Here is a 288,358-nt window from a genome sequence, read left to right on the forward strand (position 1 = left end):
GAGGCTTCTAATGATCGTTGGACATTTAATGACTGTCGAGTGCCTTTTGTGTGGAGAGCGCTGTACTTTGAAAGTACTTCAAACAGTTTGTTCTCTTAGCTTCAGCATCCTTCTTGTGTTTTGCATGCATTCCCTAAACTCCCCTTCCAGAGCCACTTCAGTGATGACACTCAGCCTCTAAACACTAAAACTTAGAGTCAGTTGTCTCAGATTTCAAATTAGAAAAGTTTAGATTAATGAAGTTTCATTGTATTACTTAAATAAAACCTACTGAATGTGTTAAATGGAGGATATATTCTGTAATTGGTTTGTATAAAGGTTATTTTTTCAGTTTGAAAACCTTCCATGTTTGATGCAATGCATTCTAAGTAATTGCATTAGTTATCTCGTGCTGCAAAACAGATTACCCCAAGGCTTAGTGGCTGGAAACAACAGTCCTCTCTCATTATCTCAGACAGTTTCTCTGGGTCAGAAATTCAGAGTGCAGAGCAGAGATGGCTCGTCCCTGTTCCACAGTGTCTGGGGCCTAAGCTAGAAGACTTAAAGGCCAGGTGTTGGAATCATCTGAAGGCTGGTGATTCCCTCAGGTGACTCCCCAGTTGATACTGGTGTCAGCTGGGGTCTCTTAGAGGCTATTGACTGGAACACCCACATGTGGCCTTTCCTTGTAGCCTGGGCTTCCTTACAACATGGTACTGGGTTCTAAGAGCCAGCACTCTGAGAGCTTGCACGCCAGGACCCTTTTTATGACCTAATCATGGAAGTCACACAGTATCACTTCTGCCTGTTCTTTTCATTAGAAGTGACTCACTAAGTGTGGCCCATCATTTGAACCGGAGGGGTGTCGAGGAGTTTGCAGACATGTTTTGCAAAGCCACCACAGTAACCATTATTTTCAGGTTATTTTACTAGCCCTTTATTGCCTGTGAAAATTTAACTAACAGTGTTCTAAACTTTTTAAGAGGGGCTAGATTTTACTCTTGTATTGAATTTTGAAAGATTCTTGTGTATTTTCTATTATAAAGGTTCGTTTGTTTTATAACTCCCAAGAGTTTTCTTACAGTTGATTTAAATCAAAGGGAATAATGGTGGGTTCCCTTTCAATGCTGTGTAGTTTTAGTTTGTATTTCTCTGTCATTTTGTCTTCAAGAAAGGCATCTTCCTTTAGTATATATATAATTGTTGGTTACGTACTAGTACTTAATACTGTATTTGATTTTCACGGATAAAACCAGCCTGTAATTACATAAGTAATTCAGAACTACTGAGTTAGTTTTTTAAGTGAACCGTTCTAAGAATTTCCAAGACCTTTTGCCTAACTTTCACTGTGAAAATAGTGTCTAATTTTTGTTTCAACAGACACTGTTCCTATTTTCTTTATAACTAATTAAGTACCACATGGTGATCTATGTGGTTTCTATAATGATCATTAAGCATTTATTAGAACAATTACATTTCACTTGAAAAATTGTTTTCTAAGGGAAACTTAGATTATATGTTTTCCCATCTCTTTCTCCTTTTTTTTTTTTTTTAAGATTGGCACCTGAGCTAACATCTGTTGTCAATCTTCTTTTTTTTCTTTTTCTCCCCAAAGCCCCCCAGTACATAGTTGTATATGCTAGTTGTAGGTCCTCTGGCTGCACTGTGTGGGATGCACCTCAGCATGGCCTGATGAGCAGTGCCATGTCCACACCCAGGATCCGAACCCGTGAAACTCTGGGCTGCTGAAGCGGAGCATGAACTTAACCACTCGGCCACGGGGCCGGCCCCTTTTTTTTTCCTTTTTATAACTCTTTTCATTGCTTTTCCTTCCCTTAAACTACCTGAAATTTTGTGTTAAATCACATTTTGGATCAGAATTTGTTAGATGGCTTGCTTTCTTATAGGATAACTTATCACTCTATTAATTAAAAAATATAAATAATGTGTTATATGGACATTTGTGAAAATGGTATATGAAACTTTATCCTAAGAGTAAACCATTCAAAGACATTCAAATATTACGTATAAACTTTGGTTCCTATTAGAGGAGTATTTAAGAATAGAAATATGATCTTGGTTAAGCAACAACAGGATTCCTGTAATGTGTCAACACATCACACAATATCAAGTTATTTTATCAGATTTTCTTCTGTTTATAAGTTTCTAGAAACTGAAAAGTTAGAAAACCAGCTGTCAGGAGGAAGGCAAGATCACTTGCAGATGCCAATAAATGCAGCTATAATAGAACAGAAATGGAGAGTTAAAAGATAATTCAAATCTACCAGAAGTAACTTAGGAGAGAAGGTGACGAGAAGGAGCTTTAGAGTGAGGAGGCATCACTTCTGCAACGACTGTTAGCAAGAAATCATCTAATCAGCATCTTAGTCCTCTTGCCTTTTGACTCCCATTTGCTTATTTTATCAGGCTGTATTATTTGTCATTTAATTTTTAGACTTGATTTGGAGGTAATATCATAGAATTATGCAGAGCCATTGTGCCTTTCTGGCTCCCCTTGTCTCCTAGCCATTTCTGAAACCATCAACCCTCAGCTTGATTTACCCCAGTAGTCTGTTGCTCCCTCATCTGTCCCAGTACACTGCCCCAGACTGCCCTTTGGAGCATTTACTCCGAATGGCATTATACAGCACTTATTACATGGATAGCACAGTTAGCACTTAACTGCATATTTCCTCTCATTGACTGAGCTTTTGAGAATGACTGGTTTGTGTTCACCTTTGTGACTGCAGTGTCTATTATGGTATTTAGCCCACAGTAGGTACACAGTAAATACCTCAATTAAAACCTGGTCTTATAAGGAATATGCTTCTAGGATTTTGCTCTGTGGCAGTCACCTGTTATGGATGAGATGACAAGAACTCAATCTAGGCTTGTACCCAGAGCCTGCATTTTAACTTAACAGGAGTCAGGATACCTAGGAATGGTGTGGTTTTTTTTTTTTCTTTTGAGGGATCAGGTGTTTCCTACTCTATTGAAAAGGATTGTGTTCAACTAGTCACCTTTTTTTAACATATCTTGGATGAAACAGCTTTTGCGTGAGCTGAATGCAGGTCACTCTGCTGGTCTTACAGCTTGTAGGTCATTGGTTCTTGAAGTATGAGTGCTGAGCTCCTATTGGTGGTACGTGGACTCCATCTCCTTGAATCATGTGACGTCATCATGACCATGCCTCCAAGTGGTTGCTCTTCCACGTTGGAAGTGTCTGACGTCATGTTCTTCTGGTGGCCCTCAGCAATTTTTCATCAGCATTAGGCTTCCCATTAGTCCTGATGAGGATTCCACAAGGCAGAGGCATAAGTAGTTCACAGAGTATTTTCCCAAACCAAGCAAGCCAAAGACTGAGAAGTATTGAGAAACATTCTTCTTAGCAGTTTTGTTTTAATGCTCTTTCTTTAATAGAGTCTTATTTTGTTTCTTAACTGAAGTCCAAAAACTGAGTGAGCCTCAGAGAGACAGCAAAGTAAGCTCTCTTATGTAGTAGGGGAAAACCATGGGATTTATCACTTGAAGACCTGGGTACTGTTTTAAAAGTTAGCTAAAACTTGGAGATAAAGCAAAAAGATTACTGCAGGTCTTTTCAAAGTTGTGCTTAGAGGATTGTCTGACTGGGCCACCCAAGGATCATCTGATGTTCTAGGGCAGAGGGGTTGGCAAACCATGTCCTGTGGGTCAGATGAAGTCTACCACCTGTTTTATGTACAGAAGGTTTTATGGGAACACAGCCATGCTCATTCATTACTTGTTGCCTATGGCTTTCATATGACAGCAGCAGAGTTGAGTAGTCGTGACAGAGACCAAAGGGCCTATAACACCTAAATATTTGCTCTCTGGCCCTGTACAGAAAAAGTTTGCTGACCCCTGCTCCAGGGGAGGTAGCTTTGCCTTAGTACTTACTATTGATTAGGACCCAATCCCTCTAAACTTAGATGTGAAATAACTGAGAGAAGATTGATAGGTTGCAAAGGATTTCTGTTTGGTGGAAAAGGTAACTCCAGGAGTTATGGTTTTTGTGCCTTGTAGGACATTATCCAGTTTTGTATCTATCTTGGCAGTCTTACTACAGCATTCTTTTTTCCCACTGTGTGTGCATGTGTTTGTTTATGTATTTCTCATGTTCTTTGAACCAACTTTGTCATTCTACTGGTCCCCTCATTAATGAGTAAATAAATCTTTACTCACTATATATTTGTATGAGAGTCCTAACATCTGTGCCAGTCTTCCTCTATTTTGTATGTGGGTTGCTGCCACAACATGGCTGCCAACGAGTGGTGTAGGTCTGAACCTGAGCCGCCAAAGTGGAGCATGCTGAACTTAACCACTATGCAACCAGGCCAGCCCCAAGAGTCCTTTCTTTATAATTTATAGAAAATTATACAACGACCACTTCAGTCTGGCTATACCTCCTCATGAATGTTTCGTCTTGAGGTAGTCATGTAACCCTGTTGAACCTCTGGACACATATCTGTTAAACAGAGATAATTATCCTCAATACCTCAGCTAAACTACTTTCTCATCCATATTGTAAGATCCACTGGATGAAGTTTTGTAATTATTTAAAAGATGTGTATAAACACTTTTAACTGTAAAGCACTAGGTGATGTTGGCTATTGCTTTTGACAAGATCTAGACCTTAGGTATTAACGCATAGGTCGAATTTCCATTATGTATGAATTGCAAAATGAGACTTGATTATTTGATGTTTACATTCAGAATAGTTATTTTTAAAAAGCAAATGTATAAAGAGGTTGATTTTAGGCCTAACTACCCACCTGATGAAAGCACCAAAATTGGAAGTACTTTATTATTTATGTTAGGGAAATATTCCATCGATAACCATGTATATTAAATCCTCAAGAAGTAGTTATGAGTTGAAAATTTCTAGGCTATAATAACTACAAAAGGAAGCAAATAAGAAAATACAGCTGTGAATGTGGGCTGGAAAGAACTCATTGCCTTTTTATTCAAAGAAAAAGTAAAGAGGGATACTTCCAATAAAAGTAAAAGAAGGGAAGTACCTGTTGCTGAAAATGGAAATATAAATTGTTTACTTTTTAGAACAACATTAGTTCTTTCAAACCACACAGTTCCTTGTAGTATTCCAAAACAAATTGCTGTATGGAAACCTGTTTTGAAAGGGGTAACAGCACTCTACCAAGATCAGCTTATTCCCCATCTACTAAAGTGAGATCTTTATAGGAATTAAAATACATTTTGTTAAGCTTAGAAAAACTTTTTTACACATTTCTTGACAGCCCAATCTGATTTTTTTTTTTTTTTTTTTTGCTGAGGGAGATTAGCCCTGCACTAATATCCGTGCCACTCCTCCTCGACCTTATATGTATGTCACTGCCACAGCATGGCTGATGAATGAGGTAGGTCTGTGCCTAGGATCCGAACCTGTGAACTCAGGCTGCCACAGTGGAGCACACTGAACTTAACCACTAGGCCACGGGGCTGGCACCCTCAATCTCATTTTTTGAAGTATGATCATTGGATAGATCTTGCATGATAGGTAAACCATTCTTTGAGCACAAGCTAAAAAGTTTGGGGAAAGTTCTAATAATCCTAGAAGAGTTCCACTCAACATGTATTCTTTTACAGGCAGGTAGCACACTCTAGCTGCTGAGTTTTGAGCTGTGTCCTTTACAACCAAGTGAAATTGCCAAAAAGATTCTTGTGTATTCAGTAATTTCAAGTGATGTGGTCTAAGATCAGATTTGAATTACAAAATCAAAAGTGACAGCTCCTGTGGTCTTTTTAAAGTCCAGTCTCTATTCATTGTTAATTCTAAGTGCCTTGAGGAGTATCTGGCACATAGCAGGTGCTCAAGCAATATTGGTTGAATTAATCTCCTATGAAAAGGCCTTTGCCCACTACTGTGCCCCAAAGGTTTCTGGGGTAAAAATAGGAGGAGTTTGAGAGGAGGAGAAAATCTCGGGTTAGGGCTTTGGATTAATAAGTGTAATTATGTTAAATGAGTCTGCTGAACCAAACAAGGAAGAGCAAAAAGGTGACAGACCCCTGGCAGCTTCCGAGGTGAAGTCTTGGGTTATAGCTCTTATCAAGATGATGAGACAAACTTAGCAGTGTTTTTTAATCTTTATTACTTTTGCCAGACAGTTGAACTCCTCAGGAGGACAAAATGATTTTTTCTTCTAAGAACACTGCCAGAATTTACAAAATTGAAAATAAAGTGTGCATGTAGGAGCAGTGGAATGGACATACTTGACCAGGCACCCACTTCTACCAGCTTCTACTTAGGTGTCCTGGGTGTGCTGCTGAGTGATCGCACCTTTAGGGTATAGAGGCTTCCTTCATTGTGGAGGACAAAGAGGGGGGCCCAGAAAGTTGACTTCCCTGGCTTTTTCTTCCTCCATCAGGGACTAAAACCTTTGTCCAATCATTGCACCAGGTCTCGGCCAACTGGCTGGCTACATTTGTGCAGTAATCGTACACAGTCTTGGAGCTCTTCCATGGCCCCAGTGAGACCCCATCCTGTGGGGGTCAGAGCCTCACCTTGAAATGGTTCATGTGCACACCTCAACATCTCCATCATCAAGCTCAGAATTCCTGCTGAGCGGCAAGATAACAGAACTTATCACAAGGCATTAGCTTATGAAACCACCTGTTGGCACTCATGTGTCTCCATTATTATGTGACTTTTTTATGCCACAAGTCCAATTTTGTGGACTGACTACAGCCTTCCAAACCAAAAGTTGTTTGAAGAGAGAGCAAAGGGAAAACTAAACAGGAAATACGTAAGCCAACAGTCATCACCTAATGGAACTGCACAGAAAAGTTGAAAAATATTTTAAGTGTTTTCAAAATGTTTGTAGATATCAAAGAGCCAGACCATCTGGGTGAAGCATTCCATTACTCTTATTTTTTTTTACAGGGACATGAGTTTTGAACTGGAAAAAGCTCTCCACTGCCCAAGTTAACATACTTTGCACCTAACACCTCTTTCAAAACTCTCAAGCATGTTAAGTTCTAATTAGTAATAAAACTTAGAAGTGTGTGGCTATTAATGTTTTTCTTTTAAAGATTTGTCCATGAGGCTTGAAGAGGAGAGACATCCTCTCCCCATTCCACTCACACTTCCTGCCAAGATATTAATTCTGTTCTACCTCCTCCCCTCTGTCCCGCCCCTCCCCTTTTCACGTCTTTCCCCTTTTTCTATTTTCCCGGCTCTTTCAACCTTATGATCTGATTCTTCAGGGCGTTCAGCCTACCCCCACTCCTCACCTGAACCCACCCTTGTCTCTGTCCTTCCCTTTGTGCCTGTTATGTCCTCCTGTTCCAAGGGATCTTCCATGTCTACCCAAATACCAGCACCGAGTGAGGACCAGGAAAGAGCTGATTGGGAGGACTCATTAGTCTTGAAAGAACTTTTCAATTTGGTCACCCAATGAACCCAGACTGGCGAGGAGGGGCTGTGATTTTGAATAAGGAGGAGATATCCAAGAATGTTTAGGGTTAACTTGGTTAGTTTCTGAAGATTGAGGGGTCAGCTGCAAAGTCCCATGTGGGAAATGGTGAATGAGGGCAGGTCAAGGGGGAGCAGGAGGACAGCAGGGTGGCAGCAGCTGCTCTCACGCCAGCCTGTTGTTACCAAATAGGCCAGTATGTTCAGAATTCTTTTCAGGAGAAGCTGGGACCCACATTTTTATGTGAAATCTGATTGTTTATGTTTGCAAGGATTTTAAGTTTTTTTAGTTTGTGATTTTTTAGTATATGGGATAAATCAAACAGCCATGAGCAGATAGAGCGGGCTACCACCTTGCAACCTCTGGTCTAGAGAAGCCCAGTTGAGTCCTAATTACTAGGACTTTCATTACATTCAGAAGGCTCTGAAATATCCACATGGGTCTCTTTCAGTGAATTGGATTTTCAAGGAACCCCAAAATTGATTCACCTGCTAAAGTATTCTCTGGTCTTAGGAGGCTGGCCAGCCCTGGGGTGAACCTTCAGGTTGACGGTGGAGTGGAGCAGCCCACCTAGCCTCTCCTGGCTACCAGCCTGGTTCCGAGATGGCCTCTAGGCTACAGGGGTTTCTGAAGGGTCTGTATCCTCTCCTGTCGCCATGGGGAAAGGGCCAGGTATGTCTCACCAAGTCTTGCTTTAACAGAGCTAAGAAACCTTTAAACAAGCCTGGATTAAAACCATCCTCCGTGAAGATGCTCAGTCTGACACTGGGTCCTGTCCCACTCCACCAGTGAAGTGCAAGCCCCTTCCTGTAGCATGTAAGAGCCCCCGAGCCCGGTGTCTGTGCTCTGGGAACACTAAACCCCTTGTAGTTTCCTGAAAACATCGTGCAGTTTCATCACTCTGGGTTTGCTTGAGTGATCCCTGGAGCACCCTCCTGCCCCTTCTCGGCCTGGCTAACTGCTGACCCTCTTTAGCCGTCTCGGGGAAGTCTTCTCTGAACTCCCAGCTGGGGTTAAACGGCCCCTCTCTGGGTTTCCTAGGATATACTTCCATCTTGGCATTTACCGTATTAGACTGTTGAGATTGGCTGTTGGTGCCACTAAGCCGCAAGCACGTCCTGTGTCTCGTACTGCCCAGAGCATGGTGCCTGACACACAAGTCGGTCAACAGATGCTTCTGCTAAAATGTTAGAAAGCAGGGAGTGGGTGCCTTCATGCTAGAGGGACAGGCCATGTGAACACTAAAAAAAAAGTAAATATCTAAAGTCTAAATATCCCACGCTCAGGAAGGAGTTATAATGTGGATAAAGAGGCCCAATAAAATTGCTTGTCCCTGGTTTGGATATGTTCTTTGTCTTGGAGCCCTTTAAATGTTTCATAGTTACTTAGAGTTAAGTTTTTTTCTTGTCTTTTTCTTATTTTGGAAGGGCAGAGACTTCTGATCTAATAAGGCGTGTGTCCTTGGAAGAGGAAGGAGAGGAGGGAGGAGGGTAATATGCGTTTATTCATTTAACAAATATTTATTGAGCATCTTCTATGTACTAGGGATTCAGCAAGGACAAAGCAAAACAAATAATCCCGTGCCCTCACAGCTTACTGTCCAGTGGGGGGAAATAGAATATAAGTGAAAATACAGGATATTTTTAGGTGGTGATAAGTGCTTTGGAGAACAATAATGCAGAGAGGAGGGATAAAGGTGTTGAGCGGGGCAGAGCAAGGAGATGCAGTTTTAAATAGGAGGGTCTCAGGTGGAAGTGTGCCAGGATAGGCAAGGCCTGTGGGGCTGGCAGGGGCCGGGGAGGACTGGGAAGGTGGTTAGCCAGGTCACTGAGGGCAGGGAAGTTTCCAGATGGCGCAGGCCCTGGCCACAGCAAGGACTTCGTGCAGTGGAAGCCACTGGAGGGTTTTGAGAAAGCAGTGCGGTGCTCTGACTTATCATATGCCCAGCTTTCTGTGCTAGGTGTTCACATAAACCACGTCATTTAATCTTGTAAAATACTCTGCAAGGGGTGTGTTATCATCATTTTGTAGGTGAGAACTTATATGACCTCCTCCAAGGTCAGCTATGCATCAAGTGGAGGAGCCAGGAAGCTTCTTAACCTCTCTAAGCCCTGGTTTTGTCCCCTGTAAATTAGAAATGATTCCTTTAAACCCTATACAGTTATTGTGAAAATCAAGTGCTAATTATATAAAGCGCCCAGCAAAGTGCTGGAGGAACTCAGTTGATGTTAATTTCCTTCTCTGTCCCAAGGTCATGCACAAGGAACAACAAAGTCCACACTAGACAGAAGACCTCCACCTTCAGAGAGCCTAAAGTGGGCACATCCGTGCCCTTCATAGATCTCAGTGTCCCTCTGTCTCCTTTTCCCCTCCTATCTCTGGGTTCGGTTTCCTTGTCTGTGTACTGAGCCTGTTGGACTGCTCTCTAAGGCAGTTTCCAGATGTAGGGCTCTTCGTTGGTCTACATTGTCTTAGAGGTTCGTTATACCCCCTTAACAACCAGTGGAGGGTTATGCACGCTGTGCGAGCTCCATCGATCCCTGGTGGAGGATTGGAGAGGTGTGATGGTAGAATGTTCAGTTCAGAACCCAGTGTCATGTTCAACTTTGATTGAGTCAGTGGTCTTGCCAAAGGGGCATGGCTAAGTGCCCCTAGGAAAACCTTAGAGTTTCTGAAAATGAATACAAAATATAAAATGTCACTGCTTCCCAAGCGATGCTGGAATGATCTTGCCTCTCATATGTCATCCTTATTACTTTATAATTACCTTCTGACCTTTACTGACTCTGACAGTTGTGAGTCTTTAAAAAAAGGATTCAAGAATATTACCATTATGCAGTTGCCTAGAAACAGGGCCTAAAATACATCTGGGTTTAATAGAAGAGCTAAAATGAGTTTTCATTTTTTGGCATTGTCTCTCTCCTTTCTCTCCTCTCTCCTCCCCCAACCCTTTTTTTTTTGGTATCAACCATGATTTGCAATAGAATTGCTCACTAATCCTTTCTGAACTGTCTGAAGCCAAGATATTCAACACAGAGAGCATTTTTCCATCCCGGGAAGCTTTAGCAACACTAGCTTGGTATTATGAAACCTAATCCCTAGCCCACTTACGCACAGCATGTATAGAATCTGCGTTGTCAAATCACTCACCACTTGCTCTCTGAGGAAGCTTTGCCAGCACTCCTGAGAATGCTGGAAGGAAGAGATATTATTTGTCTTCATCAAGGCATGTTTTAGTACAGTTTGCCAAATGGCTACAGATACAATTTTCTGACCCATAAAAATTTCTCTTCACCACTCCAATTCCTCTTACCAGGATCCATCCTCTCTTCCTTCTTCCTCTTCTGTTGCAGTGTTCAATTAATCTATACCTGGTGCACGTTGCAAGCATCAGCGCTCAACCTCATAAAAAGAAAAGAAAAAACAGTGAAAAGGAGAAACAGAATATATCCCATTTCTTCTATGTCTGTTGTTGGATTTCTGTCTGTGGAAATAAACTGATTTGCAGTGATGTCTCCGGTGGCAAAGGTCACACACAGCCTTATTAGGTTGTGAGATCTGGAGCCCAAAGGTCAGCGTACCAATCCCTACTTATCGTGCAAACATGTCATGGAGGTTCAAGGATGAGGAACTCTGCGAGGAGGAAACATGAAAATACGCACGTTTAGTTAACAGCTGGGCTGGAATTATTTCCCATTGCCCCACGTCCCCTCCAGGCTGTTTCCAAACTTGCCTGATCATAAGAACCACCTGGGGGCTTGTTAAAACCATTCATCCAAAGCTTCCCCTCAGAAGACTGATTCAGTAGGCGGGCGGAGAACTGGAAAGCAGCTTTTAACAAGTGCCCTGGGTGATTCTTCTCAGGCAAGTTTAGGAAACACACAGGCCAACAGGGTAGTAGCCAGGCGCCTAGAACTGCAGACAAGGCTTTCAGTGCCCTTACTTCAAATCCCACCAGTTCTTACTCACGCTTTTGGCTCCAGACATAACACCCATGTGTACCACCCTGTTGCACAACTCCAGGCCTTTGCTCATGGCTCCGCCTTCGATGCAGCGGGCCACGCTTTCCTCACCAGCCTTCCCGTGCATTCAGACTCAGTTCAGGTTTCTCTTTCCTGTGTTTCTGGAGGACACTGCTCTTGCTTCTAGCACAGGAACAGCACCTACCAAAATTTATTACAATGATCGGTTTACCTGCCAGTATCTCATGTCCTGCTTGGTTTACTTCTCTCCTACACGTATTCCTCAGTTTGAATGCAAGCTCCGGGGAAGGAGGGACCTTGCATGTTTTTGGTTCATGTATGCTCCATCCCCAACTCCCGCAAGAGGACCTGGCACATGGTAGGTGCTCTGTAAGTCTGTCGATGAACCTCTGTCTACAACAGCAGACAGTGGGCTCCTAGGTCCTACATCTCTGCAAACCCAGCGCCTTGCCCAGTGCCAGTCCTTGAATGTTCACTGAATGAACCAATGAGAAATTTGACGTTATAACCAGGCTTGGGTCCACTCAGGGCTCTTAGTGGAGGGGGATTAGGCAAATGGAACTTTGAAAGAAAAATGGAGCCAAATGGGGGGAAACCATGGAAACCTGAAAAAGGGTAGAGGAAAGAGAGACAGACGGGGAGGAGAATGTGGCGGCGGGGGGAAGTTGCCTTAGTGACGAGGGGAAGAAAAGACTGAAAAGGGAATAGTGCTGATTGTTTCTGAACAACTCAGTTTTTGTTGGTAGTTTCCAAAGACAGCTGGGGTCATCCAGGGCCATCTCCGCAATCTACCCTCCCCGAAGGGCCCTGCACACAGCCGAGCCCAGAGCGAGCCTTGCCACATGCATGTGGTCAGGAGGGTGGCTTTGAGAGTCAGGGTGTCAGGGCCCCAGTCGTGGCCCCACCCCGACTGACCTTTTCTTGGACAGAATGTTCAAATGCCCTGTGCCTTCAGCCTCCTTGTCTGTAAAATGGCTATACTAATAGTACCTCCATTGTAGGCTGTTGTAATAATTATATACAGTAATTCATACAGAGTGCTTAATACAGTGGGAGGCATCTAGTGAGTTACTAGCTGTGGTCTGTGCCAAGCCAGCACTGTGCTAGGCACTAGGTAGGAGAGAGGCTATGAGCACAGGCTCTGGAACAGATAGCTGTGGTTTAGAGACCAAGCTCGACAGCTTCCTAGAATTGTGGCCTCAGGCATGTTACTTAATTTCTCTGGGCCTCACCTCCTCCAGTGTAAAGTGGTGATAATAGCTACTATTTATGGAGCGCTGACTTCTGCTGAGCACTTTGCATCCATTAGCTTGTATGATCCACACAACCTTCCTATAAGAAGAATATATAGCCCTGTATACCCATCACGCCATTTTAACAAGTATCAACTGCTAGTGATCACTGTTTCCTCTATAATCCCAACCCTCCCAACCCCCTCCCCTGAACCCTGGTTAATTGTAAGCAAACCCCAGATAGACTAGCACTTTATCTCTCAATATATTTTAGAGCTTTTTGGTAGCTTTGTCACATCTGAACTTATTCTAGTAAGTAAACAGACTTGGTTGTGGACAAGGCACACAGTTGAACACCCTGCCAACTTGTTGCGTCCTTGTCTTCCAACTTCCGAGTGACCCTTCACAGCCCCTGGTCAGCTGATACCGTCAGGCTGCTGGTGGCCCTGGAGTTAGAGAAAGAATGAGGCTGAGTGTTCTGCTCACCAAGCGAGAAGTCCAGACAGAGAGTGTACAGGAAATTTTCTCTTTTGCCCTGGCCTCACGCAGACTGACTGGATAAGGATGCCTGGGATGACTGTTCTGGCCACGGCCATGCCTGGCTCTCCCTGTCTAAACCTGCCTCCAGACCTAAAGCTGTGTGCACACGGAACACCACACAATTGCTTAGAAGGAACCAGGATGCACTTCTGGGGACTGTTCCAAGGCCGCTGAGACCTTTAGAACTGGTCTCCTTTAAGTAACAACATGAGCTTTAGCAGCTGCGCACACAGAGCAATGAAAAGAAAAGCCCATCTTGACTAAATTATTACTTGGTCCTGTCCCATCAGGCCATCTTTTGGCTAACTTGTCAAAAGTTCTTCGCATCCCAAAGCTGAGAGAATCCTAAAATACCTGAGCTCTGTGCTGAGTGGACAGCTGTCCTGAGTGGTTCGCTTCTTTTAGACATGGATGTTCTTGCCATTCTGAGACTAAGGTCCCGCTTAAGAGTTCCTTTTCTTCTTTTCTTCTAGAACTCACTTTGCTACTGAAGCAGTTAGCTCTAAGTAGATTGGGTCACCACCGCCCCCCAAAAAGAGCAATTCTCGTATAAAAGGGAAGACGGTCAAGCTGTAACTTCCTAATTCTCTCTGTGGATTATCATCAGTTCCTCTTGAATGAGACTCCAACCCAGATGGAATACCCTAATGTATTTTTCGTGGTCCCTAGAAGGCATACGTAGCGTAAGCTTGGAGCCAGAGAGACAGCTTTATTTATTTACTTATTTTTGGTAGTGCTGCCCAGATCCTATTACAATATAATTGGGAGACAGGATTTTGTAACCACTGCATCAGATAAAAACCACCTCCAGTCTTTCTGCTGAGAAGGGGCTTCTCTTTCCTGCTCCATAATGAGCTGGAGATTGTCAGTAGTGAGCATACAGGCACCACACGGCTTTCTCTTTGTTGCAGGAAAGTTTTGATATCAGCCTTTGGCATGAATAGGAAACTGGGATCCCTCTGGAATGAGAGCCGGCTTCCCTGGGCTCTGCCTTAGAGTTAGCACAGGTTTCTCCACCTCCACGTCTGCAGTTCAAAGCACAGTAAACAAGTAGGTGATGAAGTTCTCACTGAGGGGTTACTGAAATTCCTGTTTCACGACATCACTCATGTATTCAGTTGAAGGCTGCTCCCACTCCCTTTGGTCCTAGTTCTCTGAGTGGTGTCTGTGAGCTCAGTTTCACTGCTAGTTGAGAAAAATCTAAGGCAAGAGGGTGGCCCTAAGAGGTTCCCTCCGTGTCAGCTAACAGCACCTGATGACTGAAAGCTCTTCTCATCCCGATTCAGCACTAGGCTGAGACTCTTTCTCAACTGCGTTAAGAAGTTTGGCTATATGCGTTGACATGACTAACAGTAGCTGCCCTAACAGATGAAACTCTAAATCTCAAAGACTTAACACGAAAAGGTTTCTTTTTCATTTATGTGAAGTCCAACGTGGATCTGGCTGTCCGGCTCTATCCCGTAGCAGTGCCGTCTGGAACACAGGGCTCCCAAGGAAACAGAAGAAAAAGATCGAGGAGGCACCTGGCTCATAGTCCTTTGGCCAGAAATACTCACATGACCCCAATCTAACTTCAAGGGAGGCTGGGAAACGAAGGCTGGGAAACACGAAATATTTGGTGAGCACTGATTTTCCCTGCCACATTGGCTATCCTAATTCCATGATTTTCTGTGTTTTCCAGCAAGTCACTGACAAAAATGTTGAATAAGTTAAAGTCAGGACAAGAGCCGTAAAGTCAGGACAGCATGGAGTACCTTCCTTCAGGTTTTTTGGTTCAGAGAGCGCCACTATTCACACTCCAACATCTGATTCCTCTGTGGGGTTCAGGTCAGGCTCTGGATCCTGGCAGGAGGACTTTTAGGGGATGCCAGTGCCCTTGTCCTAAAGGAATGTTATTCTGCACAAAGCTCAGGGCAAGCAGAATGCTTTTCCTCTGCAAGTAACCAAAATCGTTCCTAGAAGGAAGGGACTAGGAAAATAAGGTGAGATAGTTCTCTTTTTGGTGGATGTAGTTTATATGCTCACTTTACTCCTCTGTTGAGGAAGGGTTCCAAGTCCCAGCTGGAGGATGCATTTTGTCAGCCTGTTGCTTAATTCCTACTGGAGACAAGGAAGGTAGTAGATACAGAAAGTTCTTCAGGTACCAAGAACTACTGAAAAATAAAATAGAATCCTCATCCTGTGGACAATTCTAACTTTTATCCCAGCTGATCCAGAGATCGTGAGATTGAGACTGGCCACATGAAAAGTACACACAGGGAAAAATTAGCACCTGCCAGAAGTCACCAGTCTTTTCTGCAGCTTGGGAAGCAAGTAGAGATAGGTGAACTTTCAACTTGGTTAAGTGAGAGGAGCGCATACCAGAGGGTGGTGTACTCGAATCTTGGGGGGAGGATGGTTAGGGAGATGTAAGATTTTTATACTTATCAATTTATCAAAAGGGGACTTAAATTTAAAAAGAAGGAAAGAAAAATGGGGGGAGGAAGACAGAGAAAGACTTCCCTTACCCAGAGTTAGTGACCTTCCAAACCTCAGTGTGATTATAAGGTGGCTGAGCACACGTGGATCGTCAGTTGCTGGGAAACTGAGTCGCGATCCAGTGTTACACAGCCTCGTATCGTATGGAGTAGAGATGAACAGATTTCCTAAAGTGCGATGGCTGGACTTTTTCTTTTATCACTGTGAAAGGGGGGGCCAGATCCGAGATGATGTGGTGAGGGGGGTTTCTTTCCCCTTAGAAGGGGTTTTCAGTCTATGACCCAGATGTCACCAGGAACACTTCTGGCCCCTGAGATCTAGGTAACATTTTTTCATAACATATTAACATACCATAACATAATAACACCAGTTTTCCTGCCTGTGGAGATCCACCGCCAAATTTCTCCCATTTCTCGGGGACTCACCCCCCCAGCCCTGTGCTCTTGGCTCCACACAGGTTGCTTTGGCCCTCACGATATTGATCGAAACATGAAACTTAGCCCTTTCAACAGTTTCCAAACACACACACCCTGCAAAACATTTATGAGCATATATTTATAACTTTATGACTTTACTGAAGAACTGGGTACTTAAGTCAGCACACAGCAAATAACATTTAAAAAATTCATTTTGTGGAGAGTTATACACCAATTTTGTGGATTGGAAGGCTCAATATTGTTAAAATGCCCATTGTCCCTAAATTGATCTATGGATTCAACACACTGCCAATCAAAATTCCAGGAGGCTTTTTTTTGTAGAAATTGGCAAGCTGATTCTGACAGGCATATGGAAATGCAAAGGACCTAGACTAGTCAAGACAATCTGAAGAAGAACAACAAAGTTTGAGGACTCACAGTAGCTTAGTTCAAGATGTATTATAAATCTATGGTAATCAAGATGTTGTGATATTGGTGTAAAGATAGCTATATGGATCAATGAAACAGAATAGAGCTCAGAGGTAGACACACATACACAGTCAACTGATTTTGACAAAAGTACAAAGGAATTCAGTGGAAGGATGGTTTTTCAACAAATGGTCCTGGAACAATTGGTATCCATATGCAAAAATATGATCTGCGATCCGTACTTGCTCCATGTACAAAAATGAACTCAAAATGGATCATACATCTAAATGTAAAACCTAGAAGTATAAAATTTCTAGAGAAAAGATAGGACAATATGTTTCTGACCTTGAGTTAGGCAAAGATTTTTTAGCTATGACACCAAAAGCACGAAAGAAGAAAGTGGGTAAATTGGATGTCACTAAAATTCAGAACTTCTGCTTTGAAAGATACTGTTAGTAGAATGAAAAGTCAAGCTACAGACTGCAAGAAAATATTTGCAAATCATGTATCTGATAAAGGACTTGTATCAAATTCATAAATAACTCTCAAAACTCAATAAAACCACTCATTAAGAAAAATAGGGAAATATTTTAACAGACACTTCATCAAGGAAGATACATGGATGGTAAATAAGTGCATGAAAAGATGCTCAACGTAATTTGTTATTAGAGAAATACTAATTAAAATTACAGTGAAATACCACTACACCTCTTTAGAATGTGAAAAATTTAAAAAACTGATGATACAAGTATTGGCAAAGATGTGGAGGAACTGGAATTCTCATACATTTCTGATACAACCACTTTGGAAAACAATTTCTTAAAAAGTTAAACATAAACCTAAAATACGACTAGCTGGTCCAGTCCTAGTGGAAGGAAAGCCTATTTCCACACAAAGACTTGAACAGGAGTGTTCAGAGCAGCTTTATTTGTCATAACCCCAAACAAGAAACAACCCAAATGTCCCTCAACAGGTGATTGGATAAACAAACTTTGATATATCAGTACCATGGAATACTTCTCAGAAATAAAAAGGAATAAACTATTCATACACACTGAAACATGAATGAATCTCAAAACAATTACACTGAGCGAAAGACACCAAACACAAAAAGAGTATATACAGTATGAGTTCACTATAAGAAATTCTAGAAAATGCAAGCTAATCTATAGTGCCAGAAGGAAGATCAGTGGTTGCCTTGGTGGGTGGGGGTTTGGAGGACTACAAAGTGGCATGAAGAAACTTTGGGGGTGATGGATGTGTTCCCTCTCTTGATTGCGGTGATGATTTCAACTCATCAAATTGTGTACTTTAAATATGTACAGTTTATGTCAACTGCACGTCAGTTAAGCAGTTGTCATAAGTCCACTGCAGACATTCCTGTTCTCCAAAGTGGCATTTTAGGCTTCCCCATCATGAGGCACTTCTTCTCTTGGCCTTTCTCATGGCATCCTTTGACTCCTCTCCTCCCCTCCATTCTTTCTCCCTACCCACCTTCTCTTGCTTCAATAATAAATTTCTTTCCTTGTCTCATGCTGAACAGTTCTGCCCTTGTCCCTGAACCCTGGACTCGTGACTCCAGCTCAGACCTGGGCCCTTGGCCTTACCATCCATCTCGTGGTGGTTCAAACCCCAAATTCTGGAGCCAAAGTGCATGGACCCACAAGCTCTGCCTCCCACTTCCTAGCCAGGAGCTTCAGCAACTTACTCACCATCTCTGTACCCAAGTTTGCTTACTTACAAAATGGCAGTGAGGTCATAGTACTCTTCTTATAAGATTTACTGTGAGGAAAAAAAAAAGTTAATAAATACAGAACACTTAGAATAATACTTGGCATGTGGTCAGTATTCAATATATGTTAGCTGTTATTATTACCTCTAGGACCTAAAAGCATTTTTTTAAGTTCAGACAAGTTCTTCCTTAAGAGGAATTATGACAATAGAGAAGACATTAAGTAAATTATGGTCCATCCACTCAGTGGAATATTGTATGTATCTTAAAAAATAATCCGTCCTATGAGTCTATAATAATTTGGGGAAAATGCTTCTTAAATGAGAATAAAGTAGGCTTCATAATCATTCATGCAGTATTATCTCAACTATACTCAAATGAAATGAAAATTAGGCACAGAGTAAAGAATGAGAGGAATTATGCTGAAATGTTAGTTTTATCTTTCATAATGGAAAAAAATGTTTTTTGTTTTTTTTTTAGTTTTAAGAATCCTCTAGTTACTAGTGAATACCTCTGAAGGGGGGTGGTGCACACTCTATACTTTTATTAGTTAACCTCTTATCTAGCCAATCCCTTAGCAGGAAACAGCACCGTGCAGCCCAGGGTGGAAGATATGTTAGAAAGGGAGAGGAGAGGATAAAAGAAGAGATGTATGAAGGAGGAAGAGGACACTGTAGGGAAGATGGGAAATGCCAGGAAAGTGTTTGCTTTCCCATCGCACCTGGAGCCAGAAGTATTCATCGCCATGCCCCATCTCCATGCGGGCATGTCCAACCGGCCTATTGCTGAAAATTACTCTGGTGCCATCTTATATGGAGACCCTAGGTGGATGCCCAGTTATGCCATGATGTCCATGCACACATTTTTCTTTAGCTCAGGGCCTACCTGTGCCTGTGGGAAAGGGTATTCCTCATTCATGATGATAATTGCAGAGATCATGATTAAATCATTAAAAAGCTGCTCCAGCCTGCAGGCCCACCCTGTACATTTTGGATTTGCCAGTCCCCATAATTGCGTGAGCCAGTTCCTTAAAATACATCTCTATATATGAATGCACATTCTATCAATTGTGCTTCTCTGGAGAATCCTGACTAATAGAACATTCTCTAGTTAGAATATTTTCAAAGTTTTTAATAGCTGTTTTCAAATAGCTTCTCAAGAGACTCAACAGTGAATATTTTCCTGAAGAATATATGAGAGGACATGAACTGACAATTCACAAGAGACGAGAAATACAGTGTGCGAACACCTGTCTCACCCACACCAGTCAGCGTTCACCTTTTAAAAATCCTATTTATATGCTCTATGGAAAAGGACATTTCGCTGTTGCTTGAATTCACATTTCTTTTTCTAACTGAAGTAATTGAGTTTTTCTTTATAATTTTTTAACAGCTAAATACTCACATATTTTTTTTCTACCTTTTAAGGTTTGAGTTTTGCACTCTTAAGTTTCTGAAATTTCTTCTGGTGTCCAGTGCATGGTGAGGATCTGATCTGCTTTCTTACGGCCTAATGTCTTTTACTGTCTAATCCAGCGGGCTGTGGTCTTTCTCATCTGCAGGAGAGAGCTGGACGAGAAGTGGTTCTCAGCTCTTGCTGCACATTAGCATCACCTGGGGCATAGTTGTGAAAAAGCGTGGTTGCCCGGCCTTCACCCTGGAGTTTTTCTTCATTTGGTCTGGGGTGGGAATTGAAGATTATTTTTTTTCTCTTTTCTAGTCTTTTAAGTTATTTAATGTGCAGCCAGGTTTGAGAATGACTGAGCCACATGACCGGTGAGGTCATTCCACCTCTAAAATTCAGATTTGAGGTGAAACCGCCGTGACCTCTGGGAGCCCCTTACTCTCCAGGCTGGTAGACTTTGGGGAGCTTAGTGGGGTGGGGACAGGGGGATTTCTTTTCCTTCTTCCCTGCTGCTTGTGTGCACCCTCCAGAGCTTCCTGGTCCATGAGAACACTGGCCCAACTCTGCTCCCTGAGAGGACTTCTGAGTATAGAACTCAGTTATTCCTCAGACTTGGATTTCTACAAAAACTTCACCAAAAAGAAATCAATAGCAGAGCAGAGTTGTGGATGTCTTCTGTTGGGAAAACCAGGCTCTGGGGAATTTGCTGCTGATTTTTGGCCTGTTGCCTGTCCCTATCCACCTTCTTAATCGGGGATCGTCCCTGGCCTAGCCTTCTGCCAACCCTCGCCCTCACTCATCTCAACTGTGACACGGTCTCCTGCAGAAGTAGTTCTCAAGCCTGGCTGCACATTAGATCCCCTGGGGAGTTCTAAAAATGCTGATGCCTGGGCCCTACCCTCAGCGATTCTGAATTGACTGGTTTGGGGTGGGGTAAAAGCATGAGTATTTTAATAATATTTCTCAAATGATTCTAATGTGTAGTCAGATTTGAGATCCACTGCCTGGGAGATGGTGGTTGGATTCAAGTCACATTTAGAGAGAGAAATATTGTTGAGAAAGAAAATCCTAGTTATATTAAATTTTTTTTCTGACAACCAAGGAGAAAAGGAAAAGAGGTAGATGGCTAGTGTGGACAAACCATATTCGAGGGCCAGAACTATTTTAATATAGGCTCAACCAGGAAGCCTACTGGGGCCTGAACTTCATCACAGCCTGGAAGAAACTGTAATGATGGGATGGAGATGGGAGATGCTGGACTAGTTCCCATGGCATCCAGGTGGGTCAAAGGGCTTGCAAAACTGGGAGGGAGGCTGGCCTAATATTGGCACTCTGGAGATTAAATCTAGCAGGGAGGCCCAGTGGAGCGAGAGGGGGAAGGTCAGGTGGGCAGTGGCTTTCCGGTTCTGGGCAAATAGTCAGCTCAAGGCAATGGCCCGGTCATTGTTTGGGGACTTGAGGATCCAGTTACAACCCCACAAACTGAGCGGGAGAAGAGCATGATGTGGTGGTTCCATTTGCAGAGAGGAGTGGCATTGAGAACAGGAGCCAGTGCAAGATAATTCACTTCTGAGGAACTTTTTCTTCATGGTTCCTCCACTGGAATGCAAAGTCCATGAGAGCAGACACACACAATTTTGTTAACCACTCTTATCTCAGCACAGGCCACAATAACTGTTGCATAACAGTAGGTTCTCAAATTTCCATACTCGGTGCTGGTCTGTTTTAGCACATCCTAAATCTACTGGCAGCAAGGCATGGGCTCTGTCCCTCCTGTTGGTACAGGCATCCTCTCGATGCCTCTCCACTCTGGAATACAGACAGGGGGTAGGTCAAGGGTGACAGATCGGGTCTGTTGATCCATATACTGTGGGAACAGGGTCTGGAAGTGGGAAATGGTAGGCCGATTCCTGCCAGATTACTCCTTCCCTGATCCTTGGGGTGGGCAGACTGCCTCATTCACTCCTCACTCCCCTCAGCCCCTCAGCGTCATCCTGTGAGAGAGGCCCCTGAAAACAGTTCCTGAAAAGGAAATGCCTGGGGCTATCTGTTTTGACATTGGAAAAAAAAAGTCAGCAGATCTTCAAAGGGTCAGGTTTTTCCTTCAAACACACATTCAACGCTTTCCCAGTGCCTTGGTAACAGTTTGCATCTTAGCCAAACACCTCAAGGACTGCTTTTCCAACTTGGAAGAGGATTTCCTCAATTTTAGAAAAGCTGGAATGAGCTATTGCCAAGGCAACCAATGGAACCCATAATATTTGGCCTCATCCCCTTTAACCATGCCCAAATCAGTTGGAGGGGTCACAGGGAGAAGGGAACAAGCCCTTCTAAGCAGCTAATCTCTGCTTCCATCCAGCCACTTCCCTTCTGCTCTTCAGGTAAATGCAGTTTATTACATCTGACAGCTGGCTCTGCAGCTGTGGTACGAACAGGCCACTTCTTCTTTCATCTTGTGGTCTGAGACTGCTCCCTTATTAAGTACACACACCCATTCAGAGAAATGGAGGTTGGAAACAGGCTTTCAGGGAAGTTCAGAGAAATGAATCTTTCCCATCAGCTCTTCCTGGTTAATGACAATAGCCTCTTAACTGGCTTTCTGCTTCCATTTTCACTCTCCTACCAACCAGGCTCTTCACAGTTCCACCAGAATGATCTTTAAGACAATAATCTTGTCACTCCCCTGCTTAGCTTCCATTAGTGGGTTTAACAGTCTCGATCAGATTAAAATCCAAGTTCCTTATGAGGGAGGCCGGTGAGGCCCTGTGACCTCAGGCCTAGCTCACCACCAGCCTAAGTGCTCACCCTGCACTTACTAACTCATACTCTTTTTCTGCTCCTTGTGCTCCTGGTTTGACTGTTTCATCCAGTTCTTTTCAGCTCCATTGATCTGAATTCTGGTGATGCTGCCACAAGTTCATACTTTTCTCTGAACGGATTAACTCTTAAGTAAATTCTCAGTTATGTCATGGAAAAAGTCCAACATTAACAGACATGGTCAAGTCTGTAAGATGGGACTATGCCCAGTCTCACCATTGGATCATGTGGCACTGGGAAAGATGGGAAAAGAGATGGCGAGGGAAAATGGGAGGCTTGGGGGAGAGAAAACTGCAAGAACTGGTCACACAAAAGATAAGAAAGGAGTTACTGAAAACACATTGTTATAAGATTTAGTCGTTTATGTGAAATGATATGACATTAATTCTGGGTGGACTGTGATAAGTGAAGAAGCCATATTGTAATCCCTAGAGCAACCACATGAATATATACAACAAAGAAATGTAGATAAAGAGCCAACAGGGGAAATGGAATAGAATACTACAAAAAGACTATAGTAATTTAAAATAAAAAAGACCAGAAAGGAGGACAAAGAGATAAAGAACAGATGGAAAATACAGAAACAAAGAGCAAGATGGTAGACACAAACTCAACTATATTGATAATTACAATAAATGTTGTGTTAGTTTCCTAGTACTACCACAGCAAATTACCACAAATTAGGTGGCTTAAAACAACAGAAACTTATTGTCTTACACTTTCGGTGGCCAGAAGTGCAAAATCAAGGTACTGGGGAGCATTGGTTCCTCCTGGGGACTGTAAGGGAGACTCTGTTCCATGCCTTCTCCTAGCTTCTGGCGATTGCTGGCAAGTCTTAATGTTCCTTGGCTCGTTGCTGCATAACTCCAATCTCTTTACATGGTCCTCTTCTCACTGTATCTCTGTGTGTGTCCTCTCCTTTTCTTATAAGGGCACCAGTCATTGGATTTAGGATCTGTTCTAATTCAGAGTTACCTCATCTTAACTAATTATCACCTGTAAGGACCTAATTTCCAAATAAGGTCATGTTCTGAGGTTCTGGGTGCATGTGAATTCTGCAGGGATGTTATTCAACTCACTAAAAATATTAATGGAGGGGCAGGCCTGGTGGTGTAGTGGTTAGGTTCATGCACTCTGCTTTGGCAGCCTGGGGTTTGCAGGTTTGGATCCTGTGCATGGACCTATATACCACTCATCAAGCCATGCTGTGGCGGTGTTCCACATATGAAATAGAGGAGGATTGGCACAGATGTTATCTCAGGGACAATCTTCCTTAAGCAAAAACAGGAAGATTGGCAATGGATGTTAGCTCAGGGCCAATCTTCCTCACCAAAATAAATAAATAAATAAAATTAATGGGTTAAATGCTCTGATTAAAAGGCAGAGATTATCAAGATTTATCAAAAAGAGCAAGACTCTACTATATAGTTTGTAAGAGATATACTTTAACATAAGAACACAGATAGATTAAAAGTAAAGAATGGAAAAGAAGGTCTACCATGAAAATTGGTGTGACAATAATAATATCAAAAAAGTAAACTTCAAGGGGCCGGTCCGGTGGTGTAATGGTAAAGTTCATGTGCTCTGTTTTGGCAGCCTGGGGTTCACTGGTTTGGATCCTGAGAGTGGACCCACACACTGCTTATCAAGCCATGCTGTGGCAATGTCCCACATACAAATAGAGGAAAGGTCGCCACAGATGTTAGCTCAGGGACAATCTTCCCCACCAAAAAAAAAAAAAAAGTAGGCTTCAAGGTAAAGAATATGACTAGAAATAAAAAGGGACATTCCATAGTAATAAAAAGGTCAATTCATCAAAAAGACATAAAGATACTCAAAGTGTGTGTACCTAGTAACAAAGCTTCAAAAAGGTAAAATAAAAGTGGATGGAACTAGAGAAAACAAATTCATAATTATAGGTGGAGATTTCAATATTCCTCTCTTAGCAAATCATGGAAGAAATAGACAAAAAAATTAGTAATGATATGGAAGATTTGAACAATAGTATCAATCAACTTGTCCTAATTGTTATTTACAGAACATTATATTCAACAACTGAAAAATTCAAATTCTTTCCAATTGTACATGGGTCATTTAGCAAAGTAGACCCAGGCCATAAAACTAGTCTCTTTGTTTTTAATATGAATTCTCTGATGGTTAATAAAATTTAATAGTTTTTCATAGACCTTTGAATATATTCTCTGAAAAATTGTATTTTTGTGTTCTTTTTCCAGGTTTTTATTGGGTTCAAACTGCCTTAGCCATTTGACTTTGAGCTTGTCACTTTGTCTGTCTGAATCTCAATTCTTCTTCCTATGAAATGTATGCTCATTCATTCATTCATTCCTGCATCTGGCAAATATTCATTGAGCATCAGTATGTGCTACTGTTCTAGATACTGGAAATACAACAGTGAGCAAAACATAAGAATCTTTTTTCTCATGGAGCTGACTTTCCGATGGGAAGAATAAAGCCTGTCTCCCAAGGTGATGATATAGATGTGAAGGCACTTTTACACTGTAGAGCAAAGCCACGAGTGGTTATGACTATTATTTTCCCTTTTCAACATTCTCCTAAGGATTATTGATGTTGAGCATATTTTCATGTGCTTCACCATTTGTATATCTTCTTTGAAGAAATGTCTTTTTGAGTCCTTTGCCTATTTTTGAACAGTGTTCTTTTGTTGTTGTTGTTGAGTTGTAGGAGTTTTTAATATATTCTAGATGTTAATCCCTTATCAGATATATGATTTGCAAATATTTTCTTACATTCTGTGAGTGACCTTTTTACTCTGTTGATAGTGTCATTTGACATACAAAAATTTTTAGTTTTGAGGAAGTCTAATTTCTCTATTTTTTCTTTTGTTCCCTGTGCCTTTGATGTTATATCCAAGAAAACATTGCCAAATCCAATGTCATAAAGCTTTTCCTCTACATTTTCTTCTAGGAGTTTTATAATTTTAGCTCTTACTTTTAGGTTTTTGATTCATTTTGAATTAATTTTGTATACGTTATTAGGTAAGGGTCCAACTTTATTCTTTTGCCTGTAAATATCTAATTTTTCCAGTGCCATTTGTGTAAAAGACTGTTCTTTCTTCATTTAATGATCTTGGCACTTCTGTCAAAAACCATTTTCCACAGTACTCTCTTATAATCTTTTTTATTTCTGTAAAATTGGTAGTAATGTCTCCACTTTCTGATTTTAGTAATTTGAATCTTCTCTTTTTTTCTTGGTCAATCTAGCTAAAGGTTTATCAATTTTGTTGATCTTTTCAAAGAATCAACTTTTGATTATACTGATGTTCTCTATTTTTCTAATTCTCCATTTCCATTAATTTCTGCTCTCATCTTTATTTTCTTCCTTCTGCTTGTTTTGGGCTCAGTCTGCTCTTCTTTTTTTAATTTCTTAAGGTGGAAATTTAGGTTATTTCCTTAAGATTTTTTTCTTTTCTAATATAGTCTTTTACTGCTATAAATATCCCTCTCAGCACTTTTTAAAGCTATATCTAATAATTTTGGGCATGTATTTTGTCTTCATTTATCTCAAAGTATTTTATAATTATACTTGTGATTTCTTCTTTGACTCATTCATTATTTAGGAATATATTTTTCAATTTTCACATATTTGTGCATTTTCATTCTTTTCTATTATTGATTTCCAATTTCATTATCTTGTGGTCAAAGAACAAACTTTGTATGATTTCAATACTTTTTAATTTATTGTGGTTTGTTTTATGGCCTAACATATGGTCTATTCTGAAGAATGTTCTCTGTGCATCTGAGAAGAATGTATATTCTGCTATTGTTGAGTAGAGAGATCCATCTGCTGGGTCAAGTTGTTTTATGATGTTGTTCAAGTCTTCTATTTCCTTGTTGAATTTCTGCTTAGTTGTTCAATATGTGATTGAAAGTGGGGTGTTGAAGTCTCCAACTATCATGCTAAAATGTTTCTCTCTTTCTTTAATTCCATCAGTTTCTGCTTCATGTATTTGGGGCTCTGTTATTAGGTGCATATATGTTTATAATTGTTATCTCTTCTTGATGAATTGACCCTTTGCCATTATAAAAACTCCTTTGTCTCTAGTAACAATTTTTTGTCTTAAAGTGAGTTTGACATTCGTCTAACTATTCCAACTCTCTTTTGGTTACTGTTTGCATGATGTATCTTTTTTGATTATTTTACTTTCATGTGATTTGTGTCTTTGAATTGAAAATATGTCACTTTTAGACAGTATATCATTGAATCATTTTTCAGAAATCTATTTTGCCAATCTTTGCCTTGTGATTGGAGTGTTTAGTGCATTTGCACTTAATGAAATTACTGATAAGGTAGTTTACAGCATCATTTTATTTGTTTTCTGTCTTTTGTTCCTCTATTCCTCCGTTACTGGTTTTGTTTGCATTAAATAGTCATTTTCTAGTACACTATTTTAATTTTTTTACTATATATTTTTAGTTATTTTCTTAGTAGTTGCCCTGGGGGTTCCAATTAATATCTTCACTTACAAAAATCTAGTTTGGACTAATACCAACTTGATTTCAATAGTTAACAAAACTTTGCTCTATATCAGCTTTATTCCCTTCTCTCTCCTTTGAGTTATTCCATTTGTATACATAATATGTCACAATAATTTTATAATTATTGTAGTTATCTTTTAAAACAGGAGAAGGAAATATTACAAACAAAAATACATTTAAACCATCTTTTTAATTTACCTAAAGGTATAGCACATTTACCAGTGTTCTTTATTTCTTCATGTGGATTTGAGTTATTGTTTTGTGTCTTTTTGGCTCAGCCTGCAGGACTCCCTTTAGCATTTCTTGTAGAGCACATCTGCTGGCTACAAATTCTCTCACTTTTTGTTTATTTGAGGACATCTTAGTTTTCCCTTCTCTTTGAAGGATAGTTTTACTGGATATAGAATTCTTATTTGATAGTCTTTTACTTTCAGCACTTTAAATATGTCATCCTATTGCCTTCTGGGATTCATGGCTTCTGATGAGAAGTTAGCTGTTAATCTGATTGAAGATTGTTTGTATGTGATGAGTTGCTTTTCTCTTGCTGCTTTCAAAATTCTTTCTGTCTTTGTTTTTCAACAGTTTAACTGTGATGTGTCTAGGTTTGGAACTCTTTGAGCTTACCTACTTGGAGTTTATTGAAATTCTTGCATGTGAAGATTAATGTATTCCATCAAATTTGAGAACTTTTTAGTCATTATTTCTCCCAATATTCTTTCTGTTCTTTTCTCTCACCTCTCCTTCTGGCATTCTCATTATACATATATTGATATTCTTGTTGGTATACCATAGGTCTCTGAAGCTCTGTTCATTTTTGTTTCATTCTTTTTGCTTTATGTTCCTCAGACTGAGTAATCTCAATTGACCCATCCTCACTTTTACTTATTCTCTCTTTTGCCAGTTCCAATCTGCTCTTGAGTCTCTCTATTTTGATTATTGTACTATTGAACATCAGTATTTCTTTTTGGTTCTTTTTAATAATTTGTCTCTTTATTGATATTCTTTGTTTGGTGAAACATATCATTCTTACACTTTCCTTTCATTATTAAGACATGGTTTCTCTTAGTTTTTAAAAAACTTATTTATAATAGCTAATTTGAAGTATTTGTCTTGTAAGTCCAATGACTATGCTCCCTGTTTTCTTTGTTTAGTGACTTTCCTGAACTAATTTTGTAAAGTCTGTGTTCTTTGTCACATGCAGCCAGTGAATACTCTGCTCATTTAGCTTAGTGGTCAGCTAACAGCTGGGCAAAGATTTCCTTAAGTACTATCCGTCATTGAGTGGCACTGTGTGTGTGTCGGGGCATAACTTCAATGATTAGTTAGAATATTTACAACTTTGCCTTAACTTTCACTTCCTGCTTTACAAAGCCTCAAGGTCAGCTAAACGTGAGAGATTAGGGTCTTCTCATAGGGTGTGTTTAGGGTCTCATTAGGGTCTCTTTCCTTGGTATGCTCATAGCTCTGAACATATTTCTGACCTTCTAAATTCCCAGGAATATGTTGGAGCTTTTCAGAGGCCCCTGTGGACATATTATTTCCCAGTTTTTCCTTCTAAGATTTTTGCTCAGCCTCTGGTTAGTCCCAACTGGTATCATCTCCCCAGTAACTGCAATATTGAATAATTGCTGTTGGTTTTTTTGAAAAATGCAAAGGGATAGGGCTGTTTACAGAAAGAAAATTCCGAGGCATGTCAAATAAAGAGAATTTCTGAGAATGAAGAATTTTAGCTAGTTGCTGGACAAATCAAGTAGTGACAATTCTCTGGGGATGGAGATTTTGGGGAGTCCCAAACTCTCTCTTTCCTCTCAAGTGACCACAAGGCTGTTGCTTTTTACAACTCTGGCAGTTTCAAGGGCATTTGTTTTCAAGGCTGAGTAGCTGGGGACAGCGGATGGGAATAGGGCAAGTTAGAATGCCACAAAGCTCACTGTTCTTACCACAACCCAGCCTTCTTTCTTGAATAAATTCTCCTCAGATTGTTGCAAAGCCTCAGTTTATTTCTAGAGTCCTGAAAAGGTTGGTTTTGACAATTTTTTCCAGGGTTGTCTTGCTTTTAATGGAGGAGTAGATTTTCAGAGGCCCTTACTCTGCCTTTCTGGGAGTGCTTCAACCCCTTTATTTTTGAGCTTTGATGCAACCCTGAGTGAGGAAAACCATATGAAACAACTCCAGGATGCTTCAAGGAGAAGGGAAAAGTTTGAACCAGTGATCAAGACTCAACCCCAAGGTACCATTGATGCTGGCATTCCTTTTGGCTCAGTTGTTTGGGCACTGTGTGTAGGAGCACATGTGGAGCCATAAAGTGCAAGGCCTGGGTCACTAAAGAACATGACTGTGGGATTCCCAGCCAACTTTAACAAAGAGTAAATAATATCTGTTAGTGCTCATGGAGGTGAATCCAAGTACAGTTCCAACAATGAAATGAAAGTATCCGGGACCAGCCCCTAGATAGAATGGGGGATGACAATGTGCCCAGCATTAGTAGCAGTAATGATAGAGGACAGAAATGTGTCTTGAGACTGTTGGGCTTTTGGTGGAGATGACAAGCCCCCAACTCTAGCAGCGTTGACTGTGGTATGGAGGTCTGTTCTGGAGCACCCAATGCTGGGACTGGGACTGATCTCTTGGACTCAATTATTTCCTAGAAGAGACTCTGGGAGAGGAGAAAGACAGTCACTGAGAGATATCAGATGAGGATTAAAATTTATGTGAATTTAAATATTAAGATATATGGCTTTCTTTTAAATCATAAATTAGTCATGCAGCACATTTCAGTTACAGAAATATTGAGAACTTAGTATATGCTGAGCAGAGTAATAGATAATTGAGGATCAAAAATATGTTCATTCCATGGACGTTAGATCCATGAAATGTATACTCTACAAATTAAAAAATTAACTATAGACTCAATGTACAAATATATTAAAAAGAGATGTACTAAACATTGAATGAGCACTTACTATGTGGCAGGCACTCCACAAATTACTTTGTTTGATGTATATCTAAACATTTTATGATATTATATATTATAATCTTAATTTGAAAAATAAGGGACTGTCTCAATTTATAAATCCAACGTAGTAATATATTTACAAGAAAAAATCTAGCATTTAATGAGTTCAAGTTGACAAGGACATTTAGCTGGGTAAGATGTCTGACGCTAAAGCACAAGCTTTTAAACCCTACTCTGTACAGCCCCTCCCATCACCCTGCTTCTCTGCTTTATTAAAGCCCAAAGAAGTGATTGGCAAAGGAGTTCTCAAAGCTGACCAAAACTCATTTTCTGTTTAGTAGGACAGCCATAGGTGTCAATCAAACAAAGAGCAGCTATGTGGCACACATCAGGAACATTGGCAGCATAACACAACACAAGGCCTGCCAAGTTCTTCCCTGCCTAAAATCTATCAGTGGCTCTCGGCCACCTGCAGGATAAAGTGGAACCTTCTGGAAAAGATATACAATACTTGTCATGCCCTGACCCCCTCAACTGAACTGGTTTTAACTTCTCCCCAACTGATAGGTCGTGGTCCCGGTGATCAAATTACTATCTGCTCTTACCTCTGTGGTTTGCCTGAGATGGTTGTTGGGCCAGGATTGGTCCAACTCCACTCCTCCCCACTTCTTATTCCTCTCCTCCTGACAGAGTGGCTCTCACTCTTCTCCCGTGTGACCTCTTCTATGCTTGCCTCCCTTGCTGTGCTAATTAGACCTAATTGCCATGGTTTACTAGCCTCTGTCTCCTTTACCAGACTGTGAGCTTCTCATTGGCTTGGGCATGGGCCGAGCCAGATTTATCTTCATGTCCCTAGCAGAGTACATAGCCAGGTACATGTGTGTGCTTAGCTGTTTGTTGAAAGAGTAAAGGAATAAATGAAGAAGTGTGTCAGTGATGGAGGCAGGCTAAATGGCTAGGTCTGGAGGTTGAAGGCTTGCCTACAGAAGGGGAAATTACAATTATAATAATGATGATGTGACCATTTATTGAGTCTTTGCTATTTATCTGACACTGTGTTATACACATCACATGCATTAATTCATTTAATCCTCTTGACAACCTGTGAGGTGGATGTTATATCCCTCATCTCCCTACTGAGGAAACCAAAACTCAGAAAGGCCACGTAGCTTGCCCATGGTTACACAGCCAGTAAGTCATAGAGCAAGGAGTTGAAGGCAAATTTTCTGACTTCAAATTCTAACCTCTTGCAGTAGGAAGGTACAGCCAACAGACTTTTCCTTCTGTCACAGCTGTGCTCAGGGCCAGCCTTACATATCACTTCCTTAGACACTACGTGCAGAAGTTCAAAGCGAGAAAACCTGATGGTCCTCTCAGTGAGGGGGATTCAAGGAGTTTGGGGGCTGATCAAAAAAAAAAAGATATGACCATGAGGTGGCAGTAGCACACACAAGCTTTATTTTGGTGCTGCTTTAACAGATGTGCAAGTGAGGGAAGTCCCTCCACAACATGAGACTGTTCAGGGGCTACCATGTGGGAGCCGTCACTCAGAAGGCAAGGAGGGCAAGGGGACTCCCAGGGAGAGGATGTTAGAGAGGGACCTACGTGTCCAGGCAATGTTGCTCAGTGGTATGGCAAGAAGTCTTGGGTCAGAGAACTTGGAAGGACAACAACAGCTTGGAGTCTTCATAGTCACAAGATCTGTGGCTGGAAGATGTTGGGTGAAGTTTCATAGGGTATGCAAACCTGGCAAACTCTAAATGGCTTAAAATCTGTTTATTTGGGCCATGTCTAAGGCAACTGGATATGTAAAAATTTGAGTGTGGTGTCATCAGGGTTTTGAGCTAACAGATCTCAGCCTGCTGTGAAGGCATAAACAACCCGGGGGCCAATATACAGAGGCCATCTTCGGCTCATTCCTGTAATGTTTTTAATCCTTAGGAGAGAATCAGGTCAACATAATAGGCCCATAGAAGCACCCATAGCTGAATCAGCCTTGTTACGCAAGGGGCCTCAGGAAAGAATATGAGTCTCTCAAGGTGACCACTAGCAATGTAGAACTTAAATAAACAATTCTAAACAGAAATGCCAATCAATTTAAACGATTAATTTTAGTCAGAACCCTGCCAGTGGAGAGTAAATAAGTAAACAAATAGCCATATTACTTGGAAGACTATTTTTCTCTGTCCCAGTGTGTTTGCTTGCTGAGGCTTTACAAAGTCCCAGAGGCTCCCTGGAGTTGACCAACACCGTGTCTGTGTGATGGTGGACCTGAGCCTTGGATGCATCCAAGGAGCCTCGTGATCACAGCAGCTAACACGTGCTCATCCTCACTCTGTGCCAGACGCTGTGCTCCTCAGAGAGTGGTCTGTGGATAGGTGCTGATCCATGATTTGTTAATGGTCCATGACAATAAGTATTTAAACATTTTTACAGCAATTTGACATTGATGTAACTTCCAAGTGTGTGATCATTGTTTGAAAATTTTATTATATTTTACAAGAGTATCAGTCTCAGTTTGAAAAACCCAAAAACCGGTCCTTTACTTCAGATTGTTTCAGAAACACTGTTCTATAGTATTATTATTTCCATTTCATAGATGAGGAAACAGAGGCTCAGAGAGATGAATTACTTGCTCCAGTTTACATGGTTAGAAAGTAGTTCCCGGGATTTGAACCCACTTGACCTGACTTCAAGTCTATGGTCTCGGAGACCATGCTGTGAGCCCTAAGATGCTGCCCTTCACCCCATCCACAAGCATTTGGCCTCTGGTTGTGGCTGCAGCAGCTTTTAGCTGAGCCCTCCCATTAAATGACTCCAAATCCTATTATAGAACTTGAACTGGCCTATCACTGGGCAACAGGTAAGCAGGGGGCTGCCAGTCGGGCCTGGCCACTAAGGTGGAAGGCTGGGGCATGGGTATTTGTGTTATTAATCACTTGTGGCCAGGAAGCCAGGGGTTCCAGCCACAGAAATGAGGGCTTCAGCACTTTGCACTAATTACCATGGTTTCACAGCTGTGATCAATTCACGTTTTCTCACATTGTGCTCAAGCCTGGTCTCTGGGGACTGATGTGAAGAGGTGTAAAAATAAGTTCTGTTTCCAGCCAGATTAATTACAGTCTCGGCCGAGGCCCCAGTGCGACTGCCTGGGCTGCAAGATTGATTGGCTCAGGCCCCAGGTCCAGCTGCAGGAAGGCCATACTGGCCTGTACAAGGCTGCCCGAGGGGGTGCAACTGAAGCTGGGAGGAAGCTGGCCCTGTTCAGTGCCCAATCGTGGCTCTCCCTGCAGCCTCCACTTGAAGGCCTTTCCTCTCTTTCCCTACCTACCCAGCTCAACCATGTGCTGGGAAGATGAAAATGAGACAGTGTCTGTAAAGTGCCTAGGGCAGGATGTGAATGTAGGGGATGTTCAACAAAGGTAGTTATATTGTTGGTATTAGTAGTAGTGTTATTTATTTTTATTGTTATTAATTTTTGTAAACATCTGTCTCCTACTAAACTCTGAGTTCCTTGAGGGCAAGGACTGTTTCTTATTTTCTTTCATCCTTGGGACCTAGCGTGGTGCTGGGTACACCATGGATGCTCTGTAAATGCTTATTGAATGAATAAATCAGTTGATTGGCTCCAATTTGTGTTATGTCCTTCTTATAACTAATTCATTTCACTTGTTACTGGCTTCCTTCCCTCCCCCCCCCCCCCATAATATCCATATCCTGTAAATAACTAATTGATTCCCAGATGGGCTTCCCCACTGCTCCTGGGAACCCGGCCTCTAGTCCTTTTGTTAAGCAAGACATCTTTCAGTTCAGTGACACCCCTCCCTATCCTTTAACTCATTCTCACACATTAATTCAACCCATACTTACTGAGAGCCAGTTTGGCCCAGGCACTGAATTAACAGCTGGAGGGACAGCTAAGAAGGACACAGTCCTGCTTTCAAGTTGTGGTTTGATTGGAGTGAGCACATAGGAGGGACCCGAACCTGGGCTTGAAGGGATCCCGAGCAGAGGATGGCTCGGCTGAGCGTGGCTGGGTGAATTGGAGGAGGTGAGAGAAGGGCTGGGGAGGTGAGCAGGGGCCACATAACAAGGGCCTTTGTAAGTCGTGACAGGGGAGTTCAACTTTATTCTGGGACAATGTGGAAAGCTGGGTGGAGGAGAAGGTGGGGTGTTGGTAACAGATATGTGGGAAGAAGCTTGGCACTATTGAATTTACAGTGTAGACAGCTCACTTTTACTACAAAATGGGAGAGTTGACTGGAAGGGAGACAGCCTGGCGGACAGAGACAGGTGTTGTGAGGTCAGATTTTGGTAGACTGGGTTTGCTTATGTGAAAAGTCCCAAAATCCAGCACCCTCTTTGTTGCCGTGGCCAGAATTCTAACAGGGTCTTTCTACTGAACAAACAGCTGCACAAACCCTGATCCAGTCCACAAACTGCTTAAATAAATTACGTATGTCAATACTCCAAAGACAAGCAATATGGCACTGCGTATTTCACGAGGTGCTGAGTGAAGGGGGATCGTGGGTGTCACACATTGTGCATGTGTGTGAGTGCGCATGCGTGTGTGTGTCGGGGGCAGAGCACAAGTCAGTGTGTCCTCTTGGATGAATGATTTTCAAGCTGCTCTCTGAATTATGAAGTTAAGAAATAACACCTCTGAGAAACAGCCAAGGAGATTTGCTCACTTTGCGTAGAGTCAGCAGAAGTCACAGGTGGTGGGGCAGAGGTGAGGCTGGGGGATATTTACAGTCTCACTTGTGAAGAGACAGATTGTGGGTGACAGATGTAAATCATGTTTTCTATTCCTGCTGACAATAGGGGATCAATACACTTAAAATACAATTGTTGGGATGAAATGTTTTTGCCCAAACAGAAAGTTTTCTTAGGAATTCATGAGGTCTCCTTTGGAGTGTCTGGAGGGAAAGGGCAGGGGTAGTGGGAGTGGCTTCCTGACAGCAGGAGTCCCTGGTCCTGCTGGGAAGGAACCAGGAGGAGTAGTGGCCCCAGATGCTGTTTGTGTGCTGGGAGCGGTCAGAGTGGTCCAGGGAGCCCTGCAACACTGCGGTCCCGCCAGAGCCTGCGGGGAAAGAGCAGACCCAGCCAGGCAAAGGGGGCAGGACATCTCTGAACAATAGTTTGGGCCAACCAAGAATGGGAGAAACTAACAACCAGAGCTGAGATGTACTGAGCACCAACTATGGGCCAAGCACTGGCCTAAGCATCTGCTCTACCTGATTTTATTGATTTCTCAGAACCACCTCTTGTGGTGAATACCATGATATCCCCATTCTACACATGAGCAAACTGAGGCTGAAATAAGGTCAGTAGCTGTTCGATGTCACTAAAGTAAATACATTTTGGGATTTTGGAGCCCTCGGCCTCAATCTCCTCTTCCTCATGGCACATAGAGAAACGCATTGATGGGGGATGATGGGGCTGGATTCTCTCCAGCAGTACCTCTGGGACAAGACAGCAGAAATGTCAGGGGCCATTCTAGCTCCTCTCCTGGTTCCCTAGCTACTACCTAACACCCATCTCATTAATTTCCTTTGGGCTGAAGGTAGCCAGAATTGGTTCTGTCACTCGTGACTGTTGAGCGCTGCCTGACATAATCACAGGTTGCCAAGCAGAAGCACCGGGATTTGGATGCAGCTAGCCTGGCTCTGGAGCTTGGCCTCTGAATCTCTTCAGACTATGCCCATGGGCAGCGGCAGCCCCAGAGCTGCCTCTATGGAGCCCTCAGCGTCCAAAGAAGGACTCTGGAAGAGCCAAGGAGGCCCACTGAGGGTTGACTGAGAGCCACTGCTCCTCTGCCCATCAGCGTGCATCAAGAGCTAAGATTCCACATTTCCAAGTTATGTGCTCATCATTCTGGTTGTGCCTACATCTTTGGAGAGAAGCACAGAGGTGTAAACTTGGTCCCATCTCCTGATAGCCATGGGCCTGCTCAGGCCAAGAGTTCCGCTCCAGGTGTCAACTGGGACTTGCCTTCCCCACAAGCTCCTTCACCTTCTTTGCTTCCTCCCTCCTGGCTCCTTGAAGGGCCTGATATGAGCCACACAAGCTGTGATGTGGTGCTGTCCACAGCAGCTTCCTCTTTGCCATTCGTCCTGGAGGAAAGGCTTAGTTCCCAGGTAAAGAAAGGAACATGAAGTTTCAGGAAGCAGGTGAGAGAGATGGCTGTGGTTGGAGGCTGCAATTTCCCTTGTCTGTCAGAGGCTGGTCGGCACTCAGCTCATGATAGCTGCCTCCAAGCAATTGTTATCCACTTGTGTTGGCTTCTCTGATTCTCTTAAAGATTGTTCTGCCCAGTTGGCCAGATCTGCCGTACAGGCATGCCAATTTGGTCAGGAAAATGCCAGCCTGACCATTTTCCAGTCTGGTGTGTTTCCTTGCCCGACCTGAGTTTCTTCCATCTGACTCCGAATTTTTTCCTATTTTTCCTGGCTTGTTACATGGCTCTCTGGTCCATCTCTTGGGCATCAGGCCTCCTGGAGTCCTGCTTTCAGCGTCCTGGGGAGCCAGCAAAGAGGCCCAGGGTAGAAAATTGGGCTTTTAAAAAAACCCACTTACTTCAAGAGAAAAAAGGCATTGAATTTTTGACTCAGTGAATCCATTCAGCAAGGTGGAAGAGATTATTTTTCAATTACTTTAAACTTCAAAAGCAAAATAAACGCTAATAGACTGAAGCAATCAATTCATTAATCTTATGATGCTGTTTTTTTCATCTGATACACAAAATAATTGATTACATTCTACTTATATTTATTTCATTTTTGAATAGGTGATAAACGCACATGGTTCATAAACCAATAAGTATAAAAACTTATGCGGAGATAAGTTTCTCTCCCAGTCTTGTTCCTCATCTGCCCTACCCCATAAATCATCACTAATTTGAATGTTTTTATTTTTTAAATTTTTTTTAGGGGAAGATTAGCCCTGAGTTAACATCTGTCACCAGTCCCCTTTTTGCTGAGGAAGACTAGCCCTGAGCTAACATCCGTGCCCATCTTCCTCTACGTTATATGTGGGACGCCTATCACAGCATGGCTTGACAAGCGGTGCGTATGTCCGCCGCCGGGATCCGAACCCATAAACCCTGGGCCGCCAAAGTGGAATGTGCGAACTTAACCGCTGTGCTGCCAGGCTGGCCCCAATTTGAATGTTTTTAAATGACGAAAGTCTATCTTTCGAACCAATATTTGTCCTCCCCTAGGCTTAGCTTTAACTTAATTTTATCCTACAGATTAAAAAAAAAGAAACTATTTTCTTATCTTTTGAGACAATCCTTCCTTTAAAATAATAAAAAGTGCATGTTACATAACTGAGACTATGTTGCCATCTTTGAAATTCTCGTCTCTGATGTTTTTATGAGCCAGAGTCCAGTGACTTCAGATGACCTGATGAGAGGTTTTGTGTCTCAAAACCCCACAAATATTTGTTGAGTGTCAACTTGAATTTTAAAATAGACGCAGTCAATGATCGATACCATGGCAAAACGTAGCCACGGCGGCGCTCAAATGTCGAAAGCTGTGAGAAAAAGAATCTCTGGCCAGTTGTGCCCTTTGTCCATTCAGGGTCTCAAACTGTCAGTAGGAGTGTGTTTTGTGAGACCAAACCAGAGAGATGTCAGGGGGACTGGTCTCCTCGAGAAATGCCTTCAAATCAGGTCGACAAGTATGCCCTGAGCACCACCACATACCAGGCACTGTGCTAGGTCCTATGGGGGAAAACAATGGTTTTAAGGTAGTTCTAAGGTTGGATGTTTTGGCTGGGAGTGGGTGTGAGGAGAAAGAGAGAGAGAGAGAGAGAGAGGAGTTTGGAGGTTTGGAGGGGAGAGAGAGGGAGAGAGAGGGTGAAAGCGAGAGAGAGAAAGAGGGAGGGAGAAAGAGAAAAGGAGCAGGGAGAGAGAGAGAGAGAGAGACACTGAATACTAGAACAAGAGCAATAGAAAGAACAGTGTTCCACTCTGGCCACACATTAGAATCACCCAGGGGAGCTTTTAAAAACTGTTGGTCCCCAAACTTCACATCCTAGATTTCTGATTTAGTTGATTTGGAGTGGAGCCCAGGTATGACTATGTTTTTAAAGCTTCTCTAGGTGATTCTACTGTGTAGCTAGCTGACGAACCACTACTCCAAGATCATAAGAGTCCAAAATATTTACGTTGAACTACATCGAGATACAAAAGTATGTGATTACACTTGTATAGTGCGGGTTTCATATTACAGACATCAATTTGCTTTGCTATCAGAGAGAAAATGGTTTTCCCCTGATGTATCTGGATAAAGCCATCCACTATCTATTTGAATTTGACTACATACCCTGGAGCCACAGTTCAAACTAAAACAAGCAGTGCAGAACCCAGCCCCTCATGGCCGGCTTACTGTGGACAGTCCCTACCTTCAGGACTTGATGTCTTGCCATTCTTTTCTGGATTTCCCTCCTTGCTCTTCTCTGTAAAATGATCATTACCTTCTTCTCCTTCCACTTGAAGACAAATCTTCTGTTCAGAGCTCCCAGGAGCACAAGGAGGACACTACCTCCCAATTGGCCCCAAAATCACATTACTCTGCTCTTGGAAAATCACCATGCATGGTTCTGAGGAGATAAAAAGTGTGTCACTTTGTTTAACACAGCATTCCTCAAGCTTATTTGATGACAGAACACCTTTTGTATTCAAAGGAGTGAAGTGAGAAGTTCCACAGACCCAAGATTGTGTCTGGAATGAAGCGCTTACTGGTATGCTAGCCAGTCTCTAAGATGGCCCTCAAGGCTTCCCACTGTGGTATTTATGCCCGTGTGTAGTCCTCTCCCATGCTGAACCAGGGCTGACCAAGGTAACACTGTGTGAGTGATGGTGTGTGACTTCCGAGGTAGCTAATAAAGGGGCATGTGGCTTCTGCCTTATTTTCTTGGGTAGCTCACTCTGGGGGAAGCCAGTTGCCATGCTGCGAGAACACTCAAGCAGCTGTGTGAAGAGATCCACAGGGGAGGGAACTGAGGCCTCCCATTAAAAACTGGCATCAACTGGTGGGTGAGCCACATTGGAAGTGGATTCTCCAGTCCCTGTCAAGCCTCCAGCAGATGGTAGCCCTGACTGACATCTTGACTGCAAGCTCATGAGAGTCTCAGAGCCAGAAGTGCCAGCTAAGCTGCACTCAAATTCCTGATTCACAAAAGCTGTGAGAGAGGGACTGGTCACCAATATACGACCATGGTTCAGAGCTACAGAACAACGTGGTTCTTATCCTTGGGGATTCCCATGTTGTCAGGTGAGGGTAGGAGGAGATCACAGGTGACAGTGATGTCCTAGAGCTTTAGGAGCCTTACTACTCACTCTTGTTTCCACTTCCTAAAAAGCTCTCAAATCTCTCCACATGTGTCCGTCCTCACAGCTACCACCCTAGGTCAGGCCATCATCATCTCTTGCCTGAACTACACAATGGCTTCTTCCTAGCTGGTCTCCTAGCTTCCAGGATTGCCCCCTCTCCTGCAATCATGTCTCAATCTTGCAGGTAGAATAATCTCGTTAAAGTCTAAATTTGATTATGTCACTTCCCTGCTCCAATCTCTTTAACATGTTCTATGAGACCTCGAAAGGTTTGGTTCCTGTCTATCCTCCACCTTCCACCTCCCCAAACATATCTATTTGCAGTTCCCGGATGTGCTAATTTCTTTCTAATCTCCTGAGATTTGCACATAATTTTCTCTCTGCTTCAGGTCGTGTTAACATACAAAGTTCCAGAAGTTCCCCCCAAAACACTACCACCATCAAAAACCCCCAGCTCTCTTATTCCAGATTTGCTGTGGCTGCATAAAATCCCACCCTTCACTGGTGGAGACACTCAAGAGTTTAATAGGTATTTTCTCCTGTTAGATGGCAGATACCTGGCATGGAGCAAGTGGGTGGGGGTTGGAGGGTTATGCACAAGTTTGGTTTCTAGGCATTAAATACCATATTGTCCACATGATTTCCAAAACCAATTCCAATTGACTGGGAATGAGGCAAGATTGGGGTTGGTGGGTGAGAGCAGTTAGAAGTGGGTGGAAGGAAGACCAGGTTAGAATTCTGGGATCCATGGGCCAACACATGGGCCTCCACCCAGCTGGGTCTCTTCTTTTGAACTCCAGACAGAGAAAGTTGCCGTGGATATCTCCACTTGCATGTCCTACAGGTACCTCAAACTCCACATGTCCATAATTGAACTCATCATGGGCTCCCCCAAACCTCTCCTCCTCTGGCATTTTCTATCTCTGTGAATTAACGGAGCCATTAACCACCCAGTCTCTGAGCCAGAAACCTGTGCCTGCTTCTAAACCTCAGATAGTCCCTCACGATGTCCTGTACATTCTGTATTGTCAATCTCTCTTCTTGGTTGGCCTTCCATTTTCCATCCACACTGCTCCTGCCTTAGTTCTGATGATCCTCATCTCTTCCTGGACTATCACTACAAGAGTTCCAAGAGTTTGTCTGCTTCCAATTGTGTCTTCCTCCATAGACTCCCATAATGATATTTGGAAAATGCAAATCTCTCCTGATTAAAATTCCTCAATGATCCTTACCCTTGTACCCAGGGACCTTGATGATGGGCCCCTGCCTTCCTTTGCAGCCTCACCTTTGACCTGCACCCCACACATTTCCTACAAGTGGGCCATAGTGAGCTCCATGCTATTCTATTGTTTCTGGATCAGGCTATGAGGTTTCATCCTCATCCAGTGCTTTTCTCATCCTCTCTGCCTGAAATGTCCATTCTTCCTCAGTCTTCCACCCACCCAACAAACACCCCATCAAAGGCACCTTAAAGTATTAAAGAAAGTCTTAAAAGATCTTATAAGACGCAATGCAAGCCCTTCCTGACCATCACCCATGTCCTCTCCCCCTTGGATGCGTGTTTACAGGGTGAGTGTTCCCCATTGCAGCAGCAACTGGCTGACTGGGATGTGTGTGGGGGCGATGGAGTTTGAGTTTACTAGGCAATGGTATGAAAAATTTGCTCAGTGGAAACCATCAGTGGGAGGGAGGGTGATCCAGGATTAGTCTATTTTGGATTTGGCACCAGCACTTTGGCTGTTGGCCTACATGAAATTAGAGTGGGCCTGGAGGAGATGAGGCTGCTGGCTGGAAGAAATCAGTCTGTGGGACAGCAAAGGATGGCAGATATCCTCTCTGGCCCCTCAAACCGGCCATGCTTCTGGTTTTGGTGTTTGCGAAAATCTCGATGCGAATGTGTGTGCATGTGGGAGAAGGGGGCGAGAGAGGAGGCCACAAAGAGAAAGGGAGAATATGCTTGAGCATATGCAACCAAAGGCTCAGAGGAGGCCCTCAGATGGGGAACAGAGGGCTGGGACTCTGGGTGGGTAAGGGGGAGGAAGAGTGTCATCCCATTTAAAAACTCTTTACCGAGCTACTTCACATTAAGGTTGCACCTCCTTGAACCTTCAATCCAGAATCCTACTTCCAGGCTGCCTTAGGAAAGCAAAGGTATGTGTGTTTAGGGGGAGCACATCCACCCTCCTGCCTCCAGCCACTTACTCAAGACCCTCTGACCACAGAGACCCATTTCTCCACAACAAGCACCCCTATCTTGCAACCAGGAGAAAATTGAGCATAAAAAGTGAAACCTGCAGTGTGCGATCCGGCTGCTGGCTTGGAGGGGATCCAGCGTGGGCCCCTGGCCAGGCTGCCCTCGCTTCATTCCGCTGGGGCTCGCTCACACAGCGAAGGTGGTGCTTTCCCAAACAGCGAGTTTTTATTTAACCAATTCAAAAAGAAGTGAACTTCTCCTGAAGAGTTTCACATAATTGGAAACATGCATTCTGGCAAAGAGGGATGGAGAAATTCTTGGTACAACTCCAGCGAAAAGGCCAATCTATCAACCACTGGGCCTGACAGAGGCTGGCCCACTGGAGCCGGTGCCTTTGGATGGGGGAGAAAACACAGCACAGGGCCCGCGCCGGCAGGTAGCTGTGTGAGTGGCGTGGTGGATCTGCACAGAGAGGCAGAGGAGAGAGCTTCATAAAGAAAAGAATGAGGCACTAAAGGTAGGGAATCGTTTTCCCTAAAGCAATAGCAAAATTTTTCCAATGAGGAATATAACTCAGGCATAGGGGAAAGAAGGTAGGTTGCCCCTGCTACTTATTAACAAGTTTCCCACCTTCTCTAACCCTGTTTCCTCAGAGATAAACTGGGGACACTGGTGCCTACCCATAGAGCTGTCACTGGGTTTCAAAAAAATTAGTCATAAGATATGTTTATATAGATTTCCTGGCACTCTCTATAATGATAACCTTGTAAGTGACTTGGTGACTTGACCTCCTCCCACTAGTTACAAGGTCATGTCAGCCAGCTAACGAAGGGAGAGGAGATACCATCAGACCAAGCATTGAAGGCCCCTGGGCCATTTTGGTGCCTGTGTGGCACTCTGCTGGGCAGATCCTCTCCTGGGCCTCTGGGATCCCTCCTGTGAGCCCCCCATCCCGCCCTCCTCCCCCTCGAGATGCCTCTGCTTGGCTTTGCTCTTCGCTGCTCCCGACCTCATTCTCAGAGCTCTGCCTCCCCAGATCCCGCTCCCTGTGCTCCTCGCCTGACCCTGACCAGACGGCTCTCATCTCCCACAGACGTGGGTGTCTTTATTCACCTCCTTCTCTGGCTGCTCCCTTCCTTCAATTTGCAAGAAGCTTCCAGGAATTACTACAGTGACCACATTTCTATTGAAATAGAAAGTTCTCCAGTGGCAGCCTGTGTTTTCCAGCACGACTTCACTCCTGGATTGGGGGGAAGGGTTTCTTGGTGGTGAAGAGCCAATCTTTGGGACACCCAGGCCTGAATTCTAAGTCTGCCTCAGTTACTTACCAGCTGTGTGGCTTTGGGCAAATCATGTCTCTGAACTTTGGTTTCTTCAACTGTACAGTAAGAATAATAACAACCACCTCATGGTGATATTATGAAGATTTAATTAGGATCTAGCACTTGAGAAATGTTCAGTAAATAGTAGCTATGAAAAACCAATATGCCTATAGGTGTATACACACCTATGTGTATGCACACGTATGTATACACCTGTATACAACCTCTGCTCCGCCTCCAACGCCCATCTTTATCCCTGGGTCAGAGAGGCACATACTCTAGAGCCAGGTTCCTCGGTGGGCTCTGACTTCTAATTCTGGCACTGCTTCTAACTAGCTGTGTGCCCCTGGAGAAGCCCTGTCACGTAGTGGGCTCTCTGGGATCTTCCATGAGGTCTGGTTGTAAAGCAGGCACTCACCACAAACTGAGAGACAAAGACAGCGCTGTGCTGTGGGACGCAGGGGCTGAGAAGCCAGGGTCCTCATGGGCTTTCACACCTGTCAAGCTGTGGGAAAGAACGGGGAGGGGCCACTGTGATCAGACCCTGTTTCCCCTCCAGCTTCCTCCCCAGAACTTGCTTTGGCCACAGCAACCATGTGGACCACTGGAAAGGGACATCACCAGCCTGCCACAGCCTTTCCTCTCTGAGCCTGAGGCTGTTGCCACACTGAGGCTGGTTGTCTCCTCAGAGCCCCTGAGCTCCTGCCCATGCAGCATCGACCTCCCAAGTAATGGCAGGGTCGCCTGTGACCCCAGCAGCCCACCGGGTGCTGTGAGGGGGCTTTTACCACCTGGTTCAGGCCCCTGGGGCTGTAGGAATCCTCGTGTCTAAGTTGGATATTGGGACTCTAGTTTGGACACAATGTTTGAAAATCCAGGCCCTGGAAAACCAGGAATTAGATAAAATTGAGATTTTATCTCAATGCAGGGAGGGAGTGGGGTTGAGAAGAACATGAACTAAGAGAAAAGGAAAGGAGCTCCTATAGACAAGGCCCCCCACATGCCTAGCGCTGCCTTAGCATTTTACACGTATTCACATCGCATTTTTATTTCTACAACAACCCTATGAAGTAAGCACTATTACCAGTCCCATTTTTGAGATGAAGAAGTTAAGGCTGAGCGCTTATGTGACTTGCCCAAGGTCACCTAACTCATAAGTCCTAGTGTCAGGATTTGAATCTAGGTCTCTCTTTTTTTTCTTTAAGATTGGCACCTGAGCTATCTGTTGCCAATCTTCTTCTTTTTTTCCTCTTCTTCTCCCCAAAGCCCCCGAGTATATAGTTGTATATTCAAGTTGTAGGTCCTTCTGGTTGTGGCATGTGGGACACTGCCTCAGCATGGCCTGATGAGCGGTACCACGTCCACACCCAGGATTCGAACTTGCGAAACCCTTGGCCGCTGAAGCGGAGTGCACGAACTCAACTGCTCGGCCACAGGGCCGGCCCCTGAATCTAGGTCTTTTTGACTTTACAGCTTAAGTACTAAACCACTAAGCCATATGAGACGCCCAAGAGATATTCAATGCTCTCAACAGCCTTATGAGGTGTAGGCATCATTATTTTCATTTTACTCTTGTGAGAACTAAAAGCCAGACTTTCCCAAAGATGCCCAGCAGGGATTTGAACCCAGGTCCATGTCACACCAAAGTCTGTGTGAGACTTCCTTTGCATCCAACCAGGGAGAACTGGCTTGGCTTTGCTCAGGACAGGGCACGCACAGGTGGAATTTTGTGGTCCCTGCATTGCTGAAGACTTTGAATCATTTTCAATAACACTGACCACTTCTGTCCACTTAGTAAAAGACATTTAACATCAAGAGGAAGCATAAAATTTATGAGGGATTTGTCTAATCTGGTACCGTATTACGAGAGCCATTTCAACTCACTGAAAGTATGAAAAGCATTTTGCATTTAAGCAAATAAAAGTCTTATGAGTCCACTGATAATTATGCAAGCCCAAATTTATGGTTTCTAGGTCTCATTGGATAAAATGTGAAGTAGAACAACAAACTTGTTAGATTATGACATATTAAAAGAGGAATGTGAAATATTTACTAAAGCAACAGGCATTGATGAATAAACAGCTTGGCGCTTAATACTTGAGGATGAGAATAAAACTTCTGAGCAAACACCAGCATTACTTTCTGCTCTTTTGCAATATTCATTAACTTCTGTCTCAAAAGGTCAAGGGACCCAGAAAATTTGCATGAAAATGTAATTAAACCAGGGGGAGGTGGGCAGGGGACTGGCCCAGGAGAGGTGTGAAATAGCTTCAGACTGTCAGGAAATCCTCCTTTTCATATGTGTGGGCCGGGAACTTAGAGTCAGTCAGGGCTCTTCCTCAGGCCGACCTCACAGTCTTCCTCTGTGAAGGCCTGAAAAGGTGAGTTTTCACCAAGGCCCCCTTTTGACAGGGTTGGTGAATGGAATCATTTACAAGCTTGTCTGGTTACCATCATTGTACCCCCTCACCATTTAAGACATACAATTTTGGATCTTTTCTTAAATGAACGTTATCTTTTAATATGTGCATTTTAAATAAACTGGGCTCACCTGGGCAAATCCTGGTGCTAGGATTACTCTATGCAGTGTCGCCAGCTCTTTAAGTCGCCCTAGCTGTTTGAGTCTTCCCTGCTGAGGCTGCAGACTTCAGGTAACGGAGACCAGCCCCTGAGCTGTGCCCCGTCCAAATTCCTGACCTGCGTGAGTGTGGCATGCTCATGTTTGATACCACTAAGTCTGTGTGGTTTCTCATGCAGCAACAGATGACCAGAAAAGGGAGGCTCCTCCTAAATTTTAAATGCAACAGCTAATTCAAGATTTAAAAACAACAACAACAACAATACAATCGTGCTGGCCAATACTGTGCAGGCCAGATGCAGTTGCTCAATCCACCTCATAGGATGCAGTTTGAGACTTCAACTTAGAGGAATTATAAATGGTAGGTGGTTGATGACAAATGGGACTGAAAGAGAACCAGCAGGGAGGCAGAGATTGGTTCACAGAGAGGTGGCAGGCACAGTGCCCGGTGGGGTACCCAGAATTACAGCAGGGTTTTCAAAAAGTGGACATTTAGTAAATGAGCGCTCTCACCAAGAGGCCAGTGAACCTCAACCAATCTGGAATATGTTGGCTTCTCGTGCACCATATGCTTAGGCCTTTTGGAATCCACTCAAGCAAACCACTAATGGCTATTTTTAATCTACAAATACCAGATATTTGCTCCCTGCAGGGAACCTCTGCTTGGAGGGCCTCATTTGTTTTTCCCTTGCCTGGGAGCAGCTGAGAGCTGAGTTTGCCCAAATTTAGTTGTGCGAAAACGCTGAGTTGGATAAGATAGAGGCCAACATCATAAGGATACTGCGCCATCGCAAATAGAATCCATGTAAATAAGGCTGTGTAGACTCAGGAGCTATGTTGCTAACTCCTTTCTGCAAGCCCAGTTCATCTCATGAGTAGCTTATTCCCAGTCACCTCTAGGATTGTGAACTCCAATTATATGAGATGGCTCGCCAGTTATAGTTGGCAGAGTGAGGGCCATTCATAAGCAGGTTAAGTCTCAGAGCAAAGAGAGAGCTTATCATCCAGCTTCCTTATTTTGTTTAGGAAATCAAGGCCCAGAGAGGGAGAAGAACCTGCCCAAGTTCACACAGCAAGTTAGTGAAAAATTGGAACTTGAATTCAGCTCGCCTGATTTCCATTGTGCAACCACCTCATTTTTCTATGCTTTCACCAGCTTTCTGCTCGACTTCATCTAAAGGTTGTCAGGGTATAGTTTGTATCCTTCTTCATGATTTCAATAATATGTGAAGACAACACAGTTTTCTAAAAAGCTTGAGTTTTTCTAAACCACAACTTTCTGGTCACTTTCGTGTTACGCTATCTGTGTAGGACTGCCGTGGAAATATTTTATGTTGCCTTTCCAGCTCTGATGGCCACGGCCGAGGGGGCGGGCTGATGTGGCCATGTTTGGTCCACAAGATCTGTTTCCTGCTCCCTTCCAATTCATAACTTATTTGACCCAGGAGAGCTAGTCCATCAGCTGGACAGCAACCAAAACTTGTTACCAAGTGACTCAGAAACCATGAGTAGATGGTAATGAGCACTTGAATTAAAGGTTATACAGAGTAGTTACCACGTTTTTTGCCATGTGCAAGCTGCAGGGTAAGCAGTAAGATCTAGGGAAGTCTACACTGAAAAGTGGCAGTAGGGGCGGTGGTGGGCAAACATGTAGAAAGAAGCAGAGGCTGAGATCTTGTGGCCCAGAGTAGGTGATGGGCAGCACAGTTGTCTGGGGCCTTGGGGCTCCCCGAGGCCAATTCTGTGCCCGTGGGGCCTGGCTGTTGCCTCGCCACTTGAACCAGCTGTTCGTCATCACCAGCTGACACATCTCATGTAGCACCTCCCTGAATAGGCTCACAAGCTAACAGTGGAAATAAAACAGGTGAGTGAAAACCTGTAGATTCTAATTTGGCAAGTGTGGAAAGGAAGTGGATGGTGTATTTCAGAAGACCCCCCTTCACAATTCTGAGGACCAGCCAAGATCAAGAACGTTGCCCTGAAGAACGGAGTCCAAGCCCCTTGCAGGTCCATGGGACCTTCCAGGCCTCGGCCCCTCCCACCTCTTTACCCGAGTCCTGCTCAGAACTTATGCTCTTGAAACCCGGATAGTGCTGTCCAACTTTCAGAGAGAAACTTTCTCGAAAATACAGGAAAAAACAGGATGGTGTCCCCCAGGGGCATCCTCAGAGGGACACTCAATCACACAGCTGCATGTGTCCCCTCCCCTCCTGCTACCCCCACTCAGCACTGTTGCCCTCCTCTCCACGTGTCTCTCCTAGTCGTGGTTTAGGCTAGACGAGCATCCTGGGCCTCTGCTGAAGGATGGAAGATTCTGTTGAGAGCACGGCACTGCCAGTGGAGAGGTGAGACTGCTGCTCCTGGATGTGTCCTCCATGTTCAATTTTCTTTGTAGCTGCAGGACCACTTATTTCTTTTGAGTCAGATAGTTAATGAAAACCCCTATCTCAAGAATGGATGCTTTTCAGGGAAGCTGGCTAGTACCATCTTGAGCCAAAATGAGACAGAAAATATTTCCTTAATTAGCAAGACACCTTCTATTTCCCCAGAGCCTTGAGCTCCTGTTCGGTGTTAGGGTACGGAAACCACTCAGCATCTGACTGCCGTCTTACCCACTGGGGGCTTCTGTAACAGTGAAGAAGCTACAGAATCCTTTTGGGTTGCTCTCTGTGATGTCAGGGTGGGGTCCCATTCACGTTTCTGATTCTTGGATTATCCCACTTTTCCAAACTTGCTTCTTGCCCCTGCTTCCCTCCATCTTGCCTTTATTCCACCTGTTCCTGCCCCCCTGAATGCTCTTGTCCTTGTAACTCCTTACTATGCTGACTCTGGTCTATTTTCCCCAACATGACTAAACATTATATTTCCCACACAAAACTCTGCTCGTCAGTCAGTAAAAGGAAATTCTAACGTCTGAGGTAGCACCTTCCCCTGGAAGCATTCCCTGCCATCCTCCTCCCTCCAAGCATTTCTCCTCTGCTCTCATGGACCCCCGACCACCTCGTGGTGCACCAGTCAGGGGCAAGTTCAAGGACTTGATGAAGGAGGAGTTGTGTCTCAGCAGAGGCCTACGGCGAAAAGTATCAGGGCCAAGGAATGACGCTGAAGAGACTACAGCATGACTCTCGATGAGCACATGGGAGGGGTGAAGCATGGAGAAGCAGAGGATATGGATGGAGGAGAGGAGAGTGGGAGGAGGCACAGCCTGCCGTGGGCCAGCCTGGGAAGGAGAAGGACTCCCTCTAGAGACAGAGTTGGACCCTGGCACAGAAACACTTCGCAGAGAAAGAGGCTGAAGGAGGGGTGCCACATGGATGTCTTTGGTTCTACAGGTCTGTGACTTGCAAATTTTTTTGAACTGTAACTTGTAATAGGAAAATCACTTTATTTTACAACCCAGCAAACACACATCACACCCTATCTGAAAACAAGTTCCACAAAACATGCGTGTGAGGCACTGATAGTTTCTTTTCTGTTCCACTCTGTCTACTCCATTCCATTCTATTCTCTTTCATTACAAAAATGCTAACTGGACTCTCTAAACTGATCTTACAATCTACTAACAAGTCACAAGCCACAGTTTGTGTGTGTTTGTTCTTTTCCAACATTTTATTTTGAAAAAGTTAAATCCACAAAAAAATAAAAGAACAATGAACAGCCATATACTTGTCATATAGATTCACCAACTATTAACATTTCGTGACATTTGTACACACTCTGTGTGTGAACATAACGCATGCATAGATATGCATATGTACACGTGTGTATATGTACACACACGTGTATGCAGAAGTGAGTCCCATCATTCACAGTAGTTTTATTCTATAAAGTTGCAGCAAACAATGAGTTGGCAAATACTGAACCATCGCTCCTAGGGAAAACAGAGGACTGGGTTCCTGTGAGCCTCTGAGCACGTTTCGTTAACCTTGTTTTCTGTTTTAAAGATATTATTTAATATATGTTGTTGATTCGTTAACCTTGAACTCACAGCCAACAGCACTATAACTTTGTCTGAACAAAGCTTATCTAACATATGTATTTTCTCCAAAAGGCACATCACAGCCTTCATGCACTCAGGAACCCTAGACTACCCTTGGGGCCCTCTCAAAAAACAAGAGCTCCAAAAAGCCCCTGAAACATGAAAAACGTGGCACTAAACAGACACTTGTTTATGGTATGAAATAAGTATGGCAAGAAGGCAGAGTGTTGCCTTGTTCAACCTCAGCTGGGAATGTGCACGCTGGGTGACTCAAATTTTTCACCACTCTGTGCACGTCTATAAGAGGCCGTGAAAGTACCATAAATATTGATTTTGGGGTTACAAATAAATTTTAGCAAGCAGGCAAATTTGCAATACAGAATCTGCAAATAATGAGGATTCACTGTAAATGTATTTGAAAGCTGCAGACCTCATATCTTTTCACCCCTGAATGCCTCTCTTTAGAGTAAGGACGTTCTCCAACATGACTGTGTTACTATTAGGCCACCCAGGAAACTAACTTTCATCCAATAAGATCATCTGATATTCAAACTTCTCCATTTTTTCTTGAGAATTGTTTTTTTTTTTTTTTTCCAGAGGAAGATTAGCCCTGAGCTAACATCTGTGCCAATCTTCCTCTACTTATCTGTGGGTCGAGTGGTGTAGGTACAAGCCTGGGATCCAAACCCATAAAGCTGGGCCAGTGAAGTGGAACGTGCCGAACTTAACCACTTAATGGTGCTGGCCACCTCCTCAAGAATTTTAAAAGCAATTTTTTGGGGACCAGACTCCAATCACGGTTTATCCATATATTGCATTTAGTTATGTCTCTTTAGTCCCCTTTAATCTAAAACAGTCTCCCACTTTTTTTTTTTAATGACATTAACACTTCTGCAGAGTCCAAGCCAATGGTCTCTTAGAACGTCCCACAGCCTAGATGTGTCTGATTGCTTTGTTGTGATTCGATCCTGGTGAAACCTTTTGGGCAGGATCCCTGCAGAAGCGACTTTGCGTACTTCTTTCTGCATCATAGGAGAGGGCTCGCGATGTCAGTTTGTCCCTCCACTAGTGAGACTAAGTTGGATCCCTTGGTTAAGGAGATGACCCATGGTTTGAAAAGCACAGCTCTAGGTGGCGTAGAGGCGGTGCTGTCAGCTGGAAGAGAGGGGGAACTTGAGAGACTGGAGAAGGAGACAGGGCTGGAAATTAATGTTGTGATGAATGGGACAAGGGAGGCTGGGGCGCCAAGGCCCCAACACTAAAGAGCCACAGTCTCCCTTTGAGCCAGCGGGCTTGCATTTGTCATGGAGCCATCTGCTTGCCAACAGCATGAAGAAACACAGTGTCCGTGCCTGGGGGCCGGGTTTTAATTTCCAGTGAAATTGGGACAAAGTTCCTTTAGGCTAGATATAATTTCTTTCTAAGCGTTGGGCTCAAAGTTGAAGTATTCTAAATGCTTAGGAAATTGTTATGGATAGTAACAAAAGGCAGAATAGCTAATGCCTGACATAGTATTTTTCTCTGCCAGTGCCACTAGATGATTTAATATTTAATATGATTGTGGTCAAACCAAGTCTGAACGGAGCAAGCCTGAAGCATTTCTCACACTGCAGCCAAGTGGCCAGGAGCCCAAAGTGATATCCTGTGGTTCACTCACTAGACTTGAGAGTAACCTTTGGGGCTGGTTGAACTCTCAGACAGCACTTGGTATTTCCTAACGATGATCTGCGATGCATTTGGGAAGCCCATTTGAATCATCCAGTTAGATCATGTTTTTGAGGGGCCTTGAAGCAGAAATGCTGCCAATGGCTTTGGCAGAATTGAGCAGAGCCCCCTTCCCTTTACAAGGCAGCTTCCAGTCTCGGCTGCTCATTTGATCCTGACAATAGCCCTGTGCAGTATCCCGGGCTGATGTTACTGTTCCCATTTGCGGATGAGGAAACTGAAGGTCACAGAAGTCAAGTGACTCAGGCAAAGTCACAAAAGGAACTGAATGGCTGCCATGAACCCAGACCTTGACATTCCAGTCAGGTGCCCTTCCTACTGTAGCTTTGAGAGTTGAGCAGGAGTGACTGGTCATGAATTGGTTGGGAAATGCCCCCATGAGCCACTGCCAGCTCACGTCTCTGTGTTGGACTCTAGCAGTCCTTGTCTGATCAGAGAGAGGGGTTGTATGGTCAGAGCTGGTCAGAAGGCATCCACTAAAACTCTCTAATGACTTTCCACAAGGTCAGGAGCGCTCACTCTACTTGTCCCACCTAAAATGGTCCCATAGCTTGGGGTTAAGCTCACAGGCTTAGAGTTGGACTGAGATTGGAACCCCAGCCCTGCCTCTTACTAATGTGTGACCTTAAGCAGGTTATTTAACCTCACTCAGGGTAAGTCTTCTCATCTGTAATATGTGGATAATAATAGGACTTCCCTTTAGGTCCTAATATTGATGAAGTTTGAGTATTAAATGTAAAGTATTTTGATTAGTAGTGAGCACTCTATAGTTATTAACTTTTATTATATAATGTGTTTAGTAAAACCTCAATAAGTTGCCATTGTGGTGCTGCTGGGACATTTTCATAAACAGTGGTTGCTATTTATGGATGGTATCATTGAGCACTGCACATATTTTCTGACAGTTCCAAGAGGCTAAAGAAACTTCCTCAAAGATAGAAGCCTGTGATTTGCACTTACTGAGGATGCGCTCCATGAGATCATTTTTCACCTTGCCATCAGTGTGTACGGAAGTAAATGCCGGACAAAGAGAGGTAAGAGATATGTTTCTTGCCCTTAGGGTACTTACAATCTGGCTAGGGGTGGCATGTAAAAATCCATGTGTAAAAGATAAAAACCAAGTAAGGTAATGTTGGCCACGTGGAGAGGTTTGGGTCCCCTTGTGGTCTGGAGAATGGGGCAGGCAAGAACCAGGGCAGCAGAGCACGGCTGGCCGAGGAGGTGGACTGGAGCAGTGGTCCAGGGTTTGTATTAAGCCAATCCTACACCCTTTTACTGACCAGGTATGAGAGAGCCAACTCTTGGTGACGAGAGAGGACCTCCTAGGCCTCTCTACCATCAGGGTGGTTTTACCTTGTGGTCAGCTGTTGTTCTCGGAGGGTCCAGGCAGCTGGCATGGTTGTCAGTTAGAGTCAGGCTACACACAGGTTAGGACAGCTTTGTCCATCTATTTGTCTGTCTTCTGTCTATTCGTTTGTCTGTTCACCCAATTACCCATCTACTTGTCCATTTGTCTGTTTCTTTGTTTGTTCATTCGTCTCTCCATCTCTTTATCCATCTGTCTGTGTATGTCCATCCATCCACCCATCTATCAGTCCAATCATCCCTCTATCTGCCATCTATCTATTTCCATATTTCTATTTCCCAGCTCATTCTACAAAAGATATGCAATGGATCACAGAAAACACATATCATAATAAAAACAAGCAAAGATACCCACAGAGGATTAGGAAGGTGTAGGAAGCCAAGAAGTTGAGAATGAGAATAGGGAAGTAAAACTCAGAACATGTTGGAAGGACATAACTGATTCCTGCTATAGTTGAGTCACAAATTTGTCTCCTAGTCATTTTTATAGTTATCTTCAGTAAAGTAGAAACAATCTATCATGTGTTCAGGGGAATAAACCCTTTTCTTGTTCTCAGTTCAAAGACAACGTTGTCTTGTGAGGCTTCCTTCAGTGTCTAGGGAGAGGCAGAAGTCTGGTGGTTCCAAACAGCAGCCTCTAAATCAGACAGGCCTGAGTTCAAATCCTGCGTCCATCACTCAACAACTGCGTGATCTTGGGCAAGTCACTGAGTCTCTCTGAGCCTTACTTTCCTCATCTGCGAAAATGGGATAAGTGTGGTGCCCGGCCTCAAAGGGCTGTAGTCAGGATTAAATAAGATCATGTATATATAGGGTTAACGAGGCACAGGACACACAGTTAATCTTCAATATGTGGCAGCAATTGTTACTATTGAACAGTCTGTTGCATGTGGTTGGGTATCTGAATCCACTCAGCTTCTGCAAGTAGAAACCATGGGGAAAGTCAAGGCCAGAGTCCCTGTGCTTAGGACAGTGCCTGCTGACCCTGGAAGGTCAGGGAAGACATTCTCATGCCCCACAGTCTGTCTTGTCAGTTATCAATCTGCTTTTTCTCTGTCCTCCAAAGTCCAGGCAATGGGGAGGGGTTGATCAAACTTCTCCAACCCACGGCCCCAGCTGGAAAGCAGAGATGTAGCAAGCTGTTGAGACTCACCTAATCTTCGCAGTGGCCATCCCTTTGCACTTACAGATGATTAATTGCATAGGAGAGCAAGTCTGCATCCCTCTCCTTGGCTAGGATTCCCTGTATCCCTCAAGCCCCTCATTGCTGACAGTAATTCACTCCTAACCTTGTAGGCTGCCTGGGCCTTATTTGCATCCACAAAGTCTGTATATCCCAAATATGAGTTGAACCATCTCTCCTTAGAGATCAAGGGGTGGGAGGCAGGGGCAAGCAGGAGGTGGTGTGGCTCCTTCTGTCTGGGAGCAAGAGCCTAAGTCTTGGTTGTATGTGTGTATATTTGTGTGTGTGTGTGGGGGGGGGGGGCGTAGGGTGAGATTAGAACCATTTCATTTTGTTTTCACTTTTAAGCAATGTACAAATGGTCTCTGGAATCCTCTGGCAGCTGGTGGACTTTGATTCAGCAAGCGATGAATTATATCCTCTGGTTGTGAGTAAAATTACAAATATCTTCAAGATGTTCAGTGCTCTGGGAAAGGGCAGCCAACTCAAGCTGTCTCTGTGGGCTTCCTCCTGTCTGGAGCAGAACACAGCACCTCTCTCTCTGAAGAGGGAAATGGGAAAGTGGGAAGAAGATTGGGGGAGCAGGCACCCACAGAAGAGAGACCAGAGAGGAGCATGATTTAGAGACAGCCCGGGCCAAATGTGGTGGAGGCAGGGAGGGGAAGGTAGAGTGAAGCCCCGTGGGCCCCTTTCAGGCTCTGCAGGTGATAGCCATTCAGATTAGTGTCTGGGGAGCAGCTGTGTGGTACCAGCACATGGTAGAATGGATGCTACTTGACGAAGCCTCCTTCATCTCAGCAGCAAATATTTACCAAGTGTTCCCATGGGGAATAGATAGCCTAGATTTTGTAGTCACCAGGGCAAAACCAAAACATATAGAGTCTCCCAAAAGATCAATTATTTATTTAACAAAGATTTGCTTTAAAAAGATACTTAATGATATGCTAATACTGAACAATGCTTTCAATTTCTCTTATTTGAAAAACGAACACAGTCAAGGCATATGTCACCTGGGTCCCCAGAACACCTCTTCGTACCTCTGTTGAGCACCCACCGTGTTATTCTGACGCTTCTATGGTCTGACTGTTGAGGGTTGGTCTCCCCTACTAGCCTGGGTACAACACGAGGGCAAAGATTGGATGTTGTTCATCTGGCATCACAATGGCCTCTCCTCTCTTCAATTGACTTAGTAGCCAGTTGAAGCATTTAGCAGCATTTAGTAAAGTTTGCCAAATGAGTGAGATGAAGTTAACTTTTCCTTGTCTCTGTTGATGGGGTCAAGCAGAGGCAAAGAGAAAGTGAAAGTGAGTAATTCCCCAGGTATTCATGACTGACTTTGTTACCCAGATATTTCATGGGTTACATCGACTTCCTGCACCTGCTCTGACCCCCACCCAGCTGGGCTCTACCATTGGCCTCTTAGCACCCTTTTGGGCAGAGAGAAGAGGTCATGACCATGCAGTTGATGCTAAGATCAATTCAGCAAGCGTTTATTGAATGACACCCGGGCCCAGCACTGCGCTGGTGCTGTTAGGATGCGAGAGGAGGGGCTTATTGGAACAGTAGCTCTCCGTTCTCATGTTCTGAGCTCCTCAGCTGGGCCTGGCATCCTGATAAGCGCTTTACATATATCGCCTTGACTGATCCTCACAGCAGTGTTTTGAAGTATCTTCAATGAGTATTTTCCAAAAAGATCGCACCTTCTTGGTTCCATTGAGCAAACTGGGAAAGGGCGTTGAGGCAAGATGTTCGGTTGAGGAAGGCAACCAAAGGAACTGCCACAGGGCTTACGTGTCTCAATAGTCTCCTCTCTGTGGAGAAGGAAGCTGACTTTTACTAAAAAGTCACATTTTTTTAAAAAAGATGCCAGTTATGTATAAACTAGCATTCTGCCCTCTCAGGGAACAGAGTGAAGACTGGTCATTTTTGTTTTTGGCTATGCTTATTACTTTTATATCACCTTTTAGCACCTCGTGTTAGAACAGTGTTTCTTAAATGCAGGCTCCGAGTTGGCTATAATACTGGTTTTATTTTTGATGAGAAATGCGGTAGATTGGAGTAATGGTTCCAGGTTCCAGGTCTTTATTCCCCTGTGATAGGATTATACATCCACCCCGTGGTCCTGTAAACTCAGTGCCTCTGGCTGAGAGCAGAGTTTGTGTCCCTCCCCACTGATGTTGACCTTGGCTGTGCGACAGGACACAGTAAAGACTTGAAAAACGCTTGTGTCCTTTGGCTCGGCCTGGTTTCCTTACCTGAAAATTAGGTTCCAGTTCTGTCCTGAGGAATAAAGATGATGTTTATAAAGCACCGAACACAGTGCTGCCTGCCACAAAATGGACTCTTAGGAAAATGCAGTTTTTATCATCATTATTTTTGTTATTGGAGGCCTAGGTTAGTTCAGAGAGCAGTGTTTGGCATGGCTTTTGCCTCAAAACCTTTGCTAGCAGCCCTTGGGAATATCCAGCTGCAGGACCTGTGTGGTCCATGGCCCGCCTGTTGCCTCTTCCTATTATGAAGCCCTTTCCTGGTCTGTTCTTGGGGTTCTCAGGTCCCTATCTCCCTTTTCTTCATGTCCTGAGCAAGGCTCTAAATGCACCCCTTAGATCTGATGCTGGGAATTGTTTTCCATGGTGCTCTTTCGTGCTGTGGGCATATTCATCTTTTAGAGTGATAAAAGGGTCACAAGCCCCCCATTTATAGTAGGATCCCATTTTTTATTTTTAATATGCTTGCCTGGCTCACTTGGGGTCTTATGGGACCCAAATTTCCAACGTCTGTGTGTGGTGAGTTTCCCCACCTCAAAAAGCAATTCTCGGATACCCTGCTGGTGTTTGAGAATTCAACTCAACTCTGACACTATCTACCTGGAGACAGCATCAGATTCCACAGGTTAAGGGCTCAGTCCTACAAGACTACCCCCCTGGTCCCAAACATACACACACTTGAGACGCCAGTCAAAAGCTCAGGTAACTTCTGCTTCTGACCGACTGACTATAAGCCAGAGACTCCCATAATCCCCTTCCCAGGTTCGATTAATTTGCTAGAGCAGCTCAGAGGACTCTGAGAAACATTCTACTTCCTAGATTATCAGTTTATTATAAGAGGATGTAACTCAGGAACAGCCAGATGGAAGAGATGCATCGGGCAAGACATGGGGAAAGGACATGGAGCTCCCATGCCCTCTCTGTGCCACTCTCTCAGCACCTCCATGTGTTCACCAACCCGGGAGCTCTCTGAACCCAGTACTTTTGGGGTTTTATGGAGGCGTCATTACACAGGCATGATTGATTAAATTATTGGCCATTGGCCATTGATTCAATCTCTGGCCCCTCTCCCCTCCCTGGAGGTCTGGAGATGGGTCTGAAAGTTCCAACCTCTAATCACATGGTTGGTTCTCCTGGCAACCAGTCCTCATCTTAAGGTGCAATTCCAAAGTCACCTCCTTAACATAACAAAAGACGCCTTTATTGCTCTCCTCACTTAGGAAACTCCAAGGGTTTTAGGAGATCTGTGCCAGGAATGGGGTACAAGACCAAATACATATTTCTGATTATGAATCACAAGATCATATTGGCATTCACATATCTCGCTCCTCTAAGTTTGTGTTATTTGCAGATGCCATAGTAAGAATTCTAACTCTTCATCCAAGCCACTGATAAAAGTTGTCAATCATAATAATTTAATCTAAATTATGGAATATTTCAAATGTATGGAGGAGCACAGAAAATAAAATAACACCACACATCCACATACCTACCATGCAGATTTTGCCAAATTTGCTTCTGAATTTGATAATGCAAGTGATGGTGAGAATGTGGGATGCTGGTGGGAGTATAAACTGATACCACCACTTTGCAAAGAGATTGTAGGCAATTCAAATGGACTTAGGTGGAGATGCCCATATCCTACAACTGAGAAATCTCCTTTCTAGGTACATGCCCTAAATAAAGTTCCTCACATGGCACATAGAACTAAGTGCTAGAATACATATTGTAACCACAAAACATTGGATCTGACTTAAACATCCATCAATGTAGTACACTCATAAAATAAAATAATTAGGATGAGATAGATAAAATTTATCAACATGGATAAATCTCAGATATGTAATGTTGAATGAAAAAAAGCAAGTTGTAAAAGGATATGCCCGATATGAAACCATACATGTGAGTTCAAAAAAATACAGTTCTGAATGTACTTGGTGCTACAGATGACCTTTGCGGGCGCACTGAGCTGGGTCAAATCCTGGCTTTGAACTCTACAACCACAGGTGAGTTGCATAAACTCCCTAAACATCAGTTTCCTCATCTAGTCAATGGGAACAATAATAATACCTATTTTACAGACTAGCTGTGAGGATCCAATTATATTATGTATGTAAACGTTTTAGCACAGTGCCCAGTCTGTAATAAGCGAATAAATAGTAAATTTTACTTCCTTTCTTCTTGCTGAGGCTAGTGAAACATACACAGGATTGGGTAGGACTAGAAAATAGTAGGTGGAGGAGGGCAGGGAGGATGGTAAATCAGAGTTGTATTCATAACCGGTGTTGGGAATAGCATCCCGGGAGGGAAGAACGCCACGACTGAGAAGTGCACATAAGCAGAAGGCAGGGAGTGAAACAGCTGGAAGCATTCAGGGGAAAACAACCCAATGCGGCGGGTAACACAATCCAGTGGAATGAGCTGGGAAGCGTGGCAAACTGGAGACCAAGAGAAGAAAACACATTTGCACTCTTGGAAGGAAATCCACATGGAAAAACAAATCCCCAGACTCGGAGTGAGCAGGCTTGCCCTGCATCCCTGCCTCGCCCCGGGGGCTTCCCAGCTCCTGGGTCCACCTTTTGTAGGTGACATCTTTCTTAACCCTCTTCAACTTTACCTGGGGTTTCTGTCTGGAAACTGATGGAATAGAATGGTCCATGCTTCTCTAGAAACAATCTTCACCCACCCTACCTGTGCTTTGAGGGAATGCAGAAACTGTGATGACCTTATAAAGTCTTACACTGATAAAAACCCTGAAATGATGGTGGGAGGGCTTACAGAGACATAACTTACTGCTTCAGGGGGAGAAGAACAAAGGCTGGCCCAGGTAACTCCCATTACCTTTTACCTTGAACACTGCTCTCCATTCTCCAAAACACTTTTCCCATCTCCTATCCTTCCCACTCCAGTGGCTTTCAGTTCTATTTTTCAGAGGTAGAGTTCAAATTTTATCATTCCTCTGCTCAATAACATTAAATAGCTCCCCCTTTGTCCTCAAAATTTAAGACTAGTTCCTTGGTTCAGATGGAAGCACAGCAAGGCTATGCTCTTGTCCAATCTTCAAGAACCACCATAATTTTACCTCAACCCAACTTTCTAATCTTTCCAACTTATTTTCTCCTGCATCCATTCACAGTCCTTCCCCCAGGCAGATGGCTACACCATCATATCTTGCCCTTTCTCCATATGCATTGATTGTTTTCCCATCTTTGTTTCTTCATCACACTGTTCCCTCCATCCAGAGGGCTATTTCCTCCCATTCCTACATGTCCAAATTTTACCCATTTTTCATGGTCTACTTAATGTCATTTGTTTTCTAGAGTCTTCCCGGGATCCACTGTCCTTCCTTCTATAGCTGGATAATAACTATTTATAGTAATTGAATTTTATTTGAAAAACTACTGAACCAGGTAGTCATGAGGGGGACAAAAAAGAATCACACATGGTCAGTCTCCTCCATTAGCAATAGTCTTGTCAGGAAGGCAGGTACATAAACCACAGACCCTAAATCAAGGGACAAATGAGCATCAGCAAAGTGATCAAGGACCTGCAGGCCAGCAGGGAGCCCTATTGTCTCTTGCCTCCTAACTTGTCTCTTTGATTCTTCTCTCACCCACCCTCCTTACCTTACAATTCCTTCTCCACACAACAGTCAGAATGATGATTTAAAAAGTCCTTCAGATATGTTTCTCCCCTGCTTAAAACCCTCCAGAGTCTTACTGTTGTACTAGGAAAGACCTTGCAACTCATCACCCTGACTTATAAAGCCCTTCAAAACGGCACCCTACCCACCTTTCTGACCTTCTTCTCCGTTAGCTGCCTCTCCCACTTTGCTCCATCACACTAACCTTCTGTTCCTTCAACAGGCCACATGTTTCCTTCTTAAGACTTTACACCAGTTTCCTGCCTTCCTTTATCTACAATACTCCCCCCTGCTCTTTCCTCTCATTTAGGTACCAGTTTAAACATCACCTGGTTGGAGAGAACTTCCCTTGACTCACCCAGCCTAATTGCTCTCCAACCACTCTCCTACAGCTTGTCACTGCCATTTTTCCTGTTTGGCTGTTTATCATCTGTCTCTCCAAATAGTATCAGCTGCAAGAGGACAGAGGCTGTGCTATTGTCCAAGGGCAGCCCCAATGCCTGCAACAAGGCCTGGCATGGAGTGGGTGCTCAGTAAGTGTTTGTTCACTGACTGGCTGAATGAATGAATTGGAAGATTTCATAGAAGAGCTGACAGTGGAAGTTCACCAGTGCAGGAAAGGGCATTTTGGGCAAAGGGAAGAGCACAGTGAAAACGGATGATGAGGAGGGTGATTAAGACAGCCTCTGTACTTCCCAGTTGTGACACTTGGCCCGCTTCACTGGAATTGCTTGAGCAGTTGACTGTGTTCCCCAAAGACTGTAAGTTTCTGAGGGCTTGGGCCTTATCTGTCTTGCTCACTACTGTATTTTTGGTGTCCCAGCCCACCGTGGGTTCCCAAAGATTATTGAATGAATGAATGAAGGGTGTAACAGGAAGAGCAATGGGATATGAGGCTCGTTGTTAAGGGCCTCAAATGTTGAGCAAAGGAGTTTGTATTTTGTCCTGTAAAAAATGGGGAGCCATTGATGGTTTTTCTTCTTGTGTTTTTCGCTTTATTTTTAAAATATTTATTTAGGTTTTAACTTTTAAAATAATTATAGATTCCCAGAAGATTGTAAAGAAAGGTACAGGGAAGTCTCATTCACCCTTCTCCAGGCCTCCCTTAATGTTAATATCTTATCTGATCATAGCACAATATCAAAACGAAGAAATTGGCCTTGGTACAAACCATAGATCTTATTCAGTTTTCACCAGTTTATATGAACTAATGTGTGTGTGTGCTTGTGTGTGTGTAGCTCTACGCAATTTTATCACATCTGTGGCCTTGAGTAACCACCGTCACAATCAAGATACTCAACTGCCATCACCACAAGACTCCCTTGTGTCACCCCTTTATAGCCACACCCATCCCCTATCCCTAATACCTGGCAACCATCAACCTGTTCTTCACCCCTTTAATTACATTATTTCGTGACTGTTACATAAATGAAATCATGCAGTATGTAACCTTTTGAGATTGGCTTTGTTTCAGTCAGCATAATTTTCTTAAGGTTCATCCAAGTCGTGGTGTTTATCAAGAGTCTGTTTCTTTTCATTGCTGAGTAGTATTTCATGGTATGTTTGTTTAACCATTCACCATTTAAATGATGTCTGGATGATTTCTAGAAGGTTTTTAACTAAGGGAATAGCATGCTAAGGTTACTTTTCTAAGAAAAGAATTCTAGTTCTGGGGAGGAGGAATTGGACAGAAATGGGAGTTAGCATAAAGAAACGGAGACAGATAGGAGGTCTTTTCAACAGTAGGAAAGAGATGAGGGCTGGAATTAAAGAAGTGGAAGTGAGGATGGAAAGGAGGTAGTGGTTTCAAGAGATGTTTCTGAGGTAGAAGTGACAGAAAGGAGTTTGTGATGGATTTGATGAAGAAGGTAAGGGAGAGGAAGAAGTCAAGAATCACTTCAACTATTCTGGCTTGGGTGCTTGCCAGATCAGCAATACTATAAACTATGAAATGGTATTCAGGAGGAAGAGGCATTTGGAGAGAGGATAATGTGTCCTATTTTGGACACCAGGAGTTTGAAATGCTCAGTGATAGATCCAAGTGGAAGTGTCCAGTGGCTCAGGAGAGCATTCTGGGCAGGAGACCGAATGAGAAGCTACCAGAGCACACTGTTATATTTGCATCTATGGGATGGATGAAATTGTCCAAGGAGTGTGAGAAAGTTGAGCAGGGGGCTGAGGACATAATCTTAGGGAACACCAACAGTTAAGGCTACCAAGACATCAAACACAATGAGGGGGAAAGCCAGTGTACTGGCAATTAGGCGATCATTGTTAATCTTTACAGGAGCAGGTCAGTAGACAGAAGCATGGTGAGGCAGGTGAGGTAATGAAGGAGAGGTGAAGCAGTGGAGGCGAGAAGTATAGCATGTGCTTTTAAGAAGTTTGGCAACAAAGTTTGAGAGAGAGTCAGCGTGGGACAGGATCTGTGGGTACTCATCAAGAGCACCATGACACCTGGTGCTCTCTGTGACCATGGGTACACATAATAAACCATCAGGTCTATCTTTTCTATGGGTTCACGCAGGATCCTGGGAACTCCCCCTTGCCACTCTGCTCAGGAAGCTGCTACCAATTGATCCAAATTAGCTCTTGACTAACCCCTGCTTGCCGTCTTGGGGGTAGGCAAGGAATGTTGCTTTAAGACTATGAGAAATGAACAAGTCTGTGAGTTTTGGACAAGCTAATGAATGAGGAGAGCAAGGGTGGGGAGCATGGGGGGGTGGGTGGCAGCTGGCAGAGCTGATGGAGCAAGGCCCTTGAGGCAGGGGAAGAGCATGAGTGAAGAGGTCAGTCTTGGAGGAAGAATCTTTCTTTCTTCTGAATCAGAAAGTAATTGGGTAAGGACAGGGAGAAATGACAGTAGTTGCGATGTGCAAGGGAGGGGGCTGAGGCCATAATTTTCTCAGTGAGGTGGGAGGTCATTATAGTCAAAAGCAAGAGAAAAGGGACTGTTTGATTACTTGAAGAGAAATATTCAGAGCAACCCTATTTCTCTCTAGTACCAGTCACCAACTGACAGAATATAGTATCTCTTTGCCTTTCGGCTGTCTTTCCTTGGTAGTATATAAACTCCACGCAGATGAGGGGTTTTCTCTTATTCACTCTATATCCCCAGCATTTAGAACAGTGCCTGGTACATGTTAAAGCCCACAGAATATTTATTGAATACATGAAAGAATAAACCAGAAGGAGCAAAATGACTGGTGAGCATTGTGGAATGTCTAGCTGAGGTTGGAAGTCATCACTCCCTCTACTGACATGGCCTCTCACCTGTGCTCTCTCTTGCTGTCTTGTATCTGAATTATTTATAGTCACATCTCTCTCCCATTCTGCAGTGAGCATCATTCAGAGCCAAGTCTGCAACTGATCCATCCTTGTGTGTGTGTACAACACGGTAGATATTAAAAAATTATTGGCTGAATGAATGGATATGTGAATGGAATGCCAAGTAGCTTTGGTTGGTACAAAGGTCCTTTTTATGTTGCATTAAAGTCCAGCTTCTTGTGACTGCTATACGTTGGTTGAAGTTTTGTAGTTTGGCATAAAAAAGGCTGTTTCTTCTTCCTTTAGACAACCCTTCAATTATTTGAATGGGTGTGGTGTTTCCCCACACTCTCTCCTGGGGAAAAGCACATGATTCTTGTGACTGTCCCTCATATGACTAGTTTCCAAGCCCCCTGACATCCTAGTCTCCCTGGGATGGGAACTCCCTGGCCCCAAGGGGTTGTTCAGATACCATCAGACTGTGCCTCTGAGGAGAACTAAGGCATCCTTGGTCTAGAAACATACAGGTATGGCTTGATGCCTTGTTTTTATCATCCTTTCCTAAAGTTTTAAAGTCAATCTCTGTGTGAGGTCCAGTGAATCCTAAAATTAGGAGCAAGTCTGTCATTGGAGCTGACTTCTACGCCAACAATGAGGTACCTCCCTGCCCAGCATGAGGGGTGACCCTGGGCCAGTTAGACCAGCTGCACTCTGCAGAGAGTTGTGCTTTATTCCTTTTTGGACAACAGTGGGAGATGACTGGCAAAAGCCTCTGGTATTCGCCCTCTGAGTTTTCACAGATGAAGATAATAAATAACGGGTCAGTATCCCCCCGGGGTGGGAGCAGAGAGAAGAGCCTTTCCAGCATCACTCTGCAGAAAGGCCTTTTGGTTGAAGCTGTTTTGCTGAAACTCTTCATTGCCTTCACCCCTTAGGCCCAGGCTATTTGGGGAGTTCATTAGCTCACATCTCAGCTTTCAGCCAGAGGGGAAGAAACTGGCCTCCAAGGAGCAAGGCATAACCCTTGCAGCTAACCAAGCAGAGTCCATTTAAAAAAATTTACTGAGATATAATTAACATATAGTAAAATACATAGATCTTAAGAGTTTAGTTGGAAGAGTTCTGACAGTTTTAGACACCTATGTAACCACTACTCAAAATGAGAGAACATTTCCATCACCCCTGAAATTTCCCTTGTGCCCCCTTCCAGCCAATTCTACCACCTTCTGAACCACTTTCTGACTTCCATCAATATAAATTTTTATTTTCTGTTCTTGGACTCCATAGGAATGGACTCATACAGTATGCACTCTTTAGTGTCTATCTTTTTTTTTTTAAAGATTGGCACCTGAGCTAACATCTGTTGTCAATCTTCTTTTTTTTCTTCTTCTCCCCAAAGCCCCCCCAGTACATAGTTGTATATTTTAGTTGTAGTTCCTTCTAGTTCTGCTATGTGGGACACCACCTCAGCATGGCCTGACGAGCAGTGCCAAGTCCGTGCCCAGGATCCGAACGGGCAAAACCCTGGGCCACTGAAATGGAGTGCACGAACTTAACCACTTGGCCACAAGGCTGGCCCCATGTCAGTCTTCTTTTGCCCAACATAATGTGCTTGAAATTCTACTATGTTGTTGTATGAGTCAGTAGTTTATACCTTTTTAGTACTGAATAGTATTCCATTTCATGAATATGCCATAATTTACTTATCCATTCTACCAATGAACACTTAGGTTGTTTAAAGGTTTTGGCTATTATGAATAAAAGCTGCAATGAATATTTGTGTACAAGTCTTTGTATGGACATATGTTTTTTACTCTATTAGATAAGTATCTTGAGTCAATGTATGTTTAGCGTTATAAAATTGGCCAACAGTTTTCCAAAGAGGTTGTACCACTTTATCCCTGACCCCCACCTCCCCTGACAGGTGCTCCACATTCTTCAGTGATGTCAGAATTTTAATTTTTAGCTATTCTAGTGGGTAGGTAATGCTATCTTATTGTGGTTTTCATTTCCATTTATGACTAATGATGTTGAGCACTTTCTCACATGCTTATTGGCCATTTGTATATCTCCTTTGGCGAAGGATATTTTCAGTTCTTTTGCCTATTTTATAAATTGGATTGTTTGTTTTATTCTTGATTTGTAGGATTTCTTTCTATATTCTGGATTTGTCAGATATGTGCTGCGTATGTTTTTTTCCTAGTTTCTTTCCCAGTGGACTGTCTGTTCACTTTCCTAGTGTTCTCTTTTGATCAGGAGAAACGTTAAATTTTGATGATATGAACTTTTTTCCTTTATCCTTAGTGCTGCATGGTCTAATTTTCATGTGAGGGTTGTTTTCAGCTGTTAGATGCAGCAGGTCTAGGAACCCAAAAGAATCTGGGACAGTTGGGAAGGGGTGGGAGTGGTCAGACTTTCCCCAGCAGCCTCGTCGCTTGGTGCTTTGAGAAGACACAGTGTTAGTGAGTAGTCAGGAGATCTAGATTCAAGCCCTGGCCATACGCTAATTAAGTAACCAATTTATTCATCTGTAAAGTGAGGATAATTATGCTTGCTCAGCCCACATCATCATGGGCTTTGAATAATGGGATTTGAATAAACTCTGAACGCCAAAAGGTACTCAAGGACTGATCATGAGTATTATAATACCAATCATGACCACTGTTATTATCATCAGCCATATAGTAGTCCATTATTCTGCTTGTGTTATCTTATCCCTCCTCCTCCCCCTCAGCCCTCACTCCTGAGCATCTTTGCATCTTACTTGCGGTACAGGCAGAAAGGAAAGATTGCAAAACTTAAATCGAGCTCTTATTAAACTTGTGTTTCCAGAGAAAAGTCCTTGTAGTGGACTCCCATGGGACTGTGCGTCGGGTACTGAGCTCCGCGTAGTGGGAGGGCCATGGGAGAGCCTGAGCGGTTGACAGCTGATGGGGATTCCCACAGGACAAATCCCTGAGCAAGCCGCCAAGGGGGCTTGCCTTTTCACCTCTAATGTCTCCTTTCCTTACCTTCCCCGCGCACATCCCAATTTTTAACATACTTTTCACCAGAAAGAAACCCCACTTACGTAACTGTAGTTTATTTTGTCAGGAGACAGACTTATTTTCCCACAAGTTAACATACTAAGTTCATGAATTACAACCAGAAGTAAAGGATGCTGCTATTGCCCTTAGCTTGTGCAGTGTTATAACCAGCTTTTTTTTTTTAATGTTTAAGATTATGTGGGTATCTCCATTCCTACCTCTGAGAGGCCCGAGCAGCTGGGGACCCCTGATGAGGATTTCCTGCTCATTGCAGTCACTATCTTTGAGAAAAGCTATGTGGAAGGCAATTTTTTTCTTGCTTCAAAGCACAGTCCTCCTTCTTGGAAAGAGCAAAGGAAGCAGGAAGGAAATCTCTTTATGAAGGAAATTGTCAATTTGTGATGGGAATGATCTGTTTTCCAAATTTGGGGTACTTGGAAAACACCTATTCTCTTTATGCCCCTGCTGAGCTGATGGCTCAGGGCTCTTTAGACACAGAGGGGTCAAGCTGGGCCACACATGCCGCAGCTCATCATGCAACCACCCACCGGCCAAAGCTGTGGGCCCACCAGACGGTGGTAACCCCAGAAGCTTCCCCACAGGTGGAAAATGCCATCTCTTCTGGGCTTAGCCTGATAGCACAGGGCCATTTGCTCTCCCCCTCCAGAAGAAGCTCACAAGGTATAAACGCTGTCCAAGACAAGCCAACTGTCTTGTTTTTCATACCTCCTGAGTTTATGGAGGAGCTGAAAAACCCCAGACCAAATATTCAAATCTAAGCCCTGTCCCCACCCCAAGAAGGGGCCTCTTGGGTCTATGAGGGCCTGCCTGAGTGAGACACCTTATAATTGGGAAGAATTATAGGAGATGGGGAAATGAAGGCAGGATTAAGGCAGGGGTTGGGGGGTGCAGTTTATGGTCCTCGCCTAGCTACGACATCACTAGACAATGAGTCCAGCACAAACAGGGTGTTAAGGGAAACGACATGATCCTGAAGGCTTCAAAGCAGGAGTGGTCTCCGCTCTCTGTGTGGAACTGAGAAAGGAGAGCTGGGAAGGGGGTAGGCAGCACAGATAAGAAGCCAGCGGCTAGGTGTCACATTACAAAGCTGAAAGGAAGACGTGGAGAAACCAAGAACATGTAAAAGAAAGATCAGAGAGAGCTATTATTATACAATATGCCCACTGCAGACAGACAGGCGGCACTGGCTCTTCATCTTTCTTAACTTCAGATTCCAAGAAAGCCTTTGTTGTAGCCTGGTCAGTCCCGCAAAGGCACAGGCTGGGGTTAACGTCAATGTTCCGGCAAATCCCACTCTGGACAGGAGGGTAAAGCTGGGAAACATCTGAGACTTTTTCAGGTTTGGGGACTAACACATTCAGTCCCCATTCTAGTTATCAGCTTCCCAAACTCAGCCCCCTTCTGTTGCCCCCACCCTTCAAATCAAGTACCTCAGACTGCTGAAGGCAGCGGGAAAATGGGGCTGCTGCCAGCACTGCAAACAGCAACGAGTGCAGGGCCCCAACCTGCCCACATACTTGGCAGGCACACCCTAGACTCATGCCAACTGGAGCTGGGTGAACAGTGAAAACCCATTCCATCAAATCGTTGTTTTGTCTACATGACACCAAACCAACCAGTTGTGTACATTGGTGCCATATGGCACCGAGAGCTGTTTTGAGTGAAACCAGCTACTCTGACATTGTGCGTAGCCACAGCCCGCAGTTGACACCACGTGGAGGGAAGGTAGCGCCATGTGCAAGAGAATTCCTCAGACCCAGATTGAGTCAAACTTAACTGACCATACTGAGACCGGGAACTGTTTTCGTGTACTTCACACTTAAAGGACCAATGTTGTTTTTGTCCCCTGCCACAACTCTGAGAATATGTATGGCTTCAGTGGGAGACCGTGAATGGAAAATGTTGCAGAGGGCAGAAAGCTGTACTTACAACTAAGTAGAGCAGAAATCAGAGTTGAACAGAGCCAGATCCTCAGCTAAGAGAGTATTTGGCGTTTGAGAAATGTCTTAGGGAAGCTAGTCTCAGGGTCACGGCCTGAACTTGGTTTAACCCAGTTGTGGGTTCTAAGTGAGCCTCAAATGACCAGCTTCTCAGGTAGGCAAATGCTGGGGATGAATGTGGCCCATGGATAGAGTGCTGAGAAATGTCCTGCCACTTCCTGTGGAGCCTGTGCCAGATGTGGTCCTTCTGGGCATCATTTGAGGTTGGCCTTTTGATTTCTTAGGCCACATCAAAAGCTCTGATTCTAGATAATAATCTTCTTTTTTTTGGTGAGGAGGATTGGCCCTGAGCTAACATCTGTTGCCAATCTTCTCTCTTCTTTTTTTTTCCTCCCCAAAGCCCCAGTACATAGTTGTATATCCTAGTTGCAAGTCCTTCTAGTTCTTCTGTGTGGGACACCACCACAGCATGGCTTGATGAGCCTCATGTAGATCCATGCCCAGGATCCGAACCAGTGAACCCCGGGCCACCAAACTGGAGCATGCAAACTTAACCATTATGCCACTGGGCCAGCCCCTAGATAATATTCTTAATCTTTTGACAAACCTAGAGACAACAGAAGAGAAAAGAAAGACCACAAAATACCTAAGACTTTAGATTAATTCTCCCTCACCTGCACACTCATACAGTGCTTCAAATTTTTCAGCAGTTTTCCCATCATCACATTGTCAGGAATGCTCTTGCCCTAGATATCCACAAAGCCAACAGCCTGCCTCTCCTGACTTCCTTCACCCTTTACCCAAATGGCCTTCTCAGAGAGCCTTCCCTGGACACCTGATCTAAAATTTTATCCACCCTCTGCTCCTGCCACTCCATCTGCCTTCCTGGCTGTATTTTTCTCCTTAGCACTTATCACCATCTAACACACTAAATATTCCCCAATTTGTCTTATCTATTGCCTGCCTTCCCCACCAGAAAGCAAACTCCATGAGGTCAGGGAGATTTTCCTTGTGCACTGCTTGTTCACTGTTGTACCAGCAGGGATGGCACCTGGTGCATAGTGAGTGATCAATACGTATCTGTCGAATGAGTTAGTAATTGTTTTCTGTCCTTTAAGTAGAGCAGATAGCTCCATTTTACAAATGAGGATATTGAGGCAGAGGAAGTTTCAAAGGAAATTTTTTTTAAAATCATAAAACTAAATGAAAATACAACATATCAAAATATGTGGGATACTGCTAAAGCAGTATTGAGAAGAAAATTTATAACACCAAATGCTTACATTAAAAAAGAGAAAAGATCTCAAATCAATAAGCTAACTTCCTACCTCAAGAAACTAGAAAAAGAAGAGCAAAAGAAACCCAAAGTAGGCAGAAGGAGGGAAGTAATAAAGATTCGAGCAGAAATGTATTTTTAAATATAGGAAAACAAAAGAGACTATCAATCAAACAGAAGGTTCATTGAAAAAATTAATAAAATTGATAAACCTCTATCAAGACTGATGAAACAAAAGGAACCCAAATCACCAATATCAGGAATAAAACAAGATATCATTATAGATCCTGCAGCCATTAAGAGGATAATAAAAGAATACTACAAATGATTTTTACACTCATAAATCTGACAACTTAAAAGAGAGAGCACAGTTCCTCAAAAACTACAAATTACCAAAGCTAGATAAAATAGATAATCCAAATAGTCTTATAATCATTAAATAAACTGAATCCACAATTCAAGAGCAGCCGAAGAAAATTCTCTAGGCCTAAATGATTTCACTGGAGAATTCTAATAGACATTTAAAAAAATATTAACACCAATTTTATACAATGTCTTCCGGATAATAGAAAAGAGGGAAACACTTCCAACTCATTTTATGAGGCCAATATTACCCTCATAAGAAAAGCAAACAAAGATTACAAAACAGAAAGTTATAGACCAATGTGTCTCACAAACTTAGATGCCAAAATCCTCAAAAGAAAAAAATCAGCAAATGAAACTCAACAATGTATAAAAAGAATTAGACAACATGACCAAAAGGGATTATTTTCCAGGCATTCAGGGTGGTTCAATATTTGAAAATCAATCAATGTAATCTACTATATCAACAGGCTAAAGATGGAAAATCATAATATCTTATAAATTGACACAGAAAAACATTTGACAAAACCCAACACCCATTCATGATAAAAAAAAAACACCTCTCAGCAAATTAGAAGGAAATTAATTCAACATCTACAAAAAGCCTACAGCTAACATCATACTTAATGGTGAAAGACTGCATGCTTCTTCCTAAGGTGGGGAACAAAGCAAGGATGTCTACTCTCACTATTCTTATTCAACAAACTAATGGAAGAATATAGTATATTCTACACTAGAATAAGGCAAGAAAAAATAAAAGGCATCCAAATTGGAAAAGAAGAAAAACTATTTAAGGATGAGATGATTGATATGATTGTTTATATAGAAAATCCCAAGGAATCTACCAAAAAAACCCTCAACCTTCCCAGAATAACTGAATTTAGTAGGTTCACAGGATGCAAGATCAATACAGAAAAATCATTTGTACTTGTATATGCTATAAATATGCAGAAAATAAAATTAAAAACATAATACCATTGGGGCTGGCCCCGTGGCATAGTGGTTGGGTTTGGCAGACTCGGATTTGGCAGCCTGGGTTTGTAGGTTCAGATCCCGGGCGTGGACCTACACTGCTGTGGCAGCAACCCATATGCAAGGTAGAGGAAGATTGGTACAGATGTTAGCTCAGAGCTAATCTTCCTCAAGCAAAACAAAAAAAAAAAGAGGAAGATCGGCAACAGGTGTTAGCTCAGGGCAAATCTTCCTCAGCAGAAAAAAATTCAAAAAAACCCATAATACCATTTATAATCACTCCAAAGAAAATGAAATGCCTAGACATAAATCTAACAAAATATGTATAGGATATGTATTCTGAAAATTACAAGGTTGATAAAACTCTGATAAAAAATAAAAAAACCCTAAATAAATGTAGAGATATACAGTGTTCATGAATTGGAAGGCTCAGCAAGGTAAAGACATGAACTCTTCCCAAATTGATATATAGGTTTAACGCAATTCTAATCAAAATCCCAGAAAGAATTTTTGTAGATATAGATAAGCTTCTCATAAAAGTATATGGAAAGGCTTAGGCCATAGAATAGCTGAACCAATCCTGACAAAGAAGAATAAAGTGGGAGGAATCACTGTATCCAATATTAAGACTTACTATATAACTATAGCAGTCAAGACAGTGTGGTATTGGTGGGGAAATAGACCAATAGATCAACGGAACAGAATAGAGAACCCAGAAGTAAACCCACAGAATTATGATCAACTGATTTTTGACAAAGGTGCAAAAGGAATTCAATCAAAGTAAGGTAGCCTTTTCTACAAATAGTGCTGGAGTGTTTGGACGTCCAAAGGCAAAAATAGAATCTCAACCTAAGCCTCACAGCTTATAGAAAAATTAATTCAAAATGGATCATAGACTTAAATGTAAATTTTAAACTATAAAATCTTTAGGAAAAAAATAGGTGGAGATCTTCAGGATCTAGGGGTAGGCCTAACGTTCTCAGATTTGACACTAAAAGCACCATCCATAAAAGGAAAAAACAAGAAATTGGACCTCATCAGAATTAAAAACTTTTGCTCTGTGAAAGAATATATGAGGAGGATGTGAAGCCACAGACTGGGAGAAAATATTTGTAAGCCTCATATTTGACAACGGACTAGTATCTAGATTAAATATTAAAAAAACCTCTCAAAACTCAACATTAAAATAAAATAAAAAAGTCTGGTCTGGCATGTAAGGAGCTTGAAAGTCCCCACTCCCATCCTCACAACAAGAAAAAGCTGAACAAACAAAATCAACAGCTCTTCTCAATCCATCAAAGACTGAAAGTTGCAGGGAGAACTGCTCCCCCTCAAAATTAAAGAGACAGGCCGGTGGCCGAGTGGTTAAGTTTGTGTGCTCCACTTCGCCGGTCGGGGGTTTTGCTGGTTTGGATCCTGGGCGTGGACATGGCACGCTGAGGTGGTGTCCCACACAGCACAACCAGAGGCACTCACAACTAGAATATACAACTATGTACTGGGGAGCTTTGGGGAGAAGAAGAAGAAGAAGAAGAAGAAAAAAGAAGATTGGCAACAGATGTTAGCTCAGGTGCCAATCTTTATATAAAAAAAAAATTAAAGAGAGACCAGCGGATACAGAGAATCACAGTTTACCAGGGCAGAAGCCCAGAAGCAGAAACCTCTGCTGGAACCAGCCCTGGGTAGGAAAACAAACTGTAATTGATGGATTGCTGGAGGCTCAGTGTAGACAAGTTTGAGAATTAAAAGCTCCAGGGTGACCAGTCTTAGGGAGTCACCACACTTTTGTGAGTTTTACCTGCAGAAGCCCTACCAGGTCCTCTCAGTGAAGACCAGAAAAAGATCTCCTCATGCTTCCAGCAGGGAGAGGAGAAAAGCAGTCATTTCAAAATATGCCCTGAGCGTTCTGTTCTTTTTAACAAGGCCTGCCCTCAAGGAAAACTATTTTATCAGAGCCTAACTTACTAGGGTTTTACCAGAGCCTAACCAACCTGGGGGAGGGGAAATACCCAACTCTAGCCCCCTCTGGCCTTTCTGTCGCACTTGAGGGAAAGAAAAAACAAAACAGAAGTGAGAAACTTAGTCAGTGGAAATGAATTTTTTCAATATGTTGGGGATCAGGAGCTTTGAATCAAGAAAAAAAGTTGCCCTCCTCGTAGCTTTTATCAAAGACATTGACTGCAACGAGCAGGAACTCCTGTTTTATTGATTTTCTCTATATTTTCCTCTATTCAACTTCATAGATTTCTGCTCGAATCTTTATTACTTCCCTCCTTCTGCCTATTTTGGGTTTCTTTTGCTCTTCTTTTTCTAGTCTCTTGAGGTAAGAAGTTAGCTTATTGATTTGAGATCTTTCCTCTTTTTTCTTTTATTGCAGTAACACTGGATTATAACATTATATTGCTTTCAGATGTACATAGTAATATATTTCAAATTCTGTGTAGATTACATCATGTTCACTACCCAAACACTAATTATAGTCCATCACCTCACATGTGGGCATAATCACCCCTTTTCCCTCCTCCCCTCCCCCTTTCCCCTGTGGTAACCACCAATCTATTCTCCATTGCTATGAGTTTGTTTGCTGTTTTGATCTTCTACTTATTAGCGAGATCATATGGTATTTGACTTTCTCCCTCTGACTAATTTCACTTCGCATAATACCCTCAAGGTCCATCCATGTTGTCACAAATGGCCGGATTTCAGCATTTCTTATGGCTGAGTAGTATTCCATTGTGTATAAATACCACATCTTCTTGATATCACAGGTCCTTTGATGGGCATCTAGGTTGCTTCCAAGTCTTGGCTATTGTGAATTATGTTGCAATGAACATAGGGGTGCATGTATCTTTATGCATTTGTGTTTTCAAGTTCTTTGGATGAATACCCAGCAGTGGGATAGCTGGACCATATGGTAGATCTATCCTTAATTTTCTGAGGGTACTTCATACTGCTTTCCATAGTGGCTGCACCAGTTTGCACTCCCACCAGCAGTGTAAGAGGGTTCCCTTCTCTCCACATCCTCTCCAACACTTGTTTCCTGTCTTGCTAATTATAGCCATTCTGACCGGAGTGAGGTGATACCTCATTGTAGTTTTAATTGGCATTTCTGTGATAGCTAATGACGTTGAGCATCTTTTCATAAGCCTGTTGGCCATCCGTATATTTTCTTTGGAGAAATCTCTGTTCAGATCTTTTGCCCATTTTTTAATTGGGTTGTTGGTATTTTATTGTTGAGATGTATGAGTTCTTTGTATATTTTGGATAGTAACCCCTTATCTGATATATGGTTTGAAAATATCTTCTCCCAATTGTTAGGTTGTCTTTTTGTTTTGTCGATGGTTTCCTTTGCCATGTAGAAGATTTTTAGTTTGATGTAGTCCCATTTGTTCATTTTTTCTTTTGTTTTCCTTGCCCGGTCAGTCATGGTACGTGAAAATATGCTGCTCAGACCGATGTCAAAGAACGTACTGCCTATGTTTTCTTCTAGAAGCTTCATGGTTTCAGGTCTTACATTCAAGTCTTTAATCCATTTTGAGTTGATTTTTGTGCATGGAGTAAGGTAATGGTCTTCTTTCATTCTTTTGCATGTGGCTGTCCAGTTTTCCTAACACCATTTATTGAAGAGACTCTCCTTTCTCCATTGTATGCTGTTGGCTCCCTTGTCAAACATTAGCTGTCCATAAATGTGTGGTTTTATTTCAGGGCTCTCCATTCTGTTCCATTCATCTGTGAGCCTCTTTTTGCACCAGTACCATGCTGTTTTGGTTACTATGGCTTTGTAGTATATTTTGAAATCAGGGAGTATGATACCTCCAGCTTTGTTGTTTTTTCTCAGGAATCCTTTGGCTATTCAGGGTCTTTTGTTGTTCCATATAAATTTTAGGATTCTTTGTTCTATTTCTGTGAAAAATGTTGTTGGAACCGTGAGAGGGATTGCATTGAATCTATAGATTACTTTAGGAAGTATGGACATTTTAACGATGTTAATTCTTCCAATCCAAGAGCACGGAATATCTTTCCATTTCTTTGTGTCTTCTTCGATTTCTTTCAACAAGGTTTTACAGTTTTCAGTGTACAGATATTTCATCTCTTTGGTTAAGTTTATTCCTAGGGATTTTATTCTTTTGGTTGCGATTGTAAATGGGATTGTATTCTTAATTTCTCTTTCTGCTACTTCGTTGTTAATGTATAGAAATGCAACCAATTTTTGTATGTTGATTTTGCATCCTGCGACTTGACTGTATTCATTTATTTCTAAAAGTTTTTTAGTGGATTCTTTAGGGTTTTCTATATATAAAATCATGTCATCTGCAAAAAGTGACAGTTTCACTTCTTCTTTTCCAATATGGATCCCTTTTATTTCTTCTTATTGCCTGATTGCTCTAGCTAGGACTTCCAATACTATGTTAAATAAGAGTGGTGACAGTGGGCATCCTTGTCTGGTTCCTGTTCTTAGAGGGATAGCTTTCAGTTTTTCTCCATTGAGAATGATGTTTGCTGTGGGTTTGTCATATATGGCCTTTATTATGTTGAGGTGATTTCCTTCTTTACCCTTTTTTTTTTCATTTTTGCTTTTGCCTTTTTTTTAAAATTAAGATTATGATAGTTTACAACCTTGTGAAATTTCAGTTGTACATTATTGTTAGTCATGTTGTGGGTACACCACTTCACCCTTTGTGTCCTCCCCCCATGTCCCCCCCCCTTCCCCTGGTAACCACCGATCAGTTCTCCTTGTCTATATGTTAACTTCCACCTATGAGTGGAGTCATATAGAGTTCGTCTTTCTCTGCCTGGCTTATTTCGCTTAACATAATACCCTCAAGGTCCATCCATGTTGTTGCGAATGGGACGATTTTGTCCTTTTTTATGGCTGAGTAGTATTCCATTGTGTATCTATACCATATCTTCTTTATCCAATCATCAGTTGCTGGGCACTTAGGTTGCACGTCTTGGCTATTGTAAATAATGCTGCAATGAACATAGGGGTGCATGGGACTCTTGGAATTGCTGATTTCAGATTCTTAGGATAGATACCCAGTAGTGGGATGGCTGGGTCATAAGGTATTTCTATTTTTTTTTTTAAAGATTTTATTTTTTCCTCTTTCTCCCCAAAGCCCCCCAGTACATAGTTGTATATTCTTCGTTGTGGATCCTTCTAGTTGTGGCATGTGGGATGCTGCCTCAGCGTGGTCTGATGAGCAGTGCCATGTCCGCGCCCAGGATTCGAACCAACGAAACACTGGGCCGCCTGCAGCGGAGCGCACAAACTTAACCACTCGGCCACGGGGCCAGCCCCAAGGTATTTCTATTTTTAACTTTTTGAGTCTCCATACTGTTTTCCATAGTGGCTGCACCAGTGTGCATTCCCACCAGCAGTGTATGAGGGTTCCTTTTTCTCCACAACCTCTCCAACATTTGTCACTCTTGGTTTTGGATGTTTTTGCCAATCTAACGGTTGTAAGGTGATATCTTAGTGTAGTTTTGATTTGCATTTCTCTGATGATTAGTGATGATGAGCATCTTTTCATGTGTCTATTGGCCATCCTTATATCTTCTTTGGAGAAATGTCTGTTCATGTCCTCTGCCCATTTTTTTGATCAGGTTGTTTGATTTTTTGTTGTTGAGCTGTGTGAGTTCTTTATATATTATGGAGATTAACCCTTTGTCAGATAAGTAGCTTGTAAATATTTTTTCCCAATTAGTGGGCTGTTTTTTGTTTAAATCCTGTTTTCCCTTGCCTTGAAGAAGCTCTTTAGTCTGATGAAGTCCCATTTGTTTATTCTTTCTATTGTTTCCCTCATCTGAGGAGGTATGGTGTCCGAAAAGATTCTTTTGAAACTGATGTCAAAGAGTGTACTGTCTATATTCTCTTCTAGAAGACTTATTGTTTCAGGCCTAATCTTTAGGTCTTTTATCCCTTTTGAGTTTATTTTTGTGAATGGTGAAAAAGAATGGTCAATTTTCAATCTTTTACATGTGGCTGTCCAGTTTTTCCAGCACCATTTGTTAAAGAGATTTTCTTTTCTCCATTGTAGGCCCTCAGCTCCTTTGTCGAAGATTAGCTGTCCATAGATGTGTGGTTTTATTTGTCGGCTTTCAATTCTGTTCCATTGATCTGTGCACCTGTTTTTGTACCAGTACCATGCTGTTTTGATTACTGTAGCTTTGTAGTATGTTTTGAAATCAGCGATTGTGATGCCTCCGGCTTTGTTCTTCTTACTCAGGATTGCTTTAGCAATTCGGGGTCTTTTGTTGCCCCATATGAATTTTAGGATTCTTTGTTCAATTTCTGTAAAGAATGTCATTGGGATTCTGATTGGGATGGTGTTGAATCTGTAGATTGCTTTAGGTAGTATGGACATTTTAACTATGTTTATTCTTCCAATCCACGTGCATGGAATGTCTTTCCATCTCTTTATGTCATCAATTTCTTTCAAGAAAGTCTTGTAGTTTTCATGGTATAAATCTTTCACTTCCTTGGTTAAATTTATCCCAGGGTATTTTATTCTTTTCGTTGCGATTCCTTCTATACCCTTTTTATTTAGAGTCTTTCTCATAAATGGATGCTGTATCTTGTCAAATGCTTTCTCTGCATCTAGTGAGATGATCATGTGATTTTTATTCTTCATTTTGTTAATGTGGTGTAGCATGTTGATAGAGTTGCAGATGTTGAACCATCCCTGCATCCCTGGAATGAAACCCACTTGATCATGATGTATGATCTTTTTAAAGTATTATTATATTCGATTTGCTAGTATTTTGTTGAGGATTTTTGCATCAATGTTCATCAGTGATATTGGCCTGTAATTTTCTTTTTCTGTCTTGTCCTTGTCTGGTTTTGGTATAGGATAATGTTGGCTTCATAGAATGAGTTAGGAAGCCTCCCCTCCTCTTCAATTTTCTGGAAGAGTTTGAGAAGGATAGGTATCAAGTCTTCTTTGAATGTTTGGTAGAATTCACCAGGGAAGCCATCTGGTCCTGGACTTTTATTTTTTGGGAGGTTTTTGATTAATGTTTCAATCCCATTACTGGTGATTGGTCTATTCAAATTCTCTACTTCTTCTTGGTCCAGTTTTGGAAGGTTGTATGTTTCTAAGAATTTATCCATTTCTTCTAGATTATACAATTTGTTGACATATAGCTTTTCATAGTATTCTCCTATCTTTTGTGTTTCTGAGGTGTGTGTTGTAATTTCTCCTCTTTCATTTCTGATTTTATTTATTTGAGCTTTCTCTCTTTTTTTCTTGGTGAGTCTAGCTAAGTGTTTGTCAATTTTCTTTATCTTTTCAAAGAACCAGCTCTTGGTTTCATTAATTTTTTCTATTGTTTTTTAAATCTCTATTTTGTTTATTTCTGCTCTGATTTTTATTATTTCCTTCCTTCTGCTGATTTTTGGATTCGTTTGTTTTTCTTTTTCCAGTACCCTTAGATGCACTGTTAGATTGTTTATTTGGGATTTTTCTTTTTTGTTGAGGTAGGCCTGAATTGCTAAACACTTCCCTCTTAGAACCACTTTTGCTGTATCCTATAGATTTTGGCATGTCATATTTTCATTTTCATTTGTCTCCAGGAATTTTTTGATTTCTCCTTTGATTTCTTCATTGACCCAATCATTGTTCAGTAGCATTATGCTTAATCTCCACATTTTTGTGGATTTTCTGGTTTTCTTCCTGTAGTTGATTTCTAGTTTCATACCTTTGTGGTCAGAAAAGATGCATGGTAATATTTTGATCTTCTTAAATTTATTGAGACTTGTTTTGTGGCCTAAAATGTGATCAATCCTGGAGAATGTTCCATGTGCATCTGAAAGGAATGTATATTCTGTGATTTTTGGATGGAATGTTCTGTATATATCCACTAAGTCCATCTGGTCAAATGTGTTGTTTAAGTCCAGTGTTTCCTTATTGATCTTCTGTTTGGATGATCTATCCAGTGGTGTAATTGGAGTGTTAAAGTCCCCTACTATTATTGTGTTACTGTCTACTTCTCCTTTTATGTCTGTTAATAATTGCTTTATATATTTAGGTGATCCTATGTTGGGTGCATAGATATTTACAAGTGTTATATCTTCTTGTTGGATTGTTCCCTTTATCACTATGTAGTGCCCTTCTTTGTCTCTTGTTACAGTTTTTCAGTCTATTTTGTCTGATATAAGTATTGCTACCCCTGTTTTCCTTTCTTTGCCATTTGCATGGAATATCTTTTTCCATCCTTTTACTTTCAGTTTGTGAGTGTCTTAGGTCTGAAGCGTGTCTCTTGTGTGCAGCATATATATGGGTCTTGTTTTTTTTTAATCCAATTGATACTCTATGCCTTTTGATTGGAGCATTTAGTCCATTGACATTTAAAGTAGCTATTGATAAATACGTATTTATTGCCATTTTGTTACTTTTTTCCTGGGAGTTTTAGTAGTTCTTCTCTGTTCCTTTTTCTCCTGCTCTCTTCCCTTGTGGTTTGATGGCTTCCTTTAGTAATATGTTTGATTTCTTTTGTCTTACTTATTTGCTTACTTATTATAGGTTTCTGATTTGTGATTATGATGAGGAACCTATATAATATTCTATGTACATAACAGTCTACATTGAGTTATAGACTCTTTAGCTTAACCTCTTTCTAAAAGCTCTACTTTTTCACTCCCCTCCTCCCACATTTTATGTTTTTGAAATCATATATAATCTCTTGTTTTATGTGTGTCTATCCATTACCCTCTTGTCATTGAAATAGGTAATTTTAGTACTTTTGTCCTTCAACCTTCATCTTATCTTCACAGGTGGTTGATCTGCTACCTTTACTATATTTTTACCTTTACCAGTGATTTTACTGCGCGGTTTTTCTTTGGGGGGGGTATTTTTTTTTGATAATTTTTTTATCCCTATTTGTGGTCATCGCTTTTCCACTTAAATAAGTCCCTTCAGCATTTCTTGTAGAACTGGTTTCTTGGTGATAAACTCCTTTCATTTTTGCTTGTCAGGGGAGCTCTTTCTCTCTCCTTTCATTCTGAATGACAACCTTCAGGGACAGAGTCTTCTGGGCTGTAGGCTTTTTCCTTTTAGCACTTTAAATACATCATGCCATTCTCTTTTCACCTGTAGGGTTTAGGCTGAGAAGTCTGCTGATAGCCTCATGGGCTTTCCTTTGTATTTCACTTGTTGCCTTTCTCTTGTCACTTTCAGGATTCTCTCTTTAATTTTGGACATTTTAATTATAACATGTCTTGGTGAGGGCCTCTTTGTGCTTATCTTGTTTGAAGCTCTCTGAGCTTCCTGTACTTGAATGTCTGTTTCCTTCCTTAGATTAGGAAAATTTTCATCTATTATTTCTTCCAATAAATTTCTGCCCCTTTGTCTCTCTTCTTCTTCTGGGACACCTATAATATGAACGTTAGTGTGCTTGATATTGTCCCAGAGTCCCCTTAGACTGTTCTCATTCTGACGAATTCTTTTTTCTGTTCTCCTTGGGTGATTTCCTCTAGTCTTTCGTCTAGCTCACTGATCCATTCTTCTTTATCCTCTACTCTACTATTGAGACCCTCTAGTGAGTTTTTCATTTCCAGTATTGTATTATTCATTTGTGATTGGTTCTTCTTCATATTTTCCAGTTCTTTGTTGATGAGCTCACTGTGTTCATCCAGTCTTCTCCAAATATCTGTGAGCATCCTTATGAGATTTTGTTTGAACTCTTTGTTGGGTAGGTTGCTTACTTCTGTTTCACTTAGTCCTTTTTCTGGGGTTTTGTCCTGTTCCCTTGCTTGGAAAGTATTCCTTTGTCTCCTCATTATGCCTCTTTCTCTGTGCTTATTTCTATGTATTAGGCGAGTTGGCTATGCCTCCTAATCTTGGAGAAGCGGCCTTATGTAAGAGATGCCTTTTGAGGCCTAGTAGTGTGCTTCCCTCTTGTCACCAGTCCAAAAGATCCAGGAGTGACACCTTTGTGGGTGACTTGTGTCCTTCTGCTATGGCAGGGTTGCTCTTAATGCAGGTACCCAGGGAATCTAGTCTTTCCTTCCCTGGCCAGCTGTTCGTAAATCTGGTTTGGGGGAGCCTCACCACCAGTGGCTACAAGGTCTAACAGCACACTCCTGTTGCAGTTTTCTTGTTAACTGGGTAGGTACCCAGTGTAGCTGGTTGCTAGGCTCAGGGGCTTACAGTTGCTATAGGCCCCAGGCCTACAAGCCTGTTGTCAGTTCTCTGAGGAGTGCAGCTGAGTGGGCCTGGCCCTAGGTATGGGAGCACTTAATTGTTTCAGGCTTTGGAAGGTGGGGCTGATCCTTTTTATGGCTATTTGTGAAGCATAGGTCTTCTGCTGCTTATAAGCCTCACCCCTCACAGGACCACACACACCATCAACACAGTCCTGGTCCATGCACACTTCCCAACCCCCTGGAGCGTACCCCGATGCCCCACTGCAGAGGACCCCACCTCTCCACCAATGCCCCCAACAGTTCACCTGGTCCTCACATAGGCCCTGCCCCATAGAGGTGGACACATTTGCCTGCCTGTAGAGGATCAAGGCACCCAGTCAATGCAGGCCAAGTAGTCTGAGGGCTTGCTGTTGGGCAGGGCAGGTCCCTAGGGCGGGCTGCTTGCCCTGACTGAACTGGATTAAATCTGCACTCCAGTGGGTCTGGCAGCCCCCTGGGCTAACAGGCCAGAAGAAGAACCTCAATGGTGTCTGCATCAGCACACCTGGACCAGGTCAGAACAATGGCCCCTACCAATGTCTCAGTCTCCGGAGAGGTCCCTCCTCTCACCAAGATGCCCCCAGAGCCCACCAGGTGAGTCTCTTTTCACCAAAGGACTGTCAGCCTTCTCTCTGGTGATTTTAGGTTGCTGAGACAGGTGAGTTTGTGTGTGGGCCCTTTAATTCCTGAGTCTTTTCAGCTTTTGTCTGATAGCTTTCCTGGGGGTATTCCCTGCTACAGTTAATAGCCAGTGAAGCCAGATAGTAAGACCCTCATCTCGGTTGTGCTGAGTCTGAAGAATTCTTATAGCAGTATCACCCCAGCTCCAGACCTCACTCCTCCAGGGAGGGCTGCATATCTTAGGGTGGCTCCTGCCTGGCCAGCTGAGAAACTCTGCTGCTCCCAAATGTCACTTTTTTCTCTCCAGCAGGAATTTCTGCCCTTTCTGCCTTAGGACTGTCCCTTGTTGTGGGGGTTCTTTTTATCCAGTTTTCAGTTTTCTATCCAGGTAATTTTTCCAAAAATTGTTGTAACCTGGTTGTGTTTGTGGGAGGAGATGAGTTCAGAGTCAGCTTACACTGCCATCTTGATGGGATCTCTCTTTCCTCTTTTTTAATATAAGCATTTAGTGTTATAAATTTTCTTCTCAATACTGCTTTAGCAGTATACCACATAATTTGATATGCTGTATTTTCATTTAGTTCTATCATTTAAAAAAAATTTCCTTTGAAACTTCCTCTGTGATCAATGGATTCTTTAGAAGTATGTTGTTTTGTTTTCAAGTGTTTAAAGATTTTCCTGTTATCTTTCTGTTACTGATTTTTAGTTTGACGGCATTGTGAACAGGAAACATATTCTGTATGATTTAAATCCTTCTAAAATGTTGATGTTTGTTTTACAGCCCAGGATATTGTCTATCTTGGTTTATGTTCCATGGGCAATTGAAGAGACTACGTATTTCACTACTGTTGGATGGAGTTTTCTATAAATGCTAATTATATCCTTTTGATTCATGGTGTTGATGAGTTCCATATCGTTGCTGGTTTTCTGTCAAGTTGTTCTATGAATGGTTGAGAGAGGAGTGTCAAAGTCTTCCACTATAATTGTGGTTTTGTTTATTTCTCCTTTCAGTTATGCCATTTTTCACTTTACATATTTTGAAGCTTGGTTGTTTGTGCATACACATTTGCAGTTATTATCCTCTGGTGGTTTGAGCTTTTTATCATTATATATTGTCCCTTTTTGTTTTTAGTAATTTTTTGCTCTGAAATTTACCTTATCCAATTTTATTTTAGCTACTCCTGCTTCCTTTTGATTATTGTTTGCATGGTATATCTTTTTCACCCTTTTACTTTCAACTTACCTATGTCATTGAATTTGAAGTGAGTTTCTTGTAGACAGGATATAGTTAGGTAGTTTCATTTTTTGTTTTTTAAAAATCCACTCCGTCTTTGTTTTTTGATTATTTTATGTAGATCATTTATATTTAAGGTAATTCTTGATATGTTGGAGCTTAGGTATGCCGTTTTATCATTTGTTTTCTGTTTGATTCCTCTTGTTTTTGTTCATCTGTCTGTCTTGTTTTGCCTTTCTGTGGGTTAAACATTTTTTAGGATTCCATCTTGATTTACTTATGGTGTTTTGGAGAGATATACTCTCCAAATATATAATATCTGTAGTTGCTCTGAGTATTATAATATACATACACAGCATATCACATTCTACCGGTATCAACATTTTACCTCTTGAAGAGAAATATGAAAATCTCATTTCCATTTAGGTCTCTTTATTTTTCCCACTTTTAAATATTGTCTTTAGTATCAAATGGTGTTATAATTTTTGTTTCAAGCATCAAATATGACTTATAAAACTCATGAGAAAGATGGTCTATCATTTCTTACTCTTATTTATGCTTCCTGTTGTCATTTCATCCTTCCTAATGTTCCAAATTTCTTTCTTTTAGCATTTAATTTCTGTTTAAAGAGCAACTTTTTTTTTAATTGAGTTAATGATAGGTTACAATCTTGTGAAATTTCAGTAGTACATTAATGTTTGTCAGTCATGTTGTAGGTGCACGACTTCACCCTTTGTGCCCACCCCCCCACTCCACCTTTCCCCTGGTATCCACTAAACCGTTCTTAATCCATAATTTTAAATTCCTCATATGAGTGGAGTCATACACAGATTATCCTTCTCTCACTGGCTTATTTCACTTAACATAATTCCCTCAAGGTCCATCCATGTTATTGCAAATGGAATGATTTTGTTCTGTTTTACAGCTGAATAGTATTCCATTGTATATATGTACCACATCTTCTTTATCCATTCGTCTGTTGCTGGGCACTTAGGTTGCTTCCATGTCTTGGCTATTGTAAATAATGCTGCAATGAACATTGGGGTGCATAGGACTTTTGGGATTGCTGACTTCAAGCTCTTTGAATAAATACCAAGTAGTAGGATAGCTGGATCGTATGGTAGTTCTATTTTTAATTTTTTGAGGAATCTCCATACTGTTTTCCATAGTGGCTGCACCAGTTTGCATTCCCACCAGCAGTGTATGAGGGTTCCTTTTTCTCTGCAACCTCTCCAACATTTGTTACTATTAGTTTTAGATATTTTTGTCATTCTAATGGGTGTAAGGTGATATCTTAGTGTAGTTTTGATTTGCATTTCCCTAATGATCAGCGAAGATGAGCATCTTTTCATGTGCCTATTGGCCATCAGTATATCTTCTTTGGAGAAATGTCTGTTCATGTCTCCTGCCCATTTTCTGATCGGGTTGTTTGATTTTTTGTTGTTGAGTTGTGTGAGTTCTTCATATATTATGGATACTGAGCCTTTGTCGGATGTATGACTTGCAAATATTTTTTCCCAGTTAGTGGGTTGTTTTTTTGTTTCAATCCTGTTTTCATTTGCCTTGAAGAAGCTCTTTAGTCTGATGAAGTCCCATTTGTTTATTCTTTCTATTATTTCCCTTCTCTGAGAAGGCATGGTGTCCGAAAAGATCCTTTTAATACTGATGTCAAAGAGTGTACTGCCTATGTTTTCTTCCAGAAGCCTTATGGTTTCAGGTCTCACCTTTAGGTCTTTGATCCATTTTGAGTTTATTTTGGTGAATGGTGATAAAGAATGGTCAATTTTCATTCTTTTACATGTGGCTTTCCAGTTTTCCCAGCACCATTTGTTGAACAGACTTTCTTTTCTCCATTGTATGCCCTCAGCTCCTTTGTCAAAGATAAGCTGTCCAGAGATGTGTGGTTTTATTTCTGGGCTTTCAATTCTGTTCCATTGATCTGTGCACCTGTTTTTGTACCAGTACCATGCTGTTTTGATTACTGTAGCTTTGTAGTATGTTTTGAAGTCAGGGATTGTGATGCCTCCCGTTTTGTTCTTTTTTCTCAGGATTGCTTTAGAAATTCGGGGTCTTTTGTTGCCCCATATGAATTTTAGGATTCTTTGTTCTAATTCTGTAAAGAATGTCATTGGGATTCTGATTGGGATGGTGTTGAATCTGTAGATTGCTTTAGGTAGAACGGACATTTTAACTATGTTTATTCTTCCAATCCATGTACATGGAATGTCTTTCCATCTCCTTATGTCGTCATCCAATTCTCTCAGAAAGGCCTTGTAATTTTCATTATATAGGTCCTTCACTTCCTTAAATTTACCCCAAGGTATTTTATTCTTCTTGTTGCGATTGTGAATGGTATTGTGTTCTTGAGTTCTTTTTCTGTTGGTTCATTACTGGAGTATAGAAATGCTGATTTATGCAAATTGATTTTATATCCTGCAACTTTGCTGTAGTTGTTGATCACTTCTAACAGTTTTCCAACGGATTCTTTGGGGTTTTCTATATATAAGATCATGTCATCTGCAAACAGCAAGAGTTTCACTTCTTCCCTCCCTATCTGGATTCCTTTTTCTTGCCTGATTGCTCTGGCCAGGACCTCCAGTACTATGTTAAATAAGAGTGGTGATAGAGGGCATCCTTGTCTCATTCCTGTTTTTAGGGGGATGGAGTTCAGCTTTTGCCCATTGAGTATGATGTTGGCTATGGGTTTGTCATATATTGCCTTTATTATGTTGAGGTAGTTTCCTTCTATGCCCATTTTGTTCAGAGTTTTTATCATAAATGGCTATTGGATCTTGTCAAATGCCTTCTCTGCATCTATTGAGATGATCATGTCGTTTCTATTCCTCAGTTTGTTGATGTGGTGTATCACGTTGATTGATTTGCGGATGTTGAACCATCCCTGTGTCCCTGGTATGAATCCCACCTGATCATGATGTATGATCCTTTTGATGAATTGCTGAATTCTGGTTGCCAAAATTTTGTTTAGAATTTTTGCATCTATGTTCACCAGTGATTTTGGCCTGTAGTTCTCTTTTTTCATGGTGTCCTTGTCAGGTTTTGGTATCAGTGTGATGTTGGCCTCATAGAATGTGTTAGGAAGTGTTCCATCTTCCCTAATTTTTTAGAATAGCTTGAAAAGGATAGGTATTAAATCCTCTCTGAAAGTTTGGTAGAATTCCCCAGGAAAGCCATCTGGTCCTGGGGTTTTATTCTTTGCGATGTTTTTGATTGCTGTTTCAATCTCTTTCCTTGTGATTGGTCTGTTCAAATTGTCTGCCTCTTCTTGAGTGAGCTTTGGGAGATTGTAGGAGTCCAAGAATTTATCTATTTCCTCTAGGTTATCCATTCTGTTGGCATATAGTTTTTTGTAGTATTCTCTTATAATCTGTTGTATTTCTGCAGAGTCTGTTGTTATTTCTCCTTGCTCATTTCTGATTTTGTTTATTTGAGCTTTCTCCCTTTTTTTCTTTGTAAGTCTGGCTAGCGGTTTGTCAATTTTATTTATCGTCTCAAAAAACCAGCTCTTTGTCTCATTGGTCCTTTCTACTGCCTTTTTCGTTTCAATAGTATTTATTTCTGCTCTGATTTTTATTATTTCTCTCCTTCTGCTGACTTTGGGCTTCATTTGTTCTTTTTTCTCTAGTTCAGTTAGGTGTGCTTTAAGGTTGCTTATTTGGGATTTTTCTTGTTTGTTAAGATGTGCCTGTATTGCGATGAATTTTCCTCTCAATACAGCTTTTGCTGTATCCCATATGAGTTGGTATGGCATGCTATCATTTTCATTTGTTTCCAGGTATTTTTTTATTTCTTCTTTAATTTCTTCAATGATCCATTGCTTGTTCAGTAGTCTGTTGTTTAGTCTCCACATCTTTGTGCCTTTCTCAGCTTTTTTCTTGTAATTAATTTCTAGCCTTATAGCACTATGATCGGAGAAGATGCTTGTTATTATTTCAATTTTTTAAAATTTGTAGAGGCTTGCCTTGTTTCCCAACATATGGTCTATCCTTGAGAATGTTCCATGTGCACTTGAGAAGAATGTGTATTCAGCTCTTCCAGGGTGAAGTGATCTATATATGTCTATTAAGTCCAATTGTTTTAGTTTTTCATTTAGCTCCACTATTTCCTTGTTGATTTTCTGTCTGGATGATCTGTCAATTGATGTGAGTGGGGTGTTGAGGTCCCCTACTATTATTGTGTTGTTGTTAACATCTTCCTTTAGGTCTGTTAATAGTTGCTTTATGAATCTTGGTGCTCCTGTGTTGGGTGCATAGATATTTATAAGTGTTATTTCTTCTTGATGAAGTGTCCCTTTGATCATTATATATTGTCCCTCTGTGTCTCTCTTTACCTGTCTTATTTTGAAATCCACTTGTTCTGATATGAGAATTGCAACACCTGCCTTTTTTTCCTTGCTATTTGCTTGAAGTATTGTCCTCCACCCCTTCACCCTGAGTCTGTGTTTGTCCTTGGGGCTGAGGTGTGTTTCCTGGAGGCAACAAATTGTTGGATTGTGTTCTTTAATCCATTTTGCCACTCTGTGTCTTTTTATTGGAGAGTTCAATCCGTTCACATTGAGAGTGATTATTGATGCATGTGGACTTAATGCTGTCAATCTGTCGCTCATTATCTTGTTTTCCTGTGTTTCTTTTCCTGTTTGCTTTAAACTACCCATTTAATACTGCAATTTATTATGCTGGGTTTCTTAGATTTTTCCTTATTTATGATTTGTGACTCTGTTCTGTACTTTATTTTAGTGTCTACCTTGAAGTTTGTATTTAGAATCTCGTGTATAATATAGTCTATTCTCTGGTGGTCTCTTACTTACTTGACCAATACTGATTTAGACCCTTTGCTCTTCCCCTCCTAAATAGTTATTTTCATTTTTTATTCCAACTCGTCTTATTAATTTGTAGTTAGAGTGCTAAGATTGTCCTTGCTTTGGTAGTTTCCTTACCTTTACCCTAATGCTATAACTGAATAATTGCTATCCTGTTCTGGTTCTATCCATCGGTCTCCCTTTTTTCTTTTTTCAGGTATGACAGCCTTCTTGAGGATTTCTTGTAATGGAGGGCTTTTGGTTACAAATTCCCTTAACTTTTGTTTGTCTGGAAAAGATTTAATTTCTCCCTCATATCTGAAGGAAATTCTTGCTGAATAGAGTATTCCTGGCTGAAGATTTTTATCCTTTAAAGCTTTGAATATGTCACTCCATTCTCTCCTAGCTTGTAGGGTTTCTGTAGAGAAATCCACTGACAGTCTGATAGGGGCTCCTTTATAGGTTATTCTCTTTTATTTTCTTACTTCCCTGAGTATTTTTTCCTTATCTTTCCTTTTTGCCAATTTTACTACTATGTGCCGTGGGGTAGCTCTTTTTACATTGACAAATCTAGGAGATCTAAAACCCTCCTCTACACACATTTCTCCATCGATCCCTAGATTTGGGAAGTTCTCTTCAATAATTTCGTTAAGCACACTTTCTGCTCCATTTTCCTTTTCCATATTCTCGGGAATTCCTATGATCCTTATGTTCTTACTCCTCATTGAATCCATTATCTCTCAGAGATTTTCCTCATTTTTTTAAATTCTTAGTTCTCTTTCTTCCTCTGTCTGGAGCCATTCAGCCTGTCTATCTTTTTTTTTTTTTTAAAGATTATTTTATTCCTTTTTCTCCCCAAAGCCCCCTGTGTACATAGTTGTATATTCTTCGTTGTGGGTCCTTCTGGTTGTGGCATGTGGGATGCTGCCTCAGCGTGGATCAATGAGCGGTGCCATGTCCACGCCCAGGATTCGAACCAACGAAACACTGGGCTGCCTGCAGCAGAGCGCGTGAAATTAACCACTCGGCCACGGGGCCAGCCCCCAGCCTGTCTATCTTCAATTATGTTAATTTGCTCTTCTATGGTGTCCACACGGGCATTCAGGGAATCCATATTCTGTTTTATCTGGTCCACTGTTTTTCATCTCAAGTAATTCTGTTTGATTCTTCTTTATGATTTCAAACTCTTTTGTGAAGTAACTCCAGAACTCGGCTTGTTTCTCTATCTTTCTCTCTACCTCATTGAGTTTTTTTTATTATAGCTGCTCTGAACTCATTATCAGTTAGCTTACCTAATTCCAAGTCCTCAGGACTTAATTCTATGTTTTTATTGTTTTCCTTCTGGTCTGGGGCTTTTATAAATTGTTGGATGGTAGAGGAGCAGTTTTTTCGCATGGTGGTAGAATTCAGTTGCAGTTGCAGCCTGTCGCCACTAGATGGGGGTCGAGAGCCGCATGTTATGAGCTCTCTGCCTTGGGGCAAGATGGCTGTGCCCACTGGCTATGCTGGGGGGGAGGGGCTGTTACTCACATGCGCTGGTCTGGGTTCAGATCAGTTCTGTTCTCTGGTCTCCCAAGGCCCTTGGTTTATGGGGTCCCCGCGGACGGAAGCTTTCCCCCCATCAGCGGGTTTCCACTGAACCAGGGCAGGAGTCCTGGATGATCCCCTGGTGGCGCAGCCCCTCCCCCGCTCCTTCCCAACCCTTGCCGCAGCGATCCCAGACTCTAGGGTAGGGAGGATGTTCTCTCCTACCGTTTCAGCACCTCTGAGGCTGTAAGTAGGGTTTATGATCTCCGCCTTCTTGGTATTGTGGGTCTCTAACGAGCTGGCATTATGTTTATTTTCTGAAATTGAGTTCTTCCAATCTTTTGTTGTATTTTGGAGGGGAGAGAATCCCGGGTCAGCTCACCCCACCATTTTGCTCCGCCCCTTCCTCCCTTTGGCCAGTCTTTAAGAGTATGGCTGCTAGTGACAAATTCTTAAAAGTTTTCCTTCATCTGAGAATGTCCTTATTTCTCCCCCATTCATGAAGGATAGTTCCACTTGACATGGATTCTGCGCTGACAGTTCTTTCAGCACTTGAAAAATGTGCCACTTTATTCTGGCTTCCATGGTTTCAAATGATAAAGCCTGTTATTTAAAGTGGTGTTCTCCTATAGATAAGGTGTCATTTCTAGCTGCTTTCAAGATTTCTTTTGTCTTTAATGTCCAAACATTTAATTATGACGTGTCTTTCTTTGCATTTATCCAGTTTGGGTTTCACTCAACTTCTTGAATGTGTAGGTTTGTGTCTTTCCTCAAATTTGGGATGTTTTCAGCCTTTGTTTCTTTGAATACTGTTCCAGCCTTCCCCTCTCTTCTTCTGGAACTCCAATGATACAAAGTTGAATCTTTTGGCATTGTTCCACAGGTCTCTGAGGCTCTCTTCATTCTTTTTTTCAATCTATTTTCTCTGTTCAGACTGTGTAAATTCTATCTGCCCTCAAGTTCACTGATGCTATCCTCTGTCATCTCCATTCTGCTACTGAGTTCACACAACACCATTTAAAAAATCTCTGTTATTGTATTTTTCAGTTCTACAATTTTCATTAGGCTCTTTTCTATAACTTCTATTTCTTTGCTGAAATTTTCCATTTTTTTATTTGTTTCAAGACAATGATTGCTGACACATTTTAAGACGCCTGTTTTAAAATCATCTCAATTTTAATGTCAGCTGTCTTTTTTAGCTTAAGTTGTAATTTTCCTGGTTCTTAGTGTGACAGGTGATTTTCACTTGTATCCTGGACATTGTCTATTATGTCAGGAGACCCTGCATCCTATTTAAATATTTTAGTAGGCAGTCACCTTGTTTAGCTTTAGCACACAGGTCCTGGCCTCTCTTTGGGAATTGTGGGGCCAATGACAGTTTAGTTTTCAGAGGCTTTGCAATTTTGATCTTTTCTTGGCCAGAGAAGCCTCTTTGACCCACAGGCCTGAGACTCCCTTGGCTGGGTGCCTTTTGTGGTGAAACCCCTCTTGTCCATGCCATCTGGCCACCCCAGGGTCTTGGGTGGGGGAGGGAAGTCTTAGGCTTGTTGGGGCAACCATGATTCCCAGGCTGAGCTGCTTGCTGTGGCTGGGTCCCTCTTTCTGTTGCTGCCTGATCACTCTGATATCCCCCAGTGGGGGAGGGGAGTCTCAGACCTAGCAGGAAAGAACTTTCCCCCGGCCACTTGCTAGTGGGGCACTCATCTATCCCTCTTGCTGGTGGTGCCTGGCTTACCCAACAGTGTCAGATGGACCCCACTTGATCACAAGGAATGAGCATACCGGAGCTGCCTTCTGTTGCTAGGCTGGGAAAGGACAGGCCTGGGTCACCTTCTTCTATTGGTTATGGGATGTAAGATGCTCTGTTACTGTGTTGTTTCTCCAGACCTCTGAATCAGTTCTCCTTACTTTTTAGGGTTCTCCTTTGGTTGTCTTATGCATTATTTTGAGGATTTATAGTGATACTTAGTGGGGAGGAGCAGGGAGAACACAAGTCTATGCCATTTTGTCTGGACCGAATTTTCAGCCCCATTATTTTTACACTTATCACAGTTTTCTGAATTATTTCTGATACTGAATGATTTTCTTAAGTTGGAGATATCTAGCTGAGACATAATAACTTAGTAAAATTTGGATTGGTCCTCACATATATAACTTGTGTCTGCTTTATTATGAAAGTATTACTATCATCCCTGTTTTAAGGTGAAAGGGTAAGAAAAAGGGCCTGATGTCAGAATGAGGTTATAGCTGAATGCACCCACCACACAGGGATACTGTGAGCATTAAATAAATACAGATAATGCTTTGATCACCAGTGCATGCAGTCAACAAGTGACCAATAAATGTTACTGTTCCCTTTCTTCTACACAGCCCAATTTTTCCCTTAGTTGTTTAAAGTCTTTGTGGACAAAACAATCTGTCTTTTTTTCACCTTGTATTCCTAGGGTTTAGAACAGTACCTGGTAAGAAAGGTAAAACTGCCTGAATAGCATTTATATCATTTGTAATACCTCCAATCTCCGCTAGCCTTGTGCTTTCCCTCTTCAATTTTCTTTGACCTCCTTGTGATTCAGTTTCTTGCTTGAATTAGCTCATCCATGGCTTTCCTCCCTCTCTATTCATTTGCTGTGCCTTCATGCAGTAGCTTCTCTGTGTTTATGTATTTTGATGACTCTCTGCTTCTCAGACATCCCATTCTTGGGTAAAGATATAAAGTGTTTATTTTTCTCCTGAACATTTAAGGCAGTAACAATCAGAGCCCCTGTGACCTGTCAAAGAAGGAGTATTTCTTTATAGCATCCATTTTAATTGCTCAGAGTAATGGGCCGACCTCACAAATACAAGCTTTTAGGCAATTTATTCACTCCTCATAGCTGATAAAGAAGCTGCAAGGAGGAGTTCTAAATTTAATTCTGTAATTAAATCTAATTTAGATTCCACACTATAATCTAAAATCAAACCTAGATGAAAACAATTAGCATTTAAATCTTAATGTCTCCCAAGCCTGCATCTTATATTGCCATGTAATATCACACTCCAGAAAACACCTTTACTTTGCCTTAACAAATTAAATAGGTTAGAAAAACAGTTTGAACTACTGAAAAAAGTATCTGCACTTTGGCCCTGCATGATGAGAACACACACTGTACAAATTAAGGAACAATATACATCTAATACCATCCTCTGTGTATATTTCTTTGAGACTTCAAAACAAAATTTTCCAAATTACACTCCAGAGCCTTCTGCCAATTCTACCACACGTCTGACATTATGCAGAACTGAAGCTCAAGGAGTTAACTGTATTTTAAAGAAACCCAAAAACCAAAAACCAATATAAATGAAGGATTTATACTCACAGGCGACTCAGAAACAGAGTGGGACTCACACTTGGGGTAGACAGCACAGAACTCAAGAGTCCTCTTCCTTTCAGCAGGGAATTTAGCTTATGAGATATACTCATAACCAGAATAGATATTGAAGAAAGTTAACATTTTACTCAATTTTATTATTCACTTTTTTCTTTGTATTGAAATAAGTTTACAAAGACTTCCTCTCAAGTCATTAAAACATGACTAGGTAGGAAAAGATCAGTTAAACACTTATTACCATAATTTGGATGAAGATACATAATATTCTTAGGGTTTCTTTTCAGCAGACAAAATATACCATTGGTTCAAGGATACATTAGATCCTTTCAATTCAATGTCATGCCATGAAAAGTAGAAAAACACAAAGTGAGATAATTTATTGAATCCAATGTTTTTGGTAGATTAAGACTCTTGTTTTTAAAAGCAAAATTATCTTTGTATTTCTGTAAGATTTAGGGAGAAATTAACATCAGTGCAAGTGTGCATTGTCCAAATCTAATAAGTGACATTTCTCACGGGGGTCTTGCGGGTCTTCTCTGCTAAGTCAGAGAAAAGCATTTTTTCTGGACTAAGTATATATTTTTTAATCTCTTTGCAATGGTGGTTAAACCTCAATGAACTCTGAGAAGGCAAAGAGGCAGCAATCATGAGAAAGCAGTAATATTTAATAAGTTTATATGACCTGAGAAGTACTGATGTCTTGCTGTATGTCTGGGGTCAACTGGATACTCTGGTCAGAATGGTTCAAATTTAAATAAGAAAATCTTATACAATCAATTAAATTGAGTTTATGGTTCTTTTGATATGAGAATATAGACTATATCTGATTCTAGGAGCACAATGAAAACATAATGCCTATGAAAATGAAGACTTGTGTCTATAGCATGACTTGTTTGGGAAATGATGAGAAAAATATAAAAGAAAAAAACCCTCTTTTTCTAGAAAGACTGACTGTGGTCTATGACTAAAAGCTCAAAGTTTCAATTCAACATTAATTACCTTTTATGAAATTTCCAATGTGAAGCAGAAATTGGGCTCCTTAACTAAAACAATTCTACAAAGGGCAATATTGCTCTGGTGGGAGGATTAACTCTGCAGAATGGTATTTTATTTAATAGACAGCATGGACTTCATACATATCCACTATCAGTGCCTTGAAAACCAAACAACTTTAAAAGTTAGCAGCAGTTTCTGCAAGTACAAAAATACACATTTATTACATAACATATGGTAGTAAAATTTGTCAAGATATATTATACAAACTCAAAGCATTTTAGATAAAGCATCAGTCTAATATATTATAGATTGACCGAGTATGATAAAATGACATGTAGTCTATCTTCAAATCATACAATATAATACTTTACAGCAATATTAACAAACTATTCACATTAAGTATTACAGGAGTATCTAAGGGAATACAGAGAGTAGGAATGGTTATTGAAGAACCTCAGTATCTATTTCCTTCTATGCTTCAAACTGGGTGGATGATTTTCCACCCACCAATATTAAAGAAAAAAGGCTAGAACTATTATTTTGTTAAGTAGAAAAGCAACTTCTTTCAGAAAGACACTCCAAGCCTAAGAGCTTCATTCACATCTTACAGTTCTGACAGTAGTATGCCCTAAGGGTAGGGGGAATCCCTGTTGCCTTTATATATTATACCACAGAAGATGCATATGGATACTTAGGAGTCTAAATACAGGAGTGGTTGGTTATGAGGTGCAATCTACTTCACATCTGTGACTGAGATGGCCAGTGTCATGAAGGAGCTCTTTGGACACAGAGTTCTAAAGGTTAATTATAATGCTTAGGGCAAACAGGGTCATGTCCCCTAGAGGTAGGTAGCACCTATAGCTAATACTGAAAGGACTTCTTCTATCCTACAGAAAACATTATTATTTTTTCTATAACTTAAAAATGCAACCTTTAGGACAACAGGGAAAGAACATTTGACGTGAAAGTTTCCTGGTGTTTAAAAAAAAACAAATTAGGAATAAGCTAGTTTGTGGGAGAAAGGTCCTTTTGATGGTGGACTAAAGAGACCAAATGGGTTCTAGGCAATTTCTCATAAGCAAGTAGTTAAAATGAGGGAAGATGCACATCCATTCCTGATGTTATCCCTTCAGACTAGCTGGCAAGCCCTAATAATCCAAGGAGATAATCAAGAGACGTACTAGTGTAACTTTAAGGCAAGAGAGAAGAGAAATGTCCACGGATATGAAATAAACCAATGGGGTATTAACCATCTGTAAACCATGAATCACTTGGGACAAACGTATGTAAAAATTCCCGGAGGTAAGACAATCCAAAGCCAATGACTGAAAAGAAGGCCTGACAGCCACTTTGGCAGGTGTTCTATTCTGTGACTCTTTATAACCTGCCAACCTCTAAATTGCTCTCTCAACTGCCAAAAGAAAATCAAAAAAGGGATGACTTACCAGGAATTTTTTCTGGCTGACTGATCTAAGGGCAGGGCTGCAGAAAAACATTTCAGCAAAGAGGAGCCATGCTTGATCACGTGTTGGCAAGAGCATTTGTGTCATAGAGAAAGGACTATTGCTGCAGCCTTTCCCTCTACACCAACACAGGGAATGCTGTCAGAAGCTCACCTTCTAATAGGAAAGGTTGTGTTTCTGAAGAATGTTCCTAGCACAGGCACCTTTGGAAAGGACACTGAAATGAGCAACCATTTCCTTCTTTCTCCTCACAGCTCTGTTTCCTGGAGGCTTTGCAGAACAATGCAACACTAAAGGAGAACAAATAAACGAACGTAACCAACAAAGAAACTATGACATCATGGTACCCACGGCTCTTGAATCATCCTAGTTTTCTCCAGTCTAGCAGCATCAATGGGTTGGTTCCTGGAAGGATCCTGTGAGGGCATGTGACTGCAAGACATCACAGAAATGGCCACTGGCTGGGATTCAGGGAAACGTTTCACATGATTTCCTTCATTCCTGGACCTGCTTTTCTTCTTGATGCTTTGCTTAGGGGAATTTTTCTTGTCTACTTATTAAAAACATTCCACGGAATGTGGATGGTTTCTCTGCACCTTTCCTCTCTCTCCACAGTCCTTGTTCCTCACTTATGACATCCTGGCCTTCTCAGGATACTAATCTCACATAAGGCTTGATTCCTCTATGGAAGATGTTTCCTCTAGCCCTGTGCTAGTATCTCTAAAAACACATGACAGGACCAGTCTCACGCTCTAATAAGGAAAAAATAGGGAAAAGCCTCCTTAGGTGACGAAAGTTTGTAGTCTAACCTTTTTGCCAAATAGTCTCAATAAAGAGAATTCTTTTGTTGTCCTAAGTATTAGCGATGATTACCCTTATGCTACCCATCCCAAGTATTTTATACAAAGGGGTCATAATAATTATTGTCTTTATGTCATTATTAGCCCAGTTTCTGTTCTTGTAGACATCAGATTCTTATTGTGATTAAATGTCTTTGGTTAAATGTCTGTCCCCAACATCGCAAACCACTGTAGGCCCTGAATCTGGGCTGGTCACATCATCCACAGTCAAAGAGCTGGGTGAGGATTGTTCACAAGGCCGAGCACCAGGAGAGCACTGCCCACTTATCTCTCCTTCCTCGTGTGACTGTGTACAAAGCTTGAGTCTGTCTTCCACTAGGATGAATGGAGAGCAACAGTGTTTCTCTGAGTCCTGGCTGGGTTGAGAATTATACCGCTGGGCTGTTTGCACAGCTCCAAGTCCTTTAGCTGCCCTTAGGGGCACGTCTTTCTGTCTCTCTTGCAGTGAGTTGGCTTCTGGAACACCAGAAGCATGTGGAGGTACCTCCATGGGTCCTTGTAGAGATCCTGTTTTCTTTTCCTCTGGTCTGTATGCCTTTGCCTTCTTTTTCAGGGACCAATTTTTCAAACTGGCCACACCATTTCTCAACCATGTGCTGGGGTGAAGAGTTACAGAATGCATTTGTGAATGCCACTCTACAGTGTCCTTTTTTGTATAAGCCAGGTGGCTGCTGGCCTGCCCTGATGAAGGACCAGGCATTCCAGAAATGAGGCTGGAACTGCTAAAGTCAGAAGAAAGCTCTTCCTGTTTTCTTTGAGCTTGAAAAGTGCAATCTATGGGAGAGGAAGTTTCAGTGGGTGTAAACACAGAGTGTTCTGAAATCTGAGAAAAAGCACTGTCCTGGGAGCTCACTGATGAGCCAGATGGGGAAGTGCCTGGGGAGGACAAGCTGGAATAGCTAGTCCTCGGGCAGATGTTTAATCTCGGGGGTAAAATCTTCTCAGTGTTTTGGTTTGTGGCACTACTTTTGCCCACCTCAATCCCCATGACCAAACTCTGATTAATAAGCTTTTGCCCCTCCATTTGCAAAGACTTGTGCCGCTTAAGATAATCTTCCTCTCCATGCAAGAGACTGGATTCATAGCTGGTTTTATGTTGTTTCTTTGAATAAAACCCCCTGAGATACGTCAGTTTGCAGTGCTGGTCATCAATGCTGGGCTCTGAGCAGCGCCGGTGCCTCCTTGAACTCTTGAGAGCATCTGCTGTGTGTGGCGGGGAGTAGCCAGATGCATCTGCTTCAAAGGGCTGGCTCCTGGGATGATCATGTGAGGACATGTGACTACAGGATGCCACAGAAATGGCCACTGGCTTGGATTTAGGGAAAAGTTTCACATGATTTCCTTCATTACCAGATATGCCTTTCTTCTTAACATTTTTATTAGTGGCATTTTTCTTGATATCAGTGCCTGTGACTAAACTCTTTTTAAAACATGTCTTACCCTCTTCCTGGAGGGGTTGATTCTGCTTCAGATAGTCCTCGTCCTTTTGCGAGAGAATTGCATCACAGCTGGACTTGCGCAGCTTCTTCTGATAAAACTCCCTGAGATAGGAAAGCTTTGAATCTAGATAGTCAATGCTGGGCTCCGAGCAGCGCCGGTGTCGCCTCAGGCTTTTCGGAGCATCTGCTGCAGCTGTGGACAGGTAGCTGGGTGTGCTCATGGCAGATGGGGCCCTGGCATGATCCTGCAGTCGGCCCTTTGTGTACATTACTGTAATGTTCACTGGCTTGGATTCAAGAGGCCGTTCCATTTGAACGTCTTCATCTTTAGAATGGTCTAAATCAAAGTCACTGAGGGTTAAAAGGCCTTCTACCTCAGGCTGGTCGAGATCATAATCACTGAGGGTTAACACAGAGTCCATGCTTCTGCTACCTTGACCAAGTTTCTTTACCAAGTCACTACAAGGAGCATCAACATCCTCATTTAGCTCATTTTCCAAGCTGTCATAGGAAGAGTCATTCAGTTGGAAGCAAGAGATATCTGTCAAAAAAATCAAACCATGGTTAACATTTCTACCTGCTACAAATACACGTTGCCTTGAAGACAACAACTATGGTGCTTAGTTTAATCCTCTTTTCATGTAGATTGCTCAAATTCCTACTTTCACGAAAGAAAGGATCTTTCACAATCTTCCCAATTAGTGCAGAATAAAAAAAAATTGTTGGCGTATAGTAGATTTATCTCAGTTCCTGAAGAAATGGGCTTTCCTTAAGGAAGATTTCCTCAAAGTTATGAGGACATGTCATAATACCAAGAAATGGCAAAAAGTATAAAGGAATTATTGCCAGGTGTACCAAGGTTCTGAATAAGACTCTACCTTTAACATGGATCGCAGGCAGGTACACATAATTAACTCTAGTCTCAGGGAAACCATTTTCTAACCCTATCAATTTTTCTTTGACAAAATTCTTTAATACTCATTACTTTATTTAATCTTTATGACAATCATATAGGTTAGACATTATGGCTATCCATACTTATAGACGAAGATACTGATGTTCAGTGGCATAGAATAACTGGCCAACGATAACATAACTAGTAATTGGTGGTACAGGAATTACGTATTCTGGAAGGTTGAATGTCTTCAAATCTCTCCAGTGATGCTAGTTGTTTGTAAACTATTTTGTAGTGCACTAGAATTAGGTGTCTCAGGGACCACTAAGAGGAAGGAAAGGAAGAGAAAGACCAGGCCTGCCTCTACTGCCTCTCTGGGTCTTCTATTCTAGTTTCAACCACAGCAGTTCTATTATATCTATTTGGGTTTCTTGTAAAGTTTTATTTAAAAAAAAGTTAAAGCCACCATCTGTATTATATTGCCACTAACAACTTCTTGAAGTCTGAGATCTCATCTTATCCCTTTCATAATCCCCACAGTGTTAACATACCCTCACCTATTAACAGGCCTTCTAAGGAAGGAGCAGAAGCCCTAGGCCAACTGACTCAGGTCAGAAGCTCCCTCCATCTGAGCTGCTGGAGGCTCCAGGACAACCACTGTCCCAGCATCTTCAGACATGTGTCTATTTCTCACAAAAACCAATCCAATTAGTCACAATACCTGAGGCATTCTCTCTAGTATCACATCTTACTGAAACCTCTCCCAAGAGGGAAGTGATTTCTTCTCCAAATATTCTACAGCAATTTTCAATCAGAAATTGTATAAGCAGAGAAACCTGTACAAAAAAGGAGAAAAATGAAGTGCTACTTTTCATATAGCATGCCTATAAATCAAATTTCATATATGAGTCCTGATTTTAACCAAAAAATACAAAAGAATCCTGAGAAAAATTCATGTCTGCTTTAAAAGTATATAAAACAGTTTCCCCTAAAAAGCTATGATGCTTTCAAGAGTAGCTTGGGTATAGGAATTAGTTATAATTGGTGGAATCAAGTTATTATTTGTGGCCTTAGCTTAAATGCTAACATTTTTATACCAATGGCTCTGTCTTTAAAATTAGGGTAATTTTTAAGTATTTAAGAAAACGTCTTTCAGAATTAATATCCCAAATTTTACGTTCAAAATGGGGACTCAGTCCCCCAGGGTATAAAAATTAAAAACTTCATTACCTTTTTTGTAAATTCATTTTCTAGTTCTGGGCTGGAGGAAGTAGGAGGCCAAAGAATGCTTGGAGCGATACACACGGCTAAATTAAAGGCAGTCATCTGATTGGATGAGGACTGTTGCTCAATGTTGTGTAATACCCCAAAAAGATACCTTAGGAGAACAACATTGGCTCTCGGAAGCTGGTCTAATAGCCTAAAGACAGAAAAATGCACTCTTTAAGCAAGACATTTCATAAAAAACTTGTATAGATAGGCAACCCTCGCTTTGCATGGGGTTTCCCATGCAAAGTAAGAAAGTTCAGATAGGCAAGTTTCAGTTAATGTGGCAAAGTGAGGCCTGCCTGTACAGAAAGAGAGTAAACGAGCACTGGGGATTTAGTTATGTATTTATTTGTACACTGTCTCCACAACCCCGTGAAAATGGGAAAGATGCAGAAAAATGGTTCTTAAAAAAAAGCTGCCTGAAATATTTCCCTGAAACTAGTATAGTGTGTTTTAACTTAGGCAAATCCTATAACATTTCAGAATATTCTCAACCAAAACCTCCAAAAAGCTTTCTCATGAAATTAAACAATTACATTTAAAGTGCTCCTTTGTTTCCAGGGAGCAACACAGGAATTCTGCGTCTTGGTGAGAACCTACACCTTAGCTATTAAGACTTTCAGGTCCATTCCGAGAGCTCATGCTCTGCTCCACCAGCTTCCAAGGTCAATTTTGTCCCAAATCTCTATCTCACTGGCATCACTTTCACATATAAGTCAAGCTTATAACAGTATATTTCCTCCTGTTCCTATTTTTTCATTGATAAGGGAGTTTTAAATTCCCATTCCCTGAAAACGATTTTTACTACCATCCAGATTTTTACTACCACACCAACAACAGAACTATGTCGATATTCATGGTTGTCACTTTTTTCAACAAGAATCTGCAACCTGGGGTAGAAAATAAGCGAGTCTGATGCCTGTTGCACAAATAGCAGAGGCATTTCTTCAGTACAATGGGCTGACAATGAGTATAGTTTCTAGGGACAAATTGTGAAAGATATTGAAGTGGACCAAAAGATTATTGAGATATTCAATGGAAAGCAAGGCGTTGTCTAGGATACTCTTTTGAGTGATTGATTCTTTGGGGACTCTAAGCCTTTGAGCTATTTCACAACTCTGTAAGTAGTACAGAACTAATAGCAGTGCACCTAACACTTGTCTATCGACTTGAAAATTCCGTCTGGTGGAGAGACCAGTGATTTATCTGCCCCACCTCACCCAAGTAGAAAAAGCTATTTTGCATCTATTTGCATCATTTCAGTATTTCTGGTTCAGCGGCTAAGTCGTGGTACTTTGAAATCCCCTTTGAACTGGTTGTAACAGCTTATTAGTTCTCTCACTGATTAATGATTTAAATAAAATCTTTCACAAGTGTTCATTTTATATTTGTACGAGAGTCATAATTTTATCTTGTTTTTAAATCATCGTTCAACAGTTTGTAGGATATAAAGTTTTAGACAATTAGCAACAAAGTATAGAATCTGATGTTCACTATGTCTCAATGGTTTCCACCAAACCATAATGAAAGCAGAGATAGTATTTTGTTACTTGGCTTTGACTTTGGGTGTCTTTAACAGTTGTACCATGTTCTTCTACTGCTAAAGATGTGTATCAATAGCAGCGTGTAGACAATACTTCATATTTGAAAGTTGTTCAAGAAAAAACTGTACTAAACAAGCACATGCAAAATAAATGATACTGGGATTCTTGGGTTTTCACAGAACTGGAAGTATTGCTTTTTGTTAATGGACACTTCTTTCCTATTCTCTTGTAATGCAAGGCATACTGAGAATGGGGGTGGTGAGTTCTGCCAGCAACATTCCTACGCATGAGTACAGACGATGCCTTCTTTGTGATCCGACTGAGACTTTGCAACTCCCTCTTTCCTTGACACTTCTCAAGGAGGCAAGTGCCTCTCTGCAGTGCTCCCACAATATCCTCCTCCATACATCTCTTTCATAGCACTGACCATACTGCATTGTAATTGTATTCTTGATTTCTCTACCTGCTTTACCAGACTGTGAGCTCCTTGAGGGGAGGAAATTTTCTCTGTATGAATTTAGTTGCTGAATGAAATATATAAGGACTTGTCTGGTTAGTTAAATATTTACCAAAATTAAGATCATAAATTGTAGTTTGGGTCTACAGTATTAGCCCCAATTAGTATTACTTGTCTAGTGGGTTTTGGCTCCTATCAGATTCAGATATACAGAAGGTATACAACGGTCAAGTATTCCATGTTAATAATATTAGGGAGAAAACAATAATAACAATGATAGCAGCTAGCAAAAATCTATTTTTAAACTCGTCCCCATGGATATGACTTTGACAGTCATCATTACTTTAATAGATAAGTTTATAAAATGTGTTTTTTAAAAGTATTTTTGAGACATGATCAAATTAGAATAATTACCTTTGAATTGTATTTATTTTCTCTTCATCATTTCCTTGATCCATGACACAGACCCAATGATCATAGAGATCTGATGAAAAAATACTTCCTGGAATATTTCGTAGAAAATCCTTATATAGAGGGAAAAATAAATATTTTAAATTATTATTCTCATGCTAAATACGTATTGGAGAAATTAGAAAGAAAACACTTTGTTGAAAAGTTCAGTTAAGTGCTGTCTTCTGTGGAATACACGGAACTCTGTGCCAACTCTCCATTGATGTGCACACATAGAAACACATGCTTTGACTTTTTTCGAACAAAAACCAGAGGGATAACTGGAGTTTAGACTATAGTGGTAAAGATAAAGGACAACTTATTTGGACTGAAACCTCCTGTTTGTGTCCATTTCAGCAAATTAGTACAACATGACAGAATTTGGCAGTAAACCATCCTAAATCCTTTCTTTTCTCCCTCTCAAATCATTGCTCAAAGAAATGCACAAAGATATCTGTGAGGTTCATGATGTGGTAATCAGTCATTCAGTCATTCTATACATATTCACGTATCTCTGCCAGGCACAGTTTGAGGTGCTAGGGATAGAGCAGTGAATAAAACAAAATCCCTGTATTTTAGAATTTTATATTCCAGGAGCACTGGTTCACAGTTCCATCCAGAGGTACTAAGAGTTTCTCTCTGTGTTCCCCACATAAGGGTTCACATATATGTGTCGGGGGGAAGCATTCCAGGCAATGGCTGGGCTACGGGAGATTAGGGCCACACTCCCTCCCATGCCTGCAGTACACTAAATAACGTGTCTCCAGTACATTATCCTTTCTGGCCTTTGAGACCCTATTCTGCTGAGACCAGTGGTGGGGCAGGGTGTGGTGAAACCAGACTATGACACAAGTAGGATATGACCAATGGCGTTTGTTGTTTAACTTTTGTTTACAAAAAGCTTAAAAATAAACCACATGTAGTCATGGTCCAAAGTTCATTTCTGTTCCAGGCCTACTCTCTCTGTCACTTTTGGCATGCTATTAATTAAGAAGGCCAAGGATGCAAAGTCTGATCTCCACCTCAGTAAACTTCAAGCAGAGAGAACTCAATTTCAGGTCTAAGCACTCTATCCTTGGTTGGCTATCCTCTTGCAAGTTCTTGCTTACAACATGGAGATAGGTAAAAGTCTGCACCTGAGCAATTTTAACTCTTGCTGGAAAACCAAATCAGCAAAAATCATGTGTCTTACAAAAGGCAAAACACAACTTGTTACTTTATGTCATTTTATATTACTAATATGAAAGCTATGGTACCTAACTCTCAGCTGATCAGGTGTGTATCTCCCCTACCAGCTTATGAGGTCCTCCAGCGCAGGCATAGTCCCTCATCTCCTTCTCTGTACACCTCAGTTTTAAGCACAGGCCCAGACACAGTAGAGGTCATTACTGAATTGTTGCTATTTGTCATATGGCCAAATATTAATGAGGGACAAGGGAAGGCCAACTAACTATAATAGAGATTCTAAGATAATTTTCAAAACCTTTCGGGAGTCATGTCACCTGTTATTATACAAGTTTTTTTTAGAGTGATTAACAAGTAGGAAGATGATTGATTCAAAGTCTTCCTCTGTCCTATTATATCTTCCAGTAGAAATGTACCTGGATACTTGTGATTCAGATGTGTCATCACAAAAGTTACCTCTTTTTGGGTAAAGCTATTGAATTTTCATAATTTCAAACTAATTTTAGGTGCTGCACCTACTTTAAAAGTCAGATTTAGAAGAGGAAAAATTTGTTATTTCAAAGTGGAGCAGTGACAATAGCTCTCTTTTCAAATCTCAGTGGAAAACATACTTAGGATCTGTCTTGAAGAAAAACATCATTAAATCTTAAACCTACACTTGAAAGATAATAACTCGTAACATCTCAATGAACCCTCCACAGCTGGAATAACAAGTTACGAAATACAACCACCATCATGGCTGAGAAAGGATGTGAGAGCTGGTTCTGAATTACAATCACCAACGCACAGAACTCAATGGAGTCTCCTCCCCTCCAAAGCCAGAGCCCAGGTCATCAGCAGAACTCCCAAACTAATCTGAGATGAGATTCCTGCAGGATTAAAAAGGAACTTTTCCGCAAAGGTCTGATGGATCAAAGTGATAGTGTCTCGAGCAATTTTCTTTCAATTATAATTTGAAGAGTTAAGCTTATATTTAAGCAACACCAGCTTAAGTAAAAAGTTAAAGGAAAACTTAAGCACTACTTCCAAACAGTCTTCAAAACAAGAAACAAAACAGAACAAAAGCTCAAAAACTTTTGGCATGAAGTATCTCCTTTCATGCAACCACTTGGAAGAAATGAGAGAAAAACAGTTCTATGATTCTAAAACTTCAATCGCTTGGAACCCATTTAACCAGACTTTTCAATCATTTGAATCATTTTTTGTCTTTTGCTTATTTTTGTACAAGTGCTACTTCTGTAATCTGAAATACAATTTAACTCTTCTAGAACCAAACTTATTTGTAATAGCCTCAATAATTTAGCACAAAATTTTAAGTGTGGTGCTGTGAAGAATAGGATAGTAAGGAAAATTGTCTAAAACACAGGCTTTAATGTCTTAAAAGAGATGCGAGAAAGTCTAATTATATGATTAAAAAAAAAGAAAAATTCAGGGGCTAGCACCATGGCCAAGTGGTTAAGTTCATGCACTCTGCTTCGGCAGCCCAGGGTTTCACCAGTTCGGATCCTGGGTGCGGACAAGGCACCACTCATCAGGCCATGCTGAGGTAGCATCCCACATAGCACAACCAGAAGGGCATACAACTAAAACGTACAACTATGTACCGGGGAGCTTTGGGGAGAAGAATAAAAAAAAAGAGAAGAAGATTGGCAACAGATGTTAGCTCAGGTGCCAATCTTTAAAAAAAAAACCTATAAAAAAAAAGAAAAATTCATTGTGCATATATATCTCTGGCATATACAACTGGCTAAGCACACCATACATGTCTTTATTGTATTCCAGGATTGCAGAGTAATTACAAACCCTGTGCAAAATAGATTAGATGACCTTACCTTCAGCTCTCTAGTGCTTTTGAGTGGAACTTTATTGCAAAAGTCTACAGGAGGGGTAGAACAGACATGGCCCATTTACCAAGAAACCTCTGACCGTACAAGTCATGCAGTAAGATTCTGTAAGCAGTCGACCATCCCGCAGGAGCAGGGGTATGCAAGACTCTTCTTCACCATGTTTTCCTTAATTTGGTTTTTATGCTCCAGGCCGTAGGAAGCAGGCTGGGGCCTTGTCTCTACCCCTGGCTCTGGCGCATTCCAACCCTGCTGGGAGATGGGAGCCTGAGGCTGGTCTGCAGAAGCTACTGCTGGGGTCAAAAGCTATGCTAAAAGCTGGTTTTGACTCTTGGTCTCTGAAAAATGTGAGGCATTTTCAAGAATGTGGAGGGGAAAACATTTTAGAAGAGTTCTAACTCAACTATGGATGTGACTTAAGTAACCATGAGGTGGAGGGTAAGAACCATAAAGGAGGCCAAATGTGGTAAGGGTTTCACAAAAGAAGGCCCAGATGCTGGAGACAGTCCTACTTCATTTTTACTTTAAGAAGGCATGAGGGGGCAGGGGAAGGCATGTTGATTGTGGAAATGAATGGAATGTTCAGTGGTCTCAGTGAGCAATTTCTTATTTCAGTTGTTAGGCTAATGTTTGTTTATTATGGCAAATTTCTATTTCAAAGTTTAATAAAAGTTCATTTTTTAAACTTTTAATTGAGATTAGATAGCTTACAACCTTGTGCAACTTCAGTTGTACATTATTGTCTGGCAGTCGTGTTGTAGGTGCACCACTTCACCCTATGTGCCCACCCTCCACCTCCTCTTTCCCCTGGTAGCCACTAATCTGTTCTCTTTGTCTACACGTTTAACTTCCACATATGAGTGGAGTCATACAGAGATTGTTTTTCTCTATCTGGCTTATTTCACTTAACATAATACCTTCAAGGTTCATCCATGTTGTTGTGAATGGGACGATTTTATCTTTTATGAAAGTTCATTTTTGAAAATTCTGTCTTTATTAGGAAGGCAGTGAGACTGTGAGGAAGTCATCATAATCAGGATGCTTGGTTTGGCAAACATGCCGTGTGTTTTGATTATTTTTAATTTTTATTTATTTGCATGGGGTGGCACAAGTGAAGATGAGCAGAGTGGTATGGGATGAAAAATTTAAAGAAGCATATCTGACATGCCATATCATTGGCAGTGGCTTTTAAAGGTCAATGTTGACTTTTTTTTTAGCACTTTTTAAATTCTAAATCTATTATGATTCTTTGCAGATGGGAATAATATTGTAATGAAAGAAACCAGTTGTCTTTCTCCAGAGCTACAACCATAGGTGGACGAAGGGAGAACTTTCCATACCTTTAAGACAGACGCTATCACAAAAATAGATTCACAGTCTAGGTGTACTTCAACTCCAGAATTCAGTTTCTCTTTCAGCTCTCTGCAGGATTTCACATTGGCTGATTGTCTGAAGATGCCTTTTGTGAGGGGTCCTTTCTGATTGAGAAAGCAAAGCATATCCTATGGGGAAGCAAAGAAAAAGACCAAAATGGCACTTCACACACAGAAGCAAGGAGATACATACTTGCCCTCCCGGGCTGCCAGAGGCTGGGGTGTCCTGGGGAAAAGCACTGAGGGGCTGGGGCTGGATGGACTGCCAGAAGGACTGAGGTCAGTTCATATTTTTGTATCTCTAAATCTCTTTTCTCCCATTTATTCTTGTTATAGTCAACATTTAAAACATTTTGCTTTAAACACTTTTTTAATGAGATTGTCTTTTGTTCAAGGAACCAACAGCCACTTTAAAATCAAATTTCTCTGACTGCTTCAAGGTCTCTGTGAATTTGTCTCTCTCCTGCTTCACTACGCTTTTCCCATCTTCTCTAATATGGACTCTTTTCCCCAAATATGGAAATATTCTTGCCAAGCTCATTCTCTACTTGCTTGTCTTTCTTTTTATGCGCCTTCATACTTCATTCTACTTCCTGTATTTACGTCCTTCTTTTAAAATTAGGCTCAAAAATCATCTCCTCCAGGAAGCTTTCTCCATTCCATTCCATTCTGAGCAATCTCTTTTTGCTTTCTTTCTAGCTGTATGTCCTCTGCTTGCAGTGCAGGAAGAAAATGGGCATTGGAGACAAGCAACCCAAGGGTTTGAAACCTAGTTATGGCACATACTTACTGTGTGACCTTTGGTAAACGCGAGGCTTTTTTTTAATTTGGAAAGTAGGGATGATGATGATGATGATGATGACAGTAACCACCCCCTAAATCTGTTGTGAAGATAAGCAATAAAGTGGCTAGACTAGTGTCTGGCACTTACAGATGCACAACACAGCATAAAATGCCATACGTCTAATATAGGAATTAAAGGATATTGAATACTCAATAAATGTTGCTTAACAGTGATCATTTAATATATCAATTGGAGACAATACAAACTCAATGGCTTTCATCTGACCCATTTTATAATACGAAAGATAACTAAATGCCAGAGGATGTATATTTATGCTTAAACACTTGAAATACAAATAAAACACACGTAAGATCTTTAAAAAGCATAAGATTGAGGAGTCTCTGCTGTTAAAGTGACTAAAGGACACTTTCAGACAATGCAGAGTTCAAGAAAGAGTGCGAGAAAAATGTGGGGGACAGTGTGGATTCTAATGTGCATTCTCTATTGAGCAAGCTTCTGTAGCTCTATCTTAAAACCAGTAGACTAGATGATTTCTTTCTATTCATCTTCCATGTGATTCTGCAATAGCTTAATCAGATTTATTCTTTGAAGCAGAAATAATAAAGATTCAGTGCTGACCCGGTGGCACAGTGGTTAAGTTTGCTCACTCTGCTTTGGTGGTCCAGGGTTCCTGGGTTCAGATCCCGGGTGCAGACCTACACACCACTCATCAAGCCATGCTGTGGTGGTGTCCCATATACAAAATAGAGGAAGACTGGCACAGATGATAGCTCAGGGAAAGTCTTCCTCAAACAAAAAGATGAAGATTGGCAATGGATGTTAGCTCAGGGCCAATCTTCCTCACAAGAAAAAAAAAAACAATAAAGATTCTCAGCCAAAGCCATGGGTGTCTGTAATTTTTCCATTTGGGGATACATTTACCTCCTAGAGTGCTCTTTTCCTGTTAGTATTATAGGCCAAAAAGAGACTTACCAAGACAGGTTTGGGCAGGTTGTCGTTCTCACAAATATGTGGCAGAGAAACCCCAAAGAGCTGTCCTGACATAGGAGATGTTGGCGACACGGGCAAGTTATCCAGGTGAATGCTAGAACCCCGCCAAAAGGCCCAGTTTATGATAGATCTTCTCCTTTTAAATGTCTTCTGACCTGAATCTAAGGAAAGAGGGAGATTATTAGAAAAACTAGTTTAATTCACTTAACCTTATTTCTACAGTTTCCATTTTGTAGTATGTCCATTACTATGGCTTAAAGAGAAAAATGCTCACAGATGCCCTTGTTACTGATAAGGTCATTGTCCATGTATTTCAGGGACATCACTTGTCTGTTTACTTGAGTTTGGCATTGAATTTTCAAAGGTGAGGAAAGCCTCCCTTCCTGGACTGCAACAACTTAAAGCAAAAAGTGTTTCATACCAACACATGTATTGTCCCAATTTAAAGATGAGACTAGGCGTACAAAACAGCTGACGATTAAGTCAGAGCACAATTACATAGTGAGAAAATGAAAGGAAGAAGAAGGAGAAGAGGGAAGGAGAGGGAGAAGGGAAAGAGAGAAGGAAGAAGAGGAGGAAGAAAAAGAAGGGGAGGAGGAGGAAGAGGAGGAGGAGGCGGAGGAGTTGTCTTTATTAAGATGTTCTCTAGAAAGGAAGAATGCTTTATCACCTGCTGCCCCGTTCTACTCCTGAGAACAGAGACAGGAAGCTAATATTGTACATTTTCTCCTTTCTTTCCAACTGCAAAGATTTTTATGTATCTTTTTAGTTCCTGATTTTAAAAAGCACGTTTAAGGCAGCATGGATGGATGCAAACACGAGTGAGACCTGCCCCTGCCATGGTGAAGTTTATAAATCTAATGGGGAACGAGACCAGTGGCGATGGGGAAAAAAGCAAGTATGTTAATAAATAACACGTCATAAGGGAGGAACAAAGTGCCAAAGGCCTTGAGAAGAAAGAAAGCACATCCACCCAGACGGAGGGAAGGAGTGATTCTGGAGGTGCCTGCATTGGATTTGGATTTTGAATGAACAAGATTTCAACAGGAAGAGCATCTAGCATCGTGCCTCGCACCTAGTAAGTACTCAACAAATCATTCTTGAACAAGAATTGAACTGAGGAGAGACTTAGGTAGGAAAAGAGCATGAACAAAATAGGAAGAAGTAAGAAAGGTTAACAATGGCTCATGATTTTATGATCTCATAGTGCTAAAACATTTTTGATGTGATTTGTGATCTGTGTCTCCTTTTAACATGATGGATTTGCTAATTAAAAAGACAGCTCTTTAGGGTTTTACTTTTAAAAGTGGCTGAGTAGCTCCTTTTGAACCTCTCCGCCCACACTCCCGACACACACACAAATAACAACTACAAAATCTGGACAAAAAAGCAAAAAAAGCCTATCTGAAGGCACTAAAGAGTGACCAAAAGAAAGTAAATACTGGAGGTAAAGTTTGACACTTGCACGAAAGGAATAGCATGGCACTGGGTAAATTTCCCATTCTTGCAGCTTTTAGCCTAAGGACAGGCCCAGGGTGGTAGAGTCACTAAAATTTGGAGAGAAAACTTCACTCTTACTGGCTTAAAGAAGGAGAGAATAGAGATGGAGATATCCACAGTAGCTAGAAAGTGAGTCGGGGGCAATTCCAGAAAGAAGAAAACCAAACAGGGGGAGGCCCAAATATTGTGCATAAATTCTGCCCACATCTCTGGTTTATCCCTGAAGCATGCAGGTTCAAAACAGCTTGCAGACAAGGCTGACAGCACCAAGATGGAGGAGCCATAACCCTCAGGTGGCGCCCACACAGGGTTTGACTCTATTCCTCCAGCGAGAGCGCTTGGGAACAAGTCATTAAACTCTGGCTGTGTGGCACTGCTTCTTTTGACACCCAATCAATCTACCAGAGATGATGTTTAGCTATCCAACATCCCCTGATGATGGAATGCTGACGGAGATGGTCTTTTCAGGGCCGATATAGTCAGCAGTGTCAAAGGTTAATTTCAAAGAAGTATTTTATATTGTTTGGCTGTAATGTACCTTAGCTTTTTATTTCCTCAGAATAACCAAGTGAAACCAAATACTAAAAGAGCCACATTGTGGGAGGATAAACAAATAAGTAACATTTTAACAAATGGCCTTCAGACTGTCATCTACCCTTGGCTTCCTTACGATACAGTAAGGGCAGCATCCATATTCATACACAGGTGTAAAGGTCTTTGCCTCTGGAGTCAGGAGCCCAGTCAGACTCCTGGTCTAGACACTTACTTGGCAAATTACTTAATCTCTTGCCCCAACTTTAACATGAGAATGATGTTACCTACTCCTCACAGGCAGTGGGAGGATTAAGCAGGATAATGTGTGAGAAGTACTACTTTGCCCAGGGCATGGGTCACAGTGATCTTGGATCTTGACTGAAACTGCCAAGACACGAATCTCCTCCCCACAAAGAGGACCTCCTCCCCACAAAGAGGACCTCCTCCCCACACCCACTCTCCATGTGGTGGAACAGCCTTCGGGAAGTATGCAGACAGAAAGGAATACCAGATTCTGTTTAATCAAAGCAACTTCTTCCCACCCTGACATTTCCAACCTCCGCCATTTTAAAAAACAGCAAAGGAAACTAAACCCATTCTTATATCCAGGAGGGGGTTCCTGTACACCTAGCAATGTCAATCCGTGCAAAAGTCTGTTTAATATGTGTGGCTGTATATAAGTTGAGTAGCTGTATTCAGTCTAGTTTCCTCACATTTAACCTGGTTTCATTATTTCTAAAATTATCAGATTTATTTGATGTTTTAGCTTTCTCACACTTCTTAGGAAGAATGCTCTATCATAAAGTTATATATGCAGCTATCCTCTGAGTGTAGACAGAGGATAAAGTAGAACTTGAGTCCTGTACTTTATCATAAATGCTTTCAGCTGCAGCCATGCCTTTTGTCATGTACAACGTTCAAGTTTAGAGTTCATGTTCCTTCTGGGACTGAGAAAAAAAATTTCATTAAAGTTTACTTTCTTGCAGAGCTTTTAATGCATAGCTCTTTCTTTCTAAATGTCAAAGGCTGATGAAAAAGCATGCTATTGGAATAAAAAATATAAGGGTCATGTAAATGTAGAGCAAACTAAATTCATGTAAATCTAGCTCTCCTAAACAATCCTGGCAAGATTCAAGCTAGTGTTTCTTCATGGTTAAATTAGGGAACTGCATATGAAAAATTACAATTCTTAAAAGTTTGTGTTTATAGAGTGATAATCACAACAACAACAAAAACCTTGATTAGAAATTCTATTCTGGCCATATAACTCCCCAGATTAAGAATACCGTTTTTTTCCCCCAGTGTAGAAAATACACCTGGGAGAATACTGGAACGATAGGGCAAACAGGTAGAAGAAAAAGTTGTGTCCCATATTTTACCATCTACCCTAAAATGTTCAGTCCAGTTCTAGTTAGCCCTGGGTCTGAAGCAGATGTGGAAAGTGAGCCTGCTATGGTTGTAGAACTGGGAATTTGGTTCAGGCTAGAATCCCAAGAGCCACTTCAGAGTATTCCCAGAAAGATCCCACTTCAGCTCCAGAACTCTTGTGCTCCACTCAAGTTTTCCATACTTCCTAGGTGTGACTAAGCCATTCAGTCTTTCATTTAACTTCTGCTCTGTTCTGAACACTGGACCAAGCCCTGCTATGAATTCCCAGGCCTTAAGCAGCTCATAGTCTAGAGAGACATGTAACAAATCATTATAATGTAATCCTTACGTGTTACACTAGAGATATTCATAAAGTGCTCTGGAGATACAGAGAAGGGGTCGACTACCCACCTGAGGGAATAAAGATTTCCTAGAAGTGACATTTGAGTTGGCTCTTGAGGTCAGATCTTCAATGTCTATATCCTGAGCCCCCAATTAACACCAGAACTGTCTCAATGGATACCAGTCATCGCAAGGCTGAGTCAGTGATCTGTCTCAGGGATGGCCTTTGAGAGATGTCTTGCTACTCTGTTTTCAGTGGAAGACTATTTACTAGATCTTCCCCATACTAAGGCAGGAATTTGAAAAACAGATCGAGGATGACTATGTTCACCTAAGGTTATTTCAGTTAACTGAGATATTTTCCTTAAGCTAACTAGAGAAAGCTCCCTTAGAAAAGAAGAGGTGAGATTTATCTTTATTCTAGTTGTGGCTTATTTTATTCAGATGGTTTAAACATATAATATTAATTGTTCTCAGCCAATACTCTATCAGAAGTTATCTTCCTCTTTTATCCTCTTGTTAGCCTCAGAAACAAGATATGATTTTCCACATAAGAGACCGTACAAAATATCTACTTCTTAGGACTAAGCAATTTAAGTATTTATGAGTTCTGTGGATTTTTTTGAGGAAGATTGATGCTGAGCTAACATCTGTGCCAATCTTCCTCTATTTTGTATATGGGATGCCACCACAGCATGACTTGATAAGTGGTGTGTAGGTCGGTGCCCAGGATCCAAAACAGCAAATCCTGGGCTGCTGAAGCAGAGCGTGTGAACTTAACCACTATGCCACTGGGTCAGCCCCTAATGTTGGGCTTTCAACACAGTGAAATATGGATGACTTTATTATTGAATTAAACGGCAAAGTATTGTGCTAACTGTGCAATGACATAACAGCTGTGGTAAAAGAATACAATATATGTCGACATTACCAGAATGAGGACTCATCACAATATTCCCAACCCACAGGAAAGCAATGATTAGAAAGTTTCAGAATATTTAGAATGAAATATTTCAGCACTGCAGAATTTCTTCACAAAAATAAAAAATGAAAGTGAGGTTGCACCAAAATAAGTTTCTGAGTGGCTCATTTGTTGGCCACAGAAGGAAAGCCATTTACCAAGGACAAGTGGATTAGATCTTGTGTGCTTGCAGTAGACAAAGAAATGTGCACAGAGAAACTAGATTTAAGATGATTAGCCTTTTGGTGAGCATAGCTGCTTCAATAGTTGAGGACATTAGAAATAGTATGAATTGTGAACTAAAAAACAGGACAAATGATTTTGAATGACTTTCCTTGGTTCTCTATTATAGTCAACAGAAGTTACCAAGACTGCTCAGCTGTTTATTTGGGAAGTCAATGATTTGTTTGAAATGACTGAAGAATTAGCCTTGAATAGTCTACGTGGAACAACTACAGGTGAGAATGTTTTCAAAGAAGTTGAGAAAGCAGTAATTTTGTACAACCTGAAGTGGAATCTGCTAAAAATGTATCTGATGGTGGTAAAAACGTGTGGAGCAGAGAAAGGTACAATCTGATGAGTTTATAAACTTTGTGAAAATGTAAAGTGTTCAATGCCTATGGCATCATTCATCAGCGGTGCTGTGTGGAGAATCTTTGAATCTATCAGGTGTTACTGGATCAGCAGTGTCAACAGTGAACTTCATTCAGCCTCGTGGACTTAAGCACTGTCAGTTCTATGATTTTTTGTCAGAAACAGAAGCCAAATAGCCTGACCTGTGTTACCACACAGCAGTTCAAAGGCTCCGCAATGGTTAAGTTTACAGTGATATCTGAACTTAGGACTGAGACTGAAATTTTTATGAATGGGAAGAATTGCCCTCAACCGCTATTACTGAATACTGAATGACTTTGGATATTAGGGATGGCTGCAGATTTGATGATGTTTCTTAACGAATTTAACTTAAATGACAAGCAATAACACTGCTTATATACAAAACTTTTGAAAGTTTCATTTTGAAAACAACAGACATTTAATCACTAGTAATGTCAAGCTGCTTTATGCACTTCTCGTGCTGTCAAAAGCTACAAGAAGTAAGATTTCCATCCCTATACAACTTGATAGCAGATATATTTTCCGAGTTCAAACTACAGTTCCAGCAGTATTTTACCGACCACAACGCAAGTGGTGAAGGAAGTTTCCACATCTCAAAGTCCATTTAACTGTGCAATTGAGGAGCTTCCAGCTAACCTTCAATTGGAAACGATTAATCTGCAATAAAATGACATGCTAAAAGGAAAATATCAAGAGAAGAATCTAATAATATTCCACAAATGCTTTCAGAGAGGGATATATGCAATTAAAATTATATGCTTATAGAATGATAGTATTTGGCAGTATCTATCTGTGTGAAAACATATTTTCAAACGTAAAGTATATAAAGTAAATAAATATATAAAGTATATAAAATCTCACTATAGATCAGAAGATTTTGCAATCAGTTTTGATGATTGGAACACTAACTTTGAATCCCAATTAAGTGAAATGTTATCCCCGCGAAAGAACTCAATTCTTTCAACTAGTAGATCTGCATTAGATAAAATTGCAGTCAATTATTATAATATATTGAAAGTCATCAATAAAAAAATTCACGGAAATTTTTCTCTTTTTTTTATATAAGTACCTACAGAATAGCCTTGATTTTGTCTCTTAGCCTGCAAATTTTACTATCTGACTCTTTATGGAAAAAGTTTGCTGATCCTTGATGTAAATCAGTGGTTTCCAAAGCACCTGTTCATCAAAATCTTTTGTATTAAAAAAAACACAGAACTGGTGCACTTGTAATCTTTTTAGTTGCACAGCTGATTCTGATGCCCAGCCAGGGTAGCACCGTCGGTCTATAGTTACTCCACCCCTGATCCCATTTACCGTGAACCATCTGCAGCTGCAACCACTATTATCCTATCTTCCAATAGGGAGAAACAGAGGATTAATAAGCAGAGATGCCTACAATTTAATTAACCAAGTCACTGGCAAAATTGAATAAAATCTTCAGGATTCTTGAGCCTGATAATTGGTCAAATTAATTAAAATAAAACTGACAAGGGACCCAGAGAAATAGTTTTGAGTAACATGGGTATGAAGGTAAAAAAGTAAAGTATTATTCTCCTCAGCTTTATAAAGGCAACATTCCCTTTGTATCTTTAATGAGAAGTAACAACGGACCTATTAATAAATTCATTCATTCAAAAATATTTATCGAGTACTTATTTATATATGTCTGGCACTGTTCCAGGTGCTGGAATATAGCAGTGAACAAAACAGACCAAAATCTCTGCCTTCATGGAGCTTGCATTTCATGGATGGAAAACCATGACATCTCTATAACACCGCTTAAAATGGCCCAAAGATGTGAGTGAATAGCCTTAGAGTCTCAAAACTCAATTGACCATTATAGGCGAGAAGAAGACCGGTACAAATGTAAGGTAGGTTTTCACAGCGGGTGTTGGCAAGGTGAGGGAGTCCCTGGCTGATGACTTCAATAAAGTATAAAGTTTGGGCTAGGTCATCAACAGAAAGCGACAGAGTTGGATGTGCATGGGTGTGGGATGCATAAAAACTGTTCACTGGGTTCACTGGGTTCCCTGGTTGGTTCAAATTGACAAAGGCAGCTACAGACATTCAGCATCAATTTTTTACTATCCCATTCACACTTTTGGTATCCATTTTCTTCTATTTCTTATACAATCTTACTTTCAGACTGATGGCTTATAGCTCAAACTTGGGTTAGGGTAAATTGTGGTCATCCTATGTTAAATATCACTTTTATCATTTTAGAGCTTTTATTATGGGATGAGTAAGAGATGGCTACGTGCAGAGGGAATTCAGACAGATTAACGGACTAAGGAGAGATTTGTATAGAAATCATCTTAGCCTTCACGTACTTATCAGTACCAGAATCCAGGTAGGACATCACAGTCTCCTGACACCCATCACTGACAACCTCCTTTTTATAATGTGACCATTTAGGGGGAACACACAGTGCAATGTATTACTGTACAAAGAAGGCATTGAAGCACCTGCAGCATTGCTTGATGCCTTTGACTCTGCTCTGGGCATAAGGTTAAAGGGGAAAGAATAGTGAAGAAAGAAGGCACAGACTACTCCTACCAGCTGCTGATTATAGTCAGGCATGCCCATTGCTGATTCATAAAACCATCTTCTAAAACTCCATCTTTCCTCTCAAAACACTTAGCAAATTCGAAAGAAAAAAAAATACCTCATCTGCTTGGAAGGTTGAATCTTTGCTTCTGTACTAACTTTGTTTTCAGGAATGAAAACTTTTGCTAAAAAGAGGCTCTGTGAAGGAGAAGCAACTCACCACTCAGTTGCTGGGCCGCAGCCAGGCGGCTGGGCTTCAGGATGAACTGGCACTGCATTGCTCGGGGCAGCTGTTCCATGAGGAAGGGCTCTTGGAAGTTGGAAGGGGCGGTGGAGTCCTTTGATCCCTGTGTCAGGAGCGCAGTGTCTCGAAGATGGCTCATTTTAATTCCATAGGGATATTCATGCCCTACACAGAGAAGAATCCAAATGTAGACTTTAGGTTGACTGGTCCTCTGAGTATGTGTGCTACATGCTGGAATGTACTGCAATGTGCTCCTCGGAGTTTTGGTATAAAGAATCCTTTTGCTGACTGAATGATCACCACACACCCTCTCACAGTTGAAAACTACTGCATAATGCAGGTGGTCCTACGAAAGTAGTTTTAAGTGGAGGGGGGCGGGGAAGCAAAGAGAAAAAAAAATCTTTAAAGAATCTCTTTTGGAACGCACAGATTAGTTTGTGAGTTGCATAATGTTGACTCTTCTTATGTTCACATCTAAGAATATTTAAAGGTATTCTAGTTCCTCCTTTGACACTGTATCTGTAAATCTTCAGCAAATCCTTGAGTGCGCTCAGCCTTAAATCCATGATTTAAAATATTTATCCTACATATCACACAATATTATAAGGATCAAATAAGTAAACCTTAGTAGTTAATATTATTTGTTATTTAAGTAATAAGGGTAAAGAAGCATATGTTTCAAGCATCTCTATTATTATTATTTAACATAAGATGTCTGTTTGGAAAAGACATTTCATTACTTCTTTTTTTTTTTTTTTTTTTCTGGGGAAGATTCACCCTGAGCTAACATCTATTGCCAATCTTTCTCTCCTTTTTTTTGTACGTGGGCCACCACCACAGCAGGGCCACTGACAGACAAGTGGCATAGGTCCACACCGGGAACCAAACCAGGACTGCTTAAGTGGAGCGCACTGAACTTAACCACTACACCACCAGGGCTGGCCCATCATTACTTTTTGTTAGTTATATGCTTAGAGTTACTCAAGAGCATCAGGACTGGTTTGTTTGACTTATGCTTCCCTTCCACTGCCACTCTCTGAGGTTGGTGTCTTTAGGTAATAATCAGAAACAAGATTAAAAAAGGAACTTGCAAACTAGGAAAACTAAACCCTGGATATCTGACTGCAATACAGTGTTTTGCTCTTTAGTACTCTAAGTAATTACATTTTCTTAATTTAATCCTCAAGTCCCATTGTGTTGTAGGTTTATCTGTTTTTTAAGTACAGAGTAAGTTCTCTTCTATTCCTGATTTATCACTGAACGTAACTCAGTGAATTCTTCCTTTTCCTTTCCAACTGGCATAGGTGTACAATGTCAATGTTTCATTAATATCAAGTACTATAGCCGCTTCCAGGGACTAAAGCGAAAAAAAAAAAAAAGACTCCTATGACAGCAATAAAACAAAGTCAGTTTATCAAAATAGACAGCAGCTAATCTATAACTGAAGTTTGCAAGGCAAATTAAAATATGCAATGGAGAATTGCTGCTAAATAGCAATCATGTCCCATGTCTCGTGGTTTTTTAGTGAGAGTTAGCAATGAAGCTCGAAGCTGTTCTAAGCCTGAAAGCTACCATCTATACAGTTTTAATTAAATTAATACATTTTGTTCAAATAATTTTTAATTATTTATTTGATTTTTAATCACAACCTTAATTGTTGCTCACTGACTTTTACAAAAATGACAATATTAAAAAAGAAACTGGAAATGCAGTGAATTTTGTCCTCAGCTATTTGCATGATGGCTTGCTTTATTTTAAGTCTGAGAACATACATTTCATAGAAAAGTTTGGTTTTAGATTATTCCAATCAATTGAAATATCCTGAATTACACAGTAGTGATCCACTGTGTAATGAAAGGATTACATAAGACAAAGCATATATGGTATGCTTTGCACAACATCTGGCAGACAGCAAGCATTTAAAAATTATTAGCAGAAATCATCATCGTCATCACCCTCATTACTGTCATCATCTCAAGGTCTGCTACAGATACTGTCCCTTATTTTAACTGCTCTAGTTCTGTTTACCACAGTGAATGACCTTACTGATCAAGAAATATTTTTTAGCTAAATGATTTAAGTAAGGTGAGATGTAACCTATTTACCAATAACTCCTTGAAACAAATGCTGAAAAATTCGGCTACAGAAATAGCAAAGTAGTTAGTGAAGCAGCAGCTAGTTGGTAAGTCAATGAAAATTTTTAGGCATCTAAATGGGTTAATCTCATGTTCTTTCTGATGCCTGCGGAAGTTCTGGGTGCAGGGCAGATGTTAAGTTCTTGCTGAGAGATTAAGGGGCATGATTGGATTAGAGAGGGTCTTCCATAGAGGCAATGTAGTAGGCAGGAAAGGGAACAGAAAATTCAAGAACTGAATATGAAAAATAAATACACAGGAGAAAAGGAATACCAATATATATTGCTTTCTTTCAGAAAAAAATTTAAAAAAGGTTTAGCAAGATAGCTCTGTTTGTAAAGTGAAAAAACAGAGGAAAATTTACATTTCTCTTCCCAACTATATGATTAGCTGCTTGAGTGAAGAGATATTATTTGTCTAGCACAAAGAAATGCTTGATAGACATTTACTAAAGAAATAAATGAACATTATATGAGATTTAATATTTAACAGTATTTACATCTAGGACCATATGACCAATTCTCTGAGACATTTAGAATTATAATTCAAACACAATCAACCCTATCTTAGATTTTTGCAGAAACTTACCAATAAGTGGGTATGGTGCCTCTTCTTTGCCAGAATTGACCCACAATTGGTAATCTCTCTCAGAGCCCTTGGAGATAAAAGAATTAACAATAAGTCTTTCATGTTTGTTAACTGAATGAGGACACATTTTTGGGCCTTATTATGTTTTGCAGAAAGTAAAAAAAGGGACATATAAATGCTATTCAGGTTCATGGGGGTGGATATGGTTCCTGAAGATGGCAGAGCTGATTCCTACAACCCATCTCCCCCTCTCTAACCCCCACAGAGGACTCAGGAATCCTGCCCTTCTTTCCTCGTGATGACTAGGGATCTATGAACTGCAATGGAATCAGGCCCTCACTATATGGGTAGCCCACAGAATGTGAAATCATATACATGGCCTTTACAAAGGGAAAAGAGACTTCCTGGTTTTCTAAAAGGCAAATCTCTTCTTTTTTTAAAGATTGGCACCTGAACTAACATCTGTTGCCAATCTTTTTTTTTTTCTTCTTTTCCCCAAGCCCCCCAGTACATAGGTGTATATTCTAGTTGTAGGTCCTTCTGGCTCTGCTATGTGGGATGCTGCCTCAGCATGGCCTGATGAGCTGTGCTAAGTCCGTGCCCAAGATCCGAACTGGCGAAACCCTGGGCCGCCGAAGCAGGGTACATGAACTTAACCACTTGGCCACAGGGCTGTCCCCCCAATCTCTTTAGAGTCCTGCCTTCTGCTATGTCTCCAGACTTCTCAGAGAATACTGGACTTAATCTCCAACATGCCTCTGCAAAGACAACCTTGTTATCCAGAAAGCCACAACACTACTGTGTTTGTGATGAAAAAATAAAATCTCAAAGGCTGACTATTAGCTCAGTGGAAAGAGAAGAATGACCAAGAGGCTTTGAGGAGCTAGGTAGCTGGCACAGTCTACAGTGACTTTATTTTGGGCAAGTCCAGTCCTGGGCATAGAAAGGACAAGAATTCTATCTAGAGAATATGCCCTGTCATGTAAAACAATGAAACTGTTCACTAGAAGAATTGTAACCCAGCAATACTAAAAATCCCACTTGAAAGAAATACTACTAAATTATACAGACTTTACTGTATCCTCTAGGAGAGGAGAAAGCAAAAATGTTTTAAATTAAGCTAGAACACATTGGTAATATTTAATATTCCTGCCTTTATCTTCTGATTAAAAATCACGGCCCTGACCTTATAACGGAGGGTCCTGGCTATGGAGAATACCCGTCTTTGCCCCCTCCTCTACTCTATTTGTCATTTCCTTCCTCATACCTGAGTCAAAAAATTAGACTGCAAATAGGAAGAGAAATCTAATAAAAATCCTTTCTTTTTTCATAGTGTCTGAAAATACTGTAATAATCGCTTAGAACTGTATAATCAAATAGCCTCAATTCCTAATTACATCAAATGGAAATATTTTGGGGCTGAGGAGATTAATCACTTTATCCAAAAGAAAAGCATAAAGAAGAAAATAAGTAATGTCATTGATCAATCTCCCTTCCTTCCCCTTAAACTATTCACTCTCTTCCAAGATATAATTATATAAGCTTAGAAATCAATGCAGAGGTGCCTGCTTCACCCAGCGCATATAAATTTAATTACATATTAAATATATTATTAAATTTAATTAAAAGAAATCAGATTTTTTATCTTAAATTTTGGTTGCCCTCATAGGGCATAGGGCCTATGCACTGTGTACAAGCAAATCTAAAGACTGGCATATCTTAAACATATGTCACGTCACATCAGAGTAACACTGTGTTTTCATACTTATAGAGAATCCCACTCTAGAAATGGTGTTGTTCAAGTGCTTCCATTAGTTTCCATGCTTCTGAAAGTCACTCCCTTTAGCACAAGTACCCACTGTGTGGTGTTCATAGACTGGTAGGGAGGAGATGAGGAGAACTTTCCAATTCTCTTTCCTTTACCTCATCCTCAAACATTCCGATATTCTCCATTAATAAAATTTCAAAAACTCACGTTTGCCTCATAAAACAGAAAAAAGCAGACACTAAAAGAAAAACAGGGGAAAATGTGGTGTGGACACTCAAGAGCTTTGAATTCATGATCTAATTCAATGCTTGTTTTCTAATTCACCAGTTGATCAGAGGTACCAGCCATCTCATCCTCTGGACCTACAGCCAGTGAATATGGTTTCTAGCTATGTGTTCTTTGTGTAAATATTCTACTATGGAGCAAATCCTTCAGAATTCATCACCCTAAGACTGACTGAATCGTGGGATAATAGAATAATCAAGTAAGGGAGAAAAACCAGGAAAGGAGATAGGGAAAGAACAGTCATATAGTGACAAGCGGGAAGTGGGGAAGGAGGTCGAAACTTTCATATTAAGAATCTCATACCCAAAAAGCCCCTATATATATAGCATATACAATAAAAATACATATTATCATTCTAAAATTATAGTCTAATCTTATTATACTTCAGTTTACACAGGCTTTAAAATGGGAAGAGAAGAATAGCACCCAATATTAAGCTAATATTAAGGCTTTACGGTCCTTACTTTCTACATTTTTGAAGGGACAAAATATGACTTTGGTGTCTCTAGTAATCAGCTGTCTTATGATGGAAGGAAGAATATTTACGTAAGCCTAAAGTATCAAAGTGTGTTTTTAATTAAGAATATCTAGCAGAGTCACTTACACTTATCCCTAGCATTGGTAGAGACATGTTGATGACTTCGTTCACTGTATCTGAATTCGTTACTGTTATAGTCTTAGACTGTAGAGAAAAAGAAATAAGAAATACAGCTATAAATAAAGAATTTTAAAACAAGTGAACAAATAATTATTGTCAAATGATTATTCAAAGGAAAATCTTGATTTCAAGTGTTGACAGAGTAATGCATATGACTTAAGCAGAACAGAAAACCTTGATTATAACTTACTTTCATTCCATTATATATTATGCCTTTTAATAAAACATCTATTTCTTTTAAAATAAAGAATATGTGGCTCACAAAATATAACCCCTTAAGCAAGAAAGACAAAGAATAAATTATATTCAGAAAGAATACACGGACTACTCTCCAAACCAAAAGAAATCAGTGAGGTTGGCCCTCTGCATCATTTCCATAAGGCAACATGTAATAAAAAAGGGAGAGAGTTGGATCACTTTCTATTTCTTCCTGAATACTGTTTTCACAGTGTGGGTTTTTATTTATCTGCATGGTAAAAAGTCAGTTTAGGTAAAATCAGAACACAAACTGGTTACAAAAGACATTTAAAGTTTAGAATTTTTAAAAACCACTATTTATTACGCATTTTCTATATGTCAGGCACTGTGGCTACTGAGATTTTCATTGTTGAAATCTGTACAGGCCTTAAAACCAATGAGTCTAGCAAACAGGACTGAAAGTTTTAGAAAGCCCAGTTCTTTTACCAACTCTGTCACTGAACAGGATATCTATATGGCTCTGTGCTAAACTATATTGAGAAATTATTACTTACAAATAGAAAGAGTTTGTAACAAATAGAAAAGGGATTAACAAGATTCTGAGATATCTAGAGAGTTCACTGAATTCCAAGACATTATTTAAATATAAGACAATGCCATGCTAGCAAAAAAGAAATATTTACTATGTATATAGGTTTTGCATGTTATCATTATCAGATAAATCAGCAATTAGTGCTGTGTCTCTGATAGGACTTAAATGGCACATATATGTAGCATAAATGAAAACAAAATGATATAAAAACAAATATGATGTAAAAATAAAGCTAAGTGAAATCGACAGATAATTCATTAGTTATCCTTCCATCATAGTATTTTTTCTCTATGAGCCAATTACTTGACAAGACAAATTGCCTCTTAAGGTTGCTTGTTAACTAATTTCAAATTGTACTTCTTATAGCTCCAACAACTCCAACAGGGAGGGCTTAGAGCACCCAACCCAGTGTCTGTCTTCTACTAGGGTGGCATAGATGTTTTACACACTGGGCTTTAACTTGAGATATAATTTCATGAAAGGGTTCTGCTTTTTTTTTTTTTTAAGTCTGAAAACCCCTTCATTTAATTTAAAGAAACTCTATCATGAAGTCTTTTGTAAAGTGAAGAATCTATCCTGTATTACTAATAATCACTCCCAATGTACCTGGTTTCTAAGAGAAAGATTTTTCTTAATATTAGGCACATATGTTCAAAACAGTAATTATAGGATGCGTATTTTTCCCTGTATGCCTCTCTGGTAGACAAAACAAGTGAATTTCACCAAACAGTGCTCTTTGGCTAGTAAATGAATAAAACAAACAGACAAAACTGAAAATGTAGCTATTTTTTTCCATATAAGCAGAATTCACTGACAAATTGTGCATAACTAAAGGCCAAGGATAAACAATGCTTGCCATATGTGCACTCCTATTTGGGGGGAATCACTCTTTCTGAAAGCAGGGCTCCCTGAAAAGAGAGTCTGGCCACGAAGCAACTTCAGAGAGCGAAAGTGTGCCACATCATCGTTGACTTAACCAGAGTCCTGGTGATAAAAACAGAGCACCTGACCTGACCACATCTGTTGTTTTTTCTTCAAAATGAGAGTGGGACATCAGTCTTTTCTCAAGCACACACTTTTCATGCACTGAAAAGGAGTGTTAAAAAAATTCAAGGGGTTTTCCATGAAAATCCTGAATGCAACCAACTGCTACCACAACTGAATCAGAGCTGGCCGAAAAATAGTGGTAGTTCTTTGGTTTTTTGCTACTTTGCTACAGGAGATCTCTGTAGTCTCAAACCATAAAAATTTGAATATTTTTCTCAAACAGTGACATCTGGTACTCATGTCAGAACATTTGCATAACTTCTGCTTTTGGCCCAAACACAACTGTTTGTATTACAATATTTTTTCCGCACACAAAACTATTCTGTGTGATCTAGAGCTGCTGTGAAGTATGACAGTCCACAGTATCATAAAAATATTCTTAAATTTCCATTTTGTTCATCATGGATAACATCTTGGCACTTGTACTATATTTGTCATCAAATTACACATAGTAACTAGGGCTGAATAGACAATTTTTATTTGACCAATATGATAAAAACTGTGAGGAAGAAGCATGCTGATCCCTTAAAAATGCCATCTCTCCCAGCTCATCCATTTATTAGCCTGACAGATTCAATCTCTAAAAACTCAAAGAATGAAGAACTTTCCAAAACCACTCCCTACTTAAGAAGTGACAAGTTGGAAAAAAATTGCTTAATACTAATAGGAAATACCTCCTTGTGGAAATGGCTTTACTACAAGCCTCTGCAGCTGCTATTGAAAGGATCCAGAGGAACATTAATGCCAGAGGGAGGAAAGAGACATCTGACAAGTAATTTTCTTTCCAAGTGTAAATGTTAAATACTGTAGTTAGTATGTATTTCTCTTGCATCGTTTCCCCTAAGGTTTACTTTTCTTATACACAAAGACATACATACAGGAAAATGCATTTTCCCACAATGGTATTTCTAAATGCCCACCTTCTGTAGCACATACACTGTCTGCCTGCCTGTCTCTCTTTTTATCCACGGTGTTCTGACTTATGCAGGGACTTGGAATTTAATTTTCTAGCTTAGAAACACTTACATAGGCACAATTCCCAATGTCCTTGGCGAAGATTTTGAGGGGAATGCTCTTCGGGTAGTCCTTCTCTTTCTCTAGATTGATGTATCTAATCAAATGCAACGACAACCCAAAACAACACTGAGTCAGATGGATTTCGCTCATGGCTTATTTTTAAATCAATCTATTTTGCTAATATTTTCAATATACTTATATGCTACTTTTCAAAAGACAGATGGAAAGACTCAGCAAAGTCAGATTACATCATGGGTTGGAAGAGAAAAAAAATTCTCAGGACATTAGGCATGGGCACAAAAAAGAATGGTAGGTCTATTTGAAAGGAGGTTTGAGAAGCACAGTCGGGTTAAGGTACCTCTGGGTGATGTTTTATCCTCAAAGCGTCCCTGTCTTTTCTGGACAGGCCCAGAACCTTACTGATAACTACAGGAGCATATATAACACTCTACTAGACCAAACCAAAACAAGGCCCTCTGACTTCTCATTGAGCTCTCCAGTGGAGTGTAAATCTTGATTATCCCATTGCTTGGGAAGGGAGAGAGGGGAGGAAGGAGGGAAGGATTATGGGAATAAAATCTAAATTGACGATTTTGGTCTGTATGCTCAAAGGTAGGGATAACAACTGATTTCTGAGGTGCTCAGCAGAAAATCCTCCATATATGGAAACCTAATACATGCTTTGAGGAAACTATTAGCTCCAAATACAGGTTGGAGACATGCAAAGAGATGAGAGAGATTATTGACTAATTTCTGTCTAAACTGATCTAACCAGGCCTTAATGTTCTCCGTCCTAGAAAGTAAGAAATACGTGTAATGAGAGAACATTGTTTACAGTAAGTAGTGGCTAGTGTACAGTCTAAACAACAGCTTATTTTGAGGACAAATGAATAATTTCTACTAAAGAGAAGGGGAATAGTTTGGGGCACATCTCCACAGAGAACAACTTAATTCATTTAACTACAAGTTAAAGATTAAAAATATGTATACTGAAAAAATACCTCTGAAGGAGAGAAAGCCATTTGTCCTTTTGTTCTGGAGAACTGCAATCAAAGAAAACGGGAGAGAAAAATTAAACCACATAAAATACTTATGCTACCATATTTAAGACTGTTAACCCAGGTGAAATATCAATAGCCTGTTGTTACTGATGTAGCTGCACATGACTGCAATCTTGGCATAATTGTGTTCTGCAGTGGATGCTCCAGTGAAAATCCCCGTTAAGGAAAAACAATACAGTCAAGTATAGTTTTGTTAAAACTTCTTGGATGGGGGCTGGCATCGTGGCGTAGTGGTTAAGTCTGTGTGCTCTGCTTCGGTGGCCTGGGGTTTGCGGGTTCAGATCCCGGATGCAGACCTACGCACCACTTATCAAGCCATGCTGTGGTGGTGTTCCACATATAAAACAGAGGAAGGCTGGCACATTTATTAGCTCAGTGACAATCTTCCTCAAGCAAAAAAGAGGAAGATTTGCAACAGATGTTAGCTCAGGGCCAATCTTCCTCACCAAAAACCCCCCCCAATACCAAAAAACCTTCTTGGATGGATCCAAGACAGACCCACTTTCTCACTTTATAGCTCTTTTACAAGTGGTACTCTTATAGTGAAGAGTACTTGAAGTCCAAACATCTGGTTTCAAAAATATATGCAAGCTATATGATCATGGGCAAATCACTTAACATCTCTAAGCCTCAGTTTCCACATCTGTAAAACTGGTCTAATTATCTCAGAGTTTTTTTGTAGCTTTAAGTGCCATATAAATAGAAAGTACGCTTAACTTGAAATTAAAGAGAAAGCTGGCATACTGATGGAAATGTCTTGGCCCAGAAACCAGTTTATTGTCAGGAAAAAAAAGTTTATTTTTTTATATGTATAGCATATGTATATGTACAGCAGAATTGTAATTTGGTAAATTAGCGCATAGAAAACTTATTCATAATTATTATAATCTTCTGACTAAGATCATTTCATTTACAACTGAAATTACTATTAATTAATGATCTTTTCTGATGAAGTCACTGCTGCGTTTAATTCTTAAAGTTAAAAATAATTTAAAGTGTATTTCTATTTGGTCTTGTTACTCACTAGCTTTAAAATCATATCTCTAATCTTCTTAAAGAAGTTGGAAACCCTAGTTATTTTCTTGTTCCAGAAAAATACACTTAACAAATATTGTAATCGTTTCTAACTTTATTGCTTAGCAATTTTCTCCATGAGCAATCTCCAAGGATTGGTCATGAGAAAGTGCATTACATCTATTTTACCATTGACCAATTTGCATCTTTCACAATTCACAATTTCTTACAATCTTTTGATGTATTCTCCTTTCCTAAATAGAAGATTTTCTAGGTTAATTTATGTCAAATCTCAGATTTATTCAGCAAAAATCTATGGTGAAAAATATGTAAGTTTTCTTTAGATCTGTTAACTTTTTTCAAAACAGTTAAAGAAAATTCCCCTTTAAAGCACTTAGTATTTTTTTAACTTTGTATTCACATATAAGGGATATATAGAGAAAACTGTACAATGCTTAAGTGTACGGCTTGAAGAATTCTCACAACTTGAACACACCCATGTGACTAGCACCCAGATTATGAAACAGAAAACCACCTTGGAAGATCTCTTTGTGCTCCTTTTCAGGCACTAGTTCCCACTATCTTGACTTGTAGCAGAACAGAATAATTGTGCTTGTTTGGGTACTACACATAAATATAACCATATAGTAGTACTATATCATGTCTGGTTTCTTTCATTCAACACTATGTTTGTGAGACTTATCCATATTACTGCATGTGGTTTTAGATTGTTCACACTCATTTCTATATGGTGTTCCATTGTTTGAATATACAGATTACTTTAAAATAAACAAATTATGAAGTGTGTCAGGTTAATTCATTGAAATTGATTTATGTAATCTTCCTGTATTTTCCCCTTTCTTCTGCTTTATGCAAGTATCCAGGACTTCTCTTTCCTTAGTAATTCTTAATCGCAGTCATTTTTACAGAACTAAAACAGAAGTACTCCAAAATCAAGGTTATCTCAGAGGTTCATAAATGCTTAAGTTCATTTGGTAAGAGCCAGGAGAGGAGAAAGCAGTATACCTCAGAGAAAGAGAAAGGGCAGGGCAGATTGGAAAGATTCTCTCACATTTGGGAGGGGATAGTCTGTCAGCCTTGAGAGGGAGCTGGGAACCATACGTCACTCAGTTGAGGTGCCTAAGGAAACAGAAAGACCCCAGAGGAAATGGTTATCAGGAGCAACTAGGGAGGCTTGTTCCTAGGCTCCCAGGCTTTTATATCAGCAAAGATACCTGCATCTCACATGCGGCAAAGAGTCAGAGCATCTCTGAGAATGGAAGGACAACTCTAGGCATAAAACAGACAACCTCAGCAGTAACCACAGCAGATGGAAGGTCAGAAGCTTTTCAATTGTTTTGTCGACATCACAGAAGTCTCCCCGTATTCTGGTTCTACCCTAAGAATACACGGGTTCCAGTAAAGAAGAAAATTTGATTTCCTAACAGCCTGGCAAAATGGGGGCTCAAGGTGAGTTTTAATTTGATCTATAAATAAAAAGGCTTTTCTTACATACCTGAGTTTGTAGACTAAGATTCATACTAGGTATTTAAGTTAAAATGTAATAATTCTGATTTCTCTTGTAGTTAGATCGTTGTCAGATTTAAACACTTCCTGTGTATTTTGAACAATCTTCCCATTTTACTGTACCGTTATCTATAAAATCAAGGTGCAGTGCCAGTTTTTCTGGTAGATGTAGGTCCTAGGTTTGTGAATCAGGGTACAAGTAGTGATAGAGACATGAAATTCCTTTTGGCCTTTTTGGGATGTGAAGATCTACTCTGTTTCCCAAGGCAAAGCATGGAAAGTTCACATTTATTGTTTGCTCGTCCTCCAACTTGACGCAACTAGAAATTCCTCACAGATTCTGGCAGCTGTTTGTCAGTCTTAGAATTCAAAGCTATTAGTCTTTACTTTTTGTTTCTTTATAGACATTATAGTGACCGGCTAGGAGAGATTGCTTCTTGAGCTGCTAGCCTCATGGCATTTTAAACTGATCATGACCTAGATTTTCCTTAATATTCACTGAGATACTTATACAAATTTTTTTAAATTGAAGTATAATTGACGTACAATACTACATTAGTTTCAGTGTACAACATAGTGATTTGACATTTATAAATATTATGAAATGATCACCACAGCAAGTCTAGTTACTGTCTGTTACCATACAAAGTTATTACAATATTATTGACTATATTTCCTATGCTGTATATTACATACCTGTGACTTATTTATTTTATAACTGGAAGTTTGTACCTCTTAATCCCCTTCACTTATTTTGCCCAGCCCCCCAAACTCTCCCCTCTGGTGGCCACCAGTTTGTTCTTTGTGTCTATGAGTTTCTTTCTGTTTTGTTTTATCTGTTTCATTTTTTAGATACACATAAAAGTGAAATCATAGAGTATCTTTCTCTGCCTGACTTACTTCACTTAGCATAATACCCTCTAGGTCAAGCTATGCTGTCACAAATGACAGAATTTCATTCTTTTATATGGCTGAGTAATATTCCATTGTATATAAATACCAAATCTTCTTTCTCCATTCAACTATTGATAGACAGTTAGGTTGCCTTCATGTCTTGGCTCTTGTAAATAATGCTGCAATGAACACAGAGGTGTGTATATCTTTTTGAATTAGTGTTTTCATTTTCTTTGGCTAAACATCTCAAGTGGAATTGCTGGATCATATGATAATTCTATTTTTAATTTTTTGAGGAGCTTCCATGCTGTTTTCCATAGTGGCTGCACCAATTTACAGTCCCACCTACAGTGTACCAGGGTTCCCTTTTCTCCACATCCTCCCCAATACTTATTAGTTGTTTTTTTGATAATATCCATCTGACAGGTGTGAGGTGATAATGTGGTTTTGATTTACATTTCCCTGATGATCAGTGATGTTGAGCACCTTTTCATGTGTCTGTCGGCTATCTGTATGTGTTCTTTGGAAAAACGTCTACTCAGGTCCTTTGCCTATTTTTTAATTGGATTGTTTGTTTTTTTGATATTGAGTTCTATGAGTTCTTTATATATTTTGGATATTAACTCCTTACTGGATATATCATTGGCAAATATCTTCTCCCATTCAGTTAAGTTGCCTTTTTGTTTTGTTGATGGTTTCCTTCGTTGTGCAAAAGCTTTTTACTTTGACGTAGCCTCATTTGTTTACATTTGCTTTTGTTGCTTTGCCTGAGGAGACAGGTGCACAAAAATATTGCTAAGACCGACGTGAAAGAGCTGACTGCCTGTGTTTTCTTCTAGGAGTTTTACAGTTTCAGGTTTTAAATTTAAGTCTTTAATCCATTTTGAGTTTATTTTTGTATATGGTGTTTAAGAAAGTGGTCTAGTTTCATTTTTTCGCATGTAGACGTCCAGTCTTCCCAACACTATTTATCGAAGGAACTGTCTTTTCCCCATTGTATATTCTTGCCTCCTTTGGCATAGATTAACTAACCACATATTTGTGGGTTTATTTCTGGGCTATTTTGTTCCATTGCTCTATGTGTCTATTTTTCTGCCAGTACCATACAGTTTTGATTACTATTTCTTTGTAGTAAAGTTTGAAATCAGGGAGCCTGATACCTCCAGCTTTGTTCTTTCTCAAGATTGCTTTGTCTATCTGATGTTTTTTGTGGTTCCATACACATTTTAGGATTACTTGTTCTACTTCTGTGAAAAATGCCACTGGTGTTTTGAAAGGGATTGCATTGAATCTATAGATTGCTTTGAGTAGTATGGACATTTTAACAATATTAATTCTTCGAATCCATGTGCATGATATAGCTTTCCATTTATTTGTGTCATCTTCAATTTCTTTCATCAGTGTCTTACAGTTTTCAGAGAATAGGTCTTTCACCTTCTTGGTTAAATTTATTCATAGGTGTTTTACTCTTTTTGATGCAAATTGCAAATGGGATTTTTTCTTAATTTCTCTTTCTGGTCATTCATTATTCATTATGGTCATTACAGAAACACAGATTTCTATATATTGATTCTGTATCCTTCAATTTTACTGAATTCATTTATTAGTCCTAATATTTTTCTGGTGGATTCTTTAGAGTTTTCTATATATAATGCCATCTGCAAATAGTGACAGTTTTACTTCTTCCTTTCCAATTTAGATGGTTTTTATTCCTTTTTCTTGTCTGACTGCCACGGCCAGGACCTCCAATACTATGTTGAATAAGAATGTGCACCCTTGTCTTCTTCCTGATCTTAGAGGAAATGCTTTCAGCTATTCACTATTGAGCATTATGTTAGCCGTGGGTTTGTCATATATAACTTTTATAATGTTGAAGTATGTTCCCTCTATACTCACTTTGTTGAGAGTTTTTATCATAAATGGATGTTGACTTTTGTCAAATGCTTTTTCTGCATCTACTGAGATGATCATATGATTTTTATCCTTCATTTTGTTAATGTAGTGTATCAAGTTGACTGATTTGTGGATACTGAACCATTCTTGCATCCCTCAGTTATTAAATCCCACTTGATCATGATGGATGATCCTTTTAATGTATTGCTGAATTTGGTTTGCTAATATTTTGTTGAGGATTTTTGCATCTATGTTCATCAGGGGTATTGCCCTGTAATTTTCTTTTTTTGTAGTGTATTTGGTTTTGGTATCAGGGTAATGCTGGCCTTGTAAAATGAGTTTGGAAGTGTTCCTTCCTTTTCAATTTTTTGAAACAGTTTGAGGATAGATATTAACTCTTCTTTAAATGTTTGGCAGAATTCACCTGTGAAGCTGTCTAGTTCTGGACTGTTTTTGTTGGGAGTTTTTTGATTACTAATTCAACTTCATTACTAGTCATTGGTATGTTCAGATTATCTATTTCTCTCTGATTCAGTCTTAGAAGACTATATTTCCAGGAATTTATCCACTTCTTCTAGGCTGTCCAATCTGTTGAAGCATAATTGTTAGTATTAACCTCTTATGAGCCTTTGTATTTCTGAGGTGTTGGTTGTAACATCTCCCCTTTCATTTCTGATTTTATTTATTTGGGCCCTCTCTCTTTTTTTCTTGATCAGATTGGCTAAAGATTTATCAATTTTGCTTATCTTTTCAAAGATCCAGCTCTTAGTTTCATTGATCTTTTCTATTGTTTTTAGTCTCTATTCCATTTATATCCATTCTAATCTTTATTATTTCCTTCCTTGTACTAATTTTGGGTTTTGTTTGTTGTTCTTTTTCTAGTTCCTTTAGGTGTAAGTTCACATTGCTTATTTGAAATTTTTCTTATTTCCTGAGGTAGGCCTATATTGCTAGAAATCTCCCTCTTAGAACTGCTTTTGCTGCACCCCACAGATTTTGGAACATTGTGTTTCCATTTTCATTTGTTTCAAGGTATTTTTTTGATTTCCTCTTTGATTTCTTCATTGACCTACTGGTTGCTTAGCAGCATATTGCTTAGCCTCCAGGTAATTTGTATTTTTTCCAGTTTTCTCCTTGTAATTGATTTCTAGTTTCATACTGTTGTGGTCAAAAAAGATGCTTGATATGATTTCAATCTTCTTAAATGTATTGAGACTTGTTTTGTAGCCTAACATACGTTCTATCCTGGAGAATGTTCCATGTGTACTTGAAAAAAATGTGTCTTCTGCTGTTTTTGTAAGGAATGTTCTATATACATCTATTAAGTCCATCTGGTCTAGTGTGTCATTTAAGGCCAATGTTGCCTTGTTGACTCTCTGGAAGATTTATCCGTTGATGTAAGTGGAGCGTTAAAGTCTCCTACTATTATTGTATTATTGTCAGCTTCTCCTTTCTTGTCTGTTAATATCTGCTTTATGTATTTGGGTGCGCCTATGTTCAGTGCATAGATATTCACAAGTGTTACCTCCTCTTGCTGGATTTTTCCCTTTATCATTATGTAACGCCATTCTTTGTCTCTTGTTACAGTCTTTCTTTTAAAGTCTATTTTTGCCTGACATAAGTACTGCTACCCCAGCTTTCTTTTCATTTCCATTTGTAAAGAATATCTTTTTCTATTTCTTCACTTTTAGTCTGTGTGTATCTTTAGATCCAAAGTCAGTCTCTTGTAGGCAGCATATATATGGGTCTTGTTTTTTTAATCAATCTATTCAGCCACCCTATGTTTTTGGTTGGAGCATTTAGTCCATTTACATTTAAAGTAATTATTGATAGGTATGTACTTATTACAATTTTTTAAACTGTTTCCTGTTTGTTTTTGTAATTCTCCTCTGTTCCTTTCTTCTTTTCTTGTGACTTGGTGACTTTCTTTAGTGTTATGTTTATATTCCTTTCTCTTTATTTTTTATGTATCTATTAGAGGTTTTTGGTTTGTGGATACCATGAGGTTCATATATAACAACCTATGTATATAGTAGTCTATTTTAAGTTGATGGTCACTTAAATTCAAATGAATTCTAAAAAGCACTATATTTTTACTCCTTCCCCCACATTTTATGTGTTTTTTAATTGAGGTAACATTGGCTTATAACATTATATAAATTTCAGGTATACTTCATTATATTTTGATTTCTGTGTAGACTACATTATGTTCAACACCAAAGACTAATTACCATCTGCACTGTACACGTGTGCCCTATTATCCCATGTGTGTGTATGTGTGTGTATTTATATATATATATATATATATATATATATATATATACAGATTTTCTGTCTGGATGATTTATCCATTGATGTAAGTGGAGTGCTAAAATCCTCTACTACTCTTGTATTACTGTCAACTTCTCCCTTGATGTTCATCCATTCCTTTCTGGAGTTCTATGAGCATCTCTATGACTGTAACTTTGAACTCTTTATCTAGTAGATTGCTTATCTCTGTTTTGTTTATTTTTCTGAGGTTTTGTCTTGTTATCATTTGGAACTTATTTCTTTGTCTCCTCAATTTGCCTAACTCTCTGTTTGTTTCTATGTATTAGGTAGATCAGCTACATCTCCTGGTCTTGAAGGGGTGGCCTTATGTAGAAGGTGTCTTGTGGGGCATCATAGTACAATCCTCCCCGGTCACCAGAGCACCTCCCCGGTGTTCCAGGTACGTCCCTTCTGTAGGCTGCATGAGCCCTCCTGTTGTGCCCGGGATGTGATTGCTGTGAATGTGCAGAGCTAGCACCACAGGGTGGGAGCCACTTTGGAGGGGCTCCAGTGCTGGTTGGGGCCAATGGCATGGCGGGGTGGGGGTGGGGGGCAGAAGCCTCTTTGGAAGGGCGTTAGCTGGGGTGGGTCTGCAGGAGAATGCGAGGGCAGGGCCAGTGGTGCTAGCAAGGCGGATGGAGAGTGTTAGAAATGGTGCCTGCCAGGGCCAGCCAGTAGAAGAGTGAAAAAACCCAAAAAACACAAGGAACCTGCCAATGCTTCCACCCCCTGAGAAAGTCCCAACAGATCCCTGTCCCTCTGGCACATGCTCTAAAATTAGTCAACAAATCTCCTTCACATACAACCCAGGTACTTTTTAAACTGCTGCCTCTGTGACGGGACTTGGAGGGAGTTTGTGCATGCACCCTTTAAGAGCAGAGTTTCAGTTTCCTACAGCCCTCCAGATCTCCCAGACATAAGCCTCACTGGTTTTCAAAGCCAGACATTATGAGGGCTCATCTTCCCAATCCAGGTTCCCTGAGTTGGGGGGCCCAATGTGGCATTTGGGCCTGTCGTTCATCCAGGAGGGCGACTATGGTTGTGATATCCCTCCTGCTTGTGGGTTGCTGGCCAGGATATGCGTCCTTACTAGACCATGTCTCCGCCCCTCCTACCCATCTCCATGTGGTTTTTTCTGTATATCCTTAGTTGTAGAAAATCTGTTCTGCTAGTCTTCAGGTCATTCTCAGAGATAGTTGTTCTATAGGTAGTTACAGTTTTGGTGTGTCCACGGGAGGAGGTGAGCTAAGGATCTTCCTCCTCCACCATCTTGATCCAATTGATATGTATATATACATAACATTTCAGAATGTTCTCATTTCTTCCTAAAGATTTGAGCTTCCCTCTGATATCTTTTCACTTTAGGTTGAAAAACTTACATCAGCATTTTTTTGTAGTACAGTTCTGCTGACAATAAATTCTTAGGAGTTTAAGGAAAATCTTTATTTCACTTTCTCTTTTTGTGTGTGTGAGGAAGACTGACCCTGAGCTAACACCTGTTGCCAATCTTCCTCTTTTTGCTTGACAAAGACTGGCCCTGAGCTAACATCTGTGCCAATATTCCTCCATTTTGTATGTGGGACCCCTTCACAGCATGGCTTGATGAGTGGTGTAGGTTTGCACACAGGATCTTGGCCATGAAAGCAGGCCCTGAAGTGGAGTGCGCTGAGCTTAACCACTAAACCACCGGGCCAGCCCCTATTTCACTTTCATTTTTGAAGGATATATTTGCTGGATATAGTATTCTAGGTTTGAAGTATTTTCTTTCAGCACTTTAAAGATCCCATTTCACTGTCTTCCAAACCTGGCATAGTTTCGGATGAAAAGTCCACAATGATGCAAATTGTTGTTCCTCTACATGTAATGCGTTGTTTTTCTCCAGCTCCTTTCAAGATATTCTCTTATCTTTGACTTACAGCAGTCTGTTTATAACATGACTAGGTAAAATTTTCTGCATATTGCTCCTGTTTGGGGTTCACTGAGTTTACCGAATCTGTACATCTATGTGTTTCACCAAACTGGGAGGTTTTCAAACCATTATTTCTTCAAATATTTATTCTGTCCCATTCTGTCTCTCTTCTCTTTCTGAAATTCCATTTACATGCATATTAAACCTTTTGGCATTTTCCAACAAGTCTCTGATGCATTTTTCATTTAAAAAACTTTGTTATATCTATTCTTCAGATTGGACAATTTGTATTCTGTACCTTAAAATTCACTGATTCTTTCATCTTTCGTTTCTATTTTGCAACTAAGGCCAGAAAGAGTTTTTTTTAAATTTAAGATATTGTAGTTTTCAGCTCCAGAATTGTCATTTGGCTCTTTTTTACATTTTCTATTTCTCTGCTGAGATTTCCTATCTTTTCATAATTTCAATTGCCTTTTACTTTTACCTACTGAGCATAGTTATAAGAGGTGCTTTAATGTTCTTTTCTGGTAATTCCAACATACGGATCATCTCAGGATTGGCCTCTATTGATTATCTTTTCCACTTCCTGGTTCTTTGTATATCAAGAAATTTTAGATTGTATTCTGGACACTATGAATGTTTTGTTTTGGAGACTCTGAGTTCTTTTATATTTGCAAAACAATGTTGATGTTTCCGTTTGAACAGACAGCTAACTTGATTAGACTCAAGCTGCAACTGTGGTGGGCAGCAACTCAATTCATTTGCTTTCACCTTAGCTTTAAGCTGCTTTGGGTCTGTTTCATGCATGTGTGGTTCAGCAATCAGCTAGAGACTTGGGGCAGAGTCTATACACAAAATTTGGAACTTTCCTTCTTTGATATTCTTTTTGAGATTTTCTCCCTCACTTTCTTGTGCCTGTGGCTAACCCAGACTAGGTACCCTGGTTCTTCAACCCAGAAGAATCATGTGTTTTTGTTAGTTTACTTGCCCTGCACCATGATGTGACTGCAGCCTGCCCTCAGGCTAATGCCTTAAAAACAGGAAACTTAATCACTGCTGGTGCTTTCTGCTAAGCTTCAATTCCACTTCAAAATCTGCCAACTTTTCAGAACCTTTAGGTAGTTGTTGTTTGTATTTTGTTCAGAGTTTACAGTTGTTATTGGTAGAGTGGTCAGTCTGTTAAGACCTCACTCTGCCATACCAGAGGCAGAAATCTTCAACACTACTTTTTTTAAAGAAGTAATCTTTTAATTTTGAAATAATTTTGGATTTTCACAAAAGTTGCAAAGATTATACAGAGAGGCCCTGTACACATCTCACCAAATTTCAGTTTCCTCTAATGTTATCCACTTACATTATCATGGCACATTTACCAAACTAAGAAACCAATATTGGTACATCACTATTAACTAAACTCTTGACTTTATTCAGATTTCATGGGTTTTTCCAGTAATGTGCTTTTTTGTTCTAGGATCTAATCCAGGTACCACACTGCATCTAGTTATCATGTCTCCTTAGTGGCTCGTCTATGACAGCTTCTGTGTAACTTCCTGTTTTATTTTGTGAGGAAGATTTGCTCTGAGCTAACATCTATTGCCAACCTCTCTTTTTTTGCCTGAAGAAGATTAGCCCTGAGCTAACATCTGTGCCAATCTACCTCTATTTTGTATATGGGTTGCAGCTGAGTGCACCAGACTTAACCACTATGCCACAGGGCCAGTCCCTCTGTCTTTGTTTCTTTTTTACCTTGACAGTTTTGAGGAGTACCTGGTCAGGTAACCTATAGAACACCCCTCAATTTGAGCTTGTCTGGTATTTTTCTCATGATTATAGTTATGGTTTTGGGGGAGGAATACCACAGAGGTGAATTGCTTCTCTCACCACATTCTATTAAGGGGTACATGATATTCACATGCCATCACTAGTGATATTAACCTTAATCATTTGGCTAAAGTACTGTACTTTTTGAGGAATACACTACATATAAAACTTGTTTCCACATTTTTCTTTCTTCTTAAAAAAAGTTTCATGGAAACCCCTGATTAAAGACGTCATGTAGTCCCACCTCTCACTTGAAACTGCTTCCTTTCACCTGTAACTCCAAGGAGATTAAGCAATAGGAAATGATAATATCTAGAGATATCGCTCATGGAAAAGAAGATATGCAGAGAATGATACAAACACATGTTTCTTCCAAATAAGCTCTTAAAATCTTGTGGTAGGTCAATAGTGCATAACAGAATTTAATGACATGTCCTTCCTTTATTAGCAGATTAACAGCTTGGAAAATTTTAGTTATCTGGTTTTAGGATAATGCCTGAGGAGTTTGGTGGTAGTGGGGAGAGAAGAAGCAGAAAGAAAAACGTGTGCATGTGATGAACACCAACTCTTTAAGTATAAAACAAATACTGGACTTGAGGATGCAGTTGTTCAAATCAGAGGTGTGAGTTTTCGTATGCTCATCTTGAACTGAAAAGTGCCAATTGAGCATGTTCAGGATAAGAGCACAAAGATTCTCTATTCGTACATTCTCTAACCCCATCTCAGCCAAGGAGGGAGTCTTAGGAAACTAACTTTCACTCCTTGAATCATAAATTCGCTTTTGATTGTCACATCTCTACAGATTGTCAAATAAGAACCTGATGTACAACTCAGGCACTTCATTATTTCATGACAATAATTTTATTTCTACGATTAAAAACTATTTCTTTAGAAAGTTCAAACTTAATTGGACTATTTTATAAAATTTCTTTCAGTGAAAGCCTGTTTCATTGGTTTGATAAGAAGAACCTGAAAGCTCAATATGCGAAACAATACCCAATCATTAGGGAAGTGGATGTTGGACAGGGGATCCTAGAGCTCTGACCCTCTATTCCACTTCCACAGTCCTTGAGGTGTTTCAGTAGAGCCCCTTTGAAAACCACTGGTCAAACCAAGATAAACGACTCCAAGAGTTCTCAATATTTACCATTACTTTTCACATATTTTAATAAAAAGCTCTCCAGGAGAAACATAAGGCATACAAGTGTCTTTATTGGAGGTGGTCATAAGATGAGTTATTGACAATGCACAATCAGAATAAAATATTTTCCTTTAAAAAACTAGGGGAACAAAATTTGATTAACCTCCCTCTCCATCCTAGAAATTACATAGCTGACTATATTTCACAGTAGCTAACCCATGTAAACACAGGACAAGCTACGGTTCTTACCTGAAAGTGGCCACAAAGTTCACTGTGGGCCAGCCCAAGACAAAGGATTTCATAGCATTGGTGTTGCCTTCTCCCACTTCATCCACACAGCTTGCTGTCCACATGTCACTTAATTTTATTTTATTTTTTATCTTAAAGTTGTTGTTATACCTAGAAAGATAAAAACCAGACAGGACTTCTTGTCATTTTGTTTCTTAAGTTTTATGAGAACTTCTGTACTTGTGATAAGAGGACAGTTTTCATTAATCATAGGAAAAGAACGTTTTATTCATTGTTTTTGTCTTCAGTGTTTACCACAGTAAATTGTAACATAGTTGGCTACCTTGGCTCAAAAAGGCCATCGTAACATTTGGTGTATCAGTCCTCATGCCTGCAATTACTGCAGCAAATAGCCATAAATTGACTACTTTATTTTTCCATATGTTGAGCATTGCATTTGGATCAAAAACTTAATTTTAAATTTACTGCCATCATAAAAAATTAATTCATTTACTATTTATAACTTGCTAACTTCCAAAAAGATTTGAGTGGCTGAATAAAAGATGAAAAATACACATTATTTATTAAAATATTTATGAAATTTTCACCTTAAGAGAGAGAGAGATGCACTAAAAAACATGACCTAGAATTAATTAGAGAAGTTTACAATGCATTTCCAACTGAGTGGTTACAAGATTTTCTAGTCTTTAGAAGCAAATGTTATTTTAAATTTCCTTTCTTAAGATTTTTTTCATAGAATTTTCCCTTATATTCTGGTTAAAATTAAAAAACTGTAGCCGAAAAACAGACCTAAACTAAACTGGGGGAAAAAAAAAAGAGGCCAGGAAGTATTATATTTAAGTAGAGTTGATGCAATTAATATTCATCTCTGGGGAGCCAGGAGGTGATCTACTTTAAGTCGACAATGAAATTGCTTTTTGACAATTTATGTCTAATCCCCCTCAGAACCCTGATATTGAAACCACTATATCTTTTGACCTAATTCACTGATTTAATGCTCATAATGGACCTGAGACTTAAATAGGTAGAAAGCACTGGGAAGGATAAAGAGAATGCCCAGGGAAACTTGGGCACTTGCTATCATTCAGAACTATTTGTGGAAACACTGAAATCTAAAATGAAACCAAAGTACTTCATATGGAAGTCTCCCTAAGACTCCCATGAAATATTTAAAGCTAAAACTCCTCAGTAGGATTTATAAAATCAAAAAAGATTTTCAAGGAACTATACATGAAGGATAGTCTAGTTTCAAAGCCTCATTTATGCTTCCCGTAGGGGACACTGAATATAAGTGTGATAGGAAAGTGCCTTGTGACACAATGGCTTCTTTCTAGATTTCATTTCAATATTTTTCATCCTATTACTATAAATCTTTAGACTTTTTAATGAAAAAGACTCACCTGAAAATCTAATTTGATTTTCTTTTTAAACTCTTCTCTCTTCATGGCAACTGTTTAGGTAATATAAAACCAAAACTACAAATCTTTTGGAAGGAAAGGTATGTTTCCATACCCTTTTTCACATACTTTGTGTTTCCTAATACAAGTCTTCCTCTACGTTAGACACGTCAGATACTATGTGGGAACTTCTATATCTGTGGACCTGGAAATAAGTCATTCCAACGATTCTTTCCCTAGATCAATAAAGTGCCAAGATTATCTACCCCCAATACAAAAAACAGAGCTCTCTAGAAATGTAAACAATGACTTACATTCTAATGGCTAATATTTATTGAGAACTCACCATGTTCCAGTCATTGTTGTAAACAATTTGCATATATTATTTAGTTTAATCCTCAAACATTTTACAGAGAAGGAAACGGAATCATAGGGAGATTAAGTAACTTGCCAAAAGTCAAACAGCTTAAGTAGCAGGGCTAGAATCTGAACTTGAGCAGTGTTGACTCCAGAGTTTAGTTAAGCTCTTAACCACTATGCATCCATAACAAGCCCTGGATATCGCCATTCTTATAAAGCACCTGGATAGGAGCATCTTTCCATGAAGTTTCCTTCAGCTTTTCTATCTTCAGCCTCACTTTTTCATCTCTCCATAGCTACAAGGCTTTCTGTTGGGATTATTTATTATAGAGGTGGGGGGAGAAAGCTCATGGACATTTATGTCCATAAAGCTAGATGGACTAGCTTGAAAATATTTGAAACAAATATTCCAATAAAGCTTTATATTAAGATGGATAGTCCTGAGGTCCTAGTGTGTTTCTTTAGATTTTTCACTCTCAATTTCCCATAGTATTAGATTATTCCAATAGAAATTAAAAAGTATGAATCTAATGTGAACTGGCTGAAAGGAGAAAACAATAACCCCTCAAATCAATTCTTTATTTCTACAATGTAGCTTCTTACTACAAAATTATTAAAATGAGAGATATATTTCTTAACTTTCCTATGCTCCAATCTTTATACTGGAAGGAATCCCAGTGAACTGTTGAAATATACAGCATTCTAGGGAGAATTCCCTCCATTCTAAGATGGAGATGTTTTATTAAATATGTTTTTGGGTAGAGATCATGATTACGGTAATTCTACTGATAATGAATTAATAATCAGAACTTTTTTCTCTTGGTCTTTTTGACCAAAACAGAACTCATTAATATTTCTCTATTTGATTATAAAATATGAGAATAGCAATGCTTAAGAGGTATGAAGAAGTAGAGTTACTTCCTTTTAGTAAATTCCAAATGAATGCTCTATAGCTATTAATAGAGAGAATATTAACTTTTTTCTAAACACTTCAATGTTTGTAAAACCTTACTTTAGAAAGTGAAAAGCCATAATTCTACTGGAAAATAGAATTTTATTTAACTTTATAATAAATATAAAAAGTGGTCCCTAATGTCCCTTCCAGCTTTAATGCTTGTTCTAATTCAGTATGGAAAAGAATGACAATAAACTCAAAACAATTTTAGGCAAACATTGTCAACATTCAGCAAAAAATGGAGTGAATAAAATACTTTAGCCAATAAAAGGAAGAGTTTTAAAACCCTCTGTATTATTATACTCACTAAAATCCACTTAGTTTGACTAAATAAATATGTGACAGCTGGTCAATTACTTATCCCACTTGAGTTTATTTCTATAGCATCAACCTAAGGACTGAAAGCAGTTTCTAAAGGGAGCCTAAAGATGAGCTGAAGTAACCTCGAACTAAGGCAGTGAATTTGTTCACTAAGTACATGATTAAAGACTAACTCAGATTATTTCAACAAATTAACAGATCCAAGGTACGACCCAATCCTCCATCCAAGGGTGAGAAGTGATAGGGAAGACAGAGGTTTGCTATTACGGGGGGCTATTTCTTCTTGGTTCCTATTTATTTCAGAAAAAAATTTAAGTTCTTTCATATTAAGAAGGATCTGTGAATATATCCAAATGTTTGCTTTCAGAATGATCATATAAGCAATTTCCTTAAAAACTGTGGTCAAAATTTTTGCAAAGTGGGGGGCTGGCCCAGTGGCGCAGCGGTTAAGTTCGCACGTTCCGCTTCTCGGCGGCCCGGGGTTCGCTGGTTCGGATCCCGGGTGCGGACATGGCACTGCTTGGCAGCCATGCTGTGGTAGGCGTCCCACGTATAAACTAGAGGAAGATGGACACGGATGTTATCTCAGAGCCAGGCTTCCTCAGCAAAAAGAGGAGGACTGGCAGTAGTTAGCTCAGGGCTAATCTTCCCCCCCAAAAAAAAAATTTTTTTTGCAAAGTGGCAGTATTCAATAATAATGATTATCTCCTCAAATCTATGTGTTTTCTCTATCTCAAGGGTCTTGGGTTCATGCCCCTTTCAAATCCACTTAGATCACTCGCACTTTTTAATATCCCCAATAAGCACAGAAAGTACTTAAAATAATCTTGCATGAATTGAATTTCTTAAATAAAAATAGCATTAAATTAATTGATATAGATTTTGTTGCTTCATAAAAACACTTACGTGGACCCACAAAGTTACCTCAAAAGCAGAATGTGGAAAATAATGGTGTACACTTTATGTGAGAAAGGGACAATCAAAACAAAATGTCAGCTACAGAAGTAGATGATAGGCACAGACTTTGCCAACAGTCCCCCCTTATCCTTGATTTTGCTCTCTGCAGTTTCAGTTACCCGGGGTCAACTGTGGTCTGAAAATAACACTACACTACAACGTTAATGTCATCCGTCTCACTTCATCTCATCGTGTAGGCACTGTATCATCTCATCATCACAAGATGATGAAGGATGAGTACAGAATAATAAGGTATTTTGAGAGAGAGATGACATTCACATAACTTTTATTACAATATATTGTTATAATTGTTCTATTTTACTATTAGTTATTTTTAATATCCTACTGTGCCTAATTTATAAATTAAACTTTATCATAAGTATGTATATGTAGGAAAAAACATAGTATATATAGAGTTTGGTACTATCCACGGTTTCAGGCATCCTCTGGGGGTTTTGGAATGTATCCCCCACAGATAAGGGGGAACTACTGTACATTTAAAATAGCAATTTTCTAGTGGGAAAGAAACTGTAATTATATAAAAGCTTTTTAGCAAAACATTATGTAGGTTACATAAAACTATGTAGATGCTGGTAATATTCAAAACAGTAAACTACTTCAAGTAAGAAAACAAGTCTTCTACTTTAAAGATTATCATAATTGCTAAGGAAAAAAATCCAAAAAAGGTGAAGGAAAATACTTTCCTCTGTAAGAACTGAATACATGTTACAAGTAAATATTCTTTAAGGTTCTAAAGTGCAGGAAATAAATTACACAGTCATGTGTGGCTTAACAATGGGGATGCAGTCTGGGAAATTTGTCATTAGACAATTTCATCGTTGTGCAAACATCGTATGTACTTACACAAACCTAGATGGTATAGCCTACTACTCACCTAGGCTATATGGTACTAATCTTATGGGACCACCATCGTAGAGTGGTCCTTCACTGACTGAAATGTTGTTATGTGGCACAGGACTGTACTATAATATGTTTCTGTTGTTTGCTTATCTACCTCTAGGCTGAGCACAAAGCTATGCACATAATGAGCACACTGTGAAACAGCAGAAAGGGCCAGCCATTGGAAGTTAGGCCTACATTAAAACCCCAGCTCAGTCATTTCCTAGTATTTGACCTTGGACAACCCTCTCTGAGTCTCAGTGTCCAATATCTAAAACAATTCTTGTCTTGGGGGATTGTTAGGAAAATTAAATGAGGTCTTCGTGATTCTCTTATTAACACCTAGCATACAGAACCTATCCAATACATTTTAAATAAAGGAACAGTAACTAATCTACATTTAAAAAAATAACATTTGTGCCTCTATCAATAGGCCTCTGTCAGCAGCATAAAGCTTCAAAAGGACCTGGGACAAAGTCTTGGATGGAGAGACATTTTTTCCTCTATATTCCTCATAACATCATATCCACTTCCAAAACTATATTTGTAGGCATTACTTTTATTCAAAACATATTCTGGGCTCTGTTACTGATTTCTAGTTTTATTCCATTGTGGTTGGAAAAGATACTTGGTTAAGATTTCAATGTTAATAATTTTCTTAAGACTTGAGATATCACCTCACACCTGCTACAATGGCTATTATAAAAAAAGCATCCCCCAAACAAAACAAATAAACAAAAAAGCCAAAAGACAACGAGCGTTGGTGAGGATGTGGAGAAACTGGAACCCTTGCACACTGTTGGTAGGAATGCAAATTGGTGCAGTCACTGTGGAAAACTATATGGAAGTTCCTTGAAAAATTAGAACCAATCATATGATCCAGCAACCCAGCTACTGAGTATTTATCAAAGGATTGAAATCAAGATCTTGAAGAGATATTAGCACTCCCAAGTTCAAGGAAGTACTATTTACGATAGCCAAGATGTGGAAACAAACTAAATGTCCAGTGACAGATGAATGGATAAAGAAAATGTGGTACATACATATAATCGAACATTATTTAGCCTTAAAAAAGAAGGAAATCCTTCAATATGCAACAGTATGGATGAACCTGGAAGACATGCTAAGTGAAATAAGCAAGTCACAGAAGAATAAATACTGCACAATTTCACTTATAGGAAGTATCTAAAATAGTCAAAATCGTAGAATCAGAGTGGAATGTTGGTTGCCAAGGGCTGAGGGGAGGAGGAAAATGAGGAGCTGCTAATTAATGAGCATAAAGTTTCAGTTGTACAAGAATAAATTCTAGAGATCTGCTGTACAACATTGTGCCTATTAGTTGACAATACTCTATTGCATACTTAAAAATTTAAGAGGGTAGATCTCATGTTAAGTGTTCTTACCACAATAAAAAAAGACATTTTTCCTAAGGAAAAAACTTAATACACTCTTAAATAGTTTTCTTAGCTTTGTCTTTGCCTCTAATTTTTTAAAAAATATATTGACAGTTCATTGAGCATTCTATATCATTTCTTACTAGGTGAGTATTTAGTTAGATCCTTGCACTTGCCACAAAAGACAGGCTCATTTAATGGTTAAAAAACTCTCAAAAACAAAAAACTAAATGGTTGAGCAAATCTTCTACGAAATCTATAAGAAAAGGAGTGGGTAAGTAATAGAGACAGCACACCACATATTGGTTAAAAGCATGGACTCTGAAATAAGATAGACCTACATTCAAATGTGGGCTTAACTAATTACTTTGTGATCTTGGGGAAGTCACTTACCCGAGTATCAAATTCTTCTGTAAAATGAGAAAAGTAACATCAACTTGATAGAACAGTCATAAGGGTTAAAGTCTTTAGATACCTAACATACAGTAAGATCCCCATAAGTGTGAGGTCTCTATTGCTATTTATACCACTCAGATTAAATACAGTGTTTGCAAAATTACTACTTAGCAAAGCTCATGTCTTATTCATGACACGGCATAACTTAGCTGTGAAAGTACGGATAGCAGAAAAAAGTGTTTACTATTCTCTAGTGACTAAAAATCTCTTTGATGAGATTGGATTTGTTAAAATACTCTTTTACATTTCATAAACAAGGAGAATGGAGCATAGAGCAAGTAGCAAGCACCATGTTCTAGGCTGGGTGTTAAGTGCACTGGCATTTAGTGTTGAGCGGAAAGCAAACTCTTTTGGTTATACCTAAAGTATATTCCCAGCATGTCTGTATCCTCCATTAAACTGCCATTTCCCAGATAAAGTCCTCATTATCTCACATCAGGACTACTACAATAACCTGTTCAGTCTCCTTGTTTCTACTCTTGCCTACCCTCTAATCCATTATTTATCATAGCTAGAACAATATTATAAAAATATGACCTACATTATGCTACTCCCCTAACTGAAACCCTTTGGAATAAAATCCAAACTTCTTATCATACCTTTGTGGTACCTAGCCTCTAAGACAGCTCCCAATGTTTCCTGCTTCCTGAAATTCACACCCTGTGTAGTTCCCTTCCACACTGTACCACCGTTGGTCTGTGTGGCCAATAGGATACATCAGAAATGATGGTATGCCACTTGCAAAAAGGTTATAAAAGACTGTGGTTTCTATTTTGGGTGTTCTCTTGCTTGCCTACTCTCTTCTTCACTCTCTTCGATCTTTCACTCTGAAGGAAGCAATACCATGATATGAGCAGCCCTGTGGAGAGTTCCATGTGGAGAGGAACTTCAGCTTCTGGATAATAGCCAGTGAGGAACAAAGGCCTTCCAGCATCCACGTGAGTGAGCTGGGAAGCGGATTCATCCTCTAGCTCCAGCTGAGCTTTGAGATAACTATAACCCTGGTGGTTGCTTGACTGCAACCTCCTGAAGGTCCTTGAGCCAGAACCACCAGCTAAGCCACTCCCAGATTCCTGAGTCAGAGAAACTGTATAAGATGTTTATAGTTACAAACTGTTAAGTTTTTTGGTAATTTGTTATACAGCAATAATTAATACAGCCTACAAAGGTCCTGATAACCTGATCCTTGTCTGTTTCTTCGATCTCAATTCACATATTACTCTCCTCCTGCTCATTATGCTCCAGTTACATAGGGCTTCTTCTAACTCCTCCAAAGGGCCAAGCTTTCCCTGCCATCTTTGGACCTGCTGTGCCCTCTGCCTAGAATGCTCATTCTCTTGATATTTGAATGGCTGGTTGCTTTTCCTCCTTCCATGATTTTTCCCCTGACTTTCCCCCTAATTAATATATATCCCATATTTTACTTCACTCAGCACTGTATTTTCTTCATAGCACTAATCACAAGCCATAATTTTCCCCACACATATTAGAATGAAAGTGCCAAGAATGCAGGGACCACATCGATCACATTTTTCATTGTATCCTCTATATTTATTCAGAGCATGGCACACAGTGGGACCTAAATGAATACTTGTTGAGTGATTAAACAATTGAAATTTTTTTTTGCAAAAACAAAACAAACATAAAACTCACTTCAGATGTTAGCTATGGTAATAGAGGCCAGACATTCTTACAGTAAGCATTGAATAGAAAGGTTATCTTTGTTAGTGGAAATGCCATTTTATAATGATAACCGGGACAGAACATACGGTATACTTACTTGATTTTGGCCACAACAAACAGATCATTGAACAGGAAAAGATGCCGCTCCTGCCTCTGCAGGCCTCTTTTGAGTTCTACCCGGCCATCAATTAGCAGGGTCCTACTGGAGCACACAAATGATGACAGAAATGCACATGTGTCCATGCTAGCAGAAGGACTTTCCCTGTAACAGATCAAACACCACAGATCTTTAGTCAAATGATCAAATAGAGAGGATCAATTTCTATAAAATTATAGCTTATAGTTGGTCAAGAAATATAAAACTTTATAATTTTTTTAATGCAATGGCATAGTTTCCTAACTGGTCCCCAGTCTATCTCCACACAGTAGTCTTTTAACATTTCATTATGAAAATTTTCAAACATAAAGCAAAGTTGAAAGTTTTATAATAAACACATGTATACCCCAACATGGATTCTTCCATTAGAATTTTATTATACTTGCTTTATCATATACCTATCCAACTATCTATCCTTCTATCTTCTCATTAATCCATTTTATTTTTGGCATTTCAGTGTAAACTGCATACAACAGTACATTTCCCCTGAAAGATGTCAGCATGAATAGCATTAACTAGAGTTCAATATTTATAATTTTTAAAAACGTATACTCAATGAAATGCATAAATTTTAGGTATATATTCAATGAGTTTTGACAAATGTTTTCACCTGTGTAATCTAAACCTTTATCAGGATATAGAACATTATCATCACTCCAAAAAAATTTCCTCTCGTTCCTTTCAATTATTACCTGAATTAGCTGAAGATGGCCTCTATGTATTGGCCCCTGGGTTGCTTATTTCTTCACTGCAGGCTGAGGCCCACTAGCTTAAAATTCTGCTGGCACCAAACTCAAATTTTTACACACCAATTATTTAAAAAATAGCTCAAACAAGCAGATTTTTACTCATTTATAGCTTGCTTGCTTTGCATACTTCACAAAACTACACTCAACATTCGCTAGCCATTGATAAGACAGAGCCTTGTGGTTATAAGACCCAAAGTCACCACCACCCTTCAGAGCTCTCTGACCTAGAGACTCTCTGCTGTGCTACTGAATGACAGAGACACCCTCTCCAATCTCCCTCACCTCAGGAGTTCCCTTGCCCTCCTCCCCTTCTGCTGGTGGTCCTTTGACCACAAGTCTCTAGACACTCGTGAGGAACCTCCTTTCTCACGCAACCCTGCCAATGGTCGTCTCTTTCTCCTTATCAGCCCCCAGATCCCTCAAATTCCTTACAACAGTGAATCCTCACCCCATTACCCACCAAGGCAACCACTATTCTGATTTTTTTTCTCCACTGAAGATTAATTTTGCCTGTTCTAGGGTTTCATATAAATGGAACCATAGTATGTATTCTTTTAGGTAACATTTACTCAGCATCTTTCTGTTACGTTTATTAGTAATCTATTCCTTTATTTTGCTGAATAGTATTCCACTATATAAACACATCAAAGTTCGTGTATCCATTCTCCTACTGATGAACACCTAGGCTCTTTCCAGTTTTTAGCTATTATGAGTAAAACCACTATTAAATGTTGTATTGGTCTTCTTGTGACCTATGTTTTCATTTCTCTTAGACAAATACCTCAGAGTGGAATTGTTGGGTCACAGAGTAGGTGTATGTTTAATTTTAGAAGAAACTGCTGGTTAGTTTTCCAAAGTCGCTGTACCAATTTATATTGCTAACAATGTTGTAGGAGAGTTCCAGTTGCTCCATAACCTTGTCAACATTTGATATTGTCAGTCTTTTAAATTTTGGCCATTCTAGTGGATGTATATAGTAGCATCTCATTAAATCTTTAATTTACATTTCTTTGATGACTGATGATGTTGAACATACATGTTCTTATTGGTCATTTACATATCTTTATTTGTGAACTGTCTTCAAATCTTTTGCCTGTTTTTAAAAAATTGGGTTATGTATCTTTTATTATTGCATTGTAGGGATATTTTATACATCCTGGATGCTCATCCTTCATCAGGTATATGTTTTGCAAATATCTTCTCCAAGTCTGTTGCTTGCTTGTACACTTTCTTGTTTTTTTGATGAAAAGTTTTTAATTTTGGTGAAGTGTAATTTATCATTTTTTTGGAATTGCATTTGTTTTCTGTGACCTTTCTAAGAAATCTTTGCTCATCCTCAAGCCATGAAGATATTCTCCTATGTTTTCCACTAAAATCTGTATGATTTTAGTTTTTACATCTAAGTCTATGACTCATCTCAAATTAATTTTGGTTTACAGTATAACTACAGGCTAAGGTTCACTTTTTTTTTTTTATATGGACACCTTATTCCAGCAACATGTGCACAAAAGACTTTCCCTTCCTCAGTGGATTACTTTGGCACCTTTGTTGAAAATCACGTGGCTATAAAGCATGGGTCTGTTACCGGGCTCTCTCTTCTGTTCCACTGTTAATTTCTATTCTATTCTATTCTTTCTGTTCTATTTGTTAATTCTTATGCCAGAACCACATTGTCATATTATTCTGTCTTTACAGTAAATCATGAAATTAGCTAGTGTAAATCCACCAACTTTACTTTTCTTTTTTGAGATTGTTTTGAATAATCTATATCCTTTATATTTCCATATACATTTTAGAGATTAATAAAGATGAAGAACACAGGAGGGAAAGCCTATTGTGGCTGGGCAAGAAGAGATGAGCTCAGTTTCAAATACACTGAGTTTGAAATTATCAGTGGACTAGGTGGCATGGGGAAATTAGGCAGGCAGCTAGCACTTAGAAGAGAAGTCAGAAGTAGAGATGTAGATTTAGTAATCATACAAAGACAAGCGCATAAGTAATACTATGGGAATGGCTAGAACTGCCGGGGGAAGGAGCATAGAATAAGAAAGAAGGTAAAAAATACATCCCTGATAAAATATGTAATTTGAAGAGGTGAAGAAAGGAGAATCTGTGAACAAAGTGGAGACTGATGAATAAAGTAGCAGGAAAAGAAGAATAACAAGCAGTGATGGTCTGGAGTGCTGAAACAGGTAGAGGGGATAACAAGCTGAAGACTGAGAGGATGTCTGGGAAAGAATTATCAGCATAAAGATCTTCAAGAAAACAGTTCCAGGAGAGTGGTGAGGGCAGAACTCAAATGGCCTGGGGCTTGAGTGAAAGAATGAGAAGTGAAGAATTAAAGGCAGGAACTCTGGTCATTTTTTAGCAACTTAACATTAGAAGGTGACTTTAAGAGGAAAGGTAGGAAGAGGAGAGAAACAATCAGCCTTGAAGGCAGGTATTATTAACTCTCATTTTACAGATTTGGAAGCTGATGTTCAGAGCAGTTAAAATATACTGCTATTAAGTGAAGTCCTGGGATTTACAAGTAAGTAAGGTTTCAAAACATGTACTTTTAAAAATTCTATGTAGCCTTTCTAAAGGACAAGCACTTCATTTACATTGACTCAGATCCCTCCTCCACCCATGGTAACTGAGCTCAGTAGTTTAGAACTTAATGAGGGCTGAGGTGAGAAGTGGGCTAATCTAAGCCTTTTTGCTGAGTACTGTGACATGGTGCGTACCTCATCTGTAAGTTAAGGCAGTTGGAATAGAAGATCTTCAAATTCCTTTTATAATTTGTATATGGAACTAACTATAATAACATGTACTCAAATGGTGGAATAAGATCACTGATGAGAGGGAAACAGATAATAGATAGGGTTAGCTACCTCTGTTAAGCAACCCTATCCTAGAGTACGTTTTATAAATGCAGGGCTAAGCATACTTGAGAGTCACCTCAGGGAAATAAGCTAGAGTTGAAATAAAATAAAATAAGCAATAGTAATAACAATGATAACAAGAACTAAGAGACATCTCTTTATTAGTCTAGTTTTTAAAAGGAGCTCAAAGAACAAGAATTCATTAGGGTCTCCATCAAAGTATAGAGTATAAGAGAACATGCCTCGTCATCCTAAGTATCTGGTTCCCATGGCGGCCACAATAAATAGAGATTCTGGCTTATCTATGTTCCTTGGGTCTGAATAGTATGGGTCACAGTGTCTGATCTCTCCTAGGAATACCAAAAGGTTGAGGACCATACACTATCCTGATAACTCTGCAAGGTAATGCCTGAGTGGTCAGCCATCCCTTCTTCCTTTATAGTTGTTCTCAAATTGTGGTCCCCTGCAAGCAGCACCATCATCAACTAGGAACTTCATTTTTCTTTTTGCTGAGGAAGATCTGCCCTGAGCTAATATCTGTGCCAATCTTCCTTTATTTTGTATGTGGGTCAGTACCATAGCATGGCTGCCAAGGAGTGATGTAGGTCCATGTCCAGGAACTGAACCTGGACCACCGAAATGGAGCACCCTGAACTTAACCACTAGGCCACAGGGCTGGCCCCAAGAACGGCTTAAAAACACAAATTCTCAGGCCCACCTCAAACTTACTGAATCAGAAACTCTGGAGGTTGGCTCAGCATACTGTATTTTAACAAGCCATTCAGATGATTCTTTCTACTGCATGCTGAAGTTTAAGAATCACTGCTTTCTTATGACTCTATAACACATTCTGGCTCTAACACTCCAAAATTCTACAATTATGTATTCAAAGTAAGTCTAAGTAGCGTGTAATTCTACTTCAGGTAAGGTGAACTTCTGAGAGTTGTTCCATCATTTCCTGTGGTTTTTGAGGTACACTTACTTCTCCTAATAAGTCTATTATTCTCACTAATTATGCTCTCTAATTACTAATTAAGCACATAACTATGTATAATTTAAAGAGATGTGTAAGTGCATAACAAAGCAAGTAAATCATTGAGAGTCCTTTGAAAGAAACGGGAAAGGGAGTTTTTATGTTTGACATTATAGACTGAAATTAAGCAGAGAGAAAAGGTCCATATTCACCATCATAGAGAAAAATCCTTTCTATTTCAAACTCTTTCGGAGTAGGGGAGCAGGAGGAGGCACAATGGCATCTTTTATCATGCAGTGATTTTCAAATTTATAGAAAACAAGAATGAAATTTCACTTGCTCTTGTGAAAACTGAGCCAGGACAAGGCTAGCAAGCAATGGATGGACAAAGGAAAGGCAAACTTAGTGTTTTACATTGCTTTAGGCTCTTAGTTGCCTGAAAGGAAAATTTTGCAAGGGGAAAATAATCACCATTTGCATTTTGGTTTTAGGTATCCATAAATAACTGCTTTTTTATTATATTGATAAACCATAAGATAGCAATATGGTTTAAACTAGGGATCTTCAAACTATTACTCAAAGGATCTAGTAGGAAATAGTTTAGGCTTTGTGGGCCATATGGTCTCTCTTGTCAACTACTCTGCTGCTGAATGGCAAAATCAGCCATATACAACACCTAAATGAATGGGTGTGGCTTGATCCGATACAACCTTATTTACAAAAACAGGCAGCCCGTCTGGGCTGTGGTTTGCTGACCTCTGGTTAAACAGTACTTCTAAAACAATTAAGAGCTTATAAATAAAAGCTAATCTGAAGCAGTTAGGGAACTAAAAATTATTTTTTTGCTTGGGGTTAGCATAGGCCAAAGATTAATTAGGTTATTTTAAAAAATGGTTTGCATTTTAAAGTAATTCCAAAGGACTTTCATGAATAATAACTAATTTTCCACCTCACAATAATACTTTCAGATAAGTAAATTTGATGGTGGTGTGGGGGACAATCCACAATGAAGTTAAAATATTTTTCTTTTTCAGTGTGGATTTATCTGCAGTCTGCCATTTTAAAGATCTACGTAGAAGTATGGCAAGAGATGCCTCGCGACTTTAGCAAGCTAAGAATCGGTTAAAAAAAACAACAACATTCATGCAGTACTCTAGAGTAAAAATAAACATCTCAGCACTCACATAATTTAAAAAGAAAAAAATCTTTTGTAGAAGGAAACAAAAACACAAATAACCTTGTGTTTTTTAAAACTACAATCTTAATCAGTGTTTCTTACTTAAAAATGTATTTCTCAATTATGTGACTCTGAAGTGTTTATTTTTATTCTGAGTGCAGTGTAGCTGTGTTTATTTTAGTCCCTTAGAGTATGGAAATGGGGAGGAGGGTAAGATTATAACCTTCTATTTAGCCTCTTAATATAGCCTGATTAGGATTTACAAGTTATAATTAACAGAGCTCTAAAATGATCTAACGAATACAAGCAGAGTCTAAGAATTAACCTGCTGCTTGCTTCTTAGGTATTAACATTCCATTTTCAAATAGATTTGTAAAGCCATTTCTGAAAGGCAAAAAGGAGTTTTAGGACCTTAATCATTTTTTCACTAAAACTAGACGATAGCTTTCATGAAACGTGGCCTCTTCATAATTATTACTAAGGCTCATTCTAAAAGTGAGTCCACTTTTAGGTGCAATTTTAGAGGTGGTGTTGCTTCATCTTAAATCACAAAAGAAAATCAATTCAATTCAGAATACTTCTTGGACATGTCTACGTTTATAAGCAGTAATCAGTTAGTGATAATGATGACAAGTACCAGATGGGATCTTGATAACCTCAAAGCCTAGCATACGGTCACTCTTCATTCCAAATGCCATCTCTTCCATGAAAATTTTCTCTCAGTTGAATCCTTGATTGGCATCTCTCATATGATATCAACATTTAAATCCTGCTTTGTACCTCTTAAATATTCTCATTCAACAGATACTGAGTATATGAGCACCATATAATAAGTTAATTATTTGTAATAGTGATAAGGGTTCCCGTGCTGGGGGCCTGCCATGTGCCAGGCACTGGAGACAGATGTGGTCCCTAGCCTCAAGGAGTTAGCAATGTGATAGGTGAATCAGACAAGTAAACACAATGATAAACCAGTGAGCTGAGTGCAATAAAAGAAATGCAGAGTACTGGGGCCACAGAGAAGAGCAAAAATTGGAGCCCCTCTTTGACACTGGATTGGTTAGGAAAGTTTCTTGGAGGAACCAAAGTCTTAAAGGAAGGCTGAAGGGCAGTCTAAGAAAGGAGAGGCTGCCAAACATGCATTGCGTGCTGCAGTGACTTTGGGAAGTTCAGAAAGGCTGGAGTGACAAGGGCCTGAAGAAGAGTAGCCACAGACGAACAAGGGGCCCTATTACGGATGTTTTTCCTGCTACATGTAGACTTTATCTGAAAGCACTAAAAGGTTTTAAGCAGAACACTGTGCTTTGTAATATGTTGAAGAAAAGAGAGGAGGGCAAGCTTAGAGGAAGGCAGACCTTTAGGAATTTATTGCAGTAATATTAGGCAAGAAATGTCATAGACCTAAGTTGGCAGTAAGAAAAGAATAGAAGATATAGAGAAAAAAAATTAACAGATATTAAAAATACAGATTGTCAAAATTTGCAGAATGATTAGTTGTGGGGGGTAAGATGGAGACAGAAGTGACTAAGAAAAGGAATATAGACTTACTGCCCAGGCTTTATTTCTTTACTCGTTTTTTATCTATTTTTCATCCAAGAAATGCCTGCTGAGCATCTACATGTGTTGGCTAGGCATCATGCTAAATGGTGAAGGTATGGGGTAAAGACCTGAGATTTATCTTCTACTCTTGTGGAACTTTGAGTCTAGTTATACAGGCAGCTATCTGCTTGACATTACCCGTCACTGTTGCTCAGTTCAATTTGTGGCAGAGGTTGAAAACCACAGCCCACAGTCTTACTTTATTTGGCCCACACAGAGGTTTCAAAAACATTTGATTTTGAATGCCCAGTTCACCACATACCCTCTCTTGCCATTTCTTTTCTCTGTTTATTACATCTCCCAGGGACCTTAAAGTATTTAAGTCTGTGAGTCTTGCCCTAGTGTTACTTTTTTTTTAAACCACCTTAATTTTGAGTTTTTAAGGTTATGGTAAAATACACATAAAACAAAATTTGCCATTTTAACCATTTTAAAATGTATAATTCATGGCATTTAGTATATTCACAATGTTGTACAACCATCACTACTATCTAGTTCCTGAATATTTTCATCATCCCCGAAGAAAAACCTGTACCATTAAGCGGTCACTCCCCATTCCCTACTCTGCCCAGTACCTGTCAACTAGCAACCTCTTTCTGTCTCTATGGATTTGCTATCCTGGATGTTTCATATCATATAATACATGGCCTTTTGTGTCTGGTTTCTTTCACTTAGCATAATGTTTTCAAGGTTCATCCATGTTGTAGCATGTATTAGCACTTCATTCCTTTTTATTGATGAATAATATTCCATTGTAGGGATATACCACATCTGTTTATCCATTCATTAGTCGATGGACATTTGGGTGGTTTCCACTTTATGGCTATTGTGAATAGTGCTGATATAAAACTTCATGTACGTATTTTTGTTTGAATGCCTATTTTTTTTGACTATATACCCAGCAGTGGAAATTACTGGATCACATGGTAATTCTATGTTTAAGTTATTGAGGAACTGTCAAACTGCTTTCCAAGGTGGTCGTACCATTTCCTACTCCCACCAGCAATGTATGAGGGCCCTAGTGTTACTTTTAATTCTTCTTTCGTTTCCCAAATATAATCACATCTTATGTTTTAAGGATATTCTAACTAAAACACAAAATCTCCTGAGTCTAGATCCTCATACCTCTCCTATAGTTTGCAATGAACTCCTAACTAGACTCTTTACTTCCTTGCTCTCTCTTCTTCAATCTATACTACTCACTTCTATCAAATTAATCCTCTTGATGTAAATTATCCATGATCATGGCATGTACACTGTCTAAACACTAAGCCCAACTCACTAACAGAACTAGCATTCAAGTTCTAGCATCTGTTTTACCCTACCTGGTTATGATGATGTGTTGAGTTAGAACTCTCTATATTGCCTGTGTAAAGGTAACCCTGGTGAGTCTTAGAGAATAAATTAGTCCAGAGGTAATTTAGAACAAAAAGAGATGACCAATGAAATGAAGCTACAAAAACTACTATCAACATCAGAATTCTACCTTATTTAGCAATAAAAATCTGCCTGTTCAATATTCATGACTCTCTCAAACATCTCAAGATTAAAACCATTTTCAGGAAATCTAGGCTAAAGCAATCTCTGTCTTATTGTTCCTATAAAACATGGGAAAGTGCTGTTCTATTTCATTAATCATCATCTAGATAAAATCACATCCAGGGACTGGACCAGTGGGATAGTGGTTAAGTTTGTGCACTCCGTTTCAGCAGCCTTGGGGTTCACAGGTACAGATCCCAGGTGCAGACCTAGAACTGCTGGTTAAGCCATGCTGTGGCAGCATCCCACATAAAAAATAGAGGAATATTGCCACGGGTGTTAGCTCAGTGACAGTCTTCTTCAAGCAAATAGAAGAAGATTGGCAACAGATGTTAGCTCAGGGCCCATCTTCCTCACACACACACACAAAGTCACATCCAAATTTCTAAATAAAACTGTATATACAGATTACAACATGATATGGTTGTTTGAAATAGGTACTATCATTTCTACCTCTAAATTGACACCCATGATTAAATGATGCAGCATATAGCTCATATTATACAGTCTGAATTCTGACCTGGTACTGTAGTACAAAGCCTAGTGATAACGTTAATACCAGGATCATAACGAACTAAGCTAGGATAGGGCTTGTAGGATACACAGATGAATGGTTGGATAAATAGAGTGAGCAAGGCCTTAAAAGCAAGAAATATGCGAAGGAGAACTTTCAAATTATCATCAAAATGCTGATTGGAAGAGGCAGCATAAGTGATACAATGAGAACAATAATGCTAATGTTTAAAGAGCAAGGAAAACACAAGCATTAAATAAGCAAAGACAGAATAACAAAATGGAAGGACGGAGAAGGAAACTGATAAACAGTAACACTGAGTGAGATCCATATACAAAGAGATATTATTTCCAAAGAAGGGAGTAAACTACATAACTTCTTCATAGCCTAGACGCAGAAGTTACTCAACAACATCCATTAGGAATTCACTTAGAACAAAGCACTTGATAGGACATTACAAGAAGAATGGAGAGAATAATATCTTCTGGGCATTGCCTCTGAGAACTTAAAAAGAACCCCAAAATTTACATACAAATTATTTACAACGATGTAAGCCCACTTAGAGAAAAACTTGAGTTTTAGAATTTCAAATACTCCAGTGAAAATGAAAATGGCAACTGTTTAAGGAGAGCTCTATTTCATTATGAAAGCATGAGTAGGAACAGATAGATTCCAACTAAGGATTGGAGAAACCTCTGGTCTGTTGACTTAAAAATACTGTACATCTTAATTATCAACTAAGTAAAAATTGTTTTGGGTCATCTTGAATCAGATAAGAATGCCAAACATATTTAAGCTACTCAAGGAAATTTATATGTGTAGTGATTACAGTGTGATATGGTTATATGTTAGTTTACTGATTCAACAATGAACCAAGTCACCAATATGCTGACTGGACACTCCAGTAGTTTGAGTATTTTGGTTAAGGTAATAATTACATAGTGGTACATTGAAAGGAACGAAAGAATCATACACAATTAAAAGTAGTTCTATATATAATTTCTGAATCTGCTAAAGCTAAAAATATCTCCTGATAACTTCTAATTAGAAAATTAAGAAATATCCTATTATACCTATGAATTAGAAAGTCCTCAAGGCAGTAGACTCAAGGCAGATTCATTTATTTATGACATTGATTCATAACTAATGGAGACCTAGCTTTGACAGGAAACTTTAACTACTATTTGACCAAAAATACCTACATACTACATTTCAGAGTAGTGAAGAACCACATAATAAATACTTGCTTTAAGACATTTTTTTAAAGAAATTCACAGCAATGAGTTGGTTGAAGTCTCCTGAAGCAAAAACTCATTAGAGGGTTTGAAATAAATTTTTGAGCACATTCTTGGTTTTGACAAATTTATTTCAAATTAAATCATTTGGGAAATAAAAGAAAAAATAAGTTTTTTAGTAGATGCTAAATAGGTGAATATTAAAGGAATATTTTAATCGAATGTTCTGTTTTCTATATTGGGATGGCTAAACTATTTGATGAAGTTTAACTTTTATTTTTTAAATTCCATATTTACAAATAATTTTCTCAGTCACTTACATATTAATGATTGCCTACAGTGCATTATGTAATATTCAAAGCACTGGGGATATAGCAACCAATGAACTAGCCAGGGGTGATGCAAAGAATTTCACCTTTTAATCTGAGTGAGATAGGAAGAGGGGATGGTTTGGACAGAGAAGCAACAGCACCTATATGATGAATAGAATGAAGGGAGGCAAAAGTGGAAGCATGTAGTAAACACTTGCTTAAAGAAAATCACAGTAACGAATTGGCTAAAATTCCTTAGGTGAAAACTCATTAGAGGCTTTTTGAAATCTAGTAACTTGGGAAAGAAATAATGGTGGTTTGGTAGCTGCGGAGGTGGTAAGAAATAGTTATATTCTGGAAATATTTCAAAGGTAGAACTTAATAGGATCTGATAATAGACTGATTTTTGGCATGGGCAAATGGAGTAGGGGTGGGGATAAGGAATTTGGTTTTGGACAAGTTTGAAATGCCTATTAGACATCAAAATGAAGATTTTAAAGCTACAAAAGAGATCAGGTCATCTAGGGAGTTAGCATAGATGGAGAACAGGTTCAAGCACTGAGCCCTGGGCCACACCACATTTAGAAGGTGGGAAAGGAGAAAGTAGCAAACTAGAATGAGCTGGCTGTCAGTAAAGAGAACCAAGAAGCCCAGGGAAGAAGGGAGAGATTAGGGTGTCCAATGCTGCAGAAAGGTCGAGGAAGATGATTTGACCATTGTACCTAGGTTATGGTGGTCAACATTGACCCTGTCAAGAAAAATTCTTGTAGGCATTCATGAAGAAATGATTCCAATTTGGTTAACATCAAATTTTAGATAATTGGTGATTCTGCAGAGTCACCATGTAACTTGACTAAAAACATATTCAATTTTTGGAAAAAAAATTTTTTAAAAAGATATCAAATGAAACTGGAAACATACAAAAGAAGTAGCCAAATCCAAGGAAGTGCTAATGAAATGGTCTTGGCCATTATTTGGTAAAGCTATTTTACAAAGCTCTAACAGTATTCTCTTACTATGACAGATAAAACAACTAAACGGAACAGAATACAAAAGCTCTCTCATAATTAGAGCAGACATTTTCATATATTCCAGAAAATTCTCCCCCACAGTGCTAAGAAAGTACCTTCTCTCTGAGAATGCAAAGCATGCTTTCTTGTGCTCAGCAGCAGTAACTTTTACCACACACTAGCAGCTTTTCACAAAATTAGTGTTAAAGTCCAAAATCAGTTTATATGTTATAGAGAAAAGATGTCAGAACACTTTCATTGACAGTCAGTCTATTTCAGTTTTCAAAAAGAGTATGTTTAAAACTACCTTATAGATGAAAGCCTGAGTAACTACCAAAAAACCTGGGATGCTTTTTGTTTCAACTTTTAGGACTGAACAACCTTCCTGCCTACCAAATTCAGTCATATACATATATACACATATACACGACTGAATCCCTTATAATAGGATTTAGCAGTTGTTAAGGACACAAGTAATTATGATTCCACACAAGGAACAGGCTCGTAAGTCCCACATCATGACATGAAATGCTTTTTAAGTGAGTAAACCTCTGCTGATAGCTTGCAATAAAAGATCCTCATTTGTCTCTTTTTGATAAAAGTACCCCAGAATTCAGGTAACTGAGCTTTCCAGATAAACTGGTTATTTTTACTGTACTAAAACTCCCTTATTGTAGGTAGAATAAAAACAATAACACACTAAAAAAGCACGCAGTTTGTCTCAGAGAGCGCTGCCAATATGTCTCAAGTGTTTCATACGAGTCTATGCTGGGAAACCTAATCTTGACATTAATCCTTTAAAGCATTAAAATCTAACACACTTTGCAATTTCAAACAAAAATAAACCCAAGTCTTCAAATAAACCTTTATATGGAACATATACAACACATGCAACTGTCAACAAACGTTGTGCTAAAAGATTTTTAAATAGTAAAGAGAAACAACTTCTATATTTACTACTGCATAAGAAATTGTTTATTTTCCAATTATTAGTCCTTTTCATCTGGGGCTGTCACCATTGGTGCAAATATATGAATGAAATATAGCACTTAACATAGCACTTAAAAGGCCTGGCATTTTAAATAACTTTTACCCTGTACAACTTTAACATCTGTCACCAAAGCAAGAAACAAAACAAAAACACAAAAAAATCCTCTAAATTGACCAGGTAATGTTGACTGGCACCCAGATGTATTGAAAATAGTGTAATTACATGTAAAAATGATACAGTATAAAGTCAAAAGTGGTAAGTATCATAGAAAAGAGGTATAACAAATATTAAGGGAGTTTTGGAGTCAGAAAGTGTCCTTCGAGACAACTAGGTGGTGAAGTGGGAGAGGGGTGGGCCAGGAGGAAGACAAGAGATCAGACAAAGCTTCACAGAGGAATCAGCATTTGACCTGCATCTTTGCAGAGTTATGTTCTGGACAAAAGAGAAAAACTTGAGCATCAAAAGATCAGGGGATTTGCTAAAGGTCACAAAACTACGTATTGCAGTCAGGCCAGGAACGGTGGTTTCCTGATGCCCAAAGCAAGCAGGCTTTGGATTAGGCATTAAATGTGGGACAGAAGTAGCAGTTTTGGCCGTACTTTTCATCTAACTTTTCTCATAGTAAATGACCTTTGTCTATTTTTCCATTCTTCTGGTTGAAATAGGTCACAAAGAACAAAAAATTTGCTAAAAGGACACTGAGAACAGGAAAGATTTCACAGTTGATGTTTAAATTACCTATATTACTTGATATTTCTCCTTTCTAAACACAGAAACTATATGAAACCTTTAAAAGAAAGTCTGTATCCTGGTATATTAGCAATATCTGACTCATAATAGGTGTTATGATTATTTGTTGACTGAATGTGCTACAAATGTGCTACTCAGCACTCATATATTACCTTTTATGTTCCCTTCTTATTTTGAATCTGTATGCCACGTTTGCCCAACTGGATGGCAAGCTCCTAGTGAGCACTTTACCTACACTTTGTAGCAAGGTTGGATCCCTGTCTTACTTCTGATCCCCTGTTTCTAGAACTGTGGGTGGTATAGAGGACTCAAGTGTTTGCATAATGAATAGCTAAACAAACAAAACAGTGTCCTTAGTTTCTTCCTCACTTACAAAAGTAAAGCGGAGAAATTACTCAGTTTATCTGGATCAGTCAGAAACCAAAACCAAACCCCAAAGCCACTCTGCTCTGAGTCTCCCTTAATATTTGAGTTATACCTCTTTTCTATGATACTTACCACTTTTGACTTTATACTGCATCATTTTTACATCTAATTACACTATTTCCAATACATCTGGGTGCCAGTCAACACGTACCTGGTCAATTTAAGAGGATTTTTTTGTGTTTTTGTTTTGTTTCTTGCTTTGGTGACAGATGTTAAAGTTGTACAGGGTAAAAGTTACTTAAAAAAGTAATCTTTTCCAGCTAGAGTAGGGTAGAGGTGGGAAAGAGAAGTTCTTTTCTCTTTTGGCTGATTATTATCACAGTCCCAGTAACCCACTGGAGCGAGGGTAAAGAAAGTTGCTAACCCTCTTGAGGGGAGGCAGACCATCTGATGACTGGCTCTTATTCTCCTTCTGTTAGTTAGTGTTAGTTTACTTTACGATTGTAGTTGCACCTTTACATCCACAGCACTCCATTTCTGGAATGCTTTTTCATGAGTGCTCCGAAATAAAAATAAGAGAGGAGGGTAGGAGAATTCCAGAAAGATGAATATTTGACTTCACGCAATTTAGTTCATAGTGGTGGGGCATGTGATCAAAGCATTCCAAAAAGTGAGAAAAAGCTAAAAGCTGTTAGAAATAACCTAAGCTCACTGTCTTTCTTGCCCAAGTTTGCAGACTCTAACTCAGACTCACCCCTCTCAAAGACCTGGGCTGTGTGCATATGTACAAAGGCATGCACTAAGATGTCCAGTGTGGTTTTGGAATTCTAACTCCTGACGCAAGGGCAAATCTTTCAGTTTTGCTCCTCACAAAACACAAAGTCTGGCATATACTCAACAAATGTTTGCTGAACTGAAATCCAAAGTAAACTAAAGAAAAATGAGAAACATTAAAGAACTCACCAACTGGACACCAGTTGTGGGGAAGCATCATATTAAAAATCCTTCCATCATTCTCAAAATCAAATTATCAGGAGATTAATCACAATATCATAAACTAATGGTAAATAACAAACGTCTTAAATTCTATTTTACTCAAAATATTTTAAAAATGTTAGTAATAAATGGAATACTTATAAATAACTGCTGGTACACGTTAAAGTGTGAAACCCACATATTAAAAGCCAGACAAAATAAAAATTGACAGCTCAACTAAAATGAAACCACATTTTAAGTCATTTTTCACATAGCTAAAATGACATCATTGCCTTAACAAAGCAGAGAGCACGCACTGCATCTGTGTTGGTGGAGCTGAGCAAACACATGTGGCCTGATTTATTTCCTGACTGTGAACATTTTAGTGCCCCGCTATAAGGTGCTTTCTCTGACCATTAAGCGCAAGTGCTAAAGCGATATTCCCTGTCATAGGGGCCTCGCTGGAAAGAGGGGTTAGTGGCAAAGTGCTCTACCGTTTCTATCATTCCCAATAAAATTACATTGGAAATAAATTCCAGAGGTTTCTGAATCTAGGGGTTTGGAGAAGATTTGGGAATAAATCTTTACACAGAACACAATTAAATTCCCATGGAAGTTTCATTCTTCTCATTCTTCAGAAAAAGATTCTCCACTGACCTCAACTCTGGATATCTATAGAGACTGTTAGTATTCCACAAAAACAGAGTCTAATTAACTACATTTGAGCTTCCTAGACTCTATTCTTTTTATAACCAGGAAGCTGAGTACATAGCCTTTGGAAACAGAAGAAAACAAAAGGGTGGTGGTGGTGAGGAGCAAGCCTTCTTCTCTTCTAGAACCAGAACTTAATGTGCTCCAAATATTAGCAGAACAAAATCAAAGTGCCTGCCCTCCACGAGGGGAAGGGTGTCTGTCTGTCTGGTTCACTGCTGTGTTCCCAGCAGGGCCTAGCCACAGGAAATACCCAACAAATACTTGCTGAATGAATTATAATGATGAATGTCTATCTTGCTATGGTCTTGGAAAGCCCAGATAGACAGTTATGGGTCTTCTCTGAAGGTGGCAGATATTGTGTGAGTTGGTGACATCGGAAGAGGCAGGTCTCTGAGGTGAGTGCCAATGCCCAGCTTTCACTTCCCACTCTTTGATCTGGTGCCTTAGAAAAGAGTAGAGCTCCTTGGGGTTGGCACAGAGATGACCAGGAGAAAGGAAGGAAAGAAAAAGTCCTAATTTATAAATGATATTTTTAAATGGTATGTTATTGTCTTTATTTCCCTTAGGGCCCAGCATTTTTCTGAGTATCTTCCATGGAATGTTAATACGTGTCCAGCTCAGGGAGGCCTGCCCTGACTATGCTACCTAGTCACTCTCTCTCTAACTGCCATGTTTTATTTTCTCATACTAGGTCCTGCTTTATAACACTTTCATTTGTTTGTGTGTTTTCCTATCTATACCTCCCGACTAGAATGTAAACTCCTTGAAAGCAGGGACCTTACAACTATATACCCAGATGCCTAACCAAGTGCCTGATACACAGCTGTCACTTAAATATCTGTTGAATAAATTACAAATTGCCAGGCACCACTCTAAGAGATGAATGAGACAAACAAAATACTTATCCCTTGTAGAGTTTACATTCTATGAAGACATAATATATAATATCAGGAAAGAGGAGACTGTAGCAAACACGAGACTGAAGAGGTTTCTTTATTTCCCTATTTTCCAGAGCTTTTACTACGCTATATGCACAGTGAAAATTGATGAAGTACCTTTCTTCCCCCTAACTGAACATCTGACAGAAGCAATGTTTCCCATTTACATTGAACACACATTGGGAAGTGCAGTCCTCTGCCTTGCTTAGGTAATCCCATTTAGTCTGCCCTGGCTTGATGTTGGCATGAAGGGAAGATTCCCATTTACGCTTGGGACAGAGTCTTAAATTGCCAGTGTGGGACAGCAGTGATAACTAGGGAGAGATTTTCAACAGTGTATGGAAGTCAAGGGAAAGACACTGAACTGAGAGTTTCAGCCATCCCTCCCTGCCTGGATAGTCTCCTTCTACTACCAGTGTAGGAGGATCTGGGTTTTCTTTATTCATCTTGAGAGTTTCTGAGCTTTTTCATTAATTTTGTAAAATTCTTGGCCACTACATCTCCAAATATTTTCTCTGCCCTGTTTCTCTCTCTCTTCTCTGGGACATAATTACATGTATGTTAGACCATTTGATATTGTTCCACAGCTCCTGGATGCTTCACCTTTTTTTTCTTTGTGTTTCACTTTGGAAAATTTCTATGAATCCATCTTCAGGTTTACTGATTCTTTCTTTAGTAGTGTCAAGTCTGTGGATAAACCCGTTGAAAGAATTCTTCATCTTTGATATCACATCATCGTTTATGTCTGAGATTCCATTTGACTCTTTTTTAGTTTCCATCCCTCTGCTAAAATTTCCCATCTGTTCATGAATACCATCCACCTTTTCCACTAGATCCTTTACATATTAATCATAGTTAACGTCTCTGTCTGATAGTTCCAAGATCTGGTTCATCTCTTAGTCTGGCTGACTACTTTATCTTTCACAGTGGGTTTTTTACTTTCTATTTAATGTGTTGTGAAATTTTTGATTGAATACTGGACATTGTGATAGAAAAAGAACAGAGACTGAGATAAATAGTATTTAATCATGGAAGTGGGCACGCTTCTTCTTATGTTAGGCCATTAGCATGAGAGGCTGAATCAATTTAGTCAGTCGTTGAGCTGGGTTTGGGTTTGTTGTTGCTATCTTTAACTTCAGTGTACGACAGTCTTTAGATTCTTCCAGTGATGGACTATTGCTGCCTAGTGTTTAGTGTGAGGCCTGGAATACTGGAGAGTTTTTCTACTGTTCCTGCTCCACTTCCAGTTTTTAGTGGCCCCTGAATGCCTGCACTTCATGAGGGGGTGGGGTCTCTCGCCAGCTCTTGCTCTTGTCCTACCAGTAGACTCCTATTGCTTGTCACTCAGCATCAGCCTCTTGGTGGAGGCATGTGGAATTCTTAGTCCTCCTGGTCTATCTCAATTTTAGGCAGAGTCTGTGCACTTGGGCTTCTGAGGAAGGGTCTTCTCATATTCTTGCCCCTCCTCAATACCCATGGCAGCCAAATTCTGCCTTGAATCTGTGACAGCTCTTGGGCAGAAGAGAATTTCTGGCTTCTCCCTCAATAGTAGTGGACTTCTGGTTTGTACTGTTGCAGAATCCTGGGACCAAGAGGTTTTTTTGTCCTTTCCATATGGGTAGATGACCCAGAGGCAGTGGATATTTGCTTGAGTCCTGCAGGTGAGGGAGAAGTTCTTCAAGATGCAGATGGGTTTTTTTTAATTGAGTTCGTAATAGTTTACAACATTGTGAGATTTCAGTTATACATTATTACTTGTCTGTCACCACATAAGTGCTCCCCTTCACCCCTTGTGCCCACCCCCCACTGCCCTTCCCCCAGGTTACTACATAACTCTTCTTTTTGTATGTTTATCTTCCACATATGAGTGAAATCATCTGGTGTTTGTCTTTCTCCCATCTGGCTTATTCCGCTTAACATAATAACCTCCAGGTTCATCCATGTTGTTGTGAATGGGATGATTTTGTCTTTTTTTATGGCTAAGTAGTATTCTATTGTATATATACATACATACATATATATATATATATATATATATATATATAAACACCACATGTTCTTTATCCATTCCTCAGTCAATGGGCACTTGGGTTGCTTCCATGTCTTGGCCATTGTGAATAATGCTGCAATGAACACAGGGGTGCATAAGTCACTTTGAATTGTTGATTTCAAGTTCTTTGGATAGATATCCAGTAGTGGGATAGCTGGGTCATGCGGTATTCCTGTTTTTAGTTTTTTGAGAACTATTCATACTGTTTTCCATAGTAGCTGCACCTGTTTGCATTCCCACCAGCAGTGGATGAGGGTTTTCTTTTCTTCACAACCTCTTCAGCATTTATTATTTTTTGTCTTAGTGATTATAGCCATTTTAATGGGTGTAAGATGATATCTTAGTGTAGTTTTGATTTGCATTTCCCTGATGGTTAGTGATGTTGATCATCTTTTCATGAGCCTATTGACCGTCTGTATATCTCTTTGGAGAAATGTCCATTCATATCCTCTGCCCAGTTTTTGATTGGGTGGTTTGTTTTTCTGTTGTTCAGTTGTGTGAGTTCTTTATATATTATATGGAGATTAAGCTCTGGTCAGATATATGATTTGCAAGTATTTTCTCCCAGTTGGTGGGTTTTTTGTTTTGATCCTGGTTTCCTCTGCCTTGCAGAAGTTCTTTAGTCTGACGAAGTCCCACTTGTTTATTTTTTCTTTTATTTCCCTTGTCCGAGAAGACATGGTATTCAAGAAGATCCTTTTCAGATCGATGTCAAAGAGTGTACTACCTACGTTTTTTTTTTTTTAAGATTTTAATTTTTTCCTTTTTCTCCCCAAAGCCCCTGAGTACATAGTTGTATATTCTTAGTTGTGGGTCCTTCTAGTTGTGGCATGTGGGACGCTGCCTCAGCGTGGTTTGATGAGCAGTGCCATGTCCGCGCCCAGGATTCGAACCGATGAAACACTGGGCCGCCTGCAGCGGAGCGTACGAACTTAACCACTCGGCCACGGGGCCAGCCCCATACTACCTATGTTCTTTTAAGAGGCAGATGGGTTTTGCTTCTACTTCTCCCCAGGAGGCAAGGGAATGTCACCTGGGCCTTGAGGGTGAGAAGGTTTGCTGTCTCTCCCTTGGTGGCTTAAGGCTTTTGCTTAATATGAAAGAAGGTTCTGAGGAAGAAGGCAGTGTTTCATGGCTGTCTCCCAGAGGCAATCAACTTTCTCCCCCCCGAAGAAGATTAGCCCTGAGCCAACATCCATCACTAATCTTCCTCTCTTTGTTGAAGAAGATTGGTCCCGAGTTAAAACATCCGTGCCCGCCTTCCTGCATTTTATATGTGGGACACCTGTCACATGAGCATGGCTTGATAAGCAGTGCGTAGGTCCATGCCCAGGATCCACACCAGTGAACCCGGGCCACCAAAGTGGAGCACACGAACCCAACTGCTACATACCAGGCTGGCCCCACAATCAATCAATTTTTGTATACCTGTACCACTAATGTGGGCTCTTTTCCATCTCCTGACCTAATTCCAATCTTTTCTGTGAGAAAACTAGTGGAGGCCCATGGAAAAACGCCTGCAAGTGAATGTAAACTCCCTTTGTGTTCTGGGGCTCCCAGTTACTTTAAACTAATACTTTAGCTCACATGTGGCCTTTAAGAAATGCATTACACTTTTGGTAGATTTCTTCTTACCCACTTTGATGATGGTCACATCTTCATCCTATGCTCTTCCAAAGGTGAAACAATTTGTGTGTCCTATCTCTTTTGAGAGGGGCCTGCCATTCTTTGGAATTTAGTTCACTTGGTTGTCTTACAAACTCAGTTCACTAATGAGTTCAAGAAAAATTATAATTTTGAAGATTATGTGGCCTTTTATCATTGTTATGATGGGAATGATGGTCTCTTGAGGATTTATTTCATTAAGGAAAGCAGCAGTTATTCAGCCATTTAATATTTTTTCAACCCTTGGTCCTTGAAGATGTGAGTTAAATCTTCTTCTTTTTATTTTTTTTTGTTAAGTCCATTCCAGTTCTAAATATCTAAGATTCTGAGAATATCACAGAAGGGAAATATAAATATAGGCTGGAGCTATGGGGAAAGAGAATAATAAACTAAATTTGGCTATGAGGCAGCACTGCCCATTGAAAGAGACAGACACCTAAAGAAATGATTATGTTACAGTGTGTGGTGAGAGAGATATAACATAGCTTAAATGAAAAGTCATGACAGGAATTTAGCGTGAGGAATCAGGGGAGCTTGAAAGAGCAAAGACAGGAAAATCTGGCCAGGAAAGGCATCACATGGCATAAACTGAACTGAGCCCTGAAGTAGTTCTCTAAGTGGAGAAGCAGAAGGGGAGTGTATTCAAGGCTAAGAGAAGTAAATAAACCATAGAAGTGTTTAGGGCTAAAGGTGTGGGGAGGGAGTGCCAGGAAATGAGGATTAAAAGCATAAATTTTGGAGTCAGGCACATCTGAGTTTGAAACCTAGTCTGCTGTTTCAAGACTGACTTTAGACAGTTGGTTGAGCCCTTTAAACTGCATTTTACCAGTCTGTCAAATGCAAGTATTAATGCTGACCTCTCAGGGTTGTTGTGAGGACTAAATGAGATAATTCACCTAAGCACATCTGGAACACATCTGTGTTCAACATATAATGACTGTTACGATGGTAGCAGTGGTTCTCCACCACAGAGCAGAGGCACCACACATCCTCTGCAGCAGCAGTCATTTGGGACTTTTCTAGAAACCTTAAGAAGCCTAGAGAGTCACTTGCTTTAGGAAAACAATTGCCTCCCTGTGGTCTGAGTATAATCCTCTTCTTTCTTAAGATATTACAGTTCCTATCTCCTCCTTGGCACAAAAACTAGAATACATATTTAAAAGGAGCTCAGGAGAGAGTCCCTCCTACTGGAAACAGCAAGTAACAATTTATGCCCGCAAGTAGGAAGAACTACTAATTCCATCTGTTTCACTGTGCCTATGTGGGAGGGAAAGCAGAGAAAGCAGATAAAAAAAAGCATGTGCTGAAAACCATTCTTATTCACGGGGCAGAGTGAAACCCAGGTTCACATAATGTAAACATAGTGAAACATGCATATATTGTTCAGCAATGACTCTACTTCTGTATTGAGGACTAAGGTTTGGCCCACGTCGACAACATCCAAGACTCAGGTGGTGGTGGTTGTTTATTGTTTGTTTTCATCTTGGGCCACCAGAGCCTACAGTTGCTCTCCCCAGACAGTTAGTAATCCTGAAGAGGCCTGGAGACTGCCCTCCTAGTGTTGCTAAGGATTAACTCCATTACCTGAATCTTATTCCCTGGGTTATGCTACCTGGCTATGGCTTAAGCACTTCTGAGAATAAGACTTCACCTAGAGAATGCTCTAGGACAGTGGTTCTCAAATTTTAGCTTATATCTGAATCACATGTAGGACTTGTTAAAACACAGGATGCTGGGCTCTAGTCCTGGAATTTTTGATTCAATATGGGGTAGGGCTGTATAATCGCTATTTCTAACATATTCCCAGGTGATGCTGATGCTCCTGGTCTCAGGACCACACTCTGAGGACCACTACCCTCAAAGGTTTTTGTATCTCTGAGGTACAAAAGAGTGGTGTACTCTCTAGTTACTTGAGCTGTGTGTGAGAAGAGACCACTGTCACTGGCTTATAGAGAGAACTGTCAGAACGAGAGACGAGTGAGTAGAAAATAACAGGGTAAGGCAAGGGCTGAAAGGAAAGAGGCATGCATTGTTCTTCCATCAGTCTTTGAAAGGGCTGAACCCTGAGGTTTAACTTGGCAGTAGGTGGAGAGTGCTGGCAGATCAGCTTTTTCTCATATTATGTTCATTAGATCCCGGGAGCACAGAGCCAATTTATTCAAGCCCATCAACAGTAGCTCTATCCTCCTTCCTACACCAAGGTGGAGGAGAGAGTCTCAGGAACACAATCTATAAGGACAATTTTCCTGATCTTTCCCCAAAGGACCTTCCAGTCAGAACTGAAAGAGGTTACCCAGATTTCTAGATGACTATTTTCAATGTCTTAGAAAACAAGCAAGCATTTTTGCTATTCTCTTTATGAATGTCCTGTGCTTGATTATGCTGGCCTCTTTTTCATCCACTCTCTTATTTTTAAGGCCAGATATGAGAGAAAAATTGAGGCTAGAGTGGGGACAGTGAAAACTTGGGTCCTAGCCCTGGCCTGGGTTCTAACACTCCCATGCTATATTTATAGCCTTAGGCATTCAATCTCTCTCACTCTCAGGCTCCTTATTTATAAAATAAAGAGACTTGGGGAAAGACCTATACAATTATTTTAGAAAAGTCCTTGCAATTCTAAAACTCCATGATTTCTAAGATTCCACATTTCCCTACCAATATTCAAAGAGGAATATCTGTATCTGAAATGAAGAGACACGATAAAGGAACTTTAAATTCTACTTTAATTTGTAATTACCCTTTAAAGTTACATAATTCAATACAGTAGCTTCTAGCCACAGATAGAACAATTTCAATTATTGCAAAAAATACTATTACAAAAAATATAAGATAGTATTTTTTGGTTACAGGTGTAACCATAGACCACATTTTATGGTTAGAGGTCTAACCATAAAGAGTAAATGATTCTCTTTCCTTTTCCACTGCGGCATATTTCTCTCCTCTTCCCTCCACTCCCTCACCTCTATCAACAAAAACTCTATCTGGAATCATTTAAACATGTGTCTTAATCTTAACTTTGTTATAGTTGTAACCACAACTATGCATCAGATATATGTAACTTTACAACAAAATTCTATTTCTAGAATAGAAAATGGTTTTTGCCAAAAGAATGAGTTCTTGAGTAGTACAATTGCCTCCAGAAATCTTTAAAATAGCACCACTTCTCATCTGCCTAGAATAGTGGAGCTGTGATTCTGCTTTTAAGCTAGGGAATTCTGCCTATAATGACCCCTAGTTGAAGCACAGAGATCAGCCTCACTAGCTCATCCCTTGTATACTGGGTTCCTACCTGTGTTCTCAAGAGACCTCCTTTTCATACTATTCGTAAAGTTCTATGTGTATAAGTTCTCTCATTCTTTCCATAAGCAGTACTGTCAATAACATGGGTTCTGAAGTCAGACATACCTGAATTTAAATACTGGCTGTCATTTACTAGTTGTGTACTTTAACATTTAAACTCTAGGAGTCTAAAATGTTCTTATCTATAAATGGGGATAATTAACAGTACCTATCTCACAGCACTGTGGAAGTTAAAGAAGAAAGGTATTTAAAAGCACTTAGCAATTACAAATGCACAAAAAAGTTAGCTACTGATATTAAAGATCACATGAAATTCAAATTCTTGCCCAACAAACAAGATATCTGGTAAGTGTCAAAGGATCAACTAACAGATTACTTCTTATGTGAAAGGGAAAAAACACCTTTACAAAGGATATCAGATCACCCTAGCCAAGCATGACACTTGACATTATGTCCCTCCTGAAGTCATGTAATATGAACTACAGTGTATCATCTATGAAACATTCTTGCACATAATGATTACTTGAATATAATCAAGCAGTTAGACACAACTTCCAGTTTATAGGAAATATGGGAGAAATAAAGGAACAAATTAAATGACAACACAAAGAAACTAGACAAATCCAAAATGTGGGCTGTAGTGGCCAGCCTCTAAGTTGGTGTGCCATGATATATGCTTATTGGTATTCATACTCTTATATTTCCTTCCACACTATATTAGTGTTGGTCCTTAGGACCAAGAGAATATGGCAGAACTGACACTATGTCACTTCCAAGATTAGGTCATAAAAAATACTTTCATCTTGGTCAGTCTGTGTGTGTATGTGTGTCTTTCTCTTGGATTGCTTACTGTGGGGAAAGTTGACTGCCATGTTGTTAGCAACCCTATGGAGAGACACACTTGGTACAAAATTGAGGCCTCCAGCCAACAGCCACGAGAGTGAGTATTACTGGTAGTGGATCCTTCAGCATCAGTCAAGCCATCAGATGACTGCATTGCCAGTTGACATCTTGACTGCAAGCTCATGAGAAATTCTGAGCCAGATCCACCCAAGTAAATTGCTCTATATTTCTCATTCTCAGAAAGTGTGTGAAATAATAAACGTCTGCTGTTGTAAGCTTCTCAGTTTGGGATAATTTGTTACACAGAAATACACAACTAATATGTCAGCTCTTGTGTAGACAAATCCAGAATTGAGGACTAGTCTCTTTAAAAGTTAATGAATAAGGATTTAAAAAAGAAGTTCCAGGGACTGTTCTATATGACAGGAGATTAAAGAGACATAAAAATCAAACGCAATTGTGAGCCTTGATTTAAGTCCTGGTTTAGAAAATGATAGCTATTAAAAAAATGTAGGACAATTTGAATATAAATATGTATTAGATGACATTAAGGAAATTTTAATTTTCTTAAGTGTGATAATGGTTTTGTTGTATAGAAGAATGCTTTATTTTTAGAAGTTCTATGCTGAAGCATTTTGGTGAAAGCACTATGTCTGCAATTTAATTTCATATGGTTCAGAAAAAAATATAGCTATAGCGGTACCTAGATGAATACAGATGAAACAAATAGGGCAAATGTTGATAATTACAGATAAAATAGAGGTATTAGATATATGACTGTTCTTTGTACTATTCTATAAACTTTTATATTTAAAATTTTGCCTAACTAAAATGTTAGAAAACAATTGAATGTCCCCTCCCCAAATAGGAGTTCTTTCTGGTTGTCACTAGATAAAAAAAAATTCCAGGCCCAGTGAGAACTAAGTCCAGATTTCTATACTACAGATTGTTGATATTCAGTTCAGAAGTTTGCACAATTCCAAAACAAATATATCAGAAAACCACTCTTGAACCAGTACTTCCACTTAAAAGTTACCCATCTGTCTAATGTTTGCTGGAGGTTAAAAAAATAAAAAGTTGGTACTGATTCCTTCATCTTCTTTCCTGTTTTCATCTTATTTTATTTTTCATAAAAAGCAGACAATTACTAAATCCAAGAGGAATTAGTCCATTTCAGTATCCAGGTGCACAAACATAACCATAAGCTCATTTTTATATAATAAATGAAGAACTTAAGTGTTTATCCAGAACACGGGGGGAAAAAAAACACAGTGGGGAAAAAAATAGCAGAAGAACAAGGAACTCACATCCAGGAGTCAACTGAAAAATGTCCTTTAAAACCAAGGAGCTCATTTGCAAGTTTAGTAAAATTTTACTTCTTACTGTAATAGTGATATGAAAATATTGTCTGGGTGTTAAGTTCTCAGTTTAAGAAAAATTCGGTGACACTCTCATCACTAGCATCCAAATTATACTTACAAAAAAACTGACATAGTTGAAACAATAATTTAGCATTTATTTTTGTGTAAAGAACATTGCATATATTTCTACACTGCACTGACGAGTTTTTGTTTTTATGTCATGCATTTCTGATTATGTTTTCAAAGAAGAGTAAATACTTTTTATTTAGTTTACATTTGTTTAGTATAACATATAATTTAAAGTATGTTTGACTTCACACCAACAGAAATTTAAATCAAAACTGCCCTGATACATCATGTGAACATACTCTGCTAGTGAGGCTGTGGCGGAGACAGAACTCTTCTACAGCAGTGGTGAGGATGGAAATGGTACAATCTTTACAAAGGGAAAATGTGGCAAATATCGAGCAAATTATATATAGCAATCCCAATTCTGATAAGTTCCAGTTTTTCACTGCAGGATCATTTATGGCAAAAGAGTGAAAACAGTAATCAATCATTCACCAGTAATGGAGTGGTTGCATAAAGCATGGGATATATAAACAATGGGTTATTAGGAAGCTATAGAAAGGGATGAAAAGTCTCTATACACTAGTATGAAGTAATCATACAGGTATATTATGACATAAAAAAAGTGGGGTGAAAAGTAGACAGTAAGTTATTGTTTAAAAGGAAGGAAATTTTTAATTACAAAAGTACAATGTTTTGTACATGTCTACAAAATAGGTTTATTTGTAGAAAATTTGGAAAATGCAGAAAAGCATAAAAAATAAATAAAAATCACTGAAAATGATAAAAAAGAAAGAGGATAAATATATATATTCGTATTTGCTTATATAAAAAGTTGATTTTTAAAGTTACCAATAGCAAAGGGGAAAAAAACAAAGTTAAGGAGACAGAAATATAATTATAAAATTTTATAGTTTGTGTATAAAGCTATAAATTTATAAACTATAAAAATTACATAAAAATTTATTTTTATTTATACAATAAAATTGTATAAAACTAGAAAAATAAAATTAAAACAAATTAGTCAAAAGAGTCACATAAATAAAAACTATTCCAAGTGACTTTTAAAAACTAATATGACTGCACATCACTACTGGGATATATCAGAATGTTAAAGATCATTGCTTAAAAAAATAAAACTATTTTCAGTATCATATTGGTGGTGGTAATGTTGATAATGTTATTCTGAAACTGTTGTGGATATACTGTAAGATAATGCGAATAATTATAGAATATTCTAATTCCTACATTCCCAGACTTATTGGGAGTGGTATTCTCAGCATGAAAAAAAGGAAACACGAATACTAACATAGACTAGGTTAAGTAAAACACCTGTAATCCTGAATCTGAGTTAGAAATCAATTTATATTCACTTACGACATTTTGTCTTGAAAGAAGATATATTCTTCTTATTTTATCCACTGAAAAGACCTAGAAGTGATGACCAACCTAGTAGCAACAAATGACCCTAGAGCCCAGATTATACTCTTGGAGAAAGACTTGATTCCAAGTCTGAGGGCAAGAAATATACAAGATGAACCAAGAACATCTCATCATACTAAAAATCACACTTTTTTTTTTTTTTTTGAGGAAGATTAGCCCTGAGCTAACCATCTGCTGCCAATCCTGCTCTTTTTGCTGAGGAAGACTGGCCCTGAGCTCACATCTGTGTCCATCTCCCACTATTTTATACATGGGACGCCTACCACAGCATGGCTTGCCAAATGGTGCCATGTCCGTACCCAGGATCCGAACCAGTGAACCCAGAGTCAGGGAAGTGGAATATGTGCCTTTAACCGCTGTGCCACCGGGCTGGCCCCTAAAAATCACACTTTTAAACAACCCATATATCAAAGAAGAAATTGAAAGAAAAATTGGAAAGTGTTTTTAACTGAAAAGGAAAACACAACATATCAGAATTCACGGACGCCACTGAAGTGGCACTTCGGGAGAAATTTATGCTATTCAATTCCTGTATTAGGAAAGAAGAAAGATCTTAAAACAAGTACCTCAATTTCCACCTTAAGAAACTTAAGAAAAACAATAGTAAATTAAACCCAGCCAAGTAAAAGAAAAGTAATAATCAAGATCAAAGTGGAAATCACTGAAATAGAAAACAGAAAAGCAACAGGGAAAACTAATGAAACCAAAGATGGTTCTTTGAGAATATTGATAAAAGTTGTTAAACTTTTGCTAGATTGATCAAGAATAAAAGAGAAAAGTCACTAGTATTACTATTATATAATACACTAATACTAGAATTACTAATATGAGAAATTCGAGAGGAAATATCACTACAGATTCTACAGATGTTAACAGGGTAATAAAGGAATATTACGAAGAATTATAGGGATATAAATTTGACAAAGTAGATGAAATGGAAAACATCCTTGAACTACATAATCTACCACAGTTTACTCAAAAAGAAATAAATAACCTGAACAGTCCTATTAAAGAAATTGAACATGTAGTTAAAGCCTTCCCACAAAGTAAGCAAACAAACAAACAAAACAAAACTCCAAGCTCAGACAGCTACCACACACTTAAGAAAGAAATAAAACTAATCTTACACAAACTCTTCCAGAAAACTAAAGGGGAGAAATTCCCAAAGTCATTCATAGAGGCTAGCATTACCCTGATACCAGAGCAAGACAAAGACATCACAAGAAAAGAAAACTACAGACCAGTATCCCTCAGGAACACAGATGCAAAAATTCTAATAATAAATAAAATACTCAAATAAAATAAAATAAATAAAATACTCTTCAGCAACTTGAATTCAACAACATATGAAAAGCATAATATATCATGACCAAGTGGGGTTTATCCTAAGAATGCAGAGTTGCTTCAACATTCTAAAATCAATCAATATAATTCACATATTAACAAATTAAAAACAAAAAAAATCATATGATCGTATCAATAGATGGCAAAAAAGCATTTGACAAAATTCAACACTCATTCATGATGAAAAGTCAGCAATCTTGGAATAGAAGTCACTCCCTCTTTCCTCCTAATATCAGGAATAAGACAAAGATGTCCACCATCACCAGTTCTCTCCAACACTGTACTGCAGGTTTCGGCCAGAGAAAACAGGCAAGAAAAGGAAATAAACGGCATCCAGATTGGAAGGAAGAAGTAAAACTATCCTTGCTCACAGACAACATGATAGGCCATGTACAAAATTCAACAGAACCAACAAAAAAACTACTAAAACTACTAAGTGAATTTGGCAAGGTTGCAGGATAGATAAAGTACAATGTACAAAAATCAATTGTACTTCTACACACAGGCAACAAACACTTGAAAAAAGAAATAAAAAATATAGTAGTTTACAAATAGCATTAAAATATGAAATACTTAGGGGTAAATTGACAAAATAAGTAAAATATCGGTACACTGAAAACTATAAAACACTGGTGATAGATATTAAAGAAGATCTAAATAAACGGAGAAATATATCTTGTTCATGTGTTGGAAGACTCACTAATGTTAAGATATCAATTCTACTCTAACTGATCAACAGATTCAGTGCAATACCAATCAAAATCCTAGTAGGTAATTTGCAGAAATCATACAGAGGATGTTTTCCAATTACAACAGAACTAAATGAGGAATCAACAACAGAAAGACATCAGGAAAGTCCTGAAATACTTGGAAATTAAACAACACAAAACAATAACCACGTATATAAGAAGAAATCACATGGAAATTAGAAAACATTTTGAATTGAGAATGAAAACACAACATATCCAAATTTGTAGTATGCAACTAAAGCATAGAAAAAATATCTCATTTTATAAATGAAGAATGGTTTAAAATCAGTAATCCAAGTTCCATTTTAAGAAGTTAGGAAAAGAACAAATAAGATCCAAAATAAGTGAAAGGGAGGAAGAAATAAAGATAAGAGCAAAAGTCATTAAAATACAGATTTCTAATCCCAACCATGCTCAAATAACTTAAACTACTAAAAGAAAACAAGAAAAAGAAAAAAAATATGAAACAACCATTTCAGACACTGGACAACAGGAGCACAGAACAGTGATCCCTAAGAGAAGGGAAACATGAGGTAAGCCCTAAGAGTGTCTCAAATTGATGCCTAGAGAGAAATTCCACTCCACAGTGCAGGGAAGAGGGAGCCAAACAGGGCTCAGATTGAAGAGAGAGAGGTGAGAGAATTCGAGGAGGCCAGAGCGGGGAGAATTCACAAGCAGAGTACCAATGGGGAAAGAGCTGTCCAGAGACAGAGCTCAGAGATGCGCAAAGGGTTCCACCCAAGCTTTCATCTGAGAACTGGTCAACGTGTGTGTGTCAGGAAATGACACACATTTCGAAACACACATTTCGAGGTTGGCGAAATAACCACCAGAAAAAAGCAGGTAGGACAATATCCTGAACTCATGGGGTGGAAATCGTTCAAGTTCCCAATAGCCAAAGTGGAGAAACCTCATTAATATAAGGGGCACTGATTGAGAGGATATGATGGTTTATGTAGAAAATCCTAATGAATCTACCAAAAAATGCTACTAGAAGTAGAAGTAGTGAAGTTAATAAAGTTGCTGGTTACAATCATATAAATAAACATATATTTTTTCTATATACTAGAAATGAACTACTAGAAGTTGAAATTTAAAAACTGTACCAATCATGATAGCATCAAACAATATAAAATACCTAGGGATAAATTTGACAAAATATGTGCAAGACACTGAAAACTATAAAGTATTTCTGATAGAAATAAAAGCAGACTGAAATAAATGTTAAGAGATACCGTGTCCATGGATGGGAAGACTCAATATTGCTAAAATGTTGATTTTACCCACATTGCTATCAACGAAATTCAACCATCAATAAAATCCCAGCAGCATTCTTATAGAAACTGTCAAGTTGATTAAAAAATTTATATGGAAACTTATAGGACCTAATATCAAAACAATTTTGAGAAATAAGAACAAAGTTGAAGGATTCACACAACCTGATTTAAAAACATATTTTAAAGCCACAGTTATCCAGACAGTGTTGATACTAGCATGAAGAACAAAAGAGAGTCCAGAAATAGACACACATTTACAAGCCAAATGATCATTTTGATAAAGGTGCAAAGACAAATGGGGAAAGGATAATCTTTTCAAAAACTGTGCTGGAACAACTGGATGGCTATATTCAATAAAAATGAACATCAACCTGATCTCATATGATATACAAAAATTAATTCAAAATGAATCTTAGTCCTAAATGTAAAATCTGAAACTATAAAAATTTTAAAATAATACATAGAAGGAAATTTCAACCTTGGGTCTAGAAAACAAATCTTTTAACAGAACACAGAATGCACAAAAATGTAAAAGAAAAAAATGATAGATTTCATCAAAATTTAAAACTTGGCTCTCTGAAACAACTGTTATTAGAATGAAAAGGGAAGCTATCTATTAGGAGAAAATATTCACAAAACATATGCTCAACAAAGGACTTATATCTGGAACTGCACTGCAAACAGAATTCTCTGATTATGGAAATATTTTATATCTGCACTGTCCAATAGATATTCACTATTCATATATGACTAAGTGAGCACTGGAAATGCAGCTAGTGTGACTAGAGAGCTGAATTTATAGTATTTAATTTTAAATAATTTAAATTTAAATTGCCAGTGGTTAGCGGCTGCCATACTGGGCGGCACAATCTGGAATTTATAAAGAATAGTTAAAACTCAACAATGAGACAAACAACCAAATAAAAAATGAATTCAGATCTCTTGATCTGAACTGACACTTTACCAAAGATGATATATGGATGCCAAATAAGCCCATGAAAAGATGTGCAACTTCATCAGCAATGAGAGAAATAGAAATTAAAACCACAAAAAGATATGACAAATACAGGAATGACTAAAATTAAAAACACTGACCATACTAAATGTTGGTGAAGATATGGAACAACTGGAACTTTCATACACTGCTAGTGGGAATATAAAACGGTACAACCACTTTGGAAAACAATTTGGCAGTTTCTTAATACATCTACCATACAACCCAGCCAATCTACTTCTTGGTAATTACAGAGAAATATAAAGGAAATAAAAGTACACACAAATACTTGTACATAAATGTACAAAGCAGCTTTACTTTTAATCACAAAACTGGAAAAATTCCTATCAGCAGGTAAAAAGGATAAACAAATTGTGGTATACTCACACAGTGCAATACTACTCAGCAATAAAAAGTAACATGGTATTTATATAAACTTCTCAGAAATGCAAACTAACCTATAGTGACATCAGGTAGATCACTGATTGCCTGAGGAAAGGCTGTTAGGGGAGCAAGAAAAAACAGATTACAAAGGCACATGAAGGAACTTTTGGAGGTCATGGAAATGTTCATTATCTTGATTGTAGTGATAGTTTCATGGGTGCATAATGTATAAAACTTAACAAACTGCACACTTCGACTATGGGTACTTTATTGCACATAATTGTACTCCAATAAATCTTCTAAAAACAATCAGGGCCAGCCCCAGTTGCCTAGTGGTTGGGTTTAGCATGCTCTGCTTTGGTGGCCTGGGTTTGGTTCCTGGCCACCTATACTACTTGTCAGTGGCCAAACTGTGATGGTGGCTCACATACAGAAAGAGAGAGATTGGCAACAGATGTTAGCTCAGGGCAAATCTTCCTCAGCAAAAAAACAAAAAAACAAAAAAACAAAAAAAAACAAGAAGATTTGCCTTAGATGTTAGCTTAGGGTGAAATCTTCCTCAGCAAAGAAAAAAAAGAAGAAAAAAAAATCAATGAAATAGGAAGTGAACAAACAACAAAGAAAAGCAACAAAATCAAAAGCTAGTCCTTTGAAAAGATAAAAAAAATTGATGCACCTCTAGCTAGACTGACCTTGACAAAAAAGAATTTGCAAATTACTAATATCAAGAATGAAAAAAGGAATATCATTACAGTTCTTACAGAGATTAAAATATAAAAGAATATTATGCATAACTTTGTGGTGATTAAATCGACCACCAACTTAATGGACTTGGGATAAAATGGACATATTCCTTAAAAGAAACAAATTACCAGATTGACTCAAGAAGGAATAGAATACCCAAATAGAAAGACAAATAATCCAAATAAAAATGCTCTAAGTTTTAAATAGAAAATTCCCAAGAAAGATACACAAATGGCAAACAAACATATGAAAAGATGCTCAACATTATAAGGGAAATGAAAATGAAAACCATGAGAAGACATCTCTTCACACTCACTAATATGGCTATAGTAAAAAAGATGGAAAGTAACAAGGGTTGGTAAGGATGTCAAGAAATGAGAATGTTCAGATACTGCTGGTGGGAACGCAGTATGGTGCAGATATCTTGGAAAACAGTTTGGCAGTTCCTCAAAAAGCTAAACATGGTTCCCATATGACCCAACAATTCCACTCCTAAGTATGTATTCTACAGAAATGAAACATACATCCACCCAAAAACTTGTACATGACTGTTCACAGCAACATTCCTCATTATAGCTAAAAGGTGGAAATAACCCAAATGACCATCAACTGATGAGCAAATAAACAAAATGTGGTATATTTATCCATATGATGGAATATTATTTGACAATTAGAGTAATGAAGTACTGATACAAGCCACAACATTGATGAATCTTGAAAACGTGCTAACTGAAACAAGCCAGTCATCAAAGACCACATAGTGCATGACTGCATTTATATGAAACGTCCAGAAGAGGAAAAGCTATAGAGACAGAAAAGAGATCAGTAGTTGCCTGAGCTGGAGATAGGGCAAGAAAGGACATGGGAGACAATGAGGAATGACAGCTAATGGCTATGGAGGGATGAAAATGTTTTAAGATTGTGGTGATGGCTGCACAACTCTGTGAATATACTAAAAACTACTGAATTGTACACTAAACAAGTAAATTTAATGGTATGAACTGTATCTCAATAAAGATTAAAGAAAGAACGAATGAATGTCACCTGGCCCATTTTCCAACAAATTACATGATCTGAGGAATGAGCATTTTCATTTATAAATGGGAACAGCATCTATTTCCGTCTTTTCACTTCTAGCTACAATAACACATAAAAGGTGCATAGGAGAAACATTCTAGAAAGCTAGTTTCATAACTTAAAGATGGCTGTATTGGTTATCTACTGCTGCGTAACTAATTACCCCAAAACACAGCAGCTTAAAACAATAAACATTTATTACCTCACCCAGTTTCTAAGGGTCAGGAACCAGGGAGTGGCTTAGCTGGGTGGGTCTGACTTAGGTCTCTTAGGAGGTTGTAGTCAAGCTGAGACTACAATCTCTGAAGACTTGACTAGGGTTGGAAGATCCAGGTCCAAGCTCACTCATGTGGCTTCTGGCTGAAGGCTTCATTCTTCCCCTTATAGGCCTCTCCATGGAGCTGCTCAGGACATGGCTTCCTCCAGAGCAGGTGATCAGAGAGACAAAGAGAGTGTGAGAGCAACTGAGACAGAAGCTTGGTCTTTTATAACCTAATCTTGGAAGTGACACACCATATTTTTGCCATATCCTATTGATTACACAGATAAATTCTGATACAATGTGGGACAGGATTAGACAAAGGCGTGAATAGCAGGAGGCAGGAACCACTGGGGCCATTTCTGAGGCTGCCTACCAAAGTGACATTATGACAATAAACAGACCAAAGATGCCACACGCTTGACCTTTGCACTGCAAGGGGATAAAGGAGGTACTTATTCCTCAGTAGTGTGACAGACACACTCTCGGAGACATTTTAAGAGTTGTGATAAAAGGGTTTGCAAGGTCTCTTCAAACCATTTTCCATTCTTCTTGTGACTGAGTTACAGTTAGCAGAAAGAAACACAAAATTGTAACAGTTGGGGCTGGCGGAGGAAGTAAAGGACTTAGTGACCTTCACCCTCCGCCTCCTCCCTAGCATTGACACTTGGGGAACGAGTCCTAGTTGCAGAAAGGTTAGTTACTTTATCAGAATCATACAGAGATAGAGCAGGGACGAGAATCCACTTTCTGTGTCTTCTCATTATACCAGGAACTAAGCATCAGAGAATCAATGGCAGTGACTCACAATACAGATGACATGTTAAACACGTAAGCATTAAATCAACATACATTAAACAGCCGGTCACTCCAGAACTGACATTTCTTTGAGTGGTTTTTCAACACTGGTTGTCTTACTTTCTCAGGCAGCAGTGGACTCTTGCCCTTCTTTCTACTCCAACTGAGAGGTGACCTACTTAGCCAGGGCAAGACAGGAATCACTCATTCAGCTCAGCTAATATTACAGAGTATCTGTTCTATATGCAACACTGAACGTGCAGATTTGAAAAGTAGAAAACACGGTCCCTTCACTCAAAAAGCAGATAGTTAAGGTGAGAAAACAAGACCTAAACTTGGAACACTAAGAAAATTAGACATCATGTGACAGGGCAGTACGAGAATTATCTTTAATAATTTTAATGAAAACTTATATAACACAATGTGCCAGATACATTATAATATTAACTCTTTTAATCTCCTGTCAAGTTATCCCCATTTTACAGATGGGGAAAGCGAGGCCTGAAGAGCTTAAGGGACTTGCCAAAGTTCTCACACCTGGTAAGAAGAAGGGCCAGATTCAAACCCAGGAAGAATGGCTCCAGAGTCTGCACTTTCTTAACACAATAGTGTGAAGCTTCTCAGTAACAGTAGCGATCCTTCTTCCTTCATATGTCCTTTTCTCAGGGTCCTGAAGGAAAGTCGATCTTGAAATTCCAAAGCTCCTTTGAGAAATCCCAGCTTTCCAGCTGTACAGGAGAAGGGAGTATCTAACCCAAGATAGTAAAGATGTCTTAGGACAGCCTGCTAACCCAGAGGAGGCGGGTGAGGAAGAGGGAACACACATTTGCTAGCGAGGTAGTGCTTTCCTGGTGCCAAAATGAAAGATAAAATTGAATCAATTATCAATTAGCAAATTAGGCTATGGTTGGAATGAAGAAATTAAACGGATGTACTGTTCTGCAAGTGCAAAAATAAATTAATTTGACCCTGTCAAAGCTCACTAGAATGTGGAGAGCCTTAATCCTTTAAAGATTTCCTCCCAGAATCTCACAAGGGAAAACAGCATACTACACCAGGAACAGATGTATTTGATCATTTTTAGAGATTATGAAAACTAGCTTGAAAAGAATAAAGTGGTATGTGGGCCTGGGAAGCCTTTTGCTTGACAAAGCAATGAATTCCATTTTGGTAAAAATTTGCCAACTCTGCCACCTTATAAAGCAATTGCTGTCTCTTTCCTTTACATCTGAATTTTACAACTTTGGAAAATGTTCCTCGCAAGAAAAGAAGGGATCTTGCAGACTGCTGGCAATTTTCATGTATTACATTGTGTTTTTCTCATCACGTACCTTGAATCATCCATGGGCCTCTCAATTAAAACCTCAGAACACATTGTCTAAAACTGTAGGAATAGGCCTTATGGAGAACCAACTGGCAGGTAATGCAAGGTGGCACAATGAAGAGTGTTTGGCACAGATTTTTTTTCTAAGATAAGATGTCAGTATAGTTTATTGTGATTTTGAAAAGGTCTTAAAAAGATTTTCTAAAATTCAAAATTTTATTTAAAAGTCTTGTACCAAGAAACTGTATGTATCTAAGTACAGAAGGTTTATAGAATTCCAAATGAAAGTCTAGTAACTTCTCTTTCAAATGGACTTTTCCTTTAAATTATATCAAACTGTTACCACAACTATCTTAGAGTCACACCATGAGAGTGGCCTTTATGAGGTCATTCAGTTCATTCCAATGACCATATCTAGAAAGTCCACACCAAACTATCATAGGTAGAGGTGGTTTTTCATTCTGTAATGAAAGCACATTTGACCACAACCCTCAGCAAACTACTCTAGAATGTAAATGTACTCCTTGCATTTGAAAATACTGTAAATTACCATCCATTTTAGACTAATATTAAAATTGTGATGCTAACATACAGAAAAAAGGAAATGGAATGATGAGGAATTTGTAGAACACAATGGGAGGCAGTCTGAGTAGGACAATGTTAGCATGAGTGACTGCGTATATGTATATATGTGTGTGTGTGTGTGCGTGTGCTCATGCACAACAGGAGTGAACTGACCAAAAGGAAGCAGAAGCCAATTAGCAAACAGCTGCTTTCCTGCTTCTCCAAAGTCTTCTGTTTGGCTCTCTCCCCCTCACATCCTTACCCCAAACCAGCCAAATCTCTATGTGCCTAACCTTGATTCATAGATTTGGCACACATGAATCTCCTAGAGCCTCTTCATCTCAAGCGGCTGAAAAAACCAGGTCAATCCTCCGTGTCTCAAGCCTTTATTTTGCAGAATGGTTCTAGGCATACTTGGAACTTCTGTCTAGGGGGACTGCAAGAGTTGTCACGGTCTACCAAGAATAAATTCACAATGTTCTGAGCTAATCTTGCTTCAGGCCAGAACTAGAAATATAACTGCTTCTCTAAAATGAATTTAATATTAGAGTTTAGCTGGATTCCAGACTGTATCTTTCATCTTTTTTATTTCCTATTTCCTCAAAGAGTCTCTCCAGCAGGATAACGTGTACTTCTACTTCTGTTATTACTACTGCTACTACTACTAGTAATAATAATAAATAGCCTTCATACATATAGCACTGATTACATGCTAGAGACTTCATTAAGAACTTTATATGTATAAGACCCATTTAGTTTTCCTTACAACCTTATGAGGTAGGTTTTGTTATTATTCCTGGGTCTGTGTGACCCAAGATCACACAGCTAGTAAGGGGCAGTATCAGGATTTAAACCTAGTAATTTGGCTCCAGAATCCATGCTCTTAGGCACTATATCATACTCCTTTTGTTTGTATAATGCAAACAATATTCCATCAAGACCAGAGACCTGGGTTTCCAGTCCTGTCTCTGATGCTATAATCAACTGTGTGACCCAGGGCAAACCTTTGACTCAATTCCACTATATAATGAGCCAAGCTCAATGATTTGCTACTATGCTGTAATGACAAAGTAGGTGCTTTTCATTAACAAAGTTGACTCTGCTGGATGAGTCAGGAAGTTTAAAGCTTGAAAATGAAATATATCTAAGGGAAAGAAAGAGGCGATCAATAATAACTAAGTCAATCTTCTAAGCATTTTCACGTTTTATATTCTATGACGCAAGCATTAGATTCATATTTTACAGAGGAAAAAACTGAGACTCGGAGATTAGGTAAGTTATCCAAAGTCAAACAGGAAATCAGGATGGAGAGCCAGCATTTGAATGCGGCCACAGCCCAAGCACTTTCTGCCATACCACAATGCTTCCCTAGCATCATCTTTTTCTCCTCCCAAAAGCAGTAAGCAGAGATGTAAAAGGTAATATATGTAAAGTATCTAGCACAAAGTCCTGCAAACAGCACACACACAATACATTAATTTGGAGGGGAGGATGGAGATAGACAGGTGAATGCCAACTTAAAAATGCTAACAGATTGTAACTTAAAACAATCTGTGTATATTTTTGTGTAAGTTCTACAAGGTGGGCTGAATACCATATCAAAACAAACGAACAGAAATTCCCAGAAGGAGAGAAAGTTTGCATGACTTGAATTTATCCCTCAGTAAACAACAAAGAAATACCACAAGAATGCCAATATATGTGGTATTTCCAGACAACATACATGAGTTCCTGTGGTATTTTGCTGCATGAAATAACTTCCTAACAATAACTCAGAATCATTTTTTAAAAGGAATCTCCCTTTTTCCCTGGCCAGAATTTCACAAATGGTACTAATGAACAAGGAAAGTCTCTTATGTACTGGCAACTAACAGGAGGACAGGAAAGTCAGAAACTTACCGTGCCAACTTATTAAATTCCTATTTTGGTTTGGAAATGGAGTAACTTGCTCATTCACTAAGTCATCCAACAAGTAATAATTGAATACCAGGTATGTACAAGGCATTATTTTATTAATAAATGTCAGAGACATTAAACAGTGTCATGTTTGACATAAATGGTGATGCCAATGCCGTGGGCTGGGTGTTTGGTTGAAAGATACACAAGGTGCTATAGGAACATGAATGTCATCTATGAAAGGTTGGAGAAGTTCCTGAAGGAAGTGACAATTGAGCCAGTGCTAGAGAGCATAGTGTGTTTAGGAAACTGCAAGTAATTAAGAATGATTAGAATTCAGAATATGAGTAGGGAAGTCTTTTGATTTGTTGAATTTCAACAAATCATAACTATATAGCCAGAGAACTGGTAGAAGGGTTTTAATAGATAACAAGTTCAACACTCTCATTTTACTTTTAAGGAAACTAAGCCCTCTAAAATAGGTGCCCGGAGGCTTACCAGGAGGATGACAATTACATGAGGTGAAGTCGTCCTTAAACACAGAACTGAACGCTATTGTGTATGAGAGTAAGAACAGTGGAGTGCAGCCGTAATATAATAATTACTTAGAGAAATCACCTCCAGCTGATCTGAATGGTGTCTACACACGCAAAAAAAATGTTTCACTCTCTAAACTGCCTCTACTTATGTACTTATGTATGTATGGATTGATAAAAGAACACTGGAGATAAAACTATGTTTGACAACACACAAACCCAGTTCACTCTTCCCTCCTCTTTTAAACTTAGCTCTTGTTCATTAAATTCAGTGAAAATTCAGCAACAGCTGTTAATGAAAGGATTCTTTGAAATCCCCTATGGATGTCTGCTAAACTTTGAACAAAAGCTTTATCATCTGAAAGTCATTAATTACGAAGTAACATCTTATCTAGGGGACAACAGTAGAAATAGTAAGGTTCTACTGCAAATCTAAAATCAAATATTGCTGTAATTCAAGAAATATGAAATGCTAGTAAATAAAACACACTATTTCTTTGCTGTCTGCACCCACAGTGTACAAGAATCTTTTACAGGTTAGTTCTCATATTACACATAAAGAGATAGTAAAGATTCTTTTCAGGTACCAGAATTTTGTCGTATAAAGTTCGACTTGAAATAGGTGTGCAATCAGCTTGAACTTTCTAAATTTTTCATGCTTCCTGGGTATGAGTGATAGAAAAGCAAAATTCTAATTATGAAAATTTGAGTTATTTTTAACAACTTTGGAAAAAGAAGTGATTCACTTTATAAAACAATTCACTACAGGATTTCTTTAAATACCAAGTTCATAAATAATTAATAAAAATCTGATTTATATAACTTTTCAGGAACATACAATATATAAAGATGGACAAAATTCTAAGACTCTCTTGAATGGTTGTTACAAGAGGATTTGATCTCTAATTTCAAAAAGAACCTGCAAGACTTCAAAATGGAAAGAACTAATCTATCTATGTTAAAGTAAGAATTTAAACATTAGGGAAAGCAAATAATTGTAATCACATTTGCATAGACAAGGGTTTAGAAGGGCATACAAATGATTAATAGTGGTTACCCCTGGGGATGAAATGGGGACTTTGCTTTTTGTTTTATAACATCCACATTATTTGTTTTATAAGAAATACATATTATAATTCTGTACTTTCTTAAAATTCGGTATTCATTTTTCAAAAGTGTTATTTTAAAAAAGAAATCTTTTGTTGCCATAGTGGTTCTCCACCAAGAGCCTATCAGAATCAACAATGAAGCGTTTTTCAAAAATATGCAGATGCCTGGGTCCCACTGGAGGATAGTGACTTCGAAAGGTTTGGAAACCACCAGACTAGATGACCTTTAGGTTCTTTCCAATCCTGAGATGACATTACTTACAAATATTCTGTACACATTCAACACCCAACAGCTTTTGTTTTTGTACACATTAACCAGCCAACACTACAGAGTCAAAGCATTATTTCCATAACTAAGATGAAGGTCCTGTTCCTCAGCAATATACACTCAGATTACTGACCTAGAGAAACTCATAGGAAATAAACTGAACTTTGAAACATATACAACTTAAATAAACTTGTTTATCCTGTGGTTATTTTGACAGAAAACCTATCATATTTCACTATTTCTGAGGGAGAAATTTGGGGAACTGGCTCTAACGTAGGCACCAATTATTGCAGAGGTGATGGGGAGGCAGAAATGGAGAGGGACATGGTTGTACATTATCATATTAGTTCTCTAACTCAAAACAATCCCAGTAAGTCAGGTTAAGTGTGAGCATTTTCTCTAACCTGATGCTTCATCTGTATCAGTCATTCTCAGTCCTATCAGACCCCATGCCCGTTTGTTATATAAAAGTGTATGCAGGGGCCAGCCCTGTGGCATGGTGGTTAACTTCATCGTGCTCCACTTTGGCAGTCCAGGTTAGTGGGTTTGGATCCCAGGCATGAACCTACACCACTTGCCAGCCATGCTGTGGCAGTGACCCACATATAAAGTGGAGGAAGACTGGCACAGATGTTAGCTCAGGGGTAATCTTCCTCAAGCAAAAAGAACAGGAAGACTGATGACAGATGTTATCTCAGGGGTAATCTTCCTCAGCAAAAAAAAAAAAAGTCTATGCATATATATTTACCTCAATTCCTCCTTTTCTATCCTGAAATAAAATTCAGATATTTAACAGATTTTCAAAACTATCAATAAAATATCCTAACAGAAATATAAAGGAACATGAAATGAAAGTAATTAATAATAAATTATATATTTCAATAGGTATATGCTCAGGCACAACTATACTAAAAGGAAATGAAATAGTCAGATGCTTACACCTACTTACAATTAATATATTTAAATTTAAGAGAAGTAGGATGGTAAGAAACCATTCCATGCAACAAGGACAGGAAAATGAAGTAAAGCCAAACTATTTTGTGAAATGGTTCCAAACAATACAAAGTACAATTATCTCTTGATATGGAAGGTAACTACATTGCTTGAAAATTTAGTGTTTATTAAAACTAGATAAAAATACTTCATATTTATATATAAAATAGAGTTAAGTTACAGGCATAGATAGTTATATAAAGTGGGTTTTTTTTCCTTTCACAAATAATGCCATACACTGAACATTCAAAAGCCATGCAGGAACCACACAATTCTTTGTTACGTAGGATGTCATGTGCATTACTTGATGTCTAGCATCTCTAGCCACTGACCACCAAATCACTGAGACAAACTCAAATTCTCCACAAAATTCTAAAATGCCCCCTAGAGGTTAGTACCACCCTGCTGAGAACCACTTGCCCGTACAAACTTTCAGTAGCTACATGTATACTGTTATAGATTCTCATCCTGGATTAGGGGGTAGGGGGGACACTACTGACCCCTGATCTCAGGTTAAAGTTTCTCTGATATAAGGGCTACTTTTAATTGAAAAGCCTAGTACACATCCATCCCAGAAGCTTCCAATAAGACATTTTACCTAACACTGTTTATCTCTTTTTAAAAAAGTAGGAATAAAGCTATTTTTACATATATATTAGAATTAAAGACAGTTGTACTGATAATTCGGCCTCCTCTTTCTACCTCCTCACCTAAAAATACTTTCTCCTGAGTTTCTAGGTAATAAAGGTCAAATAGTGAAGATATAACTATTCTCTTTTATCCAAACAAAAAATCCAAAAGTTGGGTTGGCCTGGTAGCATAGTGGTTAAGTTCGTGCACTCCCTTTTAGTGGCCCAGGGTTTGCAGATTTGGATCCCCAGCACAGACCTACACACCACTTATCAAGCCATGCTGTGGCAGCATCCCACATACAAAATAGGGGAAGATGGCACAGATGTTAGCCCAGCAACAATCTTCCTCAAGCAAAAAGAGGAAGATTGGCAATAGATGTTAGCTCAGGGTCAATCTTCCTCACCAAAAAAGTAATAATAAAAAAAAAAACCCAAAGTCATTTACATATGGCATTGAAATGTATTACGATATTATTTATTTGGCAGAAGAATATCTTTCTAATTAAATTTTGATTAGGCATCTATTAAAAGTAATTTACATTTCCTGATCAACTCAATGACTAAAGCATGTGTCTTTTCGGGGGCTGTTGGGGGAGCCGCCTGAATCTGAGAACTTGTTAAGTCCTAAGAAGAGAGTGAGTGACCTAAGTATTCTGAAAGTTTCACTAATTGGGATTTGGCTATATAATTTCTTTTTGGCACTGAAAAAAATGTCTTGCCTTCATAGAGATTTTATGTTAAATGAGCATGTGATTCATAGAAATATCAGATATACACTCACTTTAAGTAAAAGTGATCAGGACTTCACTTTACAAAAAAGGATTCACAGATAGAGGAAAATCATCACAGGATTCCTTTGACCATAAAAGCTCCTCTGAGTTAAAATGCCATTTAAAAATTAGTGAATAAATTAATGATGAATATCCATTCAATTTCTACACATTTTGAAAGACTTTCTTAAAATGTTCATTGAAATAGTATTTAGCCTTAATAGGTGAAATGGTCATTTCAATAGATATTTAGCTTGTCTTTCCACTTCAGATTTCACTAATTAATTCACTAATTAATTTGACCAATAATGCCTAAAGGAAATCAATATTCCATTTTTTTAATAATCCTAATCTGACTGTCTTTCTTCATATCTAAAATTGGTAAAAACTTGCCTTATACTCTTGCACAGGCATCACCTTATGAAAAAAAATAAGCAGAGGTTTGTGCATACCCAAACATGCATGGTGCTTAAAATAGCTCATCTTTTAGTATTCTGACTTCTAATTATTATAAATAAGCTTTAATGATATGTGGAATCTGCACGTGTGTGTACTATGTGGTGTGCGATTCAGTTTTGAATCAGTTTTAAAGCAACTGATTACAGGTACCAGCTCTCAACGGCTTTATGATTCACATAAGAAGAACAGGCCTTACTCAACAACCTCAGAACAGAAGTCCTATTTTCTATTACTAAACAGAGAATTCGGGTGCTGATAAAAAAAACAAACCACCCCACACATTAAAAAAACGTAGCACACACCAAATGCGTAATACAAAGCTTTTCACTTACTTGGTACTAGGCCGTTTTTGCAGGGCTTTATCCAGGATAAGAGACGGAGCACTCCTCCTCCTTTCTGCTAGTGTTTTCATCTTCTGTTGAGAAAAAATATCAAAATGAAGACCACGTGGCTTGTAAAGCAAGTAAATGCTAATTTTCGATTCAATTCAGCAAGTTTTGCATTGCTCATCCCTGCCTATCAAGGAGTTTGCAATCTTGTTACGGAGATAAAATAATAACATCTAAACTAGGAGAGAAACTGTCAAAAAGTGGTATAGGCAGTAAGTATTTTTTACGGTCAGAGAAGAAGGAGGTTAACCATTGACCAAAGTATCGGGAAAAGCATCATCATAACCATTAGCATCAATTGTAGTGGACAGATGTATTGCATATTATGTGCCAGGCCCTATGCTAACAGCAGGACTGGATTATCTCATTTATACTCCAAAATGTCATCAGAGTAGGTGCTACTATCTCTACTTCATAGGCAGGGTAGGCCCCAAACTGGGCTTTACGGAAAGACAGAATTTGAAGAGATCTAGTAAAGGGAGGAAAAAACAATTAAGGCAAAAGATGGAAACTAAATTCTTACACTTTTTTTTTTTAAGATTGGTACCTGAGCTAACAACTGTTGCCAGTCTTTTTTTTTTTTCCTGCTTTTTCTCCCCAAATCCCCTCATATATAGTTGCATATTCTAGTTGTGGGTCCTTCTAGTTGTGGCATGTGGGATGCCGCCTCAGCATGGCCCGATGAGCGGTGCCATGTCTGCATCCAGCATCCGAACTGGTGAAATCCTGGGCCGCTGAAGTGGAGCACATGAACTTAACCACTTGGCCATGAGGCGGCCCCTCTTACACATTTAAGAGACCTTTAAATTTAAATATTTACACATTTCAGAATGCCTTCTTCCAAATAGATTTTTTTGCTGTAACTTAAAAAAAAACAAAAGAGAACTTTTTTCTTTTTTAAGTGGTATATAAATATAGGATTAACTGGATAATTCAGGTACTCTGCTTCAGAGGACTTAAAATTTGTGGTAAATGAGATTTTATTCAATTTGAATTATCCAGATGATTACTCTCTAAATTCAATCTTATATATTTAACACCTGTAGACAGAGTCAGAGGGCCTGCCACTGGCTACCGATGAGTAAAATTGGCAATATAGTCACAAACAGCCTTGAGTCAAGTTCCGGCTGTATGACCAGATCCATTCTTCCCCATCTACCCTCTCACCCTATCCTGGCCATAGTTCTCACCCACTGCCTGCGGGCCTAGGCCAGCCGTGCTTGGGAACTGGATGCTGCTCTAATAGGAACCACATAAAACTATCTGGCTCAGTGTCAGTAGCTCATTACATGATTCATAAAGGAACTGCTTCTTAGCTAGTAAAATCAAACTTGGATCCTAGCACAGGAACAGAGAAGAATCATCCAGTGAGAAGGGGATCGTGGACTTCTTTGGCATAATTCTCATTCCCCAACTTCACTGTGCCCCCAGGGATCTCTCCCAAATTATTGTTGTCACCAGTGCCATGACCACAGTGTTGCTGCTCCCCCTATTAATCTTTTGGCTCACATGTAGAAACTACATGCCCAAATCTCCTTAGCATAGCTCCAACAGCAACTGAAACAATTATACAAAACAGTAATACAGGACAGGAAACAAATGGGTAAGAAATACAGAATGTCACACTTCTCAATCAAGAATCATCTACCATGAATCAGTTTCAGAGCAGGTTAAATTGTCTAAAAGTTTTTTACATGATATGTATTTGGTGCCTTCCTTCCGGAGAAAGCCCACAGTTTTCTTCAGATTCGCAGAAGAGTCTGTAATCCCTCCCAACCCCAGTGATTCTGATAACCCACTTTATCGTCAGCAGATCCAAGCTCCTAAACTAGATCTTCATTAATATATGATTTCTAATTCTGAGCTCCTTGGCTTTCAGGTTTAAAAAGAATTTGGAAAGGGTTCAAAACACAGTCATGAAAATGATTTAAAATATGGAGAGAGGAAAGGGCCTACGATAAAAGCTAAAATGATTGGAAATTCTTCATTTGGAAACAGTAATAATCCCAAGTTAATGCAGAGTTATAATACAGAGGACAGCAAATGTCTTCCAAGCAAGATAAGGCAAAAAGAAATGCAGCTAAACTGGAGACTGAGAATTCAGGTCGATCTCAGGTTGTGGACATCAGAAACCCGCATAACATGGATTCCTTAGGGAAATATGGACCCCAAATTTGAAACTTTCTGATATAAGGAAATCTTTCTGAGAGTGATGGTTTTGAACATCAGAATAGATAATCAAAGAAGGGTGACAAACTTTTTCCGTAAAGGCACTTTTAAAGTAGGAGTTCTTCATGGGGACCTAATGTAGAGGACCATTTGTATAAATAGTAATTAGACTGTTTTCTTAGTTATAAAATTGCCAGATGTATGGTGAGTTAAATGCAGAGTGTATCCACCTCATCTAGTGGACTCATATTCAAGAGAACGCAATCAAAGTACAGGCAGAACAGTACTTTCATTCGAGGTCCCATTGTTTGTACTGAGACTCTACCACCAATAAGATGTGCAACCCAAGGCAATTCAGTCACTGCTTTGGGCCTCCATTTCCTTATCTACAAAATGAGGAAATGTGGACTACATAGTTTCTTAGGTCCTTTCTCTTTCTGATATTCTCATGTTAAGTGTCCACCAAAGATTCACCCTGGATATGCAAGAAAATAAACATTAAAGACACCATGCATTTAGGATTCACAGGACTCATTTCTCTTCTAGGTAATAAAAAGTATTAAAGTAGCCAATATAACGGGGCTTAATAAATAGATTTAGGTATTAATTCATTCAAAATACACAGATCTCTTTCTTTAGCTCAAAAGCGTAGCAAAACAAAGGGCCAATGGCGACTTCAAAACAAATTCACTTATTACAGTTATTACCAAATAGTCTTTTTCTCGGGCAATAAAGACTTGGTTTTTGCTTCTGTTTATAACAACTGTGTGAAATACAACACACGGAAACAGAATGAGAGTATTGCGCCTTTACAAATGTATAACAGCACAAACTTGTCATGACAGGTTGAGGCGATGTTTATACCAGCACCAACAAATTTCACAGTTGTTCAGTGACAGGGAAAACTACGATTCTGTGCCTCACAGGAAACAGAAGGTAGGTTTAAAAAAATCACAATCCATAGTGTGATTTTTCAGAATATGCAAGTGCTTAATATCTAGATGACCTCATAAATATTGGATGCCATTCTGAAACTGAATATTTTTAAAAAGGTAATCTTTTTTCTAAATTGATAAGGTACATATTAGGCCAAAAAATCAGTTCCATTAATCTTTCAGGAATGATTTTCTTGAAATTGTACCATTTACCTAGTCTTAAGCAGGCCGGAAAACTAAACCAGAATTTTATATGAGCTAAAAACCGAACATCAAGTGGCATTTATTTACTCCTCCACCCCCAAATGGGAAAGAAGAGGTGGAGCTTGGATGAAGCTGTAAAAGGGAATAAACAGTGATTAAATTTTAAACACTACTGTCTTTTTACTAACAACCATTTATTAGTGAAGTATAATACCAACACTAGACAGAAATTAGATCTTTGATTTTCTAAGCTGTCTCCTCTGCAGCTATATTCAGTATTAGAGGCAAAAAACCTATTCTGCCAAAGAGTAAATGAACAGAAGTCATAATTGAAGATGAGAACCAAATGCCTATAATTCATTTTCCTTTTATATTTCAATAATAACACAAAACGGTAGCAACACTGCCAGCTAATCTGCAAGGTGCTTTCCACTTCAACCCTTTTTTAATCAGTTGGATTAACTCTATATTCAATTCTCTGTTCCTAGCTTGCTTCACATATTATGCCTCTGTTACAGCATTTCATATAATATTATTTATCTTTCTGCCCCTTTTCTAGAGAGGAGGGACCATGTCTTCTTTCCAAACTTTCTCCCACCCCCCAACAATTATTTACTGAAATTCTACTCTGTAGCAGGCCTATCTCTGCCTTCCCAAAGCCTGGGACAATGCCTGGCACAAACTACATACTCAACAAATGAAGCTTCTATGTGAATAAAACACACATACAGAAAAACAAACAAACCTTAAAGGGGCTCTGCTGGAACGCTGTCATTAAGGCAATGTAAGCATTTGCTATGGACCTGGAAGGTAAGAGTCATCCTCGTACACTGCAAACTGTGTCTTTTGACGTAGTGTTGACATTTACCACTTTGAGCTACATGGTAAACATCTGTCTGCGATAAAAGTTAATTACTTGCCAACAAATGGTGCTGAGACAACTGAACATCCACAGGCAAAAGAATGAATTTGGACTCCTATCTCACACCATATACAAAAATTAAGTCAAAAATGGATCAAAGATCTAAAACTAAGAGCTGAAACTTTAAAACTTTAGGAAAAAACAAAGGCAGAAATATTTATGACCTTGGATTAGGCAATGGTTTCTTATATATGATACCAAAGTATATGCAACAAAAGAAAAAAACATAAATTGGACAGTGTCAAGATCAAAAACTTCTGTGCTTCCAAAGACACTATTAAGAAAGTGAAAAGAAAATCCACAGAATGGGAGAAAATTTTTGCAAATCACATATTTGATAAGGGATTTGCATCTAGACCATATGAAGAATTATTACAATTCAATAAAGACAAACAAGCCTATTTAAAAATGGGCAAAGGATCTGAATAGACAATTCTCCAAAGAAGATATACAAACGGCCGATAAGCTGATGAAAAGATGCTCAACATCAATAGCCACCAGTGAAATGCAAATCAAAACCACGAAATCCCACTTTATACTCATCAGGATGGCCATAATAAAAAAGACAGGTAATAAGTGTTGGTGAGGATGTGGATAAATTGGACTCTTATACACCGCTGGTGGGAATGTAAAATGGTGCTGTCACTTTGGAGAACAGTTTGGAAGTTCTGCAAACGGCTAAACATAGTTACCATATGATCCTGCAATTCCTTTTAGGTACATACACAAGAGAAATGAAGACATATGTCCACATAAAAACATGTACATGAATGCTCACAGCAGCATTATTCATAATAGTTAAAGTGGAAACAATCCCAATGTCCATCAACTGACGAATGAATAAACACAATGTGGTATATGCCTAAAATGGAATATTACTTGGCAATAAAAGAAGTACTGATACGTGCAACAACATGGATGAATCTTCAAAACATAATACTAATCAAAAGAAGTCGGTCCCAAACGACCACATACTATATGATTCCATTTATATGAAATATCCAGAATAAACAAATCTATAGAAACTTAAAGTACGTTAGCGTTTTCCTGGCATTTGAGGCGATAAGGGAATTGGGATGTGATAGCTAAGGGGTGCAGTGTTTCTTTTTGGGATAATGAAAATGTTCTAAAATTGACTGTGGTGATGGATGTACAATTCTGTAAATATACTAAAAACCACTGAAATTGTACACTTTAAGTGGATGAATTGTATGGCATGTGAATTATACCTCAATAAAGCTGTTAAAAAGAAAAAGAAAAGTTAACCACCAAACTACTAAACCACTGAGCTCCTCCCAGAAAACTGGTTCACAGGCAGAAACTATAATTTTCTTCATATAGCAATCATCTGAAGTGTGATACATGAAAGTGGAAATTATTTATTTGCTTTGTGTCCACCACGTCTTTGCCGAAATGTTTGAGTGGCTCTCCATTCTTCAGCGAGCTGAATTCCTATTGTGGCTGCCGACCACTCCTCTCCGACCCCTGCAGTGCCTTGCTCAGTGTTTTCACACAGTAAATTCTCAATAGCTGTGTGTTAAGTCAATGCACTAACACTGCCCATATCTGAGAGTTTAAGGTGGTAAGACAAGTGTGCCTATGATGGAAAATGAAGTTGTAAACAGGTAACTGAAGAAAAAAAGGTTTGTTCTTTTATTTTCAACAACTCAGAAAACACTGTTTACACAAAAACCTATCTGAGGTCTCTCACTGTAACTTTAACTTCACGTCAACCAAGAGATACAGTACTATTTTTGGAACCTCTAAATCACTCAATCTGGTCATTCTTAGTTCTCACAGAGATTAAAGGAAAAGAAAGCCTATCAACAGAAAGGAACAGGATGAAAGATTTACGTCAGGAGAACTGCAATTTTTCATACTTTGTTTTGTTCCAGCTACTTTATGAAGAAAAAAAATTCAAGTATTTCAGTTGAATTTAAGTCAAATGTGCTAAAGTTACTTTCAAACATTTAAAATCAGCATAGGACTAAAATAAGGGCTTTGAGGAAAGCTTTTAAAGAACTCTAAAGTTTCAGGGCTACAAAAAAAAAATCAGATTTACAAATCAGCTTATTCAAATTTGACTATTAATCCTTCTGTGGTTAGTCTGCACAATTTAGTGAACAATCAATGATTTCCTTCTTGCCTTCCCTAAACGCCTGCAGCATTTGTTTGTGGAGACATACCTCAAAGACACTGGCTCTGCAGGGAAATTATTTTTAACCTTGTACCTTGCTTGTAGGCCCTATTATCTCAACAGGTTTGACCACTGGGTGAGCTAAAGCTTCCCGCTACTGTCAGTTTGGCCTACGATGAGTATGATCTTCTGTTTACTCATAATCATCCCTTCCAGAATCAGTCTGAGCATTTAATAAAACAAATGTCATCACAGCACAAACCACTGTAAAGGGGTATACGTTCTTTTCTGAGGTTAAGAAAGAAATATTTTTACTTCTGGCTATCTTTCCTCTTTCTGTGAGACAATCACTTTGACATAAAACAATAAACATGACAATCTGTGTAATGTAGAAGAATGGGCACTAGGCTGGGAGACACTGGACCTAAATTTTGGACCCTGGTTCTTCCATTTAACTTCTCAGAGCCCTCTCCGTAAAATGATATAACTGTCCAACCTACCACAAAGAATCGAATAAGATTATCTATGTGAAAGTCCTCTGACATGGAAAGCACCATGACAGTGTGACATATACAGTAAGGCTTTAGAGTGTGTAAGTACCATACATAAATAAACAAGAAAACAGGATTCCCCTTGTACATTACTCTTTGTTCCTCTGCCTTCACCCCACCCATGCAGGCTTCTGGATTATCACTATGGGCCTTCAAGTTGGCTGGACTCTCTTCTTTGGCAAAGCCACCAGTATCCACCTCCGGTCAGGATTCCCTTTCAGCAGCACTCTGGAGTAAGCATGGTCAATCAGCAATGCTCCCTCCCTAATAATCCCTTACAGGGCTGGGCTTCACCATGCTTTTCACATCACGGCCCAAACAAAGTGATATTATTTGTACATCCGTGGCACACTATGACACATAAAGGGGCTCTCTGACCCCCAGTACCCATCCCCCTGCCTGAAGGCTAAGGGGCTGACTGTATCAGACATATCTGTAAGGGTTGGGAAGCTCTGCCTTACAGCAACCTCTCACTTTCCTCCTGCAGAGAGGAGGAGTATGGTGATCAAGTCCAAAAGCTATAATGGTAAAACAGAGTGTATCAAATGAGAACAAAAAACAGGCCCAGGTCTATCCAGATTCACATGTGGTGTAACCCAGTACTGGCTACTATAGAAGCTGAGGTTCAAGAGGGTGAATGCAGGGGTAGAAGAGGAAATAGCGACACTCTCCTAAGCGTACATTAGGAGCCAGGTAAATGGGGAAAGCAAAAGGCCACAGAGCAGCTGGGTTTTCCAGATCTTTGAAATATGAGCTGATGCGGGCACACATACATTCCATTTTCAGAGTCCACGTGTAAGTGACCAGACATCCAGAAATAGGTTTTACCTTTCAGTTGTGCCATGTGACAGCTGTCTGTCAAAATTAGGTCAAGGCTGCTCAGCTAGGACTATTTCTGCTGGCGGTTGGATGTTTCTAATCTAAATGTGTCCTAGATAAAGAAAATCAGACTGAAACAAAATTATAAAATAAACTGGGCTGTGTTGCCTACAAGCCCCGTCATTGGTGGCTGACAGAAGGCAGTTTCCTTTGCTCCCTTTCCAGCCTCCCACATCGTGCCTGAGTCTTCCGCAAGTAAACAAAAGCTAAACATCACTCCCATCCAAGGTTGCTTCAGAAAACTGCTGCAGTTGCCAATATCAAACTGAGCATTCCCCCTGCAGGCTCTCTGCACACAAAGGACCTGCAGAGGCCCTGCGATCCAAAACACCTGAGATCCCAACAGAAAGAACAGGAGAGCGGACGTTCCCCTCAATCAAAGTTTATTTCAGATGCAGTCAGTCAGCTCAGGCTGCGGTGACAAAATAACACAGACTAGGGGCTTAAACTACAGGCATTTATTTCTCACAGTTCTGGAGGCTGCAAAGTGCAAGGTCAGGGTGCCAGCACTGGGTTCCTGGTGAGGGCCCTCTTCCTGGTTTGTAGATGGCTGCCTTCTTGCTATATTCTCATACAGAGGACAGAGAGAGAGTGCAAGCTCTCTGGTCCTTTACTAGGGCATTATCCCACCACGGGCATTCAGAGCTCTCACAACTTCACCTAACCTAGTTATCTCGAAAAGGCCCCCACCTCCAAATACTATCATACTGAGGGTTAGGGCTCCAACATATGAGCTTGAGGGGGACACAAACATTCAGTCCATAACTGAGGTTTTCGCCAAGTGCTCTGGAGACATGAAGGGAATGAGTCACAAAACTCTGTCAAATCACAATAATAAAATGCACATATATCTCCTCAAAGGACTGTGTATACGAGTGTATGTACATAAAGGTGTGTATACACACACACATATAATCTTGATAATATATACCTATTTATTTTTGTGACATTTTATAGTTTATACTATGTTTTAGTGGCACTTTAAATCGAAATCTAGTATATTTTCAGCGACTGATACCTTCTAAGAAGGCAAGCTTTATAATCACATATTTTAAGTTGTACGTGGTCCTATAAGGCACAAGATATCTTTACTTTGAAAATAACAGCTACCAAGTCCTGGATGGCAGGATAAAAACTGTGAAAGTATTCAGACACCCGAATTATTGAAGTTGAAGGTGTCACTTTCTGCTGGGTACCATCAGTTACTTCTCCCAGTCTATTGAACACATTCCACTTTTCGTCCTGCAGATCTTTCACCAAATCGTGACTGGGGAGAATGTTAAAAATCACAGAGAGTAATAAATTCTTCACGAAATCTTCACTTCAGAACCAAAAGCAACAACTGCACTATTCAGGTGTCTGTGACTTGTGAATTTTCAGTCTGTAAGTTACAACTCTGTATTTTAACTTGGAGGACTCAATCTTCAAAATCAATAATTACATTTGACACAAATGTGTAAAAATGAAAGACTGTCCTTTCATTTCATAAAAAACATAATTTATTATGTTCTAACATATCAATGTTAGAGTCACAGAAAAGTAATTTTTCTTTACTATGTTAAAATGCACTATTGTGTTCACATTTTAAGTAAAAATAACTATGGAAGCAACAGTTTTTTCCTACACTCAAGATTCATGATATAAAATGTTTATTGAATTGAGAGAGTTTCAACTGGGGTTCCCACACACATGATTTTCTACAGTGGGATCATTTGAGGCATAGGATTCAGTGCACCCACACATGACTGAAATATAGTCTATGAGTTTGGAGGATATGCCAGGCTTTCCAACAGCAAGCAAAGCAGCATGGAAAGCAGGCCTGGCTGAAGAGCTCCTGAAATACAAGTACTTTATATAAAACATCTGAAAATGACAGACACCAAGGCACAAAAATCACAAATTTCCAAAGTAATTAGACCAATGATTGTGTCATTGATTGTCGCTATTAGTCAATATTTACTGTGATGGTTAATTTTATGGGTCAACCTGACTGGCCACAGGGTGCCCAGACTAAACATTATTTCTAGGTGTGTCTGTGAGGGTATTTCAGGAGGAGATTAGCATTTGAATGTTGGACTCAGTAAAGCAGACACCCTCCCAAAAGTGAGTGGGCATCGCTCAATCTCTTGAGGGCCTTTAGCAAACAAAAAGTGGAGGAAGGAGTAATTTGCCCCTTTCTGTCTCACTGTTGAGCCGGGACGTCTCATCTCATCTTCTCCTGTCCTCAGCAAAAGATAGTGGTGAATGACAGCACTGGCTTTCCTGGATCTCTAGCTTGCAGATGGCAGACCATGAGACTTCTATTGGTCTGCTTCTCTGGAGAACTCTGACTAACACATTTACCTCACTTTTACCTAATGGCAGCAGTGAACATAACATTCAATGGTAGACGGAGAAGGTACAGACTCTGCTCCCCAAGCAATGAAATTCTCTCTCAGGAGAAAAACATCTCAAATGTGCTTTTCTCAGCAGGTAATATATAATTCAAATCTACTCTTTCCTACATCTTATGTTAGAAATAATAACAAATGCATCTATTGTCTAGTTGGAAAGAGAAACAGGTGGAAAATCTGGGTTCAAACTCCAGCTCTCACTCCATGCTGCCTTGGCAGGCTCAGTTTGTTCTTCTGTAAGAGCAAGTTAACAATGCCCACCTCATACAACTGATGCATACTACACAGAGTCAGGCATTCACTTAAAGAGGTTTCTAAAATTTCCTTTATTATGTCATTCATCACAAATAGTAAACTCTTATATTTTTGCTCAAGTTTCTACTTTACAATATTTGATATTTATGACCTTCAAGGGTGACTCTTTTGAAGGACAGTGTTATGGAGTGAATGTCTGTGTCCCCCCTAGATTCATATGTTGAAGCCCATAACCCCCAGTGTGATGGTATTAGGAGGTGGGGTCTTTGGGAGATGATTAGGTTTAGATGAAGTCATGAGAGTGGAGCCACTATGATGAGATTAGTACCTTGTAAGAAGAGACCAAACTCGTAGATACAGAGAACAAACTGGTGGCTGTCCAAGGGGAGTGGGTAGGGGTTGGGTGAAATAGGTGAAGGGGAGGAAGAGATACAAACTTCCAGTTATAAAATAAATAAGTCATGGGGATATAATATACAGCATAGGAAATATAGTCAATAATATTGTAACAACTTGATAGCAGAGCAGATGGTAATTAAGCTTATTGTGATGATCATTTGATAATGTTTATAAATATTGAATACCTATGTTGTACACCTAAAACTAACATAATGTTATATCTCAATAACACTTTAAAAAACCCCTGCAAGGTAGAAACAACACAAATGTCCATCAACTGATAAATGGATAAACAAAATGTGATATATCCATACAATGGAATATTATTTGGTTATAAAAAGGAATGAAATGCTGATCCATGTTATAACATTGATGAGCCTTGAAAACATTATGATAAATGAAAGGAGGCTGTGAAAAAAACCCACATATTGTATTATTTCATTGATATGAAATATCCAGAACACAGAAATCTACAGAGACAGAAGGGAGATTAACAACTGCCTAGGGCTAGGGAAAAGGAAATGAGGGATGGGGGATAACTAAAGGCTACAGGATTTTTTTAGGGGGTGATGAAAATGTTCTAAAATTGACTGTGGTGATGATTACATATGTTTATGAACATACTAAAAACCATTGACTTGCCAACTTAAAATAGGTGAATTATATGATATGTGAACTATATCTCAATAAAGCTGTTTAAAATTTTCCAAAAGAAAGGAGACCAGAGATATCTAGTTCCATCTTCCTTCCTCTCCCCCGCTCCTCCCCCTCTCCCTCTTTCTCTCTCCCTCTCTCCCTTCTGCTCTCATTCTCTCTGTCCCATGTGAGGACACAGCAAGAAGATGGCCAACCACAAGCCAAGAAGACGGTTCTCACTAGGAACTAAATTGGCTGGCACCCAGATTATGGGAAGTCACAGCCTCCAGAACTCTAAGAAATAAATGTCTGCTGTTTAAGCCACCCAGTTTATGGTATTTTGTTATGGCAGCCCGAGCTAGATAAGACAGATAGCATTCACTCATCTCCATGTAAATGTTCTTGTATTAAATTCAAAGAAATAAAGCTCTCTTTATTGCTTTATACTGACTTTAACCTGGTAAAAGATACTACTGGCTTCTGCACTTTTTTCAAAAGTGTTTCCTATATTTTCTTCTTTTCATCCATAAAAAATAACCTTGTGAGAGATACAGGATATGGATTATTACCCCATTTCACAGTCAAAGAAACAAAGTACAGTCAGAATTTCAGAGGTCACACCAGTCATAAACAGAGGCCACCTCTGATCAATCTAATTCAGTTTTTGATCATTCCAGACTCCTCTCAGCCAAAACAATCTCACGTACCTGATTTTATGCAATTCACTTTGTGAATAACACCAGAAGAGGACTCAGGAGGATACTGGTTTAACCATGGACATAATATTTTTCTCAGTATTCAAGAGTACAAAGAAAGCTTACTCACCAAGATGTTTCATTCAAACCCCAGAAAAAGACACACACATGGCCAAAATCAGCTCTCGGGGGTGTTTTACCATGAGCTGCTCTAAACAGATTTGGACCCAGAGAAGCAGAAAGAAAAGACAGAATGAAGTGTACAACAGCAGCTGCCACATTTTAACATGTTGGAGCTATTTTAAAATTCTTTTGCTTTGACTGACTTTCTGTGCCTGTAGGTCTCTCTTCCCTATCCCAATACTCATCTTATTTAAAGAGTTTTCAATTAGTACGTGACACCAAAGGGTCAAGGTGCTTGAGTATGACACAAATCATCCCTTACTGAAATTATTCTCACATGTGCTTCCATTTCATTTCATTTCTGTCCAAGCATGTATATCCTCAAGGATGAATTATCCAGAATTCTGTTCAGAGTGCATTATCCAGAAACATCATCTATATGCTGCTATTATACTTTAGAACCACAATTTTAGAAATTACTGTACAAATCTATTGTCTATTCTTCCGAAGAGCCTCAGTGATGGAAAATTTTTGATTTTTGGAAATACTTAAATCATCTGATTAGCAAATAAACGTGAATGAACCAGCTAGGTAATTCTGCTCGAGGTTAAAATAATAAACGTGGCTACAAAACAAAGAGACTGGCTTCTTATACAGCATCTACAAACTAGCTCCTCAAACACATCATGCTCTCTCCTACCTCAGGACCTTTAATAATTGCTCCCACTTGTTGGAATATTTTTATAGAATCTTCTTTTTCACCCATAAAAGAAATAAGCATCACTTAAAAGAGGCCCTTCGTGACACCCTAACACCAGAGTGGTCTAGCTCCACATCTATGTTTGTCTAAATCAGTGTCATGTTTGTTTTTTCCATAACAGTAATCACCATTTTTTGGTTATGATTATTGTTTTTGTCTCTTCCTCTCAGCCTGTGCTGGCCCATACAGTACCCATTAGACACATGTGGCAATTTAAATTTAAATAAATTATAATTAAGTAAAATTAAAGAAAAAAATGACAAATCAGATTTCATCAAAATTAAGAACACTGTTCTTTGAAAGACACTCTTAAAAAAATAAAATGTAAAGCCACAGAATGGGAGAAAACATTTCTAAATCACATATGTGATAAAGGACTTGAAACCAGAATATATAAAAACTCAGTAATAAGAAAACTAACAACCCAACTAAAACTGGGCAAAATATTTGAATAGGCACATCACTAAAGATAACATATGGATGACAAGCAAGCACATGAAAAGGTGCTCAACATCATTAGTCATTAGGGAAATGCAAATCAAAACTACAACGAGATACCACTTTATACCCTCTAGGATGGCTATAATCAAAAAAACAGATAGTGTTGGTGACGGTGTGGGGAAACTGGACTCTTATACGCTACTGGTGGGAATGTAAAACCACTTTGAAAAAACAATTTGACAGTTTTTTAAAAAGTTAAATATACACCTAAAATATGACCCAGCCATTCAACACCTAAGTATTTACCCAAAAGAAGTGAAAGCATAAGTCCATGCAAAGACTTGTACACGAATGTTCACAGCAGCTTTATTTGTAATTGCCAAAACCAGGAAACAACCCAAATACCCATTAATAGGTGAACGGATAAACAAACTGTGGTTTACCCACAAGCGGAAATACTACTCAGCAATGAAATTAACTACTGATACGTGCAAAAACATGGATAAATCTCAAAATAATTATATTGAATTAAAGAAGCTGGACAAAAAAGAATAATAGTATGAGTCCATTTATATAAAATTCTTGAAAATGTAAATTAATCTATAGTGATAGAAAGCAGACCAGTGGCTGCCTAGGAATAGTGAGGGAACAAAGGGACTAGAAAGGGACATGAGGACATTTTGGAGGATTATAAATATGGTCATTGTCTTGATTGTGGTGATGGTTTCAGAGGTGTATACAAACGTCAAAACATCAATTTATATACTTTAAATATGTACAGTTTATTGTATGTCAATTATACCTCAATGCAGCTGTTAAAAATTTTTAGTTCCTGAGTTGTACCAGCCACATTTCAAGTGCTCAATAGCCACACATTCCTAGTGGCTATTGAATTAGACATTGTAGATCAAGAGCAGAAAGTTCTAGTCAACAGTGATGCTCTAGACCAGGGGTCAGCAAACTATACACCAAGGACCCACCTAAATAAGGCTTTACGGGAACACAGCTATGCCCGTTAATTTACATACCGTCTATGGCTGCTTTAGCGCTACAGTGGCAGAGCGGGTAGCTGCAACAGAGACCTTATGGTCTACAAACCTAAATGATTTACTATCTGGCCCTTTCAGAAAAGGTTTGCTGACCCTGCCCTAAATCGTCAACTTTGAACACAGGGGCCACATCTGTCCTGTTCGCTGCTGTCCATAATGCAATTAATATTTACTGAGTACAGCACTGTCCTAGGCACTGGGGAGGCAACCTTGAGCAATACAGATAAGGTCCCTATTCTCATGGGTTTCAAAATCTGGTGAGGGATTCAGGTAACATAACAAGGAAGGAAATAAAATATCAGGCAAGCATGAATGCCAAGATGGAAATAAAACAGTAGGTACAGGAGCGTGATTGAAGTGCAACTTACACTTAGGTAGTTGGGACAGGCCTCTGGGAGGACCCAAGATTTGAACAATATGAAAGAGTCAACACTGCAAAGACCTTTGGCAGAAGCAGAGGGAATAGCAACACCAAGGCCTCAGAATAGGATTAAATTTGATGACTTGACATATGAAAAAGAAGGCCCATGTGGCTGGAGAATACACAAGCTGGAAAAGGTAGATGAGGTGGGAGAAGCAGAGAGGGTTAAGAAAAGGAGTCTAGATTTTTTTCTAAGTATGATGGAAAGCCACGACAGGATTTTAAGCAGGTGCACAACACGATCAATTTACATTTTTAAAGATCACTCTGGTGCTGCTAAATGGTGACTGGGTCAGGGAAGAGCAAGAAAGGTATCAGACAAGTTAGGGAGTTTCTGCAAAGGTACAAGTGAGAGATGGTTGTGCTTTGGCTTGGACCACAGTGGTCGCAGTGTAGATGAAGTGGAGAAATTCAAGACATGTTTTGAGGTGATAGTCGACTGGCCTTCCTGATGGTTGTTGTAGAGTGAAGAAATGAGAGGAGCTGAAAATGAGTCCTAGATTTTTTGGTGGAACAACTTAGATATAGTAGCATGAATTACAGATATGGGGGAAATTACAAACAATAAGAGCTAACATTTATCGAGTGCTTATTATATGTCAATATTCACTCAATTTCACATTTAATTTTCCCAACAATCTTGAGGAGGTAGGTACTATTGGTATTTTCATTTTACAAATAGGAAAGTGAAGAGATTAAGTAATTTACCTAGGTCAGAAAGCTAGTACCAACACAATGGAGACTTGAACCCAGGTCATCACACTCCAAATTTCACCCCACTGTAAAAACTGCCTCCTTGAGAGTAGTTTCTAGGAATATGAACTATATTCTAGGCAATGGCAGTACCATTGGATTAACAGGCTCTCAGGATGACTAGCTTCAAAGATGCTATTGTTTTGCTTGTTCTTTAAGTCCCATTCTTTAAGATCACCTTATTTTCATAGAGTAAAAGAGGACCTTGTCATCCACAGGGTTTTCAAAGCACCTTCTCCAGCATTATCTCTGATTTCCATTTTACAGATGAGGAAACTGAAGCAAGTGATTTTCTCAGTATCATTGAGACAGTAAGAGAACTAGAAGTAAAAGCCTAGTGAACTGATTCCTAACAGTGATCTGGCCAATAAACTTGTCTTTAAAAATTCTGACCATTCAGTAAGAAACACATTTTATATCACCACCCAAAACATGCATACATAGATGAAACAGGGAAAAAGAAGTCATACAAAACAGTCCTTACCCTTACTAATGTGCTGATATTTTCTATTTCATTTTTTTAAATGTTGATTGTAACTGGCAATTTAAACAAATTGATCCAAGCGTTAGTAATTAACATTACAACCACATAGTAGACTTTTTTAAGAAATAAGTCTCATGACTCACTAAGACTACCAAGCACCAAAAAGGCAAGATGAAACATTAAAAAGATCAATCTGAGTATTTGGGATACATGAAGACTGTGGTTCATAAGAGTATAAATGGCAATAATTCTATGAGCCAAACTTTGGAAATTTTAAAAAATTATTATTACTTTCTATTGCTAACATGGAGGTCTGAAATCAAACAGACATGCCTACCAATATTTAAAATAAGAAGAGATGCACTTTGCTGGGAAAAAAATATTAAAAGCAAAATAAAATAGCTTTCAACCTCACTCCAGCCCCAAAGGGAGTAAAAAGCTGTAGAAATATCAGATTGACAAAATTTATTTCCTTTAAGAAAAGGAAAAGGAAAAGACTGGTGGTAAGGTGACAACTCATTATGGTTTATAATGAAGGACATCATCTTCAGGACAATGGCTTAAGATGCAAAGCAACCTTCCATTTATTGGACAAGTACTACTTGATAAATGACCAAGCTACTCTAATGCTTTCTCCCTTTGCCAGTATGCTTAATTATCCTTAGTAAAAAAGGAAGAGAACTGTTCAGGAATATAAATCTTTGATTATTCCCAATTCCCTACGTTTACAAGAACAAAAAATGCTTTAACATCTATGTCAATTACTGAACATTCATTTAGCTTTCCAAACGTAGCGCTAACCTGGTAAATTCACCGCCACACACACGCCCCCACACACAATCCCTACATCTCTGAAGGGCAAAAGCGACAAGGACAAACCGCAGCCTCAATACATCAAAGGCTGACTGGTACTACTACATCATCAAGTTCACGGACGCTCCTAAATGGCTCCGTGGCATGGTCGGTCAAGGTCCTTGGGAGCTCACATACACTTCTATACTCGGCGCACCGATCTCACCTCTCTTCAACTGACCTGTAGCCAACCCATGTGGGAAGTGTCATGAAAGGCAGTAAGATCGGGACCACGGGGAGCCTGCGTAACCTCTTCAGGCTCTAATGATACAAACGCAACGCCTCAAAATATTCCTTACAGAAGAGTTAGGCGATCCCTCTAATCCCAATTTGTTTCCAGAGAAGCTGGAAGGGCACCACCAGGACACAGAGCAAGAATGGCCAAATAGCAGAAGGTCTCGGGAGCAGGGAAAGAGCGAGAGCAGACATGGCTGGAAACACCCAAATCAATTCCTCAGAGAGCCGAACAGCAGAGGCCGGCAGCTCGCGGCCACGTGCACTTGCTAAGGGACCGAAGAAACCCGAACCGATTGGAATCAGGACGCCGCTCGCCGGCTGTGTTTATCGGAACGGAGCGCTACAAGTTGGTGCCCGCATCCCTCCTCCAGGCTTTGACAGGCAACACACCCGCCGCTCCCACGCCCACCCCGACCCCCCAACCCCTCTCCAGCAACGCCGAGGGCCGGGGGACCAGCTCAGGGCGAAGGCCCCTCGCCCTCGCGACCCTCCACTGCAGCCCACCGGCCCCACCCAGCCCGGTTCTAGGCCGAACCAAACCTCCATACGTGCCCGTAGTGTCGACCGTTAGCATCCCAAGCATACCTACAAGCCTCATCACCAGCTCGGAGACCCGGAGCCGTTCCGGGAGCGCCGCGCGGGGCGCAGGAACCCCCCGACCCCCCACCCCATACCACGGAGCGGCCGCGCCGCCGCGTCCAGGTGAGGGGGCCGAGCCCCGCAGCCGGCCGCCTACCTTCCTCCGCGCGGGTGCCGCGCCCGAGGGGACGCCGCCGGCCCTGACGACCTCGGAGCTGACCCCGTCAAGGAGCGGTGAGCACCCGGGAGCCCTCGGGAGGACCGAGGGGCCGAGCCCCCGGAGGGGCCGGGGAAGGCGATGCCCCAATCCGGGCCCGCGCGCCCCGACTGAGGGAGGAGCCGGCTGCCGATGGCGACTACGGGGGAGGCTGTGGGGTCCGCTCCAAGAGCGATTAAGACTAGGGAGGCGAAGAGCCCGGGGGTGCTGGGTGACTGGGAAGACCGCGGCGTCGCCGAGCGGGAGGGCGGGGAAGGCGGGATTGTCCCGGGACGCAAGCCGCGGGCCGGGAGGCTGGAGCGTTAAATGCCCGAGGCGACCGGCTCGCGCGCCGCGGTGGCGGCCGCGGAGGGCACGCACTGGCAGGGGGCGGCGGCGGCGGGGCCCCGCTCAGCGTCCTCACCTTCTTGGTGCCGGGGCCTCCCGCGAGTCGAGACACTCCTGTCAGGGAAGAGGAGCGCCCCGGCTGCCCCCCTAGAGTCTCCTGCTGGGGGGACATCGCTTCCATGAAGAAGACTTGCGAGCAAATCCCAGCCCAGGAGGAGGCTACGCGGTCATGTCCGCGGGACGGCGGCCGGAGGGGCGAGGACGCGCGGGGCCGAGGCGGCCGCCGCGCTCAGGCAGGGAGCGGGGCTCCGGGGGCGGGCGGCGCGCCTCCCGTCGGGGCCATGGACCGCCGCCGCGCACGGCACCGAGGGCTGGAGGCGAGTGCAAAGCGGCCGCCCGTCCGCGCCGCGGCCCGCTCCGCCCCGGGCCCGCCCCCTCCGCGCCGGCCCGCCCCCGGCGTCCTCCCTGGGCAGCGGCCCTCCGGCGGCGGCTCCGGCCCCGGCCCGCGGCCCGGCGTCTGTCCATATATATATTAGGGCACAGGCGATCGACTGACCTTGTCAGTCCGCCGCGCCGAGTGGGTCCAGCCCGAAAGAGCTCACCGGTCTGTGTCACGAACGGGGGCCTCTAATGCACGGCCACGCGCTTTCCCGCCGCCCAGCCCACCGTCCCCAGCCCACCCCTGCCCGCGCTGCGCCGGCGGGTGAAGGCGCCGCTGCAGCGCAGGCATCGGCGCAGCTGTGGCCACCTCCGCCTGCACAGATGAGTTGCAGGGATTCCTGCCTCGCTTTCAGTGGACTGCAGAGGGGTCCCCCCACTCCAGCGCCACCCCCACCCAAGACGCCTCGGGATGGAGTTGAGTGTCGCGGAGTGCCGCGGCCGTACACGTTTGGAAGACTCTGGCATTGCTAGACCTCTTGTGCAATCCTGAACGTTACCCGGAGTGGCTTCTGCAGCCGCGGGGCAGTGGCCCCTGCACCATTTGCACGAGCAGTTTCCGCTGTCTGCGAGCTGCAAACACAGGGGCATTCCAAACGTGAAAGCGCAGTTAAGGAAAATGCAGGCGGAGAGAGGACTCTGAATTTTGGCTTAGCTATTGAGAAGGCACAATATGTGGAAGTGTTTATCAGATATCTGCGCTGAGAGCATAACTTCCTGTCAGCCCAAATAGTGGCAAATTTTTCTAAGGCCAGAGAATAATCAGAGGGAGGGGATTTGGAGCCGACCCGGGTTGAGTTGAGTGTTGCTGCACTTTGCAGGACTGGCTGACTGGTGCAGATGATTCGGTAGGTGGCATTCTTCCCTTGGAGTCCGAACTACATAAAGGGCGGATTAGTGATGAAGGACGCCACTGTATGATACTAGATTGTTGAAGGGGGTTTGTTTGTTTTTGTGGTAAGAAAAAAAAGATCCAGGTTCCTGCCGGGTTGGGCTGTTATCAGGACAGGTTGTAGAAGAATAGGGCTCTGGCCACCTCTGTTCCAAGCAGGAGATGGTGTCCAAAACACACACACACACACACATACACACACCCTCACACCCACACACTACCGCCACCACCAAACCCCGAATTGTTTATTGTAGAAGTAATAGGGAAAGAATGTTCCAGCTCACTTTATGTCCACATCACTTTGTTTAAAGTAGGCTTACAAAGGCTTTTAAATTATGCTAATATGTATATTATTACTATTGTATAAATCATGCTAATATATATTCATATATTACATATAGTGTACATACATATATATGTATATATGTGCACAGTTTTTTAGGGTGCTTTCTGCTGCTTGGACCTGTGTGCCGTAACAAGACTCTGCACCCACTATAGAGTTTATTGTGAATTTTACACTGCAGAGGGCTTTGCAGTTCCTTTCATGTTGAAATTACGCCATTATGATTCCTATCATGAATGGATGACCCCAATTTTCCTTCCTCTGCTTCATTTTTTAAAAGTTCAATAATACTTAGCTCCTTTTAGTATTTCCTGTAATTTGCTTATCATGTTTAACGTTTATTATCTATCACTCTGTCTTCCAGAGGGCAGGAATCTTTCTTTTGTTGTTTGTTGTTCACTGTTGTATCCGAAGTGCCTAGAGCAGAGTCTGGTACCGTAAATGTTTGTTGGTTAAATGAATGAATGAGACACAAACAGGATGTGAGATAGATCCAGAAGGGCCCAGGTAGAGTTGGTTATTTCACTTAGAGAACCCCATGTATTATCCGGTGTTTCTTTTTGAGATGAATACTTCATGCTCCAAATCAAGGTATTATTTATACTGCACATATGGAAAACTCATTTTCACTTCTTAATTTGTAAGTGCTTTTATTTCAAGATCCATTAGTTTCGATTTGCCTAGAAAAACATCCTACCCCTCTCCTTTAAGGAATTTTGAGGGAAGTCGCACTTCTTAAAGGAAATTGAGTGTGCTCACATTAATATTATCACAGAGTAATGGTTGAAGAAGACAAGTCTGATCATATCACTCTCCTGCTTAGGACCTTCTTTGGTTCCTTGTGTCTGTGGAATAAATTTCAAATGCCATAGTATGATATACAGGGTTGCCTACGATCTGACACCCTCGCCCCCACTTCTTTCTCTTCTCATCTCCTGCCCATCTTCAACTCACACCTTGTTCTCTGTCACATTGAACTATTTGCACTTCTAAGAACTCGCCTTGACCTCTCACATCTTCATGGCTTTGAACCTGCTGCCCCCACTGCCTAGGAAGTTTTCCTTCTATATTTTCCAACTCCTATTGCTTTACACTTATTATCTAGTGCACGGTGCATAATAAATACCCAATAAGTATTTGTTGAGGAAATAAATCTTCAGGACTTCCATCACTAATTATCTCAGGAAAATCTTCCTGACTTTATTTCTCCTTCCCTAGCTACCTTCACACACTAACCACACATATAGGATTAACTGCACCTTCTGTAGTGGTAACAGATAACATTTACTGCGTGGTGACTTTATACAAGACACTATCCTAAGCATTTTACATATATTAATTCACTTAAATCTTTATAATCCTATGAGGTAGATTCCTTTATACCTCCTTTTACAAATGGGAAAACCAAGCCACAAAGATGTTAAATAACTTGCTCAAACAACTGGTAAGTAGTCAAGCCAAGCTTGGAACCTGGGAAGTCTGCTCCAGAACCAGTGGTTCTTAACCACTTGTTATATGGCCTCTCCTGTATGTTTCCTTCTCTGTATAGCACATATTACACTATTATCATCTGTTTTACTTGCCTGTAAGCTACTTGAAATTAAAGGTTGTATTTTATTTGTCTTTTCTGCTTTGTGCCAGGCACACAAGTATACTCGCACTGATTTTTTTCCAGTGACTTACTGTTGAATGAATGTAGTATTAGGAACAACCATCTTTATTATGCTATACAGTTTAAGGAAGATGCTCTGATGGGAAAGACACAATCCTGGACTAGTCGTATCATTCTTCAGACACTGAAACCATTTTTCCTGTACTGGGAATGTTATGTTGTAGAAAGGGTGATGCCAGAAAACTAAAGTGATGACAAGACAGTTGAAGGAATGTGGTGACCATGTCTGACATGAGCAGGATGCATCCAGAATATTTTGAAACAAACTGTAAAGCAGAGTACTAAGAATAGTGATGTTTTACAGCTGGGAAACACTAATAGCAGACTTTTAATGGGAACTAATCTAAGAATGAAACCAAAATGTTTTGCCAACCATTAGACTGAATAACAGTGAATAAATTTAAGTATAAAAGGAGATGTCTGTACAACTCATTCATTCAATGTGTATTTATTGTGGGCCTGATATGTGCTGGACGCTGTGCCAAGCACTTGGCATACAGTCAAGGTAAGTCCACAGGTATGGTCCTTGTAAGCCCCAAGAGGCACACAAGAATCATTAGCAGAGCTATCCAAATAACCTAGCACAGAGGATGCAAACTAATGGCCCACAGAGTGAATTCAGGCATACACACTTTTCAACAGACACACCTTTTTTTAAGACTTGTTGGCAACTTTAAAAATCAGGATATTTCACATAGAAACCTAGGTCCTCTTGAAGAAAATCAGAAAATATTGGCCACCCTGGGCTCAATTTCTTCAAGGCAACAATCAGCTAAAATTGAGTTGTAATTGTGTTATTACATTTAATGCTTAAGACAACCCTATGGTCGTCATAGTCACCACTGTCTTTAGTGCAGAGGAACTACTAACAGGTAAGGTAATGGAAGATGAAAAGCTGGCAAGAGAGATAGGGAAGAGGCCAGAGAAGAATGAGAAACGCCTTGTGTGCGTGCATGTGTTTTTAAAGCCAAAGTAATGAAGTTTTTCAAGAAGAGCAAAGGTTGACAGTGTCTTACGTTGCAAGAGATCAAGCCTTCTCTGAGGTGGCTATAAGCCATGATATGAGAGCTTTTGGCTTTACTTGATTATGAGGGTCAGATGTGGGGCTTTCTTTCTCATCCTTTGGTTAGAATCTCAAAATGGACTGTTTCCTTAAAGAACATAATCGCAGTTCTAAGAGTGAAAGTTTATGAGGAGAGAGACAGAGGAGTTAGGGAGAGGAGAGGAGGAAGAAAGGAGGAAGGGGAGTGTAGAGGGATGATGTTAGGAGCTCAGGCTGGAAAAAGAGCTAGGGCTTAGACTATGAAGGACCTTGGATTCTATGGTAAAAATTTGGACATTATTCTCTAGGGAAGTGGTAAAAAGGGAAGTGGCATCTGTTGAGTGCCTGCCGTATGTTAGCTATACCTTACATTATCTCATTTAACCTTCACCATCACCAAAGATGTAGGTATTATACTCATTTTAACTATGAAGATGAAGTTCATCAAAGTTATGCAACTTTCTATGGTCACACAACCAAAAGATGGGAGGGTTAGGGTTTGAACCCAGATCTGATTGAGTCCAAAGGCCATACGCTTATGACGTCAACAGTATTATAATATTATTAATAATAGCTACCATTCATTGAGAGTTAACTTTGAGAGATGTGGAGATATGGATTTGGTCATCAAACACTGTGCTAAGTGCTTTACACACTATCATAATCTCCAGAACAACTTTCATGGTGTGTGCTTTTATGTCCACTATACAAATGAAGAGCCTGGTGCTCAGAGATATTAAGCTACTTCTCAAAGATCATATGGCTACTAGTCCAAACCTAGAACACCAAAACCTGTGCTGTTAACCACTACATTTGATAATATTGTCTTATTTTTCTTCCTTATGACTGAGGAGCATCAGAAATGTGTTGCATCCATTTCATGTGAGATAAAACTAGGTAGGACCCTAAATTCTTCCTCTTAGTCCATGGTAAACTTGCTTGCTGGTCAGAGGCTTAGCTTAATCATTTTTAAAATGTATTTTACAAAGCCACTTGATATTTTAATAGGAAACAGCAAAAAGGAGGAGAAATGTCTGTTTTCCATCAAAGTTTAGGTTGCTCTGTGAGCCAGACCAAATTAATTAACTAATCATCATTTCTTGTCTACTCCATGCCTCATGCTCTTGCCTGTTCTTCAAGGGTTAGCACAATCTGTGACACTTCCACCCCCACAAATCACTTCTCTACTTTTCTTTTTTCTCTTTGTTTTCCTATGCATTTCAATTGACTGCGTGTTTTCTAGCTCTGTCTACGTGTTTATGTTATAATCTTGTCCAAAGATTTGTGGAAATTAGCCCTTTTAACTATACTCCTATTTCACTGCTCTCTCTGCTGCACAGTCGATTATTGTCTGTCTTGATACAGCAGAGTCAGGGAGCTCAGTCCATGAGTAGGTTCAGCAACTTGTGTAAGACTCAGATTTCTCGGCTAATTAGTGGTAGAACAGTACTCCAGTCCAGTTCTAACTCTCAAAAGTATGAGACTTAAATCCTTTCCCTTAAATGCTGTTTAAATTATAAATGAAAATCAAATGTTGCATATTTACAATAGAAAATAACAGAAAATGGTACTGATAATTAAACAACAAAAAAGGCTTTTTTTTTTTACTACTGTTTATGTCAAATAAAAAGAAGTTAGATATAGACATTCTGAAAAAATTTTTACTTTAAAGCATATTTTCAAAGCATGTTATATGCAACACTAGTCCCTTAAGATGTTCTTGAAAAAAATGGGTTCCATACTCAAGGGTTTCATGGGAAATACTGCTGATGTGATACTGTACGTTATAAAATGTGTATATTAAATCTTTGATAAATTCTGCAGTTTTTTTTTTTGAAAAAACAAGCCTAGCTTACTCTCTGCTTAATCTTTTTCTGCCTCTATATTATTAACATGTTAATACAATTCTATAAGAACATTGCTGAGTATGCAATGAATTTTAATGGAGTGGTGATGGGAGAATGGGGCACACGCCCCTTTAATCACTTTCTCTCCATTGGTTTCTTTCTCTTGACACTCAAGTCTTTACAATTTTTTTTAAAAACTTTCTTTCATCATGCTTCCTTCTTAAGTTATTACTTACTGCTGTCCCTGTTACTTTTTTTTTCTTCATTGCTAACTTTTAGAGAAAGGAATCCATAGAAACCGCCTCCCCTTTATCATTGCCTCCCTTTCTTGCAAATATGACATCCCTTCCATGATTTCCCAATGATCAAATGCAAAGCTTCTATAAACAATTCAGGGATGACTCTGTAGCATATGACCTGCCACTCTTCTCTTGGCAGCCATGACACTGTACTTTTTTCGTTCATCCATTTCACAAATATATATCAGTTACCCAGTTGTGCTAGTGCCATTTTAGGCAGTGGAGGTACAAAATGAACAATTTAGACATGTTTTCTACTTTCCTGAAGCTTACATTCCAGTTGCTCTCTTATTTCTCTGAATTCTCTGAGTCACCTTCACTGGATCCTCTTTTCTTAACCACATGTTTAATATATGCATCTCCCAAGGTCCTGTCATTTCTCTTTTTCCCAACATACACTTTTGTGTGCAGACACACAAACACACACACACACACACACACACTTGAGGTGTTGAAGAGAAGAATCATAACTTCTGATCCCACAAATGTCTGTTGAATAAGTGAATTTGTGATTTCCCTAATATTGGATATAACTGTAGCATTTGTACTATTATTTTTATTCAAAATGAAGATTGTTCTGTGACGCACGAATGAAATGGGAAGTGTTTTTTACCCCATGATAAATAGTTAAGTATTGTGTGAGGGAAAGGCAGAAGTGGATTTCAGAGGACTATGTCATATATGTGAAAAAGACACATAAGCAGCACATAGTTATTGAGAACTTTTCAATTTCCTGTTAAGAAGTGATTAGGAAGATGGCAGATTAAAATTTTACCATAGAATTTCTCTCCTGAAGCATATCACAAAATGAGCCAAAGGAGTTTTTAAAAAATCACCTACTGCCACCAAAGAAGGAAAGGAGCATAACTTAAGCCTGTGGTTCTCAAGCTTGGGTCTCAAGCATTGAAACCATCTTGGGAGCTTTTTAAAGTAATATTTGGGTTTCTTCTCCAGAGATTCTAATTTCACTGGTCTGGGGTGTAGACTGTATGTCAGGATTTTTTAAAGCTCCATAGCTGTATCCAAGTTTAAAAACCATTGAGCTAAGTAAAACACTTCAAAACCTGGTTATTGAGGAGTGAAAAAGATTACGGAGAGTAGCAAAGAAGAGTAGTAGGGCTATTTTCCTTACCTCACTCCAAATCCTGGAGGGCAAACTTCTGAATTGGCCAAATATAATTCTCCACAATATTGCTAAATCTAGAAACTAAGTAAGTATCCTTATTTTTTCTACTTTTCTTATGATCAATGATTAGCAGGAACTACTGCTGGAGAGAAAGAGGAGATAATGAACATGAACAATGAAACTGCTTCTCTCATGGAAAGGAGGATTCCAGAGCTACAATTCAAGAAATGATCTAAAAGCTTGAAGGGCTTCCCCCACTGGAATGGTGTACCACTGTCCACCACAACCGGAAGCAGAAAATCCTAGTATAGAATATACAATAAAATCTCAGAAGAGATAGCAGAGGATGAGCAAGGTGAAACAAAATGACATGGCAACAATGCAAAAATACTATAGCACAACAGGAAATCATGTATTCCATGAAAAGGATAGAGTCCAACCTAAATGAAAATATAAACTGAGGGAACAGAAAATAATTCATAAATGCTGCATTCTATAGAACAACTTAATAAGAATCAGTAGTCAATGAACAAGAGCTCAAAGGTGAAATGATAGACGAAACGAAACGAGAAGTTGCATGCTTGAGAAAATAAAATGAGGACCCAAACCAAAGTCATAATAGAACAAATAAATAAATTAGACACAACTTAATTTTAAGATCAAAAGAGCATCCTGTGTTCTTGTAAATTTAAAACCAAATACTTAATACCAAAATATAGTCTTATTAAACTGTTAAACTTTGATTCCACTATAATGCAAGTTCCATGAAGGCAGGAGTTTGTTTTGTTCACAGCTATATTGCCAGTGCCTAGAGCCCTGTCTGGCAAGTTGTAGGTGCCCAGTAAATATTTACTGAATGAAAGAAAGGTTGAAGAAAGATTTCTTCACTTATTCAGGCATATATAGCAAATTATCGAATTTCTTCTTCCACTTGTAAAGAGCTTAGAAGTCACCACTAGGTCTTAACAACAAGTAAAAAGCTGAACAGACTGAAAATCAATCACTCTTCATGGATCCATAAGAGGGGAGGATACAGGGCAAACTGCTGCCCCCAAGATTGGAGAGACAGACAAGCAAATACAAGGAGCCACAGTTTACCGGAGTAGAGACTCAAGATCAGCAACTAGCCAGGAACTAGCGCCAGAGTAGGAAAATCTGAACTGTAATTGATGAATTGCTGGATGCTCAGTGCAGACAACTCTGAAAGTTAAAAACTCCAAGGGGCCCTAGACATAGGGGAATCCCATATTGTGAGATTTACTTCTAGGAGCTCAGCCAGGTTCCCATACTAAATATCGGGGAGAAATCCCTGAGGGCCTACAGCATTGAGAGGGGAAAAGGAAACATTTTGAAATATACTGGAGCATTCTGTTTGTCTTAAGAAGGCCTGCTCTCAGGGGAAACTAGTTAACCAGAGTCTAACTTGCCCGGATATTATCAGAGACTAACTGACCCCGGGGAAGGAAATACCCAATTCTAGCCCACTCTAGCCATCCTGTCCCACCTAGTGGGGAAGAAAAAAACCAAGAAACACTCGTGAAGTTCATAGTTTGGAACCATAGGCTCACTAAAACACTGAGACCTAATCATAGGACTATAGAATGCTTCCCCCAAACCCCCATCACATTACTAAAGGCCTATTTACAGCAGTTCCTTTTACCCAGTACACCATGCCCAGCTGTCAAGATAAAGTTATAAGGCATAAAACACAATTTGAAGAGACAGAGCAAGCATCAGATCCAGATATGTCAAGGATGTTGAAATTGCCAGACTGGGAATTTAAAACAGCTATGATGAAAATACTAAGGGCTCTACTCTAATGGGTGAAGTAGACAGCATGCAAGAACAAATAGGCAGTGTAAGCGGAGAGATGGAAATCCTAAGAGAGAATCAAAAAGAAATGCTAGAGATAAAAAACACTGTAACAGAAATGAAGAACGTCTTTGATGGGCTCATTAGTAAATTGGACATGGCTGAGGAATGAATCTCTGAGCTAAAGGATATATCAATAGAATCCTTGAAAACTGAAAAGCAAAGAGAAAAAAACCCACCAAACTAGAATTCTTTACCCTGCAAAATTATCATTCAAAAGTGAAAGAGAAATAAAAACTTTATTAGACAAACAAAAGTTGAAGGAATTTGTTGCCAGTAGACATGCCTTGCAAGAAACAAAAGATCTTTAGAGAGAAGGAAAATAATGTAGATCAGAAGCTCAGATCTATATAAAAAAAGGAAAAGCATCAAAGAAGAAATAAGTGAAGATAAAATAAAAGCTGTTTTTTCTATTCTTAAATAATCTAAGCAATAACACTTTGTGAAAGGTGATAATAGCAATAATTTATTTGGTTATGTATGCTTATGTATATGACATATATATTTATATATGCTTGTATATGCTTCTACATAAGTGAAATGAATGATAGAAGTGATACGAGGGACAGGAGAAAGGAATTAGGATTGTTTTGTTATTATAAGCTATTCACCTGTGAAGTGGTATAGTGTTATTTGAATGTGGATTTGGGTTAGTTGTAAATGTATATTTCAAATTCTAGGCAACCACTAAAAACAGTTTAAAGAAAAAGTATAACTGATACGTTAAGAAAGGAGAGAAAAAGCAATGATAAAAAAATGCTTAATTAAAACTACAAAAGGCAAAAAAGGAGTGGAGGACAAAAATAGGAACTAAGAACAAAGGCAACAAACAGAAAACAGTAATGATTATAGTAGATACTAATCCAATTATATCAATAATCACTTTGACTGTCAGTGGTCTAAATGCACCAATTGAAAAACAGAGATTGTCAGAGTGCCTTACAAAACACAACCTAGCTATATGCTGTTTGCAAGCAACCCACTTTAAATATGAAGATACATATAGATTAAAAGGAAAGGGATGGAGAAAAATATATCATGTTAACACTAATCAAAATAAGTGAGTATCTATATTAATTTCAGACAGAGGAGACTTCAAAGTAAGGAAAGTCGTCAGACATAAAGAAGGGCATTGCATAATGATAAAAGAGTCATTTCTCCAAGAAGACATAACAATTCTTAAGGTGCATGTGTCTAACAACAGTGTCAAACTAAATGTGGCAAAAACTGAAAGGCAAGGAGAAATAGTTGGATCCACTATTGTAGTTAGAGACTTCAAAACTCCTCTTTCAGAAAAGGACAGATCCAGCAGGCAGAAAAATCGTAAGGACATAGTTGACTTCACCAACACCATCAATCAACTTGATATAACTGACATCTATGGACTGCTTCATCCAACAACAGCAGAAGACACATTTTTCTTAAGCTCACATGGAACATTCACCAAGATAGACCACATTATGGACCATAAGACACATCCTAGCAAACTAGGAATAGAAGGGAACTTTCTTGACTTGAAAAAGACTATCTATAAAAAATCTACAGCTAAAGGCCTACTTAATGGTGAGAAACTCAAAGCTTTCTGACTAAGATCAGGTACAAGGGAAGGATGTCCCCTCTTATCACTCCTTTTCAACATCATACTGGAAGTTCTTGCTAATGCAACAAGGCAAGAAAAGGAAATAAAAGGTATATAGATTGGGAAGGAAGACACAAAACTGTCCTTTTTTGCAGATAACATGATCATCTAAGTAGAACATCAAAAGAATCAATAAAATAACTCCTGGACCTAATAAGCAATTATGGCAAGGTTGCAGGATACAAGGTTTATATAGAAATGTCAATTACTTTCCTTTATACCAACTATGATCAAGTGGAATTTGAAATTAAAAACATAGTAACATTTACATTAGCATTCCCCAAAAAAACATACTTAGGTATAAACCTAAAAAAATATATTCAGGATCCATATGAGTAAAACTGTAAAACTTTGATGAATGATATTAAAGAAGAATTAAATAAATGGAGGGATATTCCATGTTCATGGATAGGAAGACAATATTGTCAGTTGTCTCCAACTTGATCTATGGATTCAATGCAATACCAATCAAGATTGCAGCAAGTTATTTCATGGATATTGATAAACTGATTCTAAACTTTATATGGAGAGGTAAAAGACCCATAACAGCCAACAAAATATTGAAGGAGAAGAATAAAGTTGGAGGACTGATGCTACCCAACTTCAAGGCTCACCATAAAGATACAGTAATCAAGACAGTTTCTTATTGGTGAAAGAGTAGACAAATAGGTAAATGAAACAGAATAGAGAGCTCAGAAATAGACTCCCAAAGGATAGTCAACTGGTCTCTGACAAGGGGGCAAAGGCAATACAATAGAGCAAAAATAGCCTCTTCAACAAATGGTGCTGGACCAACTGAACATCCATGTGCAAAAACATTAATCTAGACATAGATCTTACACCCCTCACAAAAATTAACTCAAAATGGATCATAGACCAAAATGTAAAATGCAGAACTATAAAAGTCCTAGAAGATAACACAGGAGAAAACCTAGATGACCTTGGTTATGGTGATGTGCCTTTTTAGATACAACACCAAAGACATGATCTGTAAAGGAAATAATTGATAAATTCAAAACACCTGCTCTTCAAAAGATAAAATCAAGAGAATTAGAAGACAAGCCACAGATTGGGAGAAAATATTTGCAAAAAACACATCTGAAAAAGGACTGTTATCCAAAATATATAAAGAACTCTTAAAACTCAACAATAAGAAAACAAACAACTTGATTAAAAAATGGTCCAAAGACAGTAACAGACGCCTCACCAAAGAAGATACACAGATGGCAATTAAAACATAAGAAAAGATGCTCCACATCATATGTCATCAGGGAAATGCAAATTAAAACAACAATGAAGAAATACCACTACACACCCCTTAGAATGGCCAAAGTCCAGAACAGTGACAACACCAAATGCTGGTGAGGATGTGGAACAATAAGAACTCTCATTCATTGCTGGTGGGAATGCAAAATAGTACAGCTACTTTGGAAGACAGTTTGGCATTTTCTTACAAAACTAGACCTACTCTTACCATATGAATCAGTAATTGTGCTCCTTGCTATTTACCCAGAGGAGTTGAAAACTTACAAACACACAAAAGCCAGCAGACTGTTGTTTACAGCTTTATTCATATTTGCCAAAATTTGGAAGCAACCAAGATGTACTTCAGTAGGTGAATGGACAAATAAACTGTGGTATATCCAGACAATGGAATATTATTCAGCGCTAAAAATGAACGAGCTATCAAACCATAAAAGACATGGAGGAACTTAAATGCATATTACTAAGTGAAAGAAATCAATTTGAGAAATCATCATACTGTATGATTCCAACTATATAACATTCTGGAAAAGAAAACTGTGGAGACCATAAAAAGATCGGTAGTTGCCAGTGGTGAGGGGGAGAGGAGATGAATAGGCAGAGCACAGAGGATTTTTAAAGCAGTGAAAATACTCTGTATGATACCATAATAATGGATACATGTCATTACACATTTGTTCAAACCCATTAAATGTATAACACCAAGAGTGAACCATTAGGTAAACTGTGGACTTTGCATTATTATAAAGTGTCAACATAGGATCATCCTTGGTAAAAAATGTACCATTCTGGTGAGTGATGTGGCTAATGGGGGAAGCTGTGCATCTGTGGGGCAGAGGGTGTATGGAAAAACCCTATCCTTTCCTCTCATTTTTATTGTAAACCTAAAACTGCTCTAAAAAGATGAAGTCTTAAAAACAAAAAGCAAATTGCCTACAAGGTGGAACGGGTTGAAGCTGGCTTCAGAATTCTCCACAGCCAGAAGAAAACAGACTAAGGTCTGCAAAGTTCTGAGAGGAAAAGTGACTCAAGAATTATATCCGGCCAAAATGTCATTCTGCTATAAAGGCAGCAAACAGACATTCTCAAACACAATACAATTTGGGGAATATTGCATTATTGAAAGAATATTTTGACAAATAAATCTACCCTTTTAAGAAATGATTCAAAATAAGGTATTCAGGAATATAGAAATAATAGTAAAAGACTTGTGGGTAAGGATTGGATCAGTTTAAGTATAAAACCCATGTGAATTAATTATGAGATATGGTAACTGGACAAGATATGAATGTGCTTAAATATTGTCAATGTAAAGATAAAAAGTAACTAAAAATTTTTTGAGAGATCAGAGGGAGAGAATAGGTAAGAAGACTATTCTTATCTTCTAAAGAATGGCATCAATAAGTATTTATTAAAATTGATAATTGTAGGGTTTTTTAAAATGACCTATCTTATTAATATTTTATAGTCTCTTTTTGTGTCCCTCACTCCTTACATAAAACCTTAAAGGGCTCTTTTAGGAAATAATATCTCCTGTGAAGAAATATTTTATTTGAATACAAGAATTTCTTCAATTTATTTATTTATTTTCTTTTATAAAATTCAAGGGAAATAAAATTTAATTATTTTTCTCTCCGTCCATAAACACACACATGCATTCATCCATCTATCTATGGTTGTATAGGAAATATCTTGAATTAGCTTCCTCTAATATTAACAATAGTAATTTATGGGTAGTGGAGCTTAAAGTGATTTTAACACTTTCACTTTTATGGATTGCTCGATCCTTTATAATATATATATTATATATATTATAATATTATATAAAATATATATATAGCATGGATTAGCTTTAGAAAAACAATAGAGCAAATTTTCCTTTAAAATGAAGAAAGAAAAATTAGAAGCTAATTTGCCAAGAAGTTAACAGTAAATAATTCTGGGTACAGGAATATTTTGTTTTCATTTTGTTCTTGTAATCAATATCTTTTTTGTTTCTAAAAAGCATTAGCAAAAGATTTTTTTTTAAATGTTTATGTTTAATAGACAGAAGCATTTGCAAATAGGCTCATTACTAAGTTCTACTTTTCAGAATGAAATTTAAGATGAATTTTGTCTTAGATTCCTAAATTTTAAAAGTGGAGAGTTTGGTAGAAGTTAAGTTTTTAGAATGTTTAATAAGAATAATTGCAAGAAAGAAAATCACATTTGGGAACTAAAGGGAAGGGAAAAAGAGAGTGACCATTTCATGAATGCCTACTATGTGCTCGATCCTGGACTAAGTCCTTTATACATTATCTCATTTAGTCTCTACAATAAATCTAGGCGAGAGGCCCTATTGTTATTCCTGTTTTTAAAAATGAAGACTCTGAGGTCCTGCAATGTTAAATCACTTGCCAGGATTGTGTGAGCCAGTAATCTAACCTAGATAGTAGGACTTCAAAGCCCTTTCTATTCATTCTCTCATTTGATCCTCATAATAATTTTATGGATGATTTTTTTCCCCTCACATAAGAAAACTAAAGTATTAAAAGGTGAAATAATTTCTCCAAACACATGACAAGGCTGAGATTCAATTCAGGCTTACATGATTCCACCAATCATGGGCTTTCCAGTATACTAACTTTTAATGCCGTACATGTGTGTGTAGGTCCAATAATTAACTTGATTTGATTTCTATCCATTCTCTGCCCCTCTTCACCTTTTCTTGGAAGACATGCTATACAGAGAAATCTTGATTCCTAAGACTTTCACTTAACAACCCAATTTCATGATCTAGCAAACATGCCCTAGGCAATTTGCGTTCAAGACCAGAACTGACTTTTGTGGTTACAGAACTTAGGATCTAGATGTACTTCAAAAACCAAAGAAATTAGAGAAGGGCAGAGAGCAGTGAGATTCCCAGAGTAACTAAACACTATTGTTCTACTTAGTTCCTTAGCCTAGAAACAATTTTTCCTGAAGAAAACAAAATGAAACAAAGCAAACCTAATAAGCTCTGGTTTCTCTTCCTGTTCAGATACTTATTTACTTATTTATTTTTGCTGAGAAAAACTGTCCCTGAGCTAACATCTGTGCCAATCTTCCTCTATTTGTGTGTGGGACGCCACCACAGCATGGTTTGACAAGTGGTGTATAGGTCAGCGCCTGGGATCCAAACCCACGAACCCTGGGCTGATTAAGTGGAAAGCTTGAACTTAACCACAATGCCACCAGGCCGGCCCCTCAGCTACTTCAGATACTTTTTTACTTGTCCTTTGTGTGTTTTTTTTGTTTTGTTTTGAGGATATATATATCTCCTCATATATATACATATATACGTAGCTTTAGAATGAAAGGTTTCCGGTTACTGTAAGATGGCTAGAAGATTTGGAGATGTTTTACAACATGATTCTATAGAGCAATAGCCAGGGGCTTGTTTTTGTGAATTAGCAAATAGAAAACCTTGGAGGAGCAATTGCTTTGGGATGGGTTATGTAAAAATAAGAGTGTTTGATATGTATACAGAAGTATATAACTCAAATAGACAGTTAAATTGCTTCAGGGATGAGTAAATCAACGAATATACATTTTATTTTTGTGTAAGAGACCAACGAATCAGTTAGTAATGTATGCTCTGATTTTATCCTATTGTGTTATGAACTCACATTCTGAGGTAATGGGCCATGGAAAGAAACTCCCATCATGCTTCAAACTGAGCCTTTAGTTTCTTGGAGGGAATGATATGCCCTGTAAGAATCATAGAGTCATAGATTTAAAAACAAAATCATAGATGCTTCTCTGAAATTTTAAAATTTAAAAAAAAATTATTCAAGCAAAATAGTAAATTTTAGATTATCCAGTAATGGATCCAAAATGTAGATAATCCTAAAACACAAATGAGCCAAACAGTAATTTATAATTGGTTTAAGAATGTGTTAATTTTGTTTGATAATACTAGCAGAGTTTTTTTTCTTGCTAATCATACCATATTTAGGTTAATGTTAAAATTGATCTGATTTCCCAGAATAGTAAATGCTGACTGGTTGATTCAGGGAGGCAGCTGGTCTAGGATATAGCTTTGCAGATGGATGTGTCTCTGGGTAAGGAACACTAAATAGCAATTAACCTTGAATCTGTTCCCTTCATTCCTTTCATACCTAGGTTGGGCTAACAAAACTATTTTATGAAATGGCCAATTGGAGGGAGATTTTATAGTTTATTTAAGGTATGAATCCTAAAAATTGTTTTATTCTATAACAACCAAGAAGACCTGCAGTGTTTATTCTAGGGAAGAACAGTGGCTAGGCTTTAAAGTGTTTTTTAATTTCCACAAGCATATTTACATTACTTGTGCAGTCACTGTACATTCCTGGCATTTTCATGTACAATACTGATATCCGAGAGCTTGACTACCTAGTATTTTATTTAAACTGGAAACTTATTTATACTTAAAAATAGAAATTAAAAAAACATATAAGATATGTGAAGGTGGTCAAAAGGTACCAACTTCCAGTTATAAAATAAATAAGTCATGGGAATGTAACGTACAGCATGGTCACTATAGTTAACAATACTGTATTGTATATTTGAAAGTTGCTAAGAGAGTAGATCTTGAAAGTTCTCATCATAAGAAAAAAATTGTAACTATATGTGGTGCTGCATGTTAACTTGACTTATTGTGGTGATCATTTTGCAATATATACATATGTCGAATAATTATGATGTACACCTGAAACGAATGTAATGCCATATGTCAATTACATCTCCATTGGAAAAAAAAAAAAACAAGAAAACTCACCTAAATGTATGAATTTGCTGCTGGTACTTTCCTTTAAGAACCATTAGCACAAAGCGTGGAATTAAGTAGAGAAACTCTATTTGGAGTCAGAGATCTATGTTTGCTTCCTAGCTCCACCTCCCAGATGTGTAAACACAGGTAAATTACTTAACAGCTCTGAACTTCAATTCAGGTATGGTTAATACCTACCTCAAGGGTTTGTTGGCTTGGCATATATGAAATGTAGGTAAAAGCATGTTGAATAATGTAAAGCCCTACACAAGTGGTATTTATTGTTATCTTCAGTTTAAGCTAGACATGAATTTCCCTGAACCTTAGCTGTAGGGTAGAAGCTTCAAGTTGATTCTGAAGTTTCTTGACTCTCAGCCTTGTGATAGGCCTGGTTATATTCCTTAGAAGAGGGGTTGGGGGTGAGGTAGAAATTATCTTTCTATTCCTCTTTCCCGAAACACACTAAAAGACCTTACAAAACCAGGGAGTATGCAAATAACAGTGAAACAATAGGAATCCACTGCCCTGTAAATTAAACTTGAGAAGACTTTTCTTTCCTACGTGAGCTAGTCCTTAAGGCACTGACAGCTGTCTGCATAGTTCCAGTGATAAAATACTTCGATGTGAAATTACTGAATGACACCATAACTCAAGGAACGGAGCAGGAAGAGGAAGGTGATGAGAAAAGAAAATGCTTATGTTGACACACAGAAATGCTTTGGTAATCAACAAGGAATGAAAGGAAATAAAATATACATGAATGTTTAATGGGGATTTTAGCAAATTAAATTTTGCAGAAATGTGCTAAAGCATGTGGCATTGCTTAAGGGCTCCCCATCAGGTCAGGCGATCAGAGAGTCTTTTGTTTGCATACTGTGTGTGGCAGGAAAGGGAGAGAAATACACAGTCGTTTTCTGAGGAACATATGATGGCTGCATTAACGAGGAGTGATACATCTTCTTTTAAGTCTTTTGGTTAGGAAGAAGCATTAGGCACCATCTACAATGAATCCAATGACAAGGTGAGAAAATAATGCTTTCTAGAAAGAAAACACCAAGTATAGACAGCTCCAGTGTCTCACAGACTGTGTTGCTATAGGAACACTGGTGCTCTGTAGGGGCATATCAAGAGGGGACAGGATAAAATTACAGCTGATACTGCATTTTTAGGTTATCTTGACAAGAGCAGCAGCAGGACCTAGCTTCACGAAATATCAACTCTTTTCCCAAATACTAGGAAATACAAGGAGAGAAATTGGGGGGATTCTGAATTAAGTATTTTATTGGCTGATGCTTTACACGTTTATCTTGTGTCTTGTTTACACAGACACAGAATTGGAAACAAGTGCCCCCCCCACCCCAATACAGTCACATTCCATGAACTGTCATAGTCAATTTGCTGACCTTCAAGCATCCAGATCTATGTTTAGGAAAGAAGGAGAGAAACGGGGGTTGGGGGAGAGAAAGAGAGAGGGAGAGAGAGAGAGAGAAATAGAGAGAAAGGAGAGAAGGAAGGAAGGAGGGAAGAAAGAAAGAAAGAAAGGAAAAAGAAAAACCGTGTGCAAACAAGCATTGGTTTACCAAACCTCTGAGAAGTATGTGAAGGACTGACCTATGATTGAGAGGTAGTCAAAGAGAAGGTCTTTAACTGCATTGGTTAGAAATAGCTTATAGCGGAGAAGAAACACACCCATGCACTTTATATCCTCCTCTGCAGCACATTGTGCAAATTGATTGAAATAACTTTTGTAGCTACCGTGGCTGCATTTCCTGAGGAGGGAAATCTATCGCAGATGAATAGCTTAATGACGTAAAAAAGCATATGAGAGAAGGTTTTCAGCATAATTAAATTTCAAAAACAGTGTTTCCCCAAACTGCAATGGATGGATGGTTGTGGATAGTAATTCATAACAGGATAGCCTGTCTTATAGAGTCTTTTTCCTATAGACTGATATGGTTTGTATGCCTCTGACAGCTCTATACTATTGAAAAGTCTATTCCCTTTTCTGCAAAATAAAATCATTCTACTTTGACTTCAGAGAAATATTTTTAATGTATCTCTACATTAAAGCTATGGTCTGGTGTGTTAAAGGTTTTCTTATTTGTTTTATAAGTCTCTCTGCCTGGTAGATTGTGCACGTATATGTTTCAGTCCATTTTACTTTTTGAAAGAAAAAAAAAGTATTATAAGGATTGATCATCTCTCAGAACATTCTTGCTAATAGACCTGAAATCTGGAGGTGGGAACAAGGAAGAGAAGAAAAACTTTTAACATTATATTATCTTTCCAATTGTAGTCTAATGAAGCTCACCCTTAATGACTTGCAGACCTTGTGTAAGAAAAATCTATTCACAAGGATTACTGAGGAACTGACTCTACTCACGAAATTTAAATGTTTTCTATTAAATATATTAAGGTAATTACATTTCCTTCGAGTGTACACTCAATGCAACAACAGGCTGAGTGGAACTCTTCCTCTACCCATTGCACTGGTTCCTCTTCTTTTCTCTCAGTAGTGCTACCTTTCTGTCAATCACCAAAGGTCAAAACTTGACTCCTATCTCTCCCTCCATCGTCATATTGAATCATCATGGAATATTGCTTCTTCCCCTTTTGAAATGCCTCTCAAATATATGTCTTCTTTCACTCTCAACACACACACCTCTTTCTAGTTCAGGCCTTTAACATCTGTTGCATGGATTCTTACAATTTCTACCTGATCTTCATACCTCCCTTCTCTTCATGTTCCAGCCATCCTACAAACAACTTAAAACAGCATAATGGTTGGTGCTGGTCTGGTGGCACAGCGGTTAAGTTCGCACGTTCTGCTTTGGTGGCCTGGGGTTGGCAGGCCCCGATCCCAGGTGTGGACATACGCAGCACTTGTCAAGTCATGCTGTGGCAGACATCCCACATATAAAGTAGAGGAAGATGGGCATGGATGTTAGCTCAGGGCCACTCTTCCTCAACAAAAAAGAGGATGATTGGTGGCAGATGTTAGCTCAGGGCTAATCTTCCTCAAAAAAAAAAAAATAGCATCACTGTTGCACGTTCCCATCCCAAGGAAACAGACTCTGAGATGCTGAGATTTGTGAGCAGGAAGTTTGTTGGAAAGTGCATAGTAACATCTGTGAGGGAGTAAAGGAAGTAGGTTTCGTCAGATGGAGTGTAAAACTGCAATATAGTTGTAACAGAGGCCTCAACCAATTCCACTAGGAGCGCTGAAGCGCTGGGCCTTCAGAGATACCCACAATTGAGGCAAGCGGTCTAGGCCTTTGTAATCCCACATAGACCGGTCCTTAGATGTGAGCTGCCCCTGAGGGAAGCAGGCATGACTTTGAGCCAGGTAACTCTTCTGAGCAGAGGGCAAGGCCTGGAGAGAGACATGCTGTGAGCTGTCAGTAGCAAATATTCTAGGCTATTGGGTGCATGTGTGACTTGGTCCTGAAGAGGACTCTGAGCAGTCCACCACAGAATCCACTAGAATTCACCTCTTGGAATGTTCAAATCCTCTTGATTCATGTAGGAAGTTCTGGAAAAATCTCTATGATTCTGGTTGGTCTCTTTTCCTGGAAACTTGCAAGAGGAAGTTTAGTAGGATATAATACAGCCCTTACTACTAGAGCAGATATGAAAGTCACACCTTGAATCGCTCTATTACTCATTCTAGATTCCCTTTACTCTCACCCCTAGCCCTTCTGTAGGTCTAACTGACTTACTGGTGGGCTGAATCAGTCCCTAATACCTAAGAGGTCTATGCCCCTGGCTGCCATGCTCTCCTCAGGGTATGACTGCAGCACTTGTCCATTTCCCATCAAAACTGGGCAGAAGAGTACCAAGAAAAGCTCCAGTTGGTCATCTTGGGCCCTAAATAGAGTGTTTGCTGGCCTGGAGAATGGCACTTCATCCTCTCAGGGTGTCATCTCTGTAAGCTCTCAGATAGTAGTACTGGCTAAGGCCTTATGGGCAGGAAAGGTAAACCCTACATAGAATATGTGGCAATTCCAGTCGAGATGAATTGCTGCACCTTCCATTGTTGAGGGAATCCACTGTAATAAACCTGCTAAGTAGCAAGTTGATCTCTTCAAGAGATAGTGCTGTATCAGCGACTCAGCATTGGTTTCTATTGCTGGCAGGTGGGACATTTGGCAGCAGCAGTAATTGAATCAACATTGGTGATTGGGAGCCCATGCAACTGAGCCCATGAGTGACCTCTATGGTCTTTCTTTATACAAACCAATTGTGCCAGCACTTGCTTGTTCAGTGGCAAAGGTAGGCTGACATCAAACGGCCAGGTCATTCTATCTACTTGGGTGTTCAGTGCCTCTTATGTAGGTGGATCCTCTCTGGTGGGCGTTAACACGTGACACAAAGATCTTCACACTTTGTGCTCTCTCTCATATATCTGTCCACATGCCTCTTCCCCAGACGTGTACATAATCTCCTAATTTTTCTTCTCCAGGGCCATGATCAATCAGTCAATTGATCAATCAGTCAATTGTCAGTGCCTGTGAGTTTATGTTCTTTCTTTGGCCAACTTCTCTTTCCCTACAAAGTGGATGACCAGTACACTGCCCAAAGATTGTCCTTCCCCAGCTTATGTTCTCTGATCCTGCTTGTACTCAATTCCATATGTACCACTTCCGCCTTAAGATGGATTGATGCTCAATCTTATGAGTTGGGCTCTCCCAGTAGGTGGGCTCTGTCCATCTGACAGAATGATGGACTTTTCTGGCCTCATTGTCACTTGATATTTCATAGTCAAATTCTCCAACCCTACTAGGGCCCTATAGCATATTGGGAGCTGTTTGTCGAATGGTGTATACTTTTGTGTTATGGATGGCATGGCTTTGCTCCAGAACCCTAGGATCTACTTGTGATTCTCCTATTGGTGCTTTCCATAAACTCTACACAGTGTCCTCTTCCACCAGAGTACCATAGGGTCTGCTGGGTTATATGAGTCATAAGGCCCAAGTGGTAAGGCTGTTTACACCACAGCCTGGACCTGCTGCAGAGCATGTCATTGGTCTGGGCTCCACTAAACTGGCAGCCTTATGGGTCACTCAGTAAATGGCCAGAGTAGTATTGCCACGTGGGGAATATGCTGCCTCCAGAATTCAAAGAAAGAAGTTTTGCGTTTCTTTTTTCACAGTTGGAGTGACAAGATGCAATAATTTGTCCTTTACTTTGACAGGATATCTTAAGCTCCTAGCATTAGTCCTCTAAACATTTCACTGATCTGTCAGGTCTTTGAATCTTTATAAGATTTATCTTCCACCTTTAGAGTGCATGCACCTTACCAAGGCCTCCAATGTACTTGCCAGTGTTCTTGCTTGTCCTGTCCAATTAACATGATTTCATCAATCATCTGACCACTGTGATATTCTGCAGAATGTCAAGACGGTCTACGTCCCTTTGGATTATATTAAGACAGAGAGAGCAGGATGGTTAACATGCCTGGGGGCAAGACTGTAACTTTATACTGATATTTGTCTCACATGAATGTGAATTGCTTCTAGCCCTCTTTTGAGATAGGGTTAAAAAAATGTATACCTCGGATTAGTGGCCTTATACCTAATACCTAAGACCACATGTTATTCAATTTTAGCCACATCTGGCACAGCACCTGCAATTGTGTCTACTACTTTGTTAATTTTGCACTAGCCCATTTTCATTCTGCAGGATCTGTCTAGTTTTTGTAGTACCCAGACTAGTGAATTGAATGGGGATACATGTGGACCACCATTTCTATATCTTTTAGGTCTTCTGGGTTGTCAGTATTCTCTTCCATTCCTGGGAAGCAATTTTATTTTCTTCCCCGGGGAAATTTCAGAAGTTTCCATTTGGCCTTCCCCAGTTTGATAGTTCTTGCTTCATAGGCCAAGGAACCAATGTGGAGAAAATGACCAGATGGGTCCATGGATGGAATGGATGCACTCTGAGTCACACCTGGGCAGGATTCTGTTTATTATCTGGCCCCATAAGCTTCATTCTAAAAAAGAAATGAAGGATAGATAATCAGGCTTTTAGCCTCCTGATTATCCATTCATGATTTCTTTTGATTTAAAAAATTTAACAACACCCTTGTTGGCTGTCCGTCTATCTTGCCCCTAGGTGTGACATGTTCTATTAACCTACAGATTTCAACTTGTGATTTCAGACCAGCAGCATCAGTATCACCAGAGAACTTATTTGTAATGCATTTTATCAGGTCCCAACTCAGACCTACTGAATCAGAAATTTGGAGGGTGAGGTCCAGCAAGTTGTAATTTAAAAACCCTCTAGGTGATTCTGCTACAGGCTCGAATTTGAGAATAATTGTGTTAACCATTGCCTTAGCTGTCTTTTGGTTAGGCTTCCCTGGCAGCTCCCCTCACCTTGCTGCTCATTATCATAATTGCATCCACTTTGCTTGCAATAGTTAAGTTCAACCACCTGGCTCTACTATTTCAGGATCACTATTGTTATCAGGGAGCTTTGTTCTGCAATAGCATCTTCTATAGTCAGGTCAGGCCTACAGAGGGCTGCCACCAATAAGTTCTGCAGTGATGCTGCTGCTCATCTCATGCTTATTTGTTATTGCTTTGGCAAATGAGTATCCTTCAGATCTTCCCATGGAACATAGCCGTTTGGTAGGTTTCCCGGCCTTATGAGTATATCTACTCAAGTCTGCCTATTTCTCTGAGCCTTTTGATCCCCACTTCTTTCGTCTTCCATAACAGTTCTGGCATTACTCCACTTATTGTGGGTCATTGCTTCCTCCGAGCTTCCAGGTCAGTGTATGTTGGCACTATCTCTCAATCTTTCCCAATCATAGCTCTGACCTTGGTGTATCAGACTTGCTAAAGTTTAAGGTTGAATATTCAACTTCCTCTGAAGCTCTGCTGCTCTGGTTTGTTTCTTCCCTCCTGGAAGCTTTATTCCTGGGAAGCTGCAGGAGGGGAGACTGTTTATAATACTACATGAGACCTTCTGGCTTTCACAAGTAGCTTTTAATTGGTGATTAGTCACCCCAGGCTTCAACCACCCAATTCCATATTGTCCTTATAATTACTACTTCTCTGGCACTTTCAAATATCTGAATTTGCACCCACAGGTATAGTCCCTTCCATTAGTTTTCCATCCCAATTCACTATTGGTGAAAGTTTTAATAATTGTACCCCTGCTGCATGATTGGGGTATCCGTAACCCCACCTACCACTCGTGGACATAGGCTTTCACTTCTTTGGTTAAATACAAAGGAATGGAACTGCTGGGTTGTGTGCTGTTTGTCTAACTTCACAAGAAACTGCCAAATTATTATCCAAATTAGTTGTACCATTTTACGTTCCTACCAACAAATGTATGAAGATTCTCATTATTCTACATTCTCACCAACATTTGTTATTGTCAATTAAAAAAAATTAGTTATTCTAGAGGATGTGTAATGGTATCATTTTGGGTTTAATTTGAATTTTCCTGATGATTATTGATCTTGAATATCTTCTCATATGCTTATTGGCCATTTGTATTAGGGTTCTCTAGAGAAAGAACAAATAGGAGATATATCTCTATATATCTAAATATAGCTATTTGTATATATTATATATACATGTACATATATATATATATATACACATACAGAATCTTTGTATATATACAAAGAGATTTATTATAAAGAATTGGCTCATGTGGTTATGGAGACTGACAAGCCTCAAGATCTGTGGGGTAAATTGAGCTGGCTGGAGACCCAGGAGAGCTATTGATGTAGTTCCAGTTCAAAGGTCAGCAGGCTCAAGACCCAGGAAGAGCCAATGTTTCAGTTTGAGTCCAAAAGCAGGAAATAGCTGATGTCCCAGTTTGAAGGAATTGGATAAGAGGAATTATCATTTACTGAAAGGAAGGTCAGACCTTCAACTGATTGAATTAGGTCCACCCACATTAGGGAAGGGCAATCTGCTCTACTCAGTCTGCAAATTTAAATGTTAATCTCATGCAAAAACACTTTTGCAGAAATATCCAGAATAAAGTTTGACCAAATATCGGGGCACCCTGAGGCCCAGTCAAGTTGACACAGAAAATTAACCATCACACCATTTATATATCTTCTTTTGTGAAGTGGCATCTATTCAAATTTTTTGTATATTTTAGAGTTGGGTTGTTTCTCTTTTTATTATTGATTTGTACCACTTTTTTTTTTTTTACATATTCTGGATATAAGTTCTTTATATACATATTTCAAGTGAAGTCTATGGCTTATTTTCAAATTATCTAACGATGTTTTCACAGCAAATTTTTAAATTTTCATGAAGTCATTTTAAAAAACTGTTATGTCATAGTGCTTTTGTATTCTGAGAACTCTGTCAACATCAAAGTTGTAAAAATAATATCCTTTGTTTTCTTCTAGAAGCTTTGTAGTTTTAGCTTTTAGGTTTAGGTGTATGATCTATCTCAAGTTAGTTTTGGGTATAGTGTAGGTAGAGGAGTTGAGGTTCTGATCTTTTAAAAATATATATTTATCCAATTGTGTCATTCCCATTTAAATTACCTTGATGTATTTGTTAAAAATCAATTGATTTTATATACATATGTGGGCCTATTTATGGATTCTTTAATTTGCTACATTGATCTATTTGTCTGTCTTTATGTCAATAGGACACTATCTTGATTACTATGTCTTTATAGTAAGTTTTGAAGTCCTTCCAATTTTGTTCATTTTCAAGATTGTTTTGGCTATTCTAAGTCCTTTGTATTTTAATGAAATTTTAGAATTAGCTTCTTATTTTCTTAAAAAAGAAAAGCCTGCTTGGATTTTAATTCAGATGGCATTGAACCTATAGATCAATTAAAGAGGCTATAGTTGATCTTTTAATAATCTCAAGTCTTTCAATCCATGAACATGGTGTATCTTTACCTTTATTTAGGTACTATTTAATTTTTCTCAGAACATTTTTATAGTCTTTATTCTACGGGTCTTGTACATATTTTGTTAAATTTATCTCTAAGCATTTCATTTTTTTTGTGCTGTTTTAAATGGTATAATTTTTAATTTCTTTTAAATTGATTGTTGCTAATATATAGAATTGCAATTGATTTTTATGTTTCGACCTTATATACTGTGACTTTCCCAAACTTACCTATCAGTTCTGGTAGATATTTTGTAGATTTCTTTGGATTGTCTATATACTCAATCATCTGCGAATTTAGACAGCTATAATATATTCCTTCATTCATGCAATATTTACTACATTCATGCCTCTTATTTATTTTATTGTCTTGTCTATTTCACTGGCTAGAATCTTCCAAATAATGTTGAATAAAAGTGGTGAGAGCAAACATCCTTTGTCCCACCCTGGTCTTGGGAGGAAAGGGTTTGATATTTCATCATCTAGTATGATGTTATCTGTAGGTTGTTTGATAGAGGACCCTTACTAGATTGACAAAATTTCTTCCTATTCCTAGTTAAGTGAGAGTTTTATTTTTAAATCATGAATGGATATTGAATTTTGTCAAATGCTTTTTTTTTCATCTTTTGAGATGATTACATAATTTCCTCCTTTATTTTTAATGTGGTGAATTACACTTACTGGTTCTACCAATAGTGAACTAGTCTTGTTTTCCTGGGGTAAATCCCACTTTATTATGATTTATTATCTTATGCATTACTGGATTTGATTTTTATTGATATTTAGTATTTTCCTTAATTGAGACTATAGGCAACAAACCACAGTAATACTAGCCATACTTGTGGTATGTTCACCAGTAAAAATAAGATATTTTCATATCTCATTACAGTTAATGCAGATATCTTGAATATTTTTTACACTCACTACTGCATTGATATTGATGGTGGTTATTAGACCCTCTGTTATTACTCATATTACTCAATGAGTTAAAAAAGAAGTATCTTTTATTATAATATCATAGGTCTTTTTTCTTGTATTTGATAACCGTGTTTGAATACACAGTTATCAAATGTATTTATTTCCTTTGTAATACTGTGTATTTTATTTTATATATTTAAAAATGTTATCCTGTGAAGGGATCCTCAGGCTTTATTAGACTGCCAAAGGGGTTCATGGCACCAAAGTTTGTGAATCCCTGGACTAGAGCTAAAATTTCAGAGTCTTTATCTTAAAACGTATGGGACTGGATGGGATCACCTTGAGAGCATTGATAGAGAAGATTCGAGAGTGGAGGGCAGAGCCCCATATATCTCCAACATTTAAAACTTGGTAGAGGAAGAGGATCCTACCAAATAGAATGAGAAGTGGGATAGGAGAAAAATCAAGTGGTTGTGGTATGAAAGAAGCTCAGAAAAAGAGATTCAGTAACCATATCAAGTGCCTCTGAGAGGTCACAAAAGATGAAGACGGAGAATTGGGGCATGGGCAAGGTTAGGTCATTGATGGGTAGTGGGAACCAAAGCGCAATTCGAGGAGGTTGTGAAGTGAATGAGAGGCAGCTAAGTAGAGGTAGGAGCATAGATAACTCTTTCAAGGAGTTTTGCTGAGAATGGGAGCTGAGAAACCGTGGTAGCTAGAGAAATGTGGAGTCAAGGGAGTCCAGTTTTTTTTTAAGATAGGAGATGTTAATTAAGGAATGCTTGTATGTCAGTGAGAATGATCCATTAGAGAGGGAGAAATTTGTGTAGAAGTGAAAAGGGTGGAGGTTAAAGAAGTTGGCAGAAGGATCATTATCATGGCAACGAGGTGGTTCTTTTTCTAATGGATTTATATTTTTCTAGGAAGTATGAGGTGCCATCTTTAGCTGTAGGAAAGAGAAGGAGGAGGAGGAGGAATTAGAGATTTGAGAAGAGAGCAGAAGGTTTGAAATAGATGCCTGGAGGAGTAGAAAGTCGTATTTTCTAGGGAAAGATAGTAGAATAGTTTTCAGGATAAGCAGTCTATTTAACTGTCAGGTCTTCTGACACTTGCTAAATAACTCTTATTAGCTCTTGTCAAGATAAATGTAAATAGGTTTTATAGGCAAAACGCCATCCTGGAATCTTTTCTAGTCTTCCGCATGTTAAGAATTGTTTGACTGTTTCAGGGAAAGCACAGGGGGCAGGCCTGCACCACAACTGATGGTAAATAGTCCTCTTCTAATCCCACAAAGTCAGATTCCGTAGGCAAGAGCTTTCTCATGCAGATTATTTAAAAATACTAGAAATGTTCAAATGCTTAACACTCCTCTAGTTTCACAAGTTTTCTCTAAACCTCATTCCATCACCCCCCTTTTGTACAGCCTACCCACATATTGATTACTTAACCTTTGGCATAAGTTTCCATTCATATCTGGCTATTTAACACCAGCCAATTTCAATGGGTGGACCATCACTTGCCTTGTAATGAACTGAAATGTCATGAACACTGGTTTTTGGCATTTCTAAGTTAACAAGAAGATAAGAGGAACATCTGATTATTGAGCCAATTTTTTTTTTTTTTTTTTTATATAATGCATCTTGCTTGTTAGGAGCAATGGGAAAGGAAATACTGGAAAAGCACATGACGACTTAGTGATGTTTTGGAAAAAGAATTCAATAAAAGAATTCAATCTGTTTGCAGCAGCAGTTCTTCCAGGGAATGGCTGATTAGACTTTGGTTGTTCCTACCTAGGTTTTATTTTTGGAAAACAAAATTAACCTAACAGCTGTGGCTGATTGTAGTCAGCTGGGACATCTACTTTACCAATGTGCCCTCTTATCTCAGGACCCCACATGCTTCCATCCCTAGTTCATCCTTCTGAAATGCAATCTCTTGGTGACAAGGGGGCTTGGATTTAATGTCATGAGTAAGTTTCCAAAAATCTATCACTAGCCAGAAATCTCAGCATATCTAAGGCCTAACCTAAACTTACTGGAGGTTGGTGGTATGAGTTTAGGGAATCATTTATCAGTTTTCTAAAATGGCCTATGTCTAGGGGACATGATTTCTGTATCACACAATCAGAATACTAGGGTTGAAATATCCTTGACTTTCATCATTTTCTGGGTTTTGGTTTCACTGATCAGTAAGTTTTTTTAAATGTTGGAATGCTGGAAGGTGGGGAACAGAAAAAGTTGCCACTGTTTAAATTTTGCCAATTAGGAATAGTAAACCAAACTAAACAAGCAATGCCCACCCCTAAATATTCATCTACTATCATCCTCTTTTCACTTCTTAAAAGATGACAATTTAACACAAAAGGACATAATAATATAGTCTCAGAATAGTTTCCCAGGAAAGAACGCTTAGAAAACTTATCCCTTAACTTGCCTTCCACACCCTCACACACTTGGCAGCCGTGGATCTAATCCAACATGCAGCAAGACCCCATCCCAGTGGTCAAAGAGGTTACGTGTAAAAGCTTTTAAAGACGGAGAACACACTATTTTTAGAAACACTCTTGAAGACTATATTAGGTCTTTTAGTGGCCATATCACATTGTTCTTTATGATTACCTGACAAGCACTACTAAATGCTTGGAATATAAAGATACAAGACAGTTTCTGCCTTCAGAGTTCATGGTCTACTGTGAGAGATACATATATAGGTAATTAAAATGCATGTGGTAAGAGCAATGATAGAATTCAATATGTTCACTGTTCACTGGGGATTGGGGTAGGGGGTGTCTGGCTCAGTATAGCTTTCCGGATGTAGCTCTTAAGCCAGGGTGAGTGTGGCAGGAGCACAGAAACTTTCTAGACATAAAGAACAGCACGTGCAAATAATAATCAACACTGTTTGTGGAGCTTACTAAGGGCCAGGCACTTCAAATATATTATCTCAACTGATCCTTATAATGATCCCAAGAAGTAGATGTTAATGCCTGTAATTTACCAAAGCTCAGAAAGCTTAAGCAACTGCCCCCAAAGCCACTCAGCTAGGAAAGGGTAAGAGTCTGGAGAGGAAACCAAGCCAGTTTGACTTGTCCAAAGCTCATACTTTTAGTGGCTGCACTATATGGTTTAGGCATAGTGTGTTAAGGTCTTATGAAGTTTATGAAACCGCTAAGGCTGCTAAGCTTAATTTCCCCTTCTTGTATGGGTAGTTGGTCCTCATTCTGAAAAGTAGGATTCTGCATTAATCACTGTCAAATGCATTTTGTTAGTAGAGTTCTAGGTAAACAGTATTGAAGTAGATGGTCCAATATTTTAGCATCCTATACAGTAGAAATAAAATTTCAATATTACGTATTTGCCTTGTCTTCAACATTTGATATAGTTTTCTTCCCTTCCAATTTTTTTTATTGCAGTAAAATACACAAAATATAAAACTTGCCATCGAAACCATTTTTAAGTTTATAGTTCAGTGGCATTAAGTGCATTCATATCATTGTGCAACCATCTCCACCATACATCTCCAGAACTCGTTTCGACTTGCAAACCTGAGACTCTATACCTTCTTAACAATAGCTCCCCATTCCTTCTTCCCCTAGTCCCTGGTATAGTTTTCAAGTAATGAATTAGTCCTCAAAATAAGCAAACAAAGAACAACTAGTATAAAAGTGACATAATCAAATAATAACCAAATACAATGTTCATTTTCACCCTTGCCCTGTGGACATCTGGCTACATTACTTTGTTATATTTGGATTTGGACACTGGACACAATATTTTTATATATTTACCTTCTCTTGCAGATTCAAGTCACCTGCAAATTTTTGTTGTTGCTGCTGGTGGTGGTGGTGGTGTGTGTGTACTTTGGGCATCTATACATTGGTAAATAGGGCTAAAGAAGTGCCCCAGGGACTGCACCTTCACTGTGCTGAGGTCCTTTGCAATGAGAATCACATAAGCATGAGGTCCTCAGAAAAGCCAACACTCATAAGCTGGCTTTGAGCAGAAAGTCACAAGGATTTCTGGCCTCCTGCAGGCATCACAAGCCCTAATGAAGGGAGAAGCATCAGCTTGCTTGAAGGCAGGGTGACCATTTTCTCCTCTTCATGTCCCAGGAGGCACTTTGCATGGTGTCTGGCCTATACTAGATGTTCAGAAGCATGCTTATTAAGTCAAAATAAATTAAACACAGACTAGGGTCCATAACTATTAGCTCTTTGTAAAAGCAGGTAACTTTCTCAGATTTCTCTTGTGAATATTTCCTTGTAATACTCAAAGTATTATGACATTTGAGTATTAAATAATACCCAAAGCTCTTAAAACAAGAGGATTTATATGCTGACTCTTAGAAAGAGAAAAAGAACAAGTGAAACTGTATTTCACTCTGTAGCCAGTCTTAATGGAGAAGGCTATCAAGGAGAAAGTGAATGGTGGAAGAGTTTAAATAGATAGCCCAAGAAGATGAAAAATATAGGAAACCAGTAGGACTAGAGAAGTTGCTTTGAGAGCTTATCCTCTAGCTATTCTTACTCACATCATGCTAAATATGTTGAAGGGGCAGGGTTAAGGGCTGAGCTCTAGAGCCAGCCACTAGAAATCCCCCTCTAAGTAAGATGCTGGTCCATTAATCAATCTCCTTTGGATATGATTATTCAACTGGTTACTTGTGGGATTCCTTTCTTATCCCTAAAGCTACAAGAGACCTTGTAAAATAACCTGCTTTTGTCCAGATTCACCATGGTTTTGACACTGTGACCACACCTTCCTTTTTAAAAAATGTAACAGGCATATTTAGAAATCTTTTCCCAACAGTCAGAGAGTATATATGGTCAATTCTTGTTATTTGTGGTAATTATATTCTATAAAGTCCCAACAACACTTAAGGCTGAATCATTGGTCCTAGGAGAAATACAAGGTTAAGTTCCTGTGAGCCTCTGATCATGACATTTTCATCTACTGATCAATAATACATAACCTTGTATTATGTGTATTTCTGTTTAAAGACACCTTGTTTAATATAAATTGTTGATTCATGAACATTGAGCTCAATACCAACAGCACTATAACTCAGACCTCAACGAAGCTTATCTAACACACGTATTTTCTCCATAAGGCACATCACAGCCTTCTTGTGCTTAGGGACACCAGACAGCACTTCAGCACTATGCTTGGAGGCCATTTTAGACGGAAAAATCACCACCAAAAAGTACAAAAATGCAAAAAAAAAAAAAAAAAAGACACTAAATAGACTGTGAAAAGGACACTTGTTTAGAGTATGAGAGCTGAAACAAGAAGACAGGGTGTCACCTTGTTGGACCTCAACTGGGAACATGCACATGGGGCAGTTCAAAGCTTTCACTGCTCTGTGCATGTCCATAAGAGACTGCGAAAGCACTGCCAGTATTGCTTTTGGTGTTACAAATAAATGTTAGCAAGGAGGTGAATTCACAAGTACGGAATCCACAAATAATGTGGATCAACCATATTTTTCTCAAGCACACATGGAGCATTTATAAATATTGACCAAATTCTGGGCAAAAAAACACTCAACTATCAAAGTATCATATAGATTGTATCATGTGTCTACAGCATAATTAAAGTACAAACTAATCCCCCCGACAAAAGACTTAGACAATACTTTGAACTAAATAATAATGAAAATAATAGAATTCAAAATGTGTGCAATATAGCTAAAACAGTGTGTATAGAGAATTTTGTAGCTTTAAATGCTTTCATTAAAAAAGAACAAAGAGTGAAATTTAATGAGCTAAGGGTAAAACTTGTTAGAAAAGGAACAAGAAAATTAATCTAAAGAAAGTAGAAGTAATGAGATAAAAGCAGATACCAGAAACACAGGCAATAAATATACAATAAATTAAATCAATATAGCCAAAAATTAATAGACACACCTCTGGTGAAACTGATCTTGAAAAAAAGTAAAACAAAATCTTAAGAATGAAAAGCAGTGATAATACAATATAGCAGAGTTAGTTAGAGAATAATATGTTTACATTTTGCCCATAAAATTTAAATATATACAAAATAAACATATTTCTTAACAAGTAATAGAAAACCTAAATAGTTCTGTAATTTAAAAAATCCATGAGTAATCAATGACCTTCCTCAAATGAAAACATCTTACCAGATGAGTTTATAAGTGAGTTCTGCAAAACTCTAATGAACAGATCATTTTATCTGAAGACTTATTATTACAAAGGCTTCAAGTCAATAGAAAAAAAAAAGAAAATTTCCTAACTCATTTTATAATATTAAATAACCTTGATATGAAATTTGGACAAAGAGTAAATTAAAAGTAAATAAAATGCCAATCCACTTTCTTTACTCTTTAAAAAACTAGAATGTTACTTACCTTTACCTATTATGTCTTCTAAGATCTCTACTTCTCTTTAGAGCTCACTGGTATGGATACAATGATTTTACTTGCAAGATTTCTGAGTTCTCCAGGTTTAATTCCAAGGAGGAACTTGAACTCGCTGGAGCAGGCCGGTGATTTCTTCCAATCTCTGTATCTACTTCACCCATTTTATTCTATCTTTTTCAACATGGAGATAATTTTCCTTGAAAAGGCAGAAGTAAAGCAGAAATTGAGCTCTATTTTCTCTTGGTTATCCATTAACATTACACCATCATCCTTAAGTTAATGCCTAAAATTATTATTATTAATAATCCATAACTTAATAAATTCTAAAGAGTGATCACATACTTGGCCTGGAATACTTATTGCAATTTAGCAAAGGAATATCCTGGATAAAACTTGAACCAAAACCAAATAGGACAGATGGTTTCATTCATTTATTCAACAACTGTTTATTGATCATCTGTTATATGTCAGGAATTATGCTAGGCACTAGGGAGAAAGAATTATATGTTCCTGACCTGGAGCTGCTCACAATTTAGGAGGTGAGGAGGAGGTGGGATGGGGAACTGAAGAGGTGAGGTGATCATTAGGCAGTTCAGTACTAGAAAAGAAGGTGGTGATTGTCAAGTCAGGATGAACCATAAAACAGGATTTATTTTCCTTCTTTGATAGGGTTATTGGACTAGGGGCCAGGGGGTCTTATACAGGGACTATATCTTGATTTTAGTAGAACACTATAGTTTCTTATTACCTAACATGGCACCTCAGTAAAATATTCTGGCAAGCAAAACTGAGAAATGTGGACTCAATGAATGACAGCACCATGAGGTAAAATTTATAGCTGGTTGCATATCAAAAGGTGATTAATAACTAGGTACTAACATGAAGGGATGTATTTCATGGTGCCATGGGGCTCTGTCCATGACTCTGTCCTCTTCAACAAATCTAGTGAAGATGTGGAAGGTACTCTCATCAAATCTACAGATGACCTGAGCCCGGGAGGGAGAGCTAGGGCGAGGGATGACACCTAGATTTAAAGCAATCCTAACAAGTTGGAATGAAAGGCTTAAAGCAGATGGAAGGTAATACAGAAAAAAACATAAAAAAATTTGATCACATAGTACGGGAAGAAGACTTGACATATGACATATGACACATATGACATATGACAAAATATGGAAACTTTAGTTGACCACAAGCTCAATTTTAGCCAATAGTTTGATAGAACTAGTAAAAACTTAATGCATTCTTATGCTGCACAAGTAAAGGTGTAATGAGAAGATATGCTTGTGCATACTGCTAACTTAGTAAATACCAAGCTATATTAAAATTATTTGTTTAGTTTCTCCCATTGATTATGAAATCCTTGAATGTAGGGGTTTTAAATTGTTTATTTACATATTCCCAGGATTTAGCTCAGTTCTTGGAACATAGTGAATGTTCAGGAAATAATTGTCGAATGACTAATGAATAATAATTAAGTGTAGAGGCTGCTCCAAGCGTTTTAAATGTAATTAACTCATTCAAACCTCTTGACACACCTAGAGGAAAGCACTATACTTATTTCTACTTTATAGATGAAGAAACTGAGCCCTCAATATGTGATTTATGAAGTAGGGGGCATAGAAAAGCAGAATACACAAAAACTTTCAAAATGTCAATGTAGAAAATAGTTTCAAACTTCTCCCTTCAAGGCTTTTTCAAGACACGAACACTCCCAAGATCACACACCTGTAAGTGGCAGAGCTGAAAGTTGAACTCTTGAAGTCTAGCTTGTAAGCTTAGGTTCTTACCCACTTTGCTTTACTGTAGTGTTTACATAATAATATGCTATTGGACCTCATGACTCAGAGCAAAATACGGTTCAAGGGTTAATGGAGATAGCTTTTCTTCCATTCTCTTCCTTCTTTCCTCCCTCTTTCCCTCTCTCCCTTTCTTCCTCTCCTATGCTTTTATCAAAAAAAGGAGTTAAAGTGGCTTGTAAAAATAAGTGCAACAAAATGAAAAAGAAAAAAAGGAGAAATTTCTAGCTAAGGGAAAATAAGGTTAGGTAAATAAGATGGAACCACAGTAAAGTTCATACCCAAAACATATATAGGGAGATCTTATCTCCGTGAAATTCTTCGTGACTGCCTAACTCCATATTTATGGCTCCCTTCTTTCATCTTCGATTGCATTTCTTGCCTACACAATGCATTTGGTACTTCATCATAGACTTCTAATAATTTTATGGGTATAATTTTTATCCCCTCAATAAGATTGTATAGTTCTTGACATAGGGACCTTGTCATGTTATCTTTCACATTCTTTTGGCCCCTAATATCATGCTAGATTCATAGTAGGCTCTGTACAAACACCTATTGAGTTGAAAGGACTTTCAATTATTGGGAGTTAATCAATATCTGCTTCTGGACTTTTCCCAAATCCTTGTTTCTTCTCTTTCTCTTTCTGTCTTCCTGGAACTCTAGGCAGAATTAACCATTTTTCCTCAGTGGTCCTGCAAAGAAAAATTTTCTTTATATTTCTACTCTACTACTTTGACTACTACTTATATGTCTGTTGCTCCCCATAGATTGTGGACTATTTGTGGACATTATTTATTTATGCTCATTTTCCACTCTGAGGTCACTTTCTAGTAAATATGAGTATTCAGTAAATAAATTTGAGAAGGAAGGAAGGAAGAAAGGGAGAGAGGAAAGATTTTTTTCCCTTTTGGCTATTTGATTACTGATCATCACCAAGAAGACGGTAGGAGAAAAAATTTAGGTGACAAAACCTTAAAAAGTCTTAATGAGGAGAAAATGGTTAAAATTACTTGCTATAATGAGATTTTGAAATTTAGGTCTTTTGCTTTTCTCTGCCTCCCTTCTATGAATAGCCTAGTAATTGAGTGTCTGGAACTCAACTGTTTGGGTTCAGATGCTGACGCTACTGCTTCATAGCTATATGACCCTAGGCAAGGCATTTATTTCTCTGTGCCCCAAACTCATCCTCCATAAAATGGGGTTAATAAAAATACTTACCTTGTAGGGTTGTGGTATGAATTAACTAAATATGTATGACTTAGAAATTATTTAGAATGGTGCCTGGCACGTAGAAAACTATGGAAATGTTTGCTAGTATTGTGATCCCTGTTTCTGAAAGATTGAATTTCTTGTCTTATATTGCAAAGTTTGGGATGCCAGCTACTACTAAAGCATCAACTGCCCTTTTAGAAGAACTGGAAACACTCCAGGACTCACTTTTAGCCAGGGCGCCCTGCACTTCCTGAAGCAATGCTGGCCACAAAAGCAATGCTCCTAGAAGATAATGAAGTACCACATGATTGCAAAGTCAAGAATATCTAACCCCCAGAAACATCTGAAGGAACTTGGTTTAGATTTGTCCTATGCTTGAGAGCATAATTGGTATGAGACAGGCAAAGGTCCAACTAATGGGTGGCCCAGGCGATGAAGAGGAGATCCTGGGAATGGGAGGATGGCCCCACAGAACGCCCTGACTCAGCTATGAAATTCCTGACAGCTGGACACAGGAGCTGGCTCCAGGACCTGAATCCAAGTTCACAAATTCCTTAAGTTAAAAGTGATGGAACAGAGGCAACTGAAGCCATGCTACATTTTTATTCTTAAAAAAACAACTTAACTTGGTATAGTCTTTTGAAGTTTACAAATACTCTTTCTGATATATTATCTCATTAATTCACCTGTGAAAGATAAAGGGCAGATATCTTCATTAAAAATTCATAATATGAAAATAAGTGTTAAGAGGAAGATACAAATTCACTTATCGTCCCCAAAGTCATTTTCGATCTTTCTCCTCTTATCCTATGGAGTATGGTGTTTCTTAGAGACAACCTCCTGGGTCTATAAGTAGAGAAAAAAATTAGGTAAAATGGAACTATTGAAAGGGCCGTCTCAGCTGGATAAGAACAGTAGTGGCACCAGAAGTATGCCTCAAATGTTTGGGTTTGACTATACACCCTCGGCCTGTACAGAAAGTCATGGCAGACACAGCTCCTCCAATCCTATGCTTTGCTGCTTCTACCCCACCCCAAACTCAACCCTTGCCCAAGCTGCCCAGCACTGCCTACTGCCCAATCCAGATACTCCCAGTAGAAAGTGGTCATTGAGGGGCAAATAGGGCAGCAAATTCAATTCGATTTAACTTAACTGAATTAAATTCAGTTAAACATATATTTATTGAGCTCCTTATAATATAAATTACATAAATGTGCTAATCCATACAAATGAACTAGGTTCAAGATTTGGGATACAAAGAAATTAATATAAGGTATTATTCCTGTCTTCAAAGAGCTCACAATTTAATGAAACAGACTTACATAAAACTATTAATATGAGCTGGATTGTGGGATGTCTTCTAAGAGACATAATCAAAATGGGCTATGAGGACACAGAAGAAAGTGATTATTTCTAATGGACCAAGACAAGTGCCCTGACATACAAAACCTCATTTAATCCTGTGAAGTCATCAAGGTGGAAACCGATTATCCCTATTTGAGAGATGGAGAAGGTGAGCCTGAGACAGGTTGCCCAAATCTATGCAGGAAGTAAGTGAGTGAACTTAGACTTGAACTCAGGGCTTCTGTAGCTAAAGCTTGTCTTCTGTTCAACATGTCTTGCCGATGATCCTAATCTTTGGGGGATCTGTAAACTCCCATTGTAGGGCTGCTGAAACCCCATATATTCCATGGGAAAACAATGCCTTGTGCCTAGATGGGTCTAGGCCTACCCTGATGTTACTTATAGTGGGAATTGCAACATCTCAGTGGACTTATGCAACTGCGTTATAATAAAAGCCATAGTAGGGAAATATAAATCAATAATTGGAAGACACTCAATGAGAAAGAGGCACAGAATCCCAGAAATTAATCCAGGAATGGGCTGCTCTCCCTGCTCTCACATATGTGCAGCCCCTGGTGAAACCCCCAGCACTACAGCAGCTCCGTGAAGTGGTTTTCTCAGGCAGAACAAATGAGTGCTGCTTAACTGTGTGCCTCTTCCAAAACCATCATTCTGTAGGCTCTCTATTTACAGCACTCACCTTAAGAAGCTAATGCTTCTAAGTGATGCCTAGGCAAATTGCCAGTTGTTTTTGCTTATCATTAATATGTGGTTCTGATTTGGTTACCATGGTTACAGGAAACTCCAGAGTTGGCTTTCACTCAAATCAGGGGTCCCTCTTTTATCCATGGTGAATACTGTACCCTGACCCAGCATTCCAATCTGGTCCATCCAAACAAGAGCTCACATCCCCATTCATTGTAGTCTTCAAGGGCAGGGGGTTGGGTAAGAGATCCCTTATTTTTGAGAAATGTTTTATGGTGTACTTTTATAATTAAGTGAAATGCTACCTCTTGAAAGGAAAACAGGATATTTATTCCTAATAGGAGCTTGAAACCCACTTCAGGTAAGGGCCGTTTACCTTGAAGGGTGAGCACATTACCTCCAAGAGGAAAATTTGTTTTTGTATTTCTCCCCCAAGTAATCAGAATTCAACAGAATTTCTCTCTTTCATCGCTGCATAGTAGGGGATTCCCAAATACATGATTGGTCTCAGCTTTGTCTATCGTTACCTAAGGCAGAATCACCACCAGCCCGTGAAATTACTTCCCATGTTAGCAGGATGACCTTTAGAACTGCCAGCCCTCAAAAAAGTGCCTGGGGAAGCCTTAGCCCATTCTCCCGATTGTATGCCCAGCTGCCACTGCCTGTGATAAATTAGGCATTCACAGGGCACCAGCTCAGATGCTGTGAGCTTTAAAGCAGGCATGAGATTTGCACATCTACAATCAGCTAGCCCCTTCTTCCCTTCTCCTCAAGCCACCCGGACGAGAGCGTGGAGGTTGTTGGTAGGGCCTCTAATGTACTCACTGTCCCCTTTCAAAACTGCCCTTGACATTCATTTCTCACTAATTTCATCTGCAGACAAGTGTTGGGCAGGGCAGGTGAGGGATCCACTTAGAATGATTGGTCCTAGGCTCCATCACTAACTTTTTGATGACAATAAAAGAAATGCTCTTTCTCATCATATGTATTATTTTGATTCATCACTGTTTGCCGTGGCTTCATTTTGTTCTTTCTGGAAAGGATTACAGAGAATTCTTTTACTCTGGGTCTTTAAAATAGGAACCCTTTATTCTGCTCCCCTAAAACCAGGCAGCAGGCAGCTCTGGCACTCCCCCAGAGCAAATAATGACTTGGTATTTCAATATTCATTCTGAGCACTGTCTATTCCCCTGGGCAGCCAGGCACATGGCCCTCTGGAAATCAAATAGCAGTAAAATCCAGTTTGAGCTGGTCGAAGTTAAGACATTTCAGCGAATGTGGGCTTGTTTTTCTGCAAGCATAAATCTGACCATACCACTGTCTGTAGCTTCTCCTCAAGGACAGCAAGTCAAGTTGCCATATTCAGGAAAGGATCTGACTTAGGAAGAAGGGCTCAAACGACCTATTTGCTTGCTTGACACCCAAAATGTTCCCCAGAGCCAGAGTCACAGTAAAGATACCCAATGAGGAAAGAATAGGTAACAGTTTTTATTTGCCTGCAGCCTGATTTCAGTTGGGGAAAGTTTAATTTAGTGCTTGTGTGGGTGGGCATGTGCAAATTTGCAGAATAACTCGCATTAACTGTTTATTTACTTGTTCTTTTGGAATTTGGCATGCAGCCTGGCAGCCAGTCACTGGCCAACACTTAGCAGAAGTGGGAAATAAGGAAAGTTTATTTTAGACAACCCTACTGCCTCTTTCTGCTCTTTCTTTCCACGTCTGTGGCATCCCCTCCCCCAGATGCCCGGAGCTATTATGTTCTCTCTCTCTGTCTTTCTCTATCTCAAAATTTGCTCTGGAAAGAATCTGAATAACTCATTTGTTCTAAGTTATGAGACATCATCCCAGTGGGACAATAATGTCTCTTTTATTCAGCAGTATTAGAAAATGAGGCATTCTACATAAATAAAATTTCCAGACAAATGAAAATTATACTTTTAAGTGCCAATTTAAAAAATTAATTGACTTGGATAGAAGCATTTAAAAATGCATTATATGTATGACTATCTTCATACGCTGAGGGTATTAAAAATAATTAACCAGTCGTGTAGCATTTTACATATTACAAAGTGCTTTCACATACATTTTCTCATTGATTTTGACAATTTTAAAAGAAGGTATTGGGTCCATGTTTGTAGTATGGGAATCATTATTTCAAATACGAGTTGCTATACTATCATTCATATCGTCTGTAATACAATGATGTCTTTCATGTCCATTCATGGATGTACAACATTTGCCCCTTCCTAAGGTCCCCGTTGTTCGCAGTGGTTTCTGGGTCTTTGTGCCTGCCACCTCTGTAGAGTCAGCTCCTGCTTCTCATTGCTGGAGAACCTATATCCAGCAGTTTGGACCATCCTGGCTTACTATTATTGTATTTCTCCCCCAAGTAGTCAGAATTCAACAGAATTTCTTTCTTGCATCGCTGCATAGTAGGGGATTCCCAAATACATGATTGGTCTTAGCTTAATAATAGTAAAACCTGGTTTACTATTCTTCCTTCAACTAAGTGCCTCTAACCTCCTGTGGGCTAGGAAACCAGATTAATTAGCTTATTACAATAATGTCTAAAAATTAGACGTAACAAGCTATCCATTTATTTCAGTTTCGCTTTCAGAATGACTTTATTTGCAAGATATAAAGCTTTGAAATTGTCCTCTGTGACTACATTTTCTGAAACTACGACCCTATTCTGGTTTTCATGTCCTTCCCTACCCGGACTAGACCTCATTGTGGGCCAAGCCTATGATGCTTTAACTAGGATCCCCGAATCTCTTCACTTCTGAGGAAGCCCAGCTATCAGGCTCCTCTGGTCTTGCCCTCACGCTCTGCTGAACTTTCCTAGAGAATTCAGGAAAACATGTCAAGAAGTACACTATAATTTTAAAACTTTGTAAAAGTAATATATTATTTATAGAAATGTAGATGAATTTTGAAATGGTCCCTTCCCCAATCAAGGAAATAAATCACTAGCACAATCCCTGTACTCTCATCCAAGCTCTATTTGATAGTTTGACATGTTTTCCTTTAGTCCTTTATCTATGTTCTTCATGTGTGTGTGTGTTTGTGTGTATTTAGATAATACTCTTAATTTTGTCTTCTTTTTTTCACTTATGTTTACGTCATTGGCATGTTCCCTTATCATTGTATAGTCTTTATACCCATCATGTTTAATGATTGTATAATATTTCATTCAGTAGTTTTATCACAAATATTTTCAATGTTAATCATGTGTCTGTTATTAGATACTTAACCTCTTTTCTGTATTATGGTTTGTGATATTGTAAATAACACTGCAAAAACAAACCTTTTATATTTACACATTTTCTCTAATTTGGATATTTCCTAATTAACTCTTATAGTTAGAATTGTCAATCAAATGGCAAGAACATGTAAAAAACTTGAAGTCTCTAGAATCTTAAATCTTTCCTTCTTCATTTACATTTTTATCTTTTCCTATTAAATGTGCTCACTAATTGAACATTTATCTCATGTCAACTTTGTGTCAGGCACTGGCGAGACCAAGAGGAATAACATGGTCCCCACCCTCAAGGGATCCTCAGTCCAAAGTTATCTTGTGATTGGTGCCACAGTGAGGTATTTACGCAATATACTGGCGACACAGGAGAGAATGACTAAGTCTTGACAGAGGAGACCAGATGTTTGCCTTAAATTTTGAAGAATGAGCAGGAATTCACCAGCCAAAGGCACAGATCCTGGAGAAGCATGTTGTACTCAGAAAGCTGCAAACACTTCATTATCACCGGAACATAGTGGGGGACCAATAAAATAAGAACACTTGCTACAATTTATTGCAAGCAAAGTATTAAGTAATTTCTAAATGTTTTATAGACATCATCTCCATCAGTCTTTACAACAACCTGTGAGGTAGGTATTATTAGCCCCATTTTACAGATGGAGATGACTTAGTCGCTGAATAGTGATAAGCGGCAGAACGTGTATTTGAACCCAGGTCCACCTGGCTGCATAGCTGGTGCCCCTAATCATCATGTTTTACTACTGGATGCAAAGGAGAGCATTACGGGAGCTGAGGTGAGGAGGGACCAGCTCATAGAGGTCTTTATAATTCATGCTAAAGAGTATGGGTTTTTAAAAATGCAACAGGGCTGATTATTCTCTCTTCATTGCTCTTGTCAGACCTGAACATATTTCTGTTACAGCACTCATTATACTTATTAATAGTGTCTGTTTGCAAGTCCGTCTCCCCCATTAACCTGAGATTCTCAAGTGTAAAGACTATCGCTTGTTTGTATTTGTCTTCTCAATAACTAGCTCAGGGCCTAGCAAAGTGCAGAGATGAAATCAATGTGAATGAATGAATGGATGAATTATTGAATGAATTCGTGAGTTTTTAAGCTGGATCATTGATGTGCTGCAGCAGGCTCTTTCTGGCTTGAAATTGCCCATCATTATATTTTCAGGAATTATCTGAGCTTGCTGTTAAACACAACCATTATTAAAAATTAAATTATATAAACTTACAGTTAAATGCATTATATTAAATGCGAAGGTAATAAATTGTCAAAACTCATAACTTCTAGTTATTTTACTATTATCTGTGCTCTTGAGGTTATTTTGACTATTGCCCCTGAATAGTGGAAATATTCTGTAATGGTGAGCTTCTCTTCCAACTCTGCATTCACATTGTTAACTTAAAATCATCTATAGTGCCGACCTCCTCTTCTCTTTTGAAACTCCTCCTTAGCTTTTGTGATATTTATTGCGCTGATTTCCCTGTTTCTCTGATGATTCCTTTTTCCTACACTTGCTCCTCTCTGTCTTCCTGGCTTTTAGAAAGTCTTTCTTTGGTCCTCTTAAATCTTACTTTTCTTTCGCAGCTTCTGGAAGACTCCTGCATTCCTTGGCTCCTGGCTCCACATTACTCCAACTTCTGCTTCTGTCATCATATTTCTTTCTCAGACTTGGACCTTTCTGCCCCATTCTTACAAGGACGCTTATGATTACACTGGACACACTCTGATAATCCAGGATAATCTCTCCATCTCAAGATCCTTGACATCACATCTGTAAAGTCTCTTTTGCCATGTAAGATAACATATTCATAGGTTCTGGGGATTAGCACATGAATATCTTTGGGGTAATCTTTGAGTGTAATATTACCTCTACCTGGACTCCCCTGCCTCTGGGTCCATCCACTGGTTTGATTATAGAATATCCCGTAGTTTTGGACACTGGCATTTAGATGGCAAACTCTTGGGCTTAGGGATCTGTTGCCTCAGTTCTGATTTCAGTTTCCCACTTTTCTCGCTGACCTGTGTGACTGAGTTCCTTGCATGCCTTACAGCTGAGCTCACCAGAATTATGACAGCAGCAGAGTAGGTACTCAATAGTACTAAGAATAAAGCACAAGCATTTCCCTCTCAAACTTTTTATATAATAAGAAATATTGATAACAGAGGTTGATATTACCAGCTTCACTTCATGCAAGAGAAACTAAGACTTCCCTTAGAAGGGAAAGGAGAATGCTAGAGGAGTCAGGAACTGTACTGTGATTCCTGGTATCCTACTGCTGCCAAGCTCATCCACATTTTCAAACCCTTCAATGCCTCTAACTTAAAGCTCTTAGAGTTGACCTATCAAGATGCTTTAGATCTCCATAGGCTTCTTGAGCGTTATGGAACAATAAAAATCAAACTACTGTACTCTGTGTTCACTTGGTGTCTTTCCTCAGAACACTATGCCATCTAAGCCCTATCCAGAGGTGTTAAGTGATGACCATTCTCTCATATAAAAAGGACAGCTTGAAACGTTCACATTTGTCTACAAAGGTGGTACTCCTGATCCTAAAAGAAGAACATGCTTTTCCAGGAATGGAGAGAAGTCTGCTGTAATCTACATATATTGTCTCACCCAGCTGTCTGGGAGTAGTGGGAAAAGCACAAGATCTGTTGTTAAAAGACTTTGGTTTGAGGTCCAGTTCTCTTACTTACTGACCCTATAACTTTGGCAAGTTATTTAACCTCTTCCAGTCTCAGTTTTCTCTGCCTATCTCTTAGGGCTGTTTGTGAAGATTAAATGATGTGGTACATATTAAAGAACTTTAAAAATATATAAATTTGCTTACTATATTTTTAGATATTTATAAAGTACTAATAATAACCAAGATTAATAAGATAGTTAGATGTGGTAATGAAATGGAGTTTCTATTTTGTGCAAAAATAGCTGGCTCATCTGGGCATTATAACCATAACTTTCTAAGAAGGAAAACTATCTCATTGTGAGTTCTCTGGGAGTAATTCCTAAGACAGGGATTCAATTGCAAATGCTATATTTGGGTGGTGATAACGTGAAATACCAGCAGGGGAAAGAGGAAGTGATACAGGAAAGGGAAGGCAGTCAAGAAGGGGTGTGTTATTAAGCCAGCTACCACAGTAGGTGATTGAAGCTTATTCCCATGGGAAACCTCTAGAAAAAGTATAAAACACAGGCCTTGGAATTATCCCACTTGAGAGTTGAAGGAGCTGGGAGTATTTGTGCACTGATTCCCACTGCTCATTGCTGGGGGTGGGGGTGTTAATTCTTGGTACTTCCAGACTGCCGTGTTGTGTGTGTGTGTGTGTATGTGTGTGTTATAGTGCAGCCTTCTGGAAAAACCCACAGGCATGTAATTGGCTGTGATATTGTGATTTATAACAAGAAATATCTATTTGGTCTTTGTCCTCATTCCTGGTACAGAGCTCCTAAAACCATTGGACTTTCCCAAGTGATGAGAGTGATAAAGGTGTCTTTTATTATGTTAATAAGGTGACTTTTGGAAAGCATCTAGGTAACCTAAGGATGAGATGGGTCACTAGAGGAGCCAACCAACCATGTGATTGGATGGTTGGAACTTTCAGTCCCACCTCCCCATATCTGGAGAGGGGGGAGGGGCTGGAGGTTGAATCAATATCCAATGGCCAATGATTTAATCAATCATAATTGTGTGATGAAGCCTCCATAAAACCCCGAAAAGGATTGGGTTCAGAGTGCTTCTGGGTTGGTGAACACGTGGAGATTTGGAGAGAGTGGTGCACCCCTTTCCACATACCTTGCCCTACTCATCTCTTCCATCTGGCTGTTCTTGAGTTATATACCCTTTTATAATAAACTGGTGATCTAGTCAGTAAAATATTTCTCTGAGTTCTGTGAGAGGCTCTATCAAATTAATCAAACCCAAGAAGAGGATTGTTGAAACATCTGCTCTATAGCAGTCAGTCAGAATCATAGGTGACAACCTGGACTTGCATCTGAAGTGTGGGGGTAGGGGAAGGCAGTTTAGTAGGACTGAGCCCTTAGCCTGTGGGACTGATGCTATCTCCAGGTAGATAGTGTCAGAATTGAGTTGACTTGTAGGACACCGAGGTGATGTCTGAGGATTACTTGGTAGTGCGGGAAACACCCCCCTGCTCCAAACACACATGTTGCATTGGGAACAGGATTCGTATTGTCAATGGGAGGTTGCAGGAAGTACATCAAGCAGGAAACTGAAAGAATCTGCTATAAAATATATTTGTGGTACTTGGACTCTATGCCAGAAACAGAATTCAGCATTTTCACATACAGCACTCTAAAATGCTGATGAAGAACTCATGGCTCAGAGGGGTCATATCTAGTTGTGTACTGAGTTGTAATCCCCTTGAGGTCAGGGATTGTGACTGGTCCCTCTTATATTCCCCGTGCCAGGTATTGGACTCCACACCTAACTGATGCTCCTTAAATGTCTGAGCTTGACGATCATGATGATAGTTTACACAAACTCAAGTGGTTAATGAATGAATTAGGAATCATATTTTTATATCCATTATTTAATTATACCTGTTTCATAATAATTTTATGAGTTATTTATGGGCAAGTATTGTTATTATAAGCCAAATTCTACAGATGAGAAGCTGGGCGCTAAGTTATGAGATAGAATGATTTATTTAAAAGGCAGAAAATAATTAATTCTCTTGATCTGGAATGCATAATTCACAGAAAATGTACAGTAATGATAAAAGCTAATAGGTGGTTATTTAAAGGGTAATACAGTCAACAATACCTGGAAGTTGGAAGCAAAATTCCTTTTTATTTAGTAATGGATAATTAATATAAACTTTAAAAAATGGTTATATGTGCATTAATTGTTCTTAAACTGTTTTCGTAAAAACTTTTGCCACCTTCCAGCATTTTTATGGAAGCTTGAGGGGAAAAAATTACTCTGTGAGCTTTTTTTCTTGCTAAGGCAAATAGATAAATACAGATGAAACTTTGTGCATGCCTCTGAAACCCAGTTAGGGGGTTCCTTTGTGACTCTCACTAACATAGAAAAATCTATTTAAATTTTCTCATTTTCCCTTTCCTAATCCGGTTAGCCTTGGCTCCTACACCCTTCTTCCCCAGTTATAAAACCAAACGGCATGTTTGTACTAAAGGGACAAGTCTGTGCCGTGACTCAGAGGAAACATGTGTTTATAAACCATGTTTTCCTAAACCTCAGCACAAACATGGCTGTGGCCCCATTCCAGATTGGACAGGGCAGAACTCAATAGCGTGGCCCCGGAGAAGTTGAGTGTTGGAGGAGTCTAGACAGAAACGAGACCTGGGCTGCAAATGGCCTTGAGGCAACACCACACCTTGGAGATCTTTCATCTCCAAGAGTCAAAACAAAAATGGCTGAAATGAAGTCAAAGAAATGTTTAAGCTTTGCTGTTCGGGAATGGAATATTCTCTTTGAATTTTTAGTGTAGTTTGGCCTGGCAGCAGCTTCCTTGCTGGTGAATCTCTTCTTAATTGTGTCCACAGGCTGTCTTCTTTATGTAGCATCTTCTCCCTAGGGCCTAGGCTGCCCATATCTGCCTGGAATACAAAGGATTGCAAGGACAGCTTGGTTTTAGCTCTGAAGTCAGTCAGATCTAGTTTTGAATCCTTCACTACTTTGTACTTTCACTTGACAAATGTTTACTAAGGATTTATTTTTTGCCATGCATGGTTCTAAATGCTAAGAATGAGGGAGCCAGCAAGATAGACAAAGGCCCTGTTCCCCTGGCCTTCCATTCTAATTGGAGGAAATAGGAAAAAAAAAAACAAAAACAGAGAGTTTATCTTACAATGATGGCAATAATGTGATGAAAATAAATTAGTGAGCTAGATTGGGTGATGAGGAAAGGCCTCTGCAAGATGGTGACAAGGAAGCTTCTATGAAGAAGTGACATTTAAGCTGAGACCTGAATGACAAGGAAGAGCCAAAAGGATAGAGGACCCCTGGCATAGGCATGCACAAAGTCCTGAAAGACGAATGCCTTACAGAAAGAAAGCCCGTGTGGCTGGAGCACCATGAGTGAGAGAAGAGTAGGACAGGATGAAGTGGGAGAATGTGGCAGATCAAAGATGGCTACCTATTCTTTGAGATACTTCCCATAGAGAGAAGTAGGTCTATTTCCCCTCCCCTTAAATCTGTGCTGGTCTGTGAGTATTTTGACCCCCAGAGTGTGGCAGGAGTGATGCTGTACAAGTTCTAAGTCTAGACTTTAAGATGATTGGCACTTCTATTTTGGTCCCCTGTGGCCCTAAACTGACAAGTCAGAAGGCTGACCACTTGTTGGAGAGACCACACGGAGAGGCCCTGAGAATACTTGAAGAGAACGGGGCCCAGCTGAGCCCAACCCTCCAGATTTAGCCCAACCAGAGATTTGGTTATCTCTGCCAAGATGCCAAACAAGTGAATGAAACCATCTTGGATCAACTTAGCTGCCAGCTGAATACTGTTGAATGACTCCAGTAAATGCCTCATGAAACAGAAGAACCATCTAGCTGAGCCTTGCCCAAAGTCCTGACATACAAAATCATGAAATATAATTCAGTGGTGGTTGTTTTAAGCCACTAAATTTTGGGGTAGTTTGTGTCTCAGCAAATGATATCCAGAACAAAGAGATAGGCTGGAGCCAGACTATTTGACCCTGAGCCAGGATACAGAGTTTGGCTTGAGAGGGTTGAAGTACCATGGAGGGCTTAAGCAAGAGGTGCAGGGCTTACAGGACCTACATTTTAAAACTTACTTTGACGGCTATTTGTTTCTGGTTGCCTAGTTCTTTGCCTTGTACAAGTTAACTGAACTGTGCCTTGGTTTCTTTAACTATAAAATTAGAATAATAATAGTATCTACATCATAGGTTTGTTGGAGGATTAAATAACATAAAATCATTAACATAGTACCTAGCACCTGGCTAAGGGCTCAGTGAATGGTAGCTGCAATTGTTACTATTTTTCTGGCTGACCTTCCACCTGAAGAATTTAGATGACTCCAGCTACATTCAAATTCCTCTCAACTAGTTCAGAAAGCCCTTAGGACAATTGTGTATGTATTCACATGTAAAGCCCTTTGCCATTCCAGTTGATACCGCTCATATTCATAAGAACTGGCCAGAAAAGCTGCCATTTTGTATCCCCCGTGGTCGCCTCCTGCTGTGATGTTGGTCTCATGGATCCTCCTGACTGGATAGTGGCCCAGACCTCTGCAGTCCTCTGCTGTGGTTGCTTTGTCCTCTCCAGCATGGGATGTGCCTGGCTGCTGCTTCTCAGGCTGTTCGTCAGTGGACTCTAGCCATCATTATGCACAAGTTGGACAAACAGCCTCACTCCCTCCCCCTTAGACTAGAAACTGCCCAATAGTGATTCCCTGACCTCCTAGATTCCTGCAGAACTTTCAGTGATGAAAGTATATTATATTATATTATGTTATGTTATTCTATATTATCTATTTTAGTAATACCTATTATGAGGTGACTTAGTCCATGCACAAACTGACTGTGAGCGAACTGCTCACTGACCCTCCAGATAAGCTCTCTACTTGGCATCTACTGCCCTCCCTCTCACTCAGCCTCTGCTTCCCTAGTTTGTTCATTCTATCAGTTTTTCTCAAACCTGTGTTGGAAAACTTCAGTTCATCTCTTCAGACAGGCCCCATGAAAAGAAAAGTGTTCTTGGTTAAATAACTGCTCCTTTCCCTCTCTCCATTTCAGAGACTCATGGTACATATCTGCAAATTCAGACCCTGGGACACACTCCAGCAAGAAACACTGTTTCATTTGGCTTAATCCAGTATTTCATAAGCCTATTTAATCATGGAACTGTTTTGAGTCTCTCCTACAAAGAATCTCCTGTGAAGAAATGTTTGAGAGATGCTGCATTTAGTTCCCTCCCCACTTCCAGGGACTGTAAGCTTTCTTTTATTTAGCTTTTACCCTGCCTTTTTCAATTATAACAAATGCCAAAGTAGTACCAGAGTTTTTGTTCTTCTGGGTGTTAGTTCTATTGCATAGTAAAAGTAGACTGCCTGGGATTGGGTCCTGAATCCATTACTGTACTTACTAGCCACATAACTTTGGGCAAATTAACTTATCTGTGCCTCAGTTTCCATAGATGTAAAATGAAGATAATAATAGTACTTTCCTCAATATGGCTGCTGTGATAATTTGAGGATCTCATGCATAAAAAGTGAGTTCCACATTTTCTGTTCCCAAATGTTAGCTGCTATTGCTATAATTATTTTATATTATACTACATTAATTGCTACTACTTACTTAGTTACTTACTAATTACTACAACTTACTACTACTTAATTATTACTACTACTATTATCATTTAAAACAAAGGAGTCAATAGCTGGAGGCATTTAAATCTTTCTTTTATGTAAAGATTTGTCCAGCTTCAGCTGAAATAAGTCATCGTGTTCTTTTTTGAATCAGACCGCTGTACAACAACATCAGACTTTAGGACAGATGTACACAGGTAATACACTGCCTATATCAATACGAGAAATGTGTTGACCAAATGTTTTTATCTCTCGCTTCTAAATCTGTGTAACATTTTATGCCAATTCCTTTCGCAACCTTATTAGTGCTAATGCCATAATAGGAAAACTCAATGTTGATAGTACCATTTAAAATATAGTCATATATGTTTAATATATTTCAGCCATTATCCATCAAATACCCCTGAAAGAAAAGTTATTAGAGAGGTATAAACCTCATGTTAGCCAATCATTTATTCTAAGCACTTAAGAGTTCTCTAGTTCATCAGTTCTCATTATGTTCGGGAGAGCCGTGCATGGTGTGGTAGGAATCAGCATTAATCCCATTTTCTAAATAAGGTCTTCAAGGCATATGGAAATTTTATTTTTATATTTTTGCCAGCGGAAGCCAAAAGACACAGGCTAGTTACCAGGGTGGAGGAACACAAGATGAGGACCTTTCCAGGGTCAGTGGTCACTATTAAGTTTATTTGTTCGTGCAGTCAGAGCCAGCCTCGCAGAATGGGAGCAGCATCTCTTTGATTCCAGTCTCCAGGGAGTAGGTACCAACTGGGATCTTTTGACTTCATAAGGGAAAGTTAAGGCCAGCATTTTCTCTTCAAAGCGAAGCAGGGAAGATCAAGGTTGAACTGGGTAGAGATAAACTAGTTTATCATAAAATCAAGTTTAGTGATAAAAGAAACACATGTTCCGTAGATTCCCTCGACCTGGCTCTATGCGACAGTCTTCCGTAAATTGCATGTATATGACCAATGGGGAAAAGCAGGTTAGATGCTTTGTTCAGTTTCTCATGCCTTGCCCTGCGGGTAGCTGCTCCAATATGAAGGATTCTGTATATGAGAAAATATTCTATAAGGCTATCCTTGAATACTTGAACTCATACTAATGGCAAATGTACATAGTACCATCATTTAATAATCAGCTTTTTGACCTTGAAGCCTCCTGGCCTTATTGCTTCTCTGACTTAGAAGCAATAAGTTTTCAGGCACATCTTTTGACTAGTAATGATGGAAGTAGTTTTATAATGAAAAGCACAAGCACTCCTTACAGAATTGTTATTGCTATTATGTATTATTATCATTATTTTTAGCTAACTTTCTTGCTTGCATCCTCTCCATCCTTGAATAGAACATGATTTTCTTATCATTGGGAAGAGCAGGAGTCCTAAGAGGATCGTTTAACATCCAGAGGGCAGGGCTGTGCCTGTCGTGTTCCCCACTGTATCTCCAGGGCTGAACACATGCCTGGCACTGGAGAGACTCAGGGAACATTTGTTGGATAAATGGATGGAGGAGTGAGGAAATGAAGTGTTTTCTCCTGAGTTAGCCAAATAAACTATTTACAGTTCAAATTACCGGATGCTTTTTCAGTCCTTCACTCTCCTCTGGCACTGAAGATGCTTTTTAAAAACTCAAAGATCAATTTGGAGGCCTTTTCAAGAGCATTTACTTCTAGAATCTAAAATATGATGCAAATATGAAAAGATGCCTTCTTTCCTATCTGTTGCTATTTTCTTCAAGACAATTTCATATGTTGCCAAAAGCAAGAAGACAAGTATTTCTCAAATGCAATGCAGACAAATTGCCTACTGTTATTTAATGAAAAGGAAACAAAATTGATCTTACTTTGTACTTTTATACAAATAAAAATGTTTTTTAAACCCTCTGGCCAGCAAACCTCCCTAGAGTAATACTGGATGATTGCTTGGCATTTCTTTATTTGCAAAAATATCAATACCAACTCTCTACTATATAGGTTTTATCTTCTTTTGTGCAAAATCAGACCATAAAATAATTGCTAGCATATATAATATCCAGGGCTCTTTTTTGCTGGATGTCTTCTCAGAAACTTTTACTTTAAGATGTCTCAAAGTGAATAAAAATAAAGTTATAAAAATATTTCTATTGGCAATAAATTTTTTTCCTGCTGTTTCACAGAACCAAAGAGTGAGAAAAAAATTCACTGGGAATGCATTTGTTAGTAATTTACACATACAGTATCTTGGAATATTTTTCCTACAAATGACTTTATATTGGGGATGAATCTTCCTACAGTTTCTAATTCAAGCCATGTGTTCTGAATTTAACATTAGGATTCACTCTCAACTAGCTTGCTTGAAGGACAGGGAACAGATCAAAGATCTCTCTAATAATAATGGAGTGTAATTATGAAAAGAAGAACAAAAACCAAGAGAAAGATGTTGTCATAGGCTTCAACATCTATGAAATTTGCATTGGGCTTGTTACTCTGAGTATCTATGAATTCAGGTTAAAATGTTCCTTATGAGAAAGAAAGAATCTTTAAAATCCTGAGCAAAACTTTCTCAGCTCTTTTTGTTTTTTCATTACGGGCATCCAGAACACAAGTCACACATCAGCTTTTGAGATCAAGTCTTGCTCTCCCCTTCCTGGGGTGGGTGTGTGTGTGTGTTCTTTCCAAATTAACTAATAACTCCACTGCAAAACACAAAACATAGGGTTTATGGTAAAATGGCAACATTTCTGGGAAAACATACAATACCAATAGTCTTGTTAATTTAAAGCAAGTTTCTGTGCAAATATTTTTCTCTTCCCCATCCCCCACTTCATCTGGAAAGCATACACGAACCTTCCTTAAAAATATGACAGCAACTCATTTACTGAACCCACATTGTGGACCCAGCACTGTCTTGGGCTCTGTGAGACGTGATCCTGGCACTCAAAGAACTCATGGTCTGTTTGGGGTTAGTGGACTTACAAGGAAAAACACTGGTGAACGAAGTGACGTTGTGCAAAACCAGGTGCCTACATAGCAGGCAATTGTTAAAGACCCAGATGATGTTGGAAGGTATGCTCTCCTGTTTCTATGCCTACTTCCTTCACTCATGCTTTTCCTTCCACCTGGAAGGCCACCTTCTTCCTTTAGAAATTCTAACCACTCTTTAAAAACTGGCCCAGTGCCAATCTTCTTTAGGGAGGCTTTCCTTATCCTCTAGTCAAAACTGGTCTCTCTCAGCCCTGTAGTTCTATATCATTTTTTTCCAGTATTAATCTTACGAGAGTTATGACCTGCAGATTCGTATCGTAGTTATTTATGTACATTAACAAAAAAATATCCTCTTCAGTTCCTGAAGGGCCCATACTAGGCTTGTGTATCTTTGGATGGTCCACAGCATGGAGAAGTTTGATCCGTTCATTGAATAGGTGCTCAATATACTTTTATTGAATAGTTGACTGAATGATCAAATGATTGAATCACAAGATTTTGTACAAAAGCTCCAAGAATATTTGTGTTGTATATTACAGTTTACCAAGACCTTTCCCATACACTGTCTTTCTTAATTCTCTAAGGTAGTTATTCTCATCATCACCCTACAAATTAGTAAACCAGGGATCAGAGTGGTCAAGTAACTTATTTAGCTACATACAGCAGGTAAATGGCAGAGCTGGCTGGCATTCAAACCCAGGTCTTTTGGCTCCAAGTCCAGTACTCTTTCCATTTCTTTACTCTATTTCCTATAGTAATTCATTCTTTATTCACTGCAGGGTTTATTTAAGTGCATTTGAAATCTTTAATAACTGTGGATCGTAAGCAGTTTGAGGAGAAACTATCAAGGTTCTTAGTATTCTTAAAGGACTAACACAACACCTAATTTTTAGACATCTTAATGAATCCTATGCCAGTTGAAGAACTAGTGCTACAAATGTTTCTTCAGATGATACATATTTAAGGTTGGGGCCTCTTCGGATAATAAGGCCCCCTTTCTCTTTCCAGAAAGTAGTTGTTTGGTCCTTCTTTATCTTAAATTGTAGGTATCTCTTTCAAATATCAAACTGATATCCATAAATTAAAATCCTCCCATATTTAGTACATCAGTTAATTTTGTTATAAATAAGGCTCCCTATTACATCTTTTCTATTGTATGTCACAGTTGTCTAACATTTGTCAGAACACTGGATACTTGTACATGCCTCACAGTTTAAGTTTTGAGTTCTCTTATAACCAACTGTCTACACAGCAATAACATTGATCTACTTAAAAGGTGATCTGGCAGAGTGAAAAGGAGCTTAACTTGGAATCAGAAGGTGCAAGTCAACTCTCCTTTCTGCCATTTAAACTAGCTGTGTGATGCTGGGCAAATCCCTGATGTTTGTGGGTCTTAGATCTCCATCTGTGAAATGAAGAGATTAAAAAGTCTGATGTCTAAGCTGCTTCCAGCTTTAACATTCTAGGGTTCATTTGGTCTTTTGTCCAACAAGAAAGGCTTATGCTTTCTAGTGGTTTATAGGAGGATTAATTTTATACAATTAAGACATCTTTGCCATTGACTAGTTATGTGAAATTAAACAAGTCACTTAAGCTCCCCCTTGGTTTACTCACATGTATAGCTACCATACAAGATTAAAAAAAGACAATTTATTGCAAACTTCAATATACTGTACAAATATCTTTGGACCTCTACTACCCGATCATAAAATGCTACTTTGTGATATAAATAACCTAAAACTATCAAGGATGACATAATTCTCATTGTTCTTCCTGTACCAGTTTTCATTATTACATAAATTTTGATGAATGCACAATAATATATATGTAACAAATATATAAATTTTGAAGGATGATAATTAAATGAATGTCTACAAACCCACGACCCATCCTAGCTCCTAGAACATTCTCAACATCATTGAAATAGCCCTGTATGTTTTCTCTGATTCAATCCTCTGTTTTCTCATTAGAGTTTGTATTCTTAACTTTCAAAAATATTTTCACTACATAAGTATGTATCCCTGAACAGTATATTGTTTAGTTTTTGCTTGTTTTTTGACTTTATAAAAATGACTTCATACTATAGGTTGTCTTTTGAGACTTCCTGTATTTCCCCACTTAATATTATATTTTATTATTAAAATTATAATCTTAATGTATTAATACTAATATTATTAGCTTACAATATGAATCACAATATTATATATTAATTACACATAATTTACATATTAATATATAAACCATAATTTATGTAATAGTATGTAATTTACAGATTTATATAATTTGTGTTCTATTTACATATAATTATATTACTACATAAATTACAATATTATAATACTACTATTATATAGTATTATAACATTAATATTATAACTTACAGATCACTCATTTTTGCTATTGCATAACATTCCATTCTGTAAATATGCCACACGTTATTTATCTGTTTTCATGAAAATGAACGTTTAGGTTGTTTGCAGTGGTTTTACTATTAAAACTATAAAATTGAAGGAACCACGAGCAGTCTTATATTCTCCTGGTGGACAGGAATAAGAATTTGTCTCCCTTTCATCCATGCTTAATCTTTCTCCTTAATATTTTATTAGTATCTAGCATTATGCACACAAACACATACACACACACACACATGCGTGTATATATATATATATATATATATATATACTGATAATTACCTGGATCTCCAACTGGAATATAAGATTCTAGTTTTTCAATGCCACAGTCCCAGTACATAGAAAAGATCATATAGTAAAGACTCAGAAAATATATGTTGAGTGAATGAATGAGTAGGGTTTAGTTGCTTGCTTGTTTGTTAAGTAAATTATCCTGTTTGGATTTCCTGCTGATGCAGTAATCAGCATGAAATTTTGGAAAGACACTGAGTGCACTATTCTGGGTTCTGATCCCAGATCTGCCAGTAAGGATTGGTGAAACTTTGGGCAAGTTACTCAACCTTTTTGATTCTGAGTATTAGCATTTCCACAAGGGCAATAATAACAGTTTCTAGGTGTCATGGAGATTAGCAAGTTATGTTTATACAAATGTTTTATAAACTGTGAATTTATAAATATATACTAGTTATCATTCCTTATGGTAAAAATTCCACATACTTTTATGGAGATTCCAAAAAAAATGAGCGCAAGATAAAATTATTTGCTTTGTGTCAAGAATTTCTGAGGTTAGGTTGGGAGGCTGAAGGAAAATAGCAGACTGGAGAGAGTGAGAGAGCCCAGTTCTGGGGGCCTAATGTGATACGCTTCACGTATTAAATGTGCGTATCAAGCTTTTGCTGCAAAATCAAGCTATTTTTAACCGCAAGAAAGCATAAAGAATCTCTTTTTAAGTAGGGCAACCAAGATAGTGTGTTACCCTTTTCAATTAGCCTGCCTAAATGAAATATTCATCTTTTGTGTCAAAATAAGAACCAATATATATATAGTTGAGCACTCAGAAGGGATGGAGTCTTCTGAGGGTAAATCCTGGATATAAAATAACTGCAGCTGAAATATTCATTTATATTGAATTAAGGTTCAATATTCTAGAGAAGTGAGGTTTCCTTTCTTTCTCCTATCTTGGTCTCACATGGACAGGCAAAGGCAGAGATGATGACATCTGGGGGAAGCTTCTCATTCACCTGTGTCCAGAGCAGCAGAATGGAAAAGACTCCTGGATTTGGAGTTGGCTTGTCCCTATGTTGTCCAAAGTCGATAGTGTTGGCCTCTCTTTCCTCATCTGTAAAATGGAGTTAATCATATTATCCCCCTCTGATGGTTGTAAGAATTAAGTATAATAATGTGAGTGAAAGCCCTTTGCGAACTGTAAAGAATGATGTTGATGTTATGAGATCTGAGTTAGGAGGTTTCCCATCATGAGACTGCAACCCAAAGCAAAAATGTGTATTTGTGTTATGAGAACTAGACCCTAGGCAAAAATGTGAAGCGAGAAGTTTAATTTTGCCCTCTTCCTGTCGCCCTCAGCTTTTTTAGGCATTCCTTCTTCCTTCCTAACGTCGTCTTTCTCACGGGTTCCCAGAACTCATGCTCAGCCACTCCTGCACCCAGACCTGGAGCAGTGTGTCCCTCTGCCCTGCACATCCATCCTGTGTCCCTTTCCCTTTAGTTTTGGCACTGTCCTCTCCTTCCTAAAACAATACCAAGGTCGAGCAGAGTGGGAGACAAAAGGATTATTTGGTTTCATGTTCACTCAGAGCCTCAAGTCTTGAGTTTTGATATGGTCTCTGAATATGATAATTCGATATGGTCACAGAGATCCACTGACAAGACTGAGGAAGAAAAGTTCCACTTGGAAAGCTTTAACATTTCTACAACTTGCCCAAAGGTGTTTTGACATTTTTACATATACCAGGAACCCTCTGGAAAAAGCACAGGCTTCTCTCAACCTTTGACAAGATCTGGGGGACACAGTTAATATGAGATCATTGTTAATAGATGCTCATGAAGTAGTGTCTATGATTTTAATTCCATGTTTCATATCCACTGTGAAAATTTAAATGGATTGGTTAGGAGAAGAAACTTAGTGAGTTCCTTAAGGAAATTGTTTTTTTCTTTTATAATTATTTTTAAATTAAATATGGATAACCATGCATGGATTGGAGCTGGAACAAAAATCCAGCTCTAGAGTCCTTTTTCCCTCCTTGTCTCTCTCTTGTGGCCTTCTCTCTGATTGTCTCAGCTCCTCTCCACATTCTTCTCCATTCCCTTCTCCATTGTTTCCAGGTCAAATCTGGAATTTAGCTTGGCTGGCTTAGGTCACCATTACTACCTTCGTTGGATGCGGCTGTTTGAATTAATCCACCTAGTGAGTTTCTGGTCCGCCACACCCACGCTTGATTCAACTGGCAGCCATTGCTTAGCAGAGTACAGGCTGGCTCTTCCTCCTTGGGCAGGGATGAGAGTCTGCAGGTTTCCAATTGAAGAGAAACATGACTTACAGATCCAAGACACTTAAGTGTCATGGCCATGGGAGCGAGAAAGAGGGAAATTACTTTGAGTGGATCAGTGTCTTAGCTTGAGAGGCCCCCCTGACAGTTACACACCTGCTCATCCTCTCACTTCTGCTATGAACAAGATTGTTTCTGTAGATAAGACACAAATGTCTCTCTCCCTCTCTTAAATACATTTTCATTGCTCAAAGACTCCATAAAGGGGTAGGCAAGGAGTTTGGTCTTGGGGGTGACTCCTTCAAAAGAGCAAAGCATCTCAAAGGATCTCACTTAAGATTGTTAGAATTTGAGGCCAGGATTGAATTTCATTTCCCATCTCAAATTCCAGATCACGTTCTGCCACTTAACAGCTATGAGACCTTGAGAAAGTTTTCATCTATATAACGGGTATAATGCTAGTATCTGCTTCCATGCTTTTGTGAAGATTAAATGAAATAAAATATGTAAAGTGCTTAACTCAGTTCCTGGCACATAGCAAGTGTTCAATATGTCTTAGCTATTTTTTTTTTTTTTGAGGAAGATTAGCCCTGAGCTAACATCTGCTGCCGATCTTCCTCTTTTTGCTGAGGAAGACTGGCCCTGAGCTAACATCCATGCCCATCTTCCTCCACTTTATGTGTGGGATGGCTACCACAGCATGGCTTGCCAAGTGGTGCCATGTCTGCACCCAGGATCCAAACAGGTGAACCCCAGGCCGCCGAAGCGGAACGTGCACACTTAACTGCTGTGCCACTGGGCCGGCCCCTGTTTTAGCTCTTTTTTATTGCTACCACTAGATTACTTCATTTACTAACTCTCCAAACACGCCATTGAATCAACATTTATTGAGAGCTTACTGTGTGTGAGATACTCCACTAAAGTACGTAAGCCATCCCAAAAGTATGTATAATTTTCAAAATTAAAATGATTTAAAAGTTTTAACAACTGTCTAACTTACACTGCTAATTCTTTTAGCAAAGTCTTGCCCCACAAAGACAGAATCTTGTAATATCAGTGAGTTTTGGTATTGCTCTAAGCTATAGACTAAAGAAATTTTTTTAAAGCTCCTGATCGTGAATATATGTAACTGAGATGGAATTTTACTTAAAAATAAATTTCTTAATAATTATAAAAGTTCATGGTATCTAAATAGACTGGGAAATTATTTCAAAAGAGACATTGTCAAGCTTCAGAAAGCATAGATCGCTTAAAAGTTCTGAATCTGTATAATTTTTGTGACATTTCTTCTCAAAACAAACATTATTTTTTCCTTGAGTGAAAAATTCTGTACTAACTCATATCCTCCCCAAACAGTCCTTGCCCTGCAGTAACTTATCAGTGTGTGCACAGGATGGGAAAAAAAAAAAAAAAAAACTAAGGAAGTAGTTTTCAGTTTCAAGTTTCCAAGGAGTTATTATAAATAACAACCAGTATGTTCAAACAATGGTGTTTTTTAGTTAAAATTTTTGCTTACCTGGAAATTAACTCAAATACAGTTTTCATTTTAATCCATGTTAAAATGAACTATAGAACAGTGAACGTAAATGGATCTTTCTTAGACGATTTGGAGTGCTGGGTCATGAGCAAGAATGTCAATTCTCCTATAGGCATTTGAGAAACATTTGTTGACTGTACCAAATTATAGATATCCATGGTGTAGAGGAACAGGCAAAAGACATGTTAACTCCAGGACATGCTCTAGGGGCTTGCAAACACTTTTACAGCAACTCACAGTAAAAGAATACATTTTATATTGCAAGTCATTACCAATAAACACACACACACGTACACACACACACATATCCATATAAATAGTTGAAAGAAAAGTTTCGCCAAACTTACCAACTGCAATGCGTTCTGATTGTTTTTACGCTATTCTATTCTATTTCCTTTTTTAAAAAGAATGCTATTTGTGACCCACTAAGTTGATTTCGAGATTTATCAATGGACTATGACGTAGAGTTTGAAAGATCCTGTTTGCAAAACAAATCTCTCATATCAGCGTTTTGTTGTCCTTTGCATAATTCACCTGAGTATAGAACTCAAGGGAAAAAAAGTTTTTCTAGTTATTTACTTTAACTTTAGAAAAATGGAAGCGAATTTCTTGGTTAGCACTACCTTTTAAATTTGAATTAACTTAAATTAGCTGTTGGTTACTGTTACTTAAACGACAGCCTATTCCTAAAGATCTGACCCAAAAGAAATTGCTAAATTTGATTTACCAAAGTCTCTAAACATGAGAGAATTAAATGATTAATGAAAACCTTTGAAAAATAAATTCTCAGTCAAAGGTTACAGTAAAATTATAACCTTAAAGTGCTTGATGAAATTAAGGTTTAAAAATAATCTAAGAAAGAACACCTAATCAAGGCAATGAATTACTCAAAGGCATTCTAGAGTCCTTTCTTCTCTGGCTTACTCATTTTTGCTTTTTACTGACACTAGGAATTATTCCTCTTGCATTCTAGTGTGTGTCCCTGGTATGGGGTATGCAGTGTACATGTTCTTTAAAACAATATCTTAACACAAAGAAACTTAGTATATGAGATCCTTAAGATTAGAACTTAAAACCTCATATTAGGATAAAAATTGTTTCTTCTACTTTGATAGGCCTTTGACTAACGGCCTAATTTGTCGTGGGTGGGCATGAGAATGGTATGGGAGAACAGGGGTGGTTTTTAAAAGCAATGATGTGGCCAGTTGTCAAGTTCAGTAGTATTCTACCAAGTAGGCAAGCTCCTGGCTATTAGTGCTTATTAGAGTTTTAGCCAGCCTTATGCTTCTAAAAGTATTAAATATTAAGCTGTCTTGGTATGCGTTGCAAAACCTCAAATTTCTTTTCCTGTGGCTGCCATGTGGCTCTTTATATAGCCTGAGCAGTGCTGTTGTGCAACCAAATCCAGACATGCCAGGCACAGTGTGTTCCTGGTGCAAGAGGAAGTCATGGGGCAGATCTGAAGGCTCGTGGGAAGCAAATATTCAGTCCACATTGATTCCCAGGCCTGACTCAAAAGGGCTGTGTGATTTGAGGAATTACCCCAGCCATACTTCCCTATTCCCAGAGAGTAAAGCTATGGGGCAGTTTGGGCCGATGCGCTTGCACCTGTCTGGTGTCTGCACCATTGTTACTGTCATGCTGAGTCACAGGACATCAGAGACTGGCTTGTGGGCCACAACAGTGTAGGGAGGGTCAGTAGCCCTAGGGCTGGAGTGGGGTGATCCTGGGTCAGATTTCAGTTGTGCCACATTAGCTCTGCGACACCAGACACACTGCTCGAGTCCTCCAAGTACTAGTTGTCTTATCTGTAAAATGCGAACAATAGTACTTATCAAGTAAGGTTGTTGTAAATAAAAATATGAGCTAACAGCTATCAAATAATTATTATGTGCCAGGAGCTCTTCTGAGCACTTTTTATGTTACACATATGAACTCAATTCATTATTTTACATAACACATGTGAACTCAATTCTCACGAAAACTCTCTGGGGTAGGTGTTATCATGATTTCCATTTTCCAGAGAAGACAGATTGATTTGTACAAGACAACACAAGCAGGAAGTGGCAGAGCAGGGGTTCGAACCAAGACAGCCTGACTCTGGAAGCTGCACTCTTAACGCAAAGTATTCATGTAGGAATTGAGAAACATAAAACTGCTTAAAAATTGTTCTGCTGCACCCAAAATTCATTCAGTGCATAGTCAACAAGCTTTCCTCAATGCCACGTGAGTGTGAAGCCTTGTGCTAGGTGCTATGGGAAAGTGAAAATCAGGCATTGTTGTCACATATAATAGGGAATAAAAATTCACTGGCTTCCTTATAATGGAGAGAAGTATGTGGAGATTGCAACAGGAATTTGGGGGATGGGCAGGGAGGGGGAGTTTGTAGTGTAGGCTGCTGATTGGCTGAAGGTGAGGTAGAAGGGGGGAGAGGTCAAAGATCCTACTGAAGTGTCAAGCTGGGGAGATCAGGAGAATGGTGATTCCAATAACAGCATGGCTGGGATGCAGAGGGGCTGGTGTGGGGTGGGAGGTCATGCTGGTCCCAGTGAGTTGCTGTGTAGACAAATTTCATCATATAGGAAGTGTTAGTTGTCAAACTGAACATGCAATGAACATGTTTGTTCCTCATTTATTCATTCTACCAATGTTTAATGAGCATCTATTTTGTGTTATGAGCTCTTAGGCAGGCTCTGAGGTCACATTTGTTGTGAATTTGGAGGGGAAAAGCTTTAAATCTGTTAGTCTCTTAGGTATTATCTTCTTGTCTTTCAGTCTTGTTTACTGACTTCCATCTTTACTGACTCCTAACATGAGTTGTACCTGAGGCAAGAGTGTGAATGGGGGTCTAGCTACTACACGTCTTAATGTTCAGGTTATAAATCAGGATAACAAACTATTAAATAAAAGGTGTTCTGTCTTCCTACTGTGCAAAAAAAAAAAAAAAAAAGAAAAGAAAAATCCCATAAGCACTGTGAAGCCAGGTTTGAGTTTACAATTGCTGGCCGGCCCAGAGTTCCACACTGGAATATGGCAGTTTGGAGAGAGAGCAGCGGTCTGAGGCCCATCTTCCTCTCTGTCTCAGGCTGCTCAGTAAGGGACCTTGGGAGCATATGTGGGGACATCCTGCCTGAGAGTTTAATCTATGTTCACCTCTCACACACCACTAGTAGCCACTTCTTGGCTGTCCTTTGGGCCTAGCTCAGTCAACTCTCAGGAGGAATGACCCAAGAAAGTGGCTACAATTGGTCCCAGAAGTAAGATTGAGGCCATTTGTGTAGGGAATTATAGAGTTCCAGGAAGCTGAGGTGTGGCCTAGAAGTGGAGACACAGGCTCTGGGTGGACATGTCCTCTTGCTCTGTGGACTTTTTGCCCAGTGGGGAGGAGCGGATGGAGGAGGCCAGAATGCAGCCTCTAATGTGTGGCCCCGAGGACAGGACCCTACTTGCCTGTGTCCAGGAGTACGACTGACCAATTGGAATGTTGTTATTTGTGCCTTTTTATCTCTCCAGTGAACAGCACATATATATGTTCCTACAAGATGAACGTGATCTCTGATCTACCTTCTACCTTTTGAGACCAGTCATAAGTTGAAGTTTGCAAATATTTATTTTTGTAGACCTTGCCCCGCAAAAGGCAAAAAAGCATGCATGACTCTCATCTTATAGGGGAGCTGCTGAAAAAAGTTCTCAGGTATTTAACAATCAAACCAAAGCAAGGCAGAGGTTGCTCACTCTGCTGTAAATTCTGCAAACATTGTCTTTCCATGTAAATCCAGGAAAGCCCTAATTTGCATTATTGCAATTTCTAGTTTACTGAAATTTATTTCTCTCATGATTCCTCCTAATAATTAATTTCCTGTATTTGTAATTTGTTTTCAGTTCTTAGAGCTGCTTAACAGCACCCCACCATTTGCTGTGAATCTCAGTCTGAAAACCAGAAAATATCAGGGTTTTTTTTTTAATGTTACTAATGGAGATTTTGCTAATTCAATTCAATTCAAAACCATGAGCTGCACCCATTACGCCAAGCATTGTGTTTCCTCTAGAAAGATCCAAATGAAAAGGACCTGGTTACTACCTTTAAGGAGCTCGCAGACTCCTTGGTGGTTGAGAGAGATACATAAGCATATCAATCATAATAAAACGCAATCAATGTTACTACAGGGGGCCATTGGAAGAACCAGGACTGCAAAGTTGACCCTCAGACCTGGGGGTGTCAGATTTCACTGAGGAGCTGGCATTTCAGCTGGGCCTTAAAGTGTTTGCCAGACAAATGAGGTGATCCATATTGTCTATTATCCTTTTGAATTATTTATTTTTTCTTCTTATATACAATTCATGAGATGTCTGGATTTTCTATGCCATTGCTCACAGAATTTAGATTTTTCTATGTTTTCTTATTGTTCAGCCCAGTGTCTCATATATGGGACACAGTTTTCTGTAAAAGTCTCAGTGTTATCATCTATAAAATGGGAACTAATGCTACCTACTTAATAGAGTTGATTTGAGGATTCAAAGAAATAATGTGTCCAAATGCTTAGCACTCTGCCTGAGTATGAGTTAGAATTGTGTTTGGCTGCACATCACAGAACTCCAACTCTCAGGGTTTAACCAAGCCGAGCTTTGTTTTCCTGGGGGATCAGGAAGTCCTGAGGGAAGCAGCGCAGGGCTGGTGCAGAGGCTCTAGGATGGTGCCAGTATCCAGGGTTCCTGCGAACTTTCTGTTCTGCCTTTCTTAGCATATGGTTTTCTTTTTCATGCCTGTTGAGTCATGATCACAAGATGGCCACTCTACCTCCAGCCACATGTCCAGTTCAGGAAGAAGAAAGAAGGAAGGAAGACCGAAAGGGTAATGCCTTTATCAGGAAAGCAAAAAGTCGCCCAGAAAACTCTATCAGATTTCTGTTTATGTGTCACAGGTCAGAACTTTTCTCACGGCCTCTCCTGACTGTAAGGGAAGCTGAGAGGGCAGATACTTCAGCTGGGCATTTTGGCATGATAAGCAAGTTGGAGTTTTCACTGTAAAGAGGAGGAGTACAGATGTTGTGTAAGCAACCAGCAGCCTCCGCTACAGCCAGCACACAATAAACACTCAATAATTGGTATTAGCGTGGAGAGGATGCTCAATAAATGCTTGTTCAGTTGGACTGAGCCGTCTCCACACTGCCGTCCTGGCCCAAGTCACTATTGTCTCTTGCTGCAGTAAGAGCCTCCTAACTGATCCCCTCCTCCATTCTTACCTCTCCTCAATCCATCTCCCTCCAGGAATCTTTTAAAAGTGTGCTTTTAAAAGTTTACTTTTAAAATGATAAGTTGACCTAAATGTAAGAGCTAAAACTATAAAACTTCTAGAAGAAAATATAGGATAAAATCCTCATGACATTGGATTTGGCAATAATTTCTTGCATATGACACCAAAAGCATAAGTAACAAAAGAAACAGATAATTGGACTACATTGAAATGAAAAACTTCTATGCATCAAAGGACATAATCGACAGAGTGAAAAGGCAATTATATAGAATGGGAGAAAAATATTTGTAAATTACATGTCTGATAAGGGGTTCATATCCAGAATATATGAAGAACTTCTGCAACTCAACCACAAAAAAACAAGCAACCCGATTAAAAACAGCAAAGGATTTGAATAGACATTTCTCCAAAGATGATATACAAATGGCCAACAAGCACATAAAAAGATGCTCAATATCGCTAATCATTAGGAAAATGCAAATGAAAACCACAATTAGATGCCACCTTACATCCATTAAGATGGGTGTGAAAAAACAGAAAATAAGAAGTGTTGGTGAGAATGTTGAGGAATTGGAAGCCTTGTGAACTGTTGGTGAGAATGTAAAATGGTGCAGTCACTGTGGAAAACAGTATGAGAGGCTTCAAAAAATTAAAAATAGAATTACCTATGATCCAGCGATTCCCCTTCTGAGTATAAACCCCAAAGAATTGAAAGCAGGGTCTTGAAGAGGTATTTGTGCCCCCATGTTGATAGCAGCATTATTCACCATAGCTAAAAGGTGGAAGCAACTCAAGTGTTCATCAACACATGCATGGAAATGTTTATCCCTTCATTCCTTATTCAGCCTCAAAAAGGAGGGATATTATTCAGCCTTAAAAAGAAGTTCTGACACATGCTACAACATAGATGAAACTTGACATTATAAGTGAAATGAGTCAGTCACAAAAAGACAAATGCTATGTGATTCCTATATAGAGCAGCCAAATTCATAGAGACAGAAACTAGAACGGTGGTTAGCAGGGACTGGGGGAGGCGAAAATGAAGAGTTATTGTTTAATGGGTATAGAGTTTCGATTTTGCAAGATGAAAAAGTTCTGAAGATTGGTTGCACAACAATGTGAACATACTTAACACTATTGAATTGTAGACTTAAAAATTGTTCAGATGGCAAATTTTACATTATGTCTATTTTACCATAATTAAAAAAAGTAAGTCAGATCACATCATTCTCACTTAGAATCTTCTGGTAGCTTCTCATTGCACCAGAATAAAATCCAAATAACCTCTTATGGCCTATAAGCCCCACTACTTTGCCAACCACCTACCTCCCTGACCTCATGTGATAGCACTCACCTTGCTCCCTATGTTCCAATGTCCCTGACCTCATGTGATAGCACTCACCTTGCTCCCTATGTTCCAATGTCACTGATATTCTCATTTGTTAAACCTGCTAAACTCATTCCTGCCATAAGGCTTTTGCTCTGCTTTTCCCTTTGCTTGAAACATTCTTCTCTATTTTCACACAACGGCTCCTTCTTATCATCAAGATCTAAGCTCAAAAATTTCATCTTCAAAGAGATCCTTCTCTAACGCTAAGGGTGCCCTCTGCCACACCTTAGTCACCGTCTCTCATATTGCCTTGTTTAATTGATTCACAGCCTTTTTCACTCTGTGAAATTGCCTAATTTGTTTACCTATGTCCTTCAGCAGAGTCTAAGCCAGATAAGAATAGAGACTTTGGTTTGCTCCTGTATGCTCAGGGCTGACACACATAGGCACTTAATAAATATCAGTTAAACAAATAATTTAATTTAGCAAATATTTGTTGGGTCTTCATTCTGTTCCAGGCGATGTACTAGGCACCAAGCATACACAAACATTTTGTGATCAACCTCATAATGACGTAGCAGTAAGCTATAGTCTTCCCCAAGACTGGAGTCTTAAGGGCCACCACCTATTGAGGGCCTACCTTAGAAGGAGAGCAGAGCTGACTGATGTAAGGAGGCCCTGATGACTAGTTGAACCCCAGTATCCAGCTTTGCCTGAGGTTAGCATACTCTTAGACTTTTTAATTTCATGAGCCCATAGATTCCCTTATGTGCTTAAGCCAGTTTGAGCTGGGTTTCTGCCCCTTGGAAACTAGAGACCTAACCAATGAATATGCAACAGAGCTGCAAAGAACCACAGATTCTTCATACATTGTGGATGGATCACACATACATACGTAAGAAGATGGAGACAATTTTATTTTCCAGTTCTTCTCAGGAAGGACATAGGATTTATTTGAGAGAGCGAACTGAAACAGCTGGGTATAAGTGGAACTTCTCTACACGTGAAAGGGAAGAATCTCCTTATTAATCCAGCGGAGAAGAAGAAGGAAGAAGAAGGGAGGGAAGAGGTGATCTTGGAGGCATAAGATGCCAAAATTGACTCAACCTCATAATCCCCAAATCATTAGTAAAGTTATTAAACTTACAAAATGCTTGGGTGCAGGTGGATTTGTGTGTGTGGGGGCAGGGGCGGGGGTGGGATATCTAGTGCAGGTGCTGGGCTTTGTGCCTGGATGGACGTGATATGCAATTGAAGTGATACGAATGGAGAGGCAGAGAAAGGCCTGATGATCAATGTCCCAGAAATCATAGAAAATGTCAGGGAGGCACTAGACTCCCCCCAGACTGTGGATTTGGGCTCAGGTCATGTTGATCCAGATCTCCCAAGAGCAAGGGACCCAAGGTGATATATAGTCCAAACACATATATTTTCTCCTATTATAATAAATATATTCTCTACACACTACATGTGTCAATATGAATAAATAGTTATGTATATAAATATTATAGCCTCTTGGCTTTATATATAATTTTTAAAAATTTAGACAGAACTTTTCTTCCAAAGCCTTTCAGGCTATTTTATCTTATTTTGTGTATTTTGCGTGTTTGTGTGTGAGGAAGATTGTCACTGAGCTAACGTCTGTGCCAGTCTTCCTCTATTTTGTATGTGGGATGTCACCACAGGATGGCTTGATGAGCTGTGTGCATGTCCGTGCCTGGAATCTGAACCTGAGAACCCCAGGCCACCAAAGCAGAGTGCCCGAACTTAACCACTACACCACCGGGCTCACCCCCTTTCAGGCTATTTTAGAAGTTTCCGCGTATTTTATACATTTCAACCTATTTTAGAAGCTCCATCCTTATGTTCTATAATTATCATGAGGTTGTTATGATCATACCCACTTCGAATGCTTTCACAGGAAATAGTTTTCCTTCTAAAAACATGGCACAATGCCAGAACCTGATATAGATATCTGAGCCAATGGTCAATGTCAACTGCAGAAATAAATGTTATGAATTTCCAACATATTGTATAATCCAACCTTTCTGAGATGACTGATGCTGTTTTAAAAGCAAGAAGTAATCACAGTGCATGCTGCGCTCCGTGGCTTGTCACCACTGTGGATCAGAAGACAGACACTGGCCAGATCTTGGACACAGGACTGAGTCAAACAGGACCTGCATACAGAGTTGCTGTCCTCCATGTGGAGTGGCCCACAGACCTCGGCCTGGAGGACAACAGTACCTCGGGATGCTGGTTGTAACAGTCTCACATCCTTATTATTCCGTCCTTTGGCATTTACTTTGTGCTATAGAACATAAAAAGATGGAAAAATATGGTCTCCGCAGAGGTGGTAGAAAGCAGTTAAAGGCACAGGCTTTGGTTCTGTCCTAGTTTCCTCCACTTTAAGCCTCTTTCCTCTTTAAGCCTCAGTTTCTTCATCTGTAAAATGGTGGTAATTAATACCTACCCTGTTGAGTTGTTGTAAGGATTAAGTGTACAGATAATATATACAAAGCATTCAGCACAGGGTTGGTGTTTAGGAGCCTCTCAATAAGGGAAGCTTATTACGTTATTATTATTATTATTATTATTATTGCATGTTATTACTATGATCACCAGTGCATCAGTGAAATTATTCATTGGTGTGAAAAGGCAAATATATGGAAATAATGAGAGGTTACAGTGAAAACAAACAAGATGTAGCAGAAACATCGCCACAAAAACTGTTTGCATGCTATAGATGATTCTATGTAAATGTTTTGATTTTTATCTCATTGCTACATTGATAGTGATTCAACTTTCTAGTAGGTAAAATGAAAATTATTTGAAAAATCAAATTATCACAATTACTTAGTTAAGCTCTAAGAAAGCATCATGATACTGATACATTAATATAATAACACATCATGATTTTATAGGCTACCACTGTCCCCTTCTCACCTGCACTCTCCCCCATCCTATTCTCTGCGCCTCATGGGAGGCAGTATATAATGTTGACTGATAGAATCGGCTTTCCTGTTAGGAAGACCTATGGCAATTGTTAAACTTTATGGATCTTTTTCCTGTTAAAAATGGGGTACTTTGACTCATATTGTTGTAGGAATTTAGTAAGAAAATGCCTTGAGTCCTTAGCAAAGGGTTTACTGTATGCAAAGTAGTTAATGAATGGTTGCTATTTTTCTATTATTGAAAATTTTTGCTGCACACTAATGAATGACACCACTTTAGCCTTTCAGTTGGCTCATTAAATAATGTACTCAAACATTTTGAAAGTATTGCTATTATCAAGATACAATACAGATGCAAACAGGACAGATGTTCACAAGTTGGGCATTTGTTAGATTAGCATTTCTCAAAACAAGATGCAGGGATTCCTGGGGGTCCCAGAGACTCTTTAAGGAGAATCCCAAAGACAATCTCTTGGGATCTGAAAGACTAAATTCTCTTCTTAATAATACTATGACATCATTTGTCCCTTTTACTCTCATTCTATCATGAGTTTTCTAGAAGCTACATGACATGTTATATCACAAGAGATCGAATGGAGAAGAAGATATGGGCAATCAGATGTCTTCTTATAAGCCAGACTTTAGAGACATTTGTAAAAATGTAAACAATGTCACTCTTCTCACTACATTTTTTTTTTGTTTTGGAAATAGTTATTTTTCGTAAAAAGTGTCATTTATGTTAACATGTAATTAGTTTATTATTGACACTTCTATGAATTAATAAAATATTTTAAAATTTCTCAGTTTTAATTTCTTTTTATTTTATTGCAGTAACATTGGATTATAACATTATATAGCTTTCAGATGTACATCGTAATATATTTCTAATTCTGTGTACATTGTGTCATGTTCACCACCCAAAAACTGATTATAGTCCATCACCACACATGTGAGCCTAATCCCCCCTTTTGCTCTCCCCTCTCCCGCCTTCCCCTATGGTAACCACCAATCCAATCTCTGTTGTTATGTGTTTGTTTGTCGTTGTTTTTATCTTCTACTTATGAGTGAGATCATATGGTATTTGACTTTCTCCCTCTGACTTATTTCACTTAGCATAATACCCTCAAGCTCCATCCACAGCATCACAAATGGCCGGATTTCATCATTTCTTATGGCTGAGTAGTATTCCATTATGTATATATACCACATCTTCTTTATCCATTCGTCCCTTGATGGCTACCTAGGTTGCTTCCAAGTCTTGGCTATTGTGAATAATGCTGCAATAAACGTAGGGGTGTATGTATCTTTATGCATTTGTGATTTCAAGTTCTTTGGATAAATACCCAGCAGTGGAATATCTGGATCGTATGGTAGATCTATTCTTAATTTTCTGAGGATACGCTATACTGCTTTCCATAGTGGCAGTTTTAATTCCTGATATGGTAAATATTGATAGATATGACTCACATAATCAAAAGATCTTTGGAGTCCTCAGTAATTTTTAAGAGTCTAAAGGGTCCTGAGTCCAAAATGTGTGAAGAATCACTGGATTTGATACGTTATGGTCCATGCACTATGGAATATTATGCAGTCATTTAAAATGTCACAAAGATATATTTGTCAATAAGGAAAAATATTCATGATATATTCAGTGACAATAGCAGGTTACAAAACGGTGTGCTCTGTTATCCTATTCCTGTTTTAAAATGTATATGCATGTGAATAAAAGATAATGCTAAGTATTTTATGTTATTTTTGCTTATCTGTATTTTCTCTCTTTTCTGCATAGCATGGATTGTTTTAGTAATCAGAAAAAGAAAAGAAATGATTTTGAAAAAAATTCAATTTACTAAAGTGTTCATGGTTGCCTTATAGCAAACAAACTCATGACTCTGAAGATGTATATTTATTCCTATATCTGACTCTAATAGAACAAACGGTTTGAAAACAGTACAAGCTAAATTCTAGTAAGTTCTACTACATATTTTTGGGATGATGGATTTGCAACATTTTGAAATAACAGACAATAGTGTTCACCCGAAACATCCTTGAAACTTAACAAAACATTTAGAAATGGACTGAACCAAATTTTAATGTTCTGGAAATACACAGTGTTGTGAAGCTAGAACAAGTTGTTCATGGATTAGACTCATGTCCTATTCTGGGATTTATTTATTTATTTATCTTGCACTTAATACTACAAAATGGTAATATATTATTCTCTAATGGTATCATGTTTCTTTGTTTTATCAGCAGGACAAGACCATGTGGGCCTTCAGAGCAAGGACCAGGTCTTAAAATTCTTTTACAACAATTATGGTACCTGACAGAGAGTTCAATGTGTAGCAGGCACTAAATAAACACTTGAAAGATTTAAATGTTGCATCTTTCTTTCAGAAGTATTATCTCACTAACTCATTCCATGTTAAAGCCCTAAATGTCTTCATTATTGTATCATGAGATAAGTTGAGAAGGAGCTGGACAATCATTAATATCAAAATGTTTAGTTATTCGTGTAGTTCAAAAAACAAAAATAAGCATCTCTTCTGCAGTCAGATTTAGATGTGTATTACTTTTCTCACCATTAACAGTTTTCTCACCATTAATGGATATTAGTGTCCTCCCTGAGGATGGAAGACATCCCTTCTCCCAGCTTTCCTCAATTTTATTTGCATGTCTTGAGTGTCTACTTTCTCCATCTTCCAAGACCTATTAGAAAGGTTCCAAATTACTTCCAGCTTCTTCCTATGGACATTTTCTTAGAAACATCTGTTTGCCTAGTTTAATATGTGATCTGAGTGTCCTCTATTTCCATCTATATTCAAAGGTTTTATAGATTGTGCTTTGATTATGAGCATCTTGAAGGGAGGAAAACTGTCTCTCCTAACGATTTGTGGGAAAGTCTTGAAGGCAAATGGAACCATATTCCAAATCAGGGGAGCACTGCATTGATCTTCAGAACCTGGAGCGTGGGAATAAACTCTATGTTGTAATGGGTAGAGCCCCAGAATGTGGCTTAGAACAGGCTGATTCGCTACCATTGCTCTACTCTAATTGCTCTACTAATTAGCTGCATAAGTCACTTATCTCTTCGGGCCTCAGTTCACTTAATTAAAAAAATTTGGAGGGAAGATAATCAAATAAAGCAAGATGATGGTAATAATCTTCATCATAATTACTATGTATTGATTACTTACAACATGACAGGCACTGCACTAATCATATACATTATCTCACTTTCTTATCAGCCATCCCTTGAGGTGAGTACTGTTTTCACTCCCACTTTACAGATGAGAAAACTGAGGTCCAGAGAATTTAAGCAAGATCAGGTTCAAAAGCTAGTATGTGTTGCATCTGAATTCAGATCTGGGTCTATCAAACTCCCAAGCCTTTGCCTTTTTCCACTAAACCACTGCTTCTCAAGGTCCCTGCTACTTTCCTCTGAAATTTTCGTATTTGTAATAATAAGAAGAAATTATAGCAAACAGAATCACGGCAATCTCTTCCCTCCTTGCTAAAATCAAAGAAGACTGCTGAAGAGCCAAAAGATCTTAAAAAAAACATGAACATGGCCAATTCTTGCTTTTAGTTGACCCTCCAACATGTTGAGAACCTAGCCCTGTACCACAGGATGATGGTCACTACCCACATTCCTGTTAACACTGAGGGAAGGCCAAGAATTGCAAGGATGTTTATCAGGCTTCTGATATGTGCTGTATGGTGGTCAGCCACCACTGTCCCTGCCTCCAGTTAGAGCTCACAATTCATACACAAAAACTGCTGTGGATGTAGACATCACAGTGGTGTTCGGAGGCTTAGGTGAGAGTGTTGGCGACTGAGAGCTGCTGCCCTGGGAACACTCCTAAAGTGAGTTTAAGATATTGCTTGTAATTGTTGGATGTTGGTTAATTACAACTACTGCTACAGAAGTCTATCCTCTGTGTTAAAGCAGTAAGTTTAGAAAACCACCCCTCCCCTCCTAGCATCTCCTAGGGGCCAGTCACGATGCTAGGTAGTGAGGACACGGAAGCTGAACGAGACATCAAGTGTGCCCTCAGGAGCTGTGGGAAGGAGACAGAGACATCAAAAATACAACGTGATGAGCGCTCTGAGAGCACAGAATAGGCTGAACCTAAAAATAATTTCAAGGAGGAGTCAAGTTTATGGATGAAGGTCCCCAAATAGAGGGCTTGTGTTCGTTTTCCAGATACTCATCACTGAACTAGATAGTAATCCAGCACGACAATTTGTATGCTGCTATCTAGAAGAGAAACTGATGGACAGATGCAGCTGGAAACTGAAAAAATATGCCATCAAACCAGAGGAGACCGTTTAGGATCTTACGAGTATCTATTGAAGGCTTTCTATTAAGGACCGTGTATTTTCAGAAATTAGGTCACGAACATTTGTGAGGACATTTTTAACATATAACAGGATTGCAGAAATGGAATGCATCATTGCATTACCTTGGACTTGTTATTTCATCTACTGTAACAGGTAGCAAGCCCGAGATAGTTCCAGATCGGCCTGAGGACTCTGCTCTGCAAATCATTTAGGGACTCAGATTACTGGAAGGTCTACTATCTTTAATACGTAGTTTCCAACATTGCCTTAGACATGGACATTGGCCAGGGTAAGGGGACAGAGCATGAAGGATCTTATATACGAGGATTTTATGGGATAGGCTTGCCAAGAAGTGGTGCAAATCACCTCTAGTCACATTTCATCTCTGGGCTACTGCAAAGTGGCCAAGGGCAGCTGGAAAAGGCAATCCAGTTGTGAGCCCAGGAAATGGTTTGGTGAACAGAGGACAGTTTCTGCCACAACCATGGATGGGGATTGGAGGGCTGTCAGAGAGGCCTTTGGGAGACCCAGTTGGAAAGAGGAAAAAGTTGGAAGGAAGAGAACAGGATAATACCCTCTACTGAAACATTTTAAGTTCTCTTCCACCTCTTCCAGGGGCTAAGGCTGAGTCACAAAACAACAAACACCTCCAGGTTTTGCAAGTGGATTATGCAGACTGAAGTTTGCAGGAAATCTGTGTGTCTTTATGCAATTTACAACTTCAGTGACTATTATATGATATATTATGATTATTATACTTCTTACTATGACATCATATTCAAATGTCACCCATCTCTTAATAATAATAATAATAATAGCTAATATATATTGAGTTGTTGCCTGCCAAATTCAATCTTCTCAAGAAAACTGTCAAGTAGCTACTATTATTATAAGAACTCTTCAGATGAGGAAATTGGCTTAGAGAGGTTAGATTATGATCAGTTAATATAAATCAGGTAATGTTACTCTCCTGCTTAAATATTTAGTGGCCTCCCATTGTGATTAGAATAATTCAACCTCCTTACTTTGGCCTACATGTCCTCTATAATATGGCCCAGCTTATTTCTCTTATTTCTTTCCCTCCTTCACTATGCTCCAATCTCAGGGGCCTTCTTTTTGTTTCAGACCCCAAATTAATCTTGCCTTAGGGCCTCTGGACTTTGTGTTCTCTCTGTCCCAGGTCCTCAAATGTCTAGATCACTTTTGTCAATTAGGTTGCAGATCAAATCTCATTTCTTAAAAGAGGCCTTCCCTGACCATCCTATTTAAGTTAGTGTTTTCCACCCCAGAATCATTCTCTGTCACTTTTCCCTGTATCATTTTCTTCACAGCAGTTGTCACTATCTGGAATTATTTTGGTAATACATGTTATTTGCTGTCTCCCCCTCCAAGCTGTAAAAGTCACAAGAATGATGTGCGTGCCTGTTTTGTTTGCTACTGTGTTCCCAGAGCCTAGAACAGTATCTAGTGCAGAGGGCACTTTGTAAACATTGCTGAATGAATGAATAAAAGAGTAACTTGACCCAAGTTATAAGATTAGCAAGAGGTGGAGCTGGTGTTCAGACTCAGCTCTTTTTGATAGCAAAACCAAGTTGTAACCATTTACTCTAAAGTCTAATAAGCATTCAGTAAACACTGCTGATTGGATCCAGCAGCAATGTTCTCAGAGACTGAAGACAAGGACTCGATAGATTTCAACTCCCATTAGTGACCTCTGGCCGAGATGCCTCAGTGGGCTCTGTCTTCTGTGACCAGCTGCACAACCCTCCAAGTCTGAGTTTCTCTGTCTATAAAAAGGGGTAAAAGTACTGCTTACATCTTATCATTTTTCTGAGTATTAAATGAGATAAGCACGTGAAAACATCGTTAAAACTCTAAGACACAATATGAACATTCACTTTTGTAAAAAAGAGAAAGAAAACTACACATTTTCTTCCTCCATCCTTTCCATGACGTGTTTTGTGTGTGTGTGTGTGTGTGTGTGTGGTAGGGAAGATGTGATGGTAAGAGTGGAGGAGTGATGGAAGAAAGATGCTGAGCTCTGTTTGGACTGTATTAGAGGATGCCACGCCACACCTGTGTGCTGAGAGTGGGGCCTGAAGACAGTCTTGTCACAGCATTCACATGAGCAGACATTGGGAGCAGAATATACCACATGTGTTCAAGTTTATTTTATTTTTCTCAGTTTCTCGGGATAAACTTGCCCAAGTGAAAATTAGTTTCCCTAAGAACTTGACCCCACTAGTGATTCCCTCTGTAGTTGGAAGAAGCCTCTGTGTTCCAGAGTGCAGACACTATTACCTCCAGTAGGCGTATGCAGTGGGGTGTGTAGATAATTGGGTTTTGTGACACCAGATTCTACTGTACCACCACACAGCTGAAAATGAATTTGTAAGAGCAGCAATGGTGTTCAAGGATGCGTGGAACTTTGTCAGATTTCTCTCATGAGGACTTCAGTATACTGAATTGTCTTTGCTACTCTGTTAGAAGTTCAGGAATACACAAGCAAAATGATTAATCTCTGCTTTAAATGGATGCTTCAGCTGTTTTCCTGTGTATCCAGGAGGAATGGCAGGGTCCTTAGTGATTTCGTCCACGCGCTCACTTTATAAAGGACACAATGAAGTGCTTGTCCAAGCTCAGGCAGCTCTTTTGTGGCAGAGTTAGGACTAAAATTCAAGTCCCCTGACTCTCAGAGCAGTGCTGTGGCTCCAACATACATTCCACTAAATATATGTTGGAAATGAGTTGGTTTTTTTCAGCTTTTTCACTTGTCACATGCTACTCTTCAGTTTAACACGAACTCCAATGGAAAAGCATATAGATCTCTGTCTTACAAGCCTTTGTGTATTCCTCTTTCCCAAAATCATTGCAAATGCAGAGGTTTGCTTGCAGAAATGTCCAGAAGTCTTTTGTAGGTGCTGAAGTGCTGGAGAGCTTGGAGTGTAAGTGGAAAATATTCGAAGTCTCTCCCATGACATTTTAAAGAATGGCTTCCTATCTTTTATAAGCTTGAGCTAATAGAATTTCTAAATTGTTTGCTATGTAGACTCTTTCTTTTCTCCCTCATGAATTAAGAGGCTAGTAAATTTTATTTAATTGAAAAAATTTTTAATTGTAGTAAGATATACATAACATAATCTTTACTATCTTAATCATTTTTAAATGTAGAGTTTGATAGTGTTAAGCATATTCACATTGTTCCAATCTGCGGAACTTTACACCTGGCAAAACTGAAATTCTATATCCATTGATCAACAATGCCTCATTTACCCCTCGCCCCAGCCCCTGGCAGCCACCATTCCACTTTCCATGTCCATGAATTTGACTACTTTAGGTACCTTGTATAAATGGAATCAAATGGTATTTGTCTTTTTGTGACTGGATTATTTCGCTTACCATAATGTCCTCAAGTTTCATCCATGTTATAGCATGTGTCAGAATTTCCTTCCTTTTTAAGGTTGAATAATATTCCATTGTATTTTTATGGCACATTTTGTTTATCCGTTTCTCTGTTGATGGACACTTAGGTTGCTTCTACCTCTTGGCTACTGGGAAAAATGCTGCTATGAATGTGGGTGTACAAATCTCTCTTCAAGATCTTGCTCTCAGTTCTTTTGGGTACATACCTAGAAGCGGAATTGCTGGATCACATAGTAATTCTATTTTTAATTTTTTTAGGAACTGCCATACTGTTTTCTATGGTAGCTCCACCATTTTATGTTCTCACCAACAGCACACAAAGGTTCCAATTTCTCTGCATCCTAAGCAATGCTTATTTTCTGTTTTTTTTTGGAAATAGCTATCCTAATGAGTATGAGCTGGTATCTCAGTGTGGTTTTCATTGCATTTCCCTAATGATTAGTGATGTTGATCATCTTTTCACATGCTTATTGGCTATTTGTATATCATATTTGGGGAAACATCAACTCAAATCCTGTGCTCATTTTAAAATCTGGTTACTTATTTTTTTGATGTCGAGTTGTAGGAGTTCTTTTTATATTTTGAATATGAACCTCTTATCAGATATATGATTTGCAAATATTTTCTCCCATTCTGTAGGTTGTATTTTCACTCTGTTGATTATGTCCTTTGATGTACAGAAGTTTTGAATTTTGATGTAATCCACTTTATCTATTTTTCCTTTTGTTACCTATGTTTTTGGCATCATATCCAAGAAATCATTGCCAAATATAATATCATGAAGCTTTCTCCTCTGTTTTCTTCTAGGAGTTTTACAGTTTTAGCTCTTAGGTTTAGGTCTTTGACCAATTTTGAGTTAACTTTTGTATACGATGTAAGGTAAGGGTCTAACTTCCTTCTATTGTATTTGGATATCCAGTTTTCCCAAAACCATTTGTTGAGGAGACTGTCCTTTCTCCATTGAATGGTCTTGGCACCCTTGTGGAAAATCATTTGACCATATAGGTGAGGGTTTTTTTCTGGGCTCTCTATTCTATTGGTTTGTATTCCAATTGTATTCCATTGGTCTACATGTCTGTCTCATGCCAGTACCACAACGTTTTGATTACGGTAGCTTTGTAATAAGTTTTGAAATCAGACAGTGTGGGACCTCTGACTTTGTTCTTCTGTTCAAGATTTTGGTTCTTCAGAATCCCTTGAGATACATCATCAATTTTGAGATGGATTTTTAAATTTTTGCAAAAAAGCTTGTTGGGATTTAGATAGAGATTGCATTAAACCTACGGATTGCTTTGGGTAGTATTGACATCTTAACAATATTAAGTCTTCCAATCCATGAACATGGAATGTCTCTCCACGTATTTGTGTCTTCTTTAATGTCTTTTAGCAATGTTTTATAGTTTTCAGTGTGTAAGTCTTTTGTCTTTTTGGTTACATTTATTCTTAGGTATTCTTTTTTTAGCCATATGACATTGCTATTATAAATGGAATTGTTTTCTTTTTGGATTGTTCATTATTAGTGTATAGAAACACAACTAATTTTTGTATGTTGATTTTGTGTCCTGCTACTTTGCTCCATTTATTTATTAGTTATAACAGATTTTTTTGTGGAATCTTTTTGGTTTTCTATATACAAGATCCTGTTGTCTGCAGACAGAGATCATTTTATTTCTTCCTTTCCAATTTGCATGCCTTTTGTTGTTATTATTTTTTGCCTAATTGCCCTGGCTAGAATTTCCAGCACTATGTTGAATATAAGTGGTAAAAGCCAGCATCCTTGGTACTGAATAAAAATCTATCCTGTGTCAAAGGGAATAGGTACATATAGCAAACTGATTTCAAAGGAAAACATTGAAACTGGTAAAAATCAGATGGAGGAATTTCTGTAGGACTAATAGACTCTTGGGTTGTTTTTCCCTCTCCTGTGTGCTCCAGCAGGGAGAGTGACTTAGGCCACCATTACGTTCAACAAATATTCATGGATGAACAGATGCTAATCTAGGCACTGAAGATTTATGGAACAAGATGGCAAGGTCTCTGCTTTCATGGAGGTTATAGTCTAGTTTGGGTGTATGTGTGTGGGTCACGGGGAAAGGTGAGGAATAAATTATAATCAAATAAACAATAAGAAAAATTTTGAAAGTGAAAAGTCTTAGAGAGAACATACAACAGGGTTCTTGGATAGATAGTGACTAGGTTAGGGACATCTCATCTGAAAAGGTGACACTTGAGCCATAATGTAAATGAGGGGATGGACCCAGCCCTGCAAAGACCTGGGAACCATGTTCTAGACAAAGGAACCACAAGTGCAGGAGTCTGTTGCAGGAACAAGTTTAGCATGCTCAAGCAAGAGAAAGAAGGCCAGTGAGGCTGGGGCAGTGTGAGCAAGGACAAATCACAGAACGTGAAGTCAGGAGGTTGGCTGGAGCCAAATCATACAGGGCCTTCTGGCCCAAGGTAAGGATTTATTCTTAGAGTGATGTGATTTGGTCTACATTTTAAAGCATTCTTCTCTTTGTGCTGCTATACAAAGAGTGGGTATGATACCCATTTTATTCTCAAGCTTACCCTTGCACGATCTTTGTCATCCACTGACTGCAGAAAGTCTCTGAACCAGACAGAGGCTTACCTTTTATTCTCATACCCGGTGCCATCCCAGATCTTTAGGAT

The 288,358-nt window shown here is 39.2% G+C and overlaps 1 protein-coding gene and 1 long non-coding RNA gene across 4 annotated transcripts; one reads left to right on the top strand and one right to left on the bottom strand.

Moving 5' to 3' along the window:
* Nucleotides 1–41,809: 41,809 nt before the first annotated feature.
* On the top strand, nt 41,810–94,973 carry LOC124251714 (uncharacterized). The gene is made up of 3 exons (XR_006891845.1): nt 41,810–41,982; nt 51,975–52,103; nt 94,855–94,973. It is a non-coding gene; the product is annotated as an uncharacterized LOC124251714 (long non-coding RNA).
* Nucleotides 93,223–209,275, bottom strand: ARHGAP20 (Rho GTPase activating protein 20). Of its 3 annotated transcripts, none has more exons than XM_046684523.1 (15): nt 209,006–209,275; nt 190,455–190,534; nt 146,450–146,614; nt 137,930–138,079; nt 125,112–125,153; nt 124,120–124,204; nt 121,203–121,280; nt 118,546–118,612; nt 115,799–115,987; nt 107,694–107,872; nt 105,884–106,045; nt 101,479–101,588; nt 99,025–99,214; nt 98,516–98,630; nt 93,223–97,440 (listed from the first exon to the last, which is right to left on the bottom strand). In XM_046684523.1, exons 1-15 carry the CDS (start codon nt 209,108–209,110, stop codon nt 95,585–95,587), a joined length of 3,573 nt encoding a protein of 1,190 aa, XP_046540479.1. In that variant the 5' UTR covers nt 209,111–209,275; the 3' UTR covers nt 93,223–95,584. The 3 variants fall into 3 exon arrangements, with proteins under 3 accessions (XP_046540479.1, XP_046540478.1, XP_046540480.1); XM_046684522.1 differs by having other exon boundaries at nt 190,455–190,537; XM_046684524.1 differs by lacking the exons at nt 124,120–124,204; nt 146,450–146,614; nt 190,455–190,534; nt 209,006–209,275 and having other exon boundaries at nt 137,930–138,056.
* Between the last annotated feature and the right edge of the window lie 79,083 nt (nt 209,276–288,358).

Source organism: Equus quagga, chromosome 14, assembly GCF_021613505.1.
Source record: "Equus quagga isolate Etosha38 chromosome 14, UCLA_HA_Equagga_1.0, whole genome shotgun sequence".
In the NCBI taxonomy this organism is placed as follows: Eukaryota; Metazoa; Chordata; class Mammalia; order Perissodactyla; family Equidae; genus Equus; species Equus quagga.

Coding starts and splice junctions, on each gene's coding strand:
- ARHGAP20 (XM_046684522.1), bottom strand. CDS start 209,110: ATGGAAGCGATGTCCCCCCAGCAGGAGACTCTAGGGGGGCAGCCGGGG. Junction 107,873..115,798: donor TGCGGCCCAGCAACTGAGTG/GTGAGTTGCTTC, acceptor CTCTTTCCTTAG/ATTCAGGTCAGAAGACATTT. Junction 106,046..107,693: donor ACCTGCCCAAACCTGTCTTG/GTAAGTCTCTTT, acceptor GCTTCCCCATAG/GATATGCTTTGCTTTCTCAA.